Below are 282362 nucleotides of genomic sequence, written 5' to 3'. Positions count from 1 at the left end.
AAGAAATTGGGAGATATACCATATTCTTTGATTAAAACCTCAATATTGTTAGGATTGATCTATACACTCTTCCCAAATTGATCTAAATTCAGTACTGTCCCAATCAAATTCCCAGCAGGCTTCTTTGTAGAAACTGATCAGGCAATTATAAAACGTGGAAAAGAAAAAGACCTAGAATAACTAAAATAATGTTGAAAAAGAACAAATTTCAAAGACTTAAACTACTTGATTTTAAGCCTACTATAAAGCTACAGTAATTAAGACAGTGTGTTGCTGGCAAAAGAATTGACATAAAGAGTAATGGAACAGAATAGCAAGTCCTTAAATAGACCCAAACATATATGGGCGATGGGTTTCGACGAAAGTGTGAAAGTAATTCACTAGAGGAAGGATAGACTTTTCAACAAACAGTGCTACAACAACTAGATATCAACGTGGAAAAAAAGATGAACTTGACCCTTGCTTCTTGCCATATCCAAACATTAATATGTCATAGACCTAAGTAAAAAATCCAAAATTATAAAACTTCTAGAAGAAAATATAGGAGAAATTCTTTTTGACCTTGGATTAGGCAAAAATTTCTTATACAGGGCAAAAAAATGCACTAACCATAAAAGAAAAAATTTATAAACTAGACTTCATCAAAATTGGCATTTCTGCCCTTTGAGGACACTGGTAAGAAAATTGAAAGGCAACCCACCAACTGGGAGAAAATATTCACGACACAATATTCTGACAAAGGACTTGTATCCAGAATATATAAAGAACACTTTCAACTCAACAATAAGATGACAACCCAATTTTTTAAATATTTGAACAGACACTTCACTAAAGAAGATATACAGATAACCAATAAGCACATAAGATGCTTGACCTCATTTGACATTAGAGAAATGCAAATAGAAATGACAATGAGATGCCAGGACATAGACACCAGAATGGCTAAATTAAAAATTACTGACAATACCAAGTGCTGATGAGGATGTGGAGCAACTGGGACTCTCAGATACCGCTGGTGAGGGTGTGAAATGATACTTTGATAACAGGTTGGCAGTTGCTTATGAAGTTAAGCACACGTTCACCATGTGACTGAGCAATTCCACTCCTAAGTATTTTCCCTAAAGAAAAACATACATCCACATAAAGCCTTGTAAGCAAATGTTCATAGTAGCTTAATTCGAAACACTCCAAATTCGGAAATAATCCCAAACGTCAATCAACTGGTGGCTGTGTAAACAAACTGTGGTACGTCCATACGATAGGACACTACAACCACAAGAAGCAGAGTCGTGACACACACATGGATGAATTTCAAACATATTACACGGAGTAAAAGAAGCCAGACAGAAAATACTACACACAGTAGGATCCCATTTCTATGAAACTCTCGAAAAGGCAAATCTAATCTATCGTGACAGGAAGCAGATCGGTGTTGACAGGCCGGGGGTGGCAGGCGTTGACAGGGAGGGGTCAGGAGGGAATTCTTGGAGGTGATGAGTGTTCTCTATCTTGATAGAGTTGCGGTTGTGTGATGTATACATCTGTCGAAACATACATTGAAATGGATACATTTTATGGCTTGGAAGCCACATCTCAATAAAGTTACTTCTTAAGAGTTCTGGGAAGGAAACATTTGTGGGAGGCACAGAAGACTGAAGTGTTAGCAGCATTTACTCTCATAACTACAGCGTTTAAGGACCGAGATGTGCCAAGTTCCTGCGAAAGTCACTTTGGTTGGAAGACAGACAGATCCTGTTTTCAAGGCGCCTGCAAGAGGTGTTCCTGGGCAGATGGTGCTGTAGAAGTTTCGGTGGAGTCCTACACGTGGAAGGTGGTTCCGAAGTCAGCACGCAAGAACGCTGGGCGTAGTTAAAATCATCCTTGAAAATCCTTCATGAGGTGCCATGTTAGAGACCAATATTCTAGAACATCTCAGTACATCCAACACAGACGGCTTCCACCCAGCATGAATCTGATTGCAGTTTCCTTGGTTGAATGCAAGATGAGACAGCTGGCTTGCTGGGGCCTTGTTACATGTATATATGTACACATACACACACATGTGCACATATCTAGACACTAGATTCACACTCAGCCTGGAAAGATGCTCAGGCCCCAAGCAACATATGGTAACTGTCCCCTCCAGGGAGAACGGCAGAACCAGGTCTCCATCTTATGCTCCCTCCTGGCCATGCACTCAAGTGGGCGGAAGGGAGGGCAGGACCATGCACAGTATTCAGCAGTTTCAAGTGCTCTCTCAGCCTCATTCTCTTGCTCTCACTCCCTGAGACCTTTTAGATGCTTGTGGGTAAGATGCATATATCCTGCACTCCATTCAACAAGGAAGGAGGGCCCGAGGAAGAAGAAATGAAGAGAAGCCACCATAGTCCTTGTCCTGGGTGTGCTCACAATCTGGATGCGGGGCAGACACAGAAACATCTCTAACCCAGTGCTAAGTGCTGTGAAGGATGGATGCAAAAAGTTCAGGGATGAACAGAGAGGTGGGTGTGTGTGTGTGTGTGTGTGAGAACTTGAAAGGTTGCTTCCAAAACGTATATGGAAATTCAAAGGGACAAGATGCTCTAACGAATGGAAGACTGGCTCTACCAGCTGTCAAGACTTAGTACAGAGCCAGAGTATAGTCCAGTAAAGCCACAGTGAGGGGTGACGTTGGTCCCAGAATGGACACACAGTCCAGCAGAGCAGAATCCAGAAACAGACCCACACGTACATGGATGCTTGACTCATGACTCGTGATGTATGAGGAAAAGACAGTGTTTTCAATAAATGATGCTGAGTCTGTTGGATACCCATATGGAAGAGAAAAAGTAAAACTTGGCCACTGCGCCACAGCATACCCAAAAAAACGAAAATTCCATGTAGATTGCAGACCTAAATATGAAAAGCAACGATAAAGCTTTTAAAAGCTATTATGAACTCGAGGTAGGGAAGATTTCTTAAAAAGCAGTAGGCATAAAGGAAAAGGTTGCATTTATTATGTTAAACTTTTAAATGTCTGATCACAAAAAATGCAATGGGGGCCGGCCCGGTGGTGCAGCGGTTAAGTTTGCACGTTCTGCTTCGGCAGCCCAGAGTTCTGCGGTTCGGATCCTGGGTGCGGACATGGCACCACTTGTCAAGCCATGCTGTGGCAGGTGTCCCTCTACATATAATGTAGAGGAAGATGGGCACAGATGTTAGCTCAGGGCCAGTCTTCCTCAGCAAAAACAGGAGGATTGGCAGCAGATGTTAGCTCAGGGCCAGTCTTCCTCAGCAAAAACAGGAAGATTGGCGGTAGTTAGCTCAGGGCTAATCTTCCTCAAAAACCAAAAAAAAAAAAAAAAAAACAAGCAAGACAAACCTCAGGGTGGGAGAAGATATTTGCAAGATATCCGACAAAGAATTCGTATCTGGAATAAATTCCTACGCTCTATAAGAAAAAGAAAGAATAAAAAACTTGAAAAGACACTTCCTCAAAAATGAAATCCAAATGGCTAATAACAGTCAAGTTTACTGGTAACGAGGGAATATGCAAAGCAAAATCACAAGATGCAATAACGTATCCACTAGATTGGCAAAAATTAAACACCTGGCCATCACAGTGTCAGCAGGGACATGGAGCAATGGGAACTCGCCTTCGGGGCTAAGAGAGTGTAAATTGGAACAAACGCTTAGAAAATAGTTTGGCATTATTTAATAAAATTAATGTAATGTGTATCCTACACCCCAGCAATTCCACTCCTAGCTACTAGCCTAAATTTGAGTGCACACGTGCTCCTGGAGACAAAAAAGAAAGTTGAAAGCAGCACATTTAAAATGCCTGTCAGTGGTAGAATGAATAAATAAATGATGGTACCCAACAGAATACTATACAGCAAAGAAAATGAAGGGCCTACGATTATGCACCCCAATGTGGATGAGCCTCAGCAGCACAATATTGAGCCAAAAAAGCTACCTACACATCAAAATACACGCAGCAGGATTCCGTGCACATACATTTCGAAAAACAGGCAAAGTGGAACTCTGTGGTCTAGGAATGCCTATGTAGATAGCAAAACTGTTAAATAAAGCCAGAAAATGATCAAAAAGCAAGGTCATGCCTAACTCTAGCGAGGAGAGAAAGGCTCACCGGGGGTTCTAGTTGTGGAGTAGGTTTTATTTCTTGACCTGGGTGGCAGTGAAGTGGGTATTTGCTTTAAAATTGTTAACCTGGACACGTATTTTGTGCACTGTTCCATATGGATAAAATATTCCAGAATGAAAAAATTCATAAACAAAGTAAGACAAGAAAGAAAGCGACGGGAGATGTGCAGACAAGAGAGTGTCTGTGCCTGGCAAAATCAGGGAAGACTTCATGGAAGAGGGGGCTCATTCAGGAGATGTATGCTGAGAGTCCTCCACAGACCAGGCCCCCAGATGACAAAAGTGATCAAACACACACACTCCCTACCCCAAGGGAATTTACATTCCAGGGAGGGAGACAGACAGGAATTAAATAAACACTTAACTTCCTGATGGCAATAATGACCTTGAGTGTGCCATCCAGGGGCCCTCACTCTGTGTGTGTGAAGTGCCAGCTGAGCTCAGATCTGATGGGTGAGTATGGTTTGCTCAGGAATGGTGGGGGGAGGGTTCAGGGGGGCAACTCCAGTGAAAACCCTCAAGAGGGAGGGAGCTCAGCCCCAAGGTGCTGCTGAAAAGCTCACCATGGCCATCTGTAGAGAACCAGTGAGGAAGTGGCATGAGATGAGTAGCATGGAGAGGGGGGAGGGGATATTTGAACTGGGGCTTTGAAGGGTGGATAGGAGTTCACCAGGCAGAAATGAGAAAAATCCTTGAAGGCTGGGATTTTGTGTCTTGCTCAGCTATGCCTGGCACATAGTTGCGCTTCCTAAATACATGCTGATTTCTCTTGGGAAGTGAAAAGTCAGAGAATAGAAGAAGAATTTAGAGGCTATAAAACTGGAGCCACTGGCCTGGGTCTCAGATAAATGAGTTGCTGCAGGTTCGGGGCTGGGAGAGGGAGTTTCCTCAGCATCCCGGGTTCTGTCTCATCTGTCAGCAGCCTTAGTGGTCCAGTGAAGTCACCGACAGAGGGAGGACGGAACCAGAAAGGGAAACTCCAAGAGTCAAGCCATCTGCTCCTGGAAGCAGCTGACAGCCTGGCTGCCACCCCACCACGAAACTGGCTTGCCCGGCCTCTTCCACACCCCCACCCCAAACCCCAGGGTCTCATGAGGGTGACAGCAGCAGCGCCCGGGGACGCTGGAGCCAGACGCAATCAGGGTGAGCAGCCGCGGCTGCGGTGGAGTCAGGAATCTGGTTGTTAGTGGCGGCTGAGGGAGCCGTGCTGTCTCTCCTGTGTTTACTTGGCTCCATTGAGGGGCTGGAAATTTGATCTCCGTGGGGACCGGGCCCTGGTCAGCCCCTGCTCTGAGTCTCTGACGGAGCCCTGGCCTCTCAGAGCTGCTCAGAGGACGTCCTGTTATCTGGGGAAACTGAGACCACAGAGCAAGAGGAGAAGGGACTTGCCAGACCGTAGACCGAAGGACAGCAGCCCCATTTATGGAGTACCGATGATGTGCCAAGCACTGGGCTAAATGCTCACGCATCACACCCCTGCAAGGGAAGTCTCCTTCTAGGTTAAAGGTTGGGGAAACTGAGCTTCAGAGACTGCAAGCCACTTGTCCAAGGTCACACAGAGCTGGAGCTGGGTTGGAGTCCAGATCTGCCCAATTCCAAAGCTGGTACCCTGAACCTCCCCACCATCCTGCCTCCAAGGGCAGCGTTCATTGCGTGGCTGGCATGCTGGAAACGCAGGCCGTCCAGCCAGGGGCTCCGTGAAGACCTCCACCCACTGGGCGTCTCCCCTCGGTGACTGACCCTGGAGCTGGGGACATCGGTCCTCAACTAGCCTGACCACCTTCCCGTGGAAAGCTTTGACTTCCTGGTGCCCTCTCTGACCCCACCTTCCCTGAGCCCCTGCAGCCCTGCCTGGGCTTTCCGCTGCCTTGAAGGCCCCTGGACTGGGTCTGCAGACAGCCCGAATTCCTCCTCTGAACCCGCCACAGAGGGTAAACCACAAGGACAGGGTCTGGCCTGTTGTCCCCAGAGCCCCCACCATGTGGCACTGTGCCCGGCACAGAGAAGGAATGAGAGAGGCTCTGATCTTGGGTGTATGTTGCACATTGGGGGAAGCCAGGTCTGCTGCTGACAGCTGTGTGGCCCTGGGCATGGGGTGCAACCTCTCTGAGCCCACCCCGCCTCCTCCATGAAATACAGATATTTAATCCTAATTCATGCATTCCATGATCCCATGCACTCAAAAGGCTTAGCACCCAGCGAGGGCTCAATAACTGTGACCTCCTGGATTTGAACCTTGACTTTTTTTGGCTTTTGACAGGTTTTCAGATTCTTTCTTCCAGCAGTGTGCTACAAATTCCTGGGGAACAGCGCCCACGGACCCGCTGCCACGATGCCCAGCGCAGCACCAGGAATATGGCCGATCTTAAAAGCTCCAGTGTTGGTTTGAAACCTTCCCTTCCTCACACTTCTCCATTTTTGCTCAGCTTCTGTGGCTTTCTCTGAGCCTCGTTAAACCTGTTTACAGCTTCAGGCCGAATTCCTCTCTGCGTAAAGGAGCCCCAGTGATTTTTGCTGGATCCGGTTGAACCAGTGTCTAACCTTCACCCATCCTGTTGTAAGCCCGGCGCGTTTTCTCACACTCGGTCCTGGGGTGATGGGAGCAGCTGTTCTTCCTCTGAGCGGTCACGTGCCCTGAGCAGGAAGAAAGCCCCCACCTCCCCTCCCAACCCAGGAATGTCCCTGGTACCTTTCCTACCGGAAATTTCTGCACCAAATTGCTTTCCTTCTCTTTGATGCAAAAAGAGCCAGTCATTCACCCACCAGGCCTTTTAGGGGAATGTTCCTGAACCTTCCCAGCTTGGGGAATTCCGAGCAGCTCAAGTCAGACATCCAGGACCCTCCCCAACACTCAGGAGCCTAGCCCGGGCCCCTTATGGTATAGATGGGGGAAGGTCCCCCAGTAAGCGGGTGGCACAGCAGGTTCCCGACTCGTCGTCTCCTGCTCCCAGGCCACTGGACCCACTTGTGGGACTCTAGGTCCCCCATCTCCTGAGGCACGGTCCCCTCTGGCCAGCCCCAGAGACAGAAGAGTCAGGCTTTCTGCATAGAGAATGTCAGGGACCCAGTGGTCACCAAGCCTCCAGCTCTCCCTTGTCAACTTCCTCTTGGACTTTTGTGCCCATATCCTGTGTCACCACCTGTGACATTGAGTGCAGACTGTTCCTTATGAGGTGATCTCACCAGCAAGGCCAGAGCTCTTGGTGAAGAAAAGAAAGCAGGGTTAATTCAGTGCACACACTGCACCCCCCCAACACACACACACACCACCTCCATGTGTAAGTGGCCTCTTGGTCTGCAGGCTTTCATAACACCCCCTGGCCCTCAAACCTCATGACCCAGGCCTGGAAGCTCACCAGGAATTCCCACAACCCTTCCCAAAGCCTAAATTGAGTCCCAGAGCGGAATCCTAGAGCCAAAAACCATCGGTGCTCCAGCCCAGAGCAGAAAACCCTCTTCCGGTTTGCCCAGTGACAGGGAGCTCATGACCTCTCAAGACATCTCGCCCCACTGTTAGACAACCCTGGAGGCTGCCTGGAGGAGCCGAAAGAGCAGGCCTATGGGGTCAGAGAGACCTGAGTTCCGTCCCTGACTCCAGTGCCTGCCAGCTGTGTGGCCTCCAGGAAAGTCGCTTTGCCTCTCTGAGCCTCCATTTCTCCATCGGTACAATGGGGAATAAAAATATTTGCTTTACGGAACTGGCATGAGAATTAAATGAGAAAACATGGAAACCTGACGTCAGCCACAGTGTCCCTGCCTCTGAGATGACGGAGGATGGTGACCATCGATCGCCATGATCTCCGCTGACATCTACTGAGAAATACGTCATGGACTGTGCTAAGTGCCTTACGTGGATTTTGTTATTTAAACCTCACGAGGACCTCCCAAGTCGCCCCCATTTACAGATGAAGAAGCCGACACTTAGAGAGCTGTGTGTAACTTGCCAAGGCCACCCATGGGGAAAGGGCAGGGCTGCCAAGGAGACCCAGGTCACCTGAACCGAGAACCTACCTGATTAATGGCCTGATACAGGCAGCTTCAACCTGCTGTCGGTGAGCATTCAATAATCGCCACTCATCGTCAGGGTTATAATTACTGGCTTGCCAAGAGCCCCTCGCTCCCGGCCTAAAGGCCGCTCCAAGACTTCCCCATGAGGGTTTTCGCCTCCCCATGGGCTCCCTGCTTCTCATCTCCACCTTCTGCGCGTTAATTCTGTGTGGGTCCTTCCACAGCCCCGGGAGCACCGTCTCAGCTCCCTCGCGCATCTACTGAGAGGCGGCACCCCGGCCGTGCTCAGGTACCAGGAGAAACCCACTGCCCCAGGCCTGGGGGTGCGCCCTGCATTTCACTGAAGATGGAATGCGGACAAATGTTTGTTCGGCAGAACTCAAATTCACTTGGAACATTCACATCCTTGCTTTTAAGCATCCTTTTCTCTCCCGCCTCACACCTCCCAGGGCCCCTGCCTCCCAGGGCCCAGCGCTCCCCTCCTCCCCACCCCATCCCTCCTCTGTCTGCCCCCAGCTCCAGCCCGTCAGGGGTAGGAATTCTTCTGCCTCCAGCCCTTAATCCCAAACGCTCCCACAGTCACGTCCATCAGGGGCCCTCCGATTAGCTAGAGCCACCCTCTTACAGGGCGAGAACTTGAGGGATTTCTTCGTTCCTTGGTACCGCGCCTGATCCTTGGCAGACTCGGTGATGACAACCACAACAGCACAAGGAAATTCTTCCTCCGATTAAGCAGCAACGAGCTTTTTTCCCAATAATGATCCTAAAATAGCAGAAGTCTCAGACCTTGGACATGATCTCGCCGGGAATTTCTCAATGAGGCGCAAACTGGCCCTCGCCGTATGGGTCCGTCGTGTGCCTTGCAGGACATTTAGAATCCCGGCTTTGTGGCACTGTATGCCAACAGCAGCCCCTGTCCATCACTGTGACAGGCTAACACGCTCCCCCGACATTCCCAAAGCCCCCCATCTCTCTCTCACACACACACACTGGGTGGAGAACCGCTCCTCGCATTTTATATGAAAGGTAAGAGAAAATGCCACCCCGAAATAGGCCCCTTGGTACCTTCATCATTTTGCGCTGTAGGCACGTGAAAAACAGCAAGTGTAGAAAGAGGCTTTCTCTGAATTCCCCATATCTGCCTAAAGACAGCGTCTCCAAAAGGAACTCAATTGTCATCAGCCCCCTCCCCAGGAGTGACATCGACAAGGGGGCACTGACTCCAGACGCGGGAGAGGATGCCACACTCAGATGCACTTTGTCACCAACTGTCACACCTCCCATCTATTCTTCTAAGAGCCCATTCATCTTTCCTACAGATCATTTCCTCTCCCCTAAGAGACCCCATCCCCCTTCCCCTTTCCTTATTAAACAGTGTTTAAGCCTGAATCCTGAGCACCACCTCCAGGAGCGACCCTTCCTGGGGAGCACCCGTGTATCCAGGACGCACACCTGTTCATAAACTTCTGTGTGTTTTTCTCTTGTTAATCTGCCTTGTATTCCAGGGGTCTCAGCTAAGAACTCAAAAGGGTAGAGGGAAAATTATTTTTCCTCCCCTACGTTCACATGGACTCACAAGGCCCAGAGAGGCAGACAGTGCTGCCTGAGATCACACAGCAAGTGAGGTTGGAGCACAAGCCTCCTGCCTCCAGGTGGAGGGCCTGGCCTCGGGGAGCTGCCCCTTCACTGGCCCCTCACTGCCCCACTGCAGAGGCTGGGGCTGTTCTGGCCCCAGGCTGGGAGCCCAGGACAATGTCCCTCATTTCCGCCGCCCCAGATCTTTGCAAACCCAATTCCTGGTCCTCCTGGAAGGGCCAGCAGGGTGCCTGGCAGACACCAGCAGGGAAAACCTCAGCCTCTCACATTTTAAGGATTCCGCCTGGTTCCCAGCAAACCAGAAACATCTACGACGTCAAGTGAGGTTAGCGGGGAGCGCTGCCTGAGAAAGGCTGAGCCAGCCAGACCTCGTCCTGGCGGCTCTCCGGAGGGGCAGCAAGCTGCCCAGAGCCTGGACCCCTCCAGCCCGGCCGCTGGGGGGATTCCTGCCATCAGCTGCCCAGAGATGGAGGGCAGGGGACAAGAGGGCGCATTTCCAAAATCCAAAAGCCAAATATGCCAGCACACCATGCTTTCCAGATGTGAGGACCCCCCAGGCCGAACACATAGCTCCAGTCCCACCCAGAGACACAGCGCCTGGGGGGTGGGGCCAAGTGTGGGCCCGAGAAGGGCGTGACCTTCACTGCACCTCCTACTGTGCGCAGAGCACCTCTGCTCACCTCTCTGAATGCGTCCTTGTGGCAACCCTGCAAAGTAAGCCACCGCGTCCCCATTTCACAGACGAGGAGATAGAGACTCAGAGGCGGGCCCGCCCAGGCAGTATGACACGAAGGCCTGCAGACCTGCTGCTTACTAGCTATGTGACAGAAGACCTTCCTTCTAGCTGCTCTGGGCCTCAGTTTCTCCTTGGGGATCATTGGGAAAGTAATGCCTGCCTCTAGGATTGTTCTGAGGCTAAATGAGACACATGCTTGTTGCAGAAGCCCAATGCCTGGCTCACAGTGGCTCCTGAAAATAAAGCTATCAGAACCAACAGGCTGAACAAGCCGGACTCGTGATGTAATTAAAAACACAACTTGATTTTTGTGACTATCTTCTTGTTCTTCTTCTTCTTTTTTTTTGGTGAAGAAGATTGGCCCTGAGCTAACAGCTATTGCCAATTTTCCTCTTTTTGCTTGAGGAAGATTGCCCCTGAGATAACATCTATGCCCATCTTCCTCTACTTTATATGTGGAACGCTGCCACAGTATGGCTTGATGAGCAGTGTGTAGGTCCATGCCCAGAATCTGAACCTGCAAACCCCAGGCTGCTGAAGCAAAATGCATGAACTTAACCACGACATCACTGGGCCAGCCCCTCACTATCTTTGTAAAGTGCAGTTCACGGGGCGACTCTGGGGAGGGGCAACTTTCCTGCTCAGTCCTAGGTAAGGACAGTCCCTCCAAGACAATCATGAGAATGCTCAGATTTGTGCAGCATTTTCTGGTCCAGAAATAGGGACAGCGTCCAGATTCTTCTCTCCCCTCCACCACCACACCCCCGAGTCCAGGCTGAGGTTTCAGCCCAGCCAGAGTCTGAGCAGGAGCGAAGGAAGAGAGCCATGGGAGGGACCGGAAGTTCTCACCTGGCTGGTTCTGTAGTGAGCTGGCTAGATGCCTTCCGAGCCTGCAACTATCTTTCCTGAGGGCAGGTCCATGGGGGTATCTGAGGCTCCCAGTTGGCTCTCCCTCTGCCCTCCCACACAGAGCCCTCCCCCCATGAAGACCCCTCCCTCTTCCAGAACATTCTCTTGGGCACTTATTAGAAGGGCTGCAGGTCAGCTCTCCTGGCCCACATGGGCCTCAGGAAACACCCTCCGGTATGAGGGTCACCTTCTCTCTTCCCTGACAGAGGCCACTTGAGCTTTCTCCAGTCCCCAGTGTCCCCCAGCTTCAGGGATCACATGTCAAGCTCTCCCCAGGTGGTTCATTAAGTGAAGGAGGTGGCAGCCCCCTCACACCCCAGGTCCCCCTCGTGCCCCAGCCCCCACAATGAAAGCTTTCCTCAAAGAAATTTCTCACAATCTTCTCTTCCTTTCGCTTTTCTCTGCGTTCTATGCATATTCAAGGGCCACGGCATTCTCTGCCATTTTCTCTCAAATTCCACATTCAGTGACCTAGCTCGGCCCACCCGGCTTGTCAGCTGTTGTCCAATCAGGCGGGAAGAGAGCCGTTTCAGCGCCCCTTCCTCGAGGACTGTGACCGGCTGGCGGGGGGGAGGGGCAAGGACCGGAGAGGACCTGGCCTTGTGGAGAGGGAAGTATTTTCTTTTAGGCAGATGGTAGGATTTTTAAATCCTGTTTTAAATCAATAAAGGGATATATATTCATTATAGAAAATTCAAACAAGTATAAAGAACAGTAACAAAAATTACCCATAATTCCACCCACAGAGATGGATACTATCGAAATATACGGTCTTGTTTTCTGTCCCCATAGATGGCAGGATCATTTATAAAGATCATGTGTGTCTCTGCTCCCCCACCCTCACCCCTACCCCCACCTTCTCTCTGTCTCGCTAACACTTTTTAGAAATTTCGGTATTTACAGATTATAGCACATACTGTAGCTGGATTACAGACCCTGTGTTTTCCCTTTAATACATCACGAGAACTCTCTTCTGTCACGGAATACACTTCTAGTTAATTTTTTGTGATATAATTCACATAACGTAAAATCCACCATTTTAAAGTGTTACCATTCAGTAGTTTTTGGTATATTTGCTATGTGGGACAGCTATCACCACTATCTACTTCCAGAACATTCCTGTCCTCCCCAAAAGAAACTAGTCCCTATTAGCAATTAGTCCCAGTTCTCACCGCCCTCTATATCCTGACACCACTAATCTCCATGCTATCTGTGGATTTGCCGTTCTGGACAGGTCATCGAAATGGAATGGGGTCTGGCTTCGTTCACTTAGCATGACGTTTTCAAGGTTCATCCATGTTGTACAGTATACCAGTAATTCCTTTCTATGGCCAAACGATCTTCTATTGTATGGATATACCATATTTGGTTTATCCATCCATTAGTCAATCAACATTTGGGTTGTTTCCCCTTTTCGGAGATTATGAATAACGCTGCTATGAGCATTCATACACAATTTTTTGTGCGGACAAATGTTTTCCTTTCTCTCAGCTGTATACCTAGGAGTGGAATTGCTGGGTCGTGTGGTAATTCTATGTTTAGCTTTTCGAGGAGCTGCCAGACTGTTTTTCACAGTGACCACACCACTTTACGTTCCCATCAAAAATGGATGAAGATTCCAATTTTTCCACATCCTCACCAAGACTGGTAATTTTCCTTCTTTTTTTTTTTTAATTATAGCCATCCTGGTGAGACACCAAAGTGGTATCTCATTGCGGTTTTGATTTGCATTTCCCTAATGACTAATGATGTTGGGGATGAATATGCTTTTCAATTGTGATTTCAGTGGCCACATAAGCTCCATGGCAGATAGCTATGATGTATTTTTAAGTTGGTTATTGTTGAACACGGTCATGCGCCGCATAATGACGTTTCGGTCAATGATGGACCACGGATATGACAGTGGTCCCGGGAGATTAGTGTCATACAGCCTAGGTGTGTAGTGGCTGCACCATCTAGGTTTAAGTACACTCTATGATGTTCACACAATGACGAACTTGCCTAACAATGCATTTCACAGAACGTAGCCCCGTGGTTAAGAGACGCGTGACCGTATTCAGGTTGTTTCTCTTTTTCTAATTCACTCGTACACATAAGCCTTTGTATATTGTAATTATCTCTGATTCAACCTCATTTATTCATTCAACAGCTATCTATTAAGCCAGGCCTATGCTATTGCCCAGTGCTGAACAAAACAGATATGATCCCTGCCTTCCTGGAGCAAGAAGATTAGTGATTTAGTAAACAATCACGCAAAGAAGTCTATCGTTAGAAAGGCTGACGAGTACTATTAAGGAAAACACAGGGGTGCTCATCAGAGGAGCATGGTATTCAGAGTGGGAGGCCAGGCAAGGCCTGAGGAGGGGAATCAGCCAGGAGTAGGGTGGAAGGAGGGAACAGCATTCCAGAAGGAAGGAACAGCATGGACAAAGCCCTTGAGATGGGAAAAGGCTTTGCCTCTTTCGGGACCTAACTGAGACGTGAGTGACTGGGTGGACACGAGGCAAGAGGGAAACAGGAGTGAAGCAGAGGGGATGGAAGTGGAGGGAAGATGGACTGCACTGATTTACGGCCAGCTGCGGGATGGCTAACACGTAGACGGTTGTTTCCTTTCCAATGTGTCATTTAAAATAGCGAAGGAGAGATCATGAGGAGGAAGGAGTGGCGGAGAGAGGACTTCTGAAGACGGCACATCTAAGTGAATGGATTCTTGCCCTCTGTGTCCCTACCCCAGCCAGGCTGGGTAACTGCCAGTTGCCCAGGCACTTGTCACCTGCCACGTCCATGCCCAACCAACATGGGCCACCACACATGACGCCACGTGATCCTTCACCCCCACGCCCCGGCCAGGGCTGCCTGGACCTAAGAGCCGCCGATGGAAATTGTCTACACCTGAGAAGTAGCCTGGTATGGCCGCTTCTCATACCGAGAGAAGAAGAAGAATATTCTTCTTATTAAATAAAATAATAAATATTATTCATTTAGAATAATAAGTAAATATTCATTTATTAAATTAAAAATATTTTTGTTAAAAATTAAAAATAATAAATAAAAACATAAATATTTGGTCTTCATCCCTGGTTCTGGGCACAGAGGTCCTAAATTTCTTGGAATTTATTGTCTTTTGTATGTTAATGAGACGACTCCTGGGGAGCCCTAGCTGGGTCAGGATGGGGGCTTGGTTGTCCCCACCCCTGCTCCAGCCTCCTGGGAGGGGAGAGAGGCTGGAGATAGAACTCAATCACCAGTGGCCAAGGACTGGATCTATCATGCCTACAGATGGAAACTTCCATAAAAACCTCTCAACAACAGGGTTTGCAGAGCTTCTGGGCGGGTGAAGACGTGGACTTGCTGGGAGGTGGCGTGCGTGGAGGGGGCATGGAAATTCTGTGCAAGCCCCCCAGTGGCCCCCTATTTCGTCCCAGGAGTCTCTTCCATTTGGCTGCTTGCTCCTGAGTTGCATCCTTTGTAATAAACCCATAATAGTAAGCAAAGCGCGTTCTTGAGTTTTGTGAGTTGTTCTAGATGGAACCCCAAGAGGGGACTGTGGGACCCTGCAGATTCATAGCCAGTTGGTCAGGAGTACAGGTGCCAGACTTGCGACTGGCACCTGAAGTGGAGACAGACTTGCAGGACTGAGCCCTAACCCTAACACCAAGAACCTCGGCCGAGCTCCAGAGGCATTCTGCCTTCCTCATTTCCCCCTGTACCCTGCTGGCTGGAAGTGACCTGGCTGCGTCTCTGCTCCTTCACACGGCTCATGTGCCAGGCACGTGAGCCTTGGTCTGGCTCAAGAATCCCCAGCCCCACTTTGCAGAGGGGGCCCTTGGAAGTGGGGGAAAGCTCTGTGCAAAGGCATTGAAAATCCTCAGCCTGAGCCTGTGGGGCAGCTACTAAGAACAGGGGTGCTGGGAGGGCAGAGGGGAGGTGTGGGTGCAGCTCAGTTCCAGGAGCCACAAAGCCCAGATCTGACCCTGAATCGCTGTGGAACCCTGAACCAATCTGCGCCCTCTCTGGGCCTCAGTTTCCCCATCTGTAAAAGGAGGCGATTCCTAGGACCCATCCCAGTGTGAATATTTGGTGAATCCGTGACATGAGAGGCAAAACTCATCCTAAAAAACAAAATCTGGAATCTTAAAAATCTAATAAGCCAACAAATCTTGTCCCCATTTGTTTAAGAAACACAACCTCAAAAATTTAAGGTCAATGCGCTTTTGTTTTCAGAATCTGAAATGAAAAACTGCACAAGATCACGATATTTGAAGCGTACTGGGCTCTGAGGGCTGGCGGGAGGAGAGGGGCCAGATCTGCTGGTGAATGTCCCTCTCTGTCCCAGAAGAGAGCCCCCGTTTAAGTCCCTCAACCTTCTAGAATGTCACAAGAGTCTGAGATTCAAAAAGTGCTCCAGATTTTAAGATTCCAATGGTTCTAAAATTTCCGAGATTTCTAAAGATTCTGAAAGCTCTTAAGTTTCCAAGATTCTCGAAGTTGCAAGGGCCTCAGCTCCCCACATTCTCGCAGCCCCCCAAACCTCACTTTGGGCCCACGTGGAATCTAGCTGGAGGCACTTGAAAGGAGCAGGGCCACCATCTTTATCTCCTGCTTTTTCTCTGGCCAGGGGCCGCAGCCATCCCCTTGGGACGTGGCTATCCCTGAGGGTCAGGGGAAAGCAGGGGCAGTGTTTTCTGAGTCCAGAGTGGTCCCCGTGACAAAGAGCCTGGGAGGCCCCTGAGCGGACGGAGTAAGTTGGACCTCCGTGCCCCTTGCGCCCCCACTGTTCTCCATGCCCCTCTGAGCCCCTAATCCTTCTCTAGGAAGGGACAGTGTTGGTGGGCACCCTGGGCTGAAAGTCCTGCCTCCTCATTGATTCCCAAGTTCTCCGTCCTAGCGAGCTCGCAGTCTAGTGGGGACAGACGATCAGGCAGTAAGGAGCCTGGAAGGGACTTTAGCAAGGCAGTGGCATGGACAGCCTTGATCCCTTTTCAGGGGCCTGAGCTCCCGCCCTGTCCCTTTCTGCCTCCCCCTCTGCCGGCCGCACCCAGGTCACGTCCCACGGATGTGAGTCCTTGGCTCCTGCCTCAGTTGGAGGAATCTTAGAGGATCCACTCGGCGACAGGCTGGTGGCCCCCTGAGACCGCTGCCCACCTCGGCTTCCTGCTGGCTTGGACCTGCTGCTTTGTCTACCTACCCTAGGCCCAGTGCTTCACCTTGTGCCCCATCGGAGCTCTGGTCCTGCCGCTGCCTGAGCTGGACCCTCCTTCCAATCCCTGCTCCTCATGAGATGACCACACCTCTGGGCCTCAGGGAGAGAAGCAAGACTGCTCAGGCCAGCGCCAGACCCCAGGCCGAATCCCACCCGCAGGGGCTATCACACACAGGAGGTGGACAAAAGAGATCCGGGGAGGGGGCACAGATCCAGAGACCAGAACTCTGCCAACTCTGGAAACTTCCTCTTCCTCCACACAAAGGGAGATTTTCATTCTTACCCCACAAACTTGTAGGGGACTTGGGCTCCTTACACGCTGAAGGACCCATCAGTGTACTCCACCTCACCCCCAGCCCTCCCCACCCATCTCCCCAACACTGAGCGAGTCTCCCCAAAGCAGGGGCACGGAAGGGGCGGTGCCGAGGCCCAGGGGTGGAGAGCCCAAGCCTGGGTTTTAACACAAACACTAATTGTGGGTCCCGAATGGCCCTCCCTGGCTCCATTCATGAAAGTGATATTTTTAGCCCAGGACGGGCCGCCCGCGGTCACAGTGGGGGTGGCCAGGCCATGTGTCACGTCTGAGTGATCATGGACTCACTCTGCCCAGGAAACAGGCCCACAGGGACCAGCTGCTGGATCCCAGGGCTGCCGCCGCATCTGGGAGGAGGAGGATGCTCAGGAGGACTGGAAGCCTAAACCTTCTCACCCGCAAGGGGTCCACAGGGCGTGGGGGATGGAAGCAGTAATTGACTCGCATGGGGCATTTACTGGTGCCAGGCACTGTTCGGACTTTCCATGTGTGAACGTATTTCACCCTTCCCATGGGCTAGAGACTATTATTATTCCCATTTTATGGATGAGGAAACTGAGGCTGCAGCCATTAATTTAACCTACTCGAGCCCACATGGTGGTAGCGGGTGGCGCAGGGGGATTTGAAGCCAGGCAGCCGAGCTCCAGAGCCCATGCGCTTACTGTCTGGTCCCTTGGAATCCGGACCATGGGTGGACAGTCAGCGGCTGCCGCTAGGTCCTCCCACCTCGGGCTCTAGTGCCCACCCTGCTCTCCGCCCACAGAGTGTTCCGGGATCGCGGGAAATATCCAGTTCAACCCTCTGATGGAGGTGAGGAAAGTGAGACTCAGAAAGGAGTCTGAGGTCCTGGAGCCAATTGGCTCTGATCCCTAGGCCAGGACTCTTCCCACTGAATGATTCCGTGGGACATGTTCATCTTGGACCTGCCCACCTTCTCAGCCTGTCCCTGGTTCCAGAACTCAGCACCTGTGCTCTTTAGGCAAAGGAGCCTGGGCTCTGGAAGCAGAGTTGAGCCCTGTTCCTGACTTGCTGTGTGATCTTGAGCAAGTCGCTTCACCTCTCTGAGTCTCAGTTTCCTCCCTTGTAAAATGGGAGTGATTGGGTTATCTTCAGAAGGCTGTGTGGTGCATATAAATTGCCTGGGGATTCAATAAATGTGGATTTCCTTATCTTGGGCTTTTCAAACCATTAGTTAATGCCTCCTGGGAATAAGACATACAGCGTTCACCTGCGCAGGGCTACTTCTGGAAATGGAAGATGGTGGAATTGTAGACACTGTGCCCAGCTGCTGGGGAGACTCTTGGAGTAAATCACGCCATGCCAGCATCTGCATGGTCCTCAGATTCCCAGCAGAAGAGATTGCGGCAGAAGAGAGAGAGGAGACATGGCCTGTTCATCCTCTGAGCCAGTGCCCCGGGAAGGACAGCAGAACAAACATGGCAGAGTTCAGGGCCAACTTAACCACAGCCCTTCTGGGTGACCCTGGGTCTGTCTCTGCCCCTCCCAGGGGCTCAGTCTCCCGAATGTAGAGAGAGGCCAGGGCTCCTTCAGGGCTCTTCCTGCCCTGAGTTTTCGTGACTTAACCCTCCCTAAGGGGCTTGGGACCCTTGTATCTTCCCCAACACCACACACACACACACACACACACACACACACACTCTGCACCCCCTGCCTGCATCTCTGCTCAGGGAAGGCCCAGAGCCTCGTTTCTGGCTCACCCATGACCTGCGAGGGCAGCTCCCCATAGCCTGCAAGGTGAGCTCCCCACAGGTGACCATTTCCTGTTCTGAACCCCAGTTGCAAATTTCCTGCCCAGAGAATCTGATTGGCCCACGTGAGATCAGACGGTCAGTAAGCTGGGTGGTGTATCTTGGGCTAGGGGTGGAGTAGCTTCTCCAAGAACAGGGTGTGGATGAGGAGGAAATGAAGGCGTCTCTAACTCAGAAACAAAACGAATCCACCTGGAATGTAAATTAGTCACATGGAAAAATTTATCTATACAAATTCCTCATTGATCCGGAAAGCTATCAGAGGCAGCTGGAACTGGGCTTAAAATTAGAAAGAAAAAAACCATTGCTTACTCCCAGCTGCCAGACTAAAAGTCAAAAACCCATGCCCTTAACTCATCAGATATTCTTCTCATTCGTTGCTTATAAACTCTTAGAATACAAACAATTCTAACACATGTGGGTTATTGGTTTTCCACTAGAGGGCGTTGTCACGATGGTGGGAAGAAGTAACTGCTGACTAAGGAAGAAATATTTTAAAATATAAAAATAAAAGCAAAACTGTTAAAAGCAAATACAAGGATTTAGCATCTTGGGGGCATTTAGTGCCCCGGGACAGTGACCCCACAGTTTAGGATGCTTTCAGAAGCATGATACATACAACAGTTGAAGCCCACAGTGACAGCCCCTGGGCATCAAGAATGAGGAAAATTATATTCCCTGACCTCTATTTAGGACAGTATAAATAGGTAACACACTGTGAAAGACTTTCATTTAATATAAAAGGAAAGAAAAAACATTTTTAGTTTTTCACAGAGGAATAGACCTCATCTGGAAAATGCATTCTTGTGGAATAATGCAGTTATAAATGATGTATGATTATACAAGGGTTTACAAGCCAATCCAACAAAAATAATAAATGGCACAATTTTGAAACCAAACTCTGTAACTAGTGGCTAGAGTTTCATCGGTGCAGAAATAAAGTGCTTTAACAGTGACTTCAGTTGGACTGAGGACCTCAGGGACCCTGCCAAGAGCTTGAAAGCAGATAATTTCCAGGAGAGATGCCCAGTCTCAACCCACTACATAATTTTATCCTCTTGCCTCGGGCGAGACCCTCACACTTGGTTATGATGGAGAAAAGAAGACCCTGCAGGACACTTGTATATTCAAACTTGAGGCCTGAGGGAAGATTCAGGGTCCTTGGGGCAATGGGTCCCCAAAGTTAAGGGCATTGAAATCACGTGGAAGCTCATAAAAACTCGAGGACTTCTGGGGGAGGAATCAGGAATATGCATTTTAAACCCATTCCTTAAGTGATTCTGATGCGTGCTGTCCACGGACCACATATTAGGAAACGCTGCTCCTCCCACTCCACAGATGGGGAAATTGAGGCCCACAGAAGAGAAGAGCAATGGCTTGAAGTCACATGGCGAGTCAGAGCTGAGCTGGCTTCTGGCCTGGTCAGGGCTTCTTTCCACCAAATTCCGCCAGCCCACGGACTGCCTCCCTGGGGCTGCTGACATTGCAGGGAAACTTGTAACAGGAAAGGAAATGTCAGTTGTGCCCGTTCCGATGTTCGAGCACCCATCGTGACTCCAGGTCCTGCCAGACGCAGCCCTCAGAGCTTGGGCAGCCAAGCTCCATGAGCCTGGTTTTTCCAGATGGAATTGGGGATGGGATTACAAAAGCCAGCATTTATTTTTATTTCCCCAAGAAAATAAATCGCCAGTTTTGCTCCAAGAAAAGTAGTCAGAGGAAGCAGTGTTCCTGGCCGGGAGGAGGTCCTGGGCTCTTGCCAGCCCCTCGCAGCCCCCTCAGGGCTGCCTTAACATCCTGAAGGTGTCTGACACGGAGTCGGGTCCTCAGGCCCAGAGTGTCTTTTGGGCTTTGAACTCTCTCCTGCCAACAGCGGTGGCTAAAGGGCTACAGAGTGGACAGTTACTTTCTTCCTGGGGACAAAAGGAATTTTTCCCAGCCTCTCCTATTGCCCCCGCCCAAAAAGACATCTAAATGGGGGTGGTGGAATACGTGAGTGCTGCCAGGTTCCACGGCTTTGGCAGAGGTTCTCAAGAGGGAACAATTTTGCTCTCTCCTGGGGTGGGAGGGGACACCTGGCAATAGATGCGTTTTTGGCTGTCACAAGCCAGAGGAGGTGCTACAGGTGTCTAGCGGGTGAGGTCAGGGATGCTGCTAAACATCCTACAATGCACAGGACAGGCCCCCATGACAGAGCCTCCCTTGCCCCAAATGTCGATAGCACTGAGCTAGGGAGACCCCGTACTATGGACAAGTCACCCAGGATGTTAGGAGTCTGGGTGTGAGGCCAGGTTTTGCCTCTAAATGCTGTGTGAGCTTGGGCAAGGCCCTGCCCTCTCTGGGCCTCAGACACCCATCAGCATGAGGAAGAGGCTGAGAGACACAGAGACAGAGTCTCTGGGGTCTTCGCAGTTTTGTTCATTCAGGGCTCAGGAGACCAGGAGGCCTGAGGCGAGGGCCCTGCCTTCTGAACCTCAGAGGTGGCAGTCAGAGGGTATGGGTCTACCCAGCCCCCTTGCCTGAGGGGTGGACCACCAGCTTTCCTGAGCCCCTCCCCCAAAGCGCAGTATCTGGAACTCCTGCTCCACCAGGAACGGAAAATCCATTATCTGCAGATGACATCACTTTGCAAAAATGCAAGCGGGTGGTTGCTGAGCAGAGCTCCGGAGAAGGGGCGGGAAGGAAGGGCTTGGAGCCTGCCAACCACCGGCAGCGCCAGCGTCCAGCACCTTCATGCATCTCAGGACAACCCCGGATGAGTTACTCAGCCTCTCTGGACTTTGGTCCACCCCCCAACCACCCCCGCCTCCACGATAAGAGGCTGGACCTGGGGATGGCTAGCAGCCATTCCCCTGGGGAGGGTCCAGGACCCTGTGAGTCTGCCAGTCTCGGGGGGCCTCTGGGCTGCACGCTGCCCACAGGGACGCCCTCCAGGCACAGGGAGCCCAGAGTTGGGGGCTGAAAGGAGACGAAAGAGGCCGCCTTCCCCCTATGAGCCACACAGAGGCCACAGGTGGCGCAAAAGTGCTTGAAAACAGGCTTTCCTCCTGGAGGGCTGGTCACACATCCTGCCCACCAACCCGACTTCTTTCCTGGTCTGGAGACTGGTAGGGCATCCTGATGGATGGATGGGAATGACCCACGGTCCAGCATCTTTCCTCTGTAAAGACCAGCTCTGACAAGCAAAGTGGACTCAGCTACACTGCAGGAGCCCTGGGATGACAGGAGGCCTGGGTTCTAGGCCCCACTGTGAGACTGGGCCTCAGTTTCTCCTTCTGGGCAATGAGAAGTTTGCTCTGAGCCTGTGGGTCTCTTTCAGCTCTAGGATTTGGTGGCTCCAGGCACAGATAAGAACAAGCCAAGGCTGGAGCCTCCCGTAGGGGCGGAGCTGGGTGTCTTCAGCAAGGGAAAATTCCCTCCCCGCCCCCACCTCCATCAAGAACAAGATCGACATCAACCTGGTTGTTTTCTCAAAGGAAGAGGAAGGAGGGAGGAGGAGGCAGAGGAGCTGGGCCAAGCTTAAGGGAGGAGCTGGCACTGTGGATGAAGGAGCACGGCCCCCTCTCCCCTGCACTGAGCACTGCCCGCTGCAGGGAGGCAGTGTTGCCTAATGGTGAGAACATTCCACTGGCATCACCTAGACCAAGATTCAGATCTTGGTCCAACAGCCTCCAAGCTGTGCTGACCTTGACTCAGTTTCCCCAGGTATAAAATGGAGCTAGCAGCATATACCGATTTGGGGGATAATTCTGTTTGCCCTGCTCCTTGCCCCAAGATCCATTTTCACCTCTCCCTGCCCTGCTCCTCAGCAGGCTGACCTCACCCAGGCTGGAGATCAGAGGGCAGGCAGGAGGAGAGAGAGGTCGGGGAATTTCCACACTCCCTCTGCTGGGCCACAGTTCTGGCTGTGGCTGTGTCCCTCTCCCGCGGTCACCACTCCTGTCTGCAGCCCTTGTTCCATGCCTCCCGCTCTGGCACATTCTGGTAACACCATGCCCGCCTCTCGTCCCCCCAGCCCTAAAGATGTTTACAGCTTCCTGCTGTTGCTGGTCTCTGGGTTGTCATCATCCCCTACTGGGTCCTTTAACCCAGTAAAAAGTCCTTGCGTTATTCCCCCAAGGTGATATACAAACGCCCAACAAGCACATGAAAAGATGCTCCACATCACTAATCATTAGAGACACGCAAATCAAAGCCACAGTGAGATAGCAGCTCATACCTATTAGGACGGCCACTGTCAAAAAAACAGAAGGTAGTGCTGGTGAGGATGTGGGGAAACTGGAACTCTTGTGCACTGTTGGTGGGAATGTAAAATGGCTCAGCCACTATGGAAAACAGTATGGAAGTTCCTCAAAAAACTAAAAATAGAACCACCATATGATCCAGCTATCCCACTTCTGGGTATCTATCCAAAAGAACTGAAAGCAGGGTCTCAAAGAGCTATTTGTACTCTCATGTCCATAGCAGCATTTGTGCCATTCACAACAGCCAAAATGTGGAAGCAACCCAAGGGTCCATTAACAGAGGAACGGAGAAGCAGAATGTGGTGTATCTATACAATGGATCATTATTCAGCCTTAAAAAGGGAGGAAATTCTGACACTACAACGTGGATGAAGCTTGAAGACATTGTGCTAAGTGAAATAAGCCAGACACGAAAAGATAAATACCATATCTGAGATACCCAGCGTAGTCAAAGCCAGAGACAGAAAGTAGAATGGTGGTTCCCAGGAGGAGAGAGAGTTGGAAATGGGGAGTAGCTGTTAATGAGTCCAGAGTTTCGGTTTAGCAAGATGAAAACTTCCGGAGATCCATTATACAACCATGTGAATATACTGAGCACTACTGAGCCACAAAGTTAAAGATGGTTACGATGGCAAAAAAACATTTATCCAATTGTATATTTTAAATATCTGGAATTGATTGTAATGTTAACTATACCTCAATAAAGCTGTTTTAAAAAAAAAAAAATTCCCTTCATTAAACTCTCCAGGAAAACCAGTGGTTCCCAAACTTGCGTGCACATTAGGATCTTCTGAGATCTTTTAAAAATTCCAAAGCTTGAGCCAACACCCCAGACAATGAGATCACAACCCAGGGGGGAGGACTAAGCATTGGGGTTTTGATGCTCCTGGTGACCCCAGTGTGCACATGAGTTTGATACCCACTCACTAAATCCTTTGATGGGGCCATTTGTTTCTTGTCAGGAGTCTTCATAATTAACTCCTTCTTAGGCTTATCGTGAGGATTAAAAGGAACAGTGAATGCAAAGCATTTAGCACAGCTCCTGGTACTTAGCTAATGCTCAAGAAAATGTACCCAAAAAATATCATTGGCTTTATTATTGTTATTCCTCTGGGCCTCCAGGTTGCCGTGGTCTCCGAGAAGCTGCAGAGGAGGTAAGAGGAGGAAGAGGATGAAATCCGAGGTAAGATCAGAGAACAGTCTTGGCAGGTAGGAGGGGTCCAGGGTAAGGCAGAGAAAGGTGGGGATTTGGTGCCGGCTGGGGAGGTTTGGGGGAAAGACTGTGAGGAGCCCAGGCATGAGGAGCATGGCCAACTTGCCACGATGCCAGGAGGCACCTGCCTCCAGGGGCTGCTGCTGCCAGGCAGCTAGCACCCTTCAGAGGCTCCAGAAAACACTGAGGGGCACCCAGTGCCGGGGGAGAGTTGGTCCAGGAAGCAGCGTGCAACACACACGCCGTGAGGACTTGTAGCTGATCTGCCACTGCGGGGCCCCTTCTAATTTTTCAGGGGTCCTCAACCACTCTTGGAGCCCGAGCAGCCTTGGGGTAACTACTGACGGTCACCTCTGTTCACTTCCAGTGTCTGCCCTGGCGTCCACTCACCTTGCTGGGCTGGGCATGGTCGGGGCAGGGGGCAGGCCTGCAGGGAGCCAGGCCTCCCTCGGTCACCGCACGGGAACTGGAGGATGTCCAAGGGCCGTCGTGTTGAGGTTGCCTGAAGAGGGGGCGCTGTCCTGGCCAGGAAAGGGCTTTGAATGAGGCCGCGCTGGCCCAGCCTGTACTTTCTCCCCAGGCCATCCAGCTACCCCACGAACATTTTCTGAGCACCTACTGTGTGCCCAGCTGCGGCCCTGGGATCCAATGGGGGACAAGAGCTGGTCTGGCTGGAGGGAGCAGGGAGCTGGCAGGAAGGAGAGGCCGCCCAGCAGAGCAGCCCGGGGCACAGAGACAAGCGCTCAGATCCCAGCTCTGTTCCGTGTCCACTGTGAGTCTTGGGGAAAGTCCGTCCTCCTCTCGAGCCTCGGTTCTGTCTTCTGCACAAGGGTGACAAACCCATCCTCACGGGGTTGCTGATGACAGAAAGGAGGTAGGATGACATGAGGGTCACTGTGTGCCATTACTTGAGCTCCTTCCCCAGGAGCGGAGGAGCAGGCCCCTGAGCCCCGGCCCAGGCCTCACATCTGCGGCAAGGCTGACGGAGGAGGCAGCTTTCTGGGGGCAGAGCTGTGGCCGGAGGCCAGCCCCAGTGGGCAGATCCTGGAGCTTGGGAGCCTGGGAGCCTGGGTCCCCACCCTGCTGGCTGCTGGCACGCTGGGTGACAGAGGGCAATCCCCTCCCCTCTCCAGGTCCATCTGCTTCCTCATCCGTCCATCAGGGCCTCATGAGCCTGCCCAGCCCTGATATTCCAGCGAAAGGTGGGGACCTCATGGTCCCTGTCTGCAGGTGGGACAGTAGAGGCCTAGGAAGGACAGGGATCTGTTTAAGGACACACGAGTCCACAGCAGAGTCAGAACTAGAAGTCAGATCTCCTGACTCCAAATCCTTAGCACCTCCCCACTCTCTTCTCCAGGGGGGCTTGTGCCATGGAGATGGACAAGGGTCCCAGGAAGTCCCGTTAGAAGGCACGGCTCCATCTTTAAGGGACTCCCCAACAAAACCTCACCTCCACTTAGGCAGCCAGACTTCCCCTCCAAATATCCTCCCAGCAGCCCAGCTCTAGACAAGTCACTCCTCTGCTCAAGCACCTTCCATGGCTCCCTATCACCCAACAAACATCTCACCCAGCGTCCAGGGTCCCAGGCCCCCCAAGCTGATTTCCCTGTGTCCCCCACCTTTGCTTTATATTTTGGTGACCGCACAGTAATTGCTGGCTCTCTCTCCACGCCTTTGCTGAAGCTGGTCCCTCCTCCTAGAATATTCTTCGCTGTCTCCTCCCTTTAAGACCATCCAAATGTCCCCTGCTCAGGGAAACCTTCCTGCCCCCCAAATTGGGCACGGCCTCTCCCCCCTCTAGGCTACCAGAAGACGCCCTTAGGTCGACTGTGATACCTGAGTGCCCATCTGTCTCCCCCAGGAGATGGGGAGGTACCTGGGAGCAGAGTCCATACCACACCCACCTCTTGGCACCTTCTCATCCTCAGCACCAAGAATTTAAAGCAGGAGGGCTAAGTGACCCTGGCTGCCCTGAGCCCACACCAGGACAAACAAACAGGGACTGTTCTGTTCCATTTAGGACACAATTCCAGGTCAGAGGTGGTGGAGGCTGCGCCCACAGGCCTCGACCCCGCCTCCAAGCGCTGTTTTTGTTTTCCTTTTCTTGGGCAAGGGCTTCAGGGGCTGTTCTGAGCCACAGCTGGTTTTTATTGCATCAAGGCTCGAAAAAGGCCTGAGCGTATTTTTAGAGAGAAGGGGAAAAAAGAATATTTTCTTCCCTGACCCGGGAAAAGGGCTTGCTCCAATTTTCCATCTGCTCTCTGTTCTGGGTGGAGCCGGCGGGGCAGTTTCTCTGCAGGAGGATCCTTCTGAACAGCGGTTTATGAGCTCATGGACAGGGCAGGGCGCCCGCCTCCTCCCCAGACACGCGTACAAGCACAAGTGCACACGCACCCAGCAGCACTCACACTCATGCACACAGCCTCAGGCCTGTGACTCAGAGGGAGGGGAGCCACACACTGGTTGAAGGACAGCGGAGGAGCAAGAGGGACCCGGAGCCCAAAGCCCCACCAGAAGGGAGTGACTAAATGGTGGTCTGCACCAGGGGTGCCTGCCCTTGTACGCCAGAGCCCTGGGGCATGCAGCATTTCCACTGGGGGGCCTGGACCCCTAAGACCTGGGCACTGTCTGGGACCAGAGGAAAGATTGTGTTTGATGCATCTTTGAATGGCTGATTTTCAACTGACTAAAGATACTGTCGAGAGGCCGGCCCGGTGGCGCAGCGGTTAAGTGCTCACGTTCCACTTCGGCAGCCCAGGGTTCGCCGGTTAGGATCCAGGGTGCAGACATGGCAGTGCTTGGCAAGCCATGCTGTGGTAGGTGTCCCACATATAAAGTAGAGGAAGATGGGCACAGATGTGAGCTCAGGACCAGTCTTCCTCAGCAAAAAGAGGAGGATTGGCAGCAGATGTTAGCTCAGGGCTAATCTTCCTCAAAAGAAGAAAAAAAAGATGCTGTCAAGATGCACAAAATACCAAATCATTTGAAGCATCACTGGATTCATAGAGTTTTTGTTGAAATATATTTTCTCGATCAAAAGATGTGAAATGCACCAGAATTCTGCGATTTGTGTGTGTGTGTATGTGTATCGTGAATGTGTTGTGAAAGTGTTGATGTGTATCGTGTGTATTTGGGGTGTGGTTTGTGTTGTCCATGTGTGGCGTGTCTGATGTGTGCTCTGTATAGGGTGGGTATGCTGTGTGTGTTGGATGTGTGCTGTGTGGGGGTGCTATAATCAGGCGGAGGCACGTCGGGGCCCATGTGGGGAGGGGTCCCTGCTTCCTCTAAGCACACTCTCCAAAGGGGCACCTCTCTGAGATCTTTCCAGGCAATTCGTTGCAGAAGGTACAGCAGGTAGAGAAGGCAGTGGAAGGGACCAACTTGCCCCCCACCAGCCCCTGCCCCTAATGTCACAACGGGACCTGGCCTCGGATGACACCCAGTCCTAACATCCGCAGCCTGCAGAGCCACGGGTGACAAAGCCCAAGTGCAGAGAAGCACGTGGCCCGGTGTCACCCACAGAACAGGAGCCAGAGCCCAGCCCCTGTCCCCCTCCCCATGGCGGGCTGGCCTTCAGGGCCAAAGAGCCAACAAGCAAAGAAGTGGCAAGGCTGCGACAATAGCAAAGACCCCAGCAGTCCCAGCGACAGTACCCAGAGCCAACACTCAGGGGCCTGGGCTGTCTACAAACACGGCCTCACTTCCCTCTCACACCCACCTATCAAGGGGGCATCATTGCCCCATTATTTCAGAGGAGGGACAGTCTCAGAGGGGAGACTGAGGTGATGGCAGGTGCCTGGCAGCCATGAGGAGAAGGGAAGTCCCTGGAGTCAGGAGGAGGTGGGCAGAGGGTAGGGTAGGTCACGCAGGGAGGCAGGCCTTCCTCCTGCCCATCTCTCCATCCTTCCCTGGCAGCTCAGCCAGGCCAGGCACCCTCTTACGCATGTATCCCCTCTAAGCCAAGACAGCAAGGGTTGCTACTTCTTGGAAACTGAGGCAGCCCAATTGGGGCCAAGGGGAGCTTCTTGGGAGATGGGCTTTTCTGGTAGAAAGACCCAGATTCAAGACCCTCCCAGTGCGGGAGCCTTGGGCAAGTCCTCCTCCCTGCCCGAGCTTCGGCACCCTCCTCAGTAAAATGACAATGTCAACAGCAGCCTCCTGGGACCGTGGGGAGGACCACGTGCAGGGGTGAAGTGCTTGGCACAGGCCTGGCACAAGGGAGGTACTGGATGTCATGTCCTGTTTCCGTCCCCAGCTGCCCTGGCCAGCACGAGTCACAAGCTGGACTTGACTGGCCCAAAGGTCCCTTCTCTCCTGGCCCAGCAGAAGCTGCCGGGGAGAAAGAAACAGCAGTCCTTGGAAAGCCACCATCAAGCCGTCCCCAGAACAGGCAGGCCGTTCGTCAAGATGCCACTCGGCGGCCCCACCAACTGGGGGCCTGGAGTGGCCCTCCCTGGCCGGCCAGCTGCCTCAGCCTGTGGTCCTGTTCACCATTCTGTGTCTGCCCCTGCAGGGGGCAAGGAGGACCCATCAAACATCTCAGGCTCTTCCCTCCCTGGGGTCTCTGCCTCGACCTCCCCTCCCCAAAGGCATCAAGTCCTTAGTCTGCTCCTGGGCATTCCAGGCCCCTCTCAGTCTGGCCAGCACCCCCTGTGCTCTCTCCTGCACCTCTTCACCTTGCACCCCACACACCAGCTACGGCCAGCTCTCCAGTCCTGCACGACCACCTGCTTTCATTACCTACGGGAAGAGCCTAGTTCGGGGCCTGCCACACAGGAGACTGCTCAGCAAGACGTGAGCCAGAGTCCACAGAGACACCGGCCTTAGAAGGCCATTGCCCTCCTCCGGCACTCTCGGACTCACGCTTAAAGACTCACCTTCATCTTCCCCTCCTCCAGGAAGCCTTCCTTGATGCCCACCCCTCCAGGCCAGTGTAGGTGCCTTCTTCCCGAGTGGAGCTCCTGGTGTCCCAGATCCTCCTGTCATTGCTGTCCTACCTGGATGAGATATCTGCAGTCCCCACCATGTGCCTTGCATGCCCACCCTCCAGTTCCTGTGGCTTTCAGTGGGGTTTATGTCTGCTGTTGGTCCTTGCTCTCAGCCCCTGTGGCTGCCTGCTGCCCCAGCAGCCCGCCAGGCTCCATCCTGGAGACACACCAACCCCCACCTTATCCCGAAGGCCTTGCAGTGTGGAGTCAGTTTGAATAGCAGAGTTTACTGACGTCCTAGAGGTGGCAGAGAGCAATCCCGGTGCTGAGCACAGAGCAGGTTGACGTTCCTGGACACATAATTCTTAGGAATTTGCCAACCATCCCTCACCCCAGGGAAGCTCCCTCCAGCTGGCGTTGGGGGACCTGACCTCCGGAAGTGTTCTCCTGTGATGATGGAGAGTTTCGTCTGGCTCCTAGGAGACCCCTGGACTGGCCTCACCTGAGACAGATTCCTGTTGCCAATATGCAACGCAGCTGCTGTCAGTTATTTGCAATCGCCGTTGTTCTGGACTGAACTGAGTCCCCCCAAAACTCATATATTGAAGTTCTAACCCCCAGGAGCTCAGAATGTGACTGTATGGGCGACAAGACCTTTAAAGAGGCGATTCAGGTAAAATGAAGTCACTAGGGTGAGCCTGATCCGATGGGACCAGTGGCCTTATAACTCACTGCGCTGTCGTCACTGTTTATGGGCCTCTCTCCCCTTCCAGTCGGTGAATTCCCTGCAGATCTGACCTGTGCATCCCTCAGAGCCTTGAACCTGCCACACCCCCAGAGGTTCAGAGAGCATTTCCTGCGAGAACGCCTTCCAGGATGAACAGAACTTCCTTCGCGGGCTCTTTGCATCATCAGAAAGGAGGAAGACCCAACAACGTGCATCCCCTGCCCACCGCGTGCCTCGTCCCGCCTGTGAAGCGCCATCCCGCCTGGCCTCTGGTTCGACCCTCAACAGCCCTGAGAGCAAGGCCCCACTCCATTTTACAGATGACTAAACCGAGGCCAGGGAAGGCAAGTGACTTGGCCAAGGTCATTCTGGAGTAGAGCCATTAGGGAGGAGAGAGCTCACAGGCCCCAGCGAGGGCCCGAGAGGGGGAAGGCTGGGGTTGGAAGGCTCTGCCATAGCATCCTGCCCCCTGGAAGGAGACAGAGAGGACCCGGGTTTGAATCCTGACTGCTCCTCTTGCTTGCTGTGTGTGAGCAAGTTATGACCTCTCTGAGCCAAGGCCTCCGTTTCCACATCTGTACAATGAGGCTGATAAATACAGTGCTTAGCATGGCGTCCGGCCCACAGAAAGGACTCGAGAAATACCGGCCCTGCTGCTGCTGATGAGCACAGCTGTCTGGAATCCCTCAGCTGGCCCAGCACCTGCCCCCACAGGAGGTCTGACAAAGAGCTCGCAATAGAAGCTTTTCCTGTTGGTCGACATGGGGGCAGGCACCTCTGTGTGCGGCCTCCGAGCGCAGCCCCCAGTTCCCCACACGCATTGTCATTTGCCCTCCACCTGGCCTCACAGGGCACAGGGCTGGACAAGGCTCAATGGCCCATTCTTCTCCTTCCAGAACCAGGCCAGGCCTGTCGGGAACCAGCAGCTAAAAATAGCCGGCCCCACAGAGTGTCGGGGTCCAGCCGCTTATCTCACTCTGGGGGTCAGGAGCTGCCCCCGTCTTCCTGGCCACCACTCTGGGCGAAGTCCAACTTGGCCAGCTCCCAAATGGCCCTCGGCGGAGAGTCCAAACTCACACCCGCAAAATATTTAGTGGAAAATTCGAGGCAGCTGCAATTCCCTGAGGGCAGAGCCTTGGTGCCGATTTGGAGACTCGGCCTGCGGTGGGTTGGGGGGAAGGGCCTGGAAGAACAGGCCATAATTGGGGGAAAAAAAAAGGGAAACAAGGAAAGGCGTTTCAGGTGGCAGGAACAGCAGAAGCAAAGGGATGAGACAGGAAGCTGAACAGAACAACGAGAGGCCGCAGGAAGTCTAGTCGGTAGACCAGGAAGTGAGTTCAAAGGAAGCTCAGGATCCGTTGAGCAGGGCCCAGAACGCCGGGCAAGGCTTTCCTGACCTTCGAGGCCACGTCTTGCCGGGGGCAGGTCCCATGGATGCTGTCACTTCCAGGGCCTCCTCTGAGCTCTCCTCCTTAAGCAGAAGTCGCAGCCCCGAGGGAGGAGCTGAGTGAGCCGAGGACAGAGAGAGGGCCTCTAGCCGGCCCCCTCCAGGCCTCAGGAAGAGGGCTGATCCGCGGAGACACGTCAGGTGGAAGCCAAGGTTCTGCCCGTGGGCTGTGAACGCGGGTCAGCCCGCAGCCACTCAGGCTTTCAACCATCAGCTTTCTAGTGCCTGCTCTGGGCCTGGCCCTGGGCTGGGTGCTGGGGACCCACACGGCCGCTCAGCTCCAGCCCTTGAGGGGCTCACGGTCCAGGCGAGAAGCAGACAAATGAAGAGGCAACTTTAGGGCTGAGTCACCTGGGCATGGCCCTGGGACGGCCCAGAGAAGGGCCCTCTTCCAGACCGGGGACAACAGCGAAGGGCTCCTGGAGGACACCCTCCCTGAGCTGAATCTCAAAGGTCAAGGAGGAGATGGTCACTTGAAGAGGTGGCAGGGAGGGTGTTCTAGGCAGCGAGCAGCATGTGCAAAGGCCCTGGGGTGCAAGTGAGCCCAGTGGGTGTGTGTGTGGGAGGCAGGGACAGGGCAGGGACAGGGCAGAGATGGGTGTGCAGATGTGTGAGGCTGCAGAAGTCTTCAGGGGCCAGATTCCGTCCTTCTCTGAGTCCCCCATGGACGCAAACAAAGTAGTCACCCACAGCAAGGCTGGTGAATGAAATTATCGAAAAAATGGGAATCAACCAAATGGAGTAGATTAAATCCTTTTTTTTCTTTACTGGATGTATTCCTATCTCTTTTCTTACAACATGTAATTTTATTTAGTTTTTCCAGCTTCACTGAGGTCTAAATGACAAATAAAAATTGTATATATTGAAGGGGTACAGTGTGATGTTTTGATATGCGTATACGTTGTGAAATGATTACCACGATCAAGCTAACATGCATATGCACATGCATCTGCAGCATCTCATACACTCTTGTGTGTGTGTGTGTGGTGAGAGCACTGAAGATCTTCCCGCTTAGCAAATTTCAAGCATGTAATGTGGTAGTATTAACCAGAGTCATCGTGTTACTCCTGTCTTCTGGCAACATCTGGAAGGATTGCGGTCATCCCGTGAGCAGAAGGAAGAACACGGTTGATATGCTGAGGAGAGCAGAGCTAGCGGGAGAGTGGAGAGGGTCTTTGTCCTCTTTATAGATCGTTTGTATTAAGCATTGAATAGCATAACATATATAAAATATAGAGAATAACAATGTATAAACACCCATCCACACAAAGCTCAGCATAAATATATATATATATATATATATCTCACCATTATGTTTGGGGTTTACCACGTGCCTCACTAGCCCCTCCCCGGCCCCCACCTCCAAGAACAAAATTCCCTTCACCCTGAATTGAATAAATCCTATTTTTTAAACTCAGAGTCTGGGAGTTGGATCACTGGTTATTCTGTAAGGGAGGTCTTGTGTTGTTTGCACATTGGGGGTTTGGTTTACAAGCTGTGCTTAAACTGAGTGCACCTATATTGCATAGACAGTGTCTACAAGTCCCTCCTGGGAGGGTCCAGTCAGGCACACAGGGGTCCGGGGAAGCCCAGCACACGCTGGCCTGTGGGTGCTTGCAGGCTGGAGTGAAGAGCTCAGTTCTGGTGAAAAGCAGCCCAGAGGTGAGTTCCCAAGACCTCTGTGGTTGCCTCATTGGTCCCAGTTGTCCACCTCTCCCAGCATCCACTCCCTTTGCCGTGTGAGTTTGCAGTTCTGCCTGTTGGCAGCAGACCTTTCGTCTCCACCCTTGACATCGGGCACAGCTATGGGACTTGTTTTGGCCCATGGAATATTAGCAGACAAGTTTCAAACAGAGGCTTAAAATTCCCTTGCATCGGAAAGAAAAATTAACACCAATTCTACATAATTTCTTCCAGAAAATAGAAGAGGAGAGAGCCCTTCCCAATTTATTTTAGGAAGAAAGTATTACCTCGATACCAAAACCAAACAAAGATAAAAATAAGAAAACTACAAACCAATATCTCTCATGTATATGATGCAAAAATCTTTAACAAAATATTAGCAAAGAAAATTCAGCAACATATTAAAACTTTATACACCATCACCAAATGAAGTTTATTCCAGGAATGCAAGGCTGGCTCAATACTTGAACATTAATGAATGTAACTCACCATATTTTACAGCATAAAGAAGAAAAGTCATATGATTATATCAACTGATGCCCCCAAAAAAGCATTTAACAAAAGTCAACACCCACTCATGATAAACATTCTCAGAAAATTAGGAATAGAGGGCAACTTCCTATATAAATAAACTTCCTGTATAAATAGATATGTAAATATAAATCTACACAAATAAACAAGTAATTGGATGTCCTTATGAAAAAAAAATGAACCTCAACCTAAACCTCACATCTTATGCAAGAATTAACTCAAAATGGATCACGGATTTTTAAATGTAAAACTATAAAACTTTTAGGAGAAAATCTTTAGGACCTAGGGCTTGGTGAAAGATTTCTAGATGTAATACCAAAAGCATGATCCATTTAAAAAAAAAAGGTGAATTGAACTTGATCAAAATTAAAAGCTTTTGTTTTGAAAGAGACACTATTAGGAGAATGAAAAGACAGGCTACAGATGGAGAGAAATTATTTGCAAATCACATATCTGACAAAGGATTTATATATAGAATATATAAAGTGCTCTCAAAACTCAACATCAGGGGCTGGCCCCGTGGTGCAGCAGTCAAGTTCACATGTTCCGATTCAGAGACCCGGGGTTCGATGGTTCGGATCCTGGGTGTGGACGTGGCACCGCTTGTCAAGCCACGCTGTGGCAGACATCCCACATATAAAGTAGAGGAAGATCGGCACGGATGTTAGCTCAGGGCCTGTCTTCCTCAGCAAAAAGAGGAGGATTGGTGGCAGATGTTAGCTCAGAGCTAATCTTCCTCAAAAAAAAAAACCAAAACAAACTCAACATCAAAAAAGCAAACACTCTAATTAGAATACAGGCAAAAGACATGAAGAGACATTTCACCAGAGAATATACAGATGGCAAATAAGTACACGAAGAGATGCCCGATATTACTAGCCATTAGGGAAATACAAATTAAGACCCGGATGAGATATCACCACACAGAGCTAAAATAAAATACAGGGGCAACATTAAATGCTGGCAAGGATACAGAGGAACTGGGTCTCTCATGTTCCATCTCCTCTGATAGTTGGTTTCACAGTTTCTTAAAAATTAAGCCTATACTTCCCATACGACCCAGCGATTGCACTCCCAGACATTTACCCCAGAGAAATGAAAACGTGTGTCTACCCAAAACTCTCTACACAATTGTTCATAGCAACTTTACATGTAACAGCCAAAAACTGGAAACAACCAAAATGGCCCTCAATATGCGAACGGTTAAACCAACTCTTGTACATCCATACCACGGAACACTACTCTGCCACAAACAGGATCAAAATATTGGCACACACAACCGCTGGGATGGATCTCAAGGGCATTGGGATGAATGAAAAAAGACAATCTGAAAAGGTCACGCAAGTACTGTGTGCTTCTATTTATATAACATCCTTAAAATGACAAAATTATATAGATGGAGAGCAGATTCGTGGTCACCAGGAGTTAGGGATGGGGAGGGTGGGGGATGGGTGTAACTCTAAAGGAATATTGAGGGAGATCTTTAAGGTGAAATTGTTCTGATCTTGATGGCGGGAGTGGTTCCGTGATCTGCACAAGGGATCAAATAACACAGAACTGTACACACACACACACACACACACACACACACACGGTATCAACGTCAGGTTCTGGGTCTGAAATGTTACTATAATTATGTAAGGCGTAACGATTGAAGATGAAGCGTACATGAGCCCTCTCCGTACTATCCTTGCAATTTCCTGTGAAGTTATAATTATTTCAAAATTAAAAATTGAAACAACAACAAATACCATTTTCATTTCAGTGAGCACCTCCCCCAGATAGATGTGGCCCCTGCACCGGGGGGACGGGCACAGGAGCAGCTCTGAGCCCCGCCCTCAGCCAGGAGCCCGTCCCTCCCGGCTCCTCCCGGATCCCTTGACTGCGACCGACCTGTGGAAGCGGAAGGGAGGATACACGAGTGTCGTTTGAAGCCGCTGAGCTTTGCAGTGGTTTGTTCCGCAGCCCTAGTGGGACAACAGCTGACTGATACATGCCCTCTTGCCTCACCTCCTCTCCATGGCCCTAAGAGGATGCATGTCTGTCATTGGTGACTGTGGCAGGGACGGCTCACTGTCCCCAACATCTGTCCTACCCTTCCAGAGTAATACTATCTCTAATTTTTATCTGGTCATATGGCTATCTGGATTAACACACAATTTCCAGCCTCTCTTGCAATTAGGGGTCATGTGACTAAGATCCGACCAATGAGATGTAAGGGAAAGTGTCATGTGACAGTTTGGGGACCCTTCTGCAAGAAATAACTGGCATTCACCTTTCTCCCCCTCTTTCCTAGCCCCTTCACCCTTTGCACAGGTTGGAATGCAGGAGTGATGGCTGGAGCTCAAGCAGGCATGTTGGATGTGAGGTGGAAGCCACATTTTGAGGATGGCAAAGCAACACAATAGAAGGAATTGGGATTCCTGTTGGTCATGGAGATGCCATACCAGCCCTGGGATGCTCGTGTCTGAATTTCCTTTACGTGAGAGAGGTAGGAACTTCTATTTTATGTTTTCTGTCACTCACAACAGAACTCAATCTTTACTTATACTGACCGTGGCTTCTCACCTTTTTTCATAAGTTTATCCTGTGCTAAGCACTATATGCCTTCCATCCATTAAATAAGTATTTATTAAGGACTTACTACATGTCAGGCAACGTGGTAATGCTGGGGAAACAGTGAAGAGTGAGACAGACCTGGTCCTTGCCCTCGAGGACTTTATAGTTTGAGAGGAGGACACAAACAGCAATAAAATGAACTCCATGACAGGGGCCAGGAAAGAAAAGCACAAGGCACTTTGTGAGCAGACAGCAGGGCCTTCCTCTAGTGAGGACTGTCAGGGAAGGCTTCCCGGAGGAAGTGACATCTCAACTGAGCCCTGGGGAAGTGGGGAAGGGAATATAACCTGGCTCTCAAGAACATGGGCTCTGGAGCCAGACAGTCTGGGTTCAAATCCCATCTCCTTCTTGTCACCGTGTCACCCTAGGCAAGGCCGGATCTCTCTGAGCCAAAGTTCTCTTGTCTGAGAAATAGAGATTAGATAATCAAACACTTCGGTTGCATTTCCAATATGCCAGGCACTGTTCTAAGCATTTTACAGGTATTAAATCTTAATTCTCATTACAGCTACTTTACGGTATAGGTACTATTTCTATCCCCATGTACAGATGGGTAAACTGAGGCCCGGAAAGTGAAGCACCTTATCCTGGCTCACACAACTAAGTGGAAGAGCTGGGAGTTACACCGAGCGATCTGACTCTGGGTCTGTCCTCAGAACACGAGGCTGCAGTGGCTCACAGTACTAGCTCTTGGTTCCCGGGGCGGTTGTAAGCATAAATTAAAAAAGGTCAGCCCGGTGCTCAGCATAGTGCCTGGTGGATATTAAGTGCTCAGTAAATGTTAGCCATTATTATCATCGTCATTGTCGTTAATAACTAAGGGAGGAGGGAACAAGCGTTCTGGGGGGGGGCGGGGCGGGGCGGGGGACATGCACACGCAAGGCCCTGAGATGGAACGGAACGGTGCTTCTGAGGACCGGAAGGCAGTCCAGAAGGGCTGTAAGCAGAGAGCTCCGGCTGCTTTTTTTCTTCACAACAGGTATTATTAGTGGGAACTATTAGGACCCCCTCTTCGTAAATGAGGACACAGTGGCTCAGAGAGGTTAAGTGACTTGCCTGAAGTCACTCAGTGAACCAGCATCTGAGCATGAACTCAGACCCAGGGCTGCCAGCCTCCAAGGCCCACGCTCCTCGTCACCACCCTCCACGGCCTTGCAAAGGACGGACTCCGGGGATCGAGCCAGTTCTTGCAGCGAGAACACTTCCGAGGGAGAAGCAAATCCATCCTGAAGGATTGGAGTCAGACAGGTCCCGGAGAGAACTTTGGAGGCACCCCCCCCCCGCCCCATTTTTCAGATGGAGTAAGTGAGGCCCAGTGAGGGAAGGGACTTGCCACAGATGGACAGCAGAACCCGGCCCAGGTGCTGGGTTCCTTCCCCCAGTCCAGGGACTATCAGCTTTGCATCTGTCCATCCCCTTCCTATTTTTACACCTTCCCTGGGGGTTGCAAACTGAGCACGCCCCCTGGGAGGGGACGCTCTGGCGGGGCTCACTGTCTCCCTGTGTGTGGCAGGGCTGGTGTCAGGGGTGAGGACTCTACCTCGAGGGAAGGAGGGCCGAAATAACCCGCAGGTCCATCCTCAGCCCAGCCCGGCCAGAGGACGGGGAGGGCCGTGTCCCGAGGGGCGTGAACCCACGAGACTCCGGGCAAGTGGTAAATAGACTGCACCCTCCCAGTCGGCCCCTCCAGTCCTCTGGGGAAGTGGCTAAACTCTGTTTTTAGAGTCCTAGCAACTCGCAGACATACACACGCACGCACCGCCCCCCCCCCCCCCCCCCCCACGTACAGAGACACTCTTGGCCCAGATCCCAGCCCCTCACATCACACGAAACACCATCTGCCCCTTCGGAAGGTCCTCAGACATGAGGAAAAACTTGATTCTCCTTGTTTGCCAGAAGAAACCAAAGGATGGAGGGGGGACCTCATCCAAGGTCACACGAGGGTTTGGGACGGAGCTGGGGGCAGGCCAGCTGCCTGACAGTGCCGATGGCCCTCAGTTGCCCCTGAAATGGCAGGTGGGACCCTGCTGAGCCCCTGTGGGGCCTGGGGCCCAACCCCGCTCCTGGGGCCCTGCCCTTGTCGTGGAGTCCCTGGAGGTCTCATCTCGGTTAGAAACTGGCCATGGTGCAAAAGCGGAGGCGGCTTCCTCCTGTGCAGCTGCTTGGGGCTTGGCCTCATCTCACCTCTCCGATGGCTGGGCCGCAGCCCCAGGCCTCCCTCCCTCTGCCCCGTCGTGGGGCACCCCTCTGTGGCCGGCCCTGTGCTGAGGGTTTACACATATTCATTACCTGGCCGAGTCCATGTGAGCCCGGTGACACGGGATCATTATTCCCATTCTCTAGGGGAGGTGACAGAGGCTCAGAGAGGTCAGGCCACTTATCACACAGCTCTGCTGAGACCCGAGATTCAACTCCACACGCTTAAGCTCAGGCCGTTCCTCGGCCTTCCTGGAAAAACTCTGCCCTCGAGCTCGGGGGAGCCTGTGTTAAGAGCCCCCGATCTGAGCCACTCAATCTGTCAGCCTGGCTGGAGGCGAGGCGGCCTGCAACTTAAGGATCAGGCTTCCAGGCCCGGCTAGGCCGGGATGTCCTCTTCCCCTTTCTCTGAAACTTTCCTTTCTCATTTGTAAAATGAAAACAATACCTTCTCCAGGCCTATGGTGAGGACTGATGGAGACAAGGCTGGGACCGCTCTGGGTCTGTGACTTTGCGTGGCCATAGCTGTTACTTTTTATCTGCAGCCTGGCCCTGCCCTCCCCGAGCCCAGGAGCGCCCTGGCTCCCCTCCGAGCCGCGCAGGCCCCATCAGCCCAGCAGCTCTGCCTCGTCCCCCCACTGCCTCCTCCAACCCAAGGAGGGGGCACCCCAGAGGCAGGGGGCCCTGGGTACCCCCTTTCCTCCCGCCTGTCAGGCCAGGGAGAGGACAAAGCCAGATGTTTCACAGATGTTGCTGATTGTAAGCAAAACAACAGCCCACAGGCTTCTCTGAGGCCCAGGGTCTGATGCTTCAGGGCCTGAGTCCCAAGGGAGAGGCAGGGGTGTGGGGCAGGCTTCAGCAGGGAGAGAGGGAAATCAGGCGAGGATGTCAGTGGAAGGGACCCAGGGAGGGGACCGTAGGCAAAGGGATGAGGGGAGCAAGGCAGAGAGGTGGAGGGAGGGAGCTCGGAGGAGTCTGGTGAGGGTGAGGAGAGCAGGAAGGAGTGGAGGCGGAGAGTTGGGCAAGCCTGTAGGGGGTTACCTGGGCAGGTGACCTGTGGGGGCTTCTGCTGACCCGCCTCCATTGCCCCACCCCCACCCCAGGATCTCCACTTCACAGGGAAAGAACTTTAGGCTTCCAGGCCCTCCTGAGCTGCCTGGAGAGACAATGAGCTCCCTGTCACAGGGGGGATGTGAGTGGAAACCCAAGAAGGGACCCACGCAATGAGCAGCAGTTTGGACCAAATGATCTCTTTTGAAAGAGTCTGGAGAGTGTGGGAGGCCGTATCGGCCCCACGTCAGGCCAAGAGGCAGAGAGAGTGAGGAAGGGCCGGCCTGCAAGGACGGGTTGAAGTGGGCGCAGGCGGGCCGACCCTGCGTCCCCTCCCCCTGGTATCCAACCCAGTGGCACGGCTGTGCCCTCTGCCCTTCCCACCCTTCACATGCTAGCTGCCAGCTGCCCCAACTGCTCCCAGCCAGGCCAGGGCTGGGCAGCGGCCCAGGGACAGGCTGTTTCTGACTTGCTCCCTGGGACAGGCTGGCCTCTTCCTCCTGCAGAACCATTCCTGGAAAGACAGGGTTCTGGGGTCTGAGACTAAAGGCTGCCCGTGCGCTCCGATCAGGGTAGAGCCCAGGCCTGCACAACTGGAGAATGAGCCTCGCCACCTCCCTGTGACCCTGAATAACGATGTCGCTAACAGCAGCTCGTGTCGCAGGAGCACATCCCTGTGCCAGGCCCTGGGCTAAACTAGCCACAGGCGCCACCTCACTTAGTCATCTCAACTGTGGGGCAGGTGCCAATACGTGTGCAATTTATAGACGAGAGAACGGAGGCAGAGAGGTTACGTGATTTATTCGAAGATATGCAGCTAGTAGTAAGCGGGGGGAGCCGGGAGCTGAATCCTAGAGCCCAATTTCTGGCCCTGGGCCTTTCCCCTCTATTCTGTGCCGCTTCCCTTCGTCCACCTCAGTCTTCCCATCTGTGTGATGGGGAGGAGGCTAGACGTCATGACCTCACAGCTCTCAGATGCCAAACTCACCAGCCTAGCATTGCCAGACAGAGGCCAAGGGACCTGCTCCTTCCTCTCATGAAAGAAAAAGGGTGACCAGCCCAAACACGGTACAGGTGAGGGGACTGAGGCCTAAAGGGGTGAGGGCTGTGCCTAAGGCCCCCGGGAGCCCAGGCAGAGCCCAGGGCAGGAAGACCCAGGCGCCCTTCCAGTCTGTTCTCCAGCTGCTCCGGGTAAGCCAAAGCTGCTCAGAGGCCAAGGGAGCCGGGTGTGAGTAATGGGAACCAGGCAGGGGGGCCTTCCGAGATGGGAATTCCATCTGCCTGACTTTGTTCTCCCGGACTTTGGTTTCCATGGCAACCCGGGGGCGGGAAGGTGGAGGGCCTGGCTGGAGGCTAAACCCCTGGAACGGAAAGAAAGGGGAAGGTGAGGCTCCTGGTGAGCCCAGTGTCTTCTCGAAGCAGAAGATGCCACAGAGAGGCCAGGCTGGGACTCGGAAGTCCCAGGCTCTGCCGCCCACTCTGCCCCCAGCGGTTCTGGAGGCACAGGAGTGGCATTGCAGTCCCCTCTGAGTCTCAGTTTTCCCCGCTGTCAGGTCCCCACATCTCAGGCCTGGAAGATACTGGGAGGCACCCTTGCTCCGAATTAGGAGTCCGGCTCTGCTCCCCTGCTAGCCCCATCGAGGCACCGGTGGCTCCCTGGTGGAAAGTCTTGCCCCATCAACATCAAAGCCCCTGGCACTTGGAGGGAGACCCAGCCCCACTCCTGGAGGAGCTCACACTCAGGTGCTAGGAAAAAAGACTGCAACATGTATCGAGCACGTGTTGTACACCTGGCCCAAGGTTAGGTTAGGCCTCCAGAGGCCACCATTTCCGAAGCTCTCCTGTGCAACGGGGCACACAGGGGTGACCTAGCCCAGGGAGACCAGCAAGGGGAGGCAGGGAGGAGAGTGGCTACACAGCCCTGTGTCCTTTGCATCTCCAAGTGCCTGGTGGGCAGACCTGAACCCAGGACCCCAGGTAGGGAACAAGATGCAAGAAGATGGGGCCCAGCCACTCCTGCACCAGTTCCGGCCGGCTTCATCTAAGTTGGCCCAGCTGAGCCAGTCCCCACCCCAGGCCGCGCCCTGGCCCCTGCCCCGGACCCTGGCAGGTTGTGTGTGTGGGCATCAGGGGCAGCTCTGGCATTAGCCTGGCCTGGGTTCCGGGCTCTCTCCCACCCCTCTAGGCGAGTGGTCCAGGGCCTCCCTGGAAGCATGGCTTTAGACCAGGCCTTTCCTAAATTTGCATCTCCTGCTAGGCACAGAGAGGGAAGCCTTCCCTCGGGCTCCAGAAGGACTCTCTTGGAGCCCTACCCCTTGTCACCTGCTCAGCTCTTCCTTGTCCTGAAGCCCCCCTCAGGAGCCAGCCATCCCGGTGCCACCTGAAAGTTCCACTGGGATCTCAGGGTCTGGCGGGGCAGAGAAGTGGAGGAAGTTGCTGAAAGTCACACAGCCAGTGGGTGGCCAAGCCAGGACTCCAGCCTGGAGCCGGCAGAGGACAGCGATCCAGGGAACGGCCTTTGCAGCCAGTCAGCTTAGGCTGAACCCTGTCTCTGCCACTTGCCAGCTGTGTGACCTTGGACAAGTCACCTTACCAGCCTGTGCTTTACTGTCCTCACCTGTGAAATGGCGATAAGCCACCCCCGCTCCCAAGGCTGGAGGAGAGGATGAGATGACAGACGGGATGAGTGTGGCAGAACGCCTGGCATGGAGGAAGCTGTTATCATGGAGCATCTCTCACCAGTGTATGTGGCTCCAGGATGGCGAGAGGAGAGAAGACGTTAGATTGACAGTCCAGCTACCAACCCTCCCAGCCCGTGACCCCTGGAAGCCTCAAAAGCAGGAACACACAGCAAGGGTCAAGAGCAAGAAATAACACAGGTCTTTTATTTGCTCCAGAACGTGGCTGCTGTGTGGTCTGAGGGTGCCATGCATTCCCGGAGCCCCCGAGGGACACCTCGCTCAGGGGGGCTGGATTTCTGCACAAGATCAGACAGCAGCACCCACCTGGCCAGGCCTCATCAGTCCAGAAGGCCCAGCTGCCCACCAGGGGTGCCCAGGACCAGCAAATCCCCTGAAACTGGAAAGTGGTGTCCACCTTCTCTGCAAGGTGGCTTTTCACAAGGCGTTGGTTAAAATATTGCACTTGTAAATGAAGAAAATTGATGAGGCCAAGGTTTCCTATGACAGGACAACGTGCCAAGCATCCAACTACTGTTTAAATAAATAAAATTCAAGGCCGGGGTCTGAGCCGAGAGCCCGGGCAGCCCCTGTGGAGAGCCCCGGGCCCCGCGCCCCCGCCCTGTCCGCCAGTTCTGTACGGAACTCGGTCGATGCGAAGTCTGCACAGCAGGATGCAGCAGCTCCAGGTCCCGCTCAGCCAGGGCCCCTGCCCTGCCCGGGCCCTCGAGCCCCCTCGTACCGGGGCAGTGGGGACCCAACGGGGCCAGTCCTTCTACTCCTCCGGTGGCCTGGGCCTCTCTTGGTCCAGGCTTCTCATCCAAGTGTCCGTCTGTCCGTCCAGAGACGCAGCCTCTGGGGGCTCGCTTGCCCCCTCCGTCGCATGGGGGAGGGTGGCAGGTGGGGAGGTGGCCCAGCCCGCCTAGTGTGAACTCTGAGCTCTCTGCCGGCGGCCCCTAAAGGGGGGGACTCATCTTCTTCTGGTTAATGAGGTCCAGGTAGAGGTCAGAGCGGAGGAAGCGTGGGTACGAGTCCTTCTCCATGAGCCCGAAGATGCGCTTCTGTGCCAGATCGAAGCAGCCCCGCGTGACGCTCTGCAGGTTGTCCTTGGTGTGCTCCCGGGTGTACGAGTCCAGGTTGACCTGCGAGGCAGAGGGTGGTAGAGTCAGGGCCGCCTGCGGGGGGGGTGACCCTGGGGCCCGGGGGCCTGGAGTGGGACCTACACAGCCTCTCTGCCTCCAAGCCCCTCTGCTCCACATCTTACGGTTCAGAGTGCAGGCCCCAGGTCAGTGGATTTAAGTCCTGGCTCGGTCACTTACTGTAGAGGTGGTAGAGTTTACAGGGCCTGAAAACACCCCCTTCAGGGTCAGGCTGCACCAGCAGCGCCACGACAGTGTGGCCTTAAGTGCTCTGAGCCTCAGTCTCATCTACAGGCCAGGGATAGAGGACCTGCCTCAAAGAGTTGTGAAAACTAAGCACTGATCACCCATACTAAAAACACTTTGCACACAGTACCTGGCTCACAGTAAGCACTCAATAGATGTGAGCTACTATGATTGGCTCCCTGGGACCGTCTCCTCATTTTTAAAACGAAGATAATATTAAAACCTATTTTACAGGTTGTCATGAGAGTTAAATCCGAGAGTGCATACATAAAGCGCTTAGCATGTGCCTGGCACACGGCGCCTCAATGGTGGCTATTTTTGTTATCTACAGAATTCATTTCTTCCCGGGGCCCCAGCTTGCATCCTCTCCACCCCGGGCACTCTGCCCTCTCCACTTCCTGAGCTCTCCTTGAGGCTGCCCGGCACCCCGAATCGCTGAGAGGCCACTGGGCCTGGGGACGGGCCCCACCTCCTTGCACGCCTGGATCGCGATATACTCCGCAAAAATCTTCTTGGCCTTGGACGCCATCTTGGATTGTGACTTGACCTTCTTGAAGTCTTCACACGCCAGCCAGAATTCCAGGTTCTCCTCACTGAACTCAGTGCGAAGGAAGGCCTGGAACACTGCTAACCCATCTGTGAGGAGAAGCCCACACCCTGGGTTGAGAGGCAGAAGCAGCCATCCTGCCCTCCGGACCCCCACCTTCCACTCCTGAGGCCTTTCGGGTGGAGACGTGGGGAGCTTAGTACGATGGCCTGCTCCCGAGAGCCAGGAGCCCTGGGACGTGGCCTCACCCCTGCCATTGCCTCTTTGTGGGCCTTGGGCTGGTCTCTCCCCTGTCTGTGCCTCAGTTTCCTCATCTGTAAAGTGGGGATCACCAGCCCCGTCTCCTGGAGCCCTGAGGATCAGAGGGGATCCTGCCCGTGACCTGGTGGGCACATCTGGCCCAGGGTAAGTAAGCTCTCAGTACATGGAAATGTTTACTGTTATTCTGGGAATATAGGTCTGAGCACACAGGTCCCAACGGCCTCTAGCAGACAGTGCCAGCTCCCATGGACAGGGAGGGGCTGGCAGAAGCTGGCTCCAAGGCCGGACCAAGGGCCTCAGCCAGGCTCAGCCTCTCCCCACAGCAGGGACACCTGACTGGGCCCAGGAAGGAGGGGAAAGTGACCTCTCCAGGACCAGTCACACTCTCTGGGTCTGGGAGAGGAGGGCAGGAGAGGGCAGGGAGAGACACGGGAGGGGACAGGCTGGCTGGCCTCTACTCACATTTATGAAGCAGCAGCTTCTCCAGGGACTCACCCCACTTGAGGGCTTCCTCCGAGGTGGGCCTGAGGGGCAAAGGAAGGAGCACAGGGGGTTACCGTGTGGCCTGGGGGAGTCTGGTGGCTGGGTCTGGGGGACCTCTGTTAGCTGCCCTTGGGCCAGGCAGTGGCCAAGCCGAGTTGGGGAGCCCAGCAGAGGGCCCAGGCCTCTTCTTGGGGCTGACATCCCTTCAGCCCCCACCTCCGCCCCTGCCCAGCCGTCCTTCCTAGGGCAGCTCTTCCCCACCGGGGCTGCTGCTCGCCAGGTACCAGACTCCCACGACCACAAGAGCCTCCATCCAACCCAGAGCTGGATCTGGCCGACAAAACCCCCTCCCCCTATCCCCACTGCCAGCCCTGCTCCCCTGGGGACCAGTGAGTGCCTGAGGGGGTCCCGGGGTACCCGACAGGACCTACTTGAATGACTTCATCACTTTGTCTGCCTTGCCAGCTGGCTGGGCCCCAGGGGACTCGTTCCGCCGCCTGAAGATGCCCAGCTTGTTCTTCATGTCCTTGGCTCTGGGGGCAGAAGCAGAGAAGGGGGTCGGTCAGCCTGGCACACTCGGCGCCCGCAAATTCAGGGTCGGGAGGGTGTGGGCTGGAGCAAGGGGCACCTACTCCTTCATCGTATGCCGCCTCTGTAGGTTCCCGTTGCGTGTGAGGTACATGCCTCGGAGCATCTCTGTAGGGCCCCCCACCTTGGGGCCCCCGGACGGTCTGCAGGGAGCACCCCGGGCTCCTGTCCCCGACCCCACGTCCCGGGCGGCGGGCAGCAATGGTGCAGGGCTGCAGCCGTGCAGCTCGCTGGAATCTCAGCCGGATGACTGGACTCCCAGGCACAGGCCGGACTGGGACTCAGACGGGAGGAGCCAGGAAATGGGAGGGACCAGGATGAGGAGCAGAGAAAAAAAATATCCCTCCCGGCCAACCCTGAGAGGGAGCCCGTGAAAGGGGCATGTGTCTGCACGGGGCAGCCTCTGGGGCCCGCCCAGGCAGGAAGCCAGACCCAGTTATTTGTGACCGGCCTCCTCGTTACCATGGCAACGCCCGGGAAGGAGGAGAAAACAAGTCAGCAAGTCAGCAAATTGCTGGGAGCGAAGGACGCTCTGCCCACCAGGGTGGCAGGACTGGCTATTTTTAGCCGAGAACCATTTTTAGCCTCAGCATCACTCCCCCTGCCCCAGGCACATTTCAGCACTAGGCGAAGCTGCTGGTGAGAAAGGGGTTAAGTTTCTCATGCTCATATTTGCCCCCAGCCTTGTACTGAGACCCCCTACACTGGGCACCTCCCTCCTGGAGATCAGCTCCTGCCAGCTGGCCCCTCAATCACTGGCTTTGGATACATCCATCCATGAATATGCAGGAGTCCCAAAAGTCTTAGTACCGTCTGAAGCTTGAATAACTTCAGAAGTACTAATCCTATAAACTTTCAGAAACAACATTTGAAAATTTAATTAATTTTTTATGCACATTTAGTTTTGTGATTTTTGAATAATAATTTTTTTTTTTTGAGGAAGATTAGCCCTGAGCTAACATCTGCCGCCAATCCTCCTCTTTCTGCTGAGGAAGACTGGCCCTGAGCTAACATCCATGCCCATCTTCCTCTACTGCATATGTGGGACGCCTACCACAGCATGGCTTTGCCAAGCAGTGCCATGTCCATACCCGGGATCCGAACCGGCGAACCCCAGGCCACCGAAGTGGAAGGTGCGAACTTAACTGCTGTGCCGCCGGGCCAGCCCCTTGAATAATAAATTATTTAAATTTTTGATCTCTGTTCTTCCGATTAAAGATGAAAAATACTGAGACTAGAAGCGAACATTAAAAATGTATTATTAAAAATCACAAAGCTATGTAAGTGTAAAAGAAATTTAAGTAATTCAACTTTCAAATGCATTTTGTAAGTCTGCAGCATTTATACTTCTGAAGGTATTCAAGCTTCAAACAGCACTAAGACCTACGGGACATGCTGTGTAATTAAGGAAAGTGGTACCCGGGGGAGGTTAAGAGCCTCGGCACTGGAGCCAGACAGGCACGGGTTCGAATCCCAGCTCCAGCAGTTACTGCTGTGTGCCCTTTGGCAAGTTCCCTAACCTCTCTGAACACCAAGTTTTCTCATCTGTCAAACAGGGATGATAATAGTGCCTACCATCTGCTGGGGTCGTTGTCAATGCACATAAAGCTTCAGCACAGTGCCTGGGGCTTAGGAGCTGAGGCCCACCTGTGTCCTGAGGGTCTGGGGCAGCTGCCCAGGAATGGGGACCCTGTTCCAGCAGGTTCCAAGCCAATGAGATAAGGCCAAGGACGCAGGGATCTATGGCCCTCCGGGTGAGGATGAGGGCCCTCAGAAAGCCCTGGGTAGGCTGGGAGCGAGAGCACAGGGCTCCCTTGGGGCAACGTGCTCTGAGAACCCCTGCTCTGGGCCCACCGTGCAGGTGAGGACACAGAAGCCCGGGGAGCGGGAGGGGCTGGCCCAAGGCCCACCCTGCAGGCTGCTCCAAGCCCCCACTGTGTTTCTCTGTGGCCGGAGGCTCCTCTCCCCCCACAGGCACAGCTGGGCAGACTCACAGCTGCAGGGCACAGCTGGAGAGCTCCTTGGAAGTCCCTGATTACCACATGGGCAACTCCAGAAAGGACGGCAGAGGTCAGAGGGGTTCCATGGGTCCCCCTGGGGCCCAGAGGGCAGAACAGGGACCCACAAGAGGAAGCTCAAGGAGCACTGCCTCCAATCAGAGCCGTGAGATGGAAGGAGTGGCCTCCGGGGACGGGCCACCTCACTACGGGCTCAGAGGCCACTGAGCAGGGGTGCTGTGGGCCTCCCGCAGAAAGCTGTGCACCCAGCTTAAAAGTAACAGGCTCTGAAGAAAAAAATATGTATTTATATTTATATATCTTTAGAGCCAGCATGCCAGGTTTCAGATCTCAGCTGCACCACTCACTAGCTATGTGACCTTGGACAAGTAACTTAACTTCTTTCTGCCTCAGTTTACTCTTTGTAAAACAGGATAAATAAGAAAAAAGGAAAAGTAAAATAAAATAATGGTAAAGATGAAATGAGATAATGTATGTCATGCACACACGACAGTGCCCAGCACACAAATATTAGTCATGTTTAGCATTATCCCAGATTCTGAGGCCTCCACTAAGCTTTCTAGAAGGTGAGCTTCTGGCATCCAAAAGGCCACGCCCACTGCGAGAGGAGGCTGGAGTCCCGGGACCACGGCAGCCCCAGGACCCTGGATGCCCGCCCTCCACTCCCCTCTACCACGCCACCCCTGGGAGCACCGCCCCAGCAGCTCTGGCGCTGCCTGGCCCAGATGGTCGGTGCAAAGGACTGTTTTTGTGCCTTTCACCTTCCCCAGAAAGTGCGATTGCTCCCGGCTGCGGACTGAGAGATGCTGCGGGAAATCGGAGAGGGCCGGGGAGCTGGGGGGAGAGAGTTTCTAGGGTAGTGGGCCCCAGCCAAGGCTGCGGGAGGCATCTGGGAAGGCCTCCTGCCCTCCTCCCCCCAGGCCAGTTCCTGCATTACGGTGGCACCACAGGCCCTGGAGGGGAGGGGCTTCTCTCCAGGGACCTCTGTGTGCACCACTGCCCCCTCTCAGAACCTCCCTGCAGTCTCCAGGGCCTCAGGCCGGGGGTACAAGGAGACCTGGAGAACTCTCCCACTCACCCTATTAGCTGGCATCTCTAACAAACCTCCGAAGGGAAAGCGTAAGGGGCGCAGAGCGCGGCCAGAAGGGCTGGGGAGCGGGGATCCGCTGTCTGGGCCAGCAGCGCCCCCTCCTGGCGACGCCCGGCACTGCTAGCACTCAAGAGCTTGAGAGGAGAAAGGGGAACCCCGAGAACAGTCATTCGTCCAGCGCTTCCTCAGAGGGAGCAAAGAACTTGCCAGGTCACTCCGCCAGGGCTTGGCTCAGAGCTGGGCCGCGGCCAGGGTACCCTGGCTGGTTGCCTCTGCTTGGTTCCCCGTGGCTTGCAGGTCCTGAGTCAGCACCTTGCCTGGCTCTGTTGATGCTGAGGGCAGTGCTGGCTGCTCAGGACCCTGGTGACCCCACCCTGGGACCACTGCTAAGCCCTGAGTTTCTGTGGTTCGTGGGTGTCTGTCTGGGGCAGGACTGGGGGCAGCCCTTCTCCCCACCTGCACCCCTGGAGGAGAAACAAGCCCGAGGGCAGAGGAGGAAGACGGGTGCAAGGAGCCGCCCCAAGGGGAAGGTTGAAGGCTGTGGATCTTTCCAACGTACAGGTTTTTGCCTTTTCTCTTCCGGGCAGCTTCGTCATCGTCCCCAGCTGTGTCAGGCCCACTCATCTGCGGAGAAAAGACAGACACGTGGCAGTCTCGGCCTCAGGGGCTGCTGTCTGAGCAAAGAGAGGCTCAGGGATCCAACAGCTCCTGCAAACCAGCCCACCCCACCCCCTCGAAGCCCCCACCCATCACAGGACAGGTGAGGGAGGGAAGCTGATACTGGGCACAGTATGGAATGCAACGGGCCTGGCAGAGCCTCCAGCCAAAGGGCTCTCCTCCTGGGGCACCTAAGTCCCCATCTTTCAAGGGGAGAAGCCAGAGACCCAGCACTGATGACAGAGGCATCACTGCAGGCAGTAGGGCAGGCTGGGGAGCAGGGCTCCAGGCAGGGTTCTGCTGTGTGACCCGGCCTATCACTGTCCCTCTGGAGCCTCTATTTCTTAATTTCAAAATCGAGATCATAATGACTAACCCAGGATGCTGAGGTTTGAAGGAGACCCGAAATCAGTCAGCAGTGAGTAAAGTGAATTATTACACAGGCCTGAGAGTACCTCTCTTGCTTTAAAGCTTTCCATGGCTCCCTAGTGCCCTCAGGACAACGTTCAAACTCCAGAACATGATGTACAGGGTCTACCATCTCAGGATCTGGGCAGAAAGTTCCACTTTAACATCGGTTACAATGCCTTCAGTTATGTCTCCAGCTTGACCCCTGCTCCAGGACCTCCTCCACCCCACCTCCAACCACACGGAACATCTTCCCTGCCCTGCCCCTCACCACGGGCCTTCGCGTGTGCTATTCCTTCCACAGGGGATGCTTTTGTGACTCTCGCACCTCCCTCTCCTCCTGAGACTCAGCCTCAGGACAGACCCAGACCTCGGGTAAGCCACTGAAATGCCTTTTCACCCGGGAAGCACTCCCTGCCCACAGACCAAGGTTGGGCCCCCTTCACCCCTTTTGAGGTCCCCACCACATCCGAAATGGCCTGTTCCAAATCAGTCTCCTCTGCTTGACGGTGAGTTCTCAAGAGCACGGCCTCTGTGAGTCCGGGTCACCTTCAGGGGCCCTGGCTCACATTAGGAGTTCAATAAGAATGTGTCGAATGAATGAACAGATCAAGAGAGAGGGAGAGCAGCCTGGGAAAGATGAGTGTTGGGGCCGTTGCTGCTTGACAGAAGGCCTGCAAGTGCTCCACTGCAGCCCCCGGATCCCACCCCGCCCACCCCCATCCCCTCGCCTTTGCCTGTGCTGCGCCCCTTCCAGGAACCCCTCTCCTCTTCGCCCAGTCAGCCACTCCTCCAGACCACTCCAGACTCCCACCATCTCTAGTGGGCTGCCTCTGTCTCCCTTGCCCTCCCTGTGTTTGTCTGTCTTCTTCCAGGGGAAACCCAGGGCCCCCAAAAAGTGCCAACCCAGTGCAGAAGCCTACAAAATGCTCTAAGACGGCAGAGGAGCTAGAGCACAGAGGGGGCTGGGTGTGGACACTATGTCCCAAGACAAGACAGAAGGTGTGGATCTCAGCTCTGACTCCTCAGGAGCCCCACTCTGGGCCTCAGTTTCCTCATTTGCATAATAAAGAAGACAGGCTAAGCCTTAAAATACAGTGTTCTTAATTCTGGAAAGAAAAGGGGCCTTATTCCAGAGAGAGCCAGCAGGGGGAGCTCTAGCTGCAGTGGAGCACTCACCTGTGGGTGGGTGGATGGATGGATGGATGGATGGATGGATGGATGGATGGATGGATGGATGGGTGGATGGATGGATGGATGGATGGAAGGACGGATGGATGGATGAATGGACGGATGGACGGATGGATGAGTTATAGCTTCATTTACGGAGTCTGCACTATAGGCCAGACCCTGAAATGGGCATTATCCAGAAACTCTCTCATTAATCTTCACGGCTAGTCCATATAGTAAATGGAAAGAAGTTGTCACTTGCCCCAGGATACCCAGCATGTATGTGACAGCTGGAATCTCTGTCTGTCTGAATTCAAGGCCTGTGCTTCTCCACTAGAGGATGCTGCCACTCAAATGCAAGGACAGGGCACATTTTGAATGTTTTCAGTGAAAGACTCGGGAAATGCCGCTTCCTTCCTGAGCACGCTGCCCCACCAGAGTTGTAAACGTGTGTGTACGTGCGCGCACAGGCACACACCCATCTACGGTGTGTGATCCCAGAGCCAGGGTTTGCAGCCAGGCCTGGGATGGATCCTGCTTTCACTGACTTTGGAGACCTTTCCAAGCCTCTCAGCTGCAGCTTCTGCCACTCTGATATAGGCATGGTGACAGCCACCCGCCTGGCTTTGGAAGAGTCACCAGGATAAAAGTGTGGCCCCTGTGGCCCAATCCTGGCACACGGAACACTCTTTGTCACCAGGGGCTGCCAGTGCTTACTGCTCAGTGAGTGTTACTGCTGTCACCCCGTTACACACACAGCCTGCGGTCACAGTGGTCTGGCTAGGCAGTGCCCAAGGCCCCCACCCGTGGGAAAGGGCCGTGGCGCTGGGCTTCCTCCCATTCTAACCTCAGCTTCCGCACTTTATCAATCCCACACAATGGGCCTGGGGACCACTCCCGCCCCGCCGCCACCCCTCTAGCCTCTGCACTGCTGGGAAATGGGCTCTTCCTTCCACTGCGGGGAGGGGGTCATCTTCGGAAGGGCCCGGCCCACGCCAGTCAGCCTGACAGAGTAGAGGGGCCAGGCAGCTCTGGCCCTGGAGGAGTCAGGCCCCAGAGCAGCCAGGGACACCCAGGCACCAAAGGGGCTTGCGGGCCAGAAAGAGAAGAAACTAAGACAGAAAGTCGGGGTTCGATTCCCAGCCCCTAAGCAGCCCCCGAGGCTCCTGTCTCCAGGAGCAGCAGCAAGGCCTGCCCAGGGCCCGGAACGCAAAGGGACTCTGCTTCCTGCTGTTCCCTGCACATGTGACCCTCCCTGCTGACAGGCAAGGGGTGGGTGAGCCCAGAAGCACCCAGGCCTCCCTTCACTCCAGGCAGGAACCCTGGGCCTGCCCAGCCCCTACTCAGCCACCTCCAGGGATGGGGGCTCACCGCCTCTTGGAATAATAATTATAATCCTTATTGTAATTATAACTATAATAATAGTCACGGTAAAGTGTAGATCCTAAGCTGCCTGGATTTGAATCCTAGCTCAGTCACTTATGGGCTAATTGACCCAAGCCAAGTTACCTCCCCTCTCTGTGCCTCAGTTTCTTTGTTTGTAAAATCAGGACAATGACTGGACCTACCTAATGAGTTAACACAGGCAAAGCGCTCAGCCTGGTGCGGGGCGTGCTGAGTGACCATTAGCCTCTGTGGTTACTGCTCTGATTCAGTGAGCTGTCCGTGCCCCCGGCACCGGCCTCAAGGGCCTTAACACACTTTATCCAACCCAGTCTTCCCAATAATTCTGAAAGCGATCTGCTGTCGCTTCCTCCAGTTTATAGCTGAGGAAACTGAGGCCCAGAGCAGGTCAGTGACTTGCCTGGGCTCTCCCAGCTGGCAAGCAGCACAGCGTTTCAGGTCTGGCTCCAGAGCCCACCCAGGATGGAGGCCTCTCCTGGGAGCAGGGCCTCACCTGGCTCCCCGCAGTGGTCCTGACCTGACTCCGGGGCCACCTGGCCGTGCCCAGCTGCTCTCTCTGACCCAACTCCCCCTGGCAGGCTCCATGGAACCTTGTGGAAACACTGGATCTGAACTCTACACTTATTTGTTTAGACATAGGAAATAATCCTTCTTGAGGCTGTTTTTTAAATAGGAGGCTGGAAGGCGTTCTCACATCTTGGAGCTAGAAAGCATCTTAGGGGTCCTCTTGTCTGACGTCCGGCCTGGGAGGGCAGTTCAATGCTGCAGGGCTGGCACCCTCCGCGGACAGCCTCTGCCCAAGCCAGTCCCAGCAGGAGGAGGGAGAAGGAAGCCCAGCCAGGGAGGGACCCCAGCCTCTGGTGTCCTCACAGCCAAAGAATGACCCGTGACCCTGGGCCAAGCCGGGCCAGGCTGGGGTGGGATTCAGCGGCTGCGTCCTGGGCCCAGATGCTCTGGGGGCTTCCAGGCTCCCCAGGAAAAAGGCAGACACAGGCCTGTGGCTCTGCCCTGCAGGCCTCCTGGAACAGCCGGCAAGGCAGGGGTCTGGCAGCAGGGGGCACTGTGAGACAATTAACTCAGCACAAGGCGCCGGACCCCGAGGACGACCTGCAGGATAACCTTGGGGGACTCTCCTCTCTGGACCTCAGGCGGCCCATCTATAAGATGCCCATGGCCCAGCAGACCATCTGTCAGGTCTGTCTGGTTCAGACATTCCTACTCACAACAGAAATTGCTCATGCACGAGAGGGCAGGATGACAGGTGGGGGAGGGGCAACGTAGGGACTGCTGCCTCTGTAACCAGCAGCATGCGCTCCAGGCAGCCTCAGCTTAGCCACACAGCAGCATGATGACAAGCCCAAGGCCATGCCAGGCCTGTCTGGCTCTCCTGGGTCTCACGTCACCAGAGGATTAGTGCCATGGGCACAGAGCTTTCTACATGCTGCAGTCTCCATGAAGACGGAGCACTCCCATTTCATAAGAGAAAATCGAAGCTCAGAAAAGACATAACTTGGCCAGGGTCTCAGGACTGGGAAGGAGGAGGCAGGGCTGAGACTTGATCCTGGGTCCTAATCCACAACCTGAAGATTTCACCCCGCTCCCCTGTACCTCCTGCCTGGAAACAGTGGCATCAGCTGACCCTCCCAGGAACCTGACTCTTCCAGCCAGGAAGACGGGAAGTCATGGGGGGACCCACTGCCTCTCCCTGGGGAGAGGCTGCCAGCCCCCCAACTCCTGCTCCCCACCAGGAGGTGCACAGGATCTGGGGTGGAGCCAGAGAGGACTGGACAAGGGTGAGCCCACTGTCCAGCTCCATCATTACTCGCCATGTGGCCTGCCTGGGACAGAACACGTCTCCCTGGGCCCCAGGCTCCCCACCATAAGACAAGTACCACTGGCCCACCCTGCAGCAGTGTTGTGAAGCTAGAAAAGGGACTGGAGACACTTTGTGATGTTGGGATAACTGTTACTACTCTTGCTACTGCTCTCTTTCTTCTCCTCCTCCTCCCATTTACGGAGTACCCACCAGGTGCCGAGCACCAGGCACTGCCCTAAACGCTTCACCGAAGTCGGAATATTTCATCTTCCCAGCAACCCTATGAAGGAGGTATTATTACCACACCCATTTCACTAATGAGGAAACTGAGACTCAGAGAGGGGCAGGGACTTGCCCAAGGCCCAGTGCCAGTGAGGGATGGAGTGAGACCAGGGCGCTTGTCCAATCCGGGCCTCGCTGCCCCTTGACGAGGACAGGTTCCTTACGGAAGCCAGCTGGCGGGAGGGAGCAGGATCCGAATGATAATGAAGGACTGGAGGCCTGGTAAGTGGACGCCACACGGAAGGATAGCCACCACGGGGCTGGGGCAGCCTCTGAGGCTCCTGCCAGCTCAGTCACTCAGGCCCAAGAAAGGAAGGGACAGACCAAAGGAGGAGAGGGGAGGGGAGGATGGCAGCGGGAACCTTGGGCACCCAAAGGAGGAAGCTGAGACAGGAGAGGGCTGGTCCAGGCCTGCTGGACTCCAGGCGGAAGTTATCCGTCTCAAATAGGAGCTGAGATCCACTGACCTGGGGAATGAGACTCGTACACGTGAACGTGTATGAATTCATCTGTATGCAATACATGTACTGGAGCAGGGGGGAGGGGACAGAACGTGGACAGGTCTGCGGGGGTGGTCAGGAGTGGGAGGCTCAAGGCAGGCGATGGGCCCTTGGACCTCAGCGCCCTCCAGAGAGGAGTGGCCAGGCCTGCCTGAGTGAGCCTGAGGCCTCAGCCCCGTGGGACACAGTTCTGGACCCTCTCCTGAAGAAGCTGCATCAGGCAATGGCCTAAGATGGTGACAGTCAACCTACCGGGAGCATCACCATCTCTGGGGGCTTGTTTAAATGCAGCGTCTGGGCACCACCCCCTGGAAATTCAGATGCCATGAGCCCGAGGTTTGGGACTTAGAAATCTACATATTAATAACCTCCTCCTGGTGATTTCAGAGCACGTCAAAGTCTGAGAACCTCACGTGTTTACAGATGAGGAAACAGACCCAGTCCTGGTTCCTTTGGGACTTACTTCCAATTTCTGGCCCACAGTTGAAGGCCCTCTTCTGGAGGGCTCCAGCCTGCCCTTCCAGCCCAACCACCTTTCAGCAGAAGGTGTCCTCCCAAGTACCAAGCCTGCCTCATTGCTATGGCTGAGAAGCTAAGAAAGCTTCTGAGGCCACGTCCCAACGTGGTGGGGAAGTGTGCTGGAATCCATTAGTCATGTCTGCCATGGGCGTGGAGGGAGAAACGGCAGCACGCGTGCCATGTGTCTGCTACACCTGCCCTGTAGGAACCCCCTGCTCCAGCCAAACTGGCCTCTACAGACAGTTCTGTCCAGGTCATGTTCTCTTTCACAGAATGCTTGCCTCGTCCTCTCTGTTCATTCCAAATCTGCTCAACTTCCAGGCCAAACTGAGGGGCATCTTTCTCCTGAAGCCTTTTCTGCTGGCCCTGGGCCCTGGGGTCTCTTCTTCCTGAACGCCCAGATCTCTGAGGGATAGCTGTTCTCCCCACGACAGTCATCACAACACGCTGCCCTGCACAGGCTGTTAGCACTTTAACAGAACTCGCCTCGTGCCTGCACCAGTACCATCAGAGACCAGGCTCTTCCAGGACATCCCCAGCCACCTGGGACACAAGTGCTATGAATCTCTGCTTTTCAGAGAAGAACTCTAAGGTTCAGAGGAGCTGAGTGACTCACCCAAGGCCACACAGTAAATAATGGACAGAGCCCAGACTCAAGCGGGCTGATGGGCTACAAGGCCATGGCGCAATCTTTCCACCTTGCCAGCCCACACAGACAACTCATTCCACACGGGCTGACATCAGCCTCACGCATCACCGTGGCCCCTGCTGTGGCACAGAGCACGGGGCCTGGCACCCAGCAGGAAATCAACAAACGCTTATTCATCTGTTTATAAATATTTACAAGAAGCAAATAGCACTGTGGCTAAGCGCTCCAGCCCTGGAGCCAGAATCTAATTCGGGTTCAGACATTTATAAACTGTGCAATCTGGTGCAAGTGCGAGAACCCCTTCTGTGCCTCAGTTTCCTCATCTGTAACCGGGGCACAGTATGGTGTCCACTTCAAAGGGCTGCTGTGAGAATTAATCAGTTGATGTAAATTGCTTCGAACAAGGCCAGCCCAGAGTGCATGTGTGCTGTCATCGTGGCTGGCTGATGAACTTCTAATCTGGCCAGGCCTGGACCAAGTCTAAATTGTAACTTTTTCTCCAGCTACTATCTCGGATCTTTTAGATCCAAATACACAGTGTCCTGGGCTAGGCCACACCTGCCATACTTTCTGTGGGGACCAGCTGTACAACAGAGCTGTAAGGACACAGCATCTAGAGTCATAAAGTCACGAGCTTAAGTCCAGGTTCTGCCTTCTGGGGCCCCCCCGGGCCTCAGTTTTGTCCTCTGTGAAATGGGTAGAAGGCTCATTGGATGGCTCAGAGAAGAAGGGGGTGGGGTAAGGTGACTGCTCCTTCCCCGCCCCCCAGCTCATGTACTCACTCCTCCTCCACCCTTGACCTTCTTACCTTCCGGTGTCCCGTGAAAAAGAGGGAAAGGTGGTGCATGGAGCCGCCGTTGCGACCCAGTTCCTTCTTGAGGGTGCGGGGCGAGGGCATGGCCCAGGAGGAGGCGGCGCCCTCTCCGTCCGAGCAGTGCAGGGTGGTGTCGGAGGCGAAGCAGGCCCCGCGGGCCTCCTGCAGGAGGCTGCCCTCGCTGTGCGTCCGGCGCCTCAGCGAGTTCTGCACGCGCAGCGAGAGGCCGCCCTCGGCCCCCTGGCCCGTCTCGATCATACTGCTGCGCTTGGCCTCGCTGCGCCCTCCGTAGTTGTCATCACTTGTGTCCTCTTCCTCCTCTTCCTCCCCCTCCTCCCCCTCCTCTGCCTCTTCTGCATCCTCCTCCTCGCCTGAGCTGCCCCCCTCGGCCCCCGCCTTCTGGCTGTAGGTGCTATCCAGCCGGACCTCGGGGATCACAAAGGTCGGCCTGGAAGCCACAGGTGGGTCCCTGGTGGCTGCTGGTGCGTCCTCAGAGCATGTGGTCTCCTCGGCAAGGACCTCGGCTGGGTCTTGACAGGGGGGAAGGTCCTGGGCAGGGGGGTCTTTGCTGAGCAGAGCAGCTTGGCTGGGAGGGGGTTCTTGCCTGGCAGGAAGGTCCTGGCCGGGAGTGGGGGCCGGGACTGGTGGGGAGTCCTTGCTTGGTGAGGGCTCCCGACCTGGAGGGGCTTCCTTGCAGGAAGGCGAGTCTTTGTTGGGTAGTGATTCTTGGCCAAGAGAAGGTTCCTGATCAGAAGAGGAGTCCTTGCTGGTTGGGAGGCCTTGACCTGGACGAGGCTCTGGCCCAGGAGAGGGGTCCTTGCTGGGCGGGGCGTCCTCAGCACCTGGCCCCTTCCCTTCCTCCGAGGGCATCTCCCTCTTCTCATCTGCCTCCGATTCAAACATCTGGGAAACAAAGAAAACAAGAGAGCTTCAGAAGAGGAGGAAGCTGGCGATGCACGAGCCAACGTCACAGAGGCTGAAATGAAATCGGCCAGTGGCCTGGACCCCATGCCCAGCACCCCAGTCTGAAAGCTGCAGCACCAGATGGAAACTTGAAAGGCCCTTTGGCTCAGCTGCATACGGGTTCCACCCTTATCTGGACATGAAGCTTCTGCTCCATCAAAAACATGGTTGACTGTTTAGGTGAGAAGAAGTAACCGCCATTATCTGGCTCTTCTTGGGCACCGGCGGCTGTGCCAAATTAAACGCTCTTATATGGTCTTCCCACTGGCCCTCAAGGGAAGTGTCAGGGCCCCTCTGCGAATAAAGGAGGAGCCAGGCATTCTCTGTCCTCTTGGACCAGAACCAAGCCAAGCCCGAAGCCAGAGCCATCACTAAGTGGGAGACTTCCAGACCAGCCAAAGAGCACCTTCGACCTGAACCAAAGTTTAAAAATCATCCTCACGAGTCATTCAACCAAGAACTCCCTCTGAATGTTTAAGCATCTTTTTGAAACTAGGAAACCGGAATGCAACTGGAACTTCAAAATATTGCCCACATCTGGACTAAATGGACGTCACAGACACGTGGGACCTCACCGAGCGATCATCCACCCACGGATTTCTAAACCGTGTGTGGAGGAACCTCAGGAGTTTCACACAAAAGAGAGCGTTTCCTGCGTTGCACACGACCCTCGGAAGCCTGGATGTTTTTGCTGGGTTCCTACAGATTTCATCTGCAAAGGGACAAATAATGCCCTTGATGAAGTCGGGAAAGCGGCTCTCTCCCAGGAAGATCGGGGCTCAGAGCAGGTCAGGAGTGTCCCCAGTGCTGCAGCCACATGGGGGACGCAGGTCTCAGTCCGGGCTGGGCCTCTCATCACGCTCAAGGCCTTGGGATGCTGGAGCTAGAACGATTCAGAGCCCACGTTTCATCCATAATGAGGCCAGAGCCACCTAGAACCAATGAAAGAGAAGACGCCACACAACTCTGGCACTGTACAGACACACGGGAACGTGTAAGTGTGCGCACACACACACACAGGCGGAGAATTTCCCCCCAGAACATAGGTTAAGAACTCTTGCTGTAGAGACCATTATAACGTCCATTTGACAGATGAGAAAGCTGAGCCCAGAGAGCAGTGACTTATGCACCGCTGCACAGCTTCCCAGAGCCTGAAAGGCTTCGCCCAAAGCCGAGAAATCCTCTAAGCCCTAGGGAGGCTGCCATGGTGAAGCCACAGCCAGGCATCCCATCAGGGAATAAGAGGCCCAGCCATGGCTTGGGCAGCTGCAGGGAGCCGCAGTCAGCTGGCAGGGGTCACACGGCCATCGGCAGCACCGGAGCGATGTGAAAGCGCGGTGTGGCTGAGAGCCACCGCCTGGGAGCATGAAAGTGAAAGGGAGTCCCCCAAGTGGTGAGGGTGTCTGAGCAAGCGAGGGAAGCTCAGCGGACTCCAGGATGATCTGGCCAGCGTGTGGGTCCCAGGCACAGCCAAAGACAGGTCCCCACTCACTCCCTGGACTTCCTGCCCTGGAAATCCTGTGGCGGCTGGGAGATGGCTCTACCCAGGGACCCCTCAAACCTCATAGCCTCAGACCCGGGAACATCTGCGATCCCAAATTCTCAGTGCACAGATGGGGAAGCTGAGGCCCAGAGAGGGGTGGGGACCAAACTAGAATCACACAGCACAGCCAGGCAGAGTTAGTCACTAAACTGACTCTGGGCCTCCAGGTCGCCACGTATTAAAAGGATAACCAACGTGCCCAAGTGACCAACCAGGAGAATACACCACAGGAAAGATAAAGGCCTTCAGCAGGATGATGACGGTGGCCGTAGTTGTGACTTAAAAAGCGGATCTAGAGGAAAATGCTGAGGTCACCGACCTCAAACAGTGACACAACTTTCCCCTGGGCCACTAGAAGCAAACTCAGTCAAGCTCCCAGAATCAACGTTGGTGACTGTGCTGCCAGGACCCCCATCCAGAAATCTCAGCTGGAAACTAAGGGCTGCACTTGAGCCCCATCCCAGGCGGACAGAGAGACCCTCCACAGAACTGACAGGGAGACTGAGGGCCCAGCCGGGACTGTGACCTAGGGACTTGCCCAAAGGCGCCCCCCCCACCGCCCCGCGCACCCCAGGGCTAGGCCGGGACTAGAGCCAGGCCAGCTCCTTCTTCTGGAGCCTACTTCTGATCTCAATCCTCAGGGCAGCCGGGTCCCCCACCCGCGGCCCCGCCCACCAGGGAGCACTCTCCATCAAGCAAAACAAACTGCCCGCGGCCAGCTCCCTGGTGCCCTGCATTCCCTCCCCGGCCCCCGCCAGACCCTCTGACCTGGAAGGTTGGATGGAAGGAGGCAGCAACTGGTGCCCTGGGGGCCTGGCACAGAGCGGCCCTGAGCGGGAGCAGGCCTCATTTCCCCTTTCCTGGGGGGTGGGGGTGGGGCAAGCCCTGTCCCAGCAGCATTGCCGCCGAGCCCGCCCACCCCTCGGGGAAAGTGCAGCAACAGACCCAAAACCAGAAATGCAAGTCAGGCCACCTCTGCCAACGCTGCCTTCCACGGAGGCCAAACCAAACAAAGCCAGGAGGGGAAGCGCCTCTGTCCCCAGAGGACCCCGCCCCGGGCAGCCCAGCTGAGAAACCACCGGGGCTGAAGGGCTCTCAGTGCCAGTGAGTCTGTGCTCAGACCCGGAGGCAGACTTTGGTTGTGATCCCAGGGCTGTCACTCTGCAGCTGTGCAACTCCGGCCACGCCTCCCAACCTCTCGGTGCCCTGTTTCTGCACCTGGAACAGAGCTGGGATATCTCACAGGACTGTCCTTAGTGCTCCCCACGGGGCCTGGCCCAGGAGAAGACTTGATCAAAGGGTGGCTATTGTCAGTCTAGTCTTATTAGAGAGATGGGGAAACTGAGGTCCCAGAGGCTATGAGAACTCACGTCTCCTGGCCAAAGGACTCTCCCTGCTCCGTTAAAGTGCTTGGGGCCCCCAGGGGTCTCCAGGGAGTGGGAGGGGGCTGAGTGCTGCCTGAGGCCCCTCACCTGGGCCCATCCCACACGGGTGCCTTGGTTCTTTCCTGTGCTCCTGGACAGGGCTCGTGCGAGCCACCAGGGCAGACTGGGTCAGGCCGGGGTTCCTGGGAGAGCTGGGGTGGGGGGTGCCTTCAGGGCAGGGGGCCTCTGGAGCAGACGGAGGGAAACTCGGAAATCTGGGGGAGGGTGGCAAGTGAGAGAATTAGGACAGGGGAAGAAATAAAGATGAGCGCCACGTTACAGAAGAAGCCGGGCGTGGGACTGCCCTGCGAGCACCGGAGGGACACATGCGGAGCTGTGCTGCGAGAAGGCTGCTCTGCACAGTGTGAGCAGGCCGTGGGGGTGCAGGAGGACAGGGACACGCATGTGTGCAGACACGCGTGCATCCATTCATTCCCCAGGCACCGAGCGAAGACAGCGGAGCACAAGTCAGACACAATCTCTGCCCTCAGTTGAGCAGAAAAAAAGAGGTTGGACAATTGGTCTCAACTAGCGTGGTGAGCGTTCTGCTAGAGGAAGTGCAGGCAGCTGGGGACACTCAGGCAGCTGTCGCAACAGGTCGGGTGACAAGAATCCAGCCAAGGCACCCCAGAGAGACCGGCCAGTTTGCCCAGGGCCTTGGGTCCAGAGTACCGAGACGGCTGCCCCATTCCTGTGGGGAGTCTGTCTCCCTCCCATCACTTCTTTGGCTTGGCTGGACCAGGGTTAATTCTGTCCATGTCTCGCCTGCTAGAAGCACACAGGAAATGAACCAGGCCCTCTAAATGGGGCTGCTGTTTAGGATCTAATCAAATCCTTTCCCCAACTGAATCCAGGGCTCGAACACTCAGGGAAGGGTGGCAGGTGTGACACTCAGGGCGCCTGCTCACATCAGCTGTGTCACGTGGGCCCCAGATCCCCACCTGCTACTGGGGTTGGGGGTGGCAGCGGGCTGCTGGAAGTGACTTGCCCAATGTCACACAGCTACTAAATGTGCAGCCAGGTCTGCTGACCCCAGAGTCAACCTGCAGCTCTCACTCAGATGACTCATCGCGTCCCCCACAGATGCCAGGCTCGCATCTGCCCTCCGAAACCACTTCCTGCACTGGGGGAGGGGGTGGGGTGTGAAGCGGGGTGTGCATCCGTCGCAGGGTGGCCCTTACACAGCTAGGATTTCACAGACAGAACACTGACACAAAGCCAGACCACCTGGACTGGAATCCTCATGCCATCGTTTGCCAGCTGTGTGAGCCCAGGCTATCACTTCTGCTTGTCTCTGCCATGAAATGGGGTGAGGACACCTCAGCTGCCTGAGCTGAGAGGACCAAGTCTGAGAAAGGACAGGAAAGTGCTGTGTGAACTGGAAAGTCACAGTTGGAGAAAGGGAGAGGCTATTAGAATTCCTGCCCAGGCTCTGACCTCCGGGCTTGACTTTTTTTTTTTTTAAAGGCCTAACACTTTATTTTTGGTTGTTTTTGTGTGGGGTGTTTTTTTTTTTTTTTTTTTTTTTGGTGAGGAGGATTGGCCCTGAGCTAACATCTGTTGCCAATCTTCCTCTTTTTGCTTGAGGAAGATTGTTGCTGAGCTAACATCTGTGCCAGTCTTCCTCTATTTTGACGCTGCCTCAGCATGGCTTGATGAGTGGTGTATAGGTACACATCCGGGATACGAACCTGAGAACCCCAGGCCGCCAAAACAGAGCGTGTGAATTTAACCACTATACCACCAGGCTAGCCCCTGGGCTTGACTTTTGAGATGGGGTTGCTCCTTCAGGTTTGGCACGTTCTGGGGCCCTGACCAGCTCCCTGGCTTCCAGGAACCTCAGCTGCTGGGCTGACATGAGGCTCCCCCAGCCCAGCCTCGGTCCAGCTTGGTCCAGCTCCTCAGGCCTGACTTCTTGACACCAGAGACTGGAGCCACCGCCCTGCCTCTGCCGCCAGCTCAGGGCCTCCAGGCGTTCTCCTCTTCCCTGCCCCCAAATGACACTTGGGCAAAGACCAGGAGAACGGAGGCAGCACTCACAGTGGGGAGCTATGCAGACAGATCCCCACTTCATACCTATTGGCTGGGTGACCACGGGCACAACCTCTCTGGGCCTCAGTGTCCTTAGCCATAAGATGGGGTCAATAATAGCACCTTGCAGTGCTGTGGGAGGAGTCACTGAGCTGACATACACCAGAGCTTGGCGCCGGGCTGGTGCACAGAGCATGCCGCAAACAGCAGCCTCGTCCACCGCAGATGGCCCCGCTTTGACATCTCCCTCCCCCAATTCCCGCCGACCCATCTGATGAGCCCTTCTCCACTGCATCACGGGCCTCAGCTGTTCATCAGAACCCGTCCCAGGTGCCCCTATCCCAGTCCTGCACGCTCCCTCGTGCGCCCTCCATTCCCCAGGCTACGGCCACCGTCTGCACCATGTGGCCGCTGACGACGCCCAGTCCACGCTGCCAGCCCTGACTTGTCTCCCGAGTCCAGATCCCAGAGGCAAGTGTTCATGGGACAGTACTGCTCCCTGTCCTGGCTCTGTGGATGCAACGGGGAATGGGAGACACGATGCCTGCCCTGGTGGAGCTCCCGGGCTAGAGAGAAGGACTGACCTTAACCAAGTCGTCGCCTCAATAAACACGTAATGAATAAAAACTGATGCACGATGTGAAGGAAAACCGTACCGTGCGGCGAGGGAGGAAAAAGGAGCCGGTGGGAAAAGCCACCCTGTGGAATGACCCGGAGCCTGAAATCTGCTCAGTGGGCAGGGAGGGGCTCACTAAGGCGGAACAGAGAGACGCCTGTATGGCCGGAGCGCACGCTCAGAGATGGAGACATCCTTCTGGATACATACAGCACATTGGTGCTGCCAACTCAACGTGCCCCCAACTGAACGCCTCATCTTCCCCAAGGCCACTGCTCCTCTCAGAGTCTCTGTGCCAATGATGCCATCACCAGATGCCCAAACCAGGGACCTGGGGACCATTTTCTGTTTCTTTCCACTGGGGGAGCGTACGTGTGTGTGGAGAGAGAGAACATATGGCAACTCTCTAGACTTTCCTCTCATTTCCTGAAACTACTCTAAAAAATAAAGTTCATTCACTTAAAAAAAAGAATCTTTCCACTCTCTCCACCTCCCCTTACCAGCACCTCCCTCCAGACCACCATCACCTGTCCTCGGGATGGCTGCTGACCTCCCAGGGGCAGTCCTGTCCCCTCGGGCATTCTCTGTGCCACGCCAGGGGAGCCCTCTAAAGGCACACCCGACCCTGTCACTCTTCTGCTGAGAACCTTGACGTGGCTCCCCAGTGCCCTCCAGATAAAGCCCAAATCCTGCAGCCCTGGCAGACTCTGGCTCTCTCTCTCCCTCTTGCCTCACTCCTTACCACTCCTCATCTTAAGTGTTTGCTGAATGAATGAATGAATGAGCAACCCAATGAACCTCCACGATCCATCTAGACTCTTTCAACTCAAAGTGTGGCCCGGGAACCAGCAGGACCTGGAAGCTCATACGAAATACAGAATCTTAGGCCACAGTCCACACCTACTGGATCAGAATCCACATTTTACCAAGATCTGGGGTGATTAATTTGCATATAAAAGTCTGAAAAGTATTGATCCGGATTATTGGTTCTCAACAGAGAGGTGTACTTGAGAATCACCTGTGGGGCATTTAAAAAATCTCTCTATCTGTGCCCAACTCCAGACCTACTGGGTAAGAGTCCCCGAGAGCAGGGCCCAGGCATCTCGACCTTGTTCTGACTCCCCAGATCATTCTAGGGAGCCCTCGGTTAACAGACAAGGCGACTGCGGCCCAGAGAAGGGAGGTGCTGTGCCCAAGGTCACACCACAGGATCAGGACTAGAATCCAGACCAGACCCTGGCATGGGACCAGTTCCAGTGACACACACTGAAAGAGGAACGGCCTCAGCAGCCCCCTCTCCAGGCCGGGGCCCGCCTGAGTCAGCTATCCTTTCATGCCCCCTGGAAACAGAGGCCCAGCTGCAGGAGGGGAGGAAGGAGGAGGAATTAGACTGCAGGCTGGGAATCCTCTCCCTAAAGGATCTCACCACGCACGGATCTGTCAAGGGCACAGGAGGGCAACGCGGCACAGCAGGGAGCCCACCCATTCCACTGGAAGCGACACTGAGCCACAGAGGAGAAGCAGCTCACCCATCTCAGAGACTCTGAGGACAGAGCCAGCACGCAGGGAACAGGAACCCCTGAGGAGGGGGAAGCAAGGAGACTCCTCTTAGAAACCTTCCCCGCTCCTGGCACTGTCACCCAGCTAATGCCCTCAGGCCCAGCCTTGGAGCCTGCTGAGATGCCCACCCGCTCCTGGGGCCCAGCTTCTCCCTGGGAGTGGGGAGCAGCTCCCAAGTCTGGGCGTCCAGTACTGAGCTCCCCGTCACACCCTGTCAAGCATCTTCTCCTCTGGGGTCTCAGACGCCACTGCTTCAATGTGCACACGGGTGGGCTGGACTCACCATCTCACTCCCCACCCCGCAGGCCCAAAGACCCCCTTCACACCTCCAGCTCTCTTCTCCTCTGAAGGGCCTGAGAGCTGAGCACGGGGCTTTCCCCAGCCTCTTCCTGGCCCTGCGGTAACTGACGCTTCCGTCGGAAGGAGAGCGCCAGGCCCCACGGGCCTCTCCTGCCACACCCCTGGGCTCCCTGCTCACCTGTGGGCTCCACCGTCACTCGCCACTCCTGCTCTGCCTGGTCCGTGTGTGCCCACCCACTATCTCAGTCTCTATTATCTCTGCCTCCCCAAGTCCGCTTCCTGCCCATCCCTAGGAGCCCAGTTCAAAGCTCCCTCGGATGCCCTGGCTGGAGGGCTCCCTGCTCTCCTGCCTATGCCTGGCCTGCCCTGCTCTCACGGCCCTGGGCAGGCCCTGCTTTGGCTCATCGGGGCTGCGTCCCTGGCTTACTCACCCCACCCCCACCCCCAGAGTTACTCAGCAAATACCGACAGAGCCCCAGTCATGTGCCGGGGCCCACACGGGGCACTGGAGCCAAACTGTGGCAAGACATTCCCTTCCCTGCGGCTGCTAGGTCTGTGGGGGAGAGAGCCGGGAAAGGGACCCGTGTCAGGCTCCCACCCACCACCACCCCCCAGGGGGCTGCGGAAACACAGGGGCAGCAGGGAAGACTGAGACGGCTCTTGGAGAAGGTAATGGGGGAAGAGATGGGAGAGACAGCACGGAACAGCTGGTGGTTCCATGGAGCAGAAGTGTGGCTGTGTCAAGGAATTCGGACTTCACCCTGCGAGTGTTTACCCGGTGCTGTAAAGATAGGGAAGGTACAGCCAGAGATGAAATGATGAAAAAGACAGGGGGAGAGGGGGAGAGAGCCTTTTAACCGAGCATCTACTAGGCACCAGGCGCTGTGACAGTTGCTTTACATGCTCTCTCACTTCTAGCAACCCCATGAGGTCATGTCATGGGCCCCATTGTGCAAATAAGGAAACTGGGACTCAGAGAGGTTAAGTAACTTGTGCAAGATCCAAAGCCAGTAAGCAGAGGAGCCCGAGTGCAACTGGGGTGAGCCTGGCTTCAAAGCCCTGCTCTCTCTACTGCCCCCTGAGCTCCTTTCCTGCCCCCTTCACCACCGTTCCTCACCTATCCTCTGTCAAAAGACCCCACCAAGCACCCCCCTGGGCCAGGCACTGCGCCAGGCAGTGCGCCAGGCAGTGGTGAGCAATACCAGACGCAGGGCTGCTCTGCCCCCAAGTCGGTGGAGATGGAGGGGGAGGTGTCCGACTCACCTGGTGGGCAGGGGTGGTGCAGGATTCCATGCACCTGACCACCTCCTGGCGGGGAGGGCCGGAAGCCTGTGGCTTCTCTGTGATGTTCTACGTTAGGTTGATCAGACAAAAAAGCTCTGCCAAGCTAGGAGGACCCCAGGGAAGGGCACCAACAGCACTGTGGTCACCAGGCCAGGATTCGGAATCGCGCAGGCCTGGGGTTGACTCCTAGCCACGTGGCTGAGTCAACGCGACGCCTCCCTCACACGGCTGCCACGGGGCGGAGGCAGGCCTGGTGTACAGCTATGCTCAGCCCACGCAGTGTTCTTCGTCTCCACCACTTGACCCTCCATCGCGGCGGGCTCCAGGGACCAACGAAACCTAAGGCTGAGCTCCAGGCATCAGCTCAGAGAACAGGGAGCACTTTCAGAACCAGGGGTGGTGGAGCGAAGCCTATTGCAGGTGAAGAAGTGGGGTCTGGAGACAGACAAATCGGGGTTGAAATCCTGGCTCTGCTGCCTCCCAGCTCGGTGCCCTTGGACAGGCTGCTTAACCTCATCAAGGCTCAACTTCCTTATCTGTAAAATGGTCATACAAACACCCAGTACCTCCACCCAGCACCATTGGGAGACGATCCACGTAAAGGGGCCTGGTACATGGTAGGTGCTCAATAAACACTTGCAACTCCTGGAATCCTCCTTCCAACCCTCATCCTCCTCGTCATCAGCCCCCTCCCCTGCACCCTACTCTGGGGAAGGACACATGACCCATTCCGACCCTTCCAGCAGCCCTTGGTTGGAGGCATTATTATCTGTACATTTCAGGCGGAACTGAGGCCCATCCCAGAGGCCCTGGAGGCCGGGGAGGGAGCCGAGCCTGCGCTCAGCTTCCCGAGGCTGGGTCAGTTTGGCTCGCTGTGTGGCCTGGGCCAAGTCACTCCACCCTCTGGGCCACACTCTCCCGAGGGTGTCTGCCTAGCTCTGAATCTCAGCCAACCTGGAGGGGTCAGCTCTGAGGGCCCAAGGCACAGCCAGGTCTCCTTGTGGGTGTATCAAGGAGAAGCAGAATGCGCCTCCTTTCCAAAGATCCCCGGCCTCGTCCGTCTGCCTCAGTTCCTAAAATATTCCTCCCTCAGGGCATGCAATGCTGGGGGCACTGGGTGGGGGGTCAGGTGGGGGCGTGGGGCTCTTCCTCTGAGGACACAGGAGCAGACATCTGGCCACTGGACTCAGCCACAGGCCGGCAAAGCCCCGGGCGCACGATTGCCTCCACCACTGCCTCCCCGGAGCAGACACACTCTCTCTCCGCGGAGGGTGACGTCGAGGCTGGGTCTGGCTGGGTGTGCAGTCGGCTCCAAACCCATCCTCCTGTCACCCTCCTGCCATGGGACTTTCTCTCATCTCCCTCACTTGAACCTGACGGTGTCTTCCCCTCCTGCTTTAAACCCCTCCATCCCTCTGGGATAGTCCCGGCCCCTTAGCCTCTGTGTTCTGCCCCTGCCAACCAGCCACTCCACCACACCATTTCTCCTCTCTTCCCTCCAGCCAGTCGGAAGTATATATGGTTCCCCAGACATACTCTACTCTCAGGCACCTCTATCCTGTGCTCACTGTATTTCCCACCTGCTACCTCCCCTCCCTTGTCCACCTGGCGAACTCCTACTCATCCTTCAAAACTCAGCTCACCCATACACGTATTGCCCCTTGATTTCTGACAAAGGTGTTAACTGCCCTACAGTGAGAAAGAACAGTCTTTTAAGCAAATTGGATGTTGGTCCAGAGAAAAGGAATCTTGACCTCTATATCACAACATGCATAAGTGGATTTTAGATCCAAATATGAAACATAAAACAATAAAACTTCTAGAAGATAACATCAGAGAATATATTCACAACCTTGTAATAGGCAAAGAAACAGATTCAAAAAGCATTCTTCCTAAAGAAGAGACTGACAAGCTGGACTGCATTACATTAAGAACTTCTGTTCTTCAAAAGATACGCTTAACAGGGGGCCAGCCCAGTGGCACAGCAGTTAAGTTCACACGTCCCGTTTCAGCGCCTGGGGTTCGCCAGTTTGGATCCTGGGTGCGGACCTACGCACTGCTTGTCAAGCTATGCTGTGGCAGGCATCTCACATATAAAGCAGAGAAAGATGGGCACGGATGTTAGCTCAGGGCCAGTCTTCCTCAGCAGAAAGAGGAGGATTGGCGGCAGATGTTAGCTCAGGGCTAATCTTCCTCAAAAAAAAAAAAAAAAAGATCCTCTTAACAGAGTGGGAGGTGATATTTGCAATGTGTATGTCCAATGAGGAGCACATCTTCAGAACATTTTTTATGCTCCCACAAATTGATAAGAAACAGACAGACAATCCCATAGAAAACCAGGGGAAGGGCTTGAACAGACACACCACAAAGAGGTCATCCAAATGGCCAGCCAATGTATGAAAAGGTGCTGAACCTCATTAGTCACCAAGAAAATGCAAACTAAAACCACAATTGGATATCACAATATCTAACACCAATCATATCGGTGAGGACATGGAGCCACAGGCCCTCTCATACGCCACCTCTCAAGGAGGGTGTCCCGGTGCCACACTTCGGAAAATCACATGATGGTATCTGCTCAAGCTAATCGTATACAACTTTAGTCTCTGCAATTGCAAACCTTAGGTATTTACCCAACAGAAAAGTATATATAGCACATCAAAAGACACGTGCAAGAATATGCATAGCAACATTGTTCGTTATAACCTCCAACTGCCAACAACCCAATGTCCCTCCACAGTAGAATGGATAAACTGTGGTATAGCCACACGATGAAATGCCATACGGCAATGAGAACCAACAAAATCAAACTTCCTGTCCTAACACGGACGAATTCACCATTAAAACGCTGACTGCAAGAAGTTCTCACAAAAGAACACGTACTCAGTGACTCCATGTATACCAAGTTCAATAACAGGCAGCACTGACCCATGAGAGAAGTCAGGGAACAGGTTAGCTTTGAGGCAGTAGTGACTGAAAGGGGGCACAGGGGACAGGGGGTCCCCGGGTACTAGAATGTTCTATATCTTCACCTGGAAGGTGTGTTTGTTTTGTGAAAATTCATCAGCTATACAGTTCTAATCTTTCTAAAAGTGTGTTATACTTCCACCTAAAAGTTTACTTAGGGGCCGGCCTGGTGGCATAGTGGTTAAGTTTGCATGCTCTACTTCAGTAGCCCGGGGTTCACCAGTTTGGATCCCTAGCTCAGATCTACAAACCACTCATCAAGCCACGCTGTAGCAGCGTCCCACATGCAAAGTAGAGGAAGACTGGCACAGATGTTGGCTCAGGGACAATCTTCCTCAAGCAAAAAGAGGAAGACTGGCAACAGATATTTGCTCAGGGCCAGTCTCCCTCCCAAAAAAAAAAAAAAGTTTATTTAAAAGTCAATTAAACAAACCAAAGCATCCATCCCAGTGTCTCCCCTGCTCCCTGGGCTGAGGCAGTGGCTGCTTCTTCCATGGGCCCCCTTCCATGGTACACATCTCTGCTAGCACCTTCCACTGATTGCCACCTGCAAAAAGCTGCCACACCACCTCCGTGGACTGAATGCCTACTCTGTGTCAGACACCGCGCCAAGGGCCTCACATAACCACATCACCTCATTCAATAACAGCACCCGCGAGGTAAGGTGCAGGCGGCCCTCCCACTGCTGGCATGACTCCTTGTCACGAAGCCCCTCATGTACCCACATCATCTCATTTAACCCAATGAGGCTGGGCCACTGCCTGGGGAAACAGGTGCACGGTGAGATCCAGCCCAAAGGCACAATACAAAGTGGGAAAACCGCCCTCCAGCCCAGAGGCCACGCTCCTGTCCACAACCCAGGATACACCTGCCCCGGTGTTACAAAGGAATCTGTGGCTGGAGACACAGCAGCGGTCCTCTGGCCAGGCAGGAATCGTGGCTCCACCCCAGAGGGGCGGACAGATCTGGAGGGAGATCTGCTCCTTTGACGGGCAAGTGTCTGTGCAGCCAGGTGCAGCCTCACCTCCTGCAGAAAGCTTCGCTGAGGCTCCCAGGCTGCATTAGAAGCCCCCCCCCCAGGGTCCCCACAGCCTCCTCCCCAAGGCTCCCCATCAAAGCTGTGTTGTTACGGTCTGTTACATGCCCATCCCTGGCACAAGGTTGGGCCTTTCTTGTCTATACCTCTAGTACCTGGCCAGTGCCTGGTACATAGCAGGTATCTGACACATGTGGAAGGAAGGGAGGGAGGGAGGGGACAAGCACAGAGCCACTATTTGTACCAACTAGGAGCCCCATTAATTACGGGCTGAGCAGTGAAGGTTTCAGGGTCCTGGATAGGCACTGGTTACAACCCTTAACTAGGGGAGTGGCATGGCCATGCCACCTTCCATTCCATGGTCCTCCTCCCTGGCTGCCTCCAGCCTCTTCTCAAGTCTGTGCCAGCCATTTGGCCCCCAGAGGCTCTGCCTAGCTCGTTTGCCTCCTCTCCCCATGTCCCCCCACCCCCGCCACTGTGCCCTGAGCATCTGAGGTTCTGCTACAAGCTGAAGATAACCCCACCAAGAGGTAACTGAGGACACCACAGAGAGCCCTGGCTACGAGGGCAAAAGTGTGCCCAGTTCCAAATAACTTAGTGCACACCCCCCGCCCCCCTCCGCCTTTCTAAGTTGGGAGCCGCTGACATTCTCCGACAGCAGCCTGAGCCACAGTGCCAGGTGCAAGCAGGCCGGCCCATGGCAGGCAGAGAGAAGGGAGAAGCCCTGGGCCATCTGGAACAGAGGGCATACCTGGCAGCTACCCACACGTCTGGAGTGATGACCTAGTCCCACTGCCAGAGGAAAAGGGTATCCTGGGACCTTTTCCCCTCACCTCTGTGCCTGGAACCGCCGGCCTTCCAAGTGGCTCCTGGCCCCAGCACCCCTCTCCCCAACCCTGTCCCCACCTCTACCCTGCTCCCGGATGCCTGGGTGCAGCTGGTTGTGCAGGAGAAGGTGGTGGCTCCCTGGGGCTGAGCCGGGCTGGCCTGCTGTAAGCGGCTCCAGCCTCTCCGGGCTTAGCGGGCTGAGCCGTAAGCAGCCTTGTTTATCCCTCGGCGGAATGATGGTTTTCCCTGAGCAATGACATCTTGGAAACAGCCTGGCTCCACAAACAACAACAACCCTCCCAGCCTGGCCTGGGCTCCAGCTCGCACGAGAACGCTTCGACCAGAAGCACCTGCGTAGCAGGTTGAGGGCTGTGTCCCTGTCGAGCCAGACCCCAAACTTGACCAGTGACTCTTGGAGCCCAGGGAGAGGAGAGGGGCTGCGGAGAATCGAAGAATCGGATGGTTGGAAGGGGCCTGGCAATACCTGGTCCAGTCCATGGTTCCTCCAAAGGGGAAACTGAGGCAGAGAAAAAAGCCTATTTTCCTGAGATCATGCGATGAGGAGGGACAAAATGTGCCTCAGTGTCCAGGCTGTTGGCCAAGCAAGGGCTTTCTCCACTGCATACTCTGCTTTTTCAGAGGAGTGCTAGGCTCCAGCCAGTAAGCCCAGGGGTCCTAGGAAGGAACGTGCCACTGGGGAGTCCAAAAGAAAAGGAACACCAAGATGAAAGCCAGGTACTCTGAGTCATCCAGTTGGTGTGATGGAGAGAGGCCTGGGCTGGGAAATCAGGGACCTGGGTTCTCATCCCCCCTTCGCTGCTGAGTTGCATGCAACCTCAGGCAAGTCCTTCCTCTCTTCATCCTTAGTCCCCATCTGTCCAGAAGGCAGACGGACTCAGCCATCTTCAGGGCCTTGGAGACCCAAGGGGAAGAAACTCTAAGAGCACCCAGGAACCCAGCTGGGCACGGGCACTGCCGCATCAGCTCTGCCTCTTCTGGGGGAGCCAGGCAGACCACTGGCTGACAACCAAACTCCTCGCCAGATCCACCTCCCTGGTTGGCGCCATCCCAAGCTGAGCTCCCAGCCACTATGTCTGCACAAAGGATCATGAGCACTGCATTCAAACCAGCCAGGGCTGCCCCTTCCGCCCTCCAGGGCCCAGGCCATGGTGTGGACACCACCCAGCCCAGCACGACCCCTGAGTGGGCTCTCCCTGTGGCCTCAGCCAGGCTGAAGCTAAGATTTTCCCTGCCTCACCTCCCGTCAACTCCCGCCTCCCAACCCCTTGTCCTATGGAAGCGCTCCTGACACGCAGAAACAAGGGCCACTACTAAGGGACTCCTCGCCAGGCCCTCAAGTTGAGAGTGCCCCCTCTCTGCCAGGCAGAGCTAGGAGATGGGCAGGAAAGAGCTGACTGGGACCTCAGAGCTTGTCCTCAAGGAAAATCCATCCTCACTCTTTCTTACCATGCCCTGGGTCCCAGGCTAGGCCCCTGGGACCAAGGGACGGATAAGGCCCAGATCCCAAAGAAAGAGGACAGGAAGCAACCTCCATGGGCACCACCACCAACGGACAGACAGATTCCAACTGGAGTATGTGCCCTGGTCATGGAAGACTGGGTAGGATTAAGACCTGGGGAGATGCGAAGAGACGGGCTTTCCAGGCAGAGGGAACAGCATGTGCAAAGGCAAGAAAGCTGGAGGCGGGTCGTTGCATGGAGACCAAGTACTTATAATCCGAAGCTCCACCAACAATTTCCACTTGAAGCCCTGGAGACTTCCCAACAGGGGGGTCACTCGCCTCAGCTGCCTCCATCTTCACCATCCCCCTGCTTCAGATGCCAGGCTGGGCCTGGAGCGAGCCCTGCTGTGGAACTTGGCTCCCTGAAGGGCCGGCTGTGGGCTAAGCCACACCACATGCTAGGGCTGGGCAAGAGGGGAGGTGCCCCTTGGCTGGGCACGGAGGACTCCAGGGGCCCTGGTGGAAACTCTGACTAGGGCCGCAGTGCCCTGGCTGGGATCCCGCGGGCATTGGTGGGGCAGGGACTGCAGCTCCTTCCTTCCAGAAGACATCCACTCCAGCCATGTCGAGAGGGGAGCCAGACTGCCCCCAGCCAGAAGGCCTGAGGGCAGCAGGAGGAGGAAAGTCTGTAGTCAGGGGCCTGGTGGCCCTATCTGGAGCAAGGCATCTCAAACCAGGAGATCCAGATTCAGAGCTGAATGACGGCAGCTCAGCTTGGGCTAATGGCACCCACATACCCTGTCTGCACTGCCCTAGGAGGTTTCAGTCCTCCATCCTGCTCCTGGCTCAGCTGGACACCTGCCATGTGAACTTGGACACCGCCCCTCCCCTCTCTGGACACAGGTTCTTCCTCAGCCCTGAGGTCCCAGGGCGCAAAGTTCTTCCTGGACACCTCAGGACAAGAGTAGCAATGTGGAACCTCCGAGTTGATAAAAGAACTGGCCTCTGGCCACTCTGGCTAGCTCCGTGGGGTGAGTGGGTCCCTAACCACTACCCCTTCCTTATGGGTCTCAGTTGGAGCCAAGGGAGCCGATGCAGGACCTTTCCCAAGGGCTCCAGAGGCACAGCATCCCCAACTGTGCTTCCAATGGACATTTCAGCAGAAGACAAGTCTCAGGGATCAGAGGCAAGCCCTCTCAAGACCAGATGCCCCACAAGACCCCCTCCTTCCCGGACGTGGACCCAGGTGACAGCAGCCATCCCCGGTGCCTGGTGTGCCATCAGCATCTCTGACATGATCGCCAACACTGCTGGCTGAGCACTCCCTCCCATGCAGCGTCCCGGCTTCTCACGAAACATTGCTGGTCTCTCCCAGAAAGAGGAAGCCGGCTGGCCAGCCTGGAAATGGGGGCAGCACACAGTGGAAGCATGCCCCTAGCCTGATGGGCCCCTACCTCCCCAGGCAGACGCACACACGCACACACACATACACACAGAGCTATCTTAGGGCAAAACACACACAAGGTTTGTTTGCAACATGCCCATCAATGGCTGCCCTGGGGAAGAAACAATAGACAGGGGCATGGAGTGGCTTGGACAAGAGTCCCCCGCCCACCACACACACGCTCTGTCACCAAGGCACCTACCCAACACACCCCAACAGGGACCCAGGCGACTGCTGGCTGCCGCTCCTGCCAGCCTGCCCGCCTGGGTCTCCGCTCGGCTCCTCCCGCAGGCGGGCGGGCAGGCGGGCGGGCGGCTGTGGCCGTGGCAGCTCCTGGCGGCCGTGTCAAGCGGCTGCCTTCCCCAGACAGAGCTCCTTTGTGTCAGCAGAGCTATTTATGGACTTACCCAAGTTCCCCAAGGGAGGGATACCTGCTGGGAAAAGCAGAACCAAATGACCAGGTTCCACCTCCCACATCTAGGTAGCGTTTTCAAAACCCTTGCATCACCCGTCCCTCCTCCTCTTCCTCCTCCTCCTCCTCCTTACCCTCCTCCTCTTCCTTCTCCTCCTCCAGCGCCCTTCCCAAACACACACCCTGTCCAGCCGGCCGCCGCCACTCTGGAGAGAGGCTGGATTTCTTTCTTCCATCAAACAGAAAACTCTGTGCTTTCCTAAGCCACTTTCATCCGACAAAGAGTCCGGGACGTCTCGAGGAAGAGTCCTCGGCAGCCCGTCCTTCAGCCTGCGAGGGACCGGCCGGCTCCTGGGTTACTCACTCACACCCGGAGCCCTGACTCCCCTGCTGCTGGTCCGCTGGACCCAGCCGGCCCCCTCACATCCTGCTCCGGAGGGAGAGGTGTCCATCGCTCACGGCAGCAGCCCCGGGCACTGGAATCCCGAGCCGGCTGCACCCCACACACATCCTGAGGGCTCCCCCGGCTGGGGAAGCGCAAAGCCACTGCCGCCACTCCCTAGCAGGACCCAGCCAATCACCAAGGCTTCCTCGTCACACCCCCACCCCCAAGCAGCTCTCATCCCAGTGGGCAGCTGCGATTGAACCCAGGGTCCCGCAGCCAACACACTCTGACTCTGAGAATGCCACCGCCCCCGGGGTGAGGGAGCGGCTGCTTCAGTCACCTCCCTCCCAGCAGCACCATCCAGCGCAGCCTGACACACGTGTTTTTATTTAGCACTTTTTTGTGCCAAACTCTGATGAATCAGAGATGGACAGAGGGCTTGGGGCTTCCTACTCTCAATACAGAGGCTGAGGGGCTCCTTAAAACAGCCTAAGAGTTGGGGCCACAAGTAAAGGAGACATCTTTGCCAGAGGGACCATGGGAGGCAGAGGAAAGAGCACTGGACTGGGAGGCGAGGGTCCCCAATTCGAGTTCCAGCTCCAGCACTGGTTGGCTGGGTATCACTCAGCAAGTTGCTGCCCATCTCTGAGCCTTGGTTTCCCCATCCGTAAAATGGGGCTGACAACCCTTAACCCGCCCACCTGTGGGATTAACAGAGGACTCAGTGATCCCGTGCCAGGCACTGTTCTGAGAGCTTGGCCTCCCTTTACCCATGTAATCCTCACTAGCACCTTGTGAGGCGGGGGCAATTATTACCCTATTTCTAGAGGAAGAATCCAAAGTACAGAATGGCAGAGGAAGTTGCCCACAGTCACACGGTCAGTTGGCTGTGAAGCCAGGACTGACGAGCAGTCGGTCCAGCTCCAGGGTGCCCGCTCCTGAGCACTGTGCAGCCCCACCACTGCAGGGAGCTGCTTGGCCAGCACAAAGCTGTCTGATGACGCAGCTTTGGCTGCGGCATTTGGGTGTCTGATGTAAACACCCACACTCTGGGCTGTGCCTGGGGCCAAGGCTGGGGCTGCCCATCCCACAGCCAGCTCGACCACCAGAGTGGCAGGCACCCTGGATGTCATCACAGAAAAAATAAGGGGGAGGAACCCCTCACCACCTTCCCCGCCTCAACCTCCGGGGCTGAAGTGCGGTCCCTCTGCCTCTCACTCTCCCTGTCTTAGTCTCGAGGTCTCTGAAGGTCTGTCTCGGCCCCTGTCTGTCTCTGACTCTCTATTCCTCTCTCTCAACACATAGACGCATACGCACGCGTGCTGGTATAAGAAACCATCCTCCATCAGGGCCAATCCAGAACAGTCCTCATCTGAGCCGGTCACTTACCAACTCCACTCAACGCTTTGTCTTGTCTCTGGGGAGCCAAGGCAGTCCTCGCAGGGCCCAGGAATCTTCCAGATTGGAAGGCGTCATTCTGCAGGTTCCTGGGAAGCAGGGCCCCCCTTTTTCTGGGAAACTAAGGAGATGAGCCTTAGAAACTAAGGAGATGGCCAATTCTAAGCGGGCCGACCAATCCCTAGGGGCTGACTGGTTCCCAGGATGGAACTTCTGGTGCTTGGGACGAGGTTTCTTAGGGTGGAGGGCCTGAATACAGGGCTCCCTGAAAGGAGAGGAGCCCTCAAGCTTCTCCTGAGTCTTTACCTTCTTTCAATCAACAAACAGTTCCAGAGCACGGACTAGGTACCAGGCTCTGGGCTAGGGGAAAAGGTGGACAACAGACAGCCCTGGGCCTTGTGCTCACAAAGCTGGCAGTCCAATGAGGGAGACAGACGTCAGCCGCATAGACAGGCCAGCGAGTCCATAATTAGAAACTGTGCCATGACAGGCAGAACAGCTCTGCTGACCCAGGGCGCTGGGTCCAGAGCAGATCCAGAAGGCATTCATCAATGCTCTGGACCGCATGCATAATGAGGAAATGGCACAGTAGTTCAGTGCCCCGAGGCCCAGGAGCCAGCCAGGCCAGGCCAGGAGAGTATCCAGGGCCTGGGGAGGCCAGAGCAGCCACTGGCCTCTGCCCGCCCATAGCTGCAGAGACGAACCAGCAGGTGTACCCTCCCTGCCTGGGGCAGGATCGGGGAGTAACTGACAGCCAGGCTATCTCTAAGCTGGAAGGGCCTTTAGAGAACTTTCAATCCTATTCCCCACTTACGGCCAGTGAAACTAAGGCCCAGAGAGGGAAAGTGACTTTCCCAAGGAAACAGAGCAACTGAGCGGCAGGGCTGGGGCCAGGGATGGCTAACTCCCGGTCTAGTGCCCTCTCCATCGCACCCCAACGCTTCTCAGACCTACATAAATCACTGTGCTGTTCAGAACAGGAGGAATTGGGGTGTAGGGAGCAGCGAGATCTAGGTGGCCCACAGGCCACAGGGATTGGCACCTGGGCACTCAGGGCCTGGGCTCATTTATTGATCCAGATATTTTATTTAACAAACGCTTATTTGACACTTAGTATGTGTCAGCACTGTTCAGAGCACTTCCTGATTATTGACTCATTAAATCTTCATAACCCCATGAGATATGATGTCTAACGCCCCCATTTTACGGTTGCATAAACAAAGGCACAGAGAGATTACGAAACTGCTCGAGGTCACACACCAGTAAGTGCAGAGCTGGGGATCAAGCCCAGGCCACTTTCCACTGCGCGCTGCGCCACCGCACAGGGCAGCCCATGGATCAGACGAGCCCCCAGCAACACTGAGAAGCCAGCTGGCTGTACAGCTCCATCTCGCAGGGAAACTTCTCCCCATTCCGCCGAGCTGGCAGCAGCTCCCAGATTGGGACCACGGAGAGTCAGCAGGGAGCCAGGGTGTGTGCACCTCCCATTTTTGCAGGGCAGCACCCCCAGGCAGTGCCCTAGGCTCCAGAGAGGCCCCTAGGGAGATGCAGCAGCAACAGGATGCAGCCCGGACGCCCCAGACAGGCAGCTCTCCTGCAGCCCACGCCAGAGAGAGGTTTCCACCACTTTCGCTTACTGCCTCCACTGCGTCAAGCCTGGGTCACCCAGGCTTGTGTTCCCAAGATCACATCACGAGCCTTGCAGAGACAGAAACCCACTCACCCTCCCCCTGCAGACCACCTGGGGGAGGCCGAGCCTTGGCAATGCCCTCCTCAGAGAGAGGAGGGTGTCCACCAAAGGCTATTTAATGAGGTTCCCCATTCTGGCTTCCGTTCCAAAGTCCACTGGGATTTTGTTCCAGGGTGGGGAGCAGGGTGATACCGCGATGGCAGACACAGGGCACAAGCCAGAGAGAGGTATGGTCCCAAGAATTCCAGAGCGTATGACAGACTGAGACCACCCCCAGTCCCCACCAGCAGCTGCTCAGGCTTTCAGCATTGCCCAGACAATGAAAGGGCCAAACCTGCGCTTGGGTGTCAGGCATGATGGCAGCCGGGGCCGGGACACACTGGCCCACCTTCTCTAGAGCCCTGCCCCTCTCCCAACCTGCCACAGAAGAGGGGGATGACCCAAGGCCGCCCTGTGAAACGGGAATTGTCTGTCTATACCTACCCCCACCCAAACTCTGAATCTGCCAACCCACTTAAGAAGTCCTGGGCCTTTACTCCTCGGGTCTCACAGCCCTGGTTTGGGAGTCTTCGGACTCCATGCAGAAAGGCCCTCCGCACAGAAGAGTTGGCCAAGAAACATTTATTCATTCTTTGAACAACCAGTGAATCCCAACTATGTGCTGGAGCCCGTGCTGGGAACTAAGGACACAGACAGACCAGGAAACCTCCCGCTCCTGGGATCTGACTTGGAGAGTGAGCGCGGGTGAGCCTGTTGTGGATGCTGCCCGCGGGGACTGTCCTGCTGTGTTCTGGCCTCTGTAACCCTAACACCAGGCAGGGGACACTCTCCCACTGCTTGCGAAGGACATGCACCTGGCTCTTCCTGGCGGCACTTGCCTTGTTCTTGGGGCACGTGCTGCAAGCGGTGGGGTGAGAGCGGACAGAGCAGGCACCCTCAGCTTCAAATTCACAGGGAGCACCGGCCTGCAGCCTGCAGATCCAGAGCAGGTCTCTTCCCCCTGCCCGGCCTCAGTCTTGAGCCCAGAGATGCGTGTCCAGCGGCCCCCGTCCCACTGCTCCCCTTCAGTGGTCAGTCCCAGACCCCTCCGGGCTCTCTCACTAAAGGAACGCGGTTAGTCAGTGGCATTTAAAAACAGCACAGGCTTTGGAGTCCAAATAAATCTGCGTGTGGATTATCTTGGGCAAGTCACTTTCATGTGTCTGAGTCTGTTTCCACATCTGTAAAATGGGGCTAATACCCTCTGCCCCCCAGGCCATGCAGGGACTAAATGCAGCGGTACGCATGGAGTGCCTGGCACACAGTAAGTGCTCCATATATGAGAGCCATCATCGTGGTGTTGTCGTCCTTGCTGCCATTATCTGTAAAAGGACAGAAGTGACCCTGAGAGGGTTGAGGCAGAGTCAAGTTAAATGTGAACACCTGTTGAGGATCTGACAGACGAGGGCCTCAGAGGGCGCCTGGCACATACTAATAGCCAATAATCATTAACATTCATTGGAAAACAGCTTGCTGTCGTCGTCCCATCTTACAGATGGGGAGGCTAAGCTGCAGAAAGGTCACACGGCAAAAGCACTGGAAAATTAGGCTGTAGGGCTCCCAGCCTATGCTCTGCCCCCATCTCCTGTTCCCTGTCTCTCCCCTCGCCATCTGCCTCTTCCTCGGCACCTGTCGGCAGTGAAGACAATGCTCCGTCTGCTCGTGGGAACTGGATCTCTGAACCACAGCAAGAAGCGAAAGCCAGGAGACCAAATGTCCCCCTGGAGAGCTGGCCCTAAGAAGTGTCATCGGCTGGCTTCTGCCTCCGCCCCGTGGCACACATCGCAGTCACCTCAGCAGCCTCGGCCTGACCTTGGGCGGCCGCAGCAGCACCCGATGGCCAAGAGCCATGGCCATCTCCCTCTCTGGCTCCAATCCAACAAGCCAATGCTGGCCTGAGATTTCGGTCTTTTGGGAGCAATCCGCAACCCACTGTGCTCGTGCCAGCTCCAGGGTCAGGCTGTGTCTGATTCCCCGCATTCCTGGGAAGTGTTGTGCACAGAGCAATGGACTCAGATATGTGGAGGCCGGCCCTACGACCTTGGCTGCTAGATGGAGTTCATCCACGCACTCCCCCGAGTCCACTCCCTGCTTGGACTTTTGGGCCTAAGCTCAGGCCACCAAATCAGAGGGCACAACCCTGGTACTTCTGGGAGCTACACTGCCACCACTAAGGGAGTGAGCCAACACATAAGCAGGTAGAACCAAGCAATAGAGAGGGTGAGGCCAGTTCTTGGTGATATTGCTCAAGGCCCTGAATCCAGCTACACCTGAAGGCTACCCTCCATAATTGAATAAATTCCACTTCCTGGCTGAAGCTAATTTGAGTTGGGTTCTTGTGACTTGCAACGGGAAGATTACTGACTAATACATACTGTATCACCAGTACTTAACACAGTGTCTGACATACGATAAGCTCTCTGAAATTATCTGTTCATTCGTGCAGTCATTCCACAAACATTCAGCAGTGAGAAGGTGACCAGGTTCACTCTATGGGAAGAGTCATCTTGGCTGCTGTTTAGAGAGGTGACTGAAGGGATAGGAACAGGCACAGGGAGATACCCAAGCAGACCATGCAGTAGTCCCAGGGACAGAGATGAGGGAAAGGGAGGGAGGGGAGGATTCCCAAGTCTAAATTCACTGGGGAACCTGTTATGATGCCAGCTCCTCTCTGGTCCTTCGTCTCCCAGTCTGTTCCGGCGCCATTATTCTAGCATCCTCATCTTTTCTCGCACTGGTTAGAGAGTCCCTAGCTCTCAACACTTGAATTCTCACTGAAGGGTACTGGGTTCAGCGTCAATGTCGGGTCTGGGGCTGGATTCGACAGGCAGGGAATATGGTGTAGTAGCTATAACAAGGGCTCTGGGGCCAGATGCCCGGGTTTGGATCATGGCCTACAGCTCCCTAGCTGTGGGACCTCGTACAAACTACTTAACCTCTCTGTTCCTTTGTTTCTTCATCTATAAAATGAACATCATAACAACAGTGTTGAGCAAATCACGTATTATAGCAGAAGGAAGGCACATTCAATAAATATTAGGTGCTATTATTATTATCATTATTATTATTATTTGTGGGAGGAAATCCAGAAAGACAGACTCGGACACATGGAAAATAAACAATTCCAAAAATGAATAGAAAATGTCCCTGAACTAAGAGACGATGTGGGTCTTCACACTGAAAGGGCTTATCTAGTTAGTACCAGGAAAAATTGCCAAAAGAGAACAAACAACTAGGAATAACCTGGTGAAATTTCTAAATTCCAAAGATTGGAAAGAGAAGTCCTGCCTGTTCCCATGAAGACATTTTAGAGAACCAAGTGAGTACCGCACTTCTTACAACACTCAACGCTGGGACGACGAGGTTTCTCGGGGGAGAGGACAGTCAGCCTAGAATCTTCTACTCGGCAAAGGATGACTCAGACAGGAGGGCAAATGTTTCCAGACTTACAGAGACTAAGAAGGCATGCCACCCACAGACCCCTTCTGGAAAAATTACTCAAGAAAGCTCTCCAGACAAAAATGAATCAAAACCAAAAAGTCAAGAATGAATTGATGTGGTAAAGAAGAGACCGGCAAGCAACGAAGCCAGAAACGCTTATACACTTAACTATGGATAACGCGATTGAGAAAATAAATGCAATTTTAAGTAAATGATTCTTGAAACATAATAGAACTAATGTTTACAATAGTAACTCTCAGATACGAAAGTCCCAGATGATTTCAACCATCCTTAGGAGGCACGGAGGAAAGCAGAGAAGCAGGGGCCTGCAGACGTACTCATTATAGGTTGTAGGAGGTGAGGATAAACTCTTACAGATCTGGTGTCATTCCTGCCTTGCAATATGTTTGTGAAAAAGGTAAGCGTAATTCTCAGCCGACTAGAATTAGGGTGTACAACTTCGGAAGGAATTCTGCAGAAGAATTATGGGGGGGCGTCAGCCTTGGGGTGTTTAATCCTACTAAAATATATTATGAAACCACAGTAATTAAGTCTCAAGCTGATGAAGGAATAGACAGATTAACGAGGGAGACAAGAAATTTCAAAAGCCAGCCCGCCTGTGTGTGGAAATTTGGTCTATGATAAGTGAGAAAAGGAAGGATTTTTTAAATTTTTTTTTTTTTTATCAAAAAAGTAAGTTTGGAAACAACTGGGTAGCCGTTTGGGGAAAAACAATTAAAGAGAGTTCCATTTCATACCAGGCACTAATTCAATCAGATACAAATTAAAAATACGAGTGTAAAAAATAACAGGATAAAAGTACTCGAACAAAATATCAAAGAATAAGTGTTATAATTTTTGAGTGGGGATGGCCTTAGGAAGTATAGCCCCCACCCCCCCAAAAAAAGGCTTGATTACAAAAACATTTGATTACCAAAAATGGTTAAATTTGAATGATAAAAGATACTATAAATAAAGTTAAAAGAGAAATGACAAACTGGAAAAAAAACTGTAACCTATATAATAAGGAAATGGTAATATTCTAACCAGAGAAAGGGCTCTCACAAATAAGACAAATGCCCCAGCAGAAAACCAAGCAATTGGTATGAACTGATGAGCCAAAGAAGAGGAAATATAAATGACTAATGAACGTAAAAAGAAGCCCAATCTCATTAATAACCAAATAATTGCAAATTAAAATGAAATGTAATTTTTCACTTCTCATATAAACAAAGAATTAAAAGAGCAATAACATCCAACGTTAGGGAGGGCGCAGGGAACCAGGCACTCACTCACTCTTAACAGGGATGGAAATCGTACATCGACTCAGGCTCTCTGTGCCTGTGTTTTCTTAGACGGGGATAATAACAACAGTGTTGGGCAGATTACACGTTTAAACAGCAGGAAAGCATGTGTAGAGCCCTTTGGGATAAGTTACGTCTACCCTACAGAAAAGTGCAGCAAGATGTCACATACACAACATTCTTGGGATGTTTATTGCAGCATTGCTCTTATATCAAAGCATAGGAAACAACCTGGGTGTACATCAATAGGGGAGTAGTTACATTATGGTCCAGTGGCTACTAAAAGGCAAAAGGGAGAACTTTAGGTACCAATGTGAAAGACTGATATATTAAGTTTTAAAAAATGAGTTACAAAAACTTTTGTACAGGGGCCAGCCCGGTGGCACAGTGGTTAAGTGCGCACATTCCGCTTTGATGGCCCAGGGTTCGCCAGTTCGGATGCCAGGTGCGGACATGGCGCCACTTGGCAAGTCATGCTGTGGCAGGCATCCCACATATAAAGGAGAGGAAGATGGGCATGGGCGTTAGCTCAGGGCCAGTCTTCCTCAGCAAAAACAAGAGGGTTGGCAGCAGATGTTAGCTCAGGGCTAATCTTCCTCAAAAAAAAAAATTTTTTTGTATAATATGATACTATTTAGTAAAATAAAACATAGCATATGTCTACACATGTATGCAAAAATATTTGGAGGAACACATAAAATTTATAGTAGTGGTTATTACTGGGGAAAGGGCTCGGGGAATGCGGGGTTTCCTTTATTTTATTTAGTTCAGTAAGGTTTAGGATTTGTTTGTACAAATTTTGTGCAAGTGTATTATCAGTTAAAGAACATATAAATGCCAAAAAAATAAATACTCCCATTCGTAATATAAATAAAAATTTTAAATTTCCTCAGGTAAGTTTAACAAAAAAAGTGCAAGACCTACACAAAAAATTTTTTGCCAAACTTTACTTGGGAAATCTTCAAAGAAGATCTTCGCCTTTCACGAGGAGACACAATCCCATTCCTGGATGGGAAGACAGTATTGTATAGTCTTGAATATTCCCCTTCTTGATGTATATTTTTTAATATAATTAAAATCAAAATCTCAGTGAGGTTTTTGGGGAGGGACAGGGTAGGTGGGGGATGGAATAAGCTTACACTGAATTTCATTAAAAAAAAAAATGTGAGGGGCTGGCCCCGTGGCCGAGAGGTTAAGTTCGCGCGCTCCGCTGCAGGCGGCCCAGTGTTTCGTTAGTTCGAATCCTGGCCGCGGACATGGCACTGCTCATCAAACCACGCTGAGGCAGCGTCCCACGTGCCACAACTAGAAGAACCCACAACGAAGAATACACAACTATGTACCGGGGGGCTTTGGGGAGAAAAAGGAAAAAATAAAAATCTTAAAAAAATAAATAAATAAATAAATGTGAGAATGGGATGAAAAAAGCAATTTTTAAAGTAGAGAGGATACCTATCCTAACACAATGTACAAGATGGGAGCAAATAATTGTTTGGGGAAAATGCAAAGCACTCTGCCTCATTCTATATACCAAAGTAAATTCCAGATAGACCAAAATGTTAAAAGTTGAAACATAAAACCGTAAAGTTCAAGGGGAGGGGGGTGAATGTTGTGCCATCCTGGCGTGAATACCACAACACCAAAGGCAAAAACTATTTTTAGACATTTTAGATATGATATTAGTCACCAGAAAAACACAATTCAAAACCACAATGAGATACTACTACACACCCACTAGGAGGGCTATAATTTAAAAAATGAGAAAATAACAAGCGTCAGAGAGGATGTGGGGAAATTGGAATCCTCATACACGGATGGTGGGAATACAAGATGGTGGAGCCACTTCGGAAAACAGTCTAGCAGTTCTTTACAAAGTTAAACATGAGTTACCATTTGAGCCAGCGATTCCACACCTAGCTGTAAACCCAAGAGAAATGAAAATATTTGTCCACATGAAAACTTGCACACAAATGTTTACGGCAGCACCGTTCACAACAGCCAAAACGTGGAAACTGCCCAAATGTTCATCAACAGATGAATGGATAAACCAATGCGGTCTACCCGTGGAACATTATTCAGCCACAAAAAGGCATGAAGCATTAACACATGCTACACCATGGATGAGCCTTGAAAACATTATGCTAAACGAAAGAAGGCAGTCACAAAGACCAAATAACATATGATTCCATCTATAGGAAATGTCCAAAATAGGCAAATCTGTAGATACAGAAAGTGGATTTGTAGTTGCTTAGGGCTAGTTGAGATGGGGGAATTGGTGGATGACAGCCAAAGCATACAGTTTCTTTTGGAGATGATGAAAATGTTCTAAAATTGATTGGGATGATGGTTGCACACGTTTGTGAATATACTAAAAACCATTGAACTGTACACTTTAAATGGATGAATTGTATATGCGAATAGTATCTCAATAAAGCTGCTACCAAAACAATTAATAGTTACGGCTACCTATAAATCAGAAACATCAGTAGTTTAAAAAAATAATAAAAATAAAAGGCTAACACACAAATATCCTTACTATATAAAGAGCTCTTGTAAATTAATAATTAAACTATGAAACAGCCCAATAGAAAAATGGGCAAAAGACTTGAACAGGCTATTCACAAAACAGGCAACATAAGTAACCTAAAAGGCATATAAGTAACCTAAAAGGCATATAAATAAATATTCAACATCTCTAGAGATCAAAGAAATGAACCTGCTAAAAAATGTAACAATGCACAGTGTTGGCCAGGAGTTTCCCTGGAAGCAGGACTTTTGCTAAAAAAGACAAGTCCTGGGCAAAGCAAGATGAATCTGTCAGTCTAAAGTGGGATCATAAATTATTACAACCCTCCTGGAGAGTAATCTGGCAACAGGTATCAAGAATATTTTGTACAAATATATACCCTTTGACCCGGAAAGTCTGCTCCCAGGAAGTTATTCTAAAGTAACATTTATTCATTCATTTAACAAACATTTGTGGCAGGTCAAACACATATACTGGATGCTGGGGATAAAGCTACAAGGATTTTTATCTCAGGTTTTTGTAACAATGAAAAACTGGAAACAACCTAAATGTTGATCTACTGGAAATTATTTAAATAAAGCCTGTTTCATCTATACAATGAAATACCCTGCAGGCACTAAAAATGATGCTATAGAAGAACATTTATTGACGTGGAAACATGGAAACACTACACTGTTAAATGGAAAAAAGCAAGTTAGAAAATTGCACTAGTAACCCCAAGTTGCAAATAAGATATATGTGTGTATAAACAAATGGCTGACAGGATACACTCCCAAAATGGTCACAGTGGTTCTCTCTGGGTGTTGGGATTAAGAGCGAACGTCATTTCTTTCTCCTCGTTAAACTGTATTAAAGGTTTTCTTCATAATAAACATAAATTACTCCTGTGACAACACGACAAAAGTCAACTGAGTTAAAGAAAAATCCCTGCCATGCCCCCATGAGTGGGACCCCAAGGAAGGGGGCGCAGAGAGTCAAGCACATGTCCATGCTTGATCAAGTGACGGTGGCTACCATTCCTGAGCACCACAGGCCAGGCATTTTGCACAGTCCGTCTGCTGTAATCCTCGCAAAAATCCAGTGACATGGGTGTCCTTGTGTCATTTGACAGATGCGAGGTGACCCACCAGCAATCCCACAGCGAGTGAGAAGCCGAACTAGGATTTGAACCCTGGCCGGCCCACCTCAAAACCCAGGCCCCTGCCTCGCCCTTAGCTGCCTCTGCTTGTTCCCAGGGAAGGGCAGAGAAACGTCCCCGGCCACTAGGCCCTCAGTCCTGCAGGCCAGTTCTATGCCAGCCCTTGTCTTCCCTCCCTACAGACAGTCCAGGGGGCGACAGAAGGACAAGTCAGCAAGGGTGGGGACACCAGCAAAGGGAAGGCGTGGCGCTGGAAGGCCAGCTGGCCGAGGTCAGGGCTCAGGGCAGACTGGCCGGGGACTCCTCGCCGGCTGGGCGACTCTCAGGAAGCCCAAGCACATCCGGCCCCAGGAGTTCCCAGGCCCTGTGCTCGCCCAGAGGCAGGCAGAGAAAACTCCCAAGGCCTGCAGCCTCCTGCCAAAACTGCAGGAGGAGAACAGCCTGCCATGTGGGACCTTCTCCCCGGGCTCGGGACTGCTGGCCAGGCTTTCCCCCTCTCTGGGCCTCCACTGCTGCCTCCTCTGTATGGGAAGGGGATATGAGCATGATGGCTCCAGGACCCTCCCAGATCGAAATTCTCTGCATCTACGGCACTTCCTCACACGGGGCCTGGCAGGAAGAGGAAGGGGGCGAGGCACCCCACCCAGCCCCCGGAGGAGCCCCCTTCCCTTCCCCTCAGCTCCATTCCCACTACTATTTTTAGAACAGACCACAGGGAGCGTCTCCACCAGTCTTGCATGGTTGTGTTCCAGGTAAAACACAGCAGCCCCATTCATTCTCCTCCAGTAAGAACGCACCAGGTATTTATAGACAAGCCAGTCAACGACGACCTCTCCCCACGCCCTTAGCTGGGCCATTTCTCACTATTTCCATTACAGCTCAACGTGGTGACTTACTTTTCCTAATGACTACACAACTGTGTAAGATGACAAGTGTCTCTAAGACGATCTGTGCCCCTCCCCACCCCTAAACTGGCAGACTCTTCATTGTCACTGAAGAGGAGCACTGGCCTGGGAGGTAGGGACTTGGGTCCCAGGTCCAGCTCTAACACCAACCATGGGCCCTTGGCCAAGATCTTGCCCCTCTCTTGGTCTTGGTTTCTACAAATCAGCTTGTTAATCAATGGATCTCGGTGGGGGAGGAAGGAAGCTTTTCAGCTCCACATTCAAAGATTCTGTGCTTCTATCAAAATTCTAGTCACTCATAAAATAAATGCTGTATTCCCTGCTTTGGAGTATGCTGAGTCGCGTTCCCAAAGTCCATCTGAGAGCTGATGATGGGTCTCGCAATGCATTTTCCCATTGAAAACTGTGTTATAAATGGCGGTCAGCTTCCTAGGCTAATCTGCTTAACCCTTACTGTCCTTCCACAAGGAGAAACAGCAGAAAGCTACATGGCAGTACAGTCACGTGTCACTTAACAATGGGGATATGCTCTGAGAAATGCGTCGTCAGGCGATTTCGTCATCATGTGAACATCCTAGAGTGCACTGACACAAACCTAGATGGGACAGCCCGCTACACACTGAGGCTGTGTGAGACTAATCTTATGGAACCACCATCGTACATGCGGTCTGTCATTGACCAAAACGTCGTTATGTGGTGCATGACTGTAGGAGAATTTAACCAAAATGGAAAACCACTAATGTTGAAAAGATACTGTTTCAGAAAATTTACCTTGAGTAGTGTTTGAACAAAGGAAGATATACATTAAAAGCGATGAAAAAGTCAGTGGCAACTTCTGGGGAAGAGTGTGAGAGACTTCTGACCACACTAGAAACTGAAGGCACTGCGTATGGATGACCACAACTTCCACTCGAAAGTCAGCCTGATTCCACAGAGCAGCAGTTGGAGAGGCTGGAGAATATTTGTGCATACGCATATATGTGAAGTTCAAACCAAAGGGTCCAGTGTGTGCCCAGCCACCTGAGCAGAAAGGAAGGAAGGATGGGGAAGATTCTGGGCTGGAAAGCTCCTTGTGCTGGCTTCTTCATGGGGAGCCTGGAAGGAGGCAACTTTGGGTGGGAAGGAGGCAAGAGTGTGCTTCTAATTTGAGGGGTCTATGTTAAGGACCCCTTCCTGTCCAAGATCCATAAGAATACCTACATATGGTACTCATGTCACAAGGACACAATGAATATGAACCATGTACAACACTTGCATATATCCACACACATACTCTCTGGTTTCAACGTGAAGACCCAAATGTCTGTTTTCTTTCTTCCTTTAGCCTGTTATTAGAGTCCCGAGGCTTTGAAGATGACTCCAGGAGCTCAACTAAATTCAACTCCCTTATTTTTCTTGGTAAAGAAATAAATGATCAGAGAGGTGAAATAATTTGCCCAAAATCACACAGTGAGTTACCAGCAAAATCAGGATTCGAACCAAGTTCTTCAGAATCTTACTCTGGTTTTCTCTGAGGGCAAGGGACTCTGTGAGAGGGGAGTCCCACAGATCCAGGGAAAAGAAGCATAGGAACAGTTCTGATTGGGTCTGCTTTCCCTCCAAGGATGCCAGGAGTCAGCAGGAAATATGGTGGTATCCATGACCTGAAGCGATCCTGGCCAGATTGCTTAATACACCAAGAGGGGAGCCAGGCTCTGGTCTCGCAAAGCAAAGGTGCAACAGAAACAGCTCTGAGTCGTGAGACTTGATTTCCAGTCCTGACTCTGTCACTAACCTGTCCCATGACCCCGGCCAGGTCACTTTACCTTTTTGAGCCTCAGTTCCCTCATCTAGATTCTAGAACATGAGAGGGTTGAACCAGATGACCCAATTCAATTCTGCAACATCTACTGAGCACCTCCTAAGGCCCAGGCAGTAACACAATCAGAAATAAGATATGACTTCCACTGGCTCCCAAGGAGCACACAGTCCTAAAGGTGAAACATACCTGTGTAACAAACTGCTCAAGAGGAACAAAATCCTATGGGTCGGCAGAGTGGAAGCAATGACTTCCGAGGTATGCCTGAGAAAGGCGTCTCGGGGAGGCGCCAAGCCTTGAAGGTGGAGGATTGCATCTGGCACAGACAGCAGAGAAGGGCACGCAACATCAGGCAGAAAAAACAGCCTCCACGTGAATGTGCCAGTGTGAAATAAGAATCCAGTGTGGCCAGGCCATGGGCGCAAAGCTGGAGAGCAGGGCAACCAGAGAAAGCCTTGAGAGCCAAACCAAGACCAGGGTTTTATGCTGAAGCAATGCCCTCCCACAGTGGTCTTGAAGCAGGCACGTGACTGCTCAGCCTCCCTGTCCCCTCCCAGCTTGGATGGTCTGTGACTGCTGGAAAGCATTAGAGCAGAGCAATCAAAGGCAGGTGCTCTGGAGCTGGGCCACCCAGGTTCCCATCTTAGCCACCCATTAGCTATGTGACCTTGGCCAAGTTTCTCAACTTCTCTAAGACTCAGTGTCTTCGTCTATCAGTTGGGTATAAGGAGAGTAAGTGTGTAACAGGGCTAATGACCCTCATGAGGATTCAAGAGACAAGTGGGTAAAAAGCTTGCACCATGCCAAGCTGACAGCATACGTGCTCACCAAATTACCCAGTGTTGTCATTATTCCACCCTTAAACCAAAGATCTGGGAACAATTTGGAGGACGGTGGCCCTATTCAGAGAAAGGCTCAAAGGAAGATAAGGTCAAGACAGGATAGAGAGTAAGGTTGTGCTGTCTTAAGAGCTAAAAAAATAGCAAGATAGCCGAGGCCACGAACAAGAAGGCAAAGAAGGCAGTCTATCCACAGCCAGGCTGGCGCAAGGAGAGCAGGGGGGAGCTGAAGAGGCTGGAGAACAGCTGAGCTTTTTAGGGAAAAGAGTCTGCTTCTTTGGGAAGATATCTGAAACCCAGTCCAGCTGATTCCGCTACTTAGGGTTGAGATCTGAAACCAGTCAATTAAAAAACTCTGGGCCCAGAACCCGAGCAGGCTCTCTCCCCGCCCTCGACTGGGCAGAGGTCAAAGGCCTCCTTCGGGTCCTCATGCTCAGCGCACCGGGCCCTGAACCTGAAGCTACCCCTTCCTGCCTTTGGCCACGGTTCCATTGCTGCCGCAGACCCTAAGACGGTGTCTGCTGATTCTCTTAAACGCCAGACTCAAAAGGGGCGGGGTGGACCAGACTGTCCCGTGCCAGAGAGGAAGTCTTAAGGAGCTCCGCCTCATCTCTCATGTCAGACTTTTCAAATCTTGTGCGAAGCGACCGTGGTTTTCAGCCTGGGCCACCCCTTAGGGTTATGGCCTCTGGAGGTTCCACTATGTGGAGAAGAAGGGATCTCATTTTGTTTGTCCTGAAGCATTCCCTCTGGAGCTTAAAGGGCCACAACTCCCACCTGCAGGATCTCCTCCCACTGCCTCTTCCTGGAGATGACTGACTTCTCTTACTTCCAACCCTAAAAGGCAAACCTTTGCGTCTGGAAAGAGCAGCAGATTAGGCTGGAAGCTTTGGCTTGAGGACTAGCTGGGTCTCTTACCAGCTGTGTGACCTTGGATAAATCATTTAACTTCTCTGAAGCTTAGTCCCTTTCATCTGTAAAACAAGGCTGTGGGGAGGGCTAGGGGAGAAAAGGCCTGGGACCCCAGCTGCCCTCTCCAGAGCCCATGCTCTCACCATGGGGCACCCCGCCCCACTGAAATTGCCTGTGCCTTCACTGTGCAGAAACCTCTTGGTGTCGTGTGTGTGAAATAAGGGCTTTGGTGGCCGAATTTAGGACTATTAAAAATAAGGACTAAAAAACAAGATGTACATAAATAAATGTCATCATTATTTCCAACAGGTCCCAACTCCCAGAGGGCCAAAAGACCCAGGCCAGCAGAGACCTGGGCGTGCCCGCTTACAGAAGAGACCAAGAGTTTCCAAACACCCAGAGCCTGAGACATAAGAAAACATGAGACAGGATCAGAGGGTGTGCGGGGGACTAAAAGGGTCACTTTGTATTCAAATCACACAGATGGCCTTTTTAACAATACATGGTTGTGCTCCCATCCTCCCAGCTCCTAGGCCCCGGGACACCAAACCAAGACAATTGGCCCTTCAGGAAAGAGACCATTGTGTGTGCTTCTCAGCGTGATTTATGTGGAAGGCGGGGCTCGGCCATGTTTCCCGTGATTATGACTCTCAAGTGCAATTTCGATAGCTTGTTCATCATCCTGAACGGCTGGGATGGACTGCGATGCTGAAGAGCAATGGCCACACGGTCCCATTTCATCTTCTTGAGCCCATGAAGCAGATGAATTGTTTCATTGATTTGAGAGGTGGCAGTAATGGTGCTGGGGCTCACCACAGCCACGGGGACAGCTGGCCAGGGCCTGCTTCTCCAACAGCCAGCCGGGCCTAGACCCCGACGCGAGCATCCACTCTACTCAGCAGCTTATGGGGACCAGCTGGGAGGAAAGGCCCATCCTGAGGGCTGGGTGCTGCATTCAGATTCCCCGTTTCCCTGTGGCCAGAGCTCCTGTCCTCTGCACCCGTCTGGTGAACAGAGGTCGGTCACCAGGTCCCAGAGAGACCAGCTTGCTGCCTTCCCAGCCAGGCGATTCTGCAGTGCCTCACATCCCCCTTAATGTCATTTTGTAAGGGAATCAAATGAAATCAAAGTGCGGCTTGCTGCCAGTGCAGACCCAGCTGCTCAGCCTCAGAATTACCCCTGCGGCTGAGTCCTAGCTGACAGACTCTGTGTCTCACTTGTCCCACGGCAGGCCGAGTCTATTCCCCAGCTGGGCGAGGACATGGGCCTGGTCACGGAAGATACGTCCCATCCCGTTAGCCTGCTGATGCGACACGCCTGCTCTTTCCTAGGCTGGGAGGAGGACAAGCGGGAGGCGAGGGACAAATTCTCTTCTGAGCCACTCTTCCTGGGTTTCAAGCGGCCACAGCAGCTGAGCAGACTCAGCAGGGCACAAGACCCCTCTCTAAAGACCCTGAAAATGTTGCAGGACACAACACAGAGAGTGCCCAAGGTGCGGGGCTTCTCTGGCCTGAGCATCTGTCGGGCGTCTCTGACCCTGATCCTATACATACCCTTTGTGTGTGAGCTGTCGCTCTGCCCTGTGGCCCTCTAAGTCCTGGCAGTTAGAGGAGGGTGTGAGAGCTGCCCGACCCTGGACTCCAGCTGCAGGCAGGGAGCAGGCTGAGCTCTAATCACTGTCCCCTGGGCAGGTCTCTCTTCAGCCTTGTGGCAGGACTGTCTCCACTAGGGTGGCTGAGCCACACCTCACCCCGGTCCCTGACCCTGGAGCTCTGCAGAGAGCAAACCAAGTGAGTTTCCAGAGGGCTGAGCGCCGGCTTCCCATCACACCCTTCAGCACAGGAGGATGGAGGGACAGCGCCGGCAGCCCTGCTGATGCCTGGGGGCCGGGACTTTCCTCACCTTGGCCACATGAAGCGCCCACTGCTCCCGACTCCCAGGGACATTCCTAGAACTCAGCGCTGGGCCCTATCCAGGCCTGGCTAGGAGGGGCTCTGTGCGGAAGGCCCCGGTCCTCACTCGCATCTACTGAGAGAGCCAGACGCAGTGGAGGGTTGCGGGGGGCATGGAGGGAGGGGAAATGATCTCTTCTCATTCCAGAGCCTCTGCCACATCCAAGGGTCTGGGCATTCACATACCCCCCCTCCCCATCACTGGAAGACTGAAGGGACCCCCTGACTGATCTCCTCACACCCACTTGGGCCCCTCCTTGCACTCGCTCATCTTCTAGAAAGGTACCTGAGACTCTGTGACTCCCTTTCTCAAAAGCCTTCAATGGCTGCCCACTGTATCTAGAATAAAATCAACAGAGCAGTCACCCCCACAGCCCTGCATGAGCTAGCCACCACCCGCCATTCGCCTCCTCGCTGAGCTCCAGCCACGCTGGCCTGGCTCTGTGCCTCCAGCACGCCAAGCTCCTTCCCATCCCAGGTCCTGTCCACAGGCTGTTCCATCTGCCTGAAACATTCTTAAGTCCCTGACAGGCTACCTCCTTTCCGGCCTGCAGGTCTCAGCTTTAAAGTTATGCTCCTCCCCTGCCCAACCCCCCCACACTACAATCTAAATAATAGTCTCTCTTAAAGGAATCTATTCTTCTCCTCCATAAATTATCACAGTTTGTAATTACGTGTGTGTGTTGGTGCTAATGTTTTGAAATCTTGGTAAGAGCAGAGACTACATCCACCTCATTCTCCTCCGTATCCTCAGCTCCTCGCACAGAGCCGAGCATAAAGTAGGTGCCCCCAAAATATCCGTTGAGTGAAGGAATGAACAAATGAGTACAGAGGAACGCGGTGAACGGGTGGAGATGTCTTCTGGTGGCAGAGGATCACGGTATTGTTTTCCATCTGGCTGACCTCTCCCAGCCTCTCCTGCTGCCCCCAAGGCAGGTGGAGCCACTGGACATCCAGATGCTACTCCAGCTCCTTCTTCCTTGTAGCGAATAAGCTTCTGAGTCTTCTCCATTTGGGGCTTTCTGATGCCAGTCTGCACGTGCCCACAGGGCCTCTCACACCACCGTGGTCCTTCTGATGCCAGTGCACACACACTCGTGGGGTCACTCCCTTCAGGGGACCCTAGGCCCACCATCTTGGTCCTCCATTTTGGGTCCAGTTGAGGTGAGGTTACTGTGTGGTAGGGGATGCCCAAGAAAGGGTTAAGTTGCCAGAAGCAGAGTCCGGCCCTTGGGTTTGCTCAGCCAATCAGAGTCTGTCCTGATGAGGTAAAGCTTCTATCCTGGGTAGCATTGGTTGAGCTGGCCGGCCCCATCTCCTGCTGGAGAGGGCCATAAGGGTGGAGTTTCTGTGGAACCAGACAGAACTGGAATTAGCTTGCTGTCCACTCAGGCCAGGGCTGCCTGACTCCAGGACCTGCCCCTGCTCCTTCCTAAGGTGCTCAGACAGACCTGGCATCTCCGGGCCCGTCTCTGGCTGCCCCAACGGAGATGACAAGGTGGCATGCACCTTGGGGTCCCATTTGGGAAAAGTCTTACAGCCTGAGCAGACCCAGGAGACCTCAGTTTCCCTGCCTGGGCCCTGGAATATGTGAGGTGGCTACCAGGAAGGGGCATGGAGCAGTTGTCACATGTGCTCAGAGTGGCAGCATTCAGCTTCAATCAACAAGGCCACTGGATGAATCTTCTATACAGACATAACTTTAATAATAATAACAAAAACTCACAGAGTTCTTCTTGGGCACCACTTTGCTAAGCACATTACATGAGTTTAGTCCTCATGAGAACCCTGTTAATCCATCCACTTTATTGAAAGGAAAAACCTGAGTCTCAGAAAGCCTCGGTGTGTCACCTGAGGTCACAGAGCGGTAAGCACTTACACCTCCCATATCACTTGCTATGTTATTTTTGAACAATCGGTTGGCATTTCTGCCTCCGCCACCGGACCGTGATTTCCCAAGGAAAGAATGCGACGGATCCATCCGTGCGTTCCCAGCATCAAGCCCAGGGCACACCCTGAGAACAGGCAGTACCTGCTGCCCCGCGCCCCCCTCCTCATGCCTGACAGCTCTATGGAGGGCCCACTCTCCTCGAAGGCTTCCCATTGGCCAGGCCCGCAGTGCGGGCTCAGGGGAGGTTCACCAAGTGGATGACGGATGTGCAGCCAAGACTGCCCTGGACCACTCTTACGACCCATCAGATATGGCCTTTAATGCTTGGATTGCCACGCTGGTGCCTGCCATGTCTGTCCAATTACAAGAGAATTCTCTAAGGACAGGGACCAGGTGTCATTCATCTCTGGGATCCCAAAGGACCTGAACTAGTGTCTGGCACAGAGCAGGCATGTATGATGTATGCCTGATTGAATAACTAAAATAATATGTATCTGTTTGTCCCCACTCGCTTGGAATCTCAATGGCCACAGGTGGGACGCCCTGCGAACTGTTCTTGATTAGAAGCATCAGCACTCCCCAGGCAGGGAGTTTAGAAAAAGTCATCCCAGGCAGAAGAAAACAGATAGGTTCCCTCCGGGGATAGACGACGAAGCAAGAGAGGGGGCAGAGTTCTGATGAGGAAGAGGGGGTGGTGAGCAGAAGGAAGCTGGGAGAGGAGAGGAAGTGGGCCAGTCATTTCTACAGAAAGAGGGAGAGCATGCACGCCCACCCAGAGCAGCCTTCTGCCTGCCGTGGTCAGCTAAGAGTGAGCCAGAGAAAGGCCTGGGAGCCCCCAGAGAAGGGATGCAGCCATTGTGTCCATCCTGCCTCAGCTGGAGCCCCACACTGCAACCCACAGGCCACAGGCACCTCAGACACGGACAGAAAAGTCTGTGCCTGCCGTTCCCCCACCCCCCTGGAGGGAACAGCCCTGGCCGATTTCACAGGCAGTCAAGTTATGCGGAAACCTTCAGGACAGAGTGCCCTAGTGAAGACTGGATGACCCCAGGCCCTCAGCTTTCACGATAATCACACAGCTTGAAGAGCTAAAAAGAGCCACCCGACCAATGTGCAGACAGGACCACTGAGGCCACAGTGGGAAGCAGATGCCAAAGGTCACACAGCAGGTAGTGGCCCACCTGCCTCTCTGTTGTTCTCTGAATCCACCTTCCTCCAATTCCCTCCGTCCTTCCCAACAAGCATTCATGTTCAGGGCATACCACCTTACTTTTCCCAAATTGGGAAAGAACTTTGCATTCCTCAGACTGTCTTAAGAATGCCCCTTCCAAGGTGTCAGCGAACGCTGTTGGAAGGAACAGGGCTGGGAAGGGGCGGCATGGAAGTCTGGCGAGCTGCCTTGCAAACCCCTCTTTCCCCAGAGAGGCATTTGAGTCGGGGGGCGCGGGGAGTGGCTTAGGCAGCATTTCCATGGCGCAGCAGAAGGCGGAGCCCTCACAAGGAAGAACAAAGAAGAGGCGTTTAAAAAGGCACACTACTCAGTCAGGACTCGAACAAGTTGGTCAAGCAGGACCCTTTTTGCTTGAAAAGCAAGAAGCCTGTGTCGGCGCTCTGCTCCACCTGCCTTCTTCCCTCTCCCCTGGAGGACAGCAACCCCAGCGGCAAGGCTGTAGCCCAGCCTTTGGCAAGGAGGTTCCTGGTCACCTCTGAGGTGGCCAGGACCTGAGGGAGCCGAGCACCGGCGGATGACCTGTGACCGGCTGCGCAGCCACGTGGGCCGAGTTGTTAAGACTGCCAAAGCACTCCTGGAGCTACGTGGGGCTGGAGAAAATTGTATTTACTGGAACTTCTCTCAGGGAGCATTCTGCAAGTGACTAGAAGGAGTAAGTTGCTAAGATTCCTTAAGTGTGTCTGGTGGAGTGGGGAAGCTTGGGCAGTGAGACCCCCAAGGAGCCCACCTAACAAAAGCTGGTCGCATAACTGCCTTCTGAGGCACTCGGGCCACATGGGGTGTGTGAGGCTGGGGCTGGGCCCGGTTCTCAGGCGAGGAGGTGATGCTGAGGCTGTCTCAGGGGTCAGGCTCTCCTTCTGTTCACCCTTCTCCCACCCGCACACAGCTTCTCCATTAAACACACATTTAAAGAGTCTTGATTTGAAGAGGCATCCAACTGTTGCCTGCCCGGGATGCCCATATAGCCTTGGTGTGGCCCTGAAGCCAGGCCCCAAAGTCCTAGGCCCTTCCAGGGTCAGCCAGCCCAGGCCGCAGCCCTGCAGGGACCAGAGGCTGTCTCAGAAACCCAATCTCCCTTCAGTCACTTACACTGTCCTCCCGATGGAAGATGGAGAGACCCCACGGCCTTGAGAAGGCTATTGCCAACACACTCCAGAGCCCACCAACTCTGAAGTTGAGGCAGAAAGAACTCTTTCCCCCAGACCAGGAGGAGCTAAGTCCGAAGACAAGAAAGCTAGGGACGGGAGTTCAGCCACACGACATCCCAGGGGCTGCCCCAGTGAAGAGGGAGTGGCCTAGTTTCTGACTGTGACCGACCTGGGGCCTTGGGATACGTCTCTGTTCAGTAGAAGGACCTGACAGCGGGGAACCAGCCAGCGTAGCAACAAGCAGCCTGGGTGGACGCCGGAGCCGTGGACTCCCCACAGCTGTGGTTGACTGAGCGCCTGCTGCACACCAGGCTCCATGCTATCAACTGTACATGCAGCCTCTCATTTAATTCTCACAACCACCCTTTGGGGGAGGAACTGTTGTCCCCAGCTGGAGACACCAAAGCATTCAGTAGTACAGTGAGTTGCCCAAGGTCACATCGCCAGTCAGCAGCAGAGTGTGACTGGGAAGTCCGTGCTCTTCCCGCTGTCCTCTCTCATCAGAGTTATTCTCACCCCTGGCTAGTGTGAAACAAGATAACTTTCAAGTCAGAGATTACATAATTCTCAGAGTCTTTCTCCCTTCCTTAGGGAATAGCTGAGAGCTGCGTCCCCCACTGTCCCCCCAGAAAAGGCTGTCCAGCCACCTCTGCCCCGCCTCCTGCCCTCATGAGGCCTGTCCCCACGCCTGCTGCCCATGGCACAGTAGGCCTGAATGCATCGGGGAGAAGCAACAAGCCCAGCAAGCTTACTGGCTGCCGCTCACTTTCATTTATCCGCCCCCGCCTGTCCAGCAGTCCAGCTACCTCCGCTCCTTCTGCAGCCAACCAGACCAAATCCAAACATGGCCAACACTTTTAGCAACAGATGGCACCTGACTCACAAATGGGAACTACAGCTCTGCCTGGTGGCTGGCACCATGGTCCAGCTCCCATCCTATCCCCCTTCACAGTCACGGGACAAGTTGAGGGGCGCCTATCCCAGATCAGCCTCAGCCCGGAGTCTCTAATCTTCACTGATGCTCCAGCTGGCCAGCCCCGAGGCCCCAGCAAACTCCACTTGGCTCCACTTGGCTGTGGCCTGCGTCGAACTAGAACAGCTTCTGTAAACGTCCCTCTCAATTACGTGTGCCTTGGACCAGTGTTAAACACCAGTGTGCTGCCCCTGGGCACGACCTACCCAATGGCAGAGGGGGACCACATGCCAGGCAGCAGCAGGCAGGCCAGCCCAAATTCCACCTTGCCATAGGCAAACCACAGAACAGAGCTGAGAAGCGATGGGTCACGCTTGGTTTGGCTCTGTCACTCTACCTGAGCAATCTGAACCCACTCAACAGACCAGTGAGAGGCCAATGGGGAGAGACATTGGAGCACAGGCCTCCTGGCCAAGCTCATTGCCCAGATCCAAGTCCTAAGCTCGGAATGGTCCCAAACTCAATCCGGACACTCAAGGGTCCAGGCTGGCCGAGGGGAAGCCAGGCAGCCAGGGCTGCAGCCACTGGCAAGGCCCTTACCTTGTTCTCCGGGGGCGAGGCCGACAGCTGCTGCTGCTTAGCGATGTTCTCCGACAGGCACCAGCACACTCTCTTCTTCTGCTCCTGCGAGTGTGCTTCCAAAGTGAATAAGCACTCTGCCTTCTGACGTCAGGGAAAACAGAGAAAGGGACGGTCAGGCCTGCTCCCTGGTTCGGGGGCTCCGGGGCCCAAGCCCATCCCTGGGCTCCAGAGGGTGAGGTTGCAGCAGTGAGGGGAGTGCCCGATAAAAGCAACAAATGCACACTAATCCCCAGTGACATCGAGGCAGCCAGAGGAGCAGGGAGGCTGGCTCGGGGGCCAGCTGGCCAGCCGTGTGCCCACGGGTTGGGGGAGGGGAGGGAGGCGGTGGTTCCCAACACAGTGGAGGCCTGTGGAGAGCCGCAGGACAGAAATGGTGAGGTCACCCCCAGGGACAGGCTGCACAAAGTCTCTGGCCCTCTGATGCTTTGAGGAGCCAGGACTCCTCCCCCGGCTCCCAGAATGCCCCTCCCCCACCTCAGTGCCCCATCTGATCACGAGGCCAAGGCTAGATGGGTGGCTGGACAGACATACCAACAGAACTCAAACAGAAACTCACATCCCTTTGGAAAGAAAGTCTTTGGCGGACACAGCTGTGCGGCCTTCTGCAGCCCCACTCCTGCCTGGCACGTGAGCTGGGCCTGATCAACTGAGAGCAACAGCAGGCTCCAGCACTGCTGTCATTTACATCTCGCCTTGCTATTTACCCTTGTTAAATGCTGCTGTCTCGTCTCCCCATCTAGACTAGAAACTCCTTCTAGGAGGGCCTTTTTCAGCAGGGCCTAGCACAGTGCTTGGCAAATAATGGCCTCAGGAAGCTCTGGCTCCCTGGAGGGACTTCCGGGATGACGTCAAAGCCAGGCCAGCTTTGGCACAAGCACGGGGGAGCTGCTGGGACCCAGAGAGCCAGCCGAAGCAGTCGGAACGTGCTGGGGGCGGGGCAGGACAGCATGCCCAGGGTTATCACCCACTGCAGGACACTCTGATCAGGGGGTTGCAAGCTCTTTCTGACTCCGCTGGAATCTGATTATAACCCCACAGGGCTGCGATTAGATGAACTCAGCCAGCGAGCTAAGAGCATGACAGGATGGCTTGGAACAGAGAAAAAGACAATGTTTCGATGCAGTCCTTTCTTGTTTTGTAGTTGGCAGACCTGGTTTGAATCCCAGCTTTGCCATTTCCTAGCTGGCGACCTCAGGAAAGTCTGTAAAATGGGAATGCTAAGACAGCACGTGCCTCTCAGAGCTGTGGGGAGGGCGAGCAGTGACAACCATCTCGCCTCCCTCAAACCAGCAACGACTGTTGTTATCACTCGGACTTCATTCACTTAATAACATTACTGAGCACCTGCTGTGTGGCAGGGACTGTTCTAAGCCCTGGGGTAAAGAGGGAAGGAAGAGAGACCAAGCTCTGGCCCTCAGGTTGGGGGCAGAGACAATAAACTGATCAACAATTAAACAATATAATTACAAACTGTGAAAAGGCCAAAATGGAGAAGTCCTACTTGAGCCTGGTGGGCAGAGAAGGCCCCTCTGAAGGGGCCAGCAAATGAGCAAAGGCCTGAACAATAAGGAGCCAGCAAGGAAAGTGCTTGGGAGAAACTGTTCCAGGCAGAAGGAACAGCCAATGCAAAGGCTCTGAGCTGGGGTGGTTATCTGCCTTGTCTAAGAGCATTTGGAGACATTTTCTACCCTGCCATCCAGCCCAACCCTCAGGGATGCCACCCTCCAGGGCGAGGCCACTTCCCACGCTAAGTGTTCCCAAGATACCAGCCATCCCTCTCCTGTCTCAAAGTGCTCAGAAGCTGATCTTCCTAAAAGCAAGAGAGGAGAGAGGGAAGAAGGCCCCACCCCTGGCTTCAGGGAACTGGCCGATGTGGGAAGGCAATCCGACCACTTACCAGCAGGTTCCTCCACTTACCGGAACCCCCAGCCCACTGCAGGGGAAGGGCACGCCCAGCAAAAGACCCTGAGATTCCCCAGGGAGAAGCCAGGTGGGGCAGGAGCTGACCTGAGGGCCCTCTGCAACCTGTCTCATCATGTTCCCCCTGCGAGGGGAGGCGTGAGGCACGGACGACGGCCCCTTCCAGCTTGGAAAAGCCATGGCTCCACAAAGCTGGCCCTGGCCTGAGCCCCCCAGCCCTGCCTCTACCCAGCTGTTTGGGCTTCAGCAAATCTCTTAATCTCCCTGAGCCCCATTTTCCTCCTCTCTTTCTGTTCTGAAGCAGGAATTCTGCCTTAATAATAATTTCTTGTATCTAACCATCAACGTTTAAAAGCACTTTCTCCTCCGTGACCTCATTTGAATCTTGACAATTCCGTGAACAGGCAGAGAGGCCACAGATTGTTACTCCCATTGTATGGAAGGGAAAAAGCAAGGCTCAGAGAGCTAAGGGCCTCCCTGAGGGCTTATGGCCAGTGAGCAGCAGAAGACAGACTCAGAGGCCCAGAGAAGCACCTGCTGTGATTTCTTCCCCAGAACCTGGGAGGCCTCCCAGGAGGCAGCCGCACCGCTGGCTGGCAGGAATGCTCCCCTTTGCACACTGGGCCTCAAAGCAACCAGAGTTCAAAAGCCTTCAGAAGAAGTCTGTCGGCCAGTGGGTCTCAGAGCAGCTGCAGAGTTCACTGGCAGCTTCTGTACAGCTGTGCCCTGCTCTGAGCTCCAGGACGGTGGCCCCCTCCTCCAGAAGCGCAAAGAAACTTCCCCACTGAAGCTGAACGGGCCTCTCCCAGCGAAGGGCTGAGACAGCCACCGACCACCCCAGGCCCCACACAGTGCTCAGTACTTCACAGCAGTGTCCTCATCCTTCTTCCCACAATCTCGCAAGGCAGCAAGCAGGGATGGCACTCAGGATGGCCACCGCATCGCCTGTATCGACAGTAGAGTGCAGGGCTGGGCCTTGCCCCTGAAAGGGTGAAGCTGTGAGCCCTGCAATGATCGAGGACCCAGAAGGCTTTTGAAGCACCAAAGACCTGAACCCAGGCCTGGCCTGGGGGTGGGGCTGGCTGTCTGGGATGGGCACCAATTTGGGAAGACCCTTGCTCCAAAGCCTCCCTCTCTAAGTGCTTCTGGAGCTTTCGAGGCTGGCCCAGGCAGGAGAGAGAGCAAGGAGCCAGCTCCCTCCAGGGAGCCTGAATTCCCATCCTCCTCAATCTGTCAAAATCAGGGGCCCCTATTGCCTGCCTGGCTGCCCCAGCATGTGGACCATCTCTCAGTCCACTGTGTGAGCCAGCTCATCGGTTTCAAGACTGGTGCACACTGTGCCCCCAATACCGGGCTCCAGGGTCAAGTCTGGAAGCCGCCCTGAAGGCATCCTTAACACGCTCAGATGCAGGCCCTCCTGACCACAGGGTGGTTAGCCAAGCACAGATGCAGATGCAGCAGCCCTGCGCCCCGGCCTCTGCATTCAAACACGAGCATCCCCAGGCCCACCAGACCCCCAGGTCCTCTTGGCCTCTTTAAAACCCCCATCTTGCCTCATCTCCTTTTCCTGAACTAACAGTATCTTTGTAAATACTAAAACCTCTTCTGCTACGATTTAAGTTTCTTCACTTGCTTTGACAAACATTCTCTCATTTAATCCGATTCTCCTAATGACTCTATGAGATGGGGGGGGGGGGGGGCGAAGGAAAGGCACAGCTGTTACCACGTTTCAGATGAGAAGACTAAGGCTCAGAGAGGTGAAGTCGGCAGCCCAGGAGGTCTCAGGAGAGGAGAGATTCAAAGTCTGTCCTCTGCCTCCTCCAGAGCCTGGGATCCTGACCCATTTGTACAACTGTATCCGTACATTACAAAGAACGTGAGATCTCCCTCTTTGCTTTCTTTTCAAAAGATCAATAAATCATTGGTGATGTCTCTAATGGAGAGTAAATGAATATGAAAAGCTGTCCCCCTGTGAGGAAGCTGGCAGTAACAAGAGCTGCCATTCATGGGGCTCTCACCGTGTGCCAGCCTCTGTGCAAAGTGCCTTGGATACAGTATCTTATTGAATCTCATTTAATCATTACAACAGTCCTGCAAGGTGGGCTGCATCAGCCTGGTTTCAGAGATGAGTATGTGACTAGCCCAGATCGCTCAGGAAATGGCAGAGCCAAGGTTCAAATCTCGGTCTTCCTAACCCCAAAGTACAGACTCTTAAGTTAATGAAGCCAGGATCAGATTCTAACTTAGAGAATGGTCCCCCGGCCAACATGCCCTTTGACCCCAGGGCCCCCAGTGCAGCCAGTCGTGTGCTGCATCTGTCCCATGGATTTGCAGGGGCTGAGGGACACTTGTCCAGGTGTATAGAGACCCCAGGGCCAAGGACTGCTTAGGACAATCCCACTCAGGACCTACTGCTGGGGAACACTCAGAGCTGCTGCCACCCGGGCCCTTGGGGCTTTCTCAGTGCGGTGGAAAAGCCTCTCCAAGCCTGCCCTCCCTGCCCTGGTTTCTTCTCGGGGGGCCACCTGCACATTGGGTAATGAAGAAACCACTGTTGGAAGTTCCAACCAAGATGTGAGTTCGGGGATCTCCATGGGATCCAAAACCACTGGGTCAATCCTGTTCCCAGCTACAAGGCAAGAAGGCCTCTTGTCTTCCCCGCATTACAGACACACCTCTCGTAAATAACAGCCCATTAAGAGAAAAGAGAGACTTCTGGCTGCCTGTGAGCTTCAATCCCCCAGCCCCTGGGGTCAGATCACCTGGCACTTTACAGAAATAAGAGGCCACAGATCGATCACCCTTCATCAGTCTTTGGAGGGTTAGGAGTCACAGCTCCCTGGAAACCAATGAGCCGAAGTGCTTTTCTCTGGGAAAAACAAACCCAGCCTGGCAGGAAGCTCTCTTGGCGGTAAAGAACCTGGAGACTCACTTCAGGCCCTGCCAGAGAGACTCAGCACCCAGAGGGGTGAGGCTGGAGGAGCCAATGCCCTGGCTTGTCCCTGCCTGGCTCACGGCTTCTAAACTGCTCCCTTGGTTCTGTGGAACTGAACACCGCCAGCTCTGAAGCGCCAGGAACTGAAGGAATGATTTTCAATTACAAACAACACACACATGTTCTTCTCAAAAGGGTGCACCTCTTGGCCAGCCAGTGTAGACCATGCTCCACCCACAGAGTATGGCCAGTATAGACTTCTACAAGACAGGCGCGCAGGACTGTTGAGTGAGGCAGACTTAAGCAGAAGCAGAGGGCAGGAATGGGTCGAATGAATTCTTGCTTGGAACAGATAGCACCCCTACTCATATTGGCAGAGACACAAGGTTGGGAAGAGAATATGTGCTGAAAATCGAAAAGAATTTGTACGGCTCATTGGTTCTCAAATTTTCATCACCAAGGACCTCTCTGATTAAACCCCTGGTGATGATATTGCATTTAGCAAACCATATCAAGCAATAAGTTGTTGGCCCGATTTTGCTCAGCAGAGGCCCAGCACCGCCCGTCCGAGCTTCTGATCAGACTGAGGTAACCAGGACACCAATCACAGACAGCTGATGTTTTCTTTAGCCTGTGTCATCTGGCCCAGGTAAAGGTACAATTACCCTCAGGCCGTTTGAAAACACTGACAAGACCCTGTAGGAGGGGTCATGGGTGGTACTTCCCAGAAAAAGAGGAAGAAAGAGGCACGTGCAAGGAGCGCAAGGATCAAGGCACATGCTAGATAGAGCGAGGGGAACCAAATAAATAAATAGGGTGATCGACAGGTGTCAGGCCACGGCCTCGCTATCACCCTGTGGGTGCTGGAGACCAGGCGGTCTTGAGAGAGGGATCCTCCAACACTTTCATGTCCAGAGACACAGGGGCAGGGACGGCTGTTCCCAGTCCACAGAGCAGGCCACTGCCATTCTGGACCTGCCCAGGACCGGGGCATGACATGGTGTGGAGGCGAGATCAGCACCTTGGCCTAGAACCCAGCCCAACATCTTCCCTCCAGTGCGAGGTCACAGAGAGAAGGACTCACCTCTGCCAGATACAGCACACAGAATTTCAGGTCTTCTGAAGAACCTTGGAGGGAACAAAAAGTGAGACTTGCATTAGAACTGGCCACAGAGTCACCACAGTTTGCTCCAGCACAGCCAGCTGTCTCGCCCAGAAGGCTGTGTGTGGGATTTCCTGGAAAAAGAGGAAGAAAGAGGCAGGCACAGGGGACAGGGAAATCTCTGGAGGAAAGCTCACTTTATAACTAACCAGGCGGAGGCCCCGTGGTAAGGCCCTACAGGTCAGCCTCTCCCAAGGAATGCTGGGATCTCGCCCCCTGAGACGTAGCCAGGAGCTCCCTCCAGGCATCACGCAGCCAGGTGCAGGGAGCTGTCCTCCATCCCAAGAAGCTGCCTCCTTTCTTCCCTGCAGTGAGGGACACGGAGGCAGCACACGTTCGGGTTTTCCATCCAATACTCCAACTGCCTTCGCCATTTTGAAATGCAACAAGGAACCACTTAGTTGCTGGGTGGGCCTTGTTTTCCGCTAAGGAATGCATGAGCTGTGCAGGGAATTCCCAGTCACAGGCTGGGTGGAGCCCAGAGATGGCTCCCCGGCCCAGGCCCAACCCCTCGCTGTGTTTTCCTGGAGCCACCTCACCCTGGGTCTAGAATCCCAAACTCAATCATTCACCAAGCCCTCTCCACCCTGAAGGCAGCTGGGAGGAACTGTCCCCTCCTCCAGCAGAGGAGCTAATGGAATACCTACCCTAAAGTGGAAGATGACTTGGTCAGCACCTCCCCGGGCAGGCTGTCATTTTTGAGGGAAGCAGACATACAGCATGTCTAACAGCAAACACTTAAAGTGCCCTGGACCTTTAGAGTGTCACAGTGCCACGTGCCACCACTGTGCCCAATGCTTTACACGTGTAAGCTCAACCCTCACAACAACCCCTGTGAGACAGGGGTTCTCATACTGTGATTCATGGGAGAAAACGGAGGCACAAACGAGCTGAGTAACATGCCCCAGACAGAAAGGGGAAGGACCAAGATTTATGCCCGGGAAGCCTGGCTCCAGAGCCCACACTCGGCCCACTCCATACCTGCCTCTCAAACACCCACCATGCAGGCCCTACCCAGCCCCTCTGCCACTGTAAGACACCAGGCCCAGGACTGGGCTCAAAGCAGATCCCTCCACACACAGCCAAAGCAAAGAAATTGTCAAAGAAATCAAAACGTGTTGCAAAGAAAAGGTGGCAAAGGAAAAACAGAGATAGTGGGTCAAGCCTATGCCTAAGAAAAGTAGTGAGTGAGGGCCCTCGTGTGGGTGACGGCCAGGCCCCCTTGGAGTAAGGACAAGGGCAGTTCTCTGGGTAAAACTCTCCCGAGGGCCCGGGGTGCCAGCCAGAGCCAGAAAAAAATAGCCTATCAGTAAACGGGGTTCGCCGTGGACTGAGAATACATCCTTCTACTTCTCCCCACCTAGAGACGGGTCGGGAGGGAGGGAGCCCTGCTCAGAAACCCATCATGTTTAAGAAACCTCTAATTTCAAAGCTTCTTCAGTTCCTTGTGTTGTTGAGGGTGGAGACAAGGGGAGGTGGTTTCTTCTGTTTAAGAAAACACACTGGGACGTTTCCTTGACTTTCCAGAAGCAGACCTTAGTGCCAAGGGAGAAACAAAAAGATCCATGTAAGAAAAGAACAGAAATTTGGGTTTTAGAAGGTGGCAGTGGGAGAAGAGAAGGTTCTAGAAGGGAGGGGAAAGCCAAGGAGATGGGTGCCTCAGGGAGACAGAAGGCCGAGATTGGGGGAATGTAGCCTAGGACATAGTCCCCATGGCAAGGGGTGGCTGATGGATTGCCTGGACAGCTCTTCTGTGCTGTGACACCCCCCACCTCCTGCATTACCCCAAACCATCACTGGAATCGGCTCCACACCACAGCCTTGTGCTGGTGGCACTTTGAGGGGAGGACAGAACGGGGGCAGTGCTCAGCATGGCTCAGAGTCTCATAAAAGGACGACGAGCCTCGGAATCCAACAGTGCCGGGCAGGAGCTGCAGCTGCGGAAAAGCAGGCTGCAAGGTGGCTGACCCAGGAGAGGACCTCAGCCCCACCAGAAACCTTCCTGGAACATTAGATGGGGCTCTGGACTTTCCAGAGTGTGGAAACAGGGACGAGTGCGAAGGAAAAGAAACAGTGAAGCAGCACACATTCGGGTTTTCCATCCAACACTCCAACTGCTTTAGCCATTTGAAAATTTAACAAGGAGAAATTTGGTCCCAGGGTGGGGCTTGCTTCGCACCACGGAATGCGTGGGCCAGACAGGGGGCGATCCACAGTCATGGGCTGGGCGGGGCCCAGAGACGGCTTCAACACCCGGGTCTGACCCCTCTGTCATTTTCCCAGAGCCGTGTCAGGCCTGGTCCGAGATCCCAAACTCAACCATTCTCTAAGCCCTCTGCATCCTGCGAGACACGCCAGGAGGGCTGTTGTGTCCATTTTCCAGACGCAGAAACTGAGTTCCAGGGAGGGAAAACAACTTACACGAGGCATACAGCGAGTAAGCGGCAGAGCTGAGATTTGAACCCAGGACCACCTGCCTCCGAAGCCTGGGTTCTGACCACTCTGTCACACTTGTGCCCCCCAACCAGCTGACTCATCAGTCATTCCACCAGCTATGTGCCCCAGAAGTGGGAATGCGTCTCTTCCACTGCCATCGCCTCGGGGTCAGCACTGAGGTGGGCTCTGAGGATGTGCTCAGAAGATGGTTACAGACTAACTTTAACTCCAAGCATTCCAGCGGCTGGGACCTAAGCAGCTGAGTTTCCAAGGCTGGGCACCTGCTCCCCAGCATGGAGGGAGAGCCCAAGAATCAGCTGGACATTTCCAGGCCATCCTGAGAGACCCAAGCAGGTCAGGAAGACATGCTGTGGGAGGGATGCTGGCCGCCTGGGCGGCAGAAACACAAAGAGCAGCAAAGCCAGTGGGCGGCAGAGGCAGGAAGAGACCACAATGGGTCCCGGCTGACCGGAGATGTCCCAATTGTTAGCTCCCGCTCTCTGCCCGTTCCCATTACACTGCCACTCAGCCCCACTGAAGCTTGGGGGAAGCTGGGCAGGAGGAGGGCAGGCAAGGTTTAAGTGGCCACCAGCAGGGAGCCCAGGGGGAGGAGCGCCCTCGCAGCCCCCTGAGCTGAGGCAGTGCTTCTGGTCTCCTTTCAGTCATTCATTCATTCACTCAACAAACAGTCACTGGGCACCCATGACGTTCTGTGCCCTTTGCTAGACCCTGGGAGTACACTTGGCCAGCAGAGCTAAACACCCTTCAGACAAGTGTCAGAAAGAGTTTATGGTCCCTGGGTGGGGCAAATTCTCCCCCTGCCGGGGAACGACCCTCGCCAGCCCCAGCCCCCAGGAAAGGCTGGCTGTGCTCCTTGTCCACCGTCTTCTTTGCCCACATTGAACTCTCCGCACAAGTTGATTTGAAAGAGACTAGAAACCCAGCAGTTGTGAGTAATGTTAATCAGAGACCATTCGGCCAACAGAAGCTCCAGCTGAGGCCCCAAATGCATCTCTTAAAAGCCTCACGCAGGCCTTGCTGCCTCAGCGGGTCTCTGGGGGCACCCAGGAGGCAGGCAGGAAGTCGGGCACCAGGACACAGAACACCGAGTCCTGTGGCTCCAACTCCAGCTGCAGGAGGAGGGGTCACCGAACTTCTGTGAGCCCCAGGACCCACAAGCCTGTCTCACGGAGGGAGGCAGGCAGGGGAGGAAGCCCGGGCTCTGCCAACGCCTGGGAAGAGATCTTGGCGATGGAACATGCACCTTGAGTGCTTGCTGTCCCTGAGCCATTTCCTTCCCTCCCAGCAGCGCCCAGGCTCCCTGGAGAGCCACATTCACCGTGTGTGCTGACTGCCACTGCTGGAGACGGGCAAGACAATTTGTCTGCACCAAACCATTTGCCCAGCAAGCCCAGGACAGGCACACACATGCACACACATACACACACCCATCTCCCATGCCAACAAACAGGCTCTAATGGCGGTGGCCATCTCCCCTGGGGAGTGCTGGCCTTGGCCACCCTCAGCCTGCCATCTGCGGGGAGAGGATGTGGTCTCCAGCCCAAGGAAGCCATGACCGCACAAGGCTGTCGCTCACGTGGGCTCAGCACCTGGAAGGTTTCTCCACAGCACCTCAAGGCCCCATAGCACCCACCCTGACCAGCTACCCCCCCCCGTGGAAGGTGGAGCACACCCTGCCTCTAACTTCCAACCTTGGGTCTGGGGGCTCCAGGAGGGGACCATCCAACCCATTCTTGGTGGAGGCTCCCCTGAGGGATGGAGCAGGACAAACGGGCACTGTCCAGCTTCTCACAGCAACCGCAGGGTGTGTCTGGGGATGTCAGGGCCAGGGGAAAACACAAGAGCTGACCCAACCCCCCACCCACAGAAACTAAAGCCCCAAAAGGGAAAGGGCCAGTCAATGTCAGTCACCCCAAACTCCCAGAAACTACCCCCTACTCTACCACTGGCCCTTTCGCTCCCATCCCAACACCCTCCCAAAGCACAGCCAGTTTGAGTCCCTCCTTTCAGCAGGAGGCTGAGCAGACCAGGGTCCTGGGCTTGCGGCCCCAGACCCGAGGGATGAGCACAACAGATAAGAGTGTGGCTCTATAATCAGTCAGCGTGTATTACGGAGCACCACCCCTCAAAGGGCCTGGGTCCCAGATGCCTGAGTGGGGGGCGGGCAGGTCCACAGAGGAAGGGACTGCGCAGTTTGAGGGTGTGTGTGTGAGTGTGTGTGTAAGCGTGCAGGGGGTGGGAGGGACGGGAGAATGGGCATGTAGGGGAGGCTGGGTGGAGGGAGGGAGGTGCAGGGCAGCAGGGAAGCCAAAGGCAGAGTCGCTGTAGCTCTCACCTGCCCCGCTCCGGTGGCGGGCGGGCACCGGGGAGCTCCCTGGACCACCAGCATCGGAGCTGAACTTGTGCAGAGGGCGGCTCCTCAACCTCCGCCCTTGATCAGGCCAAGCCCGCCCCGAGGGAGGGGCCGGCCCCCCGAGCAAGGTGACTTGCCTTTTCCCCCCAGTGGCCACCCTGGTCAGTGGGCAGGAGAAAGCCAGAGGCCAAGAAGGAGAAGTCATAAGTGACTTCCTGCAGGGCGGGAGCGTGGCGGTTCTCACGAGGCCGGTTGTAAGGAGGAGGAACAACAGGGGCGCCCAGCACACGGGCCGGGTTTGCAAACAGGCAGGAAGTTTTCCTGGAGCAAAACCCGTCAAAACAGAATTCTTTTGCCGGGTAATATTTTCCTCCCTGCCCCTGTCACCCCTGCTCCAGCAGGTCTGTTGTTGTTTTCATAATCTGGGAGAGGAAATTGAGCCCCTCTCTGCAGGGACCTCAGGCGCCAAACCAAACCGCTCAGCAGATACTCCCAGCTGGCTTCCCGTTCCCGAGGGGAGGAGGGCGCGATGGAAAGTTTGGGGTAGACAGTCATTCCACGCTCCCACGTGCTCCTGCTCGCCTGCCCACAGCCCCCCGTGCTCCAGCCTCCTCAGGCTCTGGCCTGGGGGATGCAGCCGAGCGGAGAGAGAGCAGCGGCCTCTTGTCCCGAATATGTGTGGTGAGTAGGGTGACGACCAGCATTTATTGGGCACCTGGTGTGGGCCAGAACCTTTGCATAGATGACCTAATTTGACCTTCACAACAACCTTCTGAGATACTATCACCTTTACACATGAGGAAACAGGCTCAGAGAGGTTGAGTAGCTTTCCTAAGGTCACACAGGTAGCGAAGGACAGGGCCGAGACTTGAACACAGGTCTGTCTGAGGCCAGCGCTCTCTTCCCACTCCACTCCATAACCTCCCTGAAACATCTCTGGAACAGAAACCTCCCAGCAAAGCTCAGGGTGTCCATGGAGGCTTGCCAGCCTAGTGGAATGCCAATGTCTGAGAGTCCACCAGCCCAGGACAGGACCTGACCACGCATGCTCAAATGCCCCACTGATAACTGGCGGCTCAGCGGCCAGAGGGCTGGACCCACCCTGAGCATCCAGGCGACCCAGAGCAGCAGGCCTCGGGGCAAGCGGGGAGGGGATGCGGGCACCTTGGGCTCGTGCATACCTTCCTGCAGCTTCACGCTCTGCAGGTAGAGCGGGTTCCTCAGGACGTTGCAGCGGCCAGGCTCGTCCTCCTTGGTGAAGAGCAGCAGGTCCGAATAGGCAAACAGCGTCACCTGCGTCAGGAGAGAGCAAAGAGAACCAGCTGCTCAGCTGTCCCAGAGACCAGGAGCCACCACTTCCCCTGGGGCTCTGAGCAAGGAGTCCTCGTCATCCCAGACAGGGCAAGACTTAGCCAAGGGCAGAAACTGGTCTGCAGTCGAAACTGCCCCCTTGCCCTACAGATTTCTACATCTCCACTCTTCAGAGTAGGAAAAAACAAAGAACAGAACGGACCCTCACGTTCCCTGGCAGATGACCTCAACACACCTCTCCAGGCCTGACACCCCACAGGCCCACCTCTCTAGCCAAACACCCCTGGAATCCCCAGCCCAGCGCCCTTGGCTCAGAGCCACCCTTGAGCTGCAGAATGTCCCACATTCGCTTGCATCGTCCTCTAAAGGTCTGGCTGAGAGAGCACTGGGCTTGGAGTCCGAAGTCAGGAGGCTCCTCTCCCAGTAAGTAGCCATGAAAACTGGTTAAGTCCCTGAGCCCCGTCGCCTCGGTTTTCTCATCTTTACAAACAGGCGAGTCCCCGCCCGGCTTCCTCCCAGGTGCCTTTCACAAGCTCCTGTAGACTATCAATCGAAGCATTGTGCAATGTGGGTATTATTACCAAATTCCTTGCGGATAATTTTAACTGCGATAAGGCGCAATCAGTTCAAGAAAAAGCCAGTTACTTAGCTCCAAGACAGCCACGTACAGAACTTTTATCTCTTTAACGCACTAGCTCCTCCAAAAATAAAGGAGAAAGTTATTTTTAGACAGTATAGGTAAACCAACAGGCATGCTTGGCATATTTTTATGCTACAAAAATCCACTTGATCCTCTAATGCCGCTACAGATTACACTGTTCTTTGTTTTGTAAATCCTGCAGTGGACTTTAGTCAAAAGCAATAAAATCCAATTTTAGATTCTCCAAAGAAAACAAAATATTATTAATGATGTGAACCGCCCTCTGAGACATCAAACTCTGACACTTCGTCTCTCCTGAAGTAAGAAGCGTGAGCCCAAGGGCTTGGCTGGCCGGGGGTCGGGGGAGGTGGGGGGCCACAGTGGGTGAGCGTGACTTTGTGGCGGAAGTTTAAAAAGCCAACATTTAGCCATCTGACTGGTAAAGATGATCTCGCACCTCTAACTCTGAGTCGCTATCCTACAGAAATACTTACAGGGATACACAAATATGAACCCATAAGGATGTTCTCAGCAGCATTTTTGTAATTAAAAAAAAAAGAACATAAACACTCATCAAGAGAGAATGGATAAAACAGACTATGCTACCTTCCTACGGTAGAACTTGAATGCAACTCTTAAGAGAATAAAGAAGTGCCCCATGGGGGCAGAAATGGAAATCTGTTCATCATAAGTCAAAATAGTGCAACGTGCAAAAATATCTACAGTGGAATCCAGTTTGGTAAAATAAAACTGTCAATCTGTTTATACTTTTTTTTTTTTTGAGGAAGATTAGCCCTGAGCTAATATCTGTTGCCAATCCTCCTCTTTTTGCTGAGGAAGACTGGCCCTGAGCTAACATCCGTGCCCATCTTCCTCTACTTTATATGTGGGATGCCTACCACAGCATGGCTTGCCAAGCAGTGCCATGTCCGCACCGGCAAACCCCGGGCTGCCGAAGCAGAACGTACGCACTTAACTGCTGTGCCACCGGGCCGGCCCGCTACACATTTTTAACATGTTTAAGACACTCACCACACTCTTCTCTCTGGGGAGTGGCATCTTACTTCATTTATTTCTGTTGAATTTGCCTTATACGACAATGAGAAGCTGTTACTTTTGTGATTTAAAAGTATATAAATGTTTTTCAAAGGACCACTTGGCGTCTTCAGTGTAACTCAAGAGGTTTGAGGGAGTCTGGGTCACAGAGACGATAGGGGGCATTCCTGAGCAGGAGGTTCCAATGGGAACCCAACATGAAGGCTCCAGAACCCTGGACCGAAAGGGTCCTGGCCGTGACTCTCTCCAACCCACTTTCCAACACAGCCCTGACACAACACAGCCCAACAGAAGCCTCCTTTGTTGAGTACTTACTTTCCGCTCAGTGGATCCTCACTTATAAACAATGTCATGGCCTCATTTATACATGAGGACCTTGCAGCACAGAGAGGTTAAGTAACCTGTCCAAGGCCACACAGCCAGGGACCACTGCCCAGGTCTGGCTGACCCCAGGCTCTCACTGTACACAGAGGTAGCAGTAGGCCTACAGCGGGCCTGTCCCTGAATGTGAAAGAACTCAAGCTGGGATCAAAAAAGAGAAGCTAAGGAGACCCCCCGCACCCCTCCAAAAAAAATGAAGTTAAGAGAGGGGAAGAAAATGATGGGAGAGTTCAGAAGGATTTGAGAGGTTGGTTGTCTGAGGGGAGGACTTCCAAGTCCAAACAGTGGGACGGAGGAGGCGCTCAACTGGCTGAACACAAGGCAAAGCTCAGGCTCCCCGACCCACTCACAGGAAGCCTCGAAGCCATCTCCGGACTCACCTGGAAGCTGGCAGGGGAGGGGGTGGAGGAGACAGTCTGTCAGGAGCCCAAAAAGTCACACGATGGCCCAGGCCCAGAGAGGGGTGGATGGAGAAGAGTCGGGCAAGGTGAGAAAGGCTCTGACTGCCACTCTGGCCCCGACTCCCAGAGCTGAGAACCTGGTCTAGACAGGAAGTGATTAAGGCATGAATGAAGAATTTCCCCAAAGGTCGGGTCAGGGAAAGGACAGCACTGGCACACAGCGGGAGGCAGGGCCAGGGCCGAGGGGCGAGCGTGCCAGGGAGGGCAGGTGGGCCCCCCTCCTGGCTCACCAGCATCTTGCTGGCCTTGCTCCCATCTCCACGGCCCAGTCACCTGCTGCCTTCCACAACAGGCCATGGGGGCCGCCAGGTGTCTTCCCCACACTTGCTCCAAAGACACACCTATTTTTCCAAAGGGTCAAGGTGGAGGGATCGCTTGCTTAGGAAATCCTTGAACTTGGAGGGTCACTTCTCCCAAGTAGCCCTAAGCAAGCTTCCTCTGGGAATCGTGCCCAAGGGCAGGGTTTACAGAAAAGACCTTGGTGCCTAATTAATGGTAAACTCAATGAGTCAGTGCGCAAAGTGAGGGCGTGTCTGTCTTGTGCCCCACAGGACGGAACCTCTAGCACAGGGCCTGGCTACACTCTAGATGCTCCGTAACCAAGGCTGGAATGTAGAAATGAGGCTGCTCCAGATGCTGATTTGATCTCAGGGCACATTAATCAAGTTTGTGACTTGTGGGAGAGGGAAGATGAGGGCAGTTCACAGTGTGGGACTGGAGCAGCTCACAGACATTAGCAAACTGGAGCTTATTCAGAGAAGAGATGGGACAAAGAACCCACGGGGAACGTTCCAGGAATAAAGAACTCTGTGGAGCATGAGGGCGAACTTGCTACAATTTAGCGCTCTCCGGTAACAAAACTGCTGCCTGGAGGGGCTGCCTATACAGACTCACGAACTGGCTGGAAAACCATCAGCTAGAAAGTCACAGGGAGACGATCAGCACGGATGACTCGTGAGGCCCCAACCAACACTGCCCTTCTACAAACTCAGCCAACTCCTCAGGAGTTGGGCTATATTTTAGGCCTGAATAACACGATCCACATCTTTGCTTCCTAGCACACTTCAAGAAAAAGAAGTGTCTTTATTTTACTTGTCTTCAAATCGCTTCTTTCAGTCTCCAAAAGGAGTCTCTTCTAAGGCTCCACAGATCCACCAGGCAGAGATTTTTTTGACAGATTGGAACAGGAGTCAGCCCATTGCTTCAGCTCGTGCTTGCTAGTTTGTTTTGAAACCAACATGCCAGAGGTGGCATGGGATGCGGGAAAACACAGGTGAGCCAGGGATCCGAGTGCTAATCCTGGCTCCATCTCTCATGAGCCTCGAGACCCTCAGGCCCCAGTTCATCTCGGTGGGGCCTCAGTTTTCTCATCAGTAGAGTGGGGACAATTGTGCCTCTCATGGGGGTGCTGCAACAGCTAATTGAGAGCTGGTGTGTAAAATGCATGCACAGTGAGGATACACACAAGAAGTGCTCAGTGTTTGCAGACTCATTGGTGAGCTGACAAACAAAGAGCAAATTTAGACATATTTGTGTGTTTCAGGGTGGCTGACTTCTTCTGAGGCTTGTGAATTTATAGCCACACCTCACTTTCTGTCCCTTGGCCACCTGTCTTAGCTCTAGCCCTCCCCACTTACTCACCAAGCACAGCTCCAAGTGCCTTCTTGTTCCTAAAACTCCAATCTCCCTCAGCAGATGAAGTTTTACCCCCAATTCAGAGGACGTGCTGAGGTTCTTAAGAAAGTTCCCAAAGAAACGTAGTGAGCAAGGCCAGTGTGGTAGAAATAAGCACAAAGCCTGCCCAGGAAGTTCCCTTGGAAGAGACGACGCTCATTTGGAATAGTATGTGAGTTCTAGTCTGCTTGTTTAAAAAAAAAAAAAAGGCAACAACCTGCTTTAGCCATAATTACACATGATGTCCCAGGATGCCGAGGCGGAAAGCGCTCCTAGAGATCAGGCAACCTCGGCTGCCTCAAATACACACCCACCCACTGCTCAGAGGAGAGGGCTGAAGAGGAAAAAGTCACGAGTGAGCCAGCAGGGCGGGAGCCAGCTCCATGCTTCCTGCCTCCAAGTTTCCTGATCTTTCTGACTACCGCAAGCCACCACTCAACTCAGCCAAGCCACGCTGCCAGCGCTGAGTCAGGGCCTGACCTGCAGCAAGCCCCCAGCTCCTCTCTTCAAGGCCCCCAGGTAGTCCAGTCAGCTCCCAGGGCTCCGCTTTCCATGCCCAAGTAGATCTAGGCTCACGGGACTGTGCTGGAACCTGGCCAGCTCTGGGGATCATGTGGGTGAGCGAAATTCCCCCCGTTAGAGATAAGCCAGGAGCAGCCTGGAAGAATGTCATGGTCTCCCCACCCAGGCCTCTGTGGGCAGAGCTGAGCCCAGGAGCAATCACACACTTATCCCTCAGAAGAGGATTTGAGATTTAGGTTAATACAGACACAGAAAACCTGGGTAACTGATGCTCCTCTAAAAATTCTCTTTGGCTGATTGCTTTAATCTTCTCACCCACAAAGTCATTCATCATAGCTAGGGTGAACTGCCATCTCTTCTGCCCCTTAGAGGAAGTCGGCATAAACAAGGGGATGTCTTTCAGGGTTGGAAAAACTTTCTAACCATCAAAGATGGACTAAACAGCTTTGAGAGGTGGTGAGTTCCCCATCGATGGAAATGTGCAAGAAAAAGCTGGGTAGCCATTTGGTAAGGAGGGCGTGGAGGGGGATGGAAGACTTTGCAGGTTTCTTCCACCCTGAGATTTAGAATTCTAAAACCATCAGGAAGAGAGAAACGTTAGAGGCTCGGACGATGGCTGATGCAACCCACCAGAAAACCCCAGCTGGGAAACACGTGTGTGAGTCTTACCTCCGCAGCCTTGTTCCTCCCCTCGTACAGCAGCAGCTCCTCCGACAACAGGAGGGTCCGGGCAGGGTTACAGAGATCTAAAGGCTGGAGACAAAAGTGGGCAGGTCCAAGAGGCCCGATGGAGATGGTGGGGGTGGGGGGAGGCAGCCTGCCCAAGCCAGCCACAGAGAAAGAGCCCTGTCTGCCGGCTGAGCCCGCCCTGTCACCCCAAGAACCACACGCCCCCTCATACACAGATGGAAACAGAAAGACAGACAGTCTCGTCCTGGGCGGAACTGTTGCTGCCACCTTCCCCACCATGAGAGCTCCACTCTCTGGCAGGAAGTCCAACCACGTGTCTAGGCCTTTGCAGGCCTCCTCCCAGCTCCCCCACTCCCCTGGCTCCTGGGCCCTCCCAGCGCCCCTACTCCCCATCCATCCTGTTCATGCCTCAGGGGAAGGTCCCCAGATTTGGTCACCTGAGTCCCTTCAAGGCCAGGCCAGTTCCTGCTCCACATTCATAACACACTTGAGTTCACTGATTCCTTCTCAGCCATTAGTTTCCAGAGACCAGTTCTCACCCAAAACTCTCACCCCACCCATCACCCTGCCCCATCCACCGAGGAGCCCGGCCCCGTGCCCAGCCCAGAGAAAGCTCCCGAAGCTCTGGATTACCCAGCAGGACTTATCCTCATGAATACATATTTATAACATGGCTTCTAGATACCTGACACCAAGCAAGGCTGGAAGAAAGCCAAGGAAACAAATATCAACTCCACACAAGAACCTGGGTGGATCTTACAAATAAGGTGAGGCAAAAGAAGGCAGGCTCAAAAGAATATACGAGGCCTGGTTTCATCAAACTACATTCAAAAAAAGGTCACTTAGGAAAGCACACATAGACAGTAAAACTAAAGAAAAGCAGTGAAATGATTATGACAATAGTCAGGTGAGGCGGCACATCTGGTGTTGGGGGAGGGCATGGTGACAGGGAGAGAGATCCACAGCTTCTGGCGTGGTGGCAGTGGTCCCTCCCTTTATCTCAGTGGATATCCACTTTATTTGTTAAACTACACATTTCAGTGTTATGCCATTTTTGGTTCATGTATTTTATAATTTAAAAGTTTTATAACTTTTTAAAAACTGACTTTCATTTTTTGTAAAAATTAAAACACGAGAACAAAAAATAACCCCTATGGATGTTAAGACCTTTGTGGTTACATCCTGAGAAAGAAGAGACCCAGAGCAAAGCAAAGCCCATGCCCTGGGGACGGAGTTGTCGGGGAGAGGCCATCTGTCAGAGATGCGTTGTGTCCTAACCAAGTGTGAGTTCTAAGATCCACTGGGCGGTGACAGGCCCCCAGCGGGATGCCAGGAAGACCAGAGAAGGAAGGCACAGTCAGAACGGAAGCCTTTGGGGCTGTGTCATCTCTATAATGCCGATGAGAGGATAAACTAAGAAAGCGTATCTGGAAAGCGATTTGTCAATATGTATAAAGAGCCTCTAAGATGTTCGTGACCCATGACCTGGTCATTTCGCTTGTAGGAATCTCTCCCAAAGAAAATAATCAGAGGGGCATTCATGCACAAGGATTTTCATCACAGAGTTATTTACAATAGCAGAAGAAGTAGACATAACATAAGTTTCTGAATAGAGAACTGGGTAAATAAATATGGTACACCCATAGGACATAATATAGCATGCAACCACTACACAATGAGGCTCAAAGAATATTCCATCATGTGGGAAATGCTCAGGCTGCAATTTTCATTTAAAACAGGCAACAGGATGTGAAATGTACAATAAGATCTGTTTGGTTTTTTTAAATGTGTACATGTACACAGAAGAGACAGCTAAATGCTCACACTGGTTACATCTGGGTGATGGGATAAATAAAGGTTTGGAAACGGGGAGGAAGAGAAGAAAGAAGAGGGAGAAGTCAGAGGAGAAGGGAGAGCTAACTGAATCTCAGGCCGCCGGCTGATGCTGGCCAGACATGTTTGCAAAGACCATGGAGAGCAGACAAGAGGCCAGACCTTGAGGCTCTCCCTTGGTCATTTCCAAACAACAGACCACTGGACGAGCCAGGAAGGAGGAGCCTCGGCACACAGGCCCTGTGACATCGCAACAGGCAGCTCTCGCGTGCCTGGCCTGTCCCCAGAGAAAGGGGAGGTCAGGGGGACAGGGAGGGGACCCCCTTGTTGCTCAGCTTCCCTGCCCCCACTCCCCTGTTCCTCCTCCTGGAACCCTCCCTCGGTCTAACCCCCAGAATCCCAAGCACCGGAAGCTATTTGTCTTTCCTGAAAGGGGGCCCTGGGTCCTGGAACTAGGCACCATCCCTGAGTCTCAGGACAAAGGACCCTCCTCTTTCTCACCTCCTCCAGAGAGAGCCCTTGGGGCCAGCCACCAGCTCACCTGGACGAAGACAGGGAACACCAGGACCTTGGGGGCCAAGGTGACGTAGGTGCCGTAGCTCGAGTGTGGGGTGTGCGGCCTCATGACCGGGCAGTTCTGGTAGTTCCCGTGGCCTTTCATGGTCTGCACCGTCTTCATCAGCCGGGACTTCTTCCCCAGGCCCGTGTACGGCTTCCCTTGGCTGGGACTCCCCGACTCTGTGGAACAGAGATGGGGGCCGTGAGGCATTTCCAACACCCCTGCAAAGGCACCCCTCTGCAGAGACAGGGACACGGCCTCGCTCCGTCAACAGCCGATTCCCGAGCATCCCCTGGGTGCCAGGTCCTGCGCAAGGGCTGAGAACACAGGGGGGCCTCAGAAGGGTCTCGGGCCTCAAGGAATTCTCTCGCATACCATGAGAGACGCTGACACGTAAACAAGCAACTCCTGGGCCTGGACCGAGCTGGGAACCACCAGCTGTGATGGAGGCAGCAGTCTCCGCCTGGTGACCGGGGGCCTGAGTCAGACTTATCAGTTTGGCCTCGTACTTTTAAAAATCAGGAAATCTCTCATATTTGAAAAACCAAAAGATCTGACCTCTGCGGGCCCACAGTCCCTCAAAGAACAAGCAATCAGACTAGAGCAGCGGCTGCCCCAGGTGAGGAGCACCTGCTCTCCCCCCTGCCACCATCCCCACTGCTCCCTGCACATGCCCAGCGTAGCTCGCCCCTTCCATCGCCTCCCAGGTCCATGGATAAAGGGACTAGAGAGCCCGTCTCTGCAGTGGGAGCAGAGTCAGTGGGCGTTCCCAGGATGTATGGGGGTCCGCCCCCTACTAGCCATGGGAGCTGGAGCGGCCTGGCTCACTTAAGGCATCTAGAATAAGGAGCCGCACCTGCTGCTCCAGTTCTCGGGGAAGCGCACCAGCTTTGAGGCCACACGGCTGTGTCCAAATCCCACTGCCCTGCTTGCTAGCTTGGTGACCTTCGGCGACTCACTTCCCGGCTCAGAGTCTTGGTTTCCTCAACTGCAATAATAGCAGCAAGCTCCTGGGTTGCTGTGCAGATTACATGAGATGCTCCAAGTAAATAAAGCCCCTAGAACAATGCCTGGAGCCTGGAAAGCGTGCGATAAAGTTAGCTGCTGGCTTATTATGGTTCTTGGTGTTTTAATTCCTCCGCTTGGAAAAGCAGGTTAACCGGCTGCCCCCAGGGACTCTGGGAATCCTAGGCGTCACTGGATCCAGGAGGCACTCTGGTTTGGCCACCAACTCACAAATTATTCTAATCAGAAAAAGGAGAGAGAAAGAGAGAGACAGCCCCAGGGGAGAGAGCAGAAGGCTGCAGGGGAGCCCTCTTTAAGGGACACTGATGGTCACTCCTACTCAACAAGGGGTGGCATATTGGTCTTTATCAGGTCCTGTCCAATGGGCAGAGGAGCGAAACACAGAGTAGCTAAAAAGTTGGGGATTCTTGGATGCAAGCAGGTAGGAGGCAAACTCCAGAGCATTCAGGCTTCGCACATGCCTAGGACCCCTCCAAGGGTTCTCGGCCAGGTGGGCAACGGACCAGCCCTCCCGACCCACATGCCCAGCCTACGTCCCAGGGCCCAGGTCTCCTTCCACCACCCCCAGGCCTGGCAGCCAGGGGGTGAACAGCTGGCCTGACCCCAGCTGCATCTCGGGGAAGCTCCCCACCAACGTGAGGTCTGCCATCTCAGAGGAAAAACGCAGCTCGGAAGGTTTCACACTTGCTTCCTCCGCCCACCCCAGGCCCCTTCTCCCCTAGCAGGGTGAGAAAACAAGTTGATTCCCCCACTAGTGACCACAGATCATAGCCTTATCTTGGGGCAGCACTCAAACCATGATAAGTTAAACCACTTCCTGCCTCTTTGGAGAGTCACTCAGAGAAGAGCAGAAAGCTGATGAGCCCAGGACAAGGGTGGGGCAGGGGCACAAAGGCATGGGAGCAGTCACACAGCTGCTCATCTGATCTGGCCCTGGACATCAGCCCCAGAGGGTCTGTGCCGCCAGGCCCTGGCCCCTTTGCTGGAAGAACCCATCCTGGGTCTCAAGATCTGCACTGGACTTGAGTTGGACAATGCACCGGAACTCAAGCACCAGCTTCCCCAGAGACACGCTGTGCAACCCCGAACAGGTTCCTTCCCCCTCTGAGCCAGAGTTTTCTCCACTGCAAAGGAGAGACACCACAGACTGCTGCCTTGCCCGCCCCAGGGCCGGCAGGGGGCTCACGCGGGAGACCTGATGGCGAAGGGTTGGGTGAATGGCACTGGAGTGTGAATGCATGAGGGATTACTACAAACCCCAGCCAACAAACGATCCCCCACCAGGACTGGTGTTAGGACAGGGCTGCTGGGCCCCAAGCAACAGCATGGACGGGGTCCCAGGGTCAGCGTGGACCTGGACAGGCTAAGTTAACATGACCAAGTCTAGACCAGAGAAGGTAAAACCACACAGGCCTGACCACAGGGGACGGAGGCAAACAGACTAAAATTAAAGAAGGGTACCGTTTGCTGATGCCAAAATCTGGGCCCTGTGCTCCAGGTCTCAGACTTGTAAGAGTCCTTTTCTTCCCTTCCCTGGCCCAGCGGCATAGGGCTGTCACAGAATCTCCACCCTGGCCTGGAGAGTCATGAAAAAGCCACCTGACACACACCTCTGTCCTCAGGTGGGAAAGATCGGCTTAGATCCATTTTGGAGATGAGGCAGCTGAGGCCTGGAGTGGTAGGATGACTTGCCCAAAGTCATTTGGCCAGTAAATGGGACAAAGCAGGATCAATCCAATGTAGGTGGCAGTCACACCCTAGCGCCCCATCTCCACGCACGCCTGGATAAAGTGTGGCAGGTGGGCATGGCTCTCCAAAACTGAAGTTTTGAAGCATCTTTGTTGAAGATAGTCCAGGTTGCAACCCAGTGACTGAGGTCTGTGCAGGCAAACTCCTGCACCCCCACCTGCGACCACTTACACCTTTTGGTCCAAACCCCCACATCACCCCTTTTTGCTCTAACACCTGCTTCACTGACCAAACACAGTAATTACTCAGCTTTGCTCTGGCTCCCGAGGCGAACCCTGGCAGACATCCCACCCCGGCAGTGGCGAGTCTGAGGCCTGGCCACCTTCACAGGGCAGGGGACAATGCCGAGGGCACCAGCAGGCCCGGGGAACATGCCAACCGCAGGCGGCAGGTGCCCCAGGCCCCGGAAGGGCACCAGACCCCATTCAACTCAGGATGGCTCAGCCCTCCCTCCTGAAAGGAGGCCAGGCAGCCCAGCCAGGGGAGGGGACAGAAGTCGGCACCGTGGCGACAGCCTCAGCCTCTAGAGAACCCCGAGTGTGTTAAGGGAAGCTTTGTGCCCTGAATTCCACCCCTTCCTCTGAACCCCAGGACTGGCAGCTAGGGACACTTGATTCCTGGTAAAGAGCAAAGACGTCCTTGGATACTAAAATCATTATTATCGTGAAGAATAAATGGAGTAAGGTCAAGTTCTTAGTACAATGCATTCAAAAAGTTACCATTGTCATTAACATCATCATCATCTCCTTACTGTCCCTCTCAGATGACTGTGCCCTTCTTGGTTCGCTAAGTATTGTATTCTCAGAGAGGAATCAAAACATGGATACAGGGTGGCAGGACACCAAGAAGCATCTCTCAGGCTGAGAGGGGATCAATCCTCAACTACTGGCCCATCTCAGAGGACACCTCTCTCCTGCCCTCTTACTCCTTGACCAGCCTTTAAATCCTTAGAGACAACCGGAGCCTTTCTCCTTTAGTCAGTCCTGAGTACCTGCTGTCCGTCACACCCTGGGTCCAGCACTGGAACACACAGACACGAGCCGGCCCAAGCTGTGCCCTGAATGAAGTCACCATTTAGCAGTGGCATCTCCACTCTACCGCAGTGCGCCAACTGAAAGCTTTTTAAAAACTCAATGTCGCATCACTATTGGACTCCTCTCCAGAAGAAACCCAGATTCGTTTCCAACAGATCAGGTGCAACTGCCCAAGTGTCCCAGCCTGGAGAGAGCGAAGATGCCTTCCTCAGCAAGTCTGAGCCTGATGGGAGCCCTTTTCCCCAGAAAAGAGAAAGGCCTTCTTCCAAGTGCCCGCTGTAAGCAAGCATCATCACCACACTCCTGACACAGGGGGACAGCGAGGAAGCAGGGCAACGGCTGGGAAAAGGCCACTCTCAAGGAGGGAGGTCAAAGGGCATTCCATAGGCACTGGAGGAAGGGCTCAGCATGCCCAAGGTGGGCATCGGGACCACAGCAAGTCTGATCTGCACCTTCCAGATATGAGTCAGAGGTCTCAGGCAGGAGCATGGAGGGCCTGACAGAACGCCCAGCCAGCCCCAGCATCAAGATTGATATCTCAGGCTTCCCTGGAGAAGGAATGGGTTTTGAGCGCAGCCTCTCTCCCTGGTTCTTAAAAACTAGGGCCAGGACTTGAAGCCCAAAGGAGCGGAATCCACGCACACAGCAGAGCCATCTGTGCTTCAAAGACAACTAGCCTCCGTCTCGCAGCTCTCAGGACGCAGGCTGCTGCCCACAGCCGTTCTCTCCTTTAATCCTCCACAACCCTCTGAGGGGGAATTATCAGCCCTATGACAGATGAAGAAACTGAGGCTCAGTGAGGGCACATGAGTTGTTCAAAGTCACATAGCTAGAACTCCAGCTCAAGGCCTACCCGCGCCAAGCTCCACGCCTCGCTTCCACGCAGGCCCGACCGTGCTGCCCGCAACACCCAACATATTGGCTGCTCAGTGAGACTGGATGACTCTCAACTGAACACCATCTCTTAGATCCCCTCTCTTCCTTCTGAGTTCAGGCTCCGAGGAAGAAGGACATTGGTTCAGTGAGGGAGAAAAGCTACCAAGAGGAAACAGAGTCTGTGTCAACATGCAGGGGGTCTTGACTCTGCCGGGAAGGCCTCTGAATTCAGAGGAGGCGGCTGGGCCCGGCTTCACAGGCCCGCCACATCTCTCCGGAGCTCGGAGGGCACGGCGGCAGAGGAGAGACTCACCTTCGGGGATGGCATCCTCCTGGTACACAGGCCGCAGCAGCTGTAAGGGAAAGACAGGAGAACCACCTCAGCCCCCTGGGAGGGACAACCAGGCAGGCTGCTCAGCCCGGGCCTGGGGATGGGAAGCAAGCACCTCAGGGCACGAGGGAACGACAGCAGTCCTGCTAAAGAACTGGGGGAGGGGCTTGGAGGGAACACAGAATCCTCCAGAACAGTCCAGTTGAGAGTTTGGCTGTCATCAAGTCTAACCTCTTGGCTGGGTCCCCAACGTCCTTTACGCAACTTGTTCCAAACTGCGTTTCACGGAACCCTGGCACTGTGGGATGCTAACAACCCTGCCACAAAGGGTGCACCAGCCGGGGAGTTCGGGAAATGCTCCGTTAAACAAGGTTAAACCACCCTCTTCACAGGAGGATGCCCTCAGAGCCTCCAGCAGGCTCTGAGGATTGGGAATCGCCCAGTATGCATTGGGAATCTCCCAGAATAGGAAGAGAACATGGGACACTTCTCAAACTTATTTGACCTTAGAACACTTTTTTCCCAGCGTATATCATGGGACTAATGTTCTGGGACAGGCACTCCATCAACCCACGAGTCCATCATGCAGTGTCTGCTTTCATGCCTCCGATGACAGGGGGCTCACTCCCTACCACGCAGCTCACTCCACTGCGGGAAAGTGCAGATTGGCAGAAAGCTCCTCATTCTTTTGAGGTGAACTGTTCCACTCTGGACCTGGATCTGTGCCCTGAGGCCACAAAGACCCCTCTGCTCTCTCTACCCAGCACAGCCCTGCAGAGGCCGGAGCATACACACCCCACCCAGCCTCCTTGCTCCACACTCCCAGCGCCATGCAGGATCTCACAACACAATTTTGAGTCTCCGCATCCTCCTGGCCTCGCACAGGCACCCATGCCCTTCATCTTCCTCAAACCAGTTGTCCATACCTGGCTCCCAGGATTCAGCGGGGCCAGGATGATATAGTTGGGGTCGGTGGGGGCAGTGGCACGGGACAGCGCAGGCAGGGTGTGCTGGCCCCCACGTTTGGCCACCTCGGTGTAGCGCTCCCAGCCTCCCAGCAGCAGCCCATCCGAGCTGTCACACACTAGGTGGCAGCTGCGGCGCTGCTCCGGCCGTGCCTGGGCCCCGTGGGTACAGTTCTTCTCCCGCTTGTTGGGGGGCGACTGGAGGTCATGTGTCGACTTGCAGGAGGCCCGCCGCAGGACCCCGCCGTCTGGCCCCGGCTTGACCTGGGGGACCATGCGCCACACGAGCAGGATGATCTCGCTGGGGCAGCTCCTGGAATCACACAGAGAAGTTGGGGATCACACAGAGAAGTTGAGTCTGGGGGAGACCAAAGTCAGCCAGGGTAGGGGCCTGCAGGGGCCGAGAAGAAGTGTCGGGGACAGAGGAAAAGCCCCCAGTGCCAGAGCAGGAAGGGAGGGGGGAGGCCATCTAATGCAGGGACAGCAAAGGACTCCCTTGGGTCAACTCTAATTGACTGGCAGAGGCCAAGAAGGACACTGAGGCCAAGGCCAGGTTAAACAAGAAACAATACTAAACTCAACTGGCAATGTCTGTCGTGGGCAAAGAACAAGCAAGGAGGAGGAGTGAGCAAGGTCCTGACATGCAACCCCTCATCCGGTCATTCTAGAAGCAAACCTAAAATGAACCATGAGGGCTTTACCCCAGCGGGTGAAAATTTAGAGGACTCAAACGTTTTAAAGAATAATTTTTTAAATTGTGCAATTGAAACATTTGCAACATCCATACGTCCTTAGAAAACAATGGGCTTAGCTCTGAAGGAGCAGAAATAATTAGCAAAAGTAGAAAGCGGCCCCTGGAGCCGCGCCATGAACCGTAGGGTCTATTTGAGACCTTCTTGCCCACTGTGTGTGCTCTGTGATCCGAAACTGCTCTGAGCCTGAACCTTCCATTTTCAGGCCAAGAAACTGATTCCCTGAGACGCAATGTGAATTGCTCACAGCTGGACAAAGGAGGGAGGGCTGAGACAGTGTGCCCAGGGCTGGGGAAGGGAGGCATGCCATTGCCTGAGGCCCCAGGCCACCCGCTGCCCTTGGTCACCGGATCTCGTGGGCCAGCTCCACGCATTTCCAATGTTCCACGGGTCTCTCGTTCAGCTGCAGCACTGTGTCCAGTTGCTGTAGTCCTGCCCGCTCTGCTGGGCCCCCTGCAGGGACAAAGAAAAGCCACTGAAGGGCTCCTTGAAGCCCATGACCCCCTCAAAGGACCTGGGGTCCTTTGCTTCCACGATCACCTCAGACCAGGACTGCCCCTCTGTTTCTTCATCTGTGAAATGAGGTGCCAACCTTGGTGGCTCTCAGGGCCTTGAAGGGAGACACCCCTTTGCCCTCATCTCCTCCCTGCCTGCTCACCCCAGTGCCAGTTCATATCTCTGCTGTCCCCCACCTCCCCAGGCCTCCCAGCCCCTTGAGAACCCTTCCTTGTTGCCAGGCTCACACACTTCATTCATTCCTCCAACACCATTCATTGAGGGCCAACCTCCTGCAGGCACAGGAGACACCCAGATCACCAAGTCCTGGCTCCTCCTCTTAAGATGCTCACTCTGTGATTAGGCGAAGTCTTTTCTTTGTGAAAAATAGGGAGGGAACGGCTATTTTTAAGTGCTAATCAAGCTTGGAATAGGATAAAATACCGATTCCAAATAGAGCTCACAAATGACTCTCATTTTCCCATGCAGCCATGACTGAAAATATAGGTTTAGCTCCTGTTTGAAACGATTGGGAAACAAAATATAAAAATCTATTTTCATTTTGATAAAGACAAAAAAAGAAAAAGAGTGGGTATATTTTCACAAACCTCCAGTTTCATCTGTGGTCATTTAAAAATATTATTCTTTGTGTTTTGAAAAACCGGGATGCTTTGCTCCCATTTAGGGAGCCCCTTCCAGTTCCAACGTCTTGTTTGCAAAGCCCAGGGGCAGGGTGGGCGCGTGGGGCCGGCATCAGCCAAGACACACACTTACCGGAATCCACAGCCTGGACGCGGACCGGAGAGTCGCAGCAGATGGTGAAGCCGAAGCCATCCTTCCCCCTCGGGATGGTGATCTAGGACACAGCCCTGCCAGTCACTCCCAGAAACCAGGAGGCTGCTGCCTCTGTGCCAGGTTGGGAAGCCCACAGCTCCCAACCCAGGGCCACCTTCCTCTGCGAGGGAGCTAGAGCCAAGAAGGAGGCTGGCCAGCCCCTCACCGTCCCTGTCTCGGCGTAGGCATCTCGAGCGCGGGGTTGTGGGCCAAGCAGGAAGGCTGGGAGCTCAGGAGGCAGACCTAGGCTGAGGCGGGAGGGCCCAGGACAGACAGAGCCTTGGAAGGGCGAACTCGCCTTCCTTGGCCCCAGGTGACATACAGCCCAGCCCTTTATCAAAGGGTGTCCGGACCTGCCCATCTCCATGTCATCTGTGGTCCTCCGCCTGCTCAGTCCCTTCCTCCTCTCCCCCATGAAAAGGAGGTGCGAGGACCTGTGCTCAGGGCCCAGAGACGAAGCCGACCTGACTGCTGCCCTCCCAGGGCACAGGGACACACACACTCACAACCTCAGGCCAAGGGCCAGGGGACAAGGGCTGGGGTCCTCAGGGCAGCCCATCGCCAGGGCCTCAAGGCATCCAGTGAGGGCTGCCAGGCGAGAGGGCAGGTGATGACACAGATAGGTCTCGCCGCTGACCTCACTGTACCCGCCAAGGCCCGTGTGCACGGCAGGTCCACAGCCCCTACTTTCAGACGTCCCCTGAAAGGGTCCTGCCACCTGGATGCTCTTTTCAAAGCGACTAGCAATTATTAAGCTCCTACTACCTGCTGAGGGACCGAAGCATGAGGCCTCAGTCTCTGGATGCCAGAGGGCACGAGGATAGGCACATCTCTCCGACGCAAAGCAGAACATGACAAGTGTTAGAAGAAAACACGAGGACGGTGTTGGGAACAGTCCCATGGGCTCGACTTTGGACAGCAGGCTCGGGGCACAGTGGGAAGTCAGCATACGCTAAGGCAATGAGGACTGCCCGGCAGCGTCCCAGCAGCCGCCGGAAGCCGCCTGGTGCGGTGCGGCCTGCTGGCTCCTTCAGTTCAGCCTTGCTGTGCTCCCCCTCCACGTGCCCCAGGTAGGCTTCCGGTGGGGTGCAGGAGGCCCAGGCCCCGCCTACCCAAAGAGCGACTCCAGGCTGCTGAGAGCGGGTATACAAGAGCAACAGCCCTCAGGGAGCGAAAGTCAGGAAAGGGACTCCCCAGAAGAAGTGGGCGTCGAGTGGGCCCTGGGGGACGGGGTCCCAGGCAGGGTGAGAAAAGCCAGCTCAGCAAGCCTGGAAAAAGTCCAGGCCCGGTCAGGAGACTTCTGGCTCCTTCCTTTAAGGGTTGTCTCTTCACGGCTGGGCACCTGGCCTTCCCCTGCCAGCTGTGTCAAAGGCCAGGCACGAGGAAGGGGAGGCCTGGGGGGCGCAGGGTGCCTGAGGCCTTAGAAACTGCCGGGGACGCCCCTGCAGCTCTGCTTCCCACCAGCCCTGGGCCTGGATTCAAAGTGAGTTTGTAAAACAGGAAACCTGACAGACAAGGGGAAGGGGGAGGGGGCAGGAAAATACCCCGTTCCCATAAGAATTCTGGGAAAACACACAGCTAAGACAGGAAGAGAAAAAAATGGAAAGAAAGAAAGAAAAACAAACTCTAGGGTGAGCGCGGCAAGTCCAGGCTGAGGCTGAGGGAAGAGGTCAGGAGCCTGGTCCACCCCGTGCGACCAGCAGGCACTTCAGGAGGCCCCACAACCCCACCCTCAAGCCAAGCAGAAGCTGGGACTCCAAACCTTGCCGGCACTTCCCCAATCCTTCCCCACCAAGGGCCACAGCCTCTCCTGCCCGGGCGCCGGCTCTGGAAACAGGTCCCAGCACCCATGGGCCAAGGGCCAAGAGTTTGGGGATGAGTCCCAGAGTGAATCTAGAGAGAACAGCTTCCCTGACACCCTGATCCCCTCATCCAGGTAGGAGTGGACTGGAAGCCCCTCACCTTCCTGGGCACCAGCCTAAGAAGAGCCAGCCCAGACAGCAGTCCAACCCAGCTGGCGGCCAGGAAGGAGGGAAGCGGAGAGGGTGTCGGGAAGCAAGCTCCTCTCCTGGCTCAGTGTGAGGGGGCTGCGACTGCGTGAAGGAAGCAGAATTCACTCTGTCCGTCGTGAGCACTAACCACGTCGAGGGGACAGTGTCCAAAGAACCGGACCATGGTTGCAGCCCGGAGGGGAATGCAGGGCTAGTTTTAGCTGCCCATTACACAGAGAAGGAAACTGAGGCCCCAAGTGAGTAAGTGGCAGCCCCTTGCTCTCAGTCCTCCTCTCTGACCTTGGGCCTTGGGGTCAGGAGGGGAGGGGAGCAGCCCTGCCCTGACTTGGGGACCTCAGTGGCTCCTGGCAGAGGCCCTCCTTCCTGGGGGTGACTCTTGCTCTTTCCTGTTCAGGGCAGGAACTGCCACTGCTCCCAGATCTCACCCGTGCCCTCATCTCACTTCTGCCCTCCAGCCTGGTTTCTGATGCTCTGTCATGCCAGACCTCAATCTCCCACTGCCTCCACTTACTGAATACTTCCGACAGGTACATACGGGCTCTGTGCCAGACACTCTATCCACAGCACTCCATCGACTCTCCCAGGATCATCACTGGACATTATCATCCCTATTCCACAGACAGGGAGACTGAGGCTCAGGGAGGTCATGTCGTGCTCAAGAGCCGCAGCTGAAGAAAGGCAGAGCAGGATTGGAGCCCAGGTCGGCTAAAAGCTGGTGCTCACAACCCGGCGCTGGTTTCTAGCACAGGATCCGCCTTGAACTTGAGCCCCAGAGCCCCAGGCCCAGCCTGCACTCATGCCTGGCCCTACTCTAACTGCCAGGGTGCCCTGGTCTTCTGGCCCGTAGTCCCAAGGTGACCAAGGACTTCACCTCCAATCCAGTACCCTCTCCGCCTCACCACTCGGCCACCCAGTTGCTGGTGTCGCAGGGGCGCTCTGCCCAGTTCCAGGAGGGTGAGGTGGGCAGAGCAGGGCCACGCAGGGTGGGACCATGCAGGGTGGGAGTTGAGAACTCAGGGGACAGGAGGCAAACTAGGCGGGTCCCTCAGCAGCAGGGCCACGGAGCAGGAAGCCGCCCTGGGCATCTATCTCCCTGGGACCTAAGGCCATCCAAAGGAGTCAGGACTCAGATTCCAGTCTGGTCATTAAAACACAGAGGGAGTTTTCTATATTTTAAAAAGCAGAACCATTCCTGAGCTCCCTTCCAGCTCGTCCCTTCCAGAATCTGGACACGGCTTGCCTTCATCCTCCGTGACCCCAGGTCTCTTTTTACAAGAAAAAATACCCATCACAGTTCCAGAAGAGGCTCAGGGGCTAATGAGCCATCACTCCCACTCTGCCCTACACCCTGAGATGGACGGCTGAGAGGTCAGACCCTCTCGGTGAAGCTGGGCTTCAGAATCAGAGGGTTTGGGGACTGCCTCACAGCATCACGGCTAAGGGGAGGAAAACCATGCATGTGTACATTACACAGAAACATGCTCTCTCACACACAAGCAAAAACACTCATGATCACTTACACACACGCAGGACGGACACTGCCGTCCCATCGGAAGTAGGGAAAGTTAGCAAAAGACACAAACCCAGCTGCTCAGCAACCTAGCCATTTTCAATTGCAGGCTTGGGATACTTTTGGTAAGTTACGCTCCCCCGAAATAAAAATAACAGAAAATCCACTGAACAACCTCACCCAGGATACTACCCAGTCAGCGGTTAGGACAATGTAGCCCTGGGCAGGGGTAAAGGCTGGACCTCGGGTCCTGCTCCTGCCTCTATCCTCCCCTGAGAGCAAAATGACCCTGCAAGGAGCAGGAGGGGGCAAGGAGGGCCTGTGGGAGAGAAGCCCTGCTTGGGGAAGCCCCCATCCCCGACCCCCCAGTGACACCCACGAACCCCCCCCATGGGGCCAAGCACCCACCTGGCGGTAGCGGCGCTCCGAGCACACCTTGCAGAGCCCATTGAAGCGGTTCATGGCTGCGGGTCCTGCCTCGGCTGCCGCCCCATGAAAGCCCAGCTCTCCCCCCAGCAGTGGGAGCCCGCACTGCGCCCCGTCAGCCTGGCATGACCGCCCTGGGAAGCCCGCCCCGCAGAAGAATGGCAGGAAATCACCTCTCACCTCCCCAGGCCCTGTCTGTGCTGTGTGCCGCTGCACGATAAGCCCGAAGGCTTCCTGAAACCTCCGAATGACAAGGAAGAGGGAGAGTTTTATATTAAAATTCCTGTCAACTAGTTAGTATTCCCCCGGCCCCTGGCGGGGAGAGGGCGCCTTTGTTCTGGCTGCATTCTCCGCCAGGGGCCACTTGGTGATTCCAATGTTCTCACAAACAGCCCTGGCTGGAGGGGAACCCAGGCAGAAAACACTGCTGCTCGGTAACAACACCGCCTCCCCCTGCAAATCCCAGCGTCCCCGGGAGCAAATCCAGGGGACGAACCCAGCCTAAAAATCCACCGACGCCTTGGGGGTTGTACCCATAGACATTCCATCTCAAGACACAGGAACAAAACATTTGGAGTCTGAGGACCTGCCTGCCACTCAGAAGCTACTTAAAGTCAGTTTCCTTATGCATGTACGTGGGTTGCTTTAAGGGGCTGATGATAAACCGAGAAGCGATTTCCAAAGACCAGATGATCCAGCCCCCTCATTCTACCGATGAAGAAGCAGGGGTCTGGAGTAGATAACGTCACACAGCAGGGAGGGTGGAGCTGGGACCAGAACTCAGGTCTTGTTCCCTGCTGTGTAGAGCAGTACCTGGTGAGCCAAGCCCCCTTACACCCACCTTGGAGTCCCTGGGGAAACCCACCCAGCCACTCACATCCTTGATGCCAGAGAGTGTCCCTTGGTACAGCCCAGCTTTGGTTGCATGACAATGGGCAGGTCACCCAGGTTGTGTCTGCATCTCCCCATGTGCATGATGGGAGAGTTGAACAGGTGACCTCTGGGGGCTCTCCCCCTGCTCTAACCAAGCCTCTGACGATCCCCCCGCTTCACTGAGTCCCACGGACACCTCTGAGTGCACAAGCCCTGGAAAACCGTGTGCGCCTCAGAACAAGGGCCCCAGGGTCAGGGCCCGGGTGCAGAATCCAGCACAAAGCAGGACTTTCTCAGGCCACCTAGGAAGCTGCGGTGTTGATGTCTACATAATTCCCACAAGTCACCAGCGAGGCCCCCTGCTCACTGTCCTCTCTGTGCTCAGCAAGGACAGGGAGGGAGAAAGGTCTTCGCAGCTCGCCCACTGAGGCTAGAGGAAAGCTTTGAAATTCCTAAGGAAGCCCCAGAAAGCAGAGACCTGGCAAGTTTCTCTAATCCTGTGCTCTCCGATATGGTAGTGACTAGACACATGCGCAGGGTCACTTTAAATTAGTTAAAATTAGGGGCTGGCCCCGTGGCCGAGTGGTTAAGTTCGCGCACTCCGCTGCAGGCGGCCCAGTGTTTCGTTGGTTCGAATCCTGGGCGCGGACATGGCACTGCTCATCAGACCACGCTGAGGCAGCGTCCCACATGCCACAACTAGAAGGACCCACAACGAAGAATATACAACTATGTACTGGGGGGCTTTGGGGAGAAAAAGGAAAAAAATAAAATCTTTAAAAAAAAAATTAGTTAAAATTAAATAAAATTTAAAATTCAGGTCCTCGGTCACACCAGCCACATTTCAAGTGCTCAGGAGCCACAGGTGGCTGGTGGCTCCCATACTGGACAGCACAGCTGGAGGCTGTCCTCTCCACGAGGGCAGGACCCTTTATTGTTCATGGCTATATCCTAGCACCCAGGGCCTGGCCCATGCGGATGTCCAATCAATAGTTAATGAATGAATGAGTGAGGGAATGAATGGTGTCAATGAAAGCGAAAATGTTTCACAGATTCCAATGCACCTAAACGTTAGATATTGTCGTGGAAAATACCAGCATCCTATCTTCTCAAGGAGCCCACAGGCAGGACATAGCACAGGGCACTTAAGAGGTGGCCAGACGGGCTTCAGACCCTGCCTCTACTTGCTGGCTGTGTGGCCACAGGGAGTGACCTAACATCTCTGAACCTTACACATCCCCCTCATCTGTGAGATGGGGGAGGAACGACCACCTCAGAGGTGGCAGTGAGGACAAAATTCAGTAACAACAGCACTGGGCACAGAGCAGCCACTCAGTCACTGCCAGTCTGCTTCTCCCGCTCTTAGTTGTGACAGAAAACATAGCTCACCTGCCAGGTCCTGCAGAGAGGGAAGGAATTGGGGGCAATTCTCCAAAATCCCCAGGTGAAGGTTCCCCTCTAGATTTAAAACCGTGATGGAGTGAGAACCCATCGGTCTCGGGTTCAGATTCATGGGTGCTCCCTGGCACCACACGGGCCTCACCCGAGCAGGTAATTCGGACACAGAGCCAGGGGAAGCAAGGGTCCATGGAGGCCTGTGGGAAAGGGAGGACTCGGCTTCCAGAGACTGAAAGTCAGCAAGACCCAGACTCTTCCATTTCCAGGGGCCAGAGCCTGGCTCTCTCCCCACCCCTGCCTGAGCATGAGTAACCGGAAAAAGCACGAGAAATAATCCCTTAAAAACGCACAACTTGATGAGTTTCCAAGTGCCAAGGGAACCTGAGTTGCAGGCACGAAATGCTGCCCTGTTGAGGGGTCTCCTGGGCCGAGCGGCTGACCAGGAGCTGCTCAGAGCCAGAGCAGAGCGCAGGTCCACTCTGTCCTGCCCAGGCTTGTCCTCACCTACCTTGAGTTTCTCCCCGTTCTCAGCGTGCCCACCTCCTGGCATTCGCAGCAGTGGGTCTGAAAGGTGACAGAGCAGAGTCAGAAGGTTTCTGCTGGCATGTAACGGTCTGTTCCACAGACCACCCAGAGGACAAGGCTAGGGTGCCAGGCCCATGTGGCTGCCCAGGTCACTCCTGGCCTCCGGGATGTGGGGATGCCCAAGCTCGGGGCAGGCAGGCAGTGGCTCAGGAATCAGGCCTGAGGGCGAGGAGGACAGAGCAGACGGGGATGCGAAATCCAAGCCTCAGGACTCGCAGCAGGGCCCACACACCCTGTCCACAGAGGTGGGCGCCCCAAGGTCAGCAGGGCAGCCTGGGGGGATCCTGAGACCACGGAGCCTCGGAGGGGCCCAGCAGGAAGCTCCTGAAGCCCAGCCCTCCATGAGCTAGGGGTGGGGGGAGCTGAACCACGTGGGGTCAACCCTCTCCAAGGAAAGTCCAGCCACTTAAACAAAGGTGTTGTGAGCAAGAGGCTGCCTGCAGCCTGCATTCTAGCAGGTGCATGTGAGAAGTCCCTGGACCCTTGGCCTGATTGCAGCCTAAGGTGACAGGTGCCACAAAACACAGGGGCGATAATACTACGCAGGAAGCGCGGCTGGTGGGAAGCCATTGGTGGGGGAGGTGGGGGGTTGCAGAGCAGCATGTCCGGGCAGAAGCTGAAGCTGGTGTGCACGCACCTCTCAGGGGCCGCAGTCGCCGCCGGGCCACCTTCAGGTGCTTGGTCCTGCCCAGGTCCTCCCCAAGAAGGTAGTACCAGCCGCTGATCTCCTGTCACAAGAGAAGGTGTGACATGCTCAGAGGAGGCAGAGGGCACAGGTCAGGCCACCACCAACCCCCCTCAAAAAGCAGCAGCTGGCAAGCCTCCCTCAGGAACAGCCTCTCTGCGGAGACAGACACACCAGCCTCCCTGCCCCAAAGGGAGCTGCCATGCCTGCACCTCCAGGAAGCCCTCCCTGATGCTCCGGCAGAGCTGGTCCTCCCCTCTCATTCCCGCAGCCTCCCGTCCCCAGAGGACAACCAGCTACTGGCATGCCTGCCTCCCCCACTAGGCTGTGTGCAGACTCTGTGATAAACCCAGCACTGCACCTGGTATACAGCAGGAGCCCAATAAATTTGTCGACAGAACAAAGGGAGGGAGTGAGGGAGGGATAGAAAGCACAAAAAGTAGGCATCCTGAGGCTCCTGAGCAGTCCCCAGTGGGGAACATCTCCCAAGAGGGAATGAAGCTGAGGCTGCAGTCAAGACAAGGTATTTGGGACCCACATGCAGGATAAAAGGTATCTCTATGGCCTGGCAACTCCATGCAGCAGGCCACCAGCACATCTCCAGGGATGTGTAAAAGGAGCATGTCCCTCCCCTGCTCCATAGCCTCCAGTTTGGGGGTGCAGCTCTGGGTAGAGATGGATAAGGCACCAGCTACCCAGAGGAAGGGGCCTCTAGATCCCAGAGTCCTCGCCCAGCCTGAGGGAAAGCCCCATAGAGGATGCTCGCTTCATCCCTGAGCACCTGCAAGGCCCAGAAACATGAGCCTGGTGGAGAACGTAGAGAGGACTCCTGGAGCAGACCAGGAGAGCAGCTGGCCCTCCTCCTCCAGGGCCGGCCCAGGAGTGCTCCAAGCTCCAAGGGACCTGCCAGTGTCCTCAATGACAGACACCAGACCCAGAGCCTCCTGGGAGGACTTGGGGCCTACCAACTGCTCTCTGACAGGAATGAACCAAGATGGGGACTCAAACCCTTGGTCACAGAGGTGACAAGAACACAGTATTGTTATGCAGGTCACAGGGCATCTGTCTCAGTGGGCATCATCTCACAGGCAGAAGTCCTGCCCAAGGGCTTCCAGACAAAGGCCCCTGCCTGTCCCAGCCTTGGCCTAGTGGGATGGCCCTTCCGGAACCTTCTGTAGGACCCACCTTGTCCGGAGTCAGGAGGGACTTTACCCCGAAGCTCATGCAGCCGATGAGTCCACTCTGTCTGGAAGAACAACAGAGGTTTGAGTCGGCACCTCGTCACTGGACCACACCGGGAGGTCGACCATCAAGTGTGACACGGGTCGGCTGGACGCACTGCGTCATCTCATTTGATCCTTCCAACTCTGTGGCCTAGGACAAGATCCTTCCAACTTCTCTCCATTTCACAGAGGAAAAAACTGAGGCTCAGAGCTGGTCCCCTTCCTGAGGTCACAGGCCTAGTCAGTAGTAGTGTCTCATGGGCACGCCCTCCACCAACCACAGAAGCTCAGTGCTACCTCGCAGGTTTTAACTGTTCTGGTGCTGGGTAGATCTGAAGAGCTGGTCCCCACAGGGAATTTCAGCTCCCACATCTGTTGGTGATGCTCAGCCGAGGAGAAAAGTTATGGGACCTCAAGCTCAAGAAGGTTGGCTGGGGTTCGGGCAGGACCTGGGGGGTTCTCAGACAGTTTCAGATTAAGGTCCAAACCAACACAAAAATCACTGAGACCGACCTGACCTGGCTGCCAGCTGAGCAAGTGGCATGAGTCACTGCCAGACCTCGTGGATGTCACCCTGTGGCAACAGCCTGAGTTCAGTTGGGTGCTTCTTGGCTAAGAGTGATTCAAAATTCCTGAATCACAAAATTTCCTATCCATCATCGAGTCAACGCCCAACATTCAGAGACTCATTGATACCTGGCAGCTTTCAATAATGATGGCATAGACTAATGTTAATGAGATGCAAAAAGTAATCTCACTACTGTGAGAGAAAAGGGAGTTTACAAATCTGTGGTTTAATGAGAAAGATGCCCACAAAAATGTTAACAACGGTTGTTAACGCGAAAGACACAATTTCATTGTTAATATGAAAATAGTAACAACAGTTGTATCTGGTAGGTGGGATTAGAGGCGTTTTTGTTTTCTTCTTTGGGTTTTCCATGTTTTCAAATTTTCACAGGGAACGAGAACTACTTTTGTAATATAAAATGGTATAAATGTATTTGAAAGTACTTCTGTTCTATCGCGTCTTTATCTTAACACTAGAGTTGCGTTTTTGCTTTTTCTGTTCTCTTCTCTCTCAGCGCATCCCCAACTAAGACCCCTTCGGAGGATGGTTTAATAGCTATTAATAAGAAACAACGTGGTATTTAGACTGGAGCATAACCCTGATGGTGGACTTTAATTTCTCAGGGACCCACAGAGATGAGGGATTTGGCTCATTCTGCAGAAGGCACAACATCAAAGGCAAAGACTGCATGGGCACTCGACTCCCCAGAGATGTGCCTCCCTGGAACTTGGTCTAGGGGGCCCTGAGCGAGGCCAGTGGCTCCAGGCCGGGGTGCACACAGAAGCCCCTGAAGAGCATGTCCAAGTCCTGTGCCCCAGAGCCCACTCCCAGGGATCCAGACCCAGTAGGTCCAAGACGGGGTCCAGGCATGCATGTCTGGACAAAGCTGTCGAGGAGTCCTGCAGGGCACCCGCCCATGCCTGCCCCAGTCAAGGAGCAGTGGTCTAGAAGGGGTCTATAAATACATCTTGTTTGGATGCTGCAGTAAGAGTGGCAGTTTACCACCTGACAGTCTTAAGCAAAGCAAGACTGGCTCCTCGCAGGCAGCCAACCCAAGTGAGGGGCGGGATGCAGGACCCTCAGAACTGGCGCACCTGGCCGTGCCTCCCCAGCTACTCTCACTCTGCTGCTCCGGCCGGCTCTCTCTCCCTGTCCCCACTTCCTGTAGCCTGGGCTCCAACCACTGCCCCCTCCTCACTGCCCCCTCCCATCACAGAAGGCCATATTAATAATCTACCCAGAGAGAACAGTATGGTCACCCCAGTGAAGCGACCCTTCCACATCCACCTTTCCAGCCCATCATTGAAAACAAATGCTCCTCCCCACTGGGAAGTGGCCAAGTCAGCACTAAGGGAGGGGCAGTGACTACCACAAGCGGCAGCCACTGATCTGAGCCGCCATTCCAGGAAAGCCTTGTCAAGACTGTGCCCAAGTCCTCACCACCGATTTGACTTTGTTTGTCAACCCAGCTGGGATCCAGGTGCCCACCCCGCCTGGCTCTGCGGTTTTCTTTCGCCCCGGGTATGGCTGTAACTCTAAGTCTCCAGGCAGGATGCTTCAGCTCTAACAAAGGTTGCCTCTCCCTGCTCCTGAGTAAGTGGAGCTCTCATTCCCTGGTACTTAGAGAATGCTAAATGTTTCATAGCCTCCAGCGAGCTTTGCTTCCTGCTAACGGGCCTCCGATGATTTCATGATAATTCAGGCAGAGTAAATCGTCACAATTAACGTCTACAAGCAGGAACCTCTCTCTAAGTGTTCTTCGATTAGCTACTTCCTAAGCCTGCTTTTGAAAAATCTTTAGAGGAAGAAAGACTTCTTTTAGATGCACCCTGAGTACATGACAATATACCGGTCAGCTTACAAACTCGGGAACCAGTGCTCACCTCAGAGACTGTCTGAAATTTCTCTAGGCAGAAAGTTCCAGGGGTCAAGTCTTGGTTACTTCTGAGTGCCGAACCCTGAGCTCAGGGCCTGGGGCACTCATTGAAGGCTTGATAAACGGATGAATCCATCATGCCCGTGGCCGGCAGGCACTGGGCAAGGAGCCGCAGCATTAAGGAAACAGACAGGCACGTGGGAATTTAAATAGCAGCTCAAGACAGCAATACAAGAGATGTCACCAGACAGGGCAAGACTGACAGATGAACAGGGCAGGCAACAAATGCTGAAAGCTCGGGGAAGCAAGAGGCAGTTTAGGGCTGAGATGCTCGAAGAAGGCCTAAAGAGTTAAGCCAGAGAGAATGGAAGGAAGAGCATTTCAGGCAGTGGGAACAGCCAGTACAAAGGCTCAGAGGTAAGGCGTCATGGAACACTCATGCGGAATAGCACTTGGCTCAGCCTCCTTTTGAGTATAGGGTTACGAGACCCACTGCCACACGAAAATGCATTATTTTGAGGGAATGCGCTTTAGTTCTCTGTCTCGGGGGCCTTAAACTATTTCTGTTACAGGATTACACCATCTAATCTCAGTTTATTCTTAATTTGATGGCTTCAATTGAGGACATATTTTTCCATTCCTTTTTTCTTTCCTTAGGCTCAGTCCCCATCTCTGACCACAAGCTTTCTAATGCTATGGCACTACACTTGGCACTGAGGTTCTGTTTATGAAAGAGATTAGAGAGGACACTTAGGGTGCCCAGCACAGTAGGTGACACATGGCAAGCAGACTCTCCATACAGGTAGGAACGATTAGCATAAAAGATTATGTTCTTCAAACATATGTGAGTGTGTTTCTTTTTTTTTCTAACTTGGCGTGTAACATTACAATTCTCTCTAAGATTGTTCTCTGGCCACAAGTCCTGAAAACACTGTGATTGATACTAGAAGCTTCAACCTGGATTACACTATATCATCCAAAAAAGTTTTTAAATAGCTCAGTTCCACAGTCAATGATATTGAGGTACGATTAATTTTTAAGCATGATAAGGGCATTGTAGTTGGTTTTTTAAAGCTATCTTTCAGAGATATATTATAGATGAGAATATTATAGATGAGATGAGATGATGTCTGGAATTTGCTCTAAAATAATCCACTGGAGGAGGGGAAAGTGGGGCAGGGGCATCAATGAAATAAGATTGGCCACATACGGATAATTGATGAATTATCTAGGCTGAGTATATGAGGGTTTATTACATGATATTTTCTACCTTTGTATATGTTTGAAAATGTCTAAAAACTCATAGAACCTGAAAGCTGAAAGAACTCTCAAAGAACACTGCATTTTACAGACGAGGAAACTGAGGCGCAGAGTGGGGAAGGGACTCACCCACGGCCTCAGAGTGACTGGGAGCGAAGCCACAATCCACTGCAGCTCTCCTCCGCTCCCACTGTGATCACCAGGACGAGCTGAAGTCGTCCAGCCCTTCCAGAACCATCTTGTTTCTCTAATACAAGGTCACAGCCATCACGGGAAGGATCCGGAGAACTCGTGAAACACATGCTTCTCTTTTATCTTCCATCACCTTCAAAATGCAACTGCCACATACTCAGCCGGATGATTCATATAAAACTACATGATAAATGCTATGGGAAGCAGTCCGAGGCCTGACGAACAAATATACTGACGCAGAAAGCGTATGGCTTTGGAGTCATTATCACCTGTGTGAGCCAGCCAAGTGTACCATAATGTGGTTACGGGTGCACAGATTTGGTGTCAGACTGCCTGGATTTGCATCTGGTTTTCACCAAATCCTAGCTGTGTGACCTCAGGCAAGTTACTTAACCTCTCTGTGCCTCTGTTTCGTCACCTGTAAAACAGCAACAATAATAATATCTACCTTGTATAGTGTGGTGAGGATTAAATTAGATAATGCACGGAATGTGCTGAGATTGATGTCCACACACAGTAAGTGCTTAATAAATACAAGCTGTTAAATAACCTCAGGCAAGTTCTTTAGCCTTCATAAGCCTCAGTGTCGCTCAGAGAGGGATAATAATAATTCCTACCTCTGGGGTTGTTGTAAGGATTAAATGAGATAATGTATGTAAGGTGCTTGGCACAGAGACGAGTTCAATAAAGGTTTGTTTCCTTCCTTCCGTAATTGTCCTTCACGTTGCTAAGTTGAATGTCCGTCCTTCAGAGAAGCACAATTTGATTTGAGCGCGTCCAGCAGAGCAGAAGTTTCCTGCCATGGCTCCATCTGCCTCCTCCGGCTCAGAGGCCTCCTCGTTCAGGGACCGACCAAAACTACGCCTCCCGTCGGCTGAGCCCGTCTCTGTGGCACTGGCAGCATGGGCAGGGTCATCTGTTCCCAAAGCAGGTCTGTGTGAGGCCGCTCTGTCCCTCTCGAGCTTTGGGTCAGGACTGTGACCACGAGTTCCACTGTGTTTTGTTTAATAAGGACTCTCACTTTCCCAAAATAGGCAACAAGTGGAGACACTGCCTCTGTCACGCTGCCTGGCTGGTGCTGACTCACTTTCCCCAGCCTCACTCTCCTTTCCAAAACCCGGGAGCTGCCTCGCTGGCGGCTTCTCCAGCAGCCCTCTGCCCGGCCCGGCTCGCCTGGTCTCCGGGGAGGGCGGAGGGCGGTGGAAGGAACAGCAGCTCCCCCAGCTTGGCCTCTGCCCCATAGCGCCTGCTCCACTCCTCGCCTCCACCCGTGGGCTCACCACACGTCCTCCTGTCTCTCTGACACTCCTCCTCTGTCCCCTTCAGGGCTCTCCCTTCCTGTGCCCATCTCTCCAAAGACGGTATCCTGACCCTTGGTCCTTGGCCTTCACTGTCTTCCTGAGCAGGTCTCCCCTGCGCAGAATTTCCTCCTCGGTGGTCAGGGCTCCCACATCCCTCTCTCTCCTGAGCTCCAGGTCAGCGAAGGCAACCCTCCCACACAGCTGTCACCAGCTGCTCTCCAGGCACCTCCACCTCACCGTGTCCAAAGCTGGTTCCCCTTCCCTCCCGTACACTCTGGCTTAGCTGGGAACCCCACGCACTCCCCAAGAGTTATCTGGACTTCTCCCACTGCACCCACAGCCCAATCACCACTAAGTACTATTGATTTAACCTCCTAAAGATGTCCTGGGCCTGGTTCTCTCTTCTCTATCCCTAAACCATCTCTCTCACGGACCACGAGCATCTCCTAGTTCCTCCCTGACCTTCCAGAGACCTGCCCGAATGACAGATCTGGAATACACATCTGTCATTCCCCTGCTCGACACCCTCCAGTATCTCCCCATTGGCAGATTCCCAAACACCAAGCCGGCTCCATGAGGTTCACCCCGAGGACTTGTGCAAATGCAGATTCCCAGGCCCTGCCCATGAAGATCCAGATTGACCCAATCTGATGTGGCACCTGGGAACCTGCGTGCCTCACAAGCATCCCAGGTGACTCTGATGCCCACCCAGGACTGAGAACCATTGGCCCTTAGGAGAAAACCCGCACTCCAGAGAAAACCCACAGGACCACCCGAGCTGTCTTACGCCAAGCTCTTCATCTTATCTCAGCCCCTGCTTTGTAGTTGACCCTCCAGCATCACCGAAGAGTCTGCAGGTCCCTCCCCTTGTCTGCCCTACCCTCTGCACTCTGCTGGTTCTTTCTTCTGTTCTTTTCCACCAGGAGGCAGCACTGTATGGTGTTGAGAGTGACCACTCTGGGGTCTAACTGCCTGGGCTCCCGTCCTGGCTCTATGTTCACTGGCTGCGTGACTTTGGGCAAGTGACTCTCTTTCTTAGCTTCAGTTTCCTCTTCTGAAAACTTAAGACAAAAACATACTCCTCTTAGAGGTGTTTTAAAAACTAAATGAGATGATGGACTGCTCACCCCTGGCCTGTGGACAACACGCAATAAATGGTTGCTCTTGTGATCAACGTGATGTCCTCCTCTTCACCCACACCCTCAAGTCTCTATCAGTGATCCTCTGGAGAGCCAGATAGTCTCTGAGGGACCCCAGGTGTCCATAGCACCTATAACAAGTTGCCACATTGGTACCCAGGAAATGGCAGCTCAGTGAATGAGGTCTATAGTACCCAAAGCCCATGATAAAAAGTGGATGCTCCATTAAAAAGGAAATCCTTCATTATCAAGGTAGAATAAGGCTCAACTTTAAAAAGCATACTAGCTATAAAATTGAGGGTACTAAAAAGCACCAAAGCCAAAAATATTTTCTGGGTCTAAGCTGGCGAGTTGAGCTGCGTTTCACTCACCTAGGCGCTTCTGCGGTCACCACTTGGTTCTATGATTGCTCGACAAATGTTACTGGCCACAGGCCCTCCCAGATTTCTTGGGCTGCACCAGCCGAATGAGCTCCTGCTGCTGCCAGCCGGCCACGGCCATCAGTCAAGTGCCCTCAGCCCCCTTCCTCAGCAGCCAAGGCCCACCCTCACCTCCCCAGCATGCCTCCCCTGCTCTGTACTGGCCACCATCACTAATGACCACATCTGGCCTCCCACGTCCTAGGCTGCCTGCCAGATCAGCCTCTTTGAATTCTCCTACACAACCCTTCTGCACCTCCTAAACCGGCCTCCTCGTGGCAGCCTGAGTCCCCCATGCACATTCCTGCCTCCTTGCCTCTGCTCATGCTGTGCCGCAGCCTGGAACGCCCTTTCCAAACTTCTCTCCTTGTCTTAGTCTTCATCTCGGCCCCAAGTTCAAAATCCCTGTTTTTGCATGAAGCCTTCTTTGATCACGTCAGCCCACGATGAACTCTCCCCCTTCCCTCTTACTGTCCTATTACTTATTTCATTCTTTTATTCATTCAACCAATATTCACTTAACATCTACGTGCTAGGCACTGGGTAGGTGGTAACTAAGAGAGAAATGAGCCCATTTTTGTTTGTTTGTTTTGTTGTTGTTTGTGTTCTGAGGAAGATTGGCCCTGAGCTAACCTCTGTGCCAATCTTCCTCTATTTTATGTGGGATGCCACCAGATCATGGCTTGACGAGCAGTGCTAGGTCCATGCCCAGGATCTGAACCTGCAAACCCTGGGCCGTGGAAGCAGATCGCGTGAACTTAACCACTACACCACCAGGCCAGCCCTGAAATGGGCCCATTTTCCATGGAGCTTCTATTCCTGTGGAACTGAGCCTGCGCGTGTTGTTACTGTAATTTGTCACCCTGCCGTGCCCGGTGTTCCCTCCTAAAAGGAGAGCAGGATCCCGTGCAGGCTGGTTGGCATCCCCGACTGGCCACCAAATGCACTCAGCAAACGCACCTCGGTGACACGGGGACCTCGGGGGGCAGGGTGGCAGCCTCTCAAATTCAGTGTTGCCACTACCACACATTTACCCAGCAAGCACTGACTGAGCCCCTGCCGTGTGCTGGCCGCCTGGCTGCCACCCACGAGCTCAGCAGCTCCCCTCACCTGGAGTCACCTGCCCCATTGCACACAGTGACCAGAAGGCGCTTCTGTTCATCTTCCTCTTGGACAGGGCTGCAAAGCAAGCCAGACGGTCAGAGTGTTAGTCAGGCTGAGCCCCAGGCCGGACCCACGGCGTCCGTCATAATTACAAAATTTGGAAATAACCTAAACATCCAGCCATAAGGAGCTGCTTAAATAAACTGGAGCACAAATAGCGTGGGAGGTGAGTATTTACACGCATAAAAGAGTTTACATTACATTGTTGAGGACAAAAAGGAGGTTACCACCCAATATAGAACAGTTCCATTTTTGTAAACACACACACAGACATACACACCCACACAAATTCGAGATCTAAAAAGAAAGAAAACCAGGCGTGTCCATGAGTAGTAGGGCTGCCGGTGTTTTTTCTTCTTTTTGCTTATCTCGATTTTGTCTTTTTCTACAATAAGCAAAATTATCTTGAGTCTTAAGAAAAAAAACCAAAATATTATTAACTTTCACTAATAGGAAAATACAAAATGTCCATTACCTTCCCATTGGTCCCAGAGTTCAGGGATGAGGGAAAGAAATAATAACAACAAAACAATAATAGCTAACCCTCTGTGTTATGCTGTCTCATTTACACCTCAGCTCTCTGAGGCTGGTCCTTATTATTAGCCCCATCCTACAAATAAGGAAGCCGGGGCTCAGAGAGCTCAGCAAGTTTGAAAAGGGAGGAGGCAGGTGGGAAGCCAAAACATCCTTCAGCTTGGAAAATTCCTCCTGCTGAAGCAGGCAGCTTGGCCCGGACACAGTGGGAAAGCGCCTGCTCCACAGGGGCTGCCAGCCTCAGGCTGGGCACTGTCGTTTTGAGAACCAGCCAAGTGCTCCCTTATCACTGCGGACCTCGCTGCCGGGCCAGGCGCCAGGGATGCAAGGACACAAGTGGATGAGAAAACAAAGCCATCCTTTAGAAGTCACTGCGTTTCTGCTTAGATCTTGTTCTAGATTTGGCAAGCAGGTCTGTTTCCAGATAAACGCTCCTTCCCTCTCCCCTCAAGGGCTCGGCTGCCCCGGACTCTTACAAGAAGAAGTGCTCCTGGAAGACTGGGTCTCTGCAGCCTGGAATGGTCTGCGTCTTCTGACGGCGTATTCGATTATCTTCGGGGATCAAAGAAATCTTGAATTGGAGAAAAGCGTTAGCTGCTCTTGGGGCCATGGAATCACCTGACGCTGCCCATCTCCAAGACAAAGGCTTCCCCGGGGCTCCTTCAAAGCAGCCTTGGCAGAGGACAGAGTGGAGTCCTCAGTCAGACACTGGGAAAGAATGGGGAGCCCCGGGCTGGGTGGCGGCACAGGGCACCATAGTGGGGGGTTCCAAGAAGGCAGCCACAGGCCCAGCCAGAGATGGGGTACAACTTGACCATCTCTGCTCTTCCTCCAAGCGGAGAAGTTTCTCTCAAAGCACAAGGCCTCCTTTCTTCTAAGTTCCCAGCAGCTGCTGAGGGCTCCCTTCACAAGAGGCTCCAGGGCCGCCTCTGCCAAGGCCCCCGACCCACGCTCGCACCCTCGTGCCTCAGGCTCCTGCCCTGCTCCTGACCTTGCCCACAGGGGCCTTTGACCAGCCTGGGGGCTTCGGGAAGAAGGCAGAGGGGTACACTGGGGCCTGCACCTGGCATCCTGGATGCCACACTGTGGGAGGCACCCGGCCTTTGGCTCTGGCTGGAAGTAGGGCCCCCGCCTCATGGGGCCTCTGTCTTCACTGCAAAGGCCCCACTCAGATGGATCTCTCAGCTCTCAGAGACACTCCCCCCACTCTACCTGCCCACCCTGCCTCTAGATTTTGGCAGGGGATGGGTGAAGATTTTGCTTTTCATGAGTAGGCCTGGGACTGCCCAGGGATTTCTGCCATCCACAGGCCACTGTGCCTACCTCTGTGGATGATCAAGATCACCCATAAGATTCCAGCTCTTGCAGGAAGCCCTAGGGACCAAGCCAGGCTGAGGGAAGGGGTCTATCCTAGCCTGGGGCCTCTTCATGGGCCTAATCCTAATAAATGCCTACTGACCAAATGATGAGGCAGCAGCTGCCACCTCAAATGGCCCCAGGCCCACATTTGTGCTGGGACCTTGGGACTCAGTCCAGTGATGTGGTCCCTCACCACCCCCCATCGCACCCATACCCACTCCCACCTCCAGCTCACCACATACCTTCACATAGGGATCACAGATGCCAGGCTCTCTGCTCACCAGGCCTTTGCCTTCTATGACTAAACAGAGAATTAAAATGTTGGGGTGGGTGGGAAGGATCATTACCAGGCCCTTAATCTGCATAACAACCCTTGGATATTAACCCCTCTCAGGTCCCACCATCTCCCTCACTCAGAAAGCACCGTCACCAAGGCATGATAAGGAGCATTCAATTCCCTGAATGTTACAGCTGGTGGAGAATGTAAAATGTATTGAGTCCAACCCTTCATCCAATGGGAGATGAGGCTATGAGGGGAGCCCACAGTCAGCAAGAAACTTGCCCAAAGTCACACATCAATGGAACAACAGAGCCGGGTTTAGATGTCTCTTGACTCCCAGTCCAGTGCTCCTTCCACCACACAAGACTGCCTCCTGGGATGGAGGGGCCAAGCTGGAGGACTTACCCTGCACAGAGAGCTGCGCCGTGGGCAAAAGCTTGGCTTCCAGAAGCAGACAGACCCAAGCAGGGATCCCAGCCCCACCACTTACCAGCCATGTGAGCCACAGCAAGCTGCTTCACCTCTCCGAGACTGAATTTGCCACTTTTTAATGGGTTAGCCATAATAATGGGTTATGATGATAATAATACCCACTTCCCGTGTCGCTGTGTTGGTTAAACGAAATAATGTGTCTAAAGGGCTCAGTAGACTGCCTGACAAATAGTAACTGCTCGGCAAAAGTTTGCTAAAGAAAAAAATGACACATAAAGGCTAGGGATAGGTTCAGGTGGGGTGCAGGTCTGGTCATGAAAACAAGCCCGTTTGCCCGAGGTCTACAGAACTCAGAAGCTGATTTCAGAAGCCAAGCCTCTTTTCTATTTTCCTTTACGTCCAGTTCTGATTGAGCACAAGGGCTTGGCTCAGACGGAGCTCCCGGAGTCGGAGGTGTGAGGCTGGGCAGTCAAAGGAAGGAGTGGGAACAGGCTGGAAGGGATGAAGGGCCTGCGCCTGGGGTGAAGCCAAAGCAAACTGTGCAGGACAAATGGCGTGGTGAAGCCAAGACGCATTTTGCAAAAACTGTTTGCACAGCTGGAGTCTGGCTCTGGCGGGCAAAGAACCCCGCTCTGCTGGTCCTTGGGAACTTCACCTTGGGTCCCTCAAAGCCAGGACCGGAGGCCCCCAGGCGCCTGCTGGTCTGCTCTGCCCGGTATCCTAGTTACTGTTCGACGCGCATCCTCCCCTTCGAGGGCAGGTTCTGGAGGGCAGGACCCAGGCCTGATGCGCCCCCACCCAGTCTCCCTGGCCCAAGTGGAGGTGAGGAGTACGTGGCCCTTCCCTCCCTGCATGCCCAGCGTGGTGGGGAAGAAAGAGCCTGTGTGGCCCAGGGTGACACATGTAGTCAGGGCTGTGATGAGACACAGAGAAGGAAGTGACAAACTCAGCCCAGGCAGGTGGGTCTGGGGGTGATTCCTGGAGGGGAAAACACAAGGCAAAATGAGCCTTCCTTCCTGAGTCTTAATGATGATGAAGGGAGGCTGGTTTCTTACAAAATCAGAGGGAGGGAGAGTTATTTTTCAAAAGGAGTTCAAAAAGAAGGCTGGCTATTCCAGACATAAGGAACAGGGCGTGTAAAGGCACAGAGGCAGGAGCCAGTATGATGCATTCAAGAGGGGTGCACATAACGGGACAGAATGGGGGGGAGGGCGCTTTTAGCAGCAGAGCCAGAGAGGCTGGAGGGCTAGGCAGGGCCTGCTAGGCCAAACAGAAGAGTCCAGGAAATGGGAGCCAGGACAGAAGCTCGGTAACTATTTGTGTGCTGGATGGAAGGCTGAACACATGGACAAATGGGCAGGTGAAGTGTAAAACCCTCTGGATGTCCGAGAGGACCCGCCCCATACTCACTGTGGAGCAGCAGAACCCGGTCCTGGGCATCAATCGCCAGCTTCAGCTGACCTAAGGAAACAATAACAGAAACAACTTCACCTCGTCTCCTTGTTGGAGTCATGGTGTCGGGAGTGCTCTTTTGTTCCTGTGAAGGGATTCCAAGATTCATACAGTCTCTGGCTTGGAAGGGAGCTCTGAAGCCATCTAGTTCAGCCTCCTCATCACATCAGGAGTCCCTTCTGCAATACCTTCACCACTGGTTTTCCAGTCTAGGCTTTTACCCCTCTGGGGATGGGGAGCTCACTACTTTACAAGGCAGCCCACGTTGATGCTGGAGACCTCTCACTGTTGGACAGTCAGAAAAGTTGTTGCACCCACATCATGGCGAGCCTAGATTGGAGAGTTAAGGATCCTGGGCCTCGGTCAGGAGTCCATAGTGGGTGGGGGGTCAGTCAGCCAAGGCCCTCCAACCATGACAGACAACTGGCTGTGTTCTGGGAAGGCGATAACAACACAAGGACATGGGACAAATGAGTTTGGAGAAAAGTAAAAGAAAAAAGGCCAGCTGCAGGCAGAGAGATCCTTCAAGGTCAAGGCTATCACCCCTAACCCTTCCACTGAATCCTGACCTCCTTAGAAAAGCTAAGGAGGTTTTCTATGACCTTGGCACATGCTGCTCAAAGTGTGGTCCAAGAACCAGCAGCATCAGAAGCATCTGGACAATAGTTAGAAATTCAGACTCTCAGGCCCCACCCCAGGGCTACTGAATCAGAATTTGCCATTTAACAAGATGCCCCGGGGAGCACATGCACATTAATGGATGAGAAGCCCCGACTACAGCACACCGAGCATGTCTCTAAGCCTGGAAAGGCCCTCTTAAGCAAGACACAAAATGCCGTGGCCACAAGGGAAAAGACAGATAAATCTGACTCCATAAGATCTTTTAAATGTCTGTTACAATTAAAGATATCATAAACAAAGTTATGAGACAACACAATAAAAAAACAGGCAGAGGACATTGAATTGACAAGACAAAATGGCCAATAAACATACGAAAAGACGCTCAACCTCATGGAGATCTGAGAGAAGCAAACTGACAATAAAATACCGTTTCCCACCCATGTGATCAGAAGATAATCTAAAAGATAATGTCAAACATTGGCAAAGATGTAGGAAAACAGATACTCTCATACCCTGTTGGAGGTAGCGTAAATGGAGGGTAATTTCTGGCAATATCTGTTAGAATTTAAATGTGCATACCCTTGGACCTAGCAATTCTACCTCCAGGTAACTATCACAGACAAAAACTCATGTGTGAGCAAAGGCTGGCGCTACAGCAAGGTGCAAAATTGGAAACACCTGAAATGCCCATCAATATGAAAATGGCTAAGTGAACCATCTAGAGCTGTGCCACGGAATAGTGTGGGCTGTCACAAAGAAGGGGGAGATCTCTATGTCCGGGCATAGGAACATGACTGAGACAAGTTTTTAAGTGCAACAAGCAAATCGCCAAATGATACATACGGTATATATTTTTCTCTGTGTGTGTGTGTGTTCTGAAAAGACGCGAAATTAAAAGGAGTGACCACCTTTAGGGAAGAGACTGGGAATTGGAGGGAGGGAAGTCGAGAGGAATTTCTATCTACCCCTACTGCAATTGTTTCAACAATACAAATATACCTGTGAGTTCTAGCACTTTTATAATTAAAAATAAACTAAAGAGGAAACAAAGAAAGAAGAGAAGAGGAGAGAGAAAGAGAGGATAGAAGAGAGAAAAGGAGGAAGAGAAGAAGGGAAGAAGAGAAGGAGGAGAGACGAGGGGAAACTTAAGATTATAGAAGGTTCAGGGCTGGAAAGCAGGTGAACAATGAGGGGCTGGATGAGGTTTTTCCCCTGGCTCCCTATTTTTGTTTTTTTTTAAAGATACAATATAAAAACAAAATCAAACACCAGGTCATCCTCACAGACACCCAACGGGCCTGCAGCATGGGCAGAGGAGAGGACCACACTCCTCCTCCTCAATGACGTGTTGAAAAACCTCTCAATCCAACAGATTCCTCCTAGAACCTCAAGACGCCGCTGAACTCAATCCACCCAGCAGACACACATTGGGCAGGCAAGGCAGGCAGGGCGGGACCTCCCAGCCTGCAGCGACCCTACACATCAACCAGAGAGCTTCTGCATCTGCTCCATCCATGACAACCCTGTCTAGCAGTCATCCGCCTCTGCTTGATCACCTCCAGTGACAGGGAGCTCACTTCCTGCAATGGGAGCCCTTTCCCTTTTGAGATAGCTCTGATTGTTCAATGCTCCAACTTTATTGAAGCAAAAGTGGCCCCTCAGTAACTTTCACTAAATGGATCTCATTCTGCAGTCTCTGGGCTCTCTCCTCTGGACCAAAGTCTAAAGTCCTTCCATCGCTCCTCATGGCACACCGTTCCTGATGACATCCCTCCCCATCTCAACTGTTCATCTCTGGACATGCCCCATGAATTGGGATGGTGGCTGGGCCCTGGGCTTTGTTGCTGGCTGGAGGAAGGGCAGGCAGGCAGGGTTCAGAGAACAGAAAGGAAGGAAGCTCTGCATCTCATAACTCCGCAGCAGTCCACCAACCACTGCGACCTGGCAACCATCTGCTCCATGCACCTAGGGGAGTTTAAGCTACAGCCCCAAGCAATTCAGGCTCCAGCAAACCCTGGTCCAGCTCTTCACCCATCAGAAATCCCTGCCATTCTCCTGCCCAGGACACCGATCTCAGAAGCCCGAAGGCAGGTTCCGGTTCCAGCCCAGACTCCCCTCCTGTCTCAGAGCCAGAGCGTCCAGGGCTGGGAGGTGGTGCTAATAATAGGTGTTATCGTGCTCTGCGAGGTGTGTTGGGATCAGATAACGCTGGAGAGGGAGGAGGTCCCGGGATGAAAGACGCCAGGAGAATACGCAGTATTATTAGCTCAAGGTCTGAGCAATTACCACTTTGGGGCTCCCTAGAGCTGAGAAATCTCCTACAAAACTGTGCCCAGCCCAGTGAAGGGTGGGAGGGGGAGGGTGGAAACAAGACAAACAGCAGTCATGGATCGGATCTCATCAAACCAAGGCATCTATGTTTAACACAAAACATTTTTTCTGAAACTATTCCCAGTGCAAAGCCAGCTCTGGCCCAAACACATTTAGCTTCCCAAAGCCATGGAAACCACTGCGCTGCACAACAGTATCACCTACCAACGGCCCCTTCCCAGAAACCAGGGTGCAGAAACCTCTCAATGCAAATGGTCACTAATGCCACTTGACAAACATCTGCTGGACACCTGTACGTGGCTGAGCGATGGGCAGATCTGAACAGCCTGGTGCCTACCCACAGGGAACTCATGGCCCAGTGGCTAGCATGGGGGCATGGGCAAGGCCAAGGGTGGAGCTGGAGCGGAGGATGGGCCTGGGAAGAAGACTGACTCGGAGATCAGATGAGTCTGCACAGCTCCAAGCAGCTCCCCTTCCAGGCCCTGCCAAGCAGGTCTCCTGGGAGGGCCAGGGTGCCCTATACCCTGTTACAGCAGAGAAACCAAACCAGACCAGGCTCCAGGCCCCCAGTGCAGGACACACCCCACCCCGGCATATCCTAGGGCTCACAGATGAGGGCAAGATGAAGAATGAGACCCTTCCCTCAGCCATGCCTGTCCCCTCTGTCCTCTTCCCTTCCATCAAATGTCTGAGGCTCCTGAAGGCATCTTGCCCACCTCCTCATTTGGTAGCTGGAACAGTCATGCCCAGAGCTGGAAGGTGACTTGAGCGCAGAGTGACCAGGGCAGGCAGAGCTGGAACTGGAGACCAGAACTCTGCCCCGGCTCCAGCACACTTTCCTGTGTACCAAGCCGGTGTTCTAGAACACTCACAGCCCTCTGATATGTACCACTGCATCTGCCAATGAGCCCTGGGGTTCAGGAGCAGGCAGCATCAGACACAGGACAAGGTGCAGCAGCTTTGCTTGAGAAGCCAAGAGGACGCCAAGAGAGGGCAGCTCCAAGAAATGTCCCCAAGTCTAGAGAAATAAGCCAGCAGGTGAAGGGGCAGTCAGGCGAATCCCTGGGGCCTTCAGGTGGGCCAAGTACCAGCAAATCAGGCCCCTCACAAGCCTCCCAACCTTGGGTCTTGTCCACACCCCACTTTCTCCCCAGGCTCAGGGTGTGGCCAATGAGAGTGCTATGTTCAGGCTAAGGGGCCTGAAGTCAACCTCATCAGGGTGTTCAGAGGCCCGGGAGAAGGCATGTCCCCGTTCCCATGGTGCTGCAGTTGGGCACCAACTCTGTGTGCAAAGTGTTGCAGTGATGGGTGCCCAGAGAGGCTGCAGGAGGGCACCAGGGAGCCGGGGCCCAGAGGCAAAGGGAGAACAGACAGGGCCCCATACGGCAGGAAAAATACTGAATGAGAGGGAGCTTCCAAAAGTGCAGAGAAGGCAATGAACCCACATTCTGCCGGGCACAGGACTTGGGGGTTCAGGGGCGCTGTGCAAAAAAGGGCATGGAAGCTAAAGAACTTCAGTCTGGCAGGAAGATGAAGGGGCTCTCAGGACACAGGCAGCAAGGGACAAACTCAGAAAACGAAGCAAGGAGATAGGGGCCGCACACCACTGCTGGATTCAGGGTCAGCAGGATTGTGTCCTAGAGGGAGCCCACGGCACTCAGGGGTGTGCAGAGAATACAGCTGGGAGGGACCTGCCTGGCTAGCACAAAGCTGCAGCCATCGCCAAACCCCATTCACCCCAAAAGCAATTCCCCACTTAAGAACGGTCACGTATGGAAAGCCACTGGAAGGGGGATGATATTGGGACAAAGGTACACAGCAGGTCAGGTCTACACAGAGCCCAGCCAGCCACTACCACTCACAGACTTTCCCTCCATTTGTGGGGACAAGTCTGTACCTTAAGCCGTGTGTGCAGGAGGGCAGGAGGGAGGAGCCTAGCCAGCCGCCAGGCAGCCCCTCTCTCTGTGGTCCCCGGCTGCCTCACCCACACAGCAGGCCGCTTAAGGCTCAGAGAGGGTTATGCGTGTTTGCCAATTTCACTTTCTGCCCTCTAAGGGAGAAATGGGAGGCTGCCGCGGTGCTGGGAACTGGGAGCCACACAGCTCTGGGATGGAGCCCTGGAGAATTTCAAGTGTCTGTTGTTTGGAAGGGGGAGAATCTTGAGTTCCATTCGGAGGAGCAGCCCTGGCCAGTGACGGTGCCCGCTGGCAGGAGGGGGACCTGCAGAGCTAAAGTGAGCAGGGGCTGCTGCGGAGGGATGGAAATTACGATGGGTCCATCCCACCCCTTTCATCTGACGCTCTGCTTCCTGTGAAACCCGTGATGAATGTGGGCTCCCAAGCCGTCTTTCCTTCCAGGAGTAGATTGCTCTGGCCAGCATAAGTCAGCTAACATCTTGACTGCAACCCCCCTGAAAGATGGAACAAAATGCACCCAGCTAAGCCATTCCCAAATTCCTGACTCACAGAAATCAGAAGGGAGATAATAAATGTTTGTTTTGGTTTGGTTTTGCTAAGGAAGATTCACCCTGAGCTAACATCTATGCCAATCCTCCTCTATTTTGTAGGTGAGATGTCACCACAGCATGGCTTGATGAGCTGTGTGTAGGTCCGTGCCCGGGATCCAAACCCATGAACCGAGGCGGCTGAAGCGGAGTGTGTGAACTCACCACCAGGCCATGAGGCCAGCCCCCTGGTTTTTTAAGCCAACAGATATTGGGATAATTTGTTATGAAGCAATAGATAACTAATACATACCCATACTGCCTCTAGAGTTGGGTGACATAAATCTGATCTCAATTCTGAGACAATTTTTCAATTTTAAAAATTAAGAAAACATAGCTCTAAGGCAAATCAGTGTATTATGACTAAGGAAACAGAAGACTTCCCATTTTTGAGGTTCTTGATTTTCTTAATAAAGAATTTTGATAGATTCGAACCACATTCATTACTACTAAACTGCAAAATCTAGCATTGTCCCACATTACCCAAGGACAACTGAGCACATTCACGAAAATGCTTCACCTGCAGAGCAGACGTGTTTCTTTTACACACATTTGTTACAACACTATAGTATATAGAAATTCACATTACTCTGCCTTTTACTATTTTCCTTTAGGTTTTATTGTAATGATTTTTTTTAAACCACATACATAAAGTCATAATTTTAATTCCAAAATTCTCAATTTTACCACATTTGCTTCTCCATATCCTTGTCTTATGTCATATTACAGACTTTTTCTCCACGGTTAAACATGTTATTTTATAATGATGAGCGTCTGTTATGTGCTCGCTGATGGCTTTAAGCCATACAATGGAGTCCATCATTTATTTTCATTATGTTTTACCTGTATTATTTTTTCACTATCAAATAAAGTTTTCCAGCAGAACAAGTTTAATATGGAAAACCCCAGAGAAGAAGCATGGAACTATGAGCAAAGCACGGGTTCTGGAGTCACTAAGACCTGGTTTGGATCCTGGTTCCACAGCCAATGGTCCTTAATCACTACATTGTCAGTTTCCTCACATGTACAATGGGAAGAAGAATAGAGTTCTAATAGGGCCGTTGTAAAACTGAGAACTAATACATGTGAAGCATCATTCACATAGAAGGCATTCCCACTGAAGTGACGAAAGGAAGGGAGGGAGGGAAGGAGGGAGGAAGGAAGAAAACAACTCAGAAAAATTGGAAAACATATGTGGGGAACTCCTATTTCTGGGTTGACAGACCCACGGCGGAAATCTAGAAAAGCTAGGTGAAAATATTTAGAAGCAGCTTCTTGGAGATGTAACAAGACAGAGAGGAACTATGACGCAGGATCTGGGGGGATGGATGTCCATTAAATTACATTTAATGTTTTTCTGAGCTAATTTTCTCCTAGGGGTGTTTTCAAATGCCAGAGGTGACTGAAAGGCTGGGAGGCTGAGCAGAGTTTCTGTCTGCCTCTTCGGGCTAGAGGAACAGGAGGTGGAGACCAAGCCCTGCCGAGAAGTGGGGTCCTCCAAGCCCCTACCTTTTAGGTTGGAACCTGAAAGAGTTGCTCCTTGGGAATAGAGTGAACCATCAACAGACACAGTTCCTCAAGGGACTACGGCTCAACTGCAAATCATCTCAGTCCCTAACATAGAATTAAGACTATCCCAGATTGCTAGCAACATCAAGCATCGGACAGAGGCAAAGAAAGATCTTTCTGAAGGAAGATATCATCCTAGGTCTGCATTAAGAAGAAAAACAACAACTCTGTACCTACTGTTTGCAATAGACACAGCCCACCTAAAACGCAAAGAAACAGAAAGGCGGAAAGAAATTGTACGGAAAAAGACATGCCAGGCAATGATTAACCAAAAGAAGATGGGTAGCTATGTTAATGTCAGCAACAGCAGACTTTATCTCTACTAGAAATAAAGAGAAGACTTCATGACAACAAAAGAAGACTTCATAATAATAAAAGTTTCAATTCAGCAGAAAGATAATTCTAAATTTGCATGCTCTTAATATTGCTTCAAAATATATGAAGGAGAAGCCAACAGAACTATAATGACAAAGAGACAAATTTACACTCATAGTAGGAATTTTACATATCTCTCCCAGTAACTGATCAAACAAACGGGGGAGGGGGAATCAGCAAGGATATAGAACATCTCAACAACCTAATTAGTAAACCTGACGTATACAAAGAACACTGCACCCAACTCCTACAGATCTTTTCAAGTACACACACAGCATTCATAAAAAGTGACTAAATGCTGAATCATCAAAGGACTTAAAGGATGCAGAGAATGTTCTCTAACCAAAACATAAAATAAAGAATAAAAATATTACTAGAAAATCCCCAATATTTGGAAATTAACATACATAATTCCAGGGCTGGCCCAGTGACATAGCAGTTAAGTTCGTGTGCTCCACTTCGGCAGCCTGGGGTTCGTAGGTTCAGATCCCGGGCAAAGACCTAGCACCACTCATCAAGCCACGCTGCAGTGGCATCCCACATAAAACAAAGGAAGATTGGCACAGGTGTTAGCTCAGGGCCAATCTTCCTCACAAAAAAAAAAGAAAGAAAGAAAGAAATATACTTCCAAAGAACCCATGTGTTCAAGAAGAAACGACCATGAAAATTAGAAAGTATTTCGACCTGAATGATAAAGAAAAAAAACTACCTATAGCCATAAGGCTTCCGGATATTGACAATGTTCTATTTTTGACCCTTGTAAAAGTTACACAAGTGTTTGCTCTGTGATAACTCACTGAACTGCACATCATTTAGGGGCCGCTTCTCAATATGTGTGTCATGTTTCATATTTAAAAAGTTAAGGAAAAAATATACATACACAGCAGAATTGGAAAAAAGAACAAAAAGCTATCAACAGGCCAGAAACTTCGAGGAATTTCTGAACGCTCCCAAGCAGATGGACTCCAAATGACAGATAAGCCAGTGAATGCTGAGGACTCTGCCAGCACATGAGGAGCTCCTGAGAAACGGCTGGATGGGCTTCCCCTCCAGGCCCAGGGATGTTCCCGGCTCAGAGTACCAGGCGAGCCAGGGGAAGCTGGCAGGGGCATGGTGCAGGCCTCCAGTTCAGGGCCTGCCTTCGCACTGCCCACACACTGAGCAGCTGGCTGGCATCTGCTCCCAAGCCTCATTCTCACTACAGAAAATGGATTTTTTATCTCCGTGGCTTCCAGTGAGAGGCAGAGAAAGGAGTGGGCTGGGACCCCAGCTAACATTGTACTGCTACAACAAACAGAAGAAAACTAAGGAAATGCCCAGCAGATTAATGATACTCCCTGATCCACTCTGCCGTCAGAACCACATCTTCCTGACACCCCTCTGGCAAACCAAGATTCCAGGCACTTCTCCAGAGGCTGCACGCACAGCTGCTCCCCACAGCTTCCACCCTGCAGGTTCATTTGGGGATAACAATTCCAAAGAGGGTCGGGTTGTGTCACCCAATGTCCACAGCTACCTGCAGCCCTCAGAACAGATCCAGCCTGCCTGTCACCTCCTGGCCGAGACACTCTGGAGAAAAAGCAACCTCTTCTCTCCCGTGACCACTCACCACATCCAGGCCCCAGACCAGAGACGCCAGGCAGGCTAACAGTTTGTTGCCTCAGGCAGGCTAATAAGTTGGTGTCCCTTCAAGAAGATATTCTTTAAATATTTATCAAACATTTTTGTGAATTTGGGTTTTTATTCTCCATATAAAATATTACACCTAAAATTCATACGGAGACTCAAGGAACCCAAGGTAGCCAAAACAATCTTAAAAAAGAAGAACAAGGTCGAAAGATTCACACTTCCCAATTTCAAAGTTTACTACAAAGCCACAGGAATCAAGACAGTGTGGTATTGGCACAAAGATAGACAAATAGATCAATGGAACAGACTTGAGAGTCCAGAAATAAACCTATGCATGCATGGTCAATTAATTTTCAACAAGGATGCCAAGGCCATCCAAAGGAGACATAACAACATCATTAAAAAATGAGGCTAGGTCAACTGGGTAGCCACACACACACAAGAATGAAGTTGGACCCTTTCCTCACACCGTATGTAAAACTAACTTGAAATGAATCAGACTTAAATGTAAGAGTCAAAACTATAAACCTCTTAGAAGAAAACAGAGAGGTAAATCTCTGTGACCTTGGATTTGACCATAGATGCTGAGATACGACACCAAAAGCACAAGAAACAAAAGAAAAAAATAGATAAATTTGACTTCATCAAAATTAAAAACATTTGAGCTTCAAAGAATGCTATCAAGAAAGCAGATCAAAAAACCCACAGATTGAGAGAAAATATTGGCAAATCATATATCTGATAAGGACCTTGTATCTAGAATATATTAAAGAACTCTTACCACTCAATAATAAAAAATAAACAGTCCAATTTGAAAATGGGTGAAGGAACTGAATAAACTTTTCTCAAAAGAAAATATACAAATAGCCAATAAGCACACAAAAAGATGCTCAACATCACGGGTCATCAGTGAAATGTAAATCAAAACCACAATGAGATACCACTTCTCACCCACTAGGATAGCTACAGTTAAAAAGTCAGATAACAGCAAGTGTTGGAGGTTGCGGAGAAATCAAAACTCTCATGCTAATGGGAATGGAAAATGGTGCAGCCACCTTGGAAGAGGTTGGGAGTTCCTCAAACAGTTAAACATAGAGTTACCCTTTGACCCAGCAATTCTACTCGTAGGTATTTACCGAAGAGAACTGAAAACACTTGTCCACACCAAAACTTGCACATGAATGTTCACAGCAGAGCATTATTCCTAACAGCAAAAAGACAGAAACAATCCAGATGTCCATCGACTAACGAATGGATAAAAAAATGTGGGGTATCAATACCATGGAATATTATTCAGCCATAAAAATGACTGAAGTACTGACACATGCTACGTGAGTGACGGCTGAAAACATTATGCTAAGTGAAAGAAGCCAGTCCCCCAAAAAAACACATATTATATGATGCCATTTACGGGGAAAGTCCTGAATGGGCAACTCTACAAAGACAGAAAGTAGATTAATGGTTGCTTAGGGCTGGGGGAGGTGGGGGAGGCAGGAGTGGTAGGAATTGGGGTAATCAGCTAAAGGTGCAGTGTTTTTTTCGAGGTGATAAAAATGTTTTACAATTGACTGTGGTGATGATTACCCAACTCTGTGAATATCCTAAAAACCATTCAATTGTACACTTCATATCAGTGAATTGTACGTATGTGAATTATATCTCAATGAAGTTTTTTCAAAAGTTCACAAATATATTAATAAAATCAAAAGAGATCATGCTGAAGGAAGAAAAAACTTAGGTACCCCTATAATGGTTCCTTCAAATTACACCAGATCTTATAAAGAAGACATCCCTTGGAGGAGTTGGGTTCCAGCCCTGGTTTACAAACTCCCCTCCCCTGAAGCCAGGCCACCTCCCTAGAAAGCTGTGTAGGGCCAACTAATGCTATACACCCCGTACTGGGGACTAGGGCTTGAACTCATGCGCCTACACACACAATACAGAAACCACAGCATGTCCTGTATGGCACTCTCGCTGAAGGGAGTTCTGCTCAGAACAATGGTGTCTCTTTCTATTTCCAGAGATGCTGAAGCTCCCTTTAAATGTTTGTCTCAGGGAATTGCCAGCTGGGCAGCACCTTCCTCTGGTTCTACCGGGGCAGAGCCCACTGGTGAAGGCCACGAGCTACCTGCTACGTTGGGGACAGGCCAGTGAACTGAGGAAAACTTAGCAAAGACCTTCACAGTTAACGGAGTCCATGTTAGCTGGCCAAACCAAGTTTGAATCCATAGCTGAATACTTCCATGACTTCTTAAAATGACAGAATCTCAGGTTCCACCCCACACCCATTAAACTGGAATCTCTGAGAGACGATCCTAGGGACCTGTGTGTTAGCAGGCTCCCCAGGTGCTTCTGACGGCTGGCCAGGTTTGGGAACCACTGATAGACATCTTCATTCGTGAGCAGACAAGCAAAAATCACTCAGCAGCCTGAAAGGGGAGCGGCGTTCGTCAAGGAAACAGAGTTAATGCAGGAAACAGGAGAGAACTTTTCCAGCGTCGATCAGTGTCCTCGGAGAGATCTAAGAGATCCCTGAGGCCAGGGCTGGGCAGGGCACCCACTCCCTGCTGGGCTGGACCCTCCCCAACTTCCCAGATTTGATTTATTCAGTAGAAGAATATGGACTGATGCAAGGAAACAGTCACATCACACCATTAAGGAGAAGAAATGAGTTACAAACTGTACATACGATAGGATCTCAATTCTGTTAAAATCAGACACAAACAAACACACACACACACACACAGAAACAACTCTGGAAGGATATAAGCCAAAATGTTAACAATGGGAGTCACACTACAGGTAATTTTCACTTCCTTCTTTTCACTAAGTTTTCAACAACGAATACATCTTACCGTGATAATAAGGAGGGAAAGACGACGAAACGTATTTTTGCTTTTTAAACAGGACACAGCTAAGGTAATGGGGTTTAACAGTTCCCTGACACTCTTTCCCGACCACGCCAGCCCTACCAATTCAGATCAGCCCGGAAACCTCCCTTGTTTGGCAGAGTCCCACATCCCAATGCGGTTAACAGGAACTGCCTGCAAGGGCTGGGCGGGTTCAGTGTGATAAGGCAGGTAAAGCTCTTGACACAAGGCATGGCTCACGGTAAGTGCTCAACAAACAGTGGCTAGTTAATAACTCTTGCTGTTCTCCTCCACCAGCTGGACCAGTGAATTCCAGGATGCCAGACCACAGGCCATTTCGAGGGGCCAAGCCACTGCTTTTCCATCACTCCCTCTGCCCCTAGAGAAAAAGGCAGGTTGTGAAGAGCTAAGTGTGCCAAGAGGTAAGCCTGAGAGTAGGAGAGCCGGAATCCCAGGGAGGGCCTAACTCCCTGGGTGCTCTGCCTTTGAAATCTGGTCAAAGTCCAGTTATGTGGCAGTAACTGCCCCAACCTTCATCAAGAAAACTGTACACAAGTTCCCAAAAAAATGTGCTGGACTGGTCGTTTCCCCAGGCTTGAGCTCAGGTACCAGCTCTGCCCTGGCTCACAGGGAGACCATCCTCTCTCTGGATCTCAAGTCTTCAGAGAGGAAACGTAAGCCCCTCTCCACAGGGAGCTGCAGAACCAGTGAGGAAAGGCAGGGCTGTGAAGGGCTGTGTTCTGGGACAGGGCTGTTATCTGTACTATGGCTCCTCGGAAGGTGGCTTTGCCCAGACCACTGGGGCAGTTGCTGCCCAGTCGTTCTTGGGAAGAACCCAGTCCTGCTATCCAAGGGCTTGGGAACAGGAGCCTGCTGCCCATTTCTGTCAACGTCAAGCCCCCAGGCCAGCCCCATGTCCCTCCTGAGAGCCTGGTGGTTCCCAGAGGGGAGAGTTCTCCCATCTCAGCTGGAGGTCAGATATCCCTTGGAGCAGTCACACTGCAGGTTCCAAGGTGAGCCCAGAAGGAGCCAAGGCCACCTGGGCTGACCTGGCACCTGTCCCGTCCCTGAGCCAAAGGAAACAGGACGGAGGAGTTCTTGAGATGTAGTAACAAGACCTTGGTTTAACCCTGAGCTGCTGGCTAATGGGAATTTCAGTGGTGACAAACTGGGTCTCTGAAAGATTAACTGGGGCGTGATTATTCCAGCCAAGTGAGGCAGAACCAACCACACTTGGCACCAGCAGCCAGGCAGCAGATTGATGCCCAGCGGCTTGCTCGCCTGAGCCTGTGCCCTGAGCCCCTCCTGGGTGATGACAGGAGAAAGGGGCCCAGAGGAGGTGCCCCTCAAACGAAGGATCGCCAGCGCGCGGCCTCACCTGTCACCATGGGGTGGCCCTTTCTGGCCGCTGCAGCAGGGTGGAGCGGCCGGCCCGAGCGGGCACTTACCAAAGGTGGTGAGGTAGAAGGACAAGTCCGGGTGGGCACGCCGGCTCCCGAGGGAGACGCGGTGCAGGGCGCGCTCCATGGCGGCCGCTGGGGCCACAGCAGCGCCTGTAACCCGAGGCGTCTGTGTTGCTCCGCAGTAACCGAGGCAGCAGGTCCACCGCCCCCCGCGCCAGCCGCTCCTAGGCGGGCGCGGGAGGCCGGGCTGCGCCGCGTTTGAACGGGCCGGGCGCGCCCGCCCTGATTGGCCCGCGCCCGTTTGAATGGGGAGATTTCCACCTGACCGAGCAGCCACTGGGCCGGAGGGGAGGCGGCCTCGGCGAGGGACGGCAGGCCTCCCCCAGGAGCCATCAGGACTGGGCGCCCACACCAGGGCTCCTGGCTCCAGAGTAGAGGTGCCCACCCCGGAGCCCCTGGCGTGCCCACTCAGCGAGCTAGGCCTGCTCGCCCAGCTCCCCCAGGCCAGCAATTAGCCAGGATTCTCGGATGCTTTGAAGCTCAGACCTGTAATCACCCAACCTAAGGAAGGGCAAAGGAGCATCCTCCTGGCCCAGTGCAGTGGGATTTAGCAAACTGTTCTCCACACTTGGGCCAGCCGCGCCCACCAGGCTGCAGCCCCTTCCCAAACCCTGCCCTCTCCATGTCCCTCTTGAGCCTCCTCCTGGGTGAGAGCAGCCTGGCACAGGTCCAGACCAGAGCAGCTTGCTCCAGCCAGCCTTCAGCCCCCCATCCGCAGCCTGGTGCCATGGGACAGGAGGACAGGCATCAGCATCTGAGGAGACAGGAAGGTACAGGACGCGAAGCGAGTAGGCGCCTTCAGTCTCCAGAGCCTGGTGCGAGCAGGCAGAGCTGGAAGGAAGGTCAGCCCCTCACTGCTTTGTCGGCAAACATTCCCAGGCTGCCTCCCGGGAGCAGTTTCACACCAAGACATCTGCTCTGCACATCTCTGACTGTGGCTGCCGTGGGAGGGAAAGCTGCTGGTCTCGTGTAAAGCTAAAAATGGGAAGCGTCGGAAGTTGCCAAATGGATATTTGCGGCTCAGTGATCCACTCAAGATGAGGTTGGGGAATGCGAAAGAGAAAGTAGGGAGCAAAGTTATAAGTGAGTACCACGTACCAGGGGCTGCGCTGGGCAATTTACACACATCCTCTCATTTAATCTTCACACTAACTCTAGGAAGTATCAGCCCCAGTTTACCAGGGATAAGTCTGAACCTCAGGCAGAGAGGGACAAGGTGACTTGTCCGAGGTTGGCAGAGCTGAAATCTGAACCCAGGCCTGTGTGCCCCAAAGCCATCCTCCTTCTGTTCTTCCTTCCTCCACACCTGCCTCATGGCCAACAGCAAGTGGAGATAGCAGACCTGCTTTCTTGAGGCAGGTAAGGAAACTAGATGCCACAGGGCCAGCTGGCCACCAGCAGGGAGAGGAAACTGGAGAAGGAGCCCTGAAATCAGCAAACTAGTGGTCGAGTGCAAATGAGTCACATAAAGGCCCGTGGATTGTTGGAATCCTGGCACTTTGTGAAGCCCTGGTCTGCTCTTCCTCCAACCCCCACACCATGAGCACTGCCCTTAGCAGGGGCAGGCCTACTCCACTGGCCCCAACCCAACGGCAGATGGACTTACCTGCACCCTGGACTTGAGCATGCCCGATCTTCCTTCTGGCTGGGGAAGTCTGAGTGCAGGTGTCCTTTCTGGGCATGGAGATATCCTGGCTCTGCCACTCCATCCGGCCAAGGAAAATGGGCAACCTCAGGCTCAAGCCACAGGATGCAGACAGGACACAGAGGCTGTGGTGCTGTAGACCTGCAGGAGCAGGATGGGAGCATGAGATAGGCATGGCCCGAGGATGCTCCCTGAGAGGGGTGTTCACCCCCAGTAGGAATTAGAAAGCATGGGTGTTCCGGAGCCAGGGCAAAGGGAGGTCCACAGGGAAGAGGAGAGTGATGTGCCCAAGGTGACAGTGCCCCTTCATACTCTGCGAGGGACTACTGTAGAGCCTGCACTGGGGAAGACCACCACGGACTCAGGAGGCTGTAAGTGACCTGCAGGTGCACAGTTAGCGGAGTAGGAGCCAGCAAGAGAGCTGGGCAGAGTTGTACTATCTGAATGTGGCCTGGGAGAGAAAAGACTAGGGCCCATAATGGGCACTTCACACTCACCCAGGACAAAGGTCCCACTGCCTTGCAAGCTCCCTCCTGACTCCTTCTGCCCCACTCGGCAGCTACGCTATTCAGTTAGGAGACTCCAATGCCATCCTGATCCTGATCTGACCCCTCTAGTGGCTCCATCACCACCTTCACCACCAACAGTAAGGCCCCCTTACTTAGTGGGGCAATGGAAGCTTCCTTCTCTTAAAGGGGCAGGTCTCTCTTTTCTCAGGAGAGGGAGGACATTAGTGAGTGGAGTGTGAGCAGCGACACCGCAGGAGAGACTGACCCCATTAACCCACACTGCTGTTCACAGGGGACATCCAGAAAGGATCGAGGTTATGGCTCTGCTTTCCCCAAGAAGGCAGGGGAGTTTGAGGACCACGCCTAGCTTTCTGACATGCCCTGAGCACTCTAGCACCCCCTGGCCCTGGGCCTTGGTATCTCTCTTACACCTTGCACAAACTCCACACGTACATAAAGATACTACACACACAACACAAACACACTCTGCACACATATATGTACTATAACATTTCCCATGTATATACACAAATACACCATATACATACCGTGTAAATTAACCAAAAAAACCTTAAGTTGGAGTGTGGAAGGCCTGAGGGGGAGCTCTTACGCCCTGGCACACATCATCAATTACACCCAACAGGAAGCAAGGGCGGCTTGCATCTTGGACAGGATATAAAACTACTGACGGAAGATTTCTCTCCCCACCCGGTGACAGCCCAGCCAATGAGAAACGCTGCAGCTCAGCCAACGAGAAGGCACTGCAGCGCTGAACTGCTACTTTCCCCCAATGCACTCTCATTTAGAACAGCCCTTCCTACTCCCTATTTTTCTCTATACAAGCCACTCCCCTCCTTTGTTTGCTGGATTTACCTAAGGTTTGCCATAGGGTGCACACCCTGAATTGCAATTCTTTTAGCTACTCCCGAATAAATTCATTTTGGGGATAAAATAACAGGCAAATTTTCTTTTTAAGTTGACAACACACACACCATATATACACACACACACCACACACACACTACATACACGCCTCACACATATATACAAACACATCCCACACACTATACATGCATCCTATGCACATGTACAAGCAAATAGACACACACCACACAAGCACACACACAAAACATTTAAATACACCACATACGTAAACCACATTCACACACAATGATTGATTATAGGCATTTTTAAAGACTGACTATCTAGAAGAATAGGGACTATTTGGGTTCAGAGTGAAGGAACTAAAGGTATTCATTTGGGTGCGTTTCACGTTAGTTATCAAAGAATCAGTGCCTTTTAAGATATCATCTGGCCCAATATCCAAAAAATTTTGAAAAATAATAATAAAGTGGACTAGGATGGTAAGCAGTATTATAATAATGTAGTATCAGAAAGAAAACAAGCAGATCAATGGAACAGAATAGAAAGTTCAAGGGGAAAAATGATTTTATTTAGAAAACAAGAAAGGTTTTCAAAATCTTTTAAAGATTGATTTCAAAAAATTAGAAAAGGACCACATTAATTAACATGAAAACTTTAAAATAAAATAAGAGTTAAAGTTGAAGTTTATTTTTAAAAAATAGACTTCAAAAATAAAATCTAAGTCTGGTTCTTTGAAAAGACCAATAAAATAGAACTCTGGAAAAACAAAGAAAACTACACATAATCAAGTTTAGGAAAGAGAAAGATAGCCAAGATACAAACGTAACTCTTTAAATTGTAAGAGAAAACCATTGCAACCTTATTCTATAACTTGGAAAATCTGGGGAAAAAATGGATGATTTTCTAGAAAGTATTCATTGCTAAAACTGATACAAGAGTTGAAATTTTTAATAGATCACTAACCATAGATAAACTACAAAAGGAAATCAAAATTGTACCTGACAAAACTATAGAAAACCTAGATAGTTTTAGAAGCCAATTCTGTAAGACCTTCAAGAAACAGATAACGCCTATGTCATTTAAACTGGTTCAGAACTGGGAAAAAAAAAAACTGGAAGATTTGTCAGTGCTAGCTACAAGGCTAGGCAAAGACAAAAACCAGATAATGTTAGCAACAGAAAACTATAGACAGAGAGAAATTAATGAAATAGAAAATATACATAGAGAAAATCTATTTAAAATATGACAAAACTGGGCCCACATTCTCTAAGTTTTGCCACATTCCTTTTTTTAAAGAAATCTCTCATTTAAATACAATGCCTCCCAATTTTTTAACATTGGCTAGTCATTCAAAATTTTAAAAATATTATGTAGGCCAAATAAAATACATCTCTGCCCTATAACTAGTTTGAAATCTCTGCTAGACGAATCTTATTAATATAGACACAAAAATCCTAAATAAAATATTAGCAAATCAGATCCAGCAGTATATTCGTGATGAAGTGGTATTCATTCCAGGAATGCAAAGATAGTTCAAATCAGCGCAGGGGATGGCAAACAACGCCTATAGGCCAAATCTGGCCCACTACCCATTTCTGTACAGCAAGTGAGCTAAGAATGGAATGAAAAAAATTAAATGCTTTTCTATAGCCATAAAAAATAATATTTTTTAAATTAAAAAATGAATTTAAAATATTTATAAAATATATAGCAAATATGTATATATGTACGAAGAAGTCTTTCAAATCAGTAAGAAGAATATAAATGTACCAGGGAACAAGAATAATCATTGCACAAGAGAGGAAATGTGATTGACTAATGCATAAAATATTAGTAACCTAAAGAAGAAAAAAGAAAAAGATCATTTGGTCCCCCCGTTTGCCTTCAGGAAGTTCAAGCATTTGTATTTATAGAGGAGGCAACTAAGATTCAGAGTGGTTAACTGAATCTGACTGCTAAAGTAGTAAAGAAACAGTAGAGAAACAAGAATCCAGCCAAAGAACCACTACAGAATGTCCTCTTCCTCCCCAATCCTGCTCAGAGTGGCTGGACTATAAACCAGTAGGCCTGAGACCTGCAGGGCTACTGACACATGAAAATCCAATGCAGCAAATGTTTGCTAAGCTAAGCACCTCAGTTGTGCTGAGCCTCACACTGAGCGCTGGGGATACAGAAGTGAACGAGAGGGAGTTTACAGTCTAGTGGGAGATTGGCTGAGTGTTCCACTAGAGGCAACATGGCAGCCTCTGGAAAAACAGATTAACGTCTCACTTTGTCTGGGGAGCTGGGCAGAGCAAAGTGGTAAGGAAGTCAGAGAAGACCTCTGGAAGAAAGTGACTCGAAGGATGATTTAGCCAAGGAAAGGAGGTGAAGGAAGGGTTACAGGCAGGAAGAACAAAACACACAGAGGCCAGAAAATGAGAGAAGCATTGACATTTGAGGAACTGAACAATGGAAAGTGTGGCAGGGAAGTTAGAGTGTGTGGGAGGAAGTAATATACATGAACTAATACACAAGAAGGTAAACATCACACAAGGCATCGTATATTATTAAAACCAACTTGGGCTTTATCCTGAGAGCAAAGGGCAGTCTCAAAAGATTTTAAGCAAGATCCCAAAAGGCTTTAATTTGTATTTTAGAAAGATGCCTCTGCCTAGAGTGTGAAACAATGGATTTGGGGGGGGGGGGGGGAGGGGCGGGTAGCATGAGGGTTGGAAGCAGAAAGTAGTTAGGTGGCATCTTTTCCAGGAGTCCAGGGAAAAGGTGATAGTGGCCAAACTAGTATAGCAGCAGTAGGGATGGAAAGAGGTAGAATCAATAAGACTGGGTGATTGACTGGAAGATAAAATGCCAGGAATCCTGGGTCGAGAAATTAGATGTTCAGAAGAGCCCTTTACAAAAATGGAGAACATGGCAGGGAGGGCTGAACTGAGGGGAGACATGATGAGTTCAATGATGTGAGCCTGCTAAGGGTGAGTCACCTTTGTGCTGTCCAAGTGAAGGTGTCAAGTGAATTGTTGAATATATTGGACATAAATTCAGGAAAGACCTTAGGCTGGAAATATAAATTTAGAATTCCCAGTGAAGCCATGGGCCTGGATAAGAGAGCCCAAGGAGAATGTTTAACGTGAGAAAAAGGCTCAGGAAAGAACCCAGAAGACTACCAACTGAAAAGACAGGCAGAGGAGGAAAGGCCAAAAAGAGAGAAAGAAAGCCAAGGAGTGTATTAAGAAGGAGATAATCGTCAACAATGTGAAATACTGTAGAGAGGTCAAGTAGGCTAATAACTGAGAAGTGTCCATTGGATTTAGCAACAATGCAGTCATTGTTGACCTTCCATCCCAGAATAAAATGCTGGGAGGCAACAGCTCCACATGAATGAAAATGTACCAAATTCACTTCTAAAAGGAAAAATACCCTGGGCTCAAATCCAGAGAATATTCTTGGGTCAGGTTTTTTCTTGTCCTAAATTTAACCAGCTGGACTGCTTTGTTAAGGGGTATTTTATTCACCCTTGAAATGCAGGATTTGCCTTTTAAAAGTATGTCTGCAATTCATCTTCACGGTAGAACACAGCATCTTAGGGTTAGCGGTTCTCTACAGGAGCAGATGTTAGTGGCTGTAAATACCACTGAGAAACTTTAATTTGCCTCAGATGTAGAAGCCTTTGGTGACCTAAATACACAAATAGGGTCTAAGTGGGAACCAAGTAAAAAAATGCGAGATTTCAAGTGAGCTGAGAGGTGTTGTTTCAAAGCAGAAGAGGCCAAAACCTTCTCTGCCAAAGGAATGTGAAATAGTAAGCTGAGTCTGAAAATAAAAGCCAAAGATTTGACAAGAGCCAGAAAAGAAAAGCAGAGGGCCCTGTCTCTCCTAAAATGGCTCCAGGTCCTTGTAGTTGTGTTGGAAGGCCTTTTTAAGAAGCACCCCTTTTTCTGGCGTGATAACAAGCAACTTGGCTAGGTATAGTGAAGGGCTCCAGAGGCCCTCAAAAAGGTTTTCAAACTAAAAGAATAATGTAACTTCTGCTTCCAGCCAAGATGGAATAACAAGGACTGGATTTTCCCTCTCACCTGAAACTCCTAAAACAATGAACACCTAAAACAAAATATATGAAACAATGGTTTTCAAGATATGACATCAAACAACGAAGGGCAGTGATCCCTGAGAAACAGAAAACCAGCCAGGTGAGCCCCAGGGCACTTTCTAAAAGGGAGAGGGAACCTAGGCCAACTCCAGGTCCCTGAGTTGAGTTTCTCAGGAGGCCAGGCAGCTGGAGTTCACAGGACAGAGTCCCAGAGAGGGAAAAGCTGCGCAAAGAGACAACTCAGAGATCCGCAGAGGATCTCCCCTCAAATCTTCAGCTAAGCACTGATGAGCTCATGGGTGTGAGCACAGTACCCCGAGGCTGAGGAAAGAACCACCCAAAAGAATTAGAGGGAACAACCCTGGAAGCTCGCACAGAGCCAAGAACAGTTCTTATTCTCATCAGCCAGAGTGGAAAGACTTCCTAATTCATGGGGCATTGGGTAGGTACTCAAAAGGATTTTGCCTCGGTTGTGGGGAATAATTAGCCTTAGGCTAAATGATGCTCTGGTCCCATCCAAAAATGCTTAAAAGCAAAACCCAAAGGATCAAAATGTTTCTAAGTAACTTAACTGCATCCCAGAAGAAGCTCCAGAATATTTGTAGGAATACAAAAATAGCCAACACCCAACAAGGTAAAATTCACAATGTCTGGTGTCCAATAAAAAGTTACCAGGCATGAAAGAAGCAGGAAAATGTGACCAATAATGAGGAGAAAAATCAATGGAAGCCAACCCAGAAATGACACAGATGATAGAATTAGTAGACAAGCACATTAAAATAATTATTACAACTGTATTCCGTATGTTCAAGAAGCACTTTAAGAGCATGTTAAGTAGAAACGTGGAAGATATAAGAGACCAAATAAAACATCAAGAGGTGAAAAATATAATGTCTGAGATGGAAAAATACACAAGATGGGATTAACAACAGATTAGACACTATAGGAAAAAGAAAAAGATTAGTAAACCTGAAGACATAGCAATAGATCCATCCAAAAAGAAACACAAAGAGAAAAACAACCACAAAAAAAGAACAGAACATCAGTGAGCTGTGGGACAATTTCCAGCGGCCTAATAGACATGAAATTGGAATCCCCGAAGGAAGTAGGGGACAGAGAACATATTTGAAGAAATAGTGCATGGAAATTTCCCAAATTTGATGAAAACTATAAACCCACAAATCCAAGAAGCTCAATGAACCGCAAGCAGAAGAAACATGAAGAAACGTATACCAAAGCATATCATGATCAAATTGCTTAGAACAAGCAAAAAAGAGAAAAATCTTGAAAGCAGCCAGAAAAAAACATACTACATACAGAGAAACAAAAACAAGAATGACATTGGACTCCTTATCAGAAATATGTACCAGAAGACAGTGAAGTAACATCTTTAAAGTATCAAAAGAATAAAACTGCCAACCTAGAGTTCATTACCCAGCAAAAATATCTTTCAAAAATGAAGGCAGAGGCTGGCACAGTGGTGTAGTAGTTAAGTCCACGTGCTCCACTTCGGCAGCCTGGGGTTCATAGCCTTGGATCCTGGGCGCAGACCTAGCACCACTTGTCAAGCCACACTGTGAGGGTATCCCACATAAAATAGAGGAAGATTGGCACAGATGTTAGCTCAGCAACAGTCTTCCTCAAGTAAAAAAGAGGAAGATTGGCAACAGATGTTAGCTCAGGGCCAATCTTCCTCACCAAAAAAAAAAAAAAACCCGACAAAAATAAAGATTTTCTCAGAATTACAAAAGCTGAATAATTCATCATTGACAAACCTGAACTACAAGAAATGTTAAAGTTTTTCAGGCAGAAGGCAAATGATACCATAGGGAAGGCTTGATGAACACAAAGGAATGAAGAGAACACCAGAAATGGTAACTAGGTGGGTACCTAGAAAAGAGTTTTTTCTTATTATTTAAATCTCTTTAAAAGTACCAGGATAAGGAACCATTGACTAAAAAACACCCAGAGCTCTCTGCATCCTGGAATAAATTGTTCTATGTTGCCTTGTCTACATTCTGATGAGATAATTGCAAGAAGCAAACTCCAGGGAAGCTATTAGCAAGTTAGCGTTTGCAGTCATGTGGGAATGTGGAACCTACTTAAGGAAGAAAATAATATGGACATGTTTAGTATAAAATGCAGCAACCACAGCTAAGATCTGTGGCTCAGCTGGCTTGTACTCAAGCTTGAATATAAGGCTCATGGAGAGCAATGCCTATTTCTGGATCAGTGTACTGTGAGGATGAAGAGCCCTTCCAGTGGACAGTGGCAGATCACACAGGGACAGAGGTCACAAACATTCCCCAGGGAAGTTTCAGTGGGAACTAGGGAATATGTCTAGTTGCTTTTACTGGAGCTGTAACTGAGAGAAGTGGCACATATTCCCTTTGCTTCCAGATTCTTACCAGTCACTCTTGGACCCCTTTTTCTGCCCCCACCACTCTACTGAAACTGTTCACTCAGAGGTCACCATTGACTCCCTAATGATGAAAATCACATCTTCTCAGTCTTCAGCCACCTGGCCTTAGTTTTCCTCCCACTTCTCTGATAATTCCTCTTTTCATGGCTCTCCTGCCTTCTGGTGAGAGAGTGTTACCCACTCTGCCTGTTAGTCCCCTTTCTTCCTCAATATTCTCCCCCTCCAGGATCTCATCCAATCCTGTTACTACGCTCGCCTCTTCTGATGATGACTCCCAGATCTCCCGCCACTCCAGAGCCTAGGGCCACCTCTGCTTTGACACACTGACCAACAGTCTCATTCCTCTCTGCACCCGTCCTCTCCCTGCTGCTCACCCAGAATGTAGCCCTAACTGTCTGCTTCCATATCTTTCTACCCAACTAGACCGTGAGCAACTCTAATGCGGTGACTGCGATGTGTCTTCTTAGTGGCTGCCAACTGCCCAGCCCAGTGTCTGGCTCATATCTTAAAAAACCACATCTTGCCGGAGAATTCAGATCTAGAATCAGCATATAAAGCATAGATTGTGAACAGCCAAAATTACCCTTAAATAAGCCCTTAGTCACTCATAACATATACACGGTATTATAAATCAAAAGGGGAACAGCAAATTTACCTTCCCCATCTTGCACTCCCTCTGGGATGTATTTTCACTGAGTGGCAGAGCTGGAACAGCCCCCCACCAGTTGCATTATGTGCTCTCTGTCACTCTCTGCCACTTGTGCTTCATTTTTGGACCCTGCACATTGCTTGAATTTCCATAAGTGCAAAGCATATATAGCAATAACTCCACTGTAAAGGTTTGATGAATTAATTCTTTTGTCTTTCCTTAAACTGGTTCTTCCTTTTGACTTCAGAATTTCTGATAATGACAGCACCTCACCGAATCAGGCTGAAAATTCTTTGACTCCTTCCTCTCCCTCACTCTTTCTTTCCAGTTTTCAGGTTCTTGCTAATTCTTTCTTTGCACAACATCCCTTTGTTTCCGTTCTTATGGCCACCTACATAATCCAGGCCCTGATCACCCATCTTCTCTGATAGCCTCCTAACTGGTGTCGCTGGTCTTGCTGGTCTCTGTCAAATTCATGTTTCACTGCCATTGCATTAGCATTTCCTAAAGCACTAATTTCATCCTATCGCACCCCTATTCAAAGCCATCAGTGGCTGTCAAATAGGGTCCACTCTCTCCAGCCTGGCAGTTGAGACCCTGAACAATGTAGTCACAAGCTGTCTCCAGTCCTACCCTCCACCCTTCCAGACAGGACACTACACTCCTTACACATCCCCCAAACTTTTCCCACCTGCGTCACTTCCCTCCACCTAAAGGCCACCTCCACAAACATCTCCATCCACCAAAACCTGACTCAGCCTCAGATGGTAGCATCCAAATTGCCAGCTCCTTCTTCTCATCACCAGCTCTATCTTTGTACCACTCAGCTCACACTGCTACATTGTATGTTCCCTAGAGAAAGGAGATATGTCATATGGGTTTTTTTTTTTTTTTGAGGAAGATTAGCCCTGAGCTAACTACTGCCAGTCCTCCTCTTATTTTGCTGAGGAAGGCTGGCCCTGAGCTAACATCTATGCTCATCTTCCTCTACTTTCTATGTGGGACGCCTACCACAGCATGGCGTGCCAAGTGGTGCCATGTCCACACCTGGGATTCGAACCAGCGAACCCCAGGCTGCCAAGAAGCAGAACGTGTAAACTTAACTGCTGCGCCACCGGGCCGGCCTCGTCCTGTGTGTTTTTTATTCATTCACTCATTCAGCATATATTATTGAGCATTCACAATGTTGCAGGCACTCAACTAGATGCTAAAGATATGCAGTGAAGACAGATGCCACTCACAGAGCTCATAGTCTGGCCATGGAGGACAGCAACTGACAAGCTATGAACCCAGAGAGGCTAAGGGAGGGAAAGTGAAAGAGGGGAACCCCACCTTGAGGGTGGTCGGAAAAAGCTTCCCCAAATAAGTAACATGTAAGCTGAGACCTAAAGATTGAGAGGCAGAGGCAGGAAGAAAAGATTGGTAAAGGTTAAAGGAAAAGTACGAGGGAAAACCGTCTGAAGTAAGAGAGGACAGGGCTCATTGGAAGAACCTAAAGGAAAAAATTGTGGCTGGAGCTCACAGAACAAGGTGGGAGTGGGGAGATTTGGGGCTGGGGAGACAAACAGGGCCCACCAGGTCACAGCCCTACTTTGTAAGGCTTGTAAAACAAGCCAGAGAGATTGGGTTTGATCCTGAGGGCAAGGGAGAGTCTTAAGGAAAGGAGTCCCATGATCATATCTGCATGTTGGAAAGATGGGAGAATGGATGTAGCGGTAAAGATCAGGCATTGACACGGTAACCCAGATGAAAGAAGATGGGGACCCGGACTAGGGAAAGAACAGGAGAAACAGAGAGAAGAGCAAGGATTTGGATGCTATAGCTAATATGGTTTGGTGATTAACTGAACTCAAAGGGGCCCCGAGAGGAAAAGGTCAGAGGTGATCACACAGCCTAGACCAGTGCTTTGCATATAATAGGTGCTCAATTAATATTTGTGGAATGAATAAATTACTAACAAATAAATCATTGAATGAACAAATGTACCAGTGAGTGAGAGGCAGAGAAGAGTAGAGTAACTTATTTTTGGAGATCCCTTCCAAGACAGAACCATCCTTAGAAGTAATAACAGAACCTTAAGAAAAAAAAAATCCAAATTTGTTGTTTTACACCCGCCTTGTATTTTTAAACATGTGAAATCTGTTCAAGATAAATTTAGGAGATGCAAAGCAGAGTAAGAGCCTAGATCGCTTTTGCTATTTCTACCTTCCCAAATGCTGCCTCCCTGAGCCTCTGCCCAACTGAGGATCATCGATAGCTCCCAACTTCCCAAATCCTCAGCCTCTGGGCATGTTCCAGAATTTGCCGCACTCTTGAAATGGTTCTTCCAATGACAATCTAAATTATTCAAGGACTAACGCATTCATCTGTCAAGCATTTACATAGTGCCCACTACATGCCAGGGACACAACCCGGGACGATGACCATAGCAATAGACACAGCCCCGTCGCTCCAGGAGCTACCAGTCCCCTTGAGCATGTAAAATGGATCACATATGTAAACGGTGAAATGTGTTTTTCCTCCATTTACTCGCAAAGAAGTCTCTTTGAGTAATCAGAGGCCTCTAGTCTTGGGAGAGTGTCATTTTCATAATGTAATATCACCACCTAGTGGTCCCAAACAACTTTACCCACTAATCCAGGAAAATTTCTAGCTCTATTCCTGGGAATGACTCTCCACCATTTCTCCAGAATTTTCCTTTCTCTATCAAGATAATCTAGGGGGTGATTCTCTAACATATAATTAGTGCTCGATATTTCTTAAATAAACGTATAAACAGAAGGGCAAATTAATTTCATACCCTGGTACCTTATGGAAACTGAAACAGAAAATTTAGAAATTCTTTCCCAGATTCCTCTGGACTCCACAGGGCCTCTAATCGTTCCTGTGTAAAGGTATTTCTGTCCTTAATTTAGCAAACAATTCCTTTAGGCGCATTTAAGTAAACTGATTTTTTTAAGGGTCACTGCAGCCATGGATGAAACCCTGACTCCCTCCCACCAAAGGGAGCTTTCTGTAATCCAAAGACAATGAAGAAGAGAGTCTGTTGCCCGAGATGTTAGGACCAATACCACAACAAAAGACAGCTGGCTCTGTGAGGAGGAAAGTGCGGACGTAGAATGTCTGAAGATGCGTTCATTGCCGCTGCTTCCACACACAGGTCAGACTGGGCCAGGTGGCAGTCATTGGGAAGTGTGCTCAGAAATCCATGGTGACCCAAACGAAGCAGTCTACCCCTAGTAGAAACGAACAAAAGGAACCAGAAGCTAGTTTTTTGGCAATATAAGGCTCCTAGGACCATATTCCCACAGGCTGTCTTAAGTCCTCTTGTCTGCTTAAGTGTGTAAAGTAGATCTCCATGCGATTCTGGCTGGAGCCTCCTGGCTGTTAGGCCTTCATTCTCCTGATTCCTACGGCCCAGATGGAGGGGAAAAGGCAGTTAGCAACAGTTACCTGGCTCCTCCTCTCAGAACACTGGGAGGCTGAAGCAAAGGCTTCAGGAGGGCTCCTCCCCTCAGCCAGTTCATTTCCACGGGGCTTCGTCCTTCCTTTCTGATGAAGACTGTCAGCTGTGCATTAAAGAGAGGGACTCAGGGAGGTGTCAGAATACAGTGGATGAGAAGAGCAAGGACTTGGCTTCTAAGCCCAGCCCCCTTCACTTGCTGGCCTTTGATTTCAGACAAATTCCTTAACCTCTCCAGCAAGACGGCCAGGTACTGTTGTGAAGGTTGTGGACCAACTCTAAGGGTGCCGCTCGTATTGTAATCAGCAGAGATTTGTATATTCATTGAGATAATTTTTCAGCAGAAGGTAGTAGAGTGTCTTAAAGGGTACCTTTTTTCTAATTCACTCAAGGGCCCCACATGGGCCATCATCAGCCCTGTATTCCGAGCCTCAGTTTCCTAACCTATAAAACGGAGACCATCCACATCTATCTATAGAGTTGGCCAGAGAACCATCTGAAATAGTGGATGTAAAGCATCTTGAAAACCGTAATGTGGTCTGTAGATTTTATTTCCCAAATTCTGTTTGTGATTATGCAAGTCTGAGGATTGGTACAACAAGTGAAACAAGTTTGAGCCTGCAAATGTTTTTTCTCCCTTTGAAGATAGAAGCAAAGCCCAGTGTTCAGATAGCAAATATCTTCTCACTCAAAACATGTCATGATTCAAAAGGTAACTGTGTACTCATCAAGGGGACTTAAAAGCACGCCAGTTTCTGGGAGTTGGTTTACTAAGGAAGCAAAGTAGTGGAATTAGTTATAAAATAGTTAGACCTTCTCTTCTCTGAGTCTTCAGATAAAATGAGCCAATGAAAGCTAAACCCTGCCCCATCCTCAACCCCCCACTGCCCATTGGGAATTGGGTTTGCTGGGGCGGACAGGTCTAAGGGTAGGCTAAAGAGAAGTGAAAAAATTGTCAATTAAAAAAAATTTTTTTTACTTTTTAAAAAATTTTTCCTTCTTCTCCCCAAAGCCCCCTAGTACACAGTTGTATATTTGAGTTGTGGGTCCTTCTAGTTGTGCTATGTGGGATGCCGCCTCAGCGTGGCTTGATGAGCAGAGCTAGGTCCACGCCCAGGATGCGAACTGGCGAAACCCTGGGCCACCAAAGCGGAGCGCTCAAACTTAACCACTCGGCCATGGGGCCGGCCCCAAAATTGTCAGTTTTTAAGTTAGCCCACAGAAGTCATTCTGCAATGCAGTGTCCATTCGAGAAACAATTATTTTCAGGAAAATGGCCCACATAACACCTCTTGGATCCCTCTCACCATGAAGATTCAGTTCAGTACAGTTCAGCTGAGTAACACGAACGATGGCACATCACTTTGATTTGGCTTGGAAAAGAGGAGGAATGGGGAGGCAGCAGTTTTAGCTTTCCAATTGGGTCTGTGTTGAGGCAATGTTAAAAAGGAGTTGAACCTTTAATCTGCCTTTCTTGTACAAACTGTGAACCAAATAACTGACATGGGCTAAGTTTCTCTTTATAGAAAGATCTCAGGCCCAGTCCAGAGTTCCACTTCTGGCATAACAGCATGAGGAACTCCACAGACTGCTCTCTAGTAAGACTGGTGGAATTTTTTTTTTTTTTTAATTTTTTAAGTCTCTGGAAATGGCCCTAAGGGCACACAGCAAATGAAACATCTACAAAAATCTACAAAAACTTGGTAAGAACTGCTGGAGTCTATGGTATGTGACCCTAGACCCATGCCCACATTTTCCCCCACCCCGACTTCAGTGAAGCAGAAACTCTGCTCTAGGTTATTGCAGCCCGAGAACACGGGCTCCTTCTCCCCGCACTCCAAGCCAGAGGGCTGTCTTTCAGGAAGGACAGGATGTCATCATTTCTTATCCTACCCCAAGCTACCTGTTGCTGAGGCCAAGTTCCAGTGAGTACAGCTGATACGTGGAGGCTCTCTTTTTCCACCCAGCCCCCACTTGTGGGTAGGAGGCTCACCTTGGATGCAGAGCTGCTGAGAATGCTGGGGCCCTGACTGCCACTGCCCCAGCTCATGGGGCACGGGGCCCAGGGCAAGGGCTCTTATGGCCCAAATCTAAGATACTGGATACATGAACGTTTCATGATATTATTCTTTTTAGTTTTATGTAACTTTGAAAATTTTCTATATTAAGAGCTTTAAGGACAAAAACATGAAAAAAAAATGCTTCCAAAAACCAAGTTCAAGGAACTCTGAGACTCTTGAGTCTTTATGGGCATCAGTGAAACTTTCCTGCAGACTCAGTAAATTAGAAACCGGAGATTTAGACTCTTTCAGGTTAATACAAGTCCCCTACCACCTACACAGGAATATCACACGTAACAGATATACAGATTAACACAATCAATATGATTTGCTAATGATGCAGATGCCATCCCCAAAAGAAACCATTTCCAGAGAAAGAGAGGAAAAGCTAGGAACACAGCAGGGGTTCCCACAGGCCAAACTCATTTTCCTACAACTGAAAACCTTACAGGGCTTCACAGGGGAGATAAAAGTGACCCAGCAAACAGATACCAAGAAACATCTCTCCTCCCCTCCCAGCAACAGAGAATGAGTCTTTTGATTAAGCAGCAGCTGAGTTTAATCACTAAAATTATTCTGACCCTAATGGAAGAGAAACAATGTAAGTTTAAAAGGGGTGGGGCTTTCTCTTGAGACTTATTTTAGAGGCAAGTAGAAGTGAACAGAATCCCCAAGGTCAGAACCTGGTAAAGGCTTCAGGGAGCAGAAGTTCCCCTCTCCTTTCTGCCCTTATGTCCAAAGTTGTCGTCCCCAGGAGTGCAGGCATCCTGCTCCGGAATAAGGCTGCCCCGGCGATGCCTTCTGCCTATCCCTCCAGAGACTGCTCGCTCTGTGCCCCAGAACATTGGTCGTCCTCGTCCTCATCATCAGTGCCCTGAAGAATCCTCAGTAGTTTGAGCTCAGGGTTCCAGCTTCTTCCAGACGTACTGGCTGAAAGGTCCTCTGGGGTCCTCTCTTGGGCTTCCAGCACAACCTCCATCTGAGTACTGATGTGCTGATTAGTGAGTTCTGTCTTGGATAATTCAGGATCTAAAAGAAGATCCAGTCGTTAATTGCACCTGTGGCCTTCTCTCAACTGTGACAAATGGAGGACAGAAAAGGAAGGGCTGGGGTGTCTTTAGGACCCTTCTGAGGGGTGAGGACTGTGCCCTCCAGGGAGGTGAACCATCCTGGTCTACACAGGTTCAACTCTCCCTATCCTCAGTCACTTACTACGGCTTCTCCACCCTAATAACTTACTCTCCTTACTGGGGAAGGACTCCAGGGGGTTTGCAGACTGGTCCATCTTTTGTCTTTCTGTGGAACCCTGAAATTCAATAGAGTGAGTATAAGGAAACTTGAATCAAGACTTTAGGAAACAAAGGATTTTTCTAAAAGATGCTTTTCTTGGAGAAATTAACGTCTAAGACAGGACAAAAATGCCACCACCTGAGACTGAAGAGAGACACTTGTATCACACATTCTTTGCCCTCCAGGCTGACCAGATGAAGCCAGAACTCACTTTCCCCATTCCCAGCTGTCAACTAAGGGTAGATTGCCTCCAATGATGGCTGCCAAGAGTTCCTCCCATTCCTGTATGTACATGCCATTCCTTCCATCAAGAGATGGAGTCGATTTCCTCTCCTCTTGAATCTCGGCTGTGACTTGTGATTTTTTTGACCAATAAAATGTGGCAGTAGTGATACTGTTCCACTTCCAGACCCATCCCTTAAGAAGGTGCTTTCTTGAGATTAGTCAAGAAGCCCAAACTAGCCACATGGAGAGGCCTCATGGAAGAGAACGAAGGCAATTTGGCCAACAGCCCCAGCCCAGCCTCCAACTCGATGTCGCATGAGTGACATCAAGCAAGACCAGAAAAACTGCCCAGTCAACCCACAGAATCATGAGAAATAACAAACCACTAGGGTTTCAGCTTGGGGGTGGTCTGTCACACAGTAACAGAAAACTGGGACATGGCCCTCCACTCTCACCCGTTTCAAAGTGGGACCTTCTCTCTTCATCTGCTGCTGCTGCTTTTTGTCACTTTCCTGACCTGGTAGAGTTCTGCGACCTAGTGACCACAAAGTCAATTCAGTCTCTTTCTTATTGGCATTTCCTATCCCATTGTTGGGCTTCTGGTTGACCCCTCGTCTACAAGTGACTCCCCATGCAGGACAAGGCAGGTAAGAGGGAGCCAGGCCTTCTGAGTTCTATTTGTGATTCTGTTCACCTGGGACTGTGAGCGCATCTATTACAGAATTAGAGATTAAGGCAAAGCGTGTGTTAAAAGACCCAGGATTCCTCCAAGAAACCTAAGGGGCAGGTACCTGCACATCACGGTGGAAAAGAAACCTTAACTGTACCTTTCTAGGTTATGAATACTCCTCCTAGCTTCCTGTACCATCCCTAAAGTACCCATGTTGGCCTCTGACAATGAAACCCCTGCCTCCAAAAAGTTCTAGTTCTGATTCTTTTGCGTCAGCTGTTTCCCCAACTAGTCCTTAAATGCATTCATTCTTTCCTTTCTCAGTCTCCCTTTCTCTAAACGAACATCTTCCAAGCTGCCACCAGAGGTATTACACTACAAGGCAAAGCCAATCAGGGAACCCCCCTGCTCACCACTTCTGTTGGCTCCCTACCAGCACTGGTTCTCACCTTAGCTGCAGACAAGAAGTGCTGGGGAGTTCTAAAAAACCCTGAGACCTGGGTCCCTACACCAGAAATCTGATTTAGGACGTCTAGGGTGCAGCCTGGGTATTAGGGTTTTAAAAGCTCCTCAGTCGATTTCAGTGTGCAGTCAAGGTGGAATACCATTGACCTGGAGATTAAAGCTCAAGCACCTTAGCAGACTATATAAGCCCCTGCCTACCTCTCCAGCCTCACTTACCGCTCTCCCTTAAATACCCAATCCCACGGTCACAATGGACTACTCAGTGTTCCCTGAACAGCCATGCTCCTCCAAGATGCCTTTGCACAGACTGTTCCCACTTCCAGGAATTCTTTTCCATATAGGGAAAACTCTCACACATATTTAAGATCCAATGCAAAATCATCTCTCCCATAAGGCTTTCTCAACTCAGTGAGGACAGGCCACTGCTCTGAGAACATGAGTCAAAGGGGCACCAGGCACCCAAGCAAAACTGCTCCTCCTGGAGACATCAGGAAGCGGAACAAAAGGCACTGGAATGGGCCTCGCGGGAGTACTGATCACCATGGATGGGTGCTAACCTTGGGTAAGTCACCTCCCACCCTGGGCCACAGCCCTGGTCCTGTCTACCTCCCATGTGAAGGTCAAGAACCTTCTTAGATCTTCGGGTTAGAGGACATCGTTGATATCAGAGCACTCAGTGGGATGGGAAATAAACCACGAGAGCAGCATCCTTCTCAGGAAACATCTCACCTGAGCCCTCCCAATGCCCCAGGGCTGGAGAGTGAATTCTGATAATTAAATAGTTATTTTTATATTATAGTCAGCAATGTCCAAACTGAGTAGGGCAGAACAACCTTCTAATGTTTAGGGAGATTCTTTTTCCCTCCCTCCCATGCTGTACTCAAACTGAGAAACGTCAGAGGGACTGGGGCAAGCATATCCTTCAGTTCAGATGTGATAAGGACTCCAAAAAGGGAGATACCCATTCTCATCTCCAGCACGAATACTAGAGGAAAAGGACCACTATCAAGAGTGGCTTGCTGCCTCCTGGATGGGCTAGATGGTATGGTGATTTCAACATGAGGCTCCAGAGACTTTGACTTGTGGCTGGGAAGTGGAGGGCCCTGGACTCGGCCTCCTTAGAGTTCTCTTGGGGCTCTAGCGAGGGGCCCCAGCCATTCGCTGCCTCATTAGCCAATGGGCCCTCGGGGTCTTCTCTTCAGTATCCTGGGCTTGCTCCTCAGGCTCAAACTGCTCTGCCTTTTCTAAAGTTGACCTGAAGAAAAATGACTCTGACTCCTGCTCGGGGTCATCTCTCAAGTCCCTATGGGAGGCAGACATCTGGCCAGCTTACTTGCTGAGGAACTATCTGACGGATAATGTATGGTAGACCAGCCAAACCAAAGCATCCCAAGGAGAATTCTGAGTGCCTGACAAAGGCAGGTCCCCAAAAGACAAACATGTTCAGCTTTTCTGGCCCTTAGCTACGTCCTGGGATTCCGTCACTCCTAAACCCATATTCTCCTTACCATAGCGTGGGTCATAAACCATGGCACCCGAAGGTTTATGTGAAGCGTTCTGCCTCCATGGATCATTCGTGGATTTCTTTTTAGCCTCCTGAAACCCACAGGAGGAGGAACTGAATTAGGACTTTTGGAAGTGAAGAAAACTTTTCAAAAAGAGTCTCAACGAAGGAAGTAAATATCTACAACCAGACAGAAACTTTGTATCTATAACCAGACAGAGAACAGGGAGAACCCCACCTCTTACACATCCCTTCCTGTTCCAGGCTGCACCCACTTGTCGCAGTCCCAGCAAGTCCTAGGGGTCCCCTCACTGCCACTCTACCTGTTTCTTAGGAGGTGTCTTCACCTTCCTCTGTTGCTGCCACTGCTGCTGCTTCCTGTGACCTGGTGGCCAGAAAGCCAGCTCAATCCTCTTCTCTGTGACAGCTCCCGCCCTCCCTGTGGGCTGCTTGCTGTGCCCTGCTCAACAATGGTGACACTCTCTCTGGTCAGGACCAAACTGGAGTGGGGAGGGGCAGGCAGGGGTGCTTCCTGAAATTGCAGTTTTCTGAGTTCTACATGTGACCCTGTACGACTGTGGCCACACACATAATTGAATTGGAACCAAAATCAAGTATGAGAAATGTGGGCTAAGGGAGAATGGAACCTGAAGATCTAGAAGCAGCAGAAAATGTACCTTCTGTATTCAGGTTATAGTATAGTCTCTTAAAACGCCCAGGATATCTCAATGCTGGTCTCTGGAGGAAAAAAGAAGAGCTCTACTCTAGGTCTTTCCCTTTCCCAAAATACATCCCCAAATGTACGTATCCCTCTAGTCAACAAGCACTTTTCAAGAACCTGGTGTGTGCAGCGTTGTTCCGGGGCTCTTGAAGGGGATAAAGGTATGGGGAACAATGTGTGGAAGAAAAAGAGGTTGCTGCTCTCCTCAAACCCCTCCCCATACATTAGCTTTCACTTAATAGAGCCCAGCTCTTGTGTGGGGCTTGGGTCCAGAGTGGATGGATTGAAGAGAAAGAAGAAAGAGAAAGTCAACTGTTCCAGCTCCAAGAGAGATGGGTTTGGGTCTGCATGCAGATATCTCTCTCTGAGGCTCCCCAGCTCTTACTTGCAGGGTGAGGCGGTGTACAGATAAAAACATCCTAGCAGAAATGGCACTGTCAGGTCGGCTCTTTTCCAAAGGACCCTTCTTTCTCATCATGGCCAATTGTGTCTTCATCTCTGGACAAGGCACAGTTTTCTCTTCTGGCAAAAGGCTGAAGGGGACAGAGATAGGCAGACAGTCAGCAACGGCTCTTCTTGGAGAATGGGGCTGGGGAGAAAGAGATGACAGGGGCTCCACATTGGAAGAGAGTTCCACTTTGGGCCTGAAAAAGCCTGTACCAACAGGCACTCATGTGGTACCAGCTTTCAGCCGCAGCCATGATAGTTCTGGCTGTATGGACTAAGCATTGACTGTCAGGCTCATGTGCTTTAGACCACTGAATCCTTACGACACTCCGAGGACAGGTATTATCATGCCCATTTTGCTAATGAGGAAAACAACTTAAAGAGGATAAATAAATTACCAAAATTCACAAAGCCAGTAAGTTTCACGACAAAATTCAAAGGCTGTCTCACTCCAAACCACATATCCATTCTGCCTCCCACTTACCCACAAAGCATCTATAAAAAGAAGAGAGTAATAGCATCTACCTCCTAGTGGAGGTTTAAATGACTTAGCACGGGCCTGGCAGAGAGTAAGGACTTGATAAATGGTGCTGACATCATTGGTGCCTATTACTGGTAAGTCTAAGAAGCAGGGTGACGGTTTTCTCCCCTCCCTCAGAAAGCACACTGCTTAGACCCTTCTCAGCTTCAAAGAGAAGCAGGTGCTCTGGCTCTCCCACGGGCTTAAAGGACGCTTACTGCTTCAACAGCTCCTGAGGTAACATGTCGAGTTGGTTCCAGAAAGGTGTGAATTCTGAATTGAGTTGCTCAAACAAGTGTGCGGGGGAGGAGGGAGGCACACTTATCCCCGGAGGCCCCAGCTGCCTTTCTGTGCTCTGCTTTCCAGAGTGAACCCGAGATGACTGGTCTTTCTGGAAGAGAAACAACGGAAAGAACTCCCAGAAGCACTCTCTTCAACGCCACTTCTTTCCACCAACATTCCAGCCTCCCGACACACCCCTGGCATGTGAAACTCCTTGTTTCCAGCAGCCTCCCACCCCTCCTCCTGCACTGGGAGGGCCACCACATTTTTCCCTCTCTAGCTCCTGAGCCCTATTGCTGAATTCACGTCTTAAGGAGGTTAGTTGTTTTGTTTCTTGTTTCCCAAAAAGGTTATTCACTTATTCACTGAACAAAATGAACAAATATTTATTGGCCAACTATTTGCCAGGCACAAGGTTAGGGCTGGGGATTCAGCAACCTTCCAATTCTGTGACTTACCCAAGGCTACGTTTACCCAATAAATGGTAGAATTCAAATTAGAAGCCCAAGTCTATTAGAACTCCGAGTCCATTGAAACTCTATTCCCATCACACTGGAAATTAGTTTTTAACTGACCGAAAACTCCCCCTGCAGCCCAACATTCCTCCTAACAGCTCTTCCAGTGCTCCTCACCCTCCTCCAGGGAGGACGGAGAGAAAAAGAGTCTCTGCATAGAAAATAGTATGGTAATTATTCCTTAAGAGGGATTTTCTTTTGCAGATTTTGTTCATTTAAAGAGAAAATGGGAGAAGGGGGAAGCTATCTGAAAGGAAAACAAAAATAATCACTACAGAGTAATATCATAAAGATTTGGCTAAAACATCCAACTTACCACTGTAGATTTCTTTCCTTTCTTCTCCCCATCCAGGCTGGGAACAGTATGCTTCTTCTCAGCTAGACTTGAAATACGAATAACCACAATTATCCCCAGACATCTCAAACAGAAACACCAAGGATATTTGAGAATGACAACCATGCAGACTTTTTTCTATTCAGTATTTAAAGATGGCTGCTTGGGAGCCCAGCGGCACCTGCCGCCCAGAGGCTGTTGAAAACAAGACCCCCCACCCTCACATCCAAATTAGGTTCCCCACCATTCTCTCACAAATCCAGTTGTTTAGTTTCACAGCATTAATCCAAGTTGGTAATTATACACTTAGGTGTGTCTGTAATGTCTGAATCCCCACCACCACCAGAAGACTCCAGAAGGACAGGGACCAAGTCTATTTGGTTCTCCGCTGAATTCTCACTGCTTAGCACAGAAGAGGTCCTGAAGATTTCTTTGCTCTGTCCTCTTCCTCCTTCTTCTTGCGTGGAACATGGACATGATGGCTGGAGCTCTAGCAGTCGGCTTAGACCTTAAAAGCCCCCATTAAGCACTTTAGAAGATGGAAGCCATGGGCCAAGCCTGATGGCCCAAAAAGCCAGAACGAGCTCTGGTTTCTGATGACCTCATGCAGCTGGCATATTAGCCCAGTCCCACCTACCTCTGGGCTTCTTTTACATGAAAGGAAAGAAACTCTTAGGGGATTTTTGTTTATACCATATACATACACACAAAAATGCATATATAAAGAGGCATTCACAGGATCATTAAAAAAAAAAAGGAAGAGAAAAGAAAAATTCTTAAGTCTCATCATCTCTAAACAGTCACTTAACAAGAATCTAAAAGCCTCAGCAGTCACGAAAGAACACTTTCTTCCAACAGCTCTCAACATTAGCAAGGCTGTGGGCCTCTGCCAAATGATCTTTGTCATGCTCTGCTTTGTACACAAGTTCTTTTTCTTTTTTGGGTGTTTTGTTTTTGAGGAAGATTAGCCCTGAGCTAACATCTGCCTCCAATCCTCCTCTTTTTGCTGAGGAAGCCTGGCCCTGAGCTAACATCCATGCCCATCTTCCTCTACTTTATCTGTGGGATGCCTGCCACAGCATGGCTGGACAAGCAGTGCATAGGTCTGCACCCGGGATCTGAACCAGCAAACCCAGGGCCGCCAAAGCAGAACGTGTGAACTTACCCGCTGTGCCACCAGGCTGGCCCATGTTCTTTTTCTTTTGGCACCTGAGCTAACATCTGTTGCCAACCTTCTTTTTTTTTCTTCTTCTTCTTCTTCTCCCCAAAGCTCCCCCAGTACATAGTTGTATATTCTAGTTGTGAGTGCCTCTGGTTGTGCTATGTGGGACGCTGCCTCAGCATGGCCTGATGAGCGGTGCCATGTCGGCGCTCAGGCAAAACCCTGGGGTGCTAAAGTGGAGTGTGAGAATTTAACCACTCTGCCACGGGGCGGGCCCCAGTACACAAGTTCTATATGCTATTCATTTTGTACCACTGTGCTCGGCCTTGGGGTTGAGAGCAAACACTCCTGTGCATCACTGAAAATTTTTGCACTAGAGGCTGGCCCGGTGGCGCAGCGGTTAAGTTCACATGTTCCACTTCTCAGCGGCCTGGGGTTCACTGGTTCAGATCCCAGGTGCGGACATGGCACCATTTGGCAAGCCATGCTGTGGTAGCTGTCCCACATATAAAGTAGAGGAAGAGATGGGCACGGCTGTTAGCTCAGGGCCAGTCTTCCTCAGCAAAAAGAGGAGGATTGGCAGTAGTTAGTTCAGGGCTAATCTTCCTAAAAAAAAAGAAAATCTTTGCACTGGTTGCTGATGGCTAATAAGAAAAACTGATTGTCAGAAAGCATTTGTTTCTCAATCAAACCTCACAAATACATTGGGTCCTATCTTGTATGCTATTTACTGCCATGTAAAACGTGATGTAGAGAAGTCCCACAGCATCAATGTCAATGTGCATTAAAATAGAACTCCAGTGTAGCAAGAGGCAAATGCAAGAGGCTAGGACCTTCTCTGCTTGGCCTCCTGCTGCCTGCAATGAGGTAGCTAAAAAAGATCACAGAAAGGAGGCCTGCAGAGGACGGCAGGGATTCATAGAACACCAGAGTTGAAGACACCTGAGTTCCAGACATGATACTCACGTCACATGCTTCTCTGGTTCTTCTGGGACCCAGATTACAACCATGTTTCTAACATCTTGAGGGCAGGGAAGTTTTATCTTATTCAAATTCAGCACTGAAAGCTAAGAGAAAGATATAAGGCCTATGTATAGCTTGAAGCTACCAGCTCCTGATGGTACTCAGTAGCAGACTAAGGACTGAATTATCATGCTAACCAAAAGGGTATGGTGGCTCAGAAGATGATACAAAGACATTTCCCATCCCCAAAACATCTTCATAATACTCTCCCAAGAAAGCAGCTATCAGTACAGTACTCTGCAAGAGTGAGCATTTGTAAGTGAACAGTCACCCTGCCTCCCTGTGACATTACGGTGCCACTTAGCAACTACCAACCTTATCCCATAGGAGGGTACCCTGGGGCTTACCTAAGGGAACACTACTCATTCTGCCCCCTCCACTCCAAAGACTTAGATCCCACGCAGATGACATAGGACAATTTGGGAGCAGGGAGGGAACTGATAAAGACAGAAGCAAGTTTTCTACTTTTATAGCCTGTCTACAATTATAGGCATCCACATAAAAGTTAAAGTCCTAACTCTTTCTATATTTAGCTGTTTAGGATACTAGAACATGGTGCTCAAGGAAACCTTATAAATCATCTAGTCTGTATCCCTGGTAGGAATCAGGGGAGGAAAAAAGAACTATTAAAAATAAGTTCATCCCGGGGCTGGCCCCGTGGCCGAGTGGTTAAGTTCGCACGCTCCGCTGCAGGCGGCCCAGTGTTTCGTTGGTTCGAATCCTGGGCGCAGACATGGCACTGCTCATCAAACCACGCTGAGGAGAGTCCCACATGCCACAACTAGAAGGACCCACAACGAAGAATATACAACTATGTACCGGAGGGCTTTGGGGGAGAAAAAGGAAAAAAAATAAAATCTTAAAAAATAAAAATAAAAAAAATAAGTTTGTCCCCATGAAAAGGAACTGATTGGCTTGGGGTAATAGGGGAGACTTCTTTGCACTGTAAACCCTTTTATACTTTTTGAATTTAGAACCATGTGCATGTATTATCTATTCAAACAATTAATTTAAAACTAATTTGGCCTAACTCTCTTGTTCTAAAGAGGTCAAAGGGGTAAGTGATTTGTTCCTTCACCCAAACTCATCTACCTTCTCTTAGTCCCTTACATTCTCCAGCACACGACATTGACAAGTGAAGGCTCTCATGAAAAAAATAAAAGGCATCCAGCAGGACCACAAAGAACAGTAACTCTCTCTTTATTGTAGATAAGTAGAAGGGTTTTTCTTCCTAAACTTGAATTTAGCTCTGCCCCTAACTAGCTATGTGCTTTAGCAAATCACTTCCTATCAGGGCCTCAGCTTCCTCAACTGTAGGATACATGAGATAGACCACAGGAATGTTCTCCAAGCGGCAACTGCAACATATTCATAGGTCAGGAAAACAAATTTTATGAATTGCAGCCTACATTGTTTAAAAATGAAGTCAAATAAAATAGAATGGGACAGAAAATATCAGAGTACATCACCAAAGTTAGAACAAAGATTGTTCCATGATATTTTATTGTAAAAGGTATTTCTTTCTGTAGGTCATAGCTAGAAAAGTTTGAAAGTGACCAAAGTAGATGACCTTAAGACCATTTTAGGTCTGACATTCCAGCATCCTAATTTCCCTGTAGCATGAGATGGACACGCTCTAGGTAGTATAGAGACAGGAAATTCTTACCTATGCCAAGCTGCCCCAAGTCAATCCCACTTATGTCTGGGATTTCTGGAAACAGTAGAGCATGTATAGGCATTAGCACAGTGCCCGGCATATAGCAAGGGCCCAATATTAGATAGTTCTCATCATTGTGATCATCATCATTATTCAGATTACAGACAAATACAGGCAAATATTTTATTCCCACTAGTAAAGAGAAAATGCTGAGGAAGTACCTTATTTAATCCGTGACTTCTTTCAAGAGATCTACTAGTATCGTCAATTAAATCTTTGCCAGGTAAAGCCTTCCGAGGCCTAAAAAATGAGAGTTTCCAAGATGAAACAGACACAAGAGACTTATTGGGATGATAAAGTTAGTGCTATGAGGAAAAGCCTTCTACTTATCTACAGAAAACTTTGGGCTTAATACTGACCAAATGAATGTAGGGTCTCACCATCTCCTTAAGTTTTGTTTATTTGCTTTTCCTGGAACGGCTCCCAAAAAGACATTGCACATTACCAAAGCTTCACAACTATTTGTTGAATCAAACTGAATTCATAGGTTATGCTGCTCTCTCTCCAATGACAGAGAGTTACATCATCGTCAATAAAACTTATTAAGTACCTTTGATGTAGATATTCAATAACATGTTAAATAAACAAAATGTGGTACACACATACAATGGAATATTTTTCAGCATTAAAAAGGAATGAAATTCTTATACATACGACAATATAGATGAACCTTGAAAACATTATGCTAGGTGAAATAAGCTAGACACAAAAGGACAAATATTATACGATTCCACTTATATGAGGTACCTAGAATGGGCAAATTCATACAGACAAAAAATAGTACAGAGATTACCAGGACTGGAGGGAGGGGAGAATGGGGAGTTATTGTTTAATGGGTACAGAGTTTCCATATGAGACGACGAAAAAGTTCTAGAAATGGATAGTAGCGATTGTTGCACAACACTGTGAATGTACTTAATGCCACTAAATTGTTTAAAAATGGTTAAAATGCGGGCCAGCCCCATGGCACAGCGGTTAAGTGTGCACGTTCCACTTCGGCAGCCCGGGGTTCGCCAGTTTGGATCCCAGGTGCGGACATGGCACCGCTTGGCAAGCCAGGCTGTGGTGAGCGTCCACATATAAAGTAGAGGTAGATGGGCACGGCTGTTAGCTCAGGGCCAGTCTTCCTCAGCAAAGAGAGAAGCAGTGGCAGCAGATGTTAGCTCAGGGCTAACCTTCCTCAAAAAAAAAGGTTAAAATGTTGCCGCCGAGTGGTTGGGTTTCGTGTGCTCCGCTTCGGCAGCCCAGGGTTTCGCTGGTTTGGATCCTGGGCGAGGACATGGCACCACTCATCAAGCCACGCTGAGGTGGCATCCCACATGCCACAACTAGAAGGACCGACAACTAGAATATACAACTATGTACTGGGGGGCTTTGGGGAGGAGAAGAAGGGGAAAAAAAAAAAAGATTGGCAACAGATGTTAGCTCAGGTGCCAATCTTAAAAGAAATGGTTAAAATGGTAAATTTTATGTTATGCATAGTGACCACAATAAAAAAAATACCGTCCCTTTACATTTTCATATCACTCGCTATTTTATTTTTTTTAAAACATGTTAAATGTATGAATGAATAAATATTGTAAAGAGGTTCTTTAGCCTGATTTATGAAGTTCTGTGTGATACAGGCCCCTGCTTTTTACTCCAGCTCCCCAGCCTCATCTCTGACCACTCTCCCATTCCTGCTCTATGTTCCAGACACAATGAACCGTTTTCCTGATAGCTAAAGAAGTTCCCCCTGCCTCCAGGCCTTTGCACATGCTATTTCTGTAGTCTAGAACTCTCTTCCTGTCCACCTCCCACCTGCAACCCCCACTTCACTCGTACTCTAATTTCAGGTCTAGGCACAGATGGCACCTCTACAGAAGACAGGCCACTGGGTTAGGAACCCTTCCTGAGTGCTTCCAAACCCCCAAGGGGTACTCTTCTCAACACTCATATCACACTGGATGGTTCTTTGCCACCCCAAATAGGCTCAAAGCCCCTTGGAGGTAAAGACTGTATCTTGTTTACTGCTGTATCCCCAGCAAAGTGGCCTCGACTAGGATATACTTGTGAATTCAATGAGTGACCATAATGTCATGGTCTTTGCCTTCAAGGCCCTGATTGGGAGAAACCAGTTTTCCCAGGGTTCAAGTCCTAGAGAACCAGAAAGTAGTCCTACCCTTTCCTACACTATCTTTAGCCTAACAGAAATCATCAAGGGCTGCTTAAATCGAACAGGAGAAAAGAAACCAGCACAAGGGCCACCACTAGTGCTCTGGTTCCAGGCAACAGGGTCTTCGAATTCTAAAGGTCTACGTTTTCCACAGATGCCTCTCCCTTAGCTTCCTCTATCAGCAAGCACTAAATAGGGGGCCTAGACCCTGCAGGAGAGTCAAAAGGAAACCATTGCTTCTGCCTTCGAGAGCTTACAAATGGTTTCATCCCTAAAAATAAAAGATAAGAGAGACAGCATGCGTGGACACAGTTTTCTGATGGCCTACAGAAAATGGTGAGTTACTCCTTCTTATGAGCCGAACTGTGTCCCCCCTAATTCTTATGTTGAAGTCCTAACCCCCAATCCCTCAGAATTCGACTGTATTTAGAGATAGGGTCTTTAAGGAGGTAATTAAGGTAAAATGAGGTCATATAGGTGGGGCCTAATCCATTATGACGGGTGTGCTTATAAGAGATTAGGACGCAGAGAGGAAGATTCCAAGATGGCGCCGTGAGTAGTCCTCTTTGTCTCTCGCCCTTCGAGTCTACAATTATTTGGACACTTATCGCTTGACAAAGGATATCCAGACAGCATCCCAGGACGTATGAGACACCCACGCGACTATACATCGGAAGGCGGACGGACTTTCCTCCGGGAGGATGTGGAAATAGGTGAAAACTCTCCGACCCCGACGGGCAGCCTAGTACCCGCAAGCGGCTTTCTTCCAACGGACGCCCCCAGAGGATCCACACACATCTAGGGCAGGAGCGAGAACACAACAGAGGAGCGACGGTGGAAACAGGTGACCAGAACCCTACCTAAACCCCCCGCAATTACTCCTAAACGCAGAGGGAAACTTTGGAGTTGCACACCTGAGCCCGCGGGGAGAGTCTCTCCCCGCCATTGGCGGGGAGACCCGGCCTGGTGCTCGGGGCGCCCGGAGGGTCCCAGAGAGAGACACGGAGGGCACGGAGGTCTCCCAGCTGCCGTTGCCCGCCCCGTGGGACTAGGGATTGCCGGAGATCTCGGAGAGGACCGGGGCAGGGGAACTTTCAAAGGCGGGTCCGGCGACCCGGTGGGGAAGCGCCGGAGCTCCGCCAGGCAGCAGACAAAACTCTCTGTCTGCCGGTAGCAGAGGGGCCACGCTGAGCACTCAGGGCTCCCGGCAGAGGCCCGGAGAGAAGCCCAGAGGGCGGGGCGACCCCCAGCTGCCGTTGCCCGCCCCGGGGGACTAGGGATTGCCGGAGATCTCGGAGAGGACCGGGGCGGGGGAACTTTCAAATGCCGGATCGGCGACCCGGAGGGGAAGTGCCGGAGCTCCCCCAGGCAGCAGACAAAACTCTCTGTCTGCCGGTAGCAGAGGGGCCACGCTGAGCACTCTGGGCTCCCGGCAGAGGCCCGGAGAGAAGCCCAGAGGGCGGGGCGACCCCCAGCTGCCGTTGCCCGCCCCGTGGGACTAGGGATTGCCGGAGATCTCGGAGAGGACCGGGGCGGGGGAACTTTCAAAGGCCGGATCGGCGACCCGGAGGGGAAGTGCCGGAGCTCCCCCAGGCAGCAGACAAAACTCTCTGTCTGCCGGTAGCAGAGGGGCCACGCTGAGCACTCTGGGCTCCCGGCAGAGGCCCGGAGAGAAGCCCTGAGGGCGGGGCGACCCCCAGCTGCCGTTGCCCGCCCCGTGGGACTAGGGATTGCCGGAGATCTCGGAGAGGACCGGGGCGGGGGAACTTTCAAAGGCGGGTCCGGCGACCCGGAGGGGAAGCGCCGGAGCTCCGCCAGGCAGCAGACAAAACTCTCTGTCTGCCGGTAGCAGAGGGGCCACGCTGAGCATTCAGAGCTCCCGGCAGAGGCCCGGAGAGAAGCCCAGAGGGCGGGGCGACCCCCAGCTGCCGTTGCCCACCCGGTGAGGCTAGGGATTGCCGGAGATCTCGGAGAGGACTGGGGCTGGAGAGAGTTCCAGAGACCCAGCTTAGTAGCCTAGGGGGAAACCCTACAGGCTCACAGAAGCCTTAGGGAAAGCCTCTGCACAGCACCAGTAGAAGGCACCCAGCCGCCAGCCACAAGGCTGGAAGACCCCAGGGCAAAAGCAGCATAGCTAGGTGTACTAACCACAGACTGTAGAAGATGCCAATAGCTCTCCTGCGACACATAGAGGACAAGTGAGATTTGGTGGGTGCCGACAGCAACCGAGCGACAAATAAAAGTGATCCCACCCCTGGCCACTGGAAAAGCCCATAACACCGTTGCAGACCCCAAGGAGAGAGCGCATCTAGGTGGGCAACAACAGTAGGCACCTGCAGCCTGAAGCCCCCCGTGACGGCCCCCACGGCAGAGGAGGGAATCCAAAGGGCCACTGTGGCTACGAAGAGGGGCCCAGGCCCAGTTAGCAACTACAGACAGGGTTCCTGGTTGGTGAAGTATAAACAGCTGCTCCCCCCACCGCAGCAGCTGAAACAAGTGAAAGGAGCAACTAAACTCTATCTCCATGCGGAGGCACAAATCAACATCATCAAGCAATATGAAAAAATACATTAAATCTCCAGAACAGAAAGAAAGTAACAAATACACAGAAAACAATCCCAAAGAAAATGAGATATATAACCTAAATGATGATGACTTCAAAACAGCCATCATTAAAATACTCACTGAGTTAAGAGAGAATTCTGACCGACAACTCAACGAGTTCAGGAGCTATGTCACAAAAGAGTTTGATACGATAAAGAAGAACCAAACAGAAATACTGGAAATGAAGAACACAATAGAGGAGATTAAGAAAAATCTAGATGCTCTGAACAGTAGGGCCGATAATATGGAGGAAAGAATTAGCAATTTGGAAGATGGCAATATAGAATTGTTGCAGGCAGAGGAGGAGAGAGAAGCAAGACTTAAAAGAAATGAAGAAACTCTCCGAGAATTATCAGACACAATTAGGAGATGCAACGTAAGGATTATAGGTATACCAGAGGGAGAAGAGAAGGAGAAAGGGGCAGAAAACCTATTCAAAGAAATAATGGCTGAGAACTTCCCAAATCTGGTGAGGGAGATGGATCTTCAGGTGACAGAAGCCAATAGATCTCCAAACTTTATCAATGCAAGAAGAGCAACTCCACGGCATATAGTAGTGAAGCTAGCAAAAGTCAACGACAAGGAGAAAATATTAAGGACAGCCAGGCAAAAGAAACTAACCTACAAAGGAACCCCCATCAGGCTATCAGCAGATTTCTCAGCAGAAACTTTACAGGCTAGAAGAGAGTGGAATGATATATTCAAAAATCTGAAGGACAAAAACCTACAGCCGAGAATTCTCTACCCAGCGAAAATATCCTTCAAATACGATGGAGAAATAAAAACTTTCCCAGATAAACAAAAATTAAGGGAGTTCATTGCCACAAAACCTCCTCTTCAGGAAATCCTCAGGAAAACCCTCATTCCTGAAAAATCAAAAAAAGGAAAGGGGCTACAAAACCAAGAGCAGAGGAGATAAGTAGAAGGACAACAACAGAGAGTAGCAGCTCTACATCAGAACAGATTAAACCATGGGACGAGAAACAAAGGAAACTGAAGAAAACCGGAAAACAAGACACAAAATGGTAGTGGTAGGCCCCCACGTCTCAATAATCACTCTAAATGTAAACGGATTGAACTCCCCAATCAAAAGACACAGAGTGGCAGGATGGATCAAAGAACAAGATCCAACAATATGCTGCCTCCAGGAAACACACCTCAGCCCCAAAGACAAACACAGACTCAGAGTGAAGGGATGGAGAACAATACTCCAAGCTAATAATGAACAAAAGAAAGCAGGTGTCGCTATACTAATATCAGACAAGGTAGATTTCAAAGCAAAACAGATAAAGAAAGACAAAGAGGGACAGTATATAATGATAAAAGGGACTCTCCACCAAGAAGACATAACACTTATAAATATATACGCACCCAACACAGGAGCACCAAAATTTGTAAAGCAACTCTTAATAGAACTAAAAGAAGACATCAACAACAATACAATAATAGTAGGGGACCTCAACACACCATTAACACCAATGGACAGAACATCCAGACAGAAAATCAACAAGGAAATAATAGAATTAAATGAAAAATTAGACCAGATGGACTTAATAGATATATATAGAACACTTCATCCAAAAACAGCAGGTTACACATTCTTCTCAAGTGCACATGGAACATTCTCAAGGATTGACCATATTTTGGGAACCAAAGCAAACATCAATAAATACAAGAGAGTTGAAATAATATCAAGCATCTTTTCTGATCATAACGCTATTAAACTAGAAATCAACTACAAGAAAAAAGCAGAGAAAGGTGCAAAAATGTGGAGACTAAACAACACGCTTCTCAACAAACAATGGATCATTGAAGAAATTAAAGAAGAAATCAAATATTATCTGGAGACAAATGAAAATGAGAACACGACATACCAAATCATTTGGGATGCAGCAAAAGCAGTCCTAAGAGGGAAATTCATCGCAATACAGGCTCACCTCACTAAACAAGAAAAAGCTCACGTAAGCAACCTCAAACGACACCTAACAGAACTAGAAAAAGAAGAACAAACAAGGCCCAGAGTCAGTAGAAGGAGGGAAATAATAAAAATAAGAGCAGAAATAAACGATATTGAAACAAAAAAGACAATAGAAAGGATCAATGAAACAAAGAATTGGTTCTTCGAAAGAATTAACAAAATTGACAAACCCCTAGCCAGACTCACCAAGAAAAGAAGAGAGAAATCGCAAATTAATAAAATCAGGAATGACAGAGGAGAAATCACAACAGATACCAATGAAATACAAGAGATCATAAGAGAATACTATGAAAAACTATATGCCAACAAATTGAACAACCTGGAAGAAATGGACAAATTCCTAGACTCCTACAATCTCCCCAAACTGAATCAGGAAGAAATGGAGAATCTGAATAGACCAATCACAAGTAAGGAAATAGAAACGGTAATCAAAAACCTCCCCAAAAACAAGAGTCCAGGACCAGACGGCTTCTCTGGAGAATTCTACCAAACATTCAAAGAAGACTTAATACCTATTCTCCTCAAACTGTTCCAGAAAATTGAGAAAGATGGAGAACTCCCTAACACATTCTATGAAGCCAACATCACTCTGATCCCCAAACCTGACAAGGACAACACAAAGAAGGAGAACTACAGGCCGATATCACTGATGAACATAGATGCAAAAATCCTCAACAAAATTTTGGCAAACCGATTACAGCAATACATCAAAAAGATTATACACCATGATCAAGTGGGATTTATACCAGGGACACAGGGATGGTTCAACATCCGCAAGTCAATCAACGTGATACACTACATTAACAAAATGAAAACCAAAAACCACATGATCATCTCAATAGATGCAGAGAAAGCATTCGACAAGATCCAACACCCATTTATGATAAAAACCCTCAGTAAAATGGGTATAGAAGGAAAGTACCTCAACATAATAAAGGCCATATATGATAGACCCACAGCCAACATCATACTCAATGGACAAAAGCTGAAAGCCATCCCTCTGAGGACAGGAACAAGACAAGGGTGCCCACTTTCACCACTCCTATTCAACATAGTTCTGGAGGTGCTGGCCAGAGCAATTCGGCAGGAAAAAGAAATAAAAGGAATCCAAATAGGTAACGAAGAAGTAAAACTCTCGTTGTTTGCAGACGACATGATCTTATACATAGAAAACCCCAAAGAATCCACAGAAAAACTATTAGAAATAATCAACAACTACAGCAAAGTAGCAGGGTATAAAATTAACGTGCATAAATCAGTAGCATTTCTATACACTAACAATAAACTAACAGAAAAAGAACTCAAGAACTCTATCCCATTCACAATCGCAACGAAAAGAATAAAATACCTTGGGATAAACTTAACCAAGGAAGTGAAGGATCTATACAATGAAAACTACAAGACTCTCTTGAAAGAAATAGGCGATGACATAAAGAGATGGAAAGACATCCCTTGCACATGGATTGGAAGAATAAACATAGTTAAAATGTCCATACTACCTAAAGCAATATACAGATTCAATGCTATCCCAATCAGAATCCCAAGAACATTCTTCACAGAAATTGAACAAACAATCCTAAAATTCATATGGGGCAACAAAAGACCGCGAATTGCTAAAGCAATCCTGAGCAAGAAAAACAAAGCTGGCGGAATCACAATCCCCGATTTCAAAACATACTACAAAGCTACAGTGATCAAAACAGCATGGTACTGGTACAAAAACAGGTCCACAGATCAATGGAACAGAATTGAAAGCCCAGAGATAAAACCACACATCTATGGACAGCTAATCTTTGACAAAGGAGCAGAGGGCCTACAATGGAGAAAAGAAAGTCTCTTCAACAAATGGTGCTGGGAAAACTGGACAGCCACATGCAAAAGATTGAAAATTGACCATTCTTTTTCACCACACACCAAAATAAACTCAAAATGGATCAAAGACCTAAAGATTAGGCCTGAGACAATAAGTCTTTTGGAAGAGAATATAGGCAGTACACTCTTTGACATCAGTTTCAAAAGAATCTTTTCGGACACTGTAACTCCTCAGTTGAGGGAAACAATAGAAAGAATAAACAAATGGGACTTCATCAGACTAAAGAGCTTCTTCAAGGCAAGGGAAAACAGGATTGAAACAAAAAAACAGCTCACTAATTGGGAAAAAATATTTACAAGCCACTTATCCGACAAAGGGTTAATCTCCATAATATACAAAGAACTCACACTGCTTAACAACAAAAAAACAAACAACCCGATCAAAAAATGGGCAGAGGACATGAACAGACATTTCTCAAAAGAAGATATGAATATGGCCAATAGACACATGAAAAGATGTTCATCATCGCTAATCATCAGGGAAATGCAAATCAAAACTACACTAAGATATCACCTTACCCCCGTTAGATTGGCAAAAACATCCAAAACCAAGAACGACAAATGTTGGAGAGGTTGTGGAGAAAGAGGAACCCTCATACACTGTTGGTGGGAATGCAAACTGGTACAGCCACTATGGAAAACAGTATGGAGATTTCTCAAAAAGTTAAAAATAGAAATACCCTATGACCCAGCCATCCCATTACTGGGTATCTATCCTAAGAACCTGATATCAGATATCTCAAGAGTCCGTTGCACCCCTATGTTCATTGCAGCATTATTTACAATAGCCAAGACGTGGAACCAGCCTACATGCCCAGAAACTAATGATTGGATAAAGAAGATGTGGTATATATACACAATGGAATACTACTCAGCCATAAAAAAAGACGAAATTGGCCCATTCACAACAATGTGGATGGACCTCGAGGGTATTATGTTAAGCGAAATAAGTCAGTCAGAGAAAGACGAACTCTATATGACTCCACTCATAGGTGGAAATTAGTATATTGAGAAGGAGATCTGATTGGTGGTTACCAGGGAAAAGGGGGGGTGGGGGGAGGGTACGGAGGGGGAAGTGGTGTACCCACAACATGACTAACAAAAATGTACAACTGAAATCTCACAAGGTTGTAATCTATCATAACATTAATAAAAAAAAAAAAAAAAAAAACTTCAAAAAAAAAAAAAAAGAGATTAGGACGCAGACACACACAGAGGGAAGCCCAAGTTAACAGAGGGAGACGACGGCCACTTACAAGGCAAGGAGAGAGGGCTCAGAAGAAAACACTTCTGTCAACACACTAATCTTGGACTTCTAGCCTCTAGATTTATGAGAAAATAAATTTGTTGTTTAAAACACTCGGTCTACGGTACTCTGCTATGCTATATACACCCTCCATTTTAACCAACTCCTACAACACAAATAAGAATGCTTTCTTTTTGTTTCCCACTGCCTCATCACTACGTCTTTAGTTGAACTGGTGTCTTCTTTTTAATCCAGCTTTCTCAACGTCTACTACATGGGTAAAGGAAGTCAACCCAGAATTTTGACATAGTAGGCTCTTAAAGGAAGATTCCATGGTAATTTACCTGCCTCGCAATTTGGAGTCAAACCTTGAGCCTCGAGACAATAAAGAGCGAGCCTCGGTGAAAGTAAATCCTGATGAAGGACAATGAGCAAGTCTCTTGGCCTGGAAGAAGGAATCTAAGACGTTTACAATGGTGACCACAGGGAGTTTGTCTGAGAAAGCAGAACAGATACATCAAAAGGGAGCCAAACAGAAACAGTTCAAGGATCTTGTAAGGAAGGACACAGGACTGGCTAATTCACCTTCAACATCCGGAAGAGTTTTGCTGGGGGCGCCCAGGATTCGAGGGTGGCCTCTCTCAATGCGGCGGATAGTTGCCCAGCATTGTGGATGCGGACAAACAGCCAAGTTGCAAGTGGTTTCATCCCACAGGCTTTCATCTGGCAAGTCCATAGCTACAAATGGTTTAGGACTAAAGCCAATTGCACAGCTTTTTAGCCCTCTGGAGAAACAACAACCGCCACATAATTTAGGGAGTATTATACATTAGCCAAGCAGTCCAGATCTTACTTTGGACTCAAAGCATAAAATATTTCTATTGAACCCATATAGGTTAATGGTGGTCACAGGATAATGACGAACTAGGTAACAAACAAGTATGAAAACGTCTGAGCATGAAATAGAGTCAGCAGACTGACTTCAGAAGGTCCTCTGATTGGCTGTTTAACAGGTGAGTGACCTGGGATTTAACCAATCTGAGTCTCAGTTTCCTCATTTGTAAAATGAGGATAAGCCTATTTCACAGATGCCTTACAAAAATTAGTTAACGTATTTATAAATGTACGATATTATTTTAAATTTACATATGTATTCTATTTTTGAATTCATCCATATTTATTGTCAAAAGATCCTAATCTAATAAATATTCTATAGCACATCAAGATGTCCTTAGCACTTAATTAAATCCTTGGAAAGTAAGTACTTGGAAGAAAAAATTAGTTAATGGATATTAAAAGGTCTGGCATATAGTTCAAAATAAACATTAGCACTCTTTCCTTTTCCCCTTCACTAATCATTAGGGAGAGGATGCCACCATCTCCAAAAAAACCTTATCAAATTACAATTAATGTCACAGAAGTGCTTTACATGGCTCAAACCTTTGGAAGACATGGTTCATTTTTCAATATGCTCCAATTCTCATACAAGCAGCTAAAATACCCATCAGAAATGAATGGATTTGCTCAAACAGCAAGTCAGTAGACTTGCAGTTGCTTCAGAGGCCATTGGCTTTTCATTGACTGGCTTGTATGGTCTCGGGCAAGTGCCTTCACCTCTCTCAGCCTGTGTCCTCATATAAAGTAGGTGAGGGGAAATCCCTAAGTAGGACTGTAGAAGCATTAAATGAGATAATGTATTTTTTATGTATGATATGTAATAGAGACCCAATAGATATTATCATCCTTCTCTCTCTAGAAATGTTTTAGGCAATCACAACCACCTGATCCCTAATAACTTTTTAAGGACGGTGTCCCTGGCTTCTTTCTTTATCCAGCACGTTTACTGACTACGAAATATGTGAGGGGACCTGTTACGGGCACAGAGAACATGAATGAACAAAATAAGCTGCTGTTCTAAAGAGCTTATACTGTGGACCAAAGCTAGCAAACTACTGGCCTGGGATTGCACTTGGCCTTTGATTTGTGTTGTTTGGCCTGCACTTTAAGCCATTATTTTAAAATGGAAATATAGTCCATAACGTCCAGACTTCTGGCTCCTCTTAAAGATCAAAATATCTGCTAACACAGAGGCCCAATTCCAACTAGGCAGCAACTGGCTGAAACTGAGCATCTCTTGACATCTTTAAACCAGGTCTGTCCTATCCAAGTGGAGAGTCCCCCACTAGACCCTACAGCCTCTAACTGAAGCCGTTTCGGCGGCCATTTATCATCACATTCGCTGTGGGGAAATATTTCTCTGTACTCATGTCTCTATCAAAAGCAGGAAAACGAAAGGGTGACTTGAGACAACATGGTTCCAGAAAAAACAAGCGTTAGTACTCAGTGGGAGTGACGACAATCTCTGCGTACCTAAGATGAAAATGATAAACTTAAAACCCACTGCAAAACCACGGTAATATTTTAGCCTGGGAAAGATGTATGGTGAACAAAACTCAATGAACTAAAAAATTAAATACAACTTTAACAGGGTTTGTTTTTGAACGCGAACGTCATGTGACGTTATTCTTACAACTGGCTGCTTGTTGCCCTTTCGTTACCTGACCAGCCAGAATGGAGCCCCGAGGTCTAGTCATGCCCATCTTTGTATCGCCAGCATCAGCGCTCTGCTGGCAAGAGTTTGCGTTCAAAGATTCTAAGAAACAGTCATCCTTAACAAGATTATTATAGAATTGGGCGGGATGAAAAGATTAAGGATGGACATCAGATCCGGTAGAGCTGAAAAAAAGATTCCCCGCTTCGTTCCGGAAAAGGCAAGTGGAAGAACCCGGCCACGGAGGACCCTGGTTCCGCCGCACCACAGCAGATACCAAACAGCTAAGACGCCGCAGCCCACCCGCAACACGCCGCTCCCGGCGGGGGACCGTCCGACAGGCCCCGCCCCTCGTCCGAGGGAGCCCCGCCCCGCCGGCTCAGTCCACGCCCTCGTCTCTCACGCAGGCCGACAGGCTGCGCCGTCGCCAGGCAGCAGCGCAAAGCACTATGGGGAAGGGACGGAAGCCCCAGTGGGCCATACTTAATTAGAGGGGAACGCTCCAGACTTCTTGGTGGTGTGAGGCAGACAAACGAGCTTGCGAAGGGACGCCGGGTGCCGATGGGAGCAGACATAAGCCTCGGCGGGCCAAAACCATAGTGGCGTAGAAAGCTCGGATGCACTGGCCACTTGAGGCGGAGGCGGGGCTGGGGGAGGAGGCAAGGTATGGCGCGCGGGGCACTCTGGGACACAGAGTGGGCAACGTGAGGCGGGACGGAAGCCTTGTTGGGTCAGACAGTGGCGACGCGGGAAGTCCGGAAGCCGTAGCAGCCTGAAGAGGAGGCCTGAGGCGGAGGCGAGAGCTCCGGCGACGGCAATGGCGGAGAGACCCGAGGACCTGAATCTCCCCAACGCCGTCATCACCAGGATCATCAAGGAGGCGGTGAGCAGCTCGGGCTGGCGGAAGGGCCGGGGCGGACGAGCGGGCCGGGGGAAGCAGGTCCTGGGCCGGCAGCTTTGCTCACCCCAGCTCTCCCCCCAGCTCCCGGACGGTGTCAACATCTCCAAGGAGGCCCGGAGCGCCATCTCCCGCGCCGCCAGCGTCTTCGTGTTGTACGCCACGTCCTGGTGAGCCGAGCGGAGCTAGCCAGAGCTCAGCGGGGGCTGAGGCATGGGGGAGGCGCGGAGAGACCCCCTGGCTCGGAGGTCGTGGTCTGGAGCCCACAAACCCCCAATAATTATGTCCCATCTCAGTGGAGGGAGGTTCGCAGCCCTCGTCCGTGTCTTGCAAGTTCTGAAGCAAGATAAAACAGCAAAATAACGTCGCTTTCACTTTTTTGTGCAGGGAAGGGGGGCGCTTAGCATGTCACCCAAATCCATGCACCCAAGACCTAGGCTTTCCCATTCCACCTGTGGGTGCTCCTTGTCCCACCCACTCCGTACGCAGCAAGAGAGGCTCTGACAGCCTCTGACGGCCCTTGATGTCCTCATCTTTCAGTGCCAACAACTTCGCGATGAAAGGGAAACGCAAGACACTGAATGCCAGTGACGTGCTCTCTGCCATGGAGGAGATGGAGTTCCAGCGGTTCGTCACCCCGTTAAAAGAAGCTCTGGAAGGTAACGACCCTTTCGTTTTCTCAGCCAAGTAGAAGATGTTCATCCCATGTGACCTGCTCATCTGGTCCTGAGTCTTTCTCAGCTTGGGTCCCTGTAAGTCCCTTAAGCAGATATTGGATGTGGCTCAGAAGCGGTTCCGTTGGCACCACTTCACGTGTGTTTTGTGATGCTGGGCAGGTTATTTTTCCTTCTGTGCGTCAGCTTTTCCACGTTTACAGTGGAGTTAGCTGCTGCCGTCTGTTTGGTTCAGCCCTGCCTCCTAACTTCCTCCTTCCTCCTCATAGCATATAGGAGGGAGCAGAAAGGCAAGAAGGAAGCTTCAGAGCAAAAGAAGAAGGACAAAGACAAAAAAACAGATTCGGAAGAGCCAGACAAGAGCAGGGATGAGGACAATGATGAAGACGAGGAAAGGCTGGAGGAAGAAGAACAGAATGAAGAGGAGGAAGTGGACAACTGAGTAGGGTGGCGAGACTGGCACTTTGGAACCACCTTGAAACATGGTACATGTTCGTGCGAAGCTTTTCCCCGCTGGGCAGAGCAGTCTTAGGCAGAAGAGCCTGAGAAGATCAAAATAGAAACTGACTAAAATGATCAAAACCAGCGCTTGCCACTCTCAGAGCATCTGAGTAGCAGAATCCTGTTACTTAACCATCCTGAAGGTTACTTTCTCACAGGAGGGATTCTGAATGACTAATGTAGTCAATTTGATCTCTCTTCTTTACATACATATACATATGTTTAGACAGTTTTTGATCCCCAGTGCTCTCTACCCCTCTAGAAATTCCTTCCCCCAAAAAAGTAATCACTCTGTGCTGCCAGCTGTGTTCCAGATCACAGAGGCAGTCAGGGCTCAGGAAAAATTGGGGCTTTGATCATGGTCAGCCTGTTTGATTATACAGTGTTTGGTAATACCAAGTTATTACAAGTGTCCAAATGTTAGCTTTAGGAAACTACTAAAAGAACAATTAAATCTGTTCTGTTGTCTCTTCACTTGACAGTAACATTAATTGAATTTTGGTTTCTACAGATCTGCTTGGCTTGGAGCCCTTCCATATCGCCTGTAGGCGTTTGACCTGCTGGGGTGGCTGTGCTCTGGGCACACATGCTTTTAAATCAGCAGTGTAGAGTGGAATTAGTCAAGCAAGTGTGTCAGTGTCCTGCTCTTTACAAAAACAGATGGTTTAGTCTTAAATGCACCTCACTGCCTGCCACTGTACAGCTTTAGGATTTATTGTCACCTCCTGGAAGGTATAAAATTCCAGGCTTTCTCTTGTAGTCCTTCCAGACTTGTGACTACGGCTTTTCATTCTTCCAATTCACGACAGGTTCCAAACTTTGTTTCTTCTGGGTACAACTTTCTCCCTGTGTGCTTCTCGCTTCCTGTCTCTCTTCTGCCTCTCCTCTGCTCCACATTCCCACTTTCTCTCTCTGTCTCACTTCTGCAATCCAGGAACGTTGATAACCTGCTTAATATTCCAAAGGGCAGGTTCCTCTGATTCCTTGCTTCTAATCTCCTGTCTTTTCAAAATGGTTTTGTAAACCTCTCTCAACCTTAAAGGAAATCTGATGGTGCTCAGGAATTCCCCAACCGCCCTCCCCTCCCAGCAGGCTACTCCCTTTCACTGCTTCTAGGGCATCTCAGTTGAACTTTCTTCGTTTTTTTCTCTTTCTATTTGGTACTCCAAGCACTTTTTTGTTTGTCTCTAAGTTGAGCGCTTGGAGGTTGACAGGTAGTAAGGTGTAGTTTGACACTGTTAATACATTAAATGAATACAGTAAAAAGTTTGTTGACAAATGAGTGAAGAATGTTGACAAAATGATAACGCTTTGTACAAATAAAGAACATTCTTGTTAAAAAGTGATGACTCCTGTTTCATCCTGCTTGTTTATAGTGTGCTTTGGGGGAGGACCCACTGATCATGCCCTCTGCAATTTTGGGGGTGTGGACTAGGCTGGACCTTTGTACATATGGGATCCTGCATCACCTTGGATCACCAGCAGGTGCTGCTCGTTCACAGGCAAGGGCGCTGCTCTTCAACCACAGCAAGAGCTTTTGCTGGCTCCGCCAGGCACCCTATACATACTAGATGCTCAACAATTCTAAACATGTATGGGCTCCCTGCTGTGTGTCTGGCACTGTTCTAAATGCTGTCAAGTATTAACTCCTCAACCCTATGAAGGAGCACTGGTGTTAGCTCCATGATCTCAACTATAACGCCATATTATCTCCACAGCTTTTTCAAATCACGGATTTATAAATAACATTTCGCAAAGATACAAGTCCAACAGTAATTGGATCCAGTGACTTTTTCCTTCTCCACGGCAGAAACATCGGTTCTTGAAATTCCCAAGAGCACCACTCAGCCAAGCCCTCAAGTCCCATCTGGATTCCTCTGGCTTCCTCTGAGGCCAGTTTCCTGCCTCATCTTTGCTTCCCTTGGCTTCCCCTGTGTACTGCTTGCCAAGTGGATCTTCCTGGAACATTGTTATTTCAGAGTCCCTCACTGCTTCCTATTAAGTCAAATCCAGACTTAAACTTGTTACTCAAAGCTTGCTTAGGGAGGACTTGCTTTACTGTCTATTCTAATCTACTCCAACCTAAGGCTCCAAGGATGAAGCCCCAAAAGAACTCTCCTTCCACATGGCTTTGGTTCTTAGCCAACTTTGACTACCTAAGAAAAATCATGTTTCCTGAGAGTGGGGGCTATGATTTAAAACTAGAGAATTTAAAAACTGGGAAGAGGGGCCGGCCCTGTGGCCAAGTGGTTAAGTTCACACGCTCTGCTTCAGCAGCCCAGGGTTTCACCAGTTCGGATCCTGGGTGTGGACGTGGCACCGCTCATCAGGCCACGCTGAGGTGGTGTCCCACATGCCACAACTAGAAGGACTCACAACTAAATAAAATATGCAACTATATACTGGAAGGATTTGAGGAGAACAAGTAGAAAAAAAAAAAAAGATTGGCAACTTTAGCTCGGGCCAATGTTAAAAAAAAAAAAACTGAGAAGAATCTTTGAGGTCATCCACCAGTTTTTCCAAACCACCCCTCTATCATTCCTGTAGTACTGATTTTGAAGCTTCCATACTAGGCTAAGGTAATGTTTCTCATCTTTTTTTATTTACTTACTTATTTATTTACTTATTTATTTTTTTGGAGGAAGATGAGCCCTGAGCTAACTACTGCTGGTCCTCCTCTTTTTGCTGAGGAAGACTGGCCCTGAGCTAACATCCATGCCCATCTTCCTCTACTTTATATGTGGAACGCCTACCACAGCATGGCTTGTCAAGCAGTGCCATGTTTGCAACCGGGATCCCAACCGGCGAACCCCGGGCCCCCGAGAAGCGGAACATGCGAACTTAACCGCTGTGCCACCAGGCCGGCCCCCTCTCATCTTCTTTTAACCACAGCCCTTCATGCCCAGACATTCTTATCTAGATTTGGAGGGTAGGAGGGGTTACCATCCTCACGCATGCAAAATTACTTTTGCAGCCTAATCTATTTTTGCCAATGGGAAATTGAGGCTCATCAGAGAGAAGCAACTTGCTCGACATCTTACCCCTAATTTATGAAAGCTGGGCTCCTATTTCAGGGGCCTGCAGCCTTGCTTCTATAAACTTTTTATTTTGGAACAATTTTAGATTTACAGAAAAGCTGCAAAGAGTGGAGAGAGTTTCCATGTAACCATCACTCAACTTGCCCTCATGTTGACATCTTATATAACAATGGTACATTTGTCAAAACTAAGAAAAAACTATCAATTCAATGCCAAACTATTTGTATTTCATCAGTTTTCCCACTAAAGTCCTTTTCTGTTTGAGGATCCAACCCAGAATACCACACTGCATTTGGTGAACCAATTTTCTTTTTTAATTGAGATGGAATTCACAGAACATAAAATTAATCATTTTAAATGGGCAATTTAATGGCATTTAGCACATTCACAATGTTGTGCAATCACCACCTCTATCTAGTTTCAAAATAAAACCACTTACCCATCAAGCAGTTGTCCCCCAGCTCCTGGCAACCACCAATCTATTTCTTTTTATGCTTTTCACGGTGTTTAGCACAATGCCATGTACCTACCTGGGAGGCACTCACAATAGTTTAGTGATTTTCTTGTTTTTACTTTTCATTAAAGTATAATATACATACTAAAAGGTACAGGTAAGTATAGAGCTTGATGAATTTTCACAAACTAAACACATTCATGTAACTCACACTCAGATCAAGAAACAACACGACCAGCACCCTAAAAAGCCCCTTTGGTCTCCCACTCACTCTCTGTCTTCCCAGTGGTGGTTGCCATCCTGACTTCCCACAGCACAGATTAATTTTGCCAGGGTTTGTATTTCATATAAACGAAGTCATGCAATATGGACTCTTGTGTCTGACTCCTTTTGCTCAACATTACGTTTAAGATGTATTCATATTGTTGCAGTCACAATACGTTTTTATGGATAAGAGTGAAAGATTAAAGTAAAATTATTTTTAAAAAGTGGGGGGTAAGGGTGGGAACAGTTCAGTCAGTAAGAGAAAGATGTGGGAACAATAGATTACACCAAACTGCAACATTTAAAAATTTTCCACCCTGTTCGGGCTCTTGGAGGTAGACGGTCCTAGTTATTTTTAGTTATCAATAAACTCAGAAATGGAACAAGTGTCATGAAAGAAATGTTGGGCAGGGAGATGTCTGAACCGGGGGAAAAAATGAATATTAATTAGCCCTATGAGTTGAAGGAGCTTGGTTAGCAGGCATTGCAAAGAAAACCCAGTATGACATGTGGCAGATTATTTAATCTCCCCGGCGATTATTTTCCCAGTCTGTAAAATGAGAAGAGTAACAGAGTTGTCAAAATTAAGTAAGTGAATGTAAAATGCATGGTACTGTCCCTGACTCTAACGCACAACAAACATTACTTCCTTTCCACCAGCTTCCTTGCTTGAACACAGATCAGAATTCTTTAGCTGAGGACTAAGCAGTGTCCTATTTCCCTAGCATACAGCTTCTCTGCCTCTTTAACGTGGAATATAAAAAGGTATAAAACACGTTTGGGGCAGAGATTTTGAGAAATAAAACCTGAGAATAAGTGTAATAACAACCCACTGGCATCCTCTACAATTGAGTCAACTTTTCGGTAATCCCTGACACACCTTTATAAAGGCATTCTGGCGCTACGGTATTGATCACGACCCCTACTTCACCCATCCAATCCCGCCAGTTCCAAGCCCCACTCGCCTCGCCACATCCCTGCCGCCCGTGCACATCCTCTGCCCCACCCCGCCACAGACCTTCAGTCAGATCTCTCACTGCACCCACCACAGACAGGCCTGATGCCCAAAGTGCCCCCGTCTTTCACATCACGTCTCCCAACCCATGGCACAGAGTGGGCCCTGAGCAATTAAACTGGAATCAATTTTCTCTGAAACCTTGGAAGGCAGCCTGGTGCTGAACTCAACAACTTTAAAATGATCGGTCCGCAAAAGTGGACTCAGTTATTGAGTTAGGCATTATGGTGTTGTTTTAATGTCCTTGACATCCAATTATTCTTTCAACAAACAACCAGCGACAAGAATGCGCTCGGCTGGGAAGAAGAGAATCGTAACGGGAACCTCAGCGCCGTGCCTCCCCCGCACGCCCCCTCCCGCGCCGCTCCTGCGTCCCCACGCGGGCTCTCCCGGGTCCTTCCCCGCGCTTGCGCAGGCCGCGGCGCGGGGAGGGGCGGGCCCGCCGGCCCTTCGGCACACCCGATTGGCCAGGCCTCGAGCCTGGCGTGCGTGGGCGGGGCCGCGGATTGAGCGGACAGGCCACCAGCAAACGGCCCTCAGGGGGCGTGGTCTGCACGCGGTTTGGGGCGGGCTGTGAGGGGGCAGCTGCTTCCGGGCGGGCCGCCCCACCCCCACGTGGGCCCGGGGTGGCCAGAAAGAGCCACAGCGTTGGCGGGAGCGGCGCCTCGCACCCCGTAGGCAGGCAGGTGAGCCGGGGTCGGACTCGGGGAAGTGGCGGACTTGGAGGCGGGAGCTGTGGCACCGAGAATCCCGCGTCTCCAGACGCAGATCGTACTGTGCGCCTGAAGCGCTGGCGGTGCAGCTGGGGGCGGAGTCCCTGTGGGGCCCCTGTTTGGGCACTTAGAGATAGATGGCCCTGCTACGGGACCGTAGCCTTGGGCTCCGCGTCTGCTCTCCGGGGTCCACCCCGTTGGAGACCGCTGGGTCAGTCTCCATCAGTGCAGAGTCCGAGGTGCCTCGCAGGATGGGGGAGGGAGATGGAAGCAATAACAGCCGCTTTGTGCCAGGCTGGAACCAGGGTTTGAACCCATGTCTACAGACTCCAAAACCCGCTTAACCGTTATGCTGCCAGTTGCAGCCAGGTCTAGTCACCGTTGTACCTCTTTCCTCCCCCACCCCCTTCACCTAGAGTTCTCCCCAAGTCCCAGTCTGCTGGTGAACACCCCTGATATCTGTACTTCGAGTATCAAGGGGTAACGGCGGGCCTTGAGAATCGGGCTGCTGGAGACCTGGAGTCTAGCCCCAGTGCTGCCACTGACCCCCTGCATGATCTTGGGCCAGTGTCTGCCCTTCTCTGAGCCCAGCTTCGCCATCATTTCACTGATGTAATCAGCAAGCTTTAAGAAGCCTCTTAGCCAAGATGTTCTAGGAGTCTGTGGAACTGGTATATTCTCCTTATAGCTCCAAATAGCTAAGCCCAGAGAAGACTGGGCCCTTCAGAGCCCTAGATCAAGGCCTGGTCTCACTCTTCTCTTTAATTCCTGTGTCTGGCACTGGGGCAGGCCCAGAGGAGACACTCAGGAAAAGTGGGTTGCATAAACAGGCAGCCTGGTGACAGCTGCTGTCCTGGGCCCTTCTGGGGCTTTGGATTTCTCGGCCCTGGCCACCTCCTACCTAGCTGGCCCTCTTGACTGCTTCCTGCCTGGCTAGTAGCAGAGCCTGCCAGAACTGGGAACAGCTCCCAACCCTCTGTGCCAAGACCACAGCCTCCAGAATCCTCAGCAGAGCACAACACGGGGGGATTCAGCCCTGCGGTACTTTCTCAGCTGCCCTGGTGGCCGCTCTCAGGGCCCAACTTAGGTGACTCCCAGGTTGGGCGAGTTGTCTTCTAAGGAAGGAGGTCCTTTCACAATCAATCTGAAAATGACTTATCCCTCAATGTCTCCTCTTCCATGAAGCCCTTCTTGACTCCCAGAGACAGGTCCCTCCCCCAGCTCCTAGTTCACCTCTCTGCTGTAGGATCTGTATGCTGATTATTTCTCTTCCACCACATAAGGTTCTAGAAGGCACAGACCCTGCCTCAGATAGTTTGGAAGACCCCGTGGCCCATACAGCTTTGGGTGTAAACTCTCCTTCTGGGTGTGGTGCAGAAGGCACAGCTGCGATGGCACAGATGCCAGGAGGTCTGCTTCCAGCTCAGCTCTACTCCTAATGATAACAAAGGGAGCTACACAGTTACCATGTGGCTACTTGGTGCCAGGCACATACCTCGTCACTAAGGCTGACCTTCCCTGTAGCTTTGCAAGTTTGATAGTATCATTCCCATTGTATAGATTATGAAATGAAGACTCTGAAAGGCCAGCCGCATTGCCCAAAGTCACACACACAGCACAGACCAGACTTGGGACTGTTTGGCCCTGGAATGTGCTTCTTTCTGCATCGCCCTAGGCTGTGCAGCAAAGCCTTCCAGCAAAGCCAGCCTGTTTTACTGTGGGTGAGCGTAGGTGCTGGGTCCCACGGTGACTTGCTGTTGTCTTCAGTGTAGTGTCACAGGATCTAGGCTGTGGCTTGCGGGCTCCCTTGATTTGGGAGAAGCGCCACTTGGAAGTGTGTGAAGCTCTCCCAGTCTTAGGGATGTTTTGCAAAGCGAAACCTCCGCCTGGATTAGGCTCTGCGAACAGAGATGCGCCTCCGTTGCTCAGGGCGTGCTTTTCTACCCCGCAGACATTTACTAAGCACCTCTTTGAACAGAATGACTGTGTGGTGGAGGTAACGGGGCACAGGACTAGAAGCCAGGGGACGCATGGTCGACTTCAGCTCTGTACCTGACTCACTGTGGATCTCGGGTCCTCTCGCCTTTTTGCACTCCGCTTTCCATGTCAGAATGTACGGAGTTAAACAGGATTGGTGATTTTCAACTTTTTAAATTTTTTTCAGCACTCATACTTGATAGAAGTCAAATCTCTCTGAACTCTAAAATTAAAAAAATAGCTGAAAGTAGAACTGCACTAGTAAGGCCTCCCTCACCACTCTCACCCTCCCCCTTGTCCCCCACCTGCAAACCCCCAGGCTCCTCAGGGTGAAATTTGGACCACAAAGCTCCTGGGCAGCCCTGCCCTGTTGCTTCTGATGAGCAGGAGGCATGGGCTCCCTTAGCCTTCTAAAGCAGATGGGGAGTTGAGGCCAGTGGAATACAGCTTTGGATTCCAGAAGCCAGGGGCCTGCTACCAGGACTGTTTTGTGGGAAGTGAATCAGAGATGTGTAGACATAGCTTCAAAATCTGACTTAACTCTCCAGAATGACATTGAGCAAGTCACTTAACCTCTCTGAGCCTCTGTTTCCTTATCACGAAAAGTTGGAATAACTCTCTTCAACTAAATGAGATAATATATATACAGAGTACCTCGTCCAGTGCCCAGCACGTAACATCCACTGAGTATATTTTTCTGTTTCCTCCATCTCTCCAGCTCCCAAGACAATGATAGTTTGGGCAGAAAGATGCCTGCTGAATCAAGTGTCATCAGTACTATGGGCATAATAGAGAAAACCTTGCACTCGTTGTCTAGAACAAATTCAAATTCTGGCCCAGTTACTAACTAGCTGTGTGGTCTTGGGCAAGTGAGTTAACCTCTCTGACCTGGGCTAATCCCTGGCAGACCTGAGAGCAACTCTTGCATAAAATGGGCGTTCAGGACTTTGTATCTGCTGAATGATTGCTCATTTGGGGGTTGGGACATCTTTGAGGAGGCCTGGCTTGTCCCCGTGTCAGATGATGTGGCTGGCTCAGGGGCGTGGTGGTAGGGTGGCTCCCTGTGTGGCTCCTGATAACCCCCACCCTGCCAGGAGGAGGATCAGATAAAATGGGCCCCTGAGCTGGTTGGGAGGGTGCTAAAGAGGCCTGGGAGACTGGAGAGAAAGACTTGATCGTGTACTAAAGGACCCCCTGCCCAGGAGTCGACACACTAAGATTCCACTCCTGCTGTTTAGCCTCTAACTGGCTGTGTAAGCTTGGGTAAGTCCCTGTCCCTCTCTGGGCCTCGAGGTCCCATTTGTGCGAGGAGAGATTGGCGGTTCTTTATTTTTCTTCCCTGCTTGGCTACTGGGTGTTACCCCAGGCACCTCCAAAAGGAAGTGTCTAAAATGGAGCTCTCCACCTCCTCTCCAAGCTCAGCTGCCCGCCGCCCTCTTCCTGCCTTGTCCCTGTCTCCGTTGCCCTCCAGGTCAAGCAAGCTCAGAGCATCCGCCCCAAGAGACTGCCTCTTGGCCGCCTAAGGATGGCCCCTCCTTCTCCGCCCCTCTGACCCCCACAGCCTCTGCCTCTCTGCTCAGGCTGCAAGAATCATCTTCCTGGCTTTGACCAGGCCACTCCCCCGTCCCCTGCTCAGAAATCTTCCGTGACTTCGGTCTGGCCCCCTCTCCACCCCTCCCCTCCATACACACATCCTAGATGGCCGCCTGAGTCCTCAGAACCTTCCACAGCCATTCCTCCTTCCCCATCTTTGCCCCTTGCTTCCCTTCCTGAGGGAACGGTCCCTCCTTTTCCTCTGCCAAGCTGAACGCACTTCTGCAAAACCGAGTTCAAGTCCCCTTTTCTCCCAATGAGCTGCTTCTGACCTCCAAACTCACATTGACTCCTGGTTCATTCGTGGTAGGCTCCTCTCGGAGATGCTCTCGATCAGCCCCACCTCCCAACTCAAGGAGAAATCATGCGTGCAAGTGCCCAGCATGGCCTGGCACATAGTAGGTGCCCAAGAAACAAATGTTATTGCCCCAGCTTCCTTCTATCTTAGTCCCTTATTTGGCATTTAGGGCATATTGTCTTGTACTTCATGTAATTAAATATTTGCTGTGTGGCAGAGGGCTGTAGGGCAGGTGAAAAGGAACCGACTGTGGACCCTGCCCTGTGGATGCTCAGTCTCCTGGGATGAGATAAGATAGGGCCACGAAGAACTGTTACATAAGAGGTTGTAATCTGGGCAGAAGAGAAGCTTCATGGGAGAGGGAAGGAGGGGGTGCCTCGTGGGGAACCCTGGAGGATGTTGGGGTGGGGATGATGTGGAGAGAGCGCAAGCCTTCTAGGTACAGGGAACAGGGTGAGCAGAGTCACAAGGTAGGCAGGGATGGCTTAGGGAGCAGCAGGGGACTCTCGGGCTGGAAAAGACGGGCTTCAGTGGCCACTTTACAGGGAGAGTGTCTGGCTGGCTGGCTAACTGCTGCAGTGCTGTTTAATCCTCTTAGTGTGTGTCATGCCGAATAAGAAGTCCCTGTACCGAGGGGTTAACAGTGCTTTTCCCCAGAGATAGAATTACAGGAGATTTTTCTCTTCTTGCTTATCTAAAATTTCTGCTGAGTTGGGGCCAGCCCCGTGGCCAAGTGGTTAAGTTTGCGCACTCCTCTTTGGCCACCCAGGGTTTGCCAGTTTGGATCCTGGGCATGGACCTACACACTGCTCATCAAGCCATGCTGAGGCAGCATCTCACGTAGAAAAACTAGAAGGCCCTACAACTAGGATATATAACTATGTACTGGGGCTTTGGGGAGAAAAAAAAAAGACAAAGATTGGCAACAGATAGTAGCTCAGGGCCAATCTTCCTCACCAAAAAAGAAACCATGCTTTAAAATTTCTGCCAAGCACATGGACGTTTTCCATGGAATAAACGAAGTTTAAATGTTGGCTAGATCGGTGCTTCTCGTACTAATTTCCAATCTGTCACAGATTGATTCTTTGATAAAATACAGTAAAAATGAGCCACTAGAGACTTGTTATTTATTGGGTGCAAATTGCCATGAAAGTTTCTGAAGGCCGACTTTGGTTTCTCTACTTATCTTGTCGTCGTTGACCGGCAGGGTTGGGGAACCACACTAGGAGCAGCTAGTGAGCAGGGGAGGCGGGAATCTGGAAGAGCCCGGGGGTACCGTGTCTCATGCGCCTCCCATCGCCCCCACAGAGCTGAGCACACAGCGGACGCCTCAGGAGCCCTCAGTTCAACCAGCTGGCTGCCCAGTACCCCCAGTGCCCACCATGCAGCCCCAGTCGGTTCTGCACAGTGGCTACTTCCACCCGCTGCTTCGGACCTGGCAGGCGGCCACCACCACCCTCAGTGCCTCCAACCTCATCTACCCCATCTTTGTCACGTGAGTGCCCAGGAACAGGCTGGCCTCTGATGTGCAGGGTGTGCGTGACCAGAGCAGGCATCTGGGCTGTTATGGTTGGCAAAGTGGACTGTCAGCATAGAGCTGAGGTATTGGAAGTGGCCTCCTGGGTTTGGGACAGCAGTTTTAGGAACAAAACAAACCTTGAAAAGAACTCAGTCTTCGCATTTGGAAGACTGGAAGAATCATCGTGGCCTGCCATCCTGAGCGTTTGCACTAAGACAGAAGCTGAGAAGGTGTTCTGTGGGTTGTCGAGTGCTCTGTTCGTGTAAGAGGTGGCAGTCATGATTATTAATAAAAGCAATGGCTGACATTTATTGAGTACTTACTGTGTACCAGGTACTATGCTAAGCACCGACATCTGTATTATCTCATTCATTCCTGACAATATTCATATGAGGAAGGTATAAATATTATCCCCTAGAATGTCACTTCCACAAGGATGGGATTTTTGCCTGTTTTGTTCCCTGGTGTGTCGCCAGAGTCTAGAACAGTGCCTGGCCCATAAAAGTGCTCAATAAGTGTTTGTTGAATGAATGATGAATCCACCCAGGACAGAGATGAAGGGCCTGAGGCTCAAAGAGGTGGTATGACGTGGCCAAGCTCACCCAGTCAGTAAGTGGCTCGGATGGCAAGAACCTTCTGACGTGGGAGTCCAGGTTCTTAGCCACTGACTCCTTCTATGATGACTGTCCTGTGGTACAGTAGCTCTTGTTGTCACTGTCATTCTTGTTGCTCCTGTTATTATTTCAGGCCCTGGGCTTGGCCAGTCAGGGGAACCAGACACTGGATCCCATCCTCCTCCACCATCTCCACTTCCATAGGCCTTCCCCGCTCCCCAGCCATCCGTCTCGGTCACCCCCTCACCAGTGGCCCTTCCCACGGCTCCCAGTCCATAGCCCACCCCCCGCTTTTGCAGGGATGTTCCTGATGACGTGCAGCCTATCGCCAGCCTCCCAGGAGTGGCCAGGTAGGAGGCGTGGTGGGGGGAAGGGAGGGGGATGATGGAGGGAGAGATCTCACAGGTGGAGGTGCCAGGAAGCAGAAGCAGACCCGGCAGGTAGAAGATCCGGAGAGACAGAAGGCTTTTCTCAGGGCCGAAGTTGTCCCACAGCAGAAGAGGCAGCCTCCTAAAGTAATGAGCTCCCCACCACCAGAGGCATCACAGCAGAGGCTGTTGCAGAGGAGAGCTGAACTTCAGAAGGGAGGTCAATAAGAGAACCTTGGAGAGGCCTTCCACAGCTGAATTCCATAGCTCTGCTCCTGGGGGCCTCGGTCTTCCCATCTGTTTGGTGGGTGTGTTGCTGCTCCTCCCTGTACCGTGTGGCTTGAGCCCTTCTGATGCCATGTGCAACTTGGCTCTTAACAGAGGCACAGCGTGCAGGGGTAGGCAGGGACCCTTGCCTGGGACCTCCCTCATTTCAGCCCCTCTACCCTACCCCCGTGCAGGTATGGTGTGAACCGGCTAGAAGAGATGTTGAGGCCCCTGGTGGAAGAGGGCCTGCGTTGTGTCCTGGTCTTTGGTGTCCCCAGCAGAGTTCCCAAGGTGAAGAATCGCAGGAGGAATTGAGGGGGGGGTGTTTTGGGTGAGTGTGAGCTAAGTTTCCACACTGACCCTTGCTCTGGCCTTGTGCTGGCCTTGGGGCCACAGCTGAATGGACATGGCCCCTGCCCCTGAGATAGCACCCTTATAAGGTCAGGAAGCTAAGTAGGACTGCGACACTCTGGCCAAGTCAAGTCCCCTCTGTAAAATGGAGGCAGTCCTCACTGTGCTCCCTCGTCCAGGGGCTGTGATGATGATGGAAGGAGCGGGCCGGGCTGTGCTCTGTGACGGCTTTCTGTCATGCTTCCCTAAAGCTTCATGTAACAGACTCACCGCTTTGTCCTTCCCCTGCCTAGGACGAGCGGGGCTCTGCAGCCGACTCTGAGGACTCCCCAACTATTGAGGCGGTCCGTCTGTTGCGCAAGACCTTCCCCAGCCTCCTGGTGGCCTGTGACGTCTGCCTGTGCCCCTACACCTCCCATGGTCACTGCGGTGAGCACCCTCCCTCCACCAGCCCTGCTGGCACCCACAGTTCTCCCTACGATGGGGACGGGCCAGGGCCCAAGATGCTCCCCAAAACCCAGCTGTCTGTCCTGCAGGGCTTCTGAGCGAGAACGGGGCAATTCAAGCCAAGGAGAGCCGCCAGCGGCTGGCAGAGGTGGCACTGGCCTATGCCAAGGCAGGTGAGTGAGTCAGCCACCAGCAGGGCTGAGCCCCTCCAGGTCACGGAGGTGGCAGAGTGGATAGGAGGTCTGAGAGTTCTGAAGGCGACCCTCTGCCCCTCAGGATGTCAGGTGATAGCCCCGTCGGACATGATGGACGGACGCGTGGAAGCCATCAAGGATGCTCTGATGGCACATGAACTTGGCAACAGGGTAGGGGCAGGGAGTGTGGGGAGGGGTGGAGCGAGGTGAGGAGAGAGCCTGGACCAGGCCTGCCCTCATATCTGCCAAGAATCGTAGAACCGAAGACAGCACCAGACGAGGCCTTTGGGATCCCTCCCAACCTCTGCACTCCCATGGGGAAATCAAGGCCCAGAGCTCCAACGGGACTAGACCACAGGCCCTTTGCTTCCGGCCTAGGTCCTTTCTCTCCCCATCTCCTCCCCCTGGGGCATCTGAAAGGGCTGCCTGAGCCTCGACCCCCATTGTCTCCCCGTAGGTCTCCGTGATGAGCTATAGTGCCAAGTTTGCTTCCTGTTTCTATGGACCTTTCCGGTGAGTGGGGATAGGCAGGGGTCTGCTGTTAAATCCCTGATCCGTTAACCCCAAAGCTGGAGCCCCCCCTGATGCCTCTGCTCCCCAGGGATGCGGCTCAGTCAAGCCCAGCCTTTGGAGACCGCCGCTGCTACCAGCTGCCCCCCGGAGCACGAGGCCTGGCCCTCCGAGCGGTGGTGAGTGACCAGGGTTTGGGCCCCGCCGAGCCTGTCCCTCCCACCTCGCCTCCTGAGCCCTGCCCACACCAGCCCTCATCCCTTAGGACCGGGATGTGCGGGAAGGAGCTGACATGCTCATGGTGAAGCCGGGAATGCCCTACCTGGACATTGTGCGGGAAGTGAAGAACAAGGTGAGCACAGGCAGAGACAGAGGGGCTCAGGGAGGTGAGAGAGCTTGTCCACAGACTCGGGGACCTTAGGTTGAAGGGCTGCAGAATCTCAGAGTTGGAAGCAATCTGCCCCTCCGCATCCCTGCCCAGGAACCACCATGGGCTTCTGGACCAGGGCTGACAGGAGCCTTGGAACCACTCTGCTTGACCAGTTCAGGAATGGGCCAGGCTGCCAGCAGCAGTGACTGGGGGCATGGGGCTCCACATGGTCACAGATCGGCCAGGGAGGAAGGGACACTCGCTGGGACACACCCACCCTCCACTTCAACCTGTCTGCCCTCCGCTGCTTCTCCGTAGCACCCTGAGCTCCCTCTCGCTGTGTACCACGTTTCTGGAGAGTTTGCCATGCTGTGGCACGGAGCCCAGGCCGGGGCGTTTGATCTCAAGGCTGCCGTCCTGGAGGCCATGACTGCTTTGCGCAGAGCAGGTAAACAGCTGGAGGCAGGGTTTTTGACCCGTACCACTGGGACTAATAGGTACTTTGCCCAGAGAGGGAAGTGAAGGCATGGGACAGCCTAGAGTGTTAGGCCTGGAAATCCCAGTGATCTGAACAGACACAGGTTGAGGAAGAGACGTGGAACTGCAAAATAGAATGTCGAACGGCGAAGGAAGCAGAGCCCTCTGTTACTTTTTGGTTTTGAGACCTTGGCCACGGCCCTTCTCCGAACTTCGGTGCCCTCATCTATAAACTAGGGCTATGATACCTGGTGCCTGGCTGTTGTGGGGATTCAGTGAGCTGATATGTGTCATTGGCATATGCTTATCGCCCCCCATCAATGGGAGCTGGTTTTGTTGGTGTAGCACACAGCGTGAGAAGGGGGCTTACAGCTCGCCTCTTTCCCCCACTGTGCATTTTACACATTGGCCGACTGATGCCCAGAAAGAGAAGATGACTTGCCCGTGGTCACACAATGTGCAGAACTAGACCTGACTAGAACTGGGCTCAATCTTATGTTGCGACGCCCCTGGGCTGTGCCTCTTCATGGTAGCCTTCTGCCCTCCCTGGCCTTCATCTCCCGGAAGATGTGTTCAGAACTGATGCCCCACCCCTCCCCTGCTTCTTGCTTCTCTGCCCACACAGGTGCTGACGTCATCATCACCTACTACACACCTCTGCTCTTGCAGTGGCTGAAGGAGTGATGGAGAGAGTGTGGAAGCCCCAAGAACTAGAACATTAAAAAGGTCCCGGGGCCTTGGAGAAGTGAAAAACAAAGTAAATGCTGCTTTTAGAACTGTGTCCTCGTGCCCTCTTCCTGCTCACATGCCCCAGGTCGTTTCTGCTAGCATGCCAAATCTTACCACTCGCAGCCACATCCTCAACGGGCTCTCCCGATCTTCCCCACTCCTCCGCTGGGGCAGCCCTGAGGCTCACCTCTGCCACTCCTAGCTCCTTTTTCTGGTGTGGTTTCAGCTTGAAAGCCACCAGGAGTCACGGGCGCGAGCTTGGTGGGGCCTGGGAGAGGGACTTAGAGCACTTGGGGAAGAGGAGGGCAGTTGGATCTTGGCTCCTCAGAAGCTCTGGAAAGCCCGAGGCCTTTGGCAGCAGAGCTGAGCGCTGGGACTGAGGCCTAGATTGACGTCCCCAGGTTTAGAGTTGAGATGTGCTGCGATTCCACCAGAAGGCGATTTCCACACAGGGCGGGGGTTGCCGGGCTCCCTGAGATCTGCCGTTCTACTCGGAGCCCTAAACCCAGAGAAGAATTACTCATTAACGAGCAGTAGCAATGCCTGAGGATCAAAATTCAGAGGCAAGGACAGAGTTCCTGATTGTTGGAGATGCCACCACCAAAAAGGCTTTTTATTGAAGAGAGATTTTTTGAGAATGTTGGCTCCTCGCCCAGGCATGGTGCTGGGTACTGGGCGTCTAGCAGGACAGACCTCAGCTTGTTTCTCTGTGTGGAATCTATACAAGGAGAATGGGGGAGATAGACAACAAGAAAACAGACAAATAAAGCAGTTGCAAACTGTAATAAATGCTTTGAAGGAAAGAGAGGATCTGACAGAGAATAACAGACAAGGGGCCTCTCGAGAGAGGGTGGTCGAGAAGCCCTCCCTGAGGTTGAGGGACTAGGGCAGGTCCTTACGGGAAGCAGAGGGAAGCACGCCAGAAGCCACGAGAATGACCCAAAGTGTGCAAAGATCCTGCGGTGGGAGGGGGTTGGCAGGGCTGCTGGGAGCAGGGTGAGGAAGAGGAAAGTGGGCGACAGGACTGGAGGCTACAAGGGGAGATCCTACACCTTGTAGGACCTTGGGTTTTATTTTGTGTCTGACACAAAGCCGTCTGAAGGATCTTAACCAGAGTTATGTGTGGGAAAACCAATTTCCCACATTCTGCTGCTATGCAAAAATGGAGGGTCCCAAGAGACAGTCTGGTTGAGGGGCTATTGCAGACCCCGGTGAGTAATGACAGTGGCCTGGACCAGGGTGGTGGCAGTGGAGAGACAAGGATGCAAATGTGTTCAGCACACATTTTGGAGGCGGAATTAACAGATTTTGCCAAAGCTTTAAATCTGTGGGAGGTGAGGGCAAGGGGAGGGGAGGAAACAAGGATGCCTTCGCGGGTTTCTGGCTGGATCGACTGGGTGAGTGGTTTCAATTCGTTCTTCTGAGACTGACACGACATGATGTTTTCCCCAAGTGAAAGTTAAGGCCCATTTAAGGAGGAGTCACTTTGCAGGTCCACCTACCCATCTGCAAAGTGACAAAAAATCCCAACTTTAGGGCCAAAAAGCAAGTTCAGTTTGGACCTGAGAGTAATACAGCCCCTTTCAAAATTTAGAATTATGAACTCCTGGCGGCTCCTACAGTCAGACAGTCCTCTCTGACTCCTGGTAGTCTTTCCTAGCACTGTCGCCGACTTAACTGAAGATGCGAGCTCAGCCTTTTGAGAGATGGTCCGCTGAAGTCAGGGCCTGAAGAGTTGCAAAGCTTCACCTTCCAAGGAGCTTGAGCCTGGATCTACCACCTGGGGGCCTGAAGCACTAATTGGGGAGCAGCCATTGATGGGCCTCGGGCTTTGACCAGACCAAGACCTTTTGCCATCTTAGCTTCTTGGCTTCCTGTCTCCTGGCCCCTGAACTGCTTTCTGGTTAGTCTGCAAGGGCAGCTTTTTCAAGGCCATCTCACATTCATCATTGCCAAGCAAATGGGCTTGGCTCTCTTCTAGGCACAGAGAGATGGGAGACAGACACTGTCCTTTAGGTACAAATGTTACAGAACCAAAGCTGGTCCGCTTCTTGGTGAGTTGAAATCAAAGCCTTCACCAGAAGTAGTTGTCACACGAAGTCACGTTTATTTGCAGCAAACCAGGAGCCCATGGGGAATTATTTCCAAAGCCGTGGGTCCCCAAGCAAGAGACAGCAGGCGCCTTTTATTTCGGATGGGGAGTGAATATTCAAAAGGGAGAGGTGGGTATTTGCTTGCGCAGGCTCAGCTGGAAAACATGCTTCCACATACATTGCGTGTTATGATAATAAGGCCTAAGCTGCTCCTGGGGCAGAGATCTTCTCGTTAAAATAAAGTAAAGGTCATCTCTTGGGCACTTCTGGGCCCTCTGCACAGGTGTCCCTTTTGTGGTGGGGTTTGGACCGGTTCAGGGTGGTTGGTGATTGCATCCCAACATACCTAAAAAAGCAATTTGGAGAAACAGTTAAGTGCTTCCAAAACCTCCTTTGAGTTCCTGAGGGCAGTTCGTTGGTGACGCAAACAGTCCACAAGAAGCAAACAACTCTGTGTCCAGACCTGCCCGCTCCCCTGGCGGGGGGGTGGGAAAGTGGTAAACATCGAGTGGAATGAGGATGCGTCTCCCTGAGGAGAACCAGGCGGCAGACATCCCTCGTGACCAGTGATGTGCTGTGAAGGAGGTCACCGGGACCTGATCTGGTTTGAGGATCAGAAAATGCTTCCCTGAGGGACTGACGTTTAAGCCTAGACCTGGAGGATCTAAGCAACCAAGCTATGACGTGTCTGGGGAACAGCATTCCAGGCAGAGGGAAGAGCAGTGCAGAGGCCCTGGGGCTAGCATGAGCCGGAAGAACACATGGCTGGTGTGGCTGGTGCACAGGGAAGGAGGGAGGAAGAGGTGACCTGAACTGAGTGGAGAGAAACCGAGGCCAAACCCTGCGGGGGCAAAGGCCATGTTAGCCTTTTGAGGCTTTATTTCGGGAGACAGGGAAGCCATTTGAAGGCTTTTAAACAGGGGAATGACTCACTCTGATTTGCATCTTTTGAAAGCATTTTAATAAGACTGGCAAAGGGCAGGTGAGAAATGTGGCCTGGGCTGGAGTTGGGGACACTGCGGGTGGAGAGAGGGGTGGATTTAGGAGGTAGATTAGATGTGAAGGACGATCTTGGCTTGAGTTCCTGGGTGGCTGATAAGCCATTTACTGAGATGGGGAAGCTTGGAAGAGGGTCAGGGTGGAGGGGGAGTCCTAAATTTAGCTTGGGTGCACAATGAGGAAGCTATATCTAGAGAGTTTATATGACTCACCCAAGGCAACAACAAGTTTGTGGCAGAACTGGATCTAGATTTCCAGTCACTGGAAAACAGCACAGCTGGGATTGGAACCCATATAGCCCAACTCCAAGGCCTCTGTGCCAGTACCCCTAACCACTGTGCCATACCACCTCGTAATGAACAGTAGCAAAATGATGAGTCTAACGATGCTATTATTAGCTCCAGTAATGGGGATAACCAAGGGGCTGAGTTGTCTTCAGGCATCGCAGTCGATGTGGGTGGCATCCTCTGGAGTCAGGATTTGTCACCTGCGTGCCAGCCTGGTGTCTTCTCCAGGCCCCCACCCCCACCCCAGTGTTTTGTCTACAGAGGCGATAATGGCCAGGCAGGCAGCAGGAGTGGTTTGGGTGGTCTTGGGACCTCTGGCTCCTCTGCAGTCCCCATCTCCTGCAGTGTGCCTTGCTCTTGCCTAGTAGTAATTTTATTCTTGGGCAGAGAACTCAGATTTCATGATCAACAAGGCATACTATTCTGAGACTTCTAGATGTCACATCCCATTGGTAAGCATTAAGGGCCTCTCTTAACAAGACTTGGTTTTCTTATTTCCCTCTCAGATGTGCCAGCTTGGACTGGAGCTTGTCTGTTTCTTATGGGACCTCCCTGTAGGCCACAACAGATAGCCAACACATTCCACCATCCTCACTTTTTGCTTTACTAGGATCCCTAAAACTACGACCTCAGTGGGCATATGGTTGAGGATCCCAAAAAACAACAGGCATTTTAACCAGCCACTTTACTGCCAATTTCCCCACTAGGGAAGGAGGAATCCTCACCTGCTCCATACCCAACATGGACTCTGCCAATTCCACATATTAGGGCCTGTGACTTGCAACACCCATACTCCGTATTGTTCTGGGTACTCTTGGTTGCAAGTGCCAGAAACCCCAGTCGACGGCAAAAAGGGAAACGATTGGTTTTCATAACTGCATCGTGGTAAGGTCAGATGTGGTTGGGTCTAGGGTCAAAGGTTCCCATGGAGGACTCTGTCCCTTCCCAGCTCTTATCTATGTTTGCCGCAGCTTGGCTTTATTCTAAGATGGACTTTTGCCGCTTGACAGCAACATGATGTTTAGATGGTCCTTAAGACTGACAGTCCCAGAGAGAGATCCTTTTTGTCCCATCATTCACATAAGAAATCTCTGGACGTCTCTGATTGGCCCCGCTGAGGTTACATGACCAGCCTCTTTGTAAACAATGGCATGGAAGACGTGGTGCCGTGATTGGCAAGGTCTGCCTCATCACGCTGAGGGCTGGTGGGGTCTCAGAGCTTTTGCACCAGCGCTTCCCTTCGCCTGGAATGCTTTTCCCAAAATCTGGACGGCTTTTAATTTATTTAATTAATTTATTTATTTTTATTTGCTAAGATCTTGGCTTAAGTATCACGTCCTCAAAGCAACCCAGTCTGACACCCAATTTAAAGTCATTTTCCAGTCACTCTGCATTAGGATTCAAGTCCAGTGGATATGACAAAAGCCAAAATAATGATAGCTTAAGATGGAAACCTCTTTCTCTCCGAGCAGTCCAGGGCTATGTCAGCCACATGGTGTTGGGGCTCATGGCTCCTGCCTTGTTCTGTCATCTTCAACACCTCTTGGCTTCTATCTCATGATCAAAGACGGCAGGTCCAGTTCCCACCATCAGCTCCTCTTTTCAGCTAACAGGAAGAGGAGAAAGGCCAGTGGAGGGCATGACCCTTCTTTATAAGGGCGCAAGCAGAAAGTTGCACATGTCACTTCTGTCCCCATGCCCTTGTCTGTACTTAGTCATATGGCCACACCTAGTTGTGTAAGGCAGGCTGGAAAATAAAGTCTAGTGGGGCAGCCATGTGCTCAGCTAAAACTCAGGTTCAATTACTACGGAAGATGGAGAGAATGAATATTGGGGCAAATGGCCATCCCCACCACGTGGTGTTCTTGTAATCACAGAAACAATGGTCAGAATATCAAAGTAAAGAGGTCCTTAGAGAGCATCTAGTTAAACGCTCTAATTTTATAGATGGGAGACAGACCCAAAGAGGAGACTTCTCCAAATTCACACAAGCCAGTGGCAGACCAAGGCTGGGATTCAGGTCTCCTAACTTCACGCCCAGTGCTCAGAACTGGGGAAGGGATTGTGATGGTGTTAGGGTGACAGGTTGGACTTAGAGGAACTTTAACTCTTTATGTATTACCTTAGCTTCACATGCATTTTTATATTCCTGTATTACATCTAACAAGGATATATTCACGTGTTATTTATGTAAATAAAAGTAAATGAAAACTTGGCCAATACATATATGAAAAGGTGTTATCTTTATTAATCAATGGAGAAATCAAATCAAAAGCACAATGCAATACCACCATACATCCATCAGAATGCCTAAAACTTTTAAAGATAGACAATGCTAACAGCTGAGAATGTGGAGCAGTTGGAACGCTCAGACATTACTGAACCATTACATTATCAACCACTTCAGAAAACAGGCCCTATCTACTCAAGCTGAACATAAGCATTCCCATACAGTGGGAATAAGTGATTGGAAGGAAAAGGGGTTCCAGGGTTCTGGAAATGTTTTTTTCTTGGTCTGGGTGCTAGTTGCATGGATATGTTCACTTTGTAAAAAGTCAAGGACATGTACACTTCTTTGCATTTTTCCCTATGTATATTTTGTAAAAATTAACTTAAAAGATAAATAAGTGAAAATTTAAAAGTAAAGAGAGAGAGATGTATGTCTGGTGGGCCCAGCCTGCAGTTACTTAGTGCTGTAGTATGAGACTGTCAAGGAAGAAGCCCTCACGTAAGAAACTTGGTTTCTCAAAGAGAAATGACTTGAGCCAACGTCCAGTAGAGTGACATGGCAGGTGTCTCCAGGAGCAATCACCAGGCCAGGACACACTGGGCAGATCAAGGGGTGAAACCCTCTGAGGATTTCTGTCATCTGACTTAGAGAGGAAACTGTACCTATTAAGTGTACCCATTTTTGAACTGGCAAGTCAAAAAGAAGCTTGTTCCAGAAGAGCAGGGACCTCTCATTGGCTTTCCTGTGACAAAAGGCTCCTTTTTCTCTGCTGAAAAAGTTCCTCAGAGAAAGAGAAAGGCAAAACCTAGAGGACAGTTAAATCAGGGCCACAACTCCAGGGGGTGCATTCATATAGATCATAATGGAAATGCTCCCCTTGTGGAGTGAGTGCCCTGGGTTGAAACAGTTATGTGACCTCAAACCAAACCCTTAAGCTCTCAGGAGACTCAATTTCCTCATCTGAAAAGAATCATCATCTACTTCTCAAAGAGCTCTTCTGTGTGACCTGCTTTGATCCTGATGTAGACGTGGTCTATTTACATATGGAGAAACCGAGGTTTGATGGGCAAAGTTAATTATCTTGGAAATTAAAACTCATCCGGACTTCAGTTGGAAGTTATTTTGGCCAATGCCCCCATGTTGCATATTGGAGACTGAGGCCCACGTTTTGGGTGGCCAATTCTGATCCCCCCCCCGCCCCCGCAACTCCCACTTCTAGGATCATGCTTGTGACACATAACGAGTTTTTCCTAATGAGCCCCTGGAGCCAGGCTCTCGCTTTCGGTCTCAAGGGCTGTGACTCTGCACTTTGTACTTCCTCCCAGGCCCGAACCCAGCGAGTGAGGCAGTTCTGAAGTGAACAGACCAGCCTTGGAATACAGGAGGAAGTTTTGCTAAAAAAAAAAAAAAAGAGAGGGGTGGAGGGAAGGAAGAAAAAATTTTATGCATGTTTGTGTGTTCCTAGAAAAACGTCTGCTAGCTTAATAACCAAAGCGGCAGCGACCCCTGGGGAGTGAGTAGGGGTGGGACGCCCTCCCTTCCTCCCTGCCCCACGGCCTTTGCCCTTGCTCAGTAAACAGGCTGGGGCCCTAGCGCCATAGCACTTGCTAATTCCTCGCCTGGAGTACTTGTCCCTTAATCTGCACCTGGGTGCCATTCAGATCTTTGCTCCTGCCCTAACCATCTCATTCAGAGGCCCCCTGCCACTGTTCATGGGACCATTTTGTTTTATTGCCTCCAGCACTTATCACTGTCTGAAATCTTGTTTATTTCCTTGATTTTTGTCTGGCCCTCCCATGTCCCATGAAGACAGGAAGCCCCTCTTGTTTCCTACTATCCTCAGTGAACGACAGGTCAGACACAGAGCAGACAGATGCTCAGTAAGTAGTTAGTGAATGAGGCTGGGCTTTAAGCTTTTTACTTTGCACACTTTGTATTTTTAAACATTTTTGAGATGAGACTGATGGCTTTTTTTTTTTCACCAAAAGGGAAAAAAGCAGCTAGTTTACTGCAGAGGACTCTGCCCTTAGCAAATTGTCTTGAGTTAGACAGGTGTCCAACTGAAGGCACTTCCTTCCTGGTACCGACTGGGGACTCAGACCAGAGAGGGGCAGCGTCTTGTCCAAGTCCACATAGCACTCAGCACGCCAGGGAGGGACCCAAATCACCCTCTTCCCAAGTCAGCCTGGGCACCTCCCAGGGGTATCTGGATCCAAGGGAAGTGGAGGGGCCTGGAGGAGAGAGAGGGGAAAGGGGAGAGCTCAGAAAGTGGGCCAGGGGAGGCTGGCTGGGTGGCGGAGTGGTTAAGTTTGCACGCTCCTCTATGCTACCCAGGGTTTCTCTAGTTCGGATCCTGGGCACGGACATGGCACCACTCATCAGGCCACGTTCAGGTGGTGTTCCACGTACTACATCTAGAAGGACCCACAACTAAAATATACAACTATATATTGGGAGGATTTGGGGAGAAAAAGCAGAAAGAAAAAAAAAGGAAGAAGAAGATTGGCAACAGTTGTTAGCTCAGGTGCCAATCTTTAAAAAAAAAAAAAAGAAAGTGGGAAGAGGGAGTACCCGGAGGGCATGGCGGGGAGAGGGTACCAGGCAAAGGCTAGACGCGGAGTAGGGGGCAGAAGGGCTTGGGAGGGGAACTGGGAGAGTGGGGTCTTACAAGACGCGGAGAGGGTGACGGAAGGGACGCCTAGGATCGCGGTGACGGCGGGTGACCGAGGGCGCGGGGTCCAGGGAGGTGCCGGTGTGGCGGGAGGGGGCGGGGCGGAGCAGCGGGGGGCGGGGCGAAGAGGAGCAGTGGGGGCGGAGCGAGGCGGAGAGGCCGGAGAGGAGCAGCGGGGGGCGGAGCGGAGTGGGCAGGAGCCGAGACGCTAGAGGGCTGCGATCTGGAGAGGAGCCCTCCGTGGAGTGCGTGGCCCTTGGGATCCCACGAGCGAGGGGCGGGTCTGCGGCTCTGGGGGGCTGCCAGGCGTCTGCGCGTCTCCCCGAGCCTGCGTGCGGCTGAGGCTTCCCACGTGACCGGCTTTCCTGCGAGGCAGGTGGGTCCTGGGCCTCTGGCATGGCGCCGAGCCTTCGGAGCTCGCTGGAGCCTAGAAAGTCCCCAGGAGTCCAGCCCCTTCCGCCCCGGGTCACCCAGCTTAGGGCAGCTCTGAGGGCGGGCGCTCTGGACTTTGCCGCCACCGAGCCCTGGAGGTGGGGAGGCAGGGTGAGCAGTTCAGGCTTGCAGCCCGGATCCCCAGCTCTGGCTTCCAGAAATGGAAAACGCTGTGGGTCGGGGGCCAGAGCCCTTAATTCTAGTCGTAGCTGTGCCCGTGACTCCCTGCGTGACTTTGGGTGAATTCTGCCCCTCTCTGGGCCTCCAGTTACCCATTTGCAGAGTGAGAAGGTCTTTGGATGGGTCTGCCTACCTTCCAGATAGAATTTATTTCCTTGACATACTTCCTCTACGGCTTGTTGCCCAGATTCACCAGCCAAGTCCGCCCCTCAGCAACACTTTGGCTGCACTCTGAACTTTGGCCCCCCAGGTTTCAGCTGGAAGCCTGGGCTTGTCTGGAATCGACTCTGGGGAGAGAAGCTGCATCCAACCTCTGGACAACAGGCTGGGGCATTTGCTGTGCACTGGGTGAGTAATCGTTTCCTGGGCTTTTTACTCAGGCAGATGTTATCACCTCCAGTAAAGATGACGCTGGGCTCAGAGGGGCTTAGAGACAGGTAGCACCAGGCAGCTCTGTCCTGCGCTGTACAGGTTCACCAAGTCGGATGTCTTTTTTAATCCAAATATGTCTAAGCATGATGCAGAGAAAGGGAGCACTGGACAGAGAGTCTGGAAGTTTGCGTTCTAGTCCTAGCTGTGCCACTGAATCATCTTAGGCAAGTGTTTGCCCCTTTCTGGCTCAGTCTTCCCTGACAGACAGTCAAGGGTTTCACATGGTCAGATGATCCGCCAGAACCCTGTCTTTGGCATTGCTAGCAATAGTAATAGCAATCCTAATTATTATTTTTTCCTACTTTGACACACAAGGCCCTGCTTGAGCAGCCCCTGTCTACCCAAAGCACCAGACTCCTTGCCCTGCCTCAGGACCTTTGCACTGGCTGTTTGCAGTGCCAGGAACACTAAACCACCTTCATTCCCCGCATAGTCATTCTTCAGATCTCCACTGAAAGTTCACTTGCTTAGGAAGTTCCCTGACGACAAGGACTAGATGGGGTCTCTGGATTTATATCCTCACGGTACATGCTGTCTTCCTTGTGTTTAGGTGTTTGTGTAGTTTTCTGTCTCATATCTGTATCCCCTATTCTCGTGGCCTGTAAAGCCACGAAAGCTGGAAATCTGCCCTGTTCCCAGGCATCTAGCACATAATAGATGCTCAGAAATTTGTTGTGGGACAAACAGGCAATCTCATTCAGTCCAACAGTCTTGTGAGGTTGCGTCCTTGTGCTTCTCTCATGCATGAGGTGCATGACATTCCTAGGGTCGCACAGGGAGTGGGCAGCGCCAGAATTTTAACCCACCCTGTCTCTGATCCCAAGGCCTGCACTGCCACCTCACTTGCCATGCCGTCTCATTTCAGGATCTTCTGCTGTGAAGACATTACCCAAGTGCCAGCAAATCGGACCCACCAGGCCTGGAAAGAGAAGACCTTTAGGGTGTGGAGGGGTGGTCTTGTCCAGCTCGGTGTTCCTTCACGTGGGGCAGAGCTGGGGTGGACCTGGCCCCCTCCTGCAGATCATGGCGCGCTGGCTACAGATCCGACTGCTGACGTGGGATGTGAAGGACACACTGGTCAGGCTCCGCCGCCCGGTGGGGGAGGAATACGCCACCAAGGCCCGGGCCCATGGGCTGGAGGTGGAGGCCGCGGCCCTGGGTGAAGCCTTCGGGCAGGCGTACAAGGCTCAGAGCCACAGCTTCCCCAACTATGGCCTGAGCCACGGCCTCACCTCCCGCCGTTGGTGGCTGGGTGTGGTCCTACAGACCTTCCACCTCGCAGGTGTTCGGGATGCCCAGGCAGTAGTCCCCATCGCTGAGCAGCTGTATGAGGACTTCAGCAGCCCCGGAACCTGGCAGGTGTTAGAGGGTGCCGAGGCCACCCTGAGGGGGTGCCGGAAACGAGGTCTGAGGCTGGCAGTGGTCTCCAACTTCGACCGGCGACTGGAGGATATCCTGGTGGGTCTTGGCCTGCGGGAACACTTTGACTTTGTGCTGACCTCCGAGGCTGTTGGCTGGCCCAAGCCGGACTCCCGAATCTTCCATGAGGCCTTGCGACTTGCTCAGGTGGAACCGGCGGTGGCAGCCCATGTTGGGGACAGTTACCACTGTGATTACAAGGGGGCCCGAGCTATAGGCATGCACAGCTTCCTGGTGGCTGGTCCGGGGCATTTGGAGCCTGCGGTCAAGGATTCTGTACCCCAAGAACACATTCTCCCCTCACTGTCCCATCTGCTGCCTGCCCTTGTCCGCCTGGAGGGCTCCCCTCGGGGACTTTGAGTCTGGCGAGGGAAGTGGCTGGGCCCAACGAATACTGGAGACGGGGAGCCCCTTCCTTCCTGAGATGTGGCCTTGCCCCTCTCCCTGCAGCCTCTGTAACGCATTCTGACTATAAAGCAGTGAATGCGGCCTTCACCCCTGGGCCACCACAGCTCCTGGTCTCTGAAACGGTTCATTCATCACACCTGTGTCCCTTTTCCGCCACGTGTCCTCCTCACCTCCTGCAGGACTCACTGAGGGCCCAGCTACCTTCCGACCCAGACACTTTCAAACTTTGCCTTAGCAGCAGGGCCCCTTTGTCATGGACCATCTTACGTGGAACCCCAACATCCAAAACGAAAAAACGAGAAACTAGTCCGGTTGAAGCAGAGGTCCTGGAGCCCCTCAGTCAGGCCCTGAAACCTCTAGACTCTCCTCCTGGGAAGCCTGAGGTTGGAGCTGCTTAGGTGGGAAATCGGGGTGCTAAGCTGTGCTGTGGGGACATGTGCCCTAGGACCACATGAACAGGCGGTTGTGGACAGGGAACATGCACTTACAGTCGTGAGCAGAAATGGATTTATGCCTGCCACGTGTCAGGTACTCTGCTAAGGCCTTTCTATGCATCTGTAACCCTCAAAGCTGCCTGGTGGGCGTAGGTAGTGTGACCTCCACTTTACAAATGAGGAAAGGGATTCAGAAGTTAAGCAGCCTGCCTAAGGTCATGGCTAGAGCATGAGGGAGCCAGGGTTCCAATTTAGGCATGTCTGACTCCAGAACCCATTGGGGTGACCACTAGGTTGCACGTTGAAAGGGGTCCGTGTCACAAGACATAGCGCAGTGGAGAGCCTGGGAGAAGAGGGAAGATGTCCTAAAGGATGTCAGTCTTGAAGGGCACCCCAGTCATAGGGCTTAGCCTGGGAGCAGGAAAGGACAGGGAACAGGGACCGGAGCTCGAGGTGGCGGGGGGTAGGGAATGTGGGTGGAGTCACTGAAGATGGAAGTAGTAGGCTGCGTTTTTTGATTCCATGTCTCTCCTCCCTCTCTCCTCCTCACACCTCTCTACTTGGTATTGACTAGATGCCTCTGTGCCCTGCCCACTGCCAGGCACAGGGGAAACCACAGGTGAGAAGCACATGGACAGGCGCATACGGTGTATGCTGTGGTGCCAATAGTCAGGGAGGGCTCTGGCGTGGACCCTGAGCTGGGGTGGCATTTAGATGGGCAGAGGGACAAGGGGCATTCCTAGTAGCAGGCCCACGAACCATGGACTGAAGGCTACTGTGGGGAGTTAGCCTGGTGGTTTGAGGAGCATGGCATGAGCCTTCAGGTGCCACATAGAAGAGCTTGGCTTTGACCCAGCAGAGGCTGCACCCAGCCAAGGAAAAGCGACTTGACATTAATTCCCAAGTGTCAGGCAGTGAGGATACGGGTCACGAGCTGTGGTCTCAGAGCTGCGTGGGCCCCAGAAGTCATCTTAACCAAAAAAGCTGCCAATAGGTCTGTGGGCTGGATTTGACCTACCCAGTGTTTCAAGTAAATTATTGAGCAAACTTAAGAGTGGGGAGGGCTCTGGCCCCCATCTTTGGGCCCAGGAGCCTGAAGTTGTAGGTAAAGTTGCCTTTGAATTGTGTTCCCAGATGAAACAAAAATATGAGGACCACTGTTCTAGCGTGACCTCCTCATAGAGCAGGAAGGGACCTGTCCTTGGTCCCAGCAAGGCAGGGCACAGAACCCCGTCTCCAGGCTCTTTCAGCCATGGATGCTGAGCTGCCAATCATTTATTTCTGGGACCGTGGAGGAGAGCGAGAAAGACATCAGTTTCCCAGCAAATGCACCTCTAAGATCTGAGCTGGCACTAGGGGGATTTGCCCCATTACCAACAAAGGATACGGAAGAAACTTTTCAATCTTTTAAAACATTTAATAATGTCCATGTTCCCTAAGGCTGGCCCTCTTCCTCGCTCCGCTTTTTCTGGCTTCAAGCCTTCACCCCAGGTTTCCACATTATATTAGAGGGGCCATCAGGTGGGGACACTCATCAGCTGCAGTCAGGGGCAACTTCGTCCCTGTGACCACGGGAGGGCACAGGCTGGAGCTCAGCTGCCAGGTCGGAGGCCAAGCTGCCAATGGGTGTGTTGCCGTCAGGTTACCTGGAGATAGGATTTCCTCAGTCTTCCGAGTGGCTGGGCAGGACCTGGGGGAAGAATACAGGCCCCCAGGCCAGAGTCCTCTGGCCAGGAGCAGCCTGGCAGGAGTTCTAAATCCCCTCCCGATTGTCCTTGTGTGCTAGAAGAATCTTCTTTGCTCTCTGTGCCATGTCATGAAAAGGACTGAGAAGCACTGAATTGAGAAAATGAAAGAGCTGCAGCCACAGGCTGTTCGGTCAGAGCACCATTCCCACACACTCAAAGCTAGGGGGCAGGGGGCTGTAAGGCAGTGCTTCAGAAGAGTTGACCAAAAACACCCAGTCATCTGTCTATCCATCCACCTATCCATCCACCTGTCCATCCATCCATCCATCCACCCATCCATCCACCCATCCATCCATCCTCCCATCCTCTCACTCGCCACATATTTATTGCACACTCACTATGCTCTAGGCACCATGCTGGATGCTATAGAGAGGGTGTTGAACAAGACACCCTCAGAGGGGCAGATGCCTGGTGGGTTTGGGAGATGGAGGCCCAGGTCTGAAACAGACCGCCCCCCCTCCCAAAGCTGCCCATCCGGCATAAGCAACATTTAGGAAAAGGACACTGGCTAGAGAGGTGGCCTGAAAGGCTGGTGGGGAGGTGGACATGGCCTCCCCATGGCCAAAGGTCAGTGGACAATGGAAATGGTCTGGTCGGCCACAGCAAAGACTGGGAAGAGTGGCCCCGGGAAGGCGGCGTGGTGGGTGTGGAGCACCGTGCCCGAGGCTGGCTCGTAGAATAGCAGCTCCTGTGCCTGCAAGTCCAGCAGCACGCCCAGCTGGGCGGGGCAACGCAGCAGCCTCAGGGGCTCGTGCTGCCCGTTGTGCGAGAAACAGAATTCCTGGTCGTAGCGGGAGAAGACCCAGGAGAAGGCATTGTGGCCCAGACGAGAGTCACTGCCAGAACCCTTCCGAGGCAGCTGGACTAAAGCCACGCCCACCTTGTAGGCACAGCTGTTCTGGACGTTCACCGTCCAAGCATGCAGCCCAGCCTGGAAGGAGGTGGCAGCCAGGGCGTTAGGCCAGTGGTCAAAGCGCTCCAGGCCATCTGCACAGGCCTTGGACTTCTTGGCATTGAAAGTCAGGGTTCTTCGATCGTCCGACAATTGCAGCAAGGGGCTGGCAGTCCTCTCATCAATACGCACGTCCTCTGTGCCTGCCAGAAAGAATTCTCAGTTGCCCAAGGCCCACCCTCAGCCATAACCTGGTCCTGCCAGGTAGCAAAGGGCTTCCTCCCCACACCCCTCACTGGCAGTGTGACCTCAGACAAGCCATTTACTTTCTCTGCGCCTTGGTTTCCTCATCTGTAAAATGGGGATCAAAATAGGACTTATCACAGGGTGGTCATGAGGATCAAATGAAATGATACACGTCATGTGCCTGGCTTATAATAAGTGCTCAATAAATGGTGGCCATGACAACAGTAGTCATTATTAGTCCAGGCCCCTCACCTGGAACTTCTGAGAGAAATAAGGCCCAGAGAGGAGAAATGAGTTGCCCAAGGTCACACAGTGAGTTGGCGGCAGGGTCAGTGTTTGTTCCTACAGCTGGCACTGATCATACTGCATTCCAGTTGGGCATATCTGCAGCCTCAAGATCAGACTTGTCTGACGGCGGGGGACACGGCCCCTGGAAGCCAGGAAGCATCACATACATAGTTTCCAACCACCAGCACATCAGGCACTGATACTAGACTCTGGAGTACAGACATGCTATAGCTTGTACCAGAATTGTAAGGATAACACGCAGTGGGGAGGGTTAAAAGTGAGAAAAATTCAATCCATTAACCTAACCTTTCTGTGAATTGTGTAAAGGCCACAACTGGGCGTATGGAAACTTCCATCCAGCTTGGGGGAAGCCTGCTTTGAGAACCTCCACGCTGAGTGGAAATTCCTGGAGGCTGGAGACCGTGTCACGTTTGCCTCAGCAGCCCCAGCATGCAGCACAAGGCCAGGCCCACAGTCAACCCGAGTCCATGTTTGTTAAGTGAATAAGTGACGCAAATCGAGGCAGCTCAATTCTCGCTCCAGATGTTCTCCAGTTGGCCATCAATTATATCTTCTTAAAGAGAAACTAGGTTTCCAAGAGAGACTACTGAGCTGTCCCACTAGGGCAGGACATAAGGACGTGATTTACAGGAACAAGGTTTATCCTAGACCCGACCACAGAGCACACTGGTCTGGAAATGGGAAGGACTCGGCTCAGCTGCCCCAGGCCTGGCCAGAGCCTCGGCTCTACCGACAAGCCTGCACTCAGCCTCACTGGTTGCTAATGCTCCCCTCCCAGATGCACTAGTCCCTACTGTGACCCAGCAGCAAACCCCAGACAGAAGCCCAGTTCCTCCAACTGGTGCCAGGTCCCAGCAGCTCCTCACCTGAGAGGGACCGGAGAACCGCTGTCGCCCAGAGTTGAGTCAGTAGTGGGCTGAGAGTGCACTTCTCATTAAAGTTCAGCTTTTCTGACTCCTGGGGATCCAAAATGCCCTCTGCTTCCTCAGTCCTTGTGCAGGGGGAAAAAAAAAAATAGAGATTCAGGAAGGTTCTAGAAATGTATCTGGATTGACACAGGGTGATGGGAGGGGGATAGATGTAAAACCTTCTTCCCAGGAGGGTGACACTAGGATTGGCAGCCAGGCGCCACATAAGAACGCAAAAGGGAACGTGGGCATTCCTCCTGTGCCCCCCACCCAGGAGCCTTAATTCCAGCAATGCAGGTGATTCACAGGGAGGTAAATACTTGGGGCCAGTATTAGAACTCTGAGTCGGTCTGCTCTGCAGGGGAAGAAACTCGCCAGTGTCTCTCAGTAACAGTAGCAGAGCTGGCACTAGGACCTGCGCCTCTGAAACCCTGTGCATCTTTCACTCCACCATCCTGCTCAGAGAAAATCTTGCCTCCCTCCAAAACCTCTGCTCTTAACACGCAAACATGCAAACACCCGGATCACATGGCAAGGGACTATCCATTATCACCTCAGCCCTAAATTCCCCTGGGCTCCCAATAACTACCTCTCTTCAGCTAGAAGGGGGACTGGGTTTGGTTGGAGAGGGAATTTGGGAACATAAGTTGCCTAGGAGGGGAGAATTGCCATTTTTTAAGCAGCCAGGCTGTGGACCTGCTGTTTTCTATACAGAATCTCACATAATCTTTGCCATAACTTGGGAGGTGGTCGTTATTCCATTTGACAGGAGAGAAGAGAGATGTGGAGCAGGCATACAGTTCAAAGGGGAGCTGGATTCACGTCCTGCCTCCACGTAGGACAAACCCAGGCTGGAGTCCGGGCACCATTCGACATAATTTTTCCCATGACCTGAAGTGAAACCTCAAAGGGGTGTAGGGCAAAGCGAAGATTCCCCACAGAGCTTTGCAGACTTCTGAGCTGGGTTCGGAGAAAGAACCCGCCCACTGCCTCTAACCCTGAACATGGCTGGAGATCAGGCAGCGGTTTGGAGAGCACACACTCTCTTCCCTACATCTCCCAGCTCTGCTCATAAATAAGGAGGGGAGAGAGGGTGGGGCATGTCTCCTCACGGATGCGAGCTCTTTGCAAGACTGTCCCAGACTGTCCTGGCTTGGGAGGAAGGAGGTGAACAGAGCCTCCGAAAAGCCAAGAGCGAGCTCTGGTAACAAAGGCTCTTTGTGGTCAGGACAAGAGAGAGCCTGTTGCATCTTCTCAAAGCACTGAGGCTGGGTCTGGAGGAGCCCCAGCCATCAGGTGGGGAGGAAAGAGGAGCCGATGTTGGCGGTCCTAAGCCATCCCAGGGCAAATGTGAGGTCAACTGTAGACACTAGACACTAGAGAACCAGCTGGTCCAGCTACCTCGTGGCACAGAAAAGAAAACTCGTGACCCCAAAGGAGTGGGAGTGAAATGGGGCTCGGACACAGCAGGGCCCTGGCTGGGATCAGAATGCCCGGGCTGTTGCTGCGGACCTGGAAACAACATGGGAGCCGACAAGGAATTTCTCAGACAAGTGAGTTCCCAGCTAGAAGGGGCTTGACAAGTTTTGAACACAGTACTTTGAGAGTACACACCCTCAGTCTAAAGGCACAAAGAACTGCAAACAAATCCTGAACTCTACTGGTAGGTTTGCCAATAGTTACATGGGTTTCGCAATTCTCAAACAACTTTGTGTACATTGTAGGATTGAACAAATGAATAAATACATCGCTGTTGTTGGGAGCCAGGGTTCACACTGTGAGAGAAGAAAGATACAAACAGAGAATGGGGGAAGGCAAAGGAAAACCCCTGGGGTGTTTGACTGGAATTAGAAGTTGGGATACAAACTCATGAATAAAAAAATGACACACGCACACTTCCTAGCTCTGTCTCCTGTCCACTGAGAGGCCTGGAAGCAAGGCCACATCAGTAGCAATGAGCACACCCAATGCCCAGATTTGTTTTTCAATACTACTCCTCCCTAAAAGGAGCCCGGGCTCCCTGGAGAAATAGCTGATTCCAGGCCTGAGACAGGAAAAGAAAAAGTTGAACCTGGGATATCTTGTTGTGCCACAAAGCAAGACAGTGCTCAAAGAGTGATGGGGACCTGTCGAAAGGACAGAAGATTCCTCTTGAAGGGGCTCTTAGTGGCCAAATCTGGGCTAGTTTAAAGATCAAAATGAACAGTAGCAATGACAGATTATGAAGCACTGAAAAAAATTCACTGGTTACTACTTGATAAGAATCCATGAGTCTACATCCATACTAAATAAGTGAGTGAAGAAACAAGCAAATAAATGAATAATTCAGGCAGGAATAAGGAATGGATGCTCAAACTATTGGATGAAAGTTCGAAGGTAAATAGGCTGTTTACACAGAAAGTATCTCCTCAGATTGCTTATTCATCACGAAAGGGAAGATGTAACATCATAATGAAGAAACCTGGTAGGCACCACTTTACCCACGTGATCGAAATCAACATCGCTGACAATGGGACCAAGCGATACCACGTGCCCCGTGATGGGATGGACTGAGGGCACACTGCTTATGAGATATTCCTGCCAAAAATGCATAACGTGAGTCTAACCATGACGCAACATCAGGGAAACCCAAATTAAGAGATATTCTATAAAACAACGGGCCTGACTCTTTAAAAATGTTTAGGAAAAAAAAAAAAAAAAGCCCAAGGAACAATTCCAGATGAAAAAAGACCTGATGGATCAGGGGAAATAATCCAAACACTGTTAAGAACATTTTTAGCACAATTGGCAACACGTGAACACGGACTGTATGTTATAGTATTATATAGATCTCCTGAATTTAATACTTATACTGTGGTTATGGAAGAGAATGTCTTTGTTCTTAGGTGATACATGCTGAAGTGTTTAGGGATAAAAGGTCATGCTGTCTGCAACTTACTCTCAACTAGGTCAGAAAAAATAAGCTTTTTATATATACGCTTGATAGGAAGAAAGAGACAGAGTGAGATGGAGAGCAAATGTGGGAAAATGTGAATCAGTATTTCTAGGTGAAGTTCATTATACTATTTTTGCAGCTCTTCTATAAGTTTGAAATATTTAAAAACAAAAAATTAAAGATCCAAAATTTTTCCAAAAATCATAGCAGCTTGATATTGAGGACAGACTATATTAGAGGAAGATGATGAAGATAAAGGAGAAAGAGGAGGCCAGCAGAAGGTGGGAAGATCATAAGAGGGAAAAGAAGGAACAAGCCAAGCACACATTAAAAGGAGACAGTAGGGGCCGGCCCGGTGGCGCAGCAGTTAAGTGCGCACGTTCTGCTTTGGCAGCCCGGGGTTCGCCGGTTCAGATCCCGGGTGCGGACATGGCACCGCTTGGCAAGTATGGACGCTTGGCAGGCGTCCCACATGTAAAGTAAAGGAAGATGGGCACAGATGTTAGCTCAGGGAGTCTAAAAAGAGGAGGAATGGCAGCAGATGTTAGCTCAGGGCTAATCTTCCTCAAAAAAAAAAAAAAGGAGACAGTAAACTAAATTTGGGTGCATCCATACTGTGGAATACTTCACAGACTTTCCAAAAAGTGAGGTAAATCTAAATGTACTGATGCGGAAAGATTCAAAGATAGAACTGCAAGCATAAAATGATCCCATCTGTGTTTAAAAACTTTTTCTTTTTAAAGAAGCAAAAAACTCCCACACACTCTCCTATGACTATATATAGGTAAGTCCACAAGACACACATCTAACTGTGAAAACTCATCACCTCTAGGGAATGATGGGGAAGGGAGGACGGAGACACATTTTACATTTTAAGCGGTTTTATATTGGTGGAGTTGTTTTTTTCTTCCTCTCATGCACACATAGTGCTATTGAAGCTTAAATACAAAAATTAATAAGAAGAATGAATTGTGCGCCTCAACTGCAGCTCTGGTATCCTGCACAGGTGTAAGAATTTAATTTCTCGGCTTGGCAAATGATATCCTCTCGGCCACTTCCTCAGGCTCTTGGCTCTCAGCCATTCAGGACCAGGTAGGGCCTGATGAAATTCTTTTATGGTGGCATAATTAAAATGCAAATTTTGAGTGGTGAAAATTCGAGTTCATGCTGACTTAAGTTTCAAAGATTCTTTCGTCAGAGAAAGGGGTAGTGAGGTAGAGAATACAGTACTGGGTCAGGTGTCAGGTGTGGGTCCACGTCCCAGCTCTGGGGCTTAGCAAGTCCCCTCCCCTCCTTGCGCCTCAGCATGCTCATTTGTCGGTGGGGGTGGTAGACCCTTCCAACAGGTGACTGTGCACTATTTAATAGGATAACATTTAAGAAAGCCAGTGGCAGGCGCCTATCAATAAGTCCTTTCACTGCCCTTCCACATGGGTCTAAAGCAGTTCTCCAAGCTAGGGGCAGGATGGCGCCCGTCCATGCAGCCTGGCTCCAGGGAAGCTGCTTAGCTGCATGCCCTGAGCTTTATCCCAGGAGCGGTGGGGCCTGAATGCAACGGACTAGGTGGAGGTCTAAGGGCCACGGTTCCCGTGACTGTCCAAGCAAATTACGGGGCCATACTCACCTCTCAAAGATCTCCTGCTCCTTCTGCTGTGAGAAAAGAAAACAGAGTCAGGTTGGCACCAGAAACCCAGCAGGCAGTCAATACTTGAATATATTCCACTGGCGTGGAGGGCTCATGCAGACTCTAGAATAAAACATTGGACTCCTTCTCTAAGACCCAGCACAAAGATTTATGGGTTCTTCTTGGCATCCCTCCCCCACCCCACACTCAGAATGAATCACTGTGTCCCCTGGGCCCAGGGAATCCTGACTTTCCCCCAACTACACTTCAGGACAAGCACACATGTACCCAGGATTTCACCCCCATTGAGACTGTCAGCTCCTAGATGGCTGGGACTCTTCCCGAATCTTCTATCGTGACTGTCCCAGTGTCTGGGACACAGTGTCCTCTGTACACAGAAGCTGTGTGACTCAATGAATGCACAATCTAGGGCGGTCGTGGAAACTGCCCTACTTGAACTGCAGTGGGACAGCTCAGGTGTTCCACATTCTCATTTCTCTGCCTGGCATATTTATTCAGATGTCACACATCTTAAAACGGCAGGTACCTGCATATCTATGCAAAATACTTTGAAAGGATAGGTACCTAAATATTAATCAAGGCAATTTCCGGGTGGTAGGATTAAGGATGAGCTCTGAATTTTCATACTGGACCCTTCTCAGGTCCCCTGAGTGCAGTTCTCGCTGCGTGATTCTGAACTCCCTCCTCCTCCCCACTTCCTTTAACATAGCTGCTACTCTTATCTTTCCGGCATCAGCTTCTAAGCCACTTCATCCAGGAAGCCTTCCCTGACCACCACTCACGGCAGGCCTGGATTGTGGGGTCCCCAGCTCCCAGTGATGTCCTCTACCATGGGACATAGCCCTCCATACCTTAATTATCAGTTTATGCGTTGGTCTGCTCCCTAAGGCCGAGTCAGTGACAGCTGTATCCTATAACTCCACCCCCACAGCACAGTGCTTAGCAGAGAGTAGGCACTCAGTAAATATTTGCTCATTGTTGAAAGAACAGTTACCAGATACAAAAAAACAAAAATCTGTCTAATTTTATTCCCCTGCCTCATCTGTGCTCCAAATGATCCTTTTCCACCTACCTCCTACAGATAAACATGCTGGATGTATTCAGACTTTTGGGGAGACTGGCCAGCTGGTTGTGCCCTGACCCTTGCCTGACTTACAATCAGCTGGAGGTCGTCCAGATGGGTGAGCATGTCCACCAGGCTGGTGCGGATGGTGTCGAGCTTCTGCAGCGCATCGGCCCAGTGTGCTCGCTGTGTCAGGATGCTCTGGTGGGCCCGCTCCTCTTCGCCATGCACCTGTTCCAGCAAGCGCTGCTCCTCGCTCTCGCACAGACTCCTCACCAGACCCAGCCGCTGGATGACCAGTTCCCGTGCTGCACTGGCCGTGCTCTGACAAGGAATAAAACATGGAGTCAGGTCCCGGCAAAGCCCCAGTCAGGATTAGGAGAGTTTGGGCTCAGCCAGGAGAGCTGAGATTGATTAGCAATGTCTGCCATAGGCACAGGAATGGGAGTAATAGAGTTTAAGCCATCCCAGCCCTAAGATTTCCCATATATGGTTTAAGGTAAAGAAATTTACAATTCAGACATCCAGGCCATATCTCATGGAACCAGGATCACAGAATGGAAGAGCTGGGCAGGGCTTAAAGATCAACCAGAATCATCTGCTTATTTCACAATTGGGAAACCCAAGGCCAACAGACCAAGGTTAGAAAATCATAGAATTGCAGAGCAGAAAGCCCTCAAAAGTCATCCCTATCAACAGGGTGAGTACCAACAGTAGTCCAGTTGATATTCCAATCACGTCTGAGGACAAAAAGCTCATTACCTCCTAAATCTGTCCATTCCATGGTAAAATTCTCACCTGTCACATAGGAGGCCTGAAATCAATTCTCAGTCAATTAAGTTAACACATCTCTCCTACCAACCAGCATAGTGTACGGCACACAGTAGGTAATCAAATATTTACCAAATGACTGAATGGGAAAGTTTTTTCCAACTTAGTCAAAAATCTCTTGGTAGCACTCACATGCCATGTCAGTGGCAGAGCTGGGACTAGAAGCCAGTTATCTCTCTCTCTCTCTGCTTTTTTTTTTTTTTTGCTTGAGGAAGACTAGCCCTGAGCTAACATTTGCGCCATTCTTTCTCTATTTTGTATGTGGGTCACCGCCACAGCATGGCTTGGTGAGTGCTGTAGGTCCCCACCTGGGTTCCAAACCCATGAACTGAGGCTGCTAAGGCAGAGCGTGCTGAACTTAACCACTACACCACTGGGTTGGCCCCAAGAACCCAGTTCTCTTGACTTGCAGTCCAACACAATTCCCCTACACCAATGCCATCTGGTAACCAACCCCCCACAAAGGTGTCTGTTGCATGAAGCATCTGCACTCTTGCCAGACAAGTGAGAGGAGAACTGTCTCCTTCAGGCCAGAAGGTCACGGAGAGCCAGCAACTTTCCCTGTTTCCTGCCCCTGAAGACCTGCTTTGTACTGTGCAGGGGACAATTATCCCACAGGTTGCACAACGGGGAAGAGACAGTGGCTAAGTGAATGGCCCAGTGAACCCAGAAGTTCGAACTCCAACTGCAGTGTTCTCATGAGGCAACATAACATGGGGGTTAGGAAATCAGGCTGAAGAGACAGAGCCTAGCCTTAAATCTCAGCTGTTCCACTTACTGGCTGTGGAACTTTGTGCATCTCACTTATCTTCCTTATGCCTCAGCTTTCGAATCTGTCAAATGAGGATAATAACAGTACCTACCTCCTAAGTCTGTTGTGAGGATGAAACAAGCGAACACATCTAAAGCAAACAGAGCAAAGCCCCGCACACACGTGTTCAACCACATGAGCTCTCGCTCTTCTCTCTGTCCCACCTTGATGCCTTCCCCACAGGGATTGGGCTCTGCAGCCACGTTTGCACTGTGTGATCAGGATTAAGAACAGACCCTGACCCCAGATGTGTCAGATTCTCCCTGACTGGAAGATGGCAGGCAATTTCAACACATTTCTTGAGTCATTCTCAGAAGAGAACAGCAGAGGAAAAAAAGAAAACTTCCCTTTCCAAAAGACAGGACAGAATAAACTAAAAATCCTCCTAGAACAAAACACAGAAAGGCTGGAAAAATAGCCCAAGCATCCTTTTAAAAGTGTAGCTGCTCTGGCGGCTAAGTAAAGGAAATCCCCTGGAGTCCAAACGTAGAAAGGAAACTGAAAACCAGTGTAATCAAGAGCTGAGGACTCAAGTGCCCTGGGTGGGACTTGTAATTTACTTTAGAATTTTATACTCATCTAAACCATCATAAAAAAAATGAGAGTACAATAAAGACACCTCTAATCAAAAAGGGAATATTTAATATGAATGGGGGAACTTACTAAAAGATATACTTTAAAATACTGGACAACATGTAAGACCAGTGGGGTTATTGCGTTAAAGCATGCTTATGGTGCTTGTATTTTTCAGGTTGACTCATTTTAGACACTGTTAAATATTCATGTTAAAATTTTAAGGGTACCAAAAGTAGACCATAAATAGAATGTCTAACTTTCAAACTCATACGGGGAAAAAGAGGGAGGAAAGGAAGAAAGAAAAGGAAGGAAGAAAAAAAGCATAGAAAAAGCAGACTACATACAAAACATAAAATTAAATGACAGCTATAAATCCAATATATCAGCAATCACAATACTGATAAATTGATTAAACTGTCTAATTAAAAGGCAGGGATTATCAGATTGGATCTGTTAAAAGGGAAACAAAACTCAGTTATAAGACACACCTAATGCATGAGAACATAGAAAAGTTGAAAGTAAAAGGAAATAAAACAATATATCAGGAACATATTTGCTGGCATAGGAATGAATAAAGGGCAAATTAGACTTCTAAGGCAAAAAAAAGAATTCCTGGGCATAAAAGGTCATTATAAAGTGACAAAAGGAATGGTTTGCCAAGAATATATAACAAATCTAATTATACACATTTAATAAATAGCACCAAGATATACAAAGAATAATTAGCAGAATTATGAGGAAAAATAAACAAACCTAGAGCATGATATGAAAACGTAAATGCCCTTTGCCAGTAATCAATAAATCCAGCAGATAAAAAATTAGTAAGTATAGAGAAGATTTGAACCAATTAATAAGCTTAATTAATAGACATATATAGGACCCTATACATTTTTGCAAGTGAATGTGAAACATTCACCTAAATTGACTATATTTTAGGGCATGACGCAAGCCTCAATGAATTTCAAACAACTGATATCATACAGACTGCAATGCAGTTCAGTTAGAAATCAGTAAAAATAATGATAATTTGAAAAGTAAAACCATACATTTGGAGATTCAAAAGCATATTTCTAATAACTCATAGTAAAAGAACAAATCATAATGGAAATTTAAAAATACTTATAACTGAATGAAAACACTACATCATAATCGTGGGATGTACTTCTATCAATACCTAGAAGAAAATATATCCTTAAATGTCTGCCTTGAGAAAGAAGACTAAAATTAACAGACTGTGTTCAACTCAGGAAGTTCAAAAAAACGATGTATATCGGAAAAAAATTAGAAGGCAAAAAATTACAAAAATAAGAGGAAATAATAATGAAATGAAAAAGATCCCAAAGAGAGGATCAGAATACTAAAAGCTGGTTCTCTGAACAGACTAACAAGGAGCCGGCCTGGTGGTGTAGTGGTTAACTTCGCATGCTCAGCTCCGGCTGCTGGGGTTCGCAGGTTCAGATCCCCGATGCGGACCTACACACCACTCATCAAGCCATGCTGCGGCAGCGTCCCACATACAAAGTAGAGGAAGACTGGCACCAATGTTCGCTCAGGGCCAATCTTCCTTACCAAAAAAATAAATAAATAAAATAATTAAATTTTTTAAAAAGACTAACAAAATAGACAAATCTGTGGCAATTTTGATCAAGATTAAGAACAACTTTATGCCATTAAATTTAAAAACAGACAGATAATTTTTCCAGAAAAAGTTTACCGAAACCAAAGAGAAAAGAACAGGAATAATCCTATAATCATAGTGGAAAATGAATCAGTCGTTAAAAATCTACCAAGAAAAACAGTGCCAAGCCCAGACAGTTTCACAGGAGGTGTCACCAAACATTCAAGGCACAGATGATTCCAATTCATACACACTCCTCCAGTGAAAATAAAGAATTCTGTTTCCTAACTCATTGAATTAGGGTTATATAACCTCAAGATAAAATCTGATAAGGATTATACAAGAAGTGAAATTCATAGGCTAATCTCACTCCTGAGCATAAATGCAAAAATCCTTCTTAAAAAACCCTGAACTAAGATTAGCAATCCAAACCGGGAAAATACATACAACAATAATACAAAGGGCAGGAGGGTGAGGGCGTGGCTATAAAAGGCAATCACAAGGGAGCCTTATGATGGAACTGTTCTGTCTCTTGATTGTGGTGGCAGTCACACAAATAAATACACGTGATAAAACTACCTAGAATGAGACACATAAATAAATGCACGTAAGACTGGCGAAATCTGAACAAGGTGGGTTGTATCAATGCCAATTTCCTGGTTATGATATTGTCCTAAAGTTAGGAAAGATGTTACCATTGGGGAAAAGTGGATGAAAGGCGTAGGGAATATAACCGTGTAATCATTGCTTACTGCTGTATGTGAGTTTACAATTATCTAAAAATTAAAAGTTAAAAAAAAATACCTTATGATCAAGTTGGTTTGGGCTTCCCCAGGAATTCCAGGATAGTTTAGCATGAGAAACTCTCAATGTATTACCACATTAACAGAATGATAGAGAACAAAACATATCTATAAACCGACAAATGGCATCAAGAACTGACAGCAGGGGCTGGCCCCGTGGCCGAGGGGTTAAGTTCGCGCGCTCCGCTGCAGGCGGCCCAGTGTTTCGTTGGTTCGAATCCTGGGTGCGGACATGGCACTGCTCATCAAACCACGCTGAGGCAGCGTCCCACATGCCACAACTAGAAGGACCCACAACGAGAAATATACAACTATGTACCAGGGGGCTTTGGGGAGAAAAAGGAAAAAAATAAAATCTTTAAAAAAAAAAAAGAGAACTGACAGCAGAGGTGATTATGGAAAATAGAAGCAATCAGAAGAGAAATTCCGCAAGCTCCGCCCATCCCCTACTGTGGACCTCCACCTGTGCCCACACATGCTGCCTTCTCTGTTTCTGTGGATGAGCTGCCCATGCTCTCACCTATGGCCAGCACCCCCACTTGTTGACCAGATCCCACGTCCTTTGCTGTACCTGATTTCTCCCTTTCTCTTGCATCACTAATTTCCCCCTTTCTACTGGACAATTCTGATCAGTACACATACATAGAGTAATTTCTCCCATTTTAAAAAACAAAACACAAAACCCTCTTGATCCCGTGTCCCCCTCCACTATCATCCCATTTCTCAGCTCCCTTTTACAGCAAGGCTCCTCAAGAGTTGCCAGTGTCAACTATCCCAAATTGTCCTTCTATTCTCTCTGAAACCCACTCAAATCAGGGCTTCACCCCACCACTCTACAAAACTCCTCTTGTCAGGATCTCCAGTGCTGTGCATGTTTCTAAATCCAATGGTCCATGTGCACGTACCGTGGGGGGGGAAGGAGGGAGAGAATGGGCAGAAAGAAATTCATAGCCCCTGCCCGTGAAGGGCATACTTGAGAGTGAAGATGGAGCAGTGGCAATGAGTCAACTGAATAAAGGATCAGCAGTGGGGTGCAGCAGAAGGAGCACTGGCTGGGGAGTCAGAAGGTCCAGATCATAGAACTGACTCTGCCAGAGGCTGTTGGACCTTGGGCAAGTCAGTTAACCTCTATGGGACCCATTTCCCCATCTGTAAACAGGGATGTTACTGCCACCTACTGCATAAGATTGTCATAAAGAATACTCAATGTGAAAGTCCCTAGGTTCTTTTATAATTTGAGAGCTAAGCATAAAATAATTAGATGGTAGAAGAATGCAACCCTTGCTGATCCCTTGCCCCAAGAAAGTCATTTTCTAGCGGAGTCTTTGCATCCAGTGTGGTACTGGGAATAGTACGCTCTGCCCAGAAGGTAGAACCGAGGCTCAGAGAGATGGGAAACCATCCTCCTGGGCATCCAGCTGTGCTAGTAGCACAATGAGTCTGTGAGGTTGGGAAGGGACCCCAGACTGGCCCAAGGCCTTAAAACCAGGGTCTTATCCTAGGAGGGAGCCCCGGGTAGGGGGAAAGGGGAAGAATTACCTACCACTGCTCTCTGGTTCTTCCCTGGCAGGACCTCGGCCACATACTTGGTGATGCCAGCACTCTGTAACTGCAGTCTCTCACACTGGTCCACAATCTTGTTCTGCAACAAAAACAATACCCGTGGCATCTTGATCCAAGTTAAACCATTCACTCCATTCCAAGGGCTTTTTCCCTTTGACCCCACCTCAGCCACCCACTCCCATGGTCATATCCCAGACCTCATCATTACTGCAAACTATAGCACCTCCAAAACCTTCATTTCAAAGACCTCACACCTGCCTACCACTTCCCATCCTTCTAGATCACTAACTCTAGTATTTTCGTTCCACCAATTCTTCAGCTTGGTTGGAGGCGCCAATACATTACCCTTACCACTTTTCACTATCCATCCTCCTCTTTTGTGGCTTTGCTTCCCTCTTTATCCTGAAATCTCACGGCCCATCATCATAAGCACTTTCTTGTATACTCTCCATCCTCCTTCAGACCCAGCTCCCTCACTCTTCACACCTGCATCTATGCGGAAGAAATTGGCTTCTCAAACAACTCTTCCCAAGTTGTCCCCATTCACTGAACAGCACCATCCACAGTCAACCTCATTACCCAGACCAAAACCCCAGCAGTGACCCTCCAACCCCACAGCTAACCCATCAGCGAGTCCTATCAGCCTCATCTCCAAAGTCTCTCTCTCTCTTCTGGACGCCTCTGATCGCCTCCACTCCTGCTGTTCCACCCAGATCACCACTAACTCACAGGAACCACTGTTAGAACCTCCTAACTGGGCTTCCATTAGTCTTGACCCCCACGATCAGGCCCTGATACCTTTGGTAAGGAAATCAGATCACATCATGTCCTGGCTCAAAACCCTTCAATGGCTTTCCAAAACACCCACAGTGAGCAGAGAGCAAGCTTCTTACCTTAGCCAACAACGCCCTACCTGATGTGACTCTGCTTATCTCCCCAGTGTCACCTCCTACCACTCTCCACACTGGCCTTCTTTCTGTTCTATAAACATACCAAACTTGTCCTGACCTCAGTGCCTTTGCATGTGTTGTTTCTTCTGTCACCAGCAGTCTTCTCCCATATATATGTATATACACACACAAGTCTTGTGTCCCCATTCCATTCAGACGTCACCTCTTCAGAGGCCTTCCCTGACCATTCCCACACTCCCTTCCCTTATTTTGCTTATTTTTCTCCCTTGCACTGATCACTCTCTGACTGTATGTTAAGTGCGTGTTTACTTTTTTTGTATCTGTCCCCCACCACTGGAACACAAGCACCATGACTTTGACCAATTATTCTATGTCCCACCACCTAGAAGAGAAAGTCCTACACACAGAAGGCCCTGAGTAAATGGAATGAATGAACACCCACTTCCTTGACCACAAGACGTTCAGCAGTTCACAGCCCCCAAAGCGGTGAGCACTGCCCGTGAGAGCAGGGGAGCGTTTTAGCAAAGCAGCAGCTGAGGTCCACAGAGCAGTGACCTGCTCAAGGAGATATGGCCAGGCCCCTGCTCGGCTACTCCATTTCTCCAGGTAACAACTGGAGCCCTTCCAAGCAGCAGCCCCTCCACAATTTCCCCTAAGAGCTTCGCCCCAGTTCCATCTGCCAAAAGGCAACTCAGCTGCCTCTTCCAGGAAGCCCTTGCAAATCCTCCCCCCTTCCCCTCCCCCACCCCAGTTAGGAATTAGTCCTATACTTCAACCAATACAAAATGACAGAATTGAGTTGACTGGAAGGATCACCATATACCACAGGACCCAGGGAAGTGAGACTAGCTTCTGGAAAGCCACAGGGCAGGAATCCAGAAGAGAGAAGTTTTGAACTTGCGCTGTTTTTGCCCAGTTCAGTAAGAATCTTGCCCTGGGGCAAAATTTCTTTGCTGGTAAGAGGAATAGGGAAAGGAGTGTTCAAAAGCCAAAATCTACTCAAAATTGGAGGAAGAGAGGGCAAAACATACCTCCATCGAGGCAAGGGAGATGAACACGCTTAGGGCCTCACCAGGGTTCCGGGAAGGCGCCCTGAGCAGGGTGGGTCCCTAAACAGGCCTGTCACCCCACCCCATCCACCACTCAGATTCAGCCCTAATGGCAACTTTTTTTTTTAAAGGTTTTCATTAAATTCTCACTCCCATTAGCATCACTTCCTCCCTCCAACCACTGAAGCAAAGAGGTGGTTTCCTCTGGCCTAGTCAATGACTGTCCTGGTCCAGCCCCTGAACATGAGGAACCTTAGAGCAGTTACTTACTGCCCTTTTCTGGGCCTCGGTTTCCTCATCTGTAAAATGAAGGTAGGACCTTGGTCCAGATAGAATGAGATGATGGATATTTAAGTTCTTTGGGACTTGCAAAGCTTCTATCCATTATGCAAGATTATGTGACATTATCCAAGTTTATTTTCATCCTCACTGTTGTGGATGGTGGTGACAGCTAGGACCAACCAAGAGCTTTCAAGTGTTGCTAATAACTGAATCCCTCCTGGCTCCAGCCCCCCACTCCCACCCCCTTCAGAGGTGTTTATTACAGTCCAATCTGAGTAGGCAAGTCCCCAGAGAGCCTCACAGCTGGGCAGAACTCCTCCGGGGAGAGGCTGGGAGAATCAGGCTGTTTAATCAAATTGCAAGGAACTCCCCAGGGGCTAGGGTGCAAGGAGGCAGGAAGCCCCAGGGTGACTTCCACTCTCCATCTCAGCAGCCCAAGGGAGGAGTGGCGACAGGAAGGTGACCAGCCTGGAGCCAAGCTGAAGTGGAGGTGGGGAGAAACCCTAGGTGAGGGCTTCCCGCAGGAACCTCCCTATCGTCCCCGCCCCCTCCGCTCACCGGGTGAAACCGGCTGGAGGTGCAGTCAAGGCCAATCGTGAAAGGGAAAAGAAATCACCTCTCCGGGAAGCCTGAAGGGTGGACGAGGGGGAGGGGCTTCGAGCCGAGGGGCCGAGGAGCGAGGCAGGGCCGGGTTTACCAGAGGTCAGCTTCCGCCGGGGCGGGAGTTGGGGCACACTTTGTACGAGCAGCTGGAGCAGCGGAGCCCTTTACTGCCCAAGGCCAGGTCCGGTTCTCAGCCGCGTCAACAGAGCAACGGAGGAGGAGGGGGCGGCTGGATCGGGCACCATGTGATAGGCTAAACAGCATCTCACCCTTTCTCTTATTTACACGGCACAACAACTCTAACAAATGCGCGCTATTATTAGCCCCAAACTACAGATGAGGATGCTGAGGCTCAGAGTTGCGAGGAGCACGGACGGAGGCGGGATTCGAACTCGAGTCGCCCTGACTCCAGCGGCCACACCCTTAACCGCTTCGTTCGACAGCCAGTGCCACTGCCGAGCTGGGCTCGTCGCCCTGCTGCCAGGTCCGCCCGGGGCCCTGCCAGGTCTCGCTCGGCGCGCCTCCCCCGCTCCCGCGGCGCGCCCTCCCTCCGAGCCCCCGCCTTCCGGCGCCCACCCGCTCACCCGCAGCTCCTCGGCGCGTTCCTCGGCCCGGCGGATGCGGTGCCCCCGGCAGCGGCCGCCCAGCCCCGCGCAGGCGGCGCACACAAGCCGCCGCTCGGAGCAGCAGAACCAGCGCAGGGGCTGGTCGTGCTCAGGGCACAGCGGCCTGGGTTCGGATCCCGACCCCGATCCCGATCCCGGCCCCGGCCCCGGCCCGGCGCTCTCCGCGGCCATGGTCGAGCGCCCGGCGCCGCGCGCCCCACCTGTCGCAGGTGGCTGCGGGGCGGGGCCTCCGTGACTCCGCCCCCGGGTCCGGCCCCGCGTCCCCGCGTCCCCGCGCCCCCGCGCGGGCCAGCGTGCTTCCTCCCGCCCAGCCTCGCCACTCCGGGGGGCGCCCGCCCAGACCCCGGCCCGGGTCCCGCCGGCTTCAGCAGTCCTTTTGATTTTTTGTTGAATTAAATCGCGTTTGTGTGTGTGTGTGTGTGTGTGTTTTATAACAAACGTGAAACACCAGCTGTTAATGCGACCGTGGGAAACTTAATTGAGCACTTACTAAGTGCCAGGTTTTTGCTCAGCGCTCTATAAGCATCCTTATCATGTAATACCGGCAACAACCCTTTCTGAGAGGCGGCTGTAGACGAGCAGATTGAAGCTAGGTCTGGTGTCAGACTGCCTGGGCTCCTGTCCCATTTAGCTGGTCCCTGGCAGAGTACCCTCGAGGGCCTCGGCTGTAAAATGAGAGTGCTCCTATGATCCCCATTTTTATCGAGGTTAAGTAGCTTGCCAGGGATCACAGTTACTAATTGGTAGCGATGAGATTGGAACCCAGGCTGTTTGATTTATGGTTAATAGGATTAATAATTTTTAAATTGCAGATTAAGGCCCGATGAGGAATATCTGTGTTAGGCTGATTTCCCCAAAGTACATCCAAATTTTAATTTGAAAAATTTTTTAAGCTAATATTGGAAAAACTAATGCACGTTTGTAGAAGAAAATAGAATATGCAAATAAGCATGTAGATGGAAAAAACACCTCCCCAGAAAAAAACACTACTAATATGCACCTGAGCTGTCGTGTGGCTTTTATTCCTAGGATGTGATCAGTCAGTCTAAACCCAGATTGAACCTTCTGCTGGGGCTCCAGTCCAGTTCGCCTGGGCATACGAGGAGAGCGCTGCTCCTTAGCCCCCAAACTCCACTTTAGGAGGTCTTGGCAGAGGGCTGAGAAGAGGATTCACCCAAAAGGAGAAGGGGTCAGGCCTTGGGTGTCATCAGACTTGGACCCTTGTGAGAGCAAAATCCAAAGGAGAAACATCGCTACATCCTGTCGGCACCAGGCGCCTCTCCCTGGAGGCCTCTCCAAGCAACATCTGCACAAAGGGAAGAGAAACCTTGCTTTCTCTCAGCCCCTACAGCTTCAGCCCCAGAGCTACGCCACACACAGCTATGGGACCTTGGTCAGAGTATTTAGTTCCTCTGTGCCTCAGTGTCCTCATCTCTAAAATGGGGTGATAATAGTATCTATCTCTTAGGGCTGCTTCAAGGATTAAATGACGTCTTGTCTGCAAAGTGCTTAGCTTGGGTGCGTAGCACACACTAGGGGCTAATAAATGTTTTATTATACGTGTAAGGATCTGTAAATATATTTACAGCAGATTTTCAGAATGTAAATTTTGTGAGGTTCTCTGGCAAGGGGATGCAGTGTTCCTGGCATCAAAAGACATTTCTAGGGGCCGGCCCGGTGGCACAGCAGTTAAGTGTGCACGTTCCACTTTGCCAGCCCAGGGTTCGCCAGTTTGGATCCTGGGTGTGGACATGGCACCACTTGACAAGCCATGCCGTGGTAGGCATCCCACATATAAAGCAGTGGAAGATGGGTACAGATGTTAGCTCAGGGCCAATCTTCTTCAGCAAAAAGAGGAGGATTGGCTGCAGATGTTAGCTCAGGGCTAATCTTCCTCAGGGGAAAAAAAAAAGACATTTCTTGTACATTCCAGCAGGAGGCTGAAGGCCTCATACTGGCATTTACCCTATCCTGGGGGTGGGGATGGACATAGGCCACCATAATTAAAGACTGTGGTTAGAATTTTTTTCTTCTAAGGGCCAGGGGTGGGGAGGGCTATTAAATCTTATGGTAAAAATAAGGAAAACAGAAGGAGGTGATTTTGTGTGAAGGCAAAAGAGACTGTGGAAGGCAGGGGGAGGAAGAAGGGGTTAATGTCTTTGGGGAAAGTGGGACCCCTTCATTGGGTGAGGCCCTGGAGCAGTCAGTGGCCCCAGGGGGGCTGGAGTCAGGAAAGCAGCACAAAGTCACCAGCAGTGCTTCCAGGCAGAGGGATTAGAAAGTGCGAGGGGCTCAGGTAGGATGGATTGACATTCATAAAATTGGGATCAGTGGTTCCACCATGCAGGGGCTGAGGTGGGCTGGAACTAGAGAATGAATCCCTTCCCTAAATGTGTGTGTGTCAGGCCCTGCCAGATGCATGTCCCCACAGGAGGCCTCAAGAGACTCATAAACGCTCAAGGGGTGGCTCTCCAGCTTTATCAGGCTCCAGATTCACCTGGGTGGTCGGGAGAGAGGGGTCGTTTAGCATGCTGACTTTCCGGTAAGAATCTCTTTCCCTAAGTCTGGGGTGGGGCCAGGAATCTGCATTTGTAGCACTCGCCCTGTGACCAGGATACAAAGGAGCCCTCTGACTCCTCCTAGGAACACTGCCCTAAGGCAGTGGCAAATCAATTCAGGAGGTGGAGACCAGCATCTTAAAAAAAGAAGAAGAAAAGAAAGAAAAATAGAAACATTGCTCATAATAAGAGTTTTTCAGTTTGTTTGTTTCAGTGACATATACATTATACATGTTGTTGAGGGGAGAGTGGAAATCCCCTTTTTACCCTTCTTGTGTTCTTATGGCTAGACTGATAATAAAATTGACGCAAGACCAGATTAACAGGAGAAAAACCCAGTTTAATACGTAGGTACTGGAGGTCATAGAGAAATGATCCTCAGAGAGTGAACACAGCCAGCAGTATATATATATCTTTTGCACAAAGTAACAATAAATTTGTGAAGGATGACAGGACAAAGAAACTTAGATTTGAGGTAGGAAATTAGTGAGGCGTATAAGCAGCGTTTAGACTTGAGGTGGTAAATTAGTAAGGTTTGTTTATGTGGTCTCTCGGCCCTGAGTTCCCTCACTCTGGTGGTCAGGATGCAAGAAGAACACCTTCCACGTGGGAGCTTTATTTCCTGCTTCCAAGGGGAGCAGAGACACGAGGGTCAGAATGCCCTTTTTTGCTTCTCAAGTAACTTTAATTCAAAATAATCAGTGTGCTATTGTGGGATATTTTGGGGTGCCTGTCCTGGGCCCTAACGATGTACATGTGTGAGCACTGGAGGTTGAAGGTATTTCTTACTGAGGGTCATGGTCAAGAAAGTTTGAAACCTGCTGCTCTAAGGTGACCCTTGGAGCCATGGTGGGAGTGGGGAGGGCTGTACTTGAACTTTAGGACTTTCCTAGGCAGGACACTCTGATCTGGGGACGGAGAAGAATGGACACCTTTGTTACAGTTTAGTCACTCAACACATTTATGGAGCACCTACCTATGTGCCAGGCTGGATGCAAGACGCTGAGGACGCAACAGTAAGGAAGAGCGACGCCTACAGTCCTGGACATAGCAAACCAATGGAGATGGAACATAATGTAGATCACTGATAGGAGTTACGAAAAAGACTCAAGCGTTATAGGACAGAGAGCTCGATGGAGATGATCTAGACAGGATGATCTAGGAGGTCTCTTGGAGGAGTGGCGCCGGAACTGTGCCCTGGATAAAGACAGCAAGCATGCCTTGAGACTGTCTGGGGAAGCAGCGTTTCAAGCAGAGGGACCAGCAAGGGCAACATTTCCTTTTATGTCGTGAACTCTGCTCCCGGCTCACCAAAGAACCGCATACAATTTACATTCTGAAAAGGTGTTACAAGTATATTTCCAGACCCTCACACACATGATAAAATATTCATTAGCCCCAGAGCATATGATATAGGTGGACATGTATTTATTTTTATCAAGTTGGGATTATTTGTACATTCTGCTCTGTTACCTGCCTTTTCGCTTACTTGTTTATGACATTTGGTTTTGGCCTTTTTTTTTTCTTTAAACTTTTTGGTAGTGAATATTTGAAAAAGTCTGTTGGAAAAGAAGACTATTCTTCCCTGGCCTTTACTCTCCTTCAGGCCTGTTCTTTAACCGCAGACCCAGCCCTGGTCTGGCCCTGGCCCATTGCTGGCCCCGCCCCACCCTGTCCACATACCTCCTTCCTCCTCAGACCCTGATCCAACCAGCGTCTCTGGTGTCAGGGCTGGAAGTCATCTGACTGGGGTTTGCACGGTTTCCAGGAGTGGCAAGAAGGTTATTAATGAACGCTGTGGCTTCTTTTCTCCTGTGACGTTTTGACAGTTTCAACTGTCACCTTCAAGAGGGACTTGGCAACTTGCCACTGCAGACAAACTCAGACCACGTGGGTCCCCTGTGGTGAAGTCCAGGTCCCCAAGGAAAGAGAGTCCTCTCTGTTCTCATCAGACCAGACTGGACCGGATGCGACGAGATCGCATCTCCAGAGGGCTCTTAGGACCATTCCACAGCACAGGAGGGAAAAGAACAAACTGGGAAAGTCCAGGACAGAATAACCAGCTCGGGCAGTAAAGAGCCAAGAACTAGGATTATAGTTACCTAAGGCGGAGTTGGAGGCATGGGGACAGGGTGTTAGGCTGAGGGGATGAAAGGTGAGGGGGAGAAGGGGGTACGTGAAATTATGTTGCTTGTACCCACTGCATTCTATCTGTGTCCTAATTGGCTGACCTTGACTGTTTTCCCCTTTCATTCTTTATTCAAAAAAAAAACTCAATGAGCATCTACTATGTGCTAGACCTGTGCTGTCCAATACCATAGCCGCTAGCCACGTGTGACTACTTAGAGTTAAAATTAAATACAATTTAAAATTCAATTCTTCAGTTGCACTAGCCGCATTTTAGGAGCTAAATAGCCACATGTAGCTCAGGGCTGGCATATTGGATAGCGCAAGCATAGAAGACTTCCATCACAGTAGAATGTTCTACTGCAGTGTTGTGCTAGACCCTGTGTTAGACACCAGCAACGAATAAAGGTGTAAATAAGACTTGGTTACTGGGGCTGGCCCCATGGCCAAGTGGTTGAGTTTGTGTGCTCTGCTTCAGTGGCCCAGGGTTCACCAGTTCGGATCCTGGGCGTGGACCTACACAGCGCTCATCCAGCCGTGCTGTGGTGGCATCTCACATAGAAGAACTAGAATGATTTACAACTAGGATATATAGCTATGTACTGGGGCTTTGGGGAGAAAAAAAAAGACTCAGTTACTGCCCACATGGAGCTCACAGTCAAGGAAGAGAGACAAGTAAACCAAAAATCACGCTGTGTTGGGGAAAGGTGGGGGCTTTGGAAGCACCAAGGACAGATGGCTAACTCAGTCTGGAGGAGGAGAGAAATGGTTAGGGAAGACTTCTTGGGAGAAGAGCTTAGATGGCCTCTAAGCTGAGGATACAGAGTTGTCTAGAGAAAGACAGGTGAGGGGATGAAAGGCAGATGCCCTGGGCAGAGACAACTCCATGCGCAAGAATTCAAACGTGACAGCAAAATGAGCCCGGGGGGCTGCGAGTCGTTTAGACCATTGAAGCACACAGTGGGCTGGCAGAGGTGGAAGGTGAGGCTAAAGACATAGGCACCAAGCCTTACGGACCTCATGAAGGAATTTGGACTTCACCGTGGCTATCAGTTACTTATTGCATATAACAAACCACCTTAAAGCTCTGTGGCTTAAAGTGACAACTGTTTATTTGCTCACAAGTCTGAGGGTTGGCAAACTGGGCTGGGCGTAGCTGGGCTGTCCTTCTGATGGCTACCCTTGTGGTTGCAGGCAACTGATGGCTCAACAAGGGCTAGATGGTCTAAAATAGTCTCACCCACATGTCTGGCACTTGGTGCTAGCTATTGGATGGACCATGTGTCTTAAACAGGCCAGCTGGGGCTTCTTCTCACCGAGGCAGTGTTCCAAGGAGAGAAGAGCAGAAACTACCGGGCCTTTTGAGGCTTAAACTCAGAAGTAGCACAATGTAGCTTCCACCACATCTATTGGTCAAAACAAGTTACAAGCCCAGCCCTCATGGGAGAAGCTACAAAGAATATGTGGCCATTTTTAATTGATCACACCTGGGATGATGGTGGCCTGAACCAAGATGGTAGGTAGAGAGAAGTGGACAGGTTTTTATTTTGAGGATATTTAGGAGGCACAATTGAGAAGTCTTGGGGATTGTTCTTAACAAGAAAAAGAAACGGTAAAGTTGCAAATGACGCCTAGATCCTTGGCATGGGCAATTGGTGAATGGTAGTACCCAGCACTCAGAGGGAAAAGAGGAAGAACAGGTTTGAGGGGAAGATGACGTTTTCAAAGTGAGTCACGTCAAGGATGAGGTGTCCTTGAGACAGCCAGGTGCTGATGGGTAGGAAGCAGGTTGATACACAGGTCTGGAGAGAAGTCTGGCTAGAGATACCAGTTTGGGAGTCTCAGGTGCCTTAAGCATAAAGCATTTTCTAGAAGGGCTTCAGCCCCAGAGCTGGAGCATCTCGAGGGCAGGGATCTCATAAGTCAACTCTGTAGCTGCACTGAGCCTTGCCCAGTGCCCCAGGGCAAAGCAACCAGTCTCTCCGGCTTGCAGGTTTGCCAGGCTGTGAGGGGGAAGAGGGATTAAGTTTGTAGAGAGAACCCTCAGCTCGGAACTCAGATCAGTGTGGCAAGCGGCACGGGGCTAGATCCCAGCTCCTGCCAAGAGGAAGTCTCCAGCAACAGGTCACTGACTCAGAAAGTAATAAGTGAGTGCATCATCACCAAGGGAGCATCAACAGGGGCTAGAGGAACCCTGATCAGGAATGCTGAGGAGGGGATTCCCTCTCCAGCTTGGAAGATAGAGCCAATGGTCAGTCCTGATATTCTGTGAAGGTGAATTTCTCTCACCACCCCTACCTCTGTTCCCACAGCCACCTAACTTTCAGAAACTTCCCAAGTCTTCATTGAGGGCAGTTCTGCTGGGAAATCAGCAGGGCAAGAGGCACCTAATAGGGTGTGAAAGAAGTGTTGGCTAAGATCCCTGCCATTCATTCATTCATTCATCCAACAAATATTCAACAAGCCCATACTGTACACCCAGCTCTGTGCTGTGCACTAGAATAAAGAGACGAACAGACTCTAGTCTGGAAGCAATGCAAGTGCAGCTGCAAAAACTTCGTCTTGTAGCTGCTGTTCGTTTCCAGAGCTGTCTTCCCATTGGATCTCAAGAAGGTACTGAGGGTTTCTTTGCCATGGTGCTGGGCTGTTGGGTTTGATGAAAGAAAGGATGAAAGGAATAGATGAGTGGAGGACCTGGGGAAGCGTCCAAAGAAGGACTGTCTGCCTGGGTAGAATTTCCAGGGAAAACTCAAAAGAAATAAAGCAACCTCTTTATCCGGGCAAATAGTGATTTAAAAGATGACATTAAAAAAATGACATTAAGTGCTTGCTCTGGGACTATTACAGTGGTATCCACTTTTCTTGCATTATATAGATTCTCTGGCAGGGTGGTCTGGGGCACACCCATCCTCATCTCTGGAACCTCATCAACGCACTGTTACGGGAAGAAAGCAAGGCGGGGCACTCAAGGCGCGGCCCCTGGGGGACGTCAGGCCAGCGGAACCGCGGGCCGGCAGCCGGCGAGCGCGCCCGGAGGCTTTTCGCCGGGACTCTCGCCCTAGCGACGCGCGCCTCGTTTCTAGGGGCGGAGGCGCTGGAGGCTGTGGAGCGTGCGAGCTGCAGATGCCCGCCGGCTCGGCGCCCCTCCTGCCTCCGCTCGCGGCCGGGCCATCCAGCCTATGGGTATGGAGCCCAAGGGAGAGGAGGGCCTCAGGAGGCGGGCGGGGAAGGCCCTAGAGCCCCGGGCCGCAGCCGCCCACCTGGCCGAAGCGAGGAGGGAGTTCCCAGGGCCCACCTCGGGTTGGGTGGCGCTAGATTCCCGCCTTGGGCGTCCCCCCTCACCTCCCTCCCATCCAAAATAAGCTTTGGCCTGCCGCGTGGACTGGACAAGGGGTATTTGTGATTTGAAGAGCCAGAAAGGAAGAACTGTACAGTTTGTCCCCCAAACTTGGAGGAGGGGAGGGCTGGCCTCGTACTGACTCCCTGAGTGACTCTGAGTAAGACCCTCTTATTCTCTGGGCCTCAGTTTCCCCTTTCTGCTCCATGACAGGGTTGAATAGGACCATCTCCCAGGCGCTGCCATGGTGATTTTCTGTTTGTCGTTTGGGTTAGATGCCTCAGTCTCCCAGAGTGTAGGGTAGATGTGTGCAGAGGGAGATCTGGGGAGAGGGAGGGAGATAGGAGATCAGCACTTACATGAACAGTGGACCAAGAGTCCAGGGAAATAAGGCCCAGTTCCGCAGTTCTGCCCCTGCGTGACCTTTAGCAAGTCACAACCCTCTGAGTCCCCGTTTCTTCATGGAGAATAACAGTTGGATATATGCTGGAGTCTATCAAGGAATATTGCACTGGAGAGTTAAAAGAGGATCCTCTGAGTTATGTGTAGGGTGGCCATTGGGCATCTCAAGGTCTTTGGAAAGCAGATTGGGGCAGAAATGGATCCTGGGATTCAGATTTAGGCCTGGTTCCATCTGGAACTAACAAGGACATCCAGAGCCAGAATTGGGTTTATAGCTTTCCCAAGTCCTCCGCAGCCCTTCCAGGCCTGAAATCCGGGACGGAGCTAGGTAACTGTTTCCTGAAGGCTTTATTGTCAGGCATTTTTCAAGGACCCTTGTATTGTTAGGTCCTTACAAAGCATCTTGCCAAGCAGACTCTTCACCTCAGTATGCCATTCATTCATTCAAGGTGTTTTCCTTGCATCCACTCTCCCAGACTATGCTTAAAGCACAGATACAAAAACAAACAAGACACTATTCCTCCTCTCAAGTATATTATGTGTTTACAATATAAACCATGGAAGATAACTGAATAGTTTTTTGGTGTTTTTTTTTTTCCCTGAGGAAGATTTGCCCCAAGCTAACATCAGCTGTCAGTCTTCCTCTTTTTGTATGTGAGCCTCTGCCACAGCATGGCCACTGACAGACAAGTGGTATAAGTCTGCCCCTGGGAACTGAACCCAGGCCACTGAAGTAGAGCTCACCAAACTTAATCACTAGGCCACTGGGGCTGTCCCTGAATAGTATTTTTATTTCTTAGATTCGTTATGAGACTTTCTACTCATAATAAGTTACAACGATGTAGACATTATACAGGTACATATACTTTGTTCTTGAGATTTTAAATTGTCTTGCTATATAATGTAGTAAATTTTTAGGCTTAGTGTGGTCAGTCACTCTGGTGAGGGGACATAAGTGGCTTCAGTTTAATATCCTCCAGCCTCATTTATCCATGTGTATATGTTCTCTGAGTGTATTTATTATGTATGTTTAATATATATGTATTAAAAGTAGTAGTAATAGGGGTGAAATTGCTTGTCTCGGTATTGCTATCACTGTTAGTCTAGCAATCATGCTAGTAGCCGTCGTTTACTAACGACAGTGTGCCAGGGTGAACGGAGGGCTTTCTATGCTACTTGTGTAGAGATGCAGGACGGTTTGCTGGGCAAGAGCAAGGCCTCTGGAGTCAGACTGCCTGGATTCAAGTTTCAGCTCTGCCACTTATTTGTGAACTTGGGCAAGTTATTTAACATCTCTGTACCTCGCTTTTCTCACTTGCAAAAATGAGGCTAGTAACAGTATCTATCTTGGAGGCGTGTGGAGTAGATTAAATGAGTTAATAAATATGAAGCAGTTAAGACAGTGTCACCTCTTAAGTGCTATTTTTAATCTTCCCAGAAGCCCAGTGATAGAGAGATTATCCCATTTTACACAAAGCAGACAGAGAGCTTCAACAAGTTCCCCACTGGCCCCAGTAGAACTGTGATGCAGACCTGGTCTTAATTCCAATGCTAACACACTTGATCAGATGTTATTCTGACTGTTCTGTGCTGCTCTTAGAATAAGAGCCGCTTCTTAGAACATTATACTATCGATGGATAATTAGAATATATTTATTTGAATTCTTAAAATAGAGTTGTTAAAATGCAATAAAACATCTTCTTTGTGGACGTTTACAATGGAAATTCTGGACTAGAAGTCAAGAGGTCTACCTAGTTATAATTTTGAGTAGATAATGTTTCTGCCATCATTCTCCAGATCTTTAAATAAAGAGTTTGTATGTGATCATTTTGAAAAGGTCTTCCATCTCAAATTCTATGATTCATACTTATCAAAGTATTATTTTAAACAGAATTTGCCTTTGTGACAGAAACAGTAAGCTCTAAAGTAAGTGGTCACCTCTAAACATTTTTGAATGGAAGTACTATGAGTAAAATAAAAATGTTTACTGATGCATTTAAATATATCCTATTTTGCATTTTTAAAAATAGACATATAATTAACATTATGGTTTACTTTCCCTAACTATTGAAATGTGAGAGTGATAAAATCTTGGAATTTTGTAAGATATCTCTTTGTTTGGGAAAACTACACTTAACAATGTCTTTAATTAACAAGGTCCTTATTTACTTTTTAAGTTTCCTTTCAGGGCAAACATATGCTTAGACAGAGAAGAGATTAATTTAAGCGTCTTTTCACTAATTACAGAGATTAGGAAGTGGCTACCTGAACTCTTTTCCAAAGGATAAACATTACAAAGCATTGAATACGGCAGTTCACCAAGAAGGTCCTATTGGTTTGGGGTAAGTAATTCTAAAAGTCATCTTTTCCTTAGAATGTCCCTTGAATACTCTTCAGATGGCAAGGATGGCTCTCTGAAGATGCCAGCTAAGATCCAATCAGTTTCAAGCAGAGCCAGTCCATTTATAGCATCTGCAGTTTCCAGTGACCTAGATCTGTGGATGGCACCTGTCCTTAGTTTGATGACAGTGTTGAAAAATGGGGTAGGCTGGCACACAGGAAGCCGGGCACATCTCTCTATCTACAAACAATACAACATCCCAAGCTTTTTGAAAACTATCCTGGAATTTTTCCTGCCAGCACATCTTGTGCTTATTATAGAGAATCCTAGAATAGCTGAGCTGGAAGTGACCTTAGATTCACTACTGGACAATGAATGTTTTTGTCACACTGTGCAAGCCGTTTGAGGTACAACGACGATTATGACAGAGTCCTTCCTCTAAGGGAGCATATAGTCTGGTTAAAATCATCAAGTCTGGTGTCCCGATTTTACAGACGGGGAGGCTGAGGCGCAGAGTGGGGAGGGGAGGAACTCAAGGACACACAGTGAGCTGAGACAGAGCTGGGGCTAGAGCCCAGGCTCCTGATGCCACCCAGTGTCCTTTCCGTTGTGGTGTGCTTCTGTACTGGTTATCTATTCTTGTCAGGAGGTCAATTCTGGCAGCTTCTCAAAACGTAGGTTGAACTTCTGGATATTTTCTTAAGGGTACTGAGATGATGGAGGACAGCTTGTGAGTTTTAGCTGCTGTTCTCCCTGTAGACTGTTCTTCCTAGAGCTAGGCTCGCCGTGCCCGTAAGAAACTCATCTCCTGGAACTTGAAGCAGAGCCCCAGAAGAGATGGGGACTGGTGCTCCCACCTCCCCAGTTACTTTCCTGCGCCCTCTGGCGTCGCAGGGAACAGCTAGTTGCAGAGGACACATGATCCAGAGTAGCTGAGACTAGCCCCTACCTTCAGTCTCAGCAGATGTCCACGCTGGTCACATCTTCCGGTTTCTCTCTCTTTTTTCTCCTCTGTTTCGCCAGCAACCAGTGTAGGACCTGCATGAGTTAGGTGCTTAGGAGGTATTTCCTGACTTAGTGTATGGATGAGCATCTCTGTTTCTTTCCAGTTCTACTTTGTTAGTTGTTGGGGATGATGCAAGTCAATCTGGAAAACATGTAATAATTCTTTTTTTTCCTAATATATCATCTGCTAATGACATTATTTGAGTTCTAGGTCAGTGGTTCTCAGACTTTTTGGGCTCAGGACTCCTTTTCACTCTTAAAAATTGTTGGGGACCTGAAAGAGCTTTTGTTTGTGTAGGTTATAGATTGGGTTCTGCTGTGCCACCTCCTGTTGACATTAAGACTGAGAACTTTTAAAAAAATACTTACTTATTAATCATTTAAAAATAATAATAATAAACTTGTTGCATGTTAACATAAATAAGTTTTATGAAAAATAAATATACTTTCCAAAACACAAAAAAATTTGATTGGAAAAGGGTGGTATTGTTTACATATTTGCAAAAACTCTAATGTTTGGCTTAAACAGAAGACATTTGGATTCTCATATCTGTTTCTGCATGCAGTCCATTGCAGAGTGTTGTTTGGGTTAAAGTGTAAGAAGAAAATTAGGTCTCCCAGAGAGTCATAGTTGGAAAAAGGAGGACCTCACAGATTCCCTGAAAGGTCTGAGGAGTCCCAGTGGTCCTCAGATCACGCTTTGAGAACTGCTGGTCTACGTCATTATCTAAGTTGTCTCATTATCTCTCGCATCTCATTCTCCCTACAGAGTAACCCCATGACCCTGGCACACTGATTAGAGAAATGTCACAGTGAAATTATCTTAAAACAGTCCAGCAAGCTAGGAAGGTTGTAAACTTCTAGAATAGGGGCTGGCCCTGTGGCCGAGTGGTTAAGTTCACGTGCTCCGCTGCGGCAGCCCAGGGTTTCGCCGGTTCGGATCCTGGGCGTGGACATGGCACCGCTCATCAGGCCACGTTGAGGCGACGTCCCACGTGCCACAACTAGAAGGACCTGCAACTAGGATATACAACTATGGCCGGGGGGGATTTGGGGAGATAAAGCAGGAAAAAAAAAAAAAAGAAGACTGGCAACAGTTATTAGCTCAGGTGACAATCTTTAAAAAAAAAAAGAAAAAACTTTTAGAATAACTAAGGCTCTTTTTCAAGAAGCTTCACCAGTGTAAATTATTTTTTATTTTCAAACACACACTCTTAGTATTTATTTTATTGTGGTAGAATACACATAAGGTAAAATTTATTATTAGTGACATTTAGTACATAGACGGTGTTAATGCAACCAGCAGCACTGTCTAGTTCCAGAACATGTTCGTTACCCCAAAAGGAAACTCTGTACCTGTTAAGTTGCCACTCCCTATTCCCCTGTGTCCCCAACCACTAATCTGCTTTCTGTCTCTATAGATTTACTGACTATGGATATTTCTTATAAATGGAATCATACAATATGTGGCCTTTTGTGTCTAGCTTCTTTCACTTAGTATCATGTTTTCAAGGTTCATCTATGTTATGTGTCAGTACTTCATTCCTTTTTATGGCTGAATAATATTCTGTTGTGTGGCTAGACCACATTTTGTTTATTCGTTCATCCATTGATGGGCGTTTGGGTGGTTTTCCCCTCTTGGCTTTTGTGAACAGCACTGCCATGAACATGCACGTGTAAATTTTGGTTTAAATGCCTGTTTTCAGTTCTTTTGGCTATATGCCCAGGAGTAGAATTGCTGGATCATATAGTAATTCTATGTTTAGCTTGTCGAGGAGCCTCTTAGTATTTTTTTAATTAGTTTTGGTTTTGTTTTTGCTAATGCTTTATTATCGGGTGCATTCCCAGGGCCCTAAGAGTGAGGTAGGGAAAGGAGGAAAAGCAAATTATGATTTATCAGTCTTTCTCAGAGAAGAGTTATCTTTACGTAATCATGCTACCAGGACTGTGCCTAACAAAGTTCACAGGACGCATCTTTCTTCTTACTGACCAGCGAGCACTACTTCCAGCAGCCAGAAGGGATGCTGCTGCCCGGGAGCCGTCCGACACCAGCCCCTCCTCAGAAGGCTTCCTGTAGGCTCTGGGCCGCAATGGGGAAACTGCAGAGCAAACTCAGACACAGCACTTATAAATACAGGTACAGCAGTCCTGCCCTGGGATCCCAAGTCTTGTCATGCCCCATCAAAATTCTCCCCGGAAGAAAGAGGAGGCCCGGGGCAAGTGTTGACCTTCCCTGAATGGTCCATTTGCTCTGTTTTCTTTAGGATCAGAAACAGCTTATCGCTAGCATCTGCAGCCACACAGGGGGCCTGGCGTCTTTGGGACGAAGCTCTAGTGTGAGCAAAGACTCCTGGCTTCTTGGCTTCAGGATTCCTCTTTATCAGATTCCAATCGTTCAGTCATTCTGAGCATTTTCAGAGTTAATAATACCATTTCTGGCAATGTCAGTGTGTCTCCTTTCTCTAACCTTTTCCGTCTTTCTCAGCCTGGCCTGAATTGCTCCTGTGGCTCACACTCGTCTTCCCCTCGCTCCACTGTGCACTCCCATACCATTGGGCCTCTCACTTCCATCCTCTCTTTAGCAGGCCTGATGGAATTATAGAAGAGAGAACTCAAACTAACGCTTTTCAAGAGTATAGCCCAGCTCACGTGGATACCGTCTCTGTTGTTGCTGCTCTGAACTCAGACCTTTGTGTCTCCGGAGGAAAAGATAAGGTGGGGTTTGCAGTGCTTCCCAGGGGACCAACTTACTGCCGAGAAGGGGAGATGTTTGGAAAGGAGGGGCTGGCTTTGCATTTCTGGCAGCAGTGTGGAGTAGAATGAAAATAGGAGCTTTAGAGTTAGAGAGACAGGGTTCAAATCTCTGCTCTGCCTCTTCCTGTTACTGTGGGAAAATCTTTTAGTTTTCTTGAGCTTCAGTCTCTTTATCTATTAAATGGGGATAATAATGCCAATCTCACAGGAGAGTTATAAGGATTAAATGGTAAGACGCTTCGCACTGTGCCAGACGCTTTTTATAAATGGCAAGAATTGTTATTCCAGCCAACCCATGTTAACATCTACAGACAGACACCGGAGTTATTCGTCATCAAAAGGAGCCTTCTAGTCTCTTTTATGCTGCTCTTTTGCCAAAATCTCTACATTGGTCTGTGTCGTGAGTCCTCTGTTCTCTGTTTTGTCCTTCCTCCCACTGCCGCTTTGAATCTGGTTGTGCTCTCTCCCTCATATTTGGATCTATTGTCACACTCACGGCTAGGATATTGGCAGCAGGAATGTTGGTTCTTGTGTAGTAAATAATGCCTCTCATTTTCAGTAGCCTTTTAGAATCTTCAGATTCCATTTCCCACTATATTTCACTGACTCTAAGATGCACGTGTTTTCACATTTTAACACCTCTGAAATCAGTGTGCATCTAAAAATTGGAGATAAGGCATGGTTTCATACTTTAATCGGCAGTATTTTGTCTTAAAACCTCTATCGTCTTAGATGTAGGAAATGTTATTTCTTCGGTCCTCCCCTCGGAGGGGCGGACAGGCCAAGGATTATCCTCTTCATTTGCAGATTAAGAAACTGAGATTTGGCTGGGACATGTGTCCCATGCTCCTTACCCTCCAGCACTGGACTGCGGTGACTGGCCTCGAGAAATCCTGTTAGGGAGAGAAATGCTTATGACAAAATATTAACGTGTATACCCGGAAAAAGGATAGAAAATTTTAGCAATGATTCTCTGGCAGATGGAACTATGGATGAGGTTTTTGGAAATTTTTAAAAAGTGCGATTTTTTCACAACAATGTGACTATACCTAACACTGTGCTTCTAAAAGCAATTAACATGGTAAATTAAAAAGAAAAACTAAAATAAAAATACGATCCAGTTAGGCAGAAAAAATCTTATCTCACGTAGAATGCTCCTTCAGCATCTACAACAGGAATCTCGACCCAAATCAATTCCCTCCGGGGAGTGTTAACCCAAAGCCATCAGTGAGGCTCGGAGGAGTGGCCAGGGTCTCGGGGAGAGACAGGAATGCTCAGGAGGAAAGAAAAGAAACTCGAAGTCGTGGTTTGTGAGGAGAGACACAACATTAAACCCTAGTGCTTGAGGCAGGCCCCTTGATGAAGAGGGAGAAACTAGGCGGAGAATGAAATAAAGGCTGCTTGTTTCACGTAAATGAAAATTCAGTTAAACTAAAATATCTGACTGACTCTCTGCAGACAGTTGTGGCCTATAATTGGAAAACTGGAAATGTGGTGAAAAGGTTCAAAGGACACGAACGTGAGGTCACCAAGGTAATTGTCAAACGATTGTTATCATGGAGGGAACTGGGAACTGAGTAAAGGAATATCTGACAGCTCTAGATGGCAAGAGTGGTTGGATGTTCCGTCTTAAGGAAAAGTACACGGGCTTCTTTTGAGGCTGTGAAGCTCTCCCCCAGGGAAAGCAGAGCAAGCCACTCGCTTGGCTGCTGTTACAGGTGGATTGGACACAGATTTTCGTTTGTTAAGCCTGTAACAGCTCAGATGGTCTCCCTGACCTGTCCTGATTTAACAGGGATATGCATTGAAGGCCTCCTGGGTGTCTACTATAGCTAGGAAAGTGATGGAATCTCTATGCTCTGGAACCTTCTAGTCAGGGAAATTTTTAAAAAGCCAATAACAGTTAAATAAAAATTAATTTGTTAGCATTACAGAGTAGAGTGAGCTTCCAGGAAAATTGATAGAGAAGGCCAATTTATTTAACTCTCCTCTCTGAAGTCCAGCTAAATGACCCACAAATTAAGGAGCAAACTCCATCGTAATGAAACTAGGCATCAGCCACAGTGCCACAGCACACAGTGTGGTATTTCCGTGCCGGATACGGGGCATTTTGAACCAGACTGAGAGAACACCGGGCTCTAACACACTTATCCCCAGTCCTTTTCCCATTTTAAAGTCCCATCAAACAAGCACACCAGAGTTTTCTTCCTGAGCAGGTATCCTGTGTTCACAAATCAGACCAGTTCTTCAGCGCCTCTCGTGACAGGACAGTCATGATGTGGGACTTGCACGGCTCCGTGCAACCGAGGCAGCACTTCTCTGGCCATGCCATGGTGGTCACTGGAGTGGCTGTGAGTCCAGGTAAAGTAAAGTGGATCTCTTCCCAACGCCGCTGTCCTTTCTGAAAAGCCCTGTTCCAGGTCCTTCTCACGGACTGTCTTCTTCCCATTGTTTCTAAAGACTCGTCACAGCTGTGCACTGGCTCCCGGGACAACAGCCTGCTTCTGTGGGATGTGGGGACCGGACAGTGTGTGGAGAGAGCTGCTGTCTCCAGGAACCTGGTAGGAACTCAAACTTGGTACAGAGCTGGGCAGCAGAAGGGAGCGTGGGGTGAGGGAAAGGGCCTGGGAGTGAGATCCAGAGACCCACAACCAGGCATAGAGGCTTGGGTCCTAATGACGGCTCCCCCCAGCCCTCTGTCGGACCCTGGCCTCTCGGGGGTGTTGGAGTAGATGATCTCTTAAGGTCTCTGCTCCAGAGAATGACTCCACTAGTTTATATTGGAATTTTAAATGGTCTCCTCATTTATTCCTCCAAAACATAGTTATCCCATTTCTTCTGTGGGCCAGACACTGTACTAGGAGCGGGGTTAGTGACCCAGGACACAGTTGCTGTCCTGCAGGAGCTCACAGCTTATGCTCTGTGTTCTGTGTATGTAACGTTGTGTGGAGAAGTGGGTATTACCTTTGGCTTTCTGTAGCATTCTCTCTGTTTATGAAGACCAGTGTTTTCTGTCGAGGACTGGTATATAAACTCCACAGCTTCTGGGGTCAGTCATACCTGGGTTCAAATCCTGGCTGCATCACTTTCTAGCTGTGTTGCTCCAAGAAAGTTACTTAAAGTCTCAGTATCTTCATTTATAAATGGGGAGAATGACATCTCCTGACATGGTGGTCATCAAATGTCAGTCATAGTCATCGTTGCCAATTTTGGACACAGCTGTCAGTGGCAAGATGTGCTTGCCCTGTGCCCTCTGTACTTGTGGAAGTTGCTGGAAGAAAATCCTCCTACCTTGCGTGGTTTTGAAAACTGTTTCCTGCCTGTCCAGCAGGGGTCTGCTGGGCTACAGAGAAACAGGAACACTCTCCCTGCACCCTATGAGGCCTCAGGCTAGGGTTCCAGTGGTCCCACTTTAGAACAGGGCTGTTCTCCTTAGCTGCCATCAGGCACTGGTTCTGCAGCACGCGTTTGGGTTTCAGACACGCTAAGAGTGCCTGCGTGCACTTTGGGACTCACAGCTGGCCCGGCTGCTGCCATTGCTGCTGCGAACCTGGGAGACGCAAGCAGAGCCTGACTGCTGGGCATCTCCACCCAGTGTGCTAGGTCAGCGTCCCTGAGAAGTGGTGCAGAGACGCCATGTAGCGCAGTTTACAGGAATTACAGCAGAGCAGGGACTTGGTGTGGAGAAGTTTGGACAGCTTTGCTTCTTCCAGGTCACTCACCTGTGCTGGGTCCCCAGAGAACCGTATGTCCTACAGACTTCTGAAGATAAAACCATCAGGTGGGCTAACTGCGCGGCAGGGAAGGTGTTTCTGGTGAAGGTTTGTGGCTCCCATGCTTCCCTGACTCCCTTCCCACTCTACTCCTCTGTGTGGCGGTGCCCTTCTGCCCTCTGCCCCTCGCCGGGGCTGTGGCCTCTCTGATCTGGCCCTCTGGGTTGTCTGGGTGGAGGGTGAATGCCAGGAGGTCAGGCCAGGAAAAAGCCCCTGTTCTGGATGGTTTTGAAGCAGCCGCTTCTGCCTGCCCCCGCTGTGTGAACCTGTTCAGATGAACCCCAGGATCAGTCACCTGCTCGTCCCATCCCTTCAAGCCACCTGGCTCTGCGGGCTACCCCTGCTCAGCTGATGTGGTCACTCACCCAGCCCTCAGGGAAGCCCTCCCTGGGGAAGCAGGTCAGAATCACCATCACAGGCGTCAAATAAGTCATTCATTCTTAGGCTAGAAGCATGACTAGAAGCTTTGGATCTCAGAAGAGATTCTACTTAGAAAATGGTAGGAATGGGGCCAGCCTGGTGGCTCAGTGGTTAAGTTCACATGTTCTGCTTTGGTGGCCCGGGGTTCGCCGGTTCGGATCCCAGGTGCGGACGTGGCACCACTTGGCAAGCCATGCTGTGGCAGGCATCCCACATATAAAGTAGAGGAAGATGGGCACAGATGTTAGCTCAGGGCCAGTCTTCCTCAGCAAAAAGAGGAAGATTAGTGGCAGATGTTAGCTCAGGGCTAATCTTCCTCAAAACACACACACACACACACACACACAACGAAAGAAAGAAAGAAAGAGAGAGAGAGAGAGAGAGAAGTCCTTTAAATCTTTTGTATCTAGAATGGTGATTGCTTTTTTGTATCATAATAAGTATCTTTAAAAAAAAATTAAGTCATAAGCATAAAAATATCCTCTTGTCTGTTGAAAGCAGTATCCCAAAGGACCAAATTAACAAATTAACTTGTACAATTAAGATGCTTGCTCTAAATTCCTGTTAACTAGATCTCAAAACAGAAAGAACTCAAGTGTCATTCAATTTGGCTATTTCCTGCCAGCTTTGGAGTCTCTGAGATTGATCTGGTTCATGTTGCTGTTTTTAGGTAAATCATGGTGTTCCATTCTGACTGGCTGAACCAGCAAAGAGCCCAGACTTTTATGTTAGCTGGCTATTACAGGTGTATTTCAGACACATTTACTACAAACTCACCTCCTGCTGTAATGTCTTTCAGATTATGGGACAGTCGGGGGCTGCAGGTAGCTCATCAGTTTCCCACAAAGCAGCATATCCAGACCTACTGCGAGGCCAGTGAGGATGGACACATGTGCATCTCCTGCAGCAGTGGCTTTGGAGGGGAGGGCTGTGAAGCCACGGTAAGAGACAGTGTGGGATCCAGGGGTCTGGTTACTGACAAGCGTCTGACTTGCTCTGGCCTCAGGTCTGTCCTGGGCTGTACAGGCAGGCTCTCCTGATGGCTCAGGCCTATCACAAGTGCATGTTGTAAGTGATCCTTTGTATTCCAGAAGCTTCTCTCAAGAAACATCCATTAGCCTAGGGCTCTCTGATCTAGAAAAGAGGAATGGGGTGAAGTCAAGATAGGAAGGTGCTAGGGGCCAGCCCTGTGGCCTAGCAGTTAAGTTTGGTGCACTCCACTTGGGCGTGGCCCTACACCACTCGTCAGCAGCCATGATGTGGTGGAGACCCACATACAAAATAGAGGAAGATTGGCACAGATCTTAGCTCAGGGCGAATCTTCCTCACCAATAATAATAATAATAATAACAAATTTTTTTTAAAAAGATAGGAAAGTGCTACACACAGAACCGGCCTGCTAATGTCCCCACTCCCAGCAAAGCTTAGAAAGGAGAGAGACTGTTGGGGGAACCAGTTGTATTCCCATTGGTCAAGTGGTCACAGTCAAGGAGGGTCAAGCTCTTTAGGAAGTTTGAAGCTCCAGTGTTTGTCAAGGGCCAGCCCCAACTATTCCTAGGTGAACAGTGTCCATTAAAAGGGTTATCTAGTATCCAAATTGAACAATTTACAATTCCTATTTTGTCAAACATTTATTATGTGCTGGGCACTGGTGTGAGCACATTACATGCATTATCTCATTTAATCCTTAAAACAACCTCGTGGGGCTGGCCTGGTGGCACAGCGGTTAAGTTCGTACATTCTGCTTTGGCGGCCCGGGGTTTGCTGGTTTGGATCCTGGGTGTGGACCTACACACCGCTTGTCAGGCCATGCTGTGGAAGGCGTCCCACATATAAAGTAGAGGAAGATGGGCACAGATGTTAGCCCAGGGCCAGTCTTCCTCAGCAAAAAGAGGAGGATTGGCAGCAGGTATTAGCTCAGAGCTAATCTTCCTCAAAAAAAAAAAAAAGTCCTAAAAAAAAAACCTCGTGAGTTAAGTACTATTATAATTCCTATTTTACCATGAGAAAATGGAGGCACGGCAAGTTGCAATCTCTAGCACAAGACCACAGCGCTAGTAAGTGGTAGGTTGAGGTGTTGAGTCCCAGGCTGTTGATGTAGCGTCTCTTCTCCAAGCTAAGCATTTCCAGCTCCTACCGCTGTCCCTTGGATGACACGGTCTCCAGCGATTTCGTTAGTTTTTGGACACAGTTCAGTTTGCTCTCCTCCCTGAACGTTATTCGCCAGGTGTGGTCTGATCTGTGTCGACATGAGTGGGACTAGTGGGACTATTGCCTCCCGTGTTGTGGACTCTGGTCTTCATATAGCAAAGTGCAGCGTCTAGGCAGTAAACCAGGAGGTCTGCGCCTGTGTGTACTTGTGAGAAGGACCCCACAGGACCCACAGACGCCAAGAGGCTGATATAGGGCAGCTCTTGAGCTGTTGTAGAAAGTCGGCAACCCCAGACTGTCCCAGCATGCTGGAGGACTTGGAACTTTCACTTCCCTAACCGTGGTGTTACGGAGGAAGGCAACAACCCTTCTGGCACTTCCTTAACCAGGGTCGTTTGAGACATAGTTGACGCTTAAAATAATCACGGGATGGATGGATGGTTGTGGGTGGGATGGATGGAGATAAGGGGTGGCTACATGAGTAGGTAAGCGGAGGGAGTAAGAGGATCCTGAGAGGGTGGGAGATGGATGTCAGTGAAGGAAGCATGTATGAAGCTAGAGAGATACGTATGCAAGAGCTAGCCTATCTATGACATTACTTTGCAGTTGTGGGACCTAAGGCAGACACGGAACAGAATATGCGAGTATAAGGGGCACTTCCAGACTGTTGCATCCTGTGTCTTTCTACCAAGAGCATTGGCCTTGATGCCTGTTGTTGCTACCTCATCACATGACTGCAGGGTGAAGATTTGGAACCGAGATACTGGAGGTAAGCGCCTGCTGTTACTGCATCTCTGAGATACGTGAAGTCCTAAAGGCTTCCTTAAAATGCCTTCGTTCCATTGCTCAGCATGTAGAGAGCCACCCATGTCCCACCACTGTCTAGTCCCCTGGTGGTTAAGAGATGACAGCACGATGCCAGAAGGTCTGTTCCACCTCTGCTTAAAAGCCGTCCCCACATAACCCCTGGTATCATGTTGTACAGAGTCATTCCTGAGAGCTCAAATGCATTTGGCTCTTATATTATTTCTACCTGAAGTTTCTCATCAGGTTTTAACTTGTGATGCTGAGATTGTCGGGAAAAGAGAACAAGAACTGCCAGTTTGAAATTCATTTTTCAAGGACTAAAATGAGAGCCTCAGTTCTTGGTGGGGGTGAGGTGGAGTAAGGATAGCCTCAGAGAGACCCTGCTCTGTCCTGACCCCGCAGCTGAGGCTTGAGATCGCAGTAAGGTCATGACATTTGAAGGCCCCGGAGAAAACGCTGTCTTAGGGAACACAGCTCCCCAGAGTCCTCGATGCTGCGGTGTGCCGGAGACAGCTCCTACTGCCGATTGTTAAATATTCAGGAATATTTGATACGGTCGTGGTGGGAGTATTTACACCAAGAAAACTGGCAAATGCTATGAATAAAGGTGGTTGTTTTTTTCCTCGAGAAAGCCGATTTACCAGCACCCCACCGGCTACATGCTGTTCTGTCCTGGAGACAGGGTTCTGCCAGACACAGGAATTGCATTAGTTTAGAGAACTTCAAACCAGATCCCTTCTATAGTAATCTCCAGAAACTCAGCTCCCCAGCAGGGTAGTCCCTTCAGAGAAAAGATGTAGGATCATGCCTAGTGGCACACGAGCCAAACTTCCACAGTCAGGACAGCCCTGCCTTACCGTCACCTGGGGTTGCCCACTCCAACCGCCCAGGTGTGACAGTTGTGGACAGTGGGGAGAGCGGCTGTTTCACATTCAGTGATCATAAACCTGAGAGCAGCGGGAACCAGGTCTGACAGTGTGGCCCTGCCCGCCAGGTGTGCGCCTGTGGTTCTTGGAAGAGCAGCCTCCAAGATGCAGGTGGAGGGAGACTGGCAGCTGAAAGCCCCGGACTGTCCCTCAGTTCCCCCTCTTATCCTCTGTCTTGAAGGGAGCGAGACCCCGGGATGCCAGCACTGCAGATCAGTATCCTCATCTGCTTTGCTCTGCCCGGCCCCTGCTTTGTTCCTGGGCAGGTAACGAGGGCAGCTTTTTACCTTGTCCTTGCAAGTGAGGCCCTGATTGTCTGAACACACTTGTAGGTGGTATACATCCTGTTAGGTCCCTGTGCCATCTCTGAGGTTGGAGTCTTAGGGTTGACCCAAGTTCTGACTTCCCCGCTGGGGCCCGTTCCTTGAAGCATGCGGTGCCCCTCTTATCTGAGTGAGATCCGAGTGGCACTTGCTTTCTTTACGTGCATTTCTAACAAAGACGTTGCACTCTTGGCCTCACCTGCTGGTTGCCCTTTCTCCCCCAGCCTGCCTTTCCACCTTGTCTCTGGATGGATCGGGACCTTTGACTTCCCTGGCTGTTGGCGACACCAGGTCCTTGTTGTGTGCGAGTTTCAGCAGAGGAATTCACTTACTCAGAGTGGACCACGGCCCAGGGCTGGAGCTGCGGGAAGTGGCAGCATTCTGAGGCCAAGAGACGTTCACCCGACAATAGCAAACTGCGGCCCCTCCTTTCTCAGTGTGGCTTTGTTTTTCCGTGTGACCTCGAGGGGAGGGTGATATGGGGCTGAGGCTCTTTGTTTCAGTTCATTTGGAAGGTATATCAGTGTCAGAAGTCAATTTAAGTCCAGTGGTTGAAAATCAGGTGTGTGCAGAGTTTAGAAACATGGAGGTAAACAAAGTTTTCATCTAAGTTAAATCCAAATGCAATTTTTAGTGAACTTTTGGGACTGCTCTTCAAAAAAACAAGTCTTTGGCTCAAACTGATAACCTGTAGGTATAAGAGAAAGAGGCCTCTGAGAGTCAGCACGCAGGGTCTGAGTCTGAGTCCATTGATCTGACCTTTTCCAGGACTCCACAAAAGAAAAAAATGCAGGAGGGAGAGAAACTCTGTTTTGGTTGCCTCCCAATTATCTAGATGGGAGAGAATAGTGCAGCCCCATAGAGGAAACGGATTGCAGACATGGGATGGAGCTCCAGTCAGCAACGTAAAGAATCAGTTGGGCAAGAAAGCCAAAGCCTCAGCTTCTACTGGGAGTAGCCACAGAGTGGGGGGTGGCACAGGCTGCCTGCTCCTGGTGCCTGCCTGGATGGTGCTGAGGTCGTGTGAAAATAAGACCTGGCATGGCTCGAAGCGCCTGACAACCACAGGGCCTTGTCCAGGGTTGTGGGAGTCGTCAGACCTGTTCTGCAGATGAGAAAATGGAGAAGCGCCGAGATCGAGGCGAAAAAATTTCATTTGTACATTTTAATAGTTTTATATAAACCCTTTCTTGGGAATGGCCAGCGTGAGGCAAAGGGAATCTCTGCAATAATAGAACGTAGAAGAAAAAATAGAGAATGGACTCACCTGGGCGCCGCTGAGCCCCTCGGTGAGGAGGGGCAGGGTGCCCGGGTCTGCCCGTGTGGCCCCCGGGTCAGTCCCCAGCCTGGTGCTCACAAGCCCATCTTCCTCCAGCGAAACGAGAGCCCCTCGTCCCTTCAGGCGAGCCCACCGGGAAGGCAGCTGAGGCCTGGAGGTTCCCTCCTGACGAATCCCAGCCAAAGAAGGATTTTCATTTGTCTTCTCTGGGCCCTGCCTGTCCCTGATACCCGGGCAGACAGGCTTCTTGTCTCCCTCCTGCTCCTCTTTCGGGCCAGCTCCCGTGCGCCGTCTCTGCTGACTGGGCAGGAGAACCCTAAGCTAGGCCACAGCGGCAGGCCTGAGTTTGAATCTCCGCTTCTCCACTTAGCTGGATGAGCTTGGGCAAGTTATAAAGTCTCAGTTTCCTCACTGATAATATGGAGCTCATAATCATAGGTTCCTCACAGGGCCGCTCTGAGGACCGGACGTGACTATCAAATGCCAAGCAAGGTAGTGGGAGCTTACAAATGGCAGCCAGTTGTTGACTGCCCTCTGTGCGGACTAAACGCTCTCCTTTCCACACAAAACGTTTACCGTTCCTTCGCCCATTCTCCTTTGGTCTTGTTTTCTAAACCTGTAGTCGTTGTTCAGCTTCCCTTTGATTCCTTCGGCCATGGATCTTTGAGCTCTGGAGGGACGGGCGGTGGTGGCAGAGGAAGCTGCTTCACCAGGCACCTGCGGACGGCTGAATCCGTTTCTTCTCAGTACAGCTCTTCCTCCCATTTGATGGATGAGGAGGCTGAGGCCAGGGACATCCAGTCCTTTGCCCGAGGTCACACACGTAGGTAGGAAGCGGGAGAAGGGATTTGAATCTGAGTCTGCCTGACTCAAAGCCAGGATATTTTCCTCCCCACCCCTTTGCCTTTGCATGATGTCACAAAGTTCGTTATAGAGATTTATAGACCATGACATTGTTTGTGTATTTTCTAGACCAGTTTGTTAACTTTTTGGCTCCAAGGAGATCCTCCTGGCCAAGTGCCTGGGAGCAGTAGACAAGGCGCCTCAGGGAAAGTCCTCACGTATCCTGAACTTTAGTGCTGCGGCCGACCCTTCCTTCCAGAAGGAGGACAGCAGTACGTCAGAAAATCCAAGGGAGCGGGTTAGGAGGGGTCCCAAGGAAGGGAGCAGACTGCTGTGAGAGGGAGAATCCTCGTGAGAAAACAGGCCTCTGATCCCTTAGCAGGTTCCATTACCAATAAAGTTGTTGCCCTAAACTCTACATGTGTGTTTGGTGTAAAAATTCCTTATCTGTGCATTGTAAGTAGAAAATGGATTAATACATTTTTATAGGATTTTTTAGTCTTATATGCCTTAATCAGGTATTCTCAGCACCTAAAATACAGGCTGCTAAAACGCATTCATTCCTTCATTGAACACTCGGTGAACACTTCACTTTAGAGGCTGCCCCTCTAAAATCATAGAAAGGAATTTTCCAGAGATGGTTGACGTTTCCAGGAAAGTATATAAGCCCTTGGAATCTGGCCAATTATATATTTAAAATTTAAAGAAATGTATATATTTACTTATAGATTTATAATTTAAATATATTTATATATTTAAGGAAAATGAGTGATGGTTATTAATGGCCTTTATTTTGACACAGGAGTTGAAGCATAGAACTCAGGTCACTTGGTGGTTGTTTTTTTTGACGAAGATTAGCCATGAGCTGACATCCACTGCCAATCCTCCTCTTTTTGCTGAGGAAAATTGGCCCTGAGCTAACATCCATGCCCATCTTCCTCTACTTTATATATGGGATGCCTGCCACAGCATGGCTTGATGAGCGGTGCCATGTCCGCACCCGGGATCCGAACCTGTGAACCCCAGGCCACTGAAGTAGAACATGCGAACTTAACCACTGCACCACCCAGCTGGCCCCTAGTTGGTGTTTTTAATCTTTTAACACTGAGAAAAAAGGAACATAGCTATTTCTGAGTAGCCTTTTGAAAACATAATTATTAAAAAAAACAGCTTCATCATTGAAAATGTGGCAGACAGCTAGTTATTTCCTGAAATTGGCACAGGCTGCCCAGCTAAGACTACATTCCCAGCCAGGCATGGCCATGAGAATGAATGCTTGTCTCTGGATTGTGAGTGGAAGTGATGTGTGTAACTTCCACCTTATTAGCTTGAAAGGAACGTGTTCATCTGGGATTACCCCTCTGAGTCCATTCCCACCAGCTGGAATGCACACTGCCAGGAGCAGCTTCGACTGTTCAGGTGAGGACAAGGTGATGGAACAGCAAGAGAGAAGGAAGCTGGGGCCCCAAATAACCTCGAGGAGCTGAGCTGCTCCAACAGCCTCATCAACTGTGACCTGAGAGAGAAAGGCGCTTCATTCTTTTTAAGCCACTGTATGTATTTTTAACTTTTAATTCCACTATAGCAATCATAAACCATGTCAGATATCTTAAGTTCACGGCTCGCTGAATTTTCCTCCACTGAACACACTGCAGTAACCAGTACCTAGATGAAAAAGCGTAGAACACCCAGGAACCCAGGTGTCTCCCTCCGCCTCCCCTCCAGGCCTACCTGCCAAGGAATTTGTAATAGCATATGTCAGTTTTGTCTGCTTTTCTACTTTATATAAATGGAATCATACTCTATTGTAGTAGATGGAAGATATGGCCTTAAATTTCTCCCACCCCTTTACGTGTGACCCTTTGCAAGGTGACTTCTCACCGATAGGTAGGATCGTTTCTCCACCCGGATCTGTGCTGGTCTTTTGACTTGGTTGGACCGATAGAATGCAGAGGGATGAACGCTCTGCTGGTGCTGAGGCGAGGCCCTGAGAGGCTGGCAGCCTCACTGTCTCCCTTTGGAGTGCCGCTCTGAGATCGCTGTGTCAGGGAGGTGACTGGGCCACGTGGAGAAAAACTGAGCACCACCACACAGGTGAACAAGGTCGCCATGGCCCTTCCAGCCCTGCCAGACCTGCAGCTGAACGCAGCCGCAGATGAAGTCAGGAGAGAAACTGCACAGCTACCCCACAGAATCGTGAAAAATAAGAAACCGATGTTTGAAGATGCCAAGTTTTGGGATAGTTCGCTCTGCAGCAATAGATTTAAGTGAAACAGTGTGTACCCTCATTTTTGGTCAGGCTTTTGCTCAACACATTTGTGGAATTGATTCCTAGTGTTGCATGTAGTTGAATATCCTTCCTTCTCATTGCTGTCTAATATTCTATTGGGTGAAAACATTATAATTTATCCTTTAAACCACTGATGGGCATTTGGATAGTTTCTAATTTGGGGCTCTTATCAATAGTGCTGCTGTGAACATTCTAAAAAGGTCGTTTGGTGAACATGTGCATGCGTTTGTGTTCATTATAAAGCTAGCAGTGGCCTTTCTGGGCACAGGGTAATTCGCATGACCAATTTTAGTAAATACCACCTCTTTTCCACAAAAGTCCCCGCTCACATTCCCACTCATGGTGCAGGGGGTTAGCAGAGTTTCAGCTGGTCCACATCCTCGCCAACACTTGGTGCTCTTAATCTCTGCAACCCTCGGTTTTAAAGACGAGCGTGCAGATCTTGAAGAGCGCGCCAGGGGAGTGTGAGCCCCGCGAGCCAACGTCAGATAGAAGCTGGGCCAGCTGGTTTTGACATCTGCCTTTCTTCCTGACACCTCCAGTTAGGATTCAGAATTTACCAATAAAACCTTGTATGCATACAGTGCTCAATATTTTACATACTACCTTCACAATTATTTTTTCATCTGAGTCTTCTAATAAATTAACACCATGAGATAGACAGCATGGAGATTATTTCCTCTGAGCTACAGAGAAGGAAAGTGACTTTGCAGGGATCACACAGCATGTGGCAGAGCCCAGATGGGACCCCAGGTCTTTGGACTCGCAGCTGGTTCTTCCCACCAAGGTCCTCTGCTTTCAATGGCATTGTTCTGGTGGTGGTGAGCACAAAGGCTAGGGGGGCGGGGCGGGGCAGGTAGGAGGTATCTGCACCTAGGGAGTAAGTGTCCAATCCCAGATGACACCTCCACAGGGTCTGGAGCACGGCACGCTGCTTATTCAAGGTCTTGCACAGGCAAATTGAAATTCCAGATTTGGGGTGATGGGGATTGTGTCAGCCAGCACTGCGTGTCCAGATGCTGGACTCTCTCAGTTCATCCAGGGAGAGTCTTTTGGTACCTGGCCGACTTCACATGACTGGTAACATGCAGATATTTAAAATGAGGCTGCATGGAACGTGGTCCATGATTCACCCCGAATGAAAAACACAGGGAACAAAACAGACCATACAGCATTGTCCCGTTTTGGTAAAAATATACCTGCACATATGTCTCTACATTCATAGATGAAGATCTGGAAGAAACAGAGCGAAAATCTCAACAGTTTTATCTCTGGGTATTGAGTTTAAACATGAATTTATTTTCTATTTTATGCCTTTCTGTATTTTTTTTTTTTGCAATGAGGATGAATCAACTTCATTTTTAAAACTTCCTTATTTTTGAAATAGATAATGCCTCCACACAGTCACAATCAAGAACACAAAATGTTAGGCCCCCTCGCATCCCTGGCTGCCTTCCATCGGGCCCCCTGCGGAGTGACCCGTGTCCAAAGCGTCTAGTGTGTTCTTTCAGAGATATTTTATGCAGATTCAAGCAAACACATAAATTTGTTATTTCCTTTATCCCTTTTACGATAAAAAATAAGACTACTTTCATTTTGAAGAAAAGACTGTAGAAGACTCTGACGTAGGAAGCTAAGTGAAAGAGTAGGTTAGAAAACAGTCCAGAGAGGATGATGCCTTTGATAATAATTTATGAAAACTATTTAAAATACTTATAAAGAAAAGACACTGAAAGGCTATACATTTAAATATGGCTGTGGTTACCTCTGCGTGTAGGATTTGGGGTGAGTTTATTTTCTCCCGGGAGGTGGCAGTACGGCCTGTTGGTTAGGATGTGGACTCTGGCCCCACGCTGCCTGGTTCAAATCCCGTCTGTCACTTCCTAGCCCTGCGACCTTGGGCAAGTGAGTTGATCTCTCTGTGTCTTAGTGCCCTCATCTGTCAAACAGAGATGATACAATGAAAGGACCCACCCCTAGAGCTGTCATCAGGGATAAGTTATCAAGTTCAGGCAGAGCCCCTGGAATAGTGCGTAGCATTGTCCCGAAGGCTCAGTAATTTTTATATTCATCTGAGTTTCCTACTTTTTCTATATTGGACATGTATTGTAATAAAAGTTAAAGCACAAACCCCCGTGAGAGAAGGGAAACTATACAGATATAGAGAGGAGCACAGATGAGAAAGGTAGAGGCCAGGAGGCCCAAGGAGGAGCAGAAATGAGACCTGCAGACCCCGAGAGGAGGGAGCTCCCTGGCGTCCTGATTTTGACACCAAAAGCCCTGTGAGAGGGCCCTCTGCCAGTGTTGCCACTGAGCATTACAAGAGCAGAGATGGACCCTGGCCCAAGAGCCTTCTCTCCTGGCATTTGGAGAAGACCTGTGAGACCTTCCTGGAGACTCCCGGGACCTTGCTAATACAAACAGCCTCCAGCCAACTCTTTGCCGCTGTCTTCCTGGCAGGGCTCATCAGAACAAGTGTGAGGACTCACCTGGCTGTGCCGGGACCAACTCACACCAAGGACCTTCCGAGGGCCAAGTGCTGCCACCTTGACGCGCCTGCAGGTCTAGGGAATTGAACGAGGAGATGCTTCATTCACAGCCCAGCTGGAGAAAGAGCTGTCCAGTTTCAGTTCCATGTTGCTAAACATACCAAGAGGCACGTGCAAGAAGCGCATGCTCCATCCTTCATCCTTCAGCCGGAGCCTGTCCGAGAGGGGAGAAGGCTGCGCAGGAGCTCACACCCACTGTCCTCAGACGAAGGCAGGAGAGGGAAAAATGAGACCAGGAGTCAGAGGCCCTGGGTTCCAGCCTCAGCTCTGACATTTGGCATCAATATTAGCTGGGATAAATTCTTAATTTCATCAAAATCCAGTTGCTTCTTACAGAACCCCTTGAATTGATCTGGGAATAACCATGACAGATGTGACCTGCTTGATGAGAGGAAGTCTGTGAACTACTTTATGTTTGAAAGAATATCTAGATCTTGTAGTTCTTGCTAAGTCTGAGGTTAACAAGGGCTGGGAAATAGCACCGTAGCAGTGTTTCTAACTGCTGACACATTCTAAAAAGAAAATAAATGAAACAGTTCACAACCCGTATCCAAAATTCTAAAATCCCCACTCTCTGAGGGACAAAGTTTTTTCATTAAATTTGGTGCCAAAATTGACCTGACCTTATGGTGTTTATTCTTCTTGATGTCCATTTATAATAAATTGCAGGATATTAATGCATTGGATTACAGGGTGCTGCCTTAGATCCCACTGGGAGCGTTACTTAATGTATGGTAAATGTAGCATACGATCTTTAGTATGAAACATTCTGTGGCCCAAGGGGTTGTGACCTTGTAAAACGAATTCGGATGCTGCATAAAGCAGATGCCGGGGATGCCCATTCCCAGGTTGGGATTGACCCAGCCCTGTCTAGGATTTCTACTTCCAGGTGTCAGTCCTTGGGAAGTCTTTATCAATCTGAAGACGACTGTAATCAGGACAGGTCAAGGAGCATATACTGGGGCTATTTCTCCTAAATCAGTACTCGTCATACTTTAGCGTGTTTCTGAATCTCCTAGGCATCTTGTAAAAATGCAAATTCTGACTCAGCAGGTCTGGAGTGGGCCCGAAGTTCTGCATTTCTAACAATTTCCAGGAAATGCCTACGCTGCTGGGACTAAGTCCAGACAGGCCTACGCAAGGTTCTGAGTGATGACGACGATGTGATGCCCCACAGGGAGATTTGCCCCCTGCCTTCGGCGAGGAGCGGGGGGCTTGTTAAACGCTGATGGCCGCCTGACCCAGACCTGCCTCATCACTGCCTTTTCTCCATCCTCCACTGCTCATCCCCTGCCTTCTGCTGCTTCCTCCTCCCCGATGGCTTCATACCTGTACCGCCGCTCCAGACCTTGGCTCATGTCTCTTGACTGTCTCATGACTCTTCACTCATCCGGTTCCAAGGTACAGCTTAGACGAGATGCTTTTCCAGCTGGCTGACCTCAGCCCCCATGCATGAACTGAATTTGTTCAACTCTCAAATTCCTGAGACGCCTCACTATCTCTCCTGGGTATCTCCCTGGAAAAATTTTCCAGTGTTTGCAAAGGACTCCCCAGCCCCGACCACCCAGAGACATTATGATAATGCATTTGCTCACCAGACAATTAGTGACCTGGAAAGGGGCCTTGGTTTATTTTATGTTTATTTCAACATTTGCAATGCTGTGACTGATTTCTTACATGTCCTCTCTGCTTTTCTTTTTAAATTCTGCATTCCCTGGTTGCAGAAAACTCAGACTTACTTTCCAATTCAATTTTCCTGTTATAAAAATAATACATATGTATTAATGAAAACTTAGAAAATATAGGTTAGAAGAAAATGACAATACCAGTAAGCCCATCACCCAGAGATAATCACTGTAACATTTTGTTTTACAAAATCCAGCTCATACTACGTACACCATTTTGTAAACCACGTTCCCCCTCCGTTTACAGTGTATTGTGACCATTTCCACAAATCAATAAAAATTCTTCCGCAACGTCATTTAAATGATTATGTAGTTTTCCATTGAACTGACGTGTTCTCATTGGACTTTTATATTGTTTTCAATCATTTGTGGTTAAAATAAAACTGTGATGAACATTCTTACTCAACCAAAACATACAGGCATATTCCGGTTCTGACATCAATTCCGACGTGTGTCTGTGGAACTCCATCAAGCAATTCTCCAACAACAGCTGGGTGTCCTACTATTCAACTCAATCCTGACATTATCTACCCAGAGATAGTGTCAGATTCCACCGGTTAAGGGCTCAGTCCCACAAGACTGTCCCCCACTTCAGACACTGATGGGGTCCAGAGCAGGCCGCCCCAGGATGCGCCACTGTGGTATGCAGATCATTTTTAGCTGCAGACAATAAAGGCTCAGACTCAGCAAGAACACTCGACCTTTCCCCACTAACTGCCTAAAACAAATTTAAAATAAAGGCCTGTCCCCAGGACAGGCCATCACCACAGATAACTTTGGGTTCCACTAGACTGGGAGGATCCTTGCTAAGCCCACTCTTATCAAAGTTCTATTCACCAAACATTTGCTTTTCCATTTCCATGTGGGTTGCCTTCCTCCCTTTTGAAGCCCCAAATCGCTACCCCAAACGTCCTCCTTCTCTGTAGCTGAAGATACTTCAACAGGCAGCCTCGGCCAGTTGGCTGAGTCGCTCAGTTTGCCTGAGCCTCTCCCGTGTATACACGTTATAAAGCTTTGTCTAATTTTCTCCTGTTATTCTGTCTCATGTGAATTTAATTCATTGTCCGGCCAGAAGGACCCAGAGCGGGTAGAGGAAATGCCTTCCTCTGCTACAACACCAATCGCAAGTCCAGGTTGTCACCTGTGCTTCTGACCAACTAGCTATAGATGGGAGGTTCCCACAATCCCCTCCTTGGGTTTGGTTAATTTGCTAGAGTGGCTCACAGAACTCAGAGAAAACATTTACTCACGTTTACCAGTTTATTATAAAGGATATAGAGAAACAGGCAGATGGAAGAGATGCATAGGGCAAGGTGTGGAGAAAGGGAGCGGAGCTTCCACGCCTTCTCAGAACAAGCCACTCTCCCCAAGTCTCCATGTGTTCTCCAACCTGGAATCTCTCTGAGCCCCGTCCCGTTGGGTCTTTACAGAGCCTTCGATACGCAGGCATGATGGATTAAATCATTGACCATTGGTGATTGAACTGGATCTCCAGCCTCTCTCCCCTCCCGGGAGTTGGGTGGAGGAAACTGAGCTGGAAGTTCCAACCCTCTAATTTCCAGGTTGGTTCCCCTGGCAACCAACCCCCATCCTTAGGTTACCTAAGGGGCTTTCCAAAGGTCACCCTCATTAACAGAATGAGAGACACCTTTATCGCTCTTATCACTTAGGAAATTCCAAGGGTTTTTGGAGCTCTGTGCCAGGAATAGGACAAGGACCAAATACATATTTATCATAAATCACAATATCACATATAGCTTTTGGATACCTCCAGAGAATTATTTTATTAGGTCAAAGTATATGAACTTCCTCATGGTTTGCACGAGTGTCATCAAACCAGAAAGACTGGTTTCCAAACTGTCAAATACAAAGCAGATCTTCTGGGCTAAATCAGGGTCTTGAATCCCCAATAACTTTAGTTAACAGCAGTGACGTTGGAAAGCAGGGAATTCCAGAGCTGAGAGGGATCCCCAGACCACCAAGGCATGCTTCGAGGCAGCTCTCTGCCTCCAGCTTAGAAAGAGGGGGAAAATTGCTTAGAGATCTCTTTTAGGGACCTAAGACTTCCCCAAGCCCACAACTTTATTTTCACACAATTCTAGGCTCATCTAAATCTTGTAATCATTTCGGCATTTATTTTTCCATCCAATATTTACATATTTAAAAGGAAGGGATTGGGGGCCCGCCCGGTGGCAGAGTGGTTAAGTTCGTGCGCTCTGCTTCGGCAGTCCGTGGTTCCATCAGTTTGGATCCCGGGTGTGGACCTAGCACCGCTCATCAGGCCATGCTGAGGCGGCGTCTCACATAGCACAACCGGAAGGACCTACAACTATGTACTGGGGGGCTTTGGGGAGAAGATGAAGAAGAAAAAAAGAAGAGTGGCAAAAGATGTTAGCTCAGGTGCCAATCTTAAAAAAAAAAAAACAAAAGAGGGGCCAGCCCGGTGGTACAGCAGTGAAGTTTGCACATTCTGCTTTGGCTGCCCCGGGTTCACCGGTTCAGATCCCGGGTGTGGACATGGCACCGCTCATCAAGCCATGCTGTGGCAGGCGTCCCACATATAAAGTAGAGGAAGATGGGCATGGATGTTAGCTCAGGACCAGTCTTCCTCAGCAAAAAGAGGAAGATTGGCAGCAGATGTTAGCTCAGGGCTAATCTTCCTCAAAAAAAAAAAAAAGAAAGAAAAAGAAAGAAAGAAAATGAAGAGATTAGATCAATAGGAGAATGGTTAAGTAATTTATGGTACAGCCATTCAATGAACTATGATAAACCATTAAAAAACTGAAAAAGCTCTTAATGTACTAACAGAGAATGGTAACTCAGATCCATCATTACAGGAAAAAGCA

General features: G+C 50.8%; 7 protein-coding genes and 2 long non-coding RNA genes across 57 annotated transcripts; 4 read left to right on the top strand and 5 right to left on the bottom strand.

The window, feature by feature from the left end:
- Nucleotides 1-42169: 42169 nt before the first annotated feature.
- Nucleotides 42170-174492, bottom strand: RGS3 (regulator of G protein signaling 3). 19 transcript variants are annotated; one of them, XM_070595113.1, is made up of 25 exons: nt 174320-174492; nt 173938-174102; nt 162276-162455; nt 147267-147317; nt 145387-145445; nt 144262-144356; nt 143198-143266; nt 135295-135355; nt 134062-134152; nt 133348-133403; nt 126561-126642; nt 125639-125744; nt 124501-124852; nt 123557-123596; nt 118541-118737; nt 116146-116229; nt 110613-110724; nt 104544-104587; nt 98563-98685; nt 56576-57484; nt 48922-48986; nt 45098-45199; nt 44646-44707; nt 43845-44011; nt 42170-43132 (listed from the first exon to the last, which is right to left on the bottom strand). In XM_070595113.1, the coding sequence occupies exons 3-25, from the start codon at nt 162376-162378 to the stop codon at nt 42947-42949; spliced, it is 3216 nt and encodes a 1071-aa protein (XP_070451214.1). In that variant the 5' UTR covers nt 162379-162455; nt 173938-174102; nt 174320-174492; the 3' UTR covers nt 42170-42946. The 19 variants fall into 19 exon arrangements, with proteins under 19 accessions (XP_070451214.1, XP_070451215.1, XP_070451213.1 ...); XM_070595114.1 differs by having other exon boundaries at nt 173675-174102; nt 174320-174342; XM_070595112.1 differs by lacking the exon at nt 174320-174492 and having other exon boundaries at nt 173667-174313.
- Nucleotides 174493-176930: 2438 nt separating this feature from the next.
- On the bottom strand, nt 176931-200288 carry C26H9orf43 (chromosome 26 C9orf43 homolog). Of its 13 annotated transcripts, none has more exons than XR_011533306.1 (14): nt 199678-199818; nt 197705-197904; nt 197464-197614; nt 187426-187504; nt 185491-185591; nt 183345-183411; nt 182450-182622; nt 181650-181797; nt 181221-181281; nt 180867-181003; nt 180548-180723; nt 178360-178439; nt 177629-177695; nt 176931-177418 (listed from the first exon to the last, which is right to left on the bottom strand). XR_011533306.1 is itself a non-coding variant. In XM_008525006.2 (14 exons), exons 2-14 carry the CDS (start codon nt 197853-197855, stop codon nt 177195-177197), a joined length of 1452 nt encoding a protein of 483 aa, XP_008523228.1. In that variant the 5' UTR covers nt 197856-197904; nt 199678-200121; the 3' UTR covers nt 176931-177194. The 13 variants fall into 13 exon arrangements, 12 of the variants coding, with proteins under 12 accessions (XP_008523228.1, XP_070451206.1, XP_008523226.2 ...); XM_008525006.2 differs by having other exon boundaries at nt 180548-180635; nt 180867-180928; nt 199678-200121; XM_070595105.1 differs by lacking the exon at nt 199678-199818 and adding an exon at nt 199974-200121 and having other exon boundaries at nt 180548-180635; nt 180867-180928; nt 197464-197564.
- A 93-nt stretch (nt 200289-200381) lies between these two features.
- POLE3 (DNA polymerase epsilon 3, accessory subunit) lies at nt 200382-203085 on the top strand. The gene is made up of 4 exons (XM_008525003.2): nt 200382-200553; nt 200653-200738; nt 201109-201227; nt 201512-203085. The coding sequence occupies exons 1-4, from the start codon at nt 200488-200490 to the stop codon at nt 201682-201684; spliced, it is 444 nt and encodes a 147-aa protein (XP_008523225.1). The 5' UTR covers nt 200382-200487; the 3' UTR covers nt 201685-203085.
- A 3884-nt stretch (nt 203086-206969) lies between these two features.
- ALAD (aminolevulinate dehydratase) lies at nt 206970-216993 on the top strand. 2 transcript variants are annotated; one of them, XM_008525001.2, is made up of 12 exons: nt 206970-207200; nt 212404-212590; nt 213528-213578; nt 214058-214154; nt 214508-214643; nt 214751-214834; nt 214938-215026; nt 215313-215368; nt 215457-215544; nt 215631-215717; nt 216054-216183; nt 216838-216993. In XM_008525001.2, the coding sequence occupies exons 2-12, from the start codon at nt 212478-212480 to the stop codon at nt 216894-216896; spliced, it is 990 nt and encodes a 329-aa protein (XP_008523223.1). In that variant the 5' UTR covers nt 206970-207200; nt 212404-212477; the 3' UTR covers nt 216897-216993. The 2 variants fall into 2 exon arrangements, with proteins under 2 accessions (XP_008523223.1, XP_008523224.1); XM_008525002.2 differs by having other exon boundaries at nt 207177-210467.
- An 8354-nt stretch (nt 216994-225347) lies between these two features.
- On the top strand, nt 225348-228195 carry HDHD3 (haloacid dehalogenase like hydrolase domain containing 3). Of its 5 annotated transcripts, none has more exons than XM_070595096.1 (4): nt 225348-225597; nt 226021-226181; nt 226581-226789; nt 227131-228195. In XM_070595096.1, exons 3-4 carry the CDS (start codon nt 226762-226764, stop codon nt 228042-228044), a joined length of 942 nt encoding a protein of 313 aa, XP_070451197.1. In that variant the 5' UTR covers nt 225348-225597; nt 226021-226181; nt 226581-226761; the 3' UTR covers nt 228045-228195. The 5 variants fall into 5 exon arrangements, with proteins under 5 accessions (XP_070451197.1, XP_070451200.1, XP_070451199.1 ...); XM_070595097.1 differs by having other exon boundaries at nt 225361-225597; nt 226084-226181; XM_070595099.1 differs by lacking the exon at nt 226581-226789 and having other exon boundaries at nt 226084-226181.
- Nucleotides 228196-229922: 1727 nt separating this feature from the next.
- BSPRY (B-box and SPRY domain containing) lies at nt 229923-248182 on the bottom strand. Of its 2 annotated transcripts, none has more exons than XM_070595093.1 (6): nt 247904-248182; nt 244455-244553; nt 238366-238596; nt 237189-237214; nt 232588-232712; nt 229923-231369 (listed from the first exon to the last, which is right to left on the bottom strand). In XM_070595093.1, exons 1-6 carry the CDS (start codon nt 248114-248116, stop codon nt 230843-230845), a joined length of 1221 nt encoding a protein of 406 aa, XP_070451194.1. In that variant the 5' UTR covers nt 248117-248182; the 3' UTR covers nt 229923-230842. The 2 variants fall into 2 exon arrangements, with proteins under 2 accessions (XP_070451194.1, XP_070451195.1); XM_070595094.1 differs by having other exon boundaries at nt 237189-237211; nt 247904-248170.
- Nucleotides 248183-255511: 7329 nt separating this feature from the next.
- WDR31 (WD repeat domain 31) lies at nt 255512-273410 on the top strand. 13 transcript variants are annotated; one of them, XM_070595086.1, is made up of 12 exons: nt 255666-255813; nt 257170-257225; nt 258618-258712; nt 261710-261853; nt 262299-262431; nt 263929-264003; nt 264687-264831; nt 264931-265031; nt 266184-266251; nt 267463-267604; nt 269421-269583; nt 271095-273410. In XM_070595086.1, exons 4-12 carry the CDS (start codon nt 261738-261740, stop codon nt 271253-271255), a joined length of 1104 nt encoding a protein of 367 aa, XP_070451187.1. In that variant the 5' UTR covers nt 255666-255813; nt 257170-257225; nt 258618-258712; nt 261710-261737; the 3' UTR covers nt 271256-273410. The 13 variants fall into 13 exon arrangements, with proteins under 13 accessions (XP_008539991.2, XP_008539992.2, XP_070451187.1 ...); XM_070595090.1 differs by having other exon boundaries at nt 255694-255813; nt 262302-262431; XM_070595083.1 differs by having other exon boundaries at nt 255718-255813; nt 266169-266251.
- Nucleotides 264429-272277, bottom strand: LOC139079580 (uncharacterized). The gene is made up of 2 exons (XR_011533304.1): nt 272138-272277; nt 264429-267797 (listed from the first exon to the last, which is right to left on the bottom strand). It is a non-coding gene; the product is annotated as an uncharacterized lncRNA (long non-coding RNA).
- A 3547-nt stretch (nt 273411-276957) lies between the features above and the next one.
- LOC139079581 (uncharacterized) lies at nt 276958-277900 on the bottom strand. The gene is made up of 2 exons (XR_011533305.1): nt 277772-277900; nt 276958-277221 (listed from the first exon to the last, which is right to left on the bottom strand). It is a non-coding gene; the product is annotated as an uncharacterized lncRNA (long non-coding RNA).
- Nucleotides 277901-282362: the final 4462 nt, after the last annotated feature.

The sequence above is a fragment of the Equus przewalskii genome, chromosome 26 (assembly GCF_037783145.1).
Source record: "Equus przewalskii isolate Varuska chromosome 26, EquPr2, whole genome shotgun sequence".
NCBI lineage: Eukaryota > Metazoa > Chordata > Mammalia > Perissodactyla > Equidae > Equus > Equus przewalskii.
This window is presented reverse-complemented; position numbering and strand designations above follow the sequence as displayed.

Bases quoted from the DNA above. Each gene is read 5' to 3' on its own strand.
- POLE3 (XM_008525003.2), top strand. From the start codon at position 200,488: ATGGCGGAGAGACCCGAGGACCTGAATCTCCCCAACGCCGTCATCACC. The intron at 200,739-201,108 runs GTGAGCCGAGCG...CTCATCTTTCAG, and splicing joins GTGTTGTACGCCACGTCCTG to TGCCAACAACTTCGCGATGA. The intron at 201,228-201,511 runs GTAACGACCCTT...TCCTCCTCATAG, and splicing joins GTTAAAAGAAGCTCTGGAAG to CATATAGGAGGGAGCAGAAA.
- HDHD3 (XM_070595095.1), top strand. From the start codon at position 225,953: ATGGGTCTGCCTACCTTCCAGATAGAATTTATTTCCTTGACATACTTC. The intron at 226,182-227,130 runs GTGAGTAATCGT...GTCTCATTTCAG, and splicing joins GGGCATTTGCTGTGCACTGG to GATCTTCTGCTGTGAAGACA.
- ALAD (XM_008525001.2), top strand. From the start codon at position 212,478: ATGCAGCCCCAGTCGGTTCTGCACAGTGGCTACTTCCACCCGCTGCTT. The intron at 212,591-213,527 runs GTGAGTGCCCAG...CCGCTTTTGCAG, and splicing joins ATCTACCCCATCTTTGTCAC to GGATGTTCCTGATGACGTGC. The intron at 215,545-215,630 runs GTGAGTGACCAG...CTCATCCCTTAG, and splicing joins GCCTGGCCCTCCGAGCGGTG to GACCGGGATGTGCGGGAAGG.
- BSPRY (XM_070595093.1), bottom strand. From the start codon at position 248,116: ATGGCCGCGGAGAGCGCCGGGCCGGGGCCGGGGCCGGGATCGGGATCG. The intron at 238,597-244,454 runs GTAGGTAATTCT...ATTCCTTGTCAG, and splicing joins GGAAGAACCAGAGAGCAGTG to AGCACGGCCAGTGCAGCACG. The intron at 232,713-237,188 runs GTGAGTATGGCC...CCCCTGCACAAG, and splicing joins GAGCAGGAGATCTTTGAGAG to GACTGAGGAAGCAGAGGGCA.
- C26H9orf43 (XM_070595109.1), bottom strand. From the start codon at position 197,855: ATGGACTTGCCAGATGAAAGCCTGTGGGATGAAACCACTTGCAACTTG. The intron at 181,798-182,449 runs GTAAGCGTCCTT...TGTCCCCTTCAG, and splicing joins CCTCAGGAGCTGTTGAAGCA to CCTTTTGCCAGAAGAGAAAA. The intron at 181,282-181,649 runs GTAAGAGCTGGG...TTTTTCCTCCAG, and splicing joins TACACCGCCTCACCCTGCAA to AGACCAGCATTGAGATATCC.
- RGS3 (XM_070595113.1), bottom strand. From the start codon at position 162,378: ATGGAGTGGCAGAGCCAGGATATCTCCATGCCCAGAAAGGACACCTGC. The intron at 134,153-135,294 runs GTGGGTCCTACA...CTCTTGTGACAG, and splicing joins CCCTCCTGACTCCGGACAAG to GAGATCAGCGGCTGGTACTA. The intron at 44,012-44,645 runs GTGAGTAGAGGC...TTCTCCTCACAG, and splicing joins GAAGCTGCTGCTTCATAAAT to ATGGGTTAGCAGTGTTCCAG.
- WDR31 (XM_008541769.2), top strand. From the start codon at position 255,754: ATGCCCGCCGGCTCGGCGCCCCTCCTGCCTCCGCTCGCGGCCGGGCCA. The intron at 261,854-262,298 runs GTACAGCAGTCC...TCCTCTCTTTAG, and splicing joins CACAGCACTTATAAATACAG to CAGGCCTGATGGAATTATAG. The intron at 264,004-264,686 runs GTAATTGTCAAA...CTTCCTGAGCAG, and splicing joins ACGAACGTGAGGTCACCAAG to GTATCCTGTGTTCACAAATC.